Raw genomic sequence first — 288,358 nt, 5'->3', positions numbered from 1 at the left:
GTCTCAACAACTTTCTGTGGGTGAGGAGGACGATGACGATCAGACACGGTTGTCTTGCAGTGAGGTAGTAGTAAGGGCAGTAAGTCCGAGGGAGCAGCGCACAGAGGATTCGGAGGAAGAGCAGCAGGACGATGACGTGACTGACCCCACCTGGTGTGCAACGCTTACTCAGGAGGACAGGTCTTCAGAGGGGGAGTCAAGGGCATCAGCAGGGCAGGTTGCAAGAGGCAGTGCGGTGGCCAGGGGTAGAGGCAGGGCCAGACCGAATAATCCACCAAGTGTTTCCCAAAGCGCCCCCTCGCGCCATGCCACCCTGCAGAGGCCGAGGTGCTCTAAGGTCTGGCAGTTTTTCACAGAGACGCCTGACGACCGACGAACAGTGGTGTGCAACCTTTGTCGCGCAAAGCTCAGCCGGGGAGCCAACACCAACAGCCTCACCACCACCACCATGCGCAGACATATGATGGCCAAGCACCCCGCAAGGTGGGACGAAGGCCGTTCAGCGCCTCCGGTTTGCACCCCTGCCTCTCCCCCTGTGCCCCAACCTGCCACTGAGATGCAACCCCCCTCTCAGGACACAGGCACTACCGTCTCCTGGCCTGCACCCACACCCTCACCTCCGCTGTCCTCGGCCCCATCCAGCAGTGTAGTTCAGCGCACCGTCCAGCCGTCGCTTGCGCAACTGTTGGAGCGCAAGCGCAAGTACGCCGCCACGCACCCGCACGCTCAAACGCTAACCGTCCGCATAGCAAAATTCATCAGCCTTGAGATGCTGCCGTATAGGGTTGTGGAAACGGAGTCCTTCAAAAGTATCATGGAGGCGGCGGCCCCGCGCTACTCAGTTCCCAGTCGCCACTACTTTTCCCGATATCTCCCTGACGGCACATTGGGTGAATTTAGTGGAGGCTGGGACCGAGTCAGAGCCTGGGACCGCTCATGTCCTACCCACCCCCAGAATTGCGGGCCCGATCTCGGTGGTGGTATCTGCGGAGGTGTATGCTTCCTCCACTAAAGCACCCTCCTCCTCCTCCTCCTCTGTCTCGCAATCAAGATGTGTTAGCAGCAGCATGTCGCCAGCAGTCGGTGTCGCGCGGTGTGGCAGCACAGCGGTGGGCAAGCGTCAGCAGGCCGTGCTGAAACTACTCAGCTTAGGAGAGAAGAGGCACACGGCCCACGAACTGCTGCAGGGTCTGACACAGCAGACCGACCGCTGGCTTGCGCCGCTGAGCCTCCAACCGGGCATGGTCGTGTGTGACAACGGCCGTAACCTGGTGGCGGCTCTGCAGCTCGGCAGCCTCACGCACGTGCCATGCCTGGCCCACGTCTTTAATTTGGTGGTTCAGCGCTTTCTGAAAAGCTACCCACGCTTGTCAGACCTGCTCGTAAAGGCGCGCCGGCTCTGCGCACATTTTCGCAAGTCCCACACGGACGCTGCCACCCTGCGTACCCTGCAACATCACTTTAAGCTGCCAGTGCACTGACTGCTGTGCGACGTGCCCACACGGTGGAACTCTACGCTCCACATGTTGGCCAGGCTCTATGAACAACGTAGAGCTATAGTCGAATACCAACTCCAACATGGGCGGCGCAGTGGGAGTCAGCCTCCTCAATTCCTTTCAGAAGAGTGGGCCTGGTTGGCAGACATCTGCCATGTCCTTGGTAATTTTGAGGAGTCTACCCAGGTGGTGAGCGGCGATGCTACAATCATTAGCGTCACCATTCCTCTGCTATGCATCTTGAGAAATTCCCTGCAAACCATAAAGGCAGCTGCTTTGCGCTCGGAAACGGGGGCGGGGGAAGACAGTATGCCGCTGGATAGTCAGGGCACCCTCCTGTCTATTTCTCAGCGCGTACAGGAGGAGGAGCATGAGGAGGATGAGGAGGAGGGGGAAGAGACAGCTTGGGCCGCTGCTGACGGTACACCGGCTGATTGCCTGTCATCCTTTCAGCGTGTATGGCCTGAGGAGGAGGAGGAGGAGGAGGATCCTGAAAGTGATCTTCCTAGTGAAGACAGCCATGTGTTGCGTACAGGTACCCTGGCACACATGGCTGACTTCATGTTAGGATGCCTTTCTCGTGACCCTCGCATTGCACGCATTCTGGCCACGACAGATTACTGGGTGTACACACTGCTCGATCCACGGTATAAGGATAACCTGCCCACTCTGATTCCCGAAGAGGAAAGGGGTTCGAGAGTGTTGCTATACCACAGGACCCTTGCGGACAAGCTGATGGTAAAATTCCCAGCCGACAGTGCTAGTGGCAGAAGGCGCAGTACCGAGGGCAAGGTAGCAGGGGATGTGCGTAGATCGAGCAGCATGTACATCCCAGGCAGTGCAACAGTCTTTAAGGGCCTGGCCAGCTTTATGGCTCCCCACCAAGACTGTGTCACCGCTCCCCAGTCACGGCTGAGTCGGCGGGAGCACTGTAAAAGGATGGTGAGGGAGTACGTAGCGGATCGCACGACCATCCTCGGTGACGCCTCTGCCCCCTACAACTACTGGGTGTCGAAGCTGGACACGTGGCCTGAACTAGCGCTGTATGCCCTGGAGGTGCTTGCTTGTCCTGCGGCTAGCGTCTTGTCGGAGAGGGTGTTTAGTGCGGCTGGGGGAATCATCACAGATAAGCGTAGCCGCTTGTCAACCGACAGTGCCGACAGGCTAACACTCATCAAGATGAACAAAGGCTGGATTTCGCCAGACTTCTGTTCTCCACCAGCGGACAGCAGCGATACGTAAGCAATACGTAGGCTGCACCCGCGGATGGAAGCTACGTTCTCTCTCACCATCCAAAACGGGGACATTTCTGCTTCATCAATCTGTGTCTAATATTCCTCCTCCTCCTCCTGCTCCTCCTCCTGAAACCTCACGTAATCACGCTGAACGGGCAATTTTTCTTAGGGCCACAAGGCTCACTCAAATAATTTTTCTGAACAATTTTTATAAGTTTCAATGCGCTTAAAAGCGTTGGAACTTTAACTTGAACCAATTTTTCGTTACACTGGGCTGCCTCCAGGCCTAGTTACCACTTAAGCCACATTAACCAAAGCGATTAATGGGTTTCACCTGCCCTCTTGGCTGGCCATGGCCAATTTTTGGGATGTACATTAGTACTGTTGATACAGCAATTTTTGTGGGCCCTCGCCTACAGTGTAATCAAATTAATTTTTAGCCCACCTGCATTACAGCTGACGTTACCTCAGCTGTGTTGGGCAATGCAATGGGATATTTTTATGTACCGCCGGTGGGTTCCAGGGAGCCACCCATGCTGTAGGTGCACACGGAGTTTTTAATACATGTGTCCACTTCTAAAGAACCCCAGTCTGACTGGGGCATGCAGTGTGGGCCGAAGCCCACCTGTATTACGCACGACATTACTACCTCAGCTGTGTTGGGCAATGCAATGGGATATTTCTATGTACCGCCGGTGGCTTCCTGGCACCCACCCAGGCAGTGGGTCCACAGGGAGTTTAACCTACATGTGTCCACTTCTAAAGAACCCCAGTCTGACTGGGGCATGCAGTGTGGGCCGAAGCCCACCTGCATTAAGCACGACATTACTACCTCAGCTGTGTTGGGCAATGCAATGGGATATTTTTATGTACCGCCGGTGGGTTCCAGGGAACCACCCATGCTGTAGGTGCACACGGAGTTTTTAATACATCTGTACACTTCTAAAGAACCCCAGTCTGACTGGGGCATGCAGTGTGGGCCGAAGCCCACCTGTATTACGCACGACATTACTACCTCAGCTGTGTTGGGCAATGCAATGGGATATTTCTATGTACCGCCGGTGGCTTCCTGGCACCCACCCAGGCAGTGGGTCCACAGGGAGTTTAACCTACATGTGTCCACTTGTAAAGAACCCCGGTCAGACTGGGGCATGCAGTGTGGGCCGAAGCCCACCTGTATTACGCACGACATTACTACCTCAGCTGTGTTGGGCAATGCAATGGGATATTTCTATGTACCGCCGGTGGCTTCCTGGCACCCACCCATGCTGTGGGTCGACAGGGACTTCACAATAGGGAGTTGTACCTGCCTGTGTCTATGAGTTAAAAAGCCCGGTCTAACTGGGGCATGCAGACACCTTGACAGAATGAATAGTGTGTGGCACATAGGTTCCCCATTGCTATGCCTACGTGTGCAGCTCCTGATGGCGGTGGCACAGGATTCTATTTCTCATTGCTTCTGTACAGCATTGTGGGCTATCGCCCCGCCCCTTTTAAAGAGGGCCGCTGCCTAGCCATGCCAACCCTCTGCAGTGTGTGCCTGCGGTTCCTCCTCATGGCAGACGCACTTCTAAATAGACATGAGTGTGGCGTGGCATGAGGGCAGCTGAAGGCTGCGCAGGGACACTTTGGTGTGCGCTGTGGGGGGGAGGGGGGGCGGTTGGTCAGCATGTAACCCAGGAGAAGTGGCAGCGGAGTGTCATCCAGGCAGTGATTGTGCTTTGTTGTAGCTAGTGTGGTGCTTAGCAAAGGTATGCCATGCTAATGAGGGCTTTTCAGAAGTAAAAGTTGTTGGGAGGGGGGGGGCCCACTCTTGCCGGTATTGTGGCTTAATAGTGGGACCTGTGAACTTGAGATGCAGCCCAACATGTAGCCCCTCGCCTGCCCTATCCGTTTCTGTGTCATTCCCATCACTTTCTTGAATTGCCCAGATTTTCACACATGAAAACCTTAGCGAGCATCGGCGAAATACAAAAATGCTCTGGTCGCCCATTGACTTCAATGGGGTTCGTTGTTCGAAACGAACCCTCGAACATCGCGGGAAGTTCGTTCCGAATAACGAACACCCGAACATTTTGGTGTTCGCTCATCTCTAGTAGGGATGCTCCAGAACTCACTTACAAGAGGCAAGCCAAAAGAAAACTATCTCATGAAGTCACCACATGATTCTCTTCAAACCGAACCACCTGCCAGGAATTCTTCCATCAATTTAGAACTCTTAGAATGTAAATGTTATTTAAAAAAAATGTCAAATGCACTTTCAATGTTGTTAGCATATGTAATTAAAATGTATCATTTTCTCTTAATCCTTTGAAATAACATATTTCCACCTATTGTATATCACAGAAAATAGAGCTAATAAAACATTTTGTCATTTTTGTTTAGCCTAAAATTAGTAAGGTTTGACTCATGAAGTTAACGAAACATTCCAAAATATTTTTTTTTGTTGGCCAGTGATTTGTTCAAAGATTTTCCCAGTATAGAAGTCAGGCTCACAAGCATGTAGTTTCCTGGGTCCACTTTCTTACCTTTTTTGAAGATAGTGAAAACATTTGCTTTTTTCCAATTTTCTGCGGTTTCTCCTTTCAATGAATTTTCAAAGATTACAGTGAGTGGTTCAGCAATTACCTCTGCTACTTCCTTTAGTATCCTAGGATGTAATTCATCTGGACCTTGAGACTTGAATTCATTTAAGTTAGCTCAGTGTTCCCTTACCATGTCTCTGCTTATAGATAGCCTGCATTCTTTTATTCCCCCAATAGCTCAGGGAAATTCAGTTGATGTTATATTTACCTTCTGAGAAAAAACAGATACAAAATAGGAATTTAAAAGTTCAGCTTTCTCAACATAATTTTTAACCAATTTCCCCAGTTTCATCATATAAACATCATAAAGAATCTTTGACTTTTTTTTACTTTTGACATACTCCCAAAATTCTTTTTCTTTAAGTCTCTGTTGCAAACCTCAATTCATTATTAGCCTTAGGTTTTCTGACACTTGCCCTGCAGTTCCTGCAGACCGCATTATATTCTTCTTTAGATATTCCCCCTACCCATTTGATAAACATATTTTTCTTCATTTTTAGCATGTATTTAAGTTCTGTGTTCATCCATCCTGGTCTCTTTAAATGCTTCCAATTTTTCCTTCTTTTAGGGATTGATAAGCATTGTACTTTGAGAATCTCATTTCGCAATATTTTCCAATCTTGTATTTTGTATTTTGATGGGAGATGAGAAATTACATTGTGAGCCTCATAGGGAACAGGACTGATGTGAATGGCAAGCAATATCGCAATATCTATACAGTACTGCAGTGGTCTACCATCAAGGCCACAGGCTCTATCTCTGAATCTGTTTATTTATTTTTTTTATTTGATTTTGGTTACTATCTGAACTGAGCTAAAACTTTAGTTATGACAGGGTAACTTTCACCTAGTTTCTGCTAACAATCTTAGCTAGCTGTTGGCTTAGTGAATTTTTTTAGCTAGCCGCGGGCTTAGTGAAACTCTGTGAAGCTACCAAAAAAGTTATTCAGACAGGGTATTTTACATCTAACAGCTCTTGTAACAGCCAGAGGCAGGCACTAGCCTAGCGAGAGTCTGTCATAGTTCTAAACTCTGTCTCCTCAATGTAGTAAGCCGCACACAGAATTCTTGAATAGATAGAATCAGTATTTAGGGTCTATCTATTATAATTATACCATTGCCTTTATTATTATGCAATCTGAAAATAATGGCAGTCTAGTTAGCCCTGGGGTCTGTCATTAGGGTACTGTTGTATCTTGTCACCACTGGAAGCTAGGGGTGTGACAGGTTTTAGCAGGAGTGAACACTCCTGTCATGCCCCTAGATGCCGATTGGGAGACAAGCTGCAGCAGTAACGCCCATGGGAGCGATGAGCAGCACACTGTGTATCCCGACACAGTGGCAGAGCTGAGAGGCGAATGGGGACAGTGAACGTGGCTGCCACTCACCAGTGGTGCTCGGAGTCCCGGTCGGCCCCTCAGCCCAGGAACTACCCCCCATCACCGCTGCACAATCTGCTTCTGTGCAGCCGTACCACTGCTCCTGCTGCTGCCCCCACTCTCTGTCTCACCGTGGAAGCCGCAGTATCTTCACCCATGGGTCACCCGCAGCTCTGCTGTCAGTGTTCTTGGTGTGGCTGCAGTCACCCACCATTGCACCACTGACGCCTGGTCTCAGTCTCCCTCTTCATCCTCCGTCCAGCCGCGGTGTCTTGCACACACTGGGTTAACAAAGTTGGTGCTATACCATGAGTCAATGGGAAGCTAGGGGTGTGACAAGGGGCATCTACTGCAGCTAAGGTTGTCAGACCCTAGCTTCTAGTGGTGGCAAGGTACAATAGTATCTTTCATTAGTTCTACAATGACAGAGAGAAAATCTATTGAGTTTAGTTTCTTGGGTGGCATTCATTGTAATATAGCTCAGTCAGTTAATCTCACTGAGACAGTTAAACCTCGTATTTTGTATTTTGGTGGGAGATGAGAAATTACATTCTGAGCCTCATAGTGAACAGGGACTGATGTGAATGGCAATATCTATACAGTGCTGCAGAATATGTTAGTTCTATAAAACCAATGGGATATAAAAACTTGTTTATGGCATACTGAGGATCTAAGAATGGACAAATATATCATGAATAGAGATGAGCGAGCACCAAAATGCTTGGGTGCTCGTTACTCGGGACGAAATTATCGCGATGCTCGAGGGTTCGTTTCGAGTAACGAACCCCATTGAAGTCAATGGGCGACCCGAGCATTTTTGTATATCGCCGATGCTCGCTAAGGTTTTCATTTGTGAAAATCGGGGCAATTCAAGAAAGTGATGGGAACGACACAGCAACAGATAGGGCAGGCGAGGGGCTACATGTTGGGCTGCATCTCAAGTTCCCAGGTCCCACTATTAAGCCACAATAGCGGCAAGAGTCCCCCCACCCCCCCCGCACTGTCAGCATAAAGATCGTTCTCCTCTGCTACAGCAGTAACAGCTGTGGCAGAGAAGAACGATGTTAGCCCATTGAATTCAATGGAGCCGGCAATACAGCAGGTTCCACTGAAAGCAATGGGCTGCCGGCGTGCGCGGGATGAATTGTCGGGAAGGGCTTAAATATAGAAGCCCTTCCCTGCAATTCATCCAGAAATGTGTAAAAATAAAAAAAATATACCGTATATACCGGCGTATAAGGCGACGGGGCGTATAAGACGACCCCCCAACTGTCACCTTATACGCCGGGAATACAGCAGAGCAAAAAATAAAAATCATTACTCACTTCCCCCGGCGTTCTGCGGCACTGCTGCAGGATGTCGCTCCCTCCTGGTCCCCGGCAGAGCATTGCTTTCTGGACGCAGGGCTTGAAATCCCCGCCTCCAGAAAACACACGTGCCTTCAGCCAATCACAGCCAATGACAATGATGTCATTGAATGGCTGTGATTGGCTGACGGCGTGTGTTAGCTAATCACAGTAGCTTTCTGGAGGCGGGTATTTCAAGCCCTGCGTCCAGAAAGCAATGCTCTGCCAGGGACCAGGAAGGAGCGACAGCCTGCAGCAGCGCCGCAGAACGCCGGGGGAGGCGAGTAATGATTTTTTTTGACACTTTCTTTTTTTTGTATTACCGGCGTATAAGACGACCCCAGAGCAGATTTTTCGGGGTTCAAAAGTCGTCTTATATGCCAGTATATACGGTATATACTTACCTTGTCCCGGCAGACGGAGTTCAGCGCGGCCGGCCTACAGTGGGTGTGAAGGGGGTGTGAGTCAGACCTGCCCCCTGATTGGCTCAGCGCTGAGTCTGACTCACACCCACTTCACAACCACTGCCGGCCGCCGCAGCTGAACTCCGTCTGCCGGGACAAGGTAAGTATATATATATATATATTTTTATTTTAACACATTTCTGGATAAATTGCAGGGAAGGGCTTATATATTTAAGCCCTTCCCGACAATTCATCCCGCGCACGCCGGCAGCCCATTGCTTTCAGTGGAACCTGCTGTATTGCCGGCTCCATTGAATTCAATGGGCAAACATCGTTCTTCTCTGCCACAGCTGTTACAGCTGTGGCAGAGAAGAATGATTTGTCTTCTATATGTTCTCAATGGGGTCGGCGCTGCTGCCGCCGGCCCCATTGAGCGCATATAGAGAAGAGAACAGGAATCGCAGATCGCAGATAGGTGCGATCTGCGATTTCTATGGCCTAAGAAGGACCGTTGGGGTTCTTGAAGCCTAAAATCACTCCTAACGCTCTCCCTATAGCAGCTCCGGCATCAACAGCACTTTCCCTGAACTATGTCAGAATGCATCTGTAGCGAGCCGCGGGCGGGCAGATTTTAATACTCGGGTGACACCTGATCTCGCCAGCCACTCACTGCAGGGGGGTGGTATAGGGCTTGAACGTCGCAGGGGGAAGTTGTAATGCCTTTAATGTCTTTCTATTGGCCAGAAAAGCGCGCTAACGTCTCAGAGATGAAAGTGAAAGTAACCAGACATCTTTTTCATGGCCTTTTTAATGTTTAGAGAATGATGAAGACTACTGTCTGTAGTTTGAGAGATCTAGTTACAATATGTACTGATTCCCAGGCTGATTTTCCATGCTATGTATATTATTATGTGTCTTTTCTTGATTAAATAAATATATAAATTACATCAAATAAGGGTTAACAGGGAAAAATTTAATTTTCTGTAAAGTTGCTTAAGAATTGAAATTGAGTATCCGGACTGTTAATGAGCTGTTCACTTAATATCTGCTGACTAGGTATAGTCCTTAATATAAAGATAAGCCTACAGCGCATTTAGAGGAATAGTTTCCAAGTCCTGATACAGCAGAAACTGTAATTATTAACTGGTATAATGTAATGTGTACTTCTCGGTTGTGAAGTGCTGATGCAAAGCTCACTGTGCTTATTTCAATCTACTATTAACATTAGTACATTACAATATACAGGCACAATAATGTAAACTACTGACCTTATTGAGAATAAGTATTTAGCTACAGTGCAAAATATTCTTAGATCAAGTAATTATTACTTTTTTTGCCTGATTTGCAGATGCGCTTGTGCTCTGCAAATATATATACCCAATGCTTTGCAATGGGATCGGTAACATGGCCGTTTTTTATGCAGATGTGCCGAAAGTTATATGATACACGATTCGCAGAACGCATGTAACTGCGTTCTGCGCAAATCGTTGTCCTTGTATATGCGCTCAACGGCGCCGGCGGCAGCAACGCCGACCCCATTGAGAACATATACTAAAGATCGTTGTTCTCCCATTAAATTCAATGAAGCCAGCAATACAGCCGGCTCCATTGAAAGCAATGGGCTGCCGGCAATCGGTGGATTAATTTTCGGGGAAGGGCTTCAAATATAAGCCCTTCCCTGAAAACTATCCAAAAAAGTGTAAAAAATAAAAAAATATATATACTCACCTTTTTCCAGCTGCCGGAGATCAGCCGCGTCCACCCGGCTCTTCTCCTGAATTGCTTTCTGTAGTATTCAGCAGGCGGGGATTTAAAATCCCCACCTGCTGAATGGGCTGACTCTGATTGGTCACAGCCCTCAGCCAATCAGAGGCAGCTCTCACTCACCCATTCATGAATGGTTTGAACAGTTGAAAAAAAATATTTGGACAAAAGTATTACTTCATAGGGAGAGTACTTTGAAATAGACGGAAGTTTCAAAATGTACAAATAAATAGATTATTTTTAATAAATAGATTGCTGCTTCTTTTGAGTCCCCCCTCATATCAATATTAACATTTTTAGAAGCAGAAAATATTACAGTACAGTATTTCTGATCTTGAGGTAAAATCAATAGTCTTAGTTTTTTATTGAAGGTTTTTTGTGCAAGAGATACACACATTCAAAGAAAATGATCAACGCTAAGGCCAGCTATACATGGCCGGGTCAAATTCCGCATGCGAGAGCCCACTGCGGAATCTGACCCTGTGCCCAGCTGGCATCCACGCGTACCTCTCATTTCTTCTTCTTTTCTGTACTGCGGATGGTCCGTACAGCGTCGGACATGCACAGTACAAATTTTATTTTTAAACCCTTGCTTTTCCCGCATCATTGCCAGATCTGTGACCTTTCCACAATGTAATTTGCAGTAGGGTCGCAGGTTGGACAGCTTCCATTGACTGTAATAGACAGAATCTGCGCAAAAATAGGGCATGCTGCAATTTTTTCCTATGCAAGCAGAAAAATAACAATTGATTTCCGCTCTTGTGCAGGAAATAGCGTTTTTCTATAGCATGCTATGGGCGGTACTTGCAGCGGAATCTGGAGGCAGGCGCCCTCTTTGGATTCTGCAACGCAAATCCGGCCGTGTGCAGCCGGGCTTAGTCTGAGCAATGCAGACAAATTGAATACATCAATATAATGCTTCTCAAAAACTAGAAAAGTCCAGTCTATGATAATAAGTAGCTAAAAAGTGTTCTGCGAGTCCAAATATTCATCACATGAAAGAGAGCATTACTTACAAAAAACAGAGTTTGCTGAGAAAATTGGCATTCCTACCTTTTTACCTAAGCAGTTCACTTCCACATTTTAACTTATATACATACTGTACATATTCTGCAGTACTGCATGCAGACTGTCATCACTTACACCGTTTCGGTAGGGACTCACAATCTAAATTCACCTATTCATATGTTTTTGGAGAGTGTCTGGGAACCCACTCAAACAGGGGGTGAAAGAACATACAAACTCTGTGCAGATGTTGCCCCCGGTTGTATTAGGAGCCTAGGACCTCAGTGCTGCAAGGCAATAATACTAACCACTGAGCCACAATGCTGCTGTCGGCAAGTTACTCTTCCAGGCAGAAACACATGACAAAACACTGCTACTCAGAGTAGCTTCAACCCAATAATTTCTTATATATAATATTTTTAGAGGATTGGATTTAAAGAATATATTTTTAAATGAAGTAGGTTTAGCATCATCTGGGTTCAGAGTTAAAGGCTATGGATGCCTTTGCTACCATTTTTTGTAAATGTGTGTATTTTTACATAAAAATAATTTTTGCAATTGATTGTTATTTGAAATTTGTAATCACCTATTTTTCTGTGATTCCATATACTGCAATACACTACAGTACTGGAGGACTGAAATTTTTGCAGAATCTGTCAGGTAGATTAATGGGGCTTTGAAACTAATGACAGGATGTGGGGACATGTGTAGCATAAGGTTAAGGCCTCATTCATATGAGTGACATGGTATCGCTACAAGAAACTTACAGCAATATCAAATCGCTGGTCCGTGCAATATCGCTGCGGTTTCTCACGGTGATGCTGCGACTTTGTAGCGAGAATTTTCAGGGGAGGGTTATATAAGCCCTACCCCGAAAATAAGCTGTCGCTGAAGAAAAAAATAAAAAGTAAGTATACATAACCTCCCCACGCAGTCCGGGGCACCGCCACAGCTTCTTCTCAGTCCCCAACACTGTTTCTCTTCATCATCTTCTGGCCGGGGATTGAAAAATCCCCGCCTCCTGGAAGCGCTGGCTGTGATTGGCTGATGCTTAGAGAAACAGTGTCGGGACCCAGGGAGAAGCTGCTGCGGCATCGAAGAGTAATTGTAAGGTGATGTATGTTTTTTTTACATTTTCTTTGCAGCTAGGGCTTAGATTTTAGCTTTGACAGTAGGATTTCCTACTGTAAAGTTGCATCGCACCGCACGCAAAGCACGTTTTTGTGCAATGTGATGTAACAGAGAGGAAGGCTCCATAGGGAAACGAGGGCAATAAACCCTCACGAGTCTCGGGTATATTGCCGGACCTGCGAGGCTTCTGTGTCTGGTTGTCACATGCTACAAAATATCACCTATGTGAAATAACCCATAGGAAAGCATGGGCTTCTCATACATGCGATTTGTAGCATTGTAGCAACGCTACAAAATCGCACGACTTTGTCGCCATGTGAACGAGGCCTAAACTACATAACAAAAGTAAAAGTTTCTTGTGTTTAGGGACACTGAAAGTCATTGCAACAAAAAACGTGGCCAATCCACCACATTTGGGTGCAAATTTGCCCACCGAAGCTTTGCGGTGTATTTGCGGCAGGTTTTTCACTGCAGAAAGCTCACAGCAGATATGCTCTGTAAAAATATACCCTTAGGGTTACCAAGAGGCATGTTCCGTAACAAAAAAATGGGTTTGATTTGCAAGTTGAGAATTTAAACATAGTGCTTTCAAAAATAATATAAGAATACACTGGGGTTTTTCTTTACTCCATTTTATTAAAAAAAAAGTTTTTTTTGTTTATGCTTTGTAATATGCTTTGTGTATTGTTGGTTTACTTCAAGAATGAAAATCTGTCCTGGGCATGTGATCAGGTAACACATATGTACAGATTGTTACAGTTACAGTACAGTTATTACAGCTTTCCCTGGTAAAGAGTCAGCCAACTGTGTGTCCATCACATGACCACGGCAGATTTTCATCTTAAATTATAATTTAATAGTAAATTCAAATTCTGAAGTGAGGACAGCCAAGTTACTAATTTGCTTTTATTTAAAGGAATAACCCCTGATTCAGCCTATGTTCACAATAGGTTCCCAGGCAAAAAATGGGAACAGCATATCTTAATATTCATATTTCTCAGTCATTTTTATTACATGCAATGTATACTCTGGTATGGGTAAAATACATGTAGCTCAAATAGGGCTACCACCACCCAACCAGTAAGTCATTGGCCTAGCCAGTAATTAAATCTGAATGCTGGTGCCAGTATTTATTGTTTACTGGACCTATTAATGTCCGGTAAAAAATAATAGCTGTGAGTACAGCTGGGCAGCAACCACACAATAAAGTACTTTAACTCACTCTCTAGCTGCAGTCTGGAATTAGACTCTGACCCCTACCCCTATTCCCCCCACTACCCCCTCATCCCGGTTTCTGCACGCCTGCATGTTCTTTGTTCAGTGCAAATGCTGGGGCAAAAAGGGTTAAAGGTCAGAGTCTCTGAATACTTCAGTAGTTTGAATTTTTCTTTTTTTCTGGATAACTTCTCAAAAAATCATGGCCAGCCAATAAAATTTTTTATGGACACAGGGAAAAACCGTACTGAATGATAAATATGATTTATGTTTATAGGTCAGATTCTGATATGAATGCATTACCAGCCTTTACTGCGAGCTCTAAAATTATGATAATTACAATCATAAGATCTGTTCAAAAATGTGCAGTATGTGGCTGACAGCGACGTTCAACTGCAGCGCCAGAAGCAGGTGAGGTGGGTGAGCAGTGGTGGCAATAGGCAACGTGATAGGTAAAAATAATGCAATCACTTTATTTACTTAAAATTATGTTTTTATGGCTGCTGCCTGCAGACGGCCGGGTCAGATACCGCTGCGAGGATTCTCGCAGCGGGATCCGACCCGCGCCCCTGCAGGGACTAGTGCGGTCTCACCTGCTCCCACGGCTCCAGCTCTGTGATGTGCCGGCGCGGCCCGTCACTACTGACATTTCTGTGCGGGCATCTGCGAGACCTGCACAGAAATAGAACATACCGCGATTTGTTTTCCGCGTGTGATTTCACGTGGACAAATTGGAGCCGTCTGCCTAGGATTGCGTTTTCTAATGCAATCCTATGGCAGTGGCCACGGGCGGAAATTCTGCGGGAAATTCCGCTGCAGAATCTCCGCTCGTGTTCAGGAGGCCTATGTGTGTGAAAATTCACTCTAAAGTGGGGGGTTTCCATTCCTTCTAATTTGCTGCCCAGCGCTAGTTGTCAAGAGAAGTTTGTTTCAGTAACAAAGACAGTGAGATGGGATACAGAAAGTAGGGGTATTGTCTCATGCTGTCCACAGAAATCTGTGGGTAGTAGGAGAAGGACGCTGCTGCAAGAGGAAGAGAGACTCACATAGATGTGCTGCTAGATATAATGCAGTGGCAAGGCTAGGGGGGGCCTGGCGGGACTTATGCTACGGGCGTGGAGATGGCTCTCATAGTGTTGGGGGTCAGGATGCAGCCCTCAGTCCATTCCCTGCACTTGTCCTCCTTTCTCCACTGCACTGCTTCCTCCTCCTCTAGCCTTACCCTTAGTTGCTTGTCAGATAATACAAAGCAACAGCTGAGAGAACTTGTCCAGACGGACTGGAGAGGGAGAATCAGGAGGGAGCCTACAAACAAAAACTACAGGAAGCATCTTCTCCTGTGCTGCATCTGGCATCACTAGGTTCTTACGTGTAGGAAAGATTTGCGTATCAGCTGTGTTACTGTGCATATGTGTGTATATATTTGTATTTGTCAGTGTATAATATTTATGTATTGGTATGTGTCTGTGTATGTATCTATGTGTATATGCAGCATATGTATGTAATGTCTATGCATAAATGTATGTGTACTGTATATGTGACTAAAGTGGTACTAGTTATTGTATAGTGGTATTATTTGTATACTGATTGTCATGATTCTGGAATGGGACTGGAGTCTCTTGTAGCCCCTACTGGAGGATAGCGTTATCAAGGAATATCCAAGGTCTGCTGCACAAGATGGCGGTGCAGTACAGAGGGTGTGAGCCAAATTGGGGTCAGACCATAGCCGAGGTCTGGTAATGTTGGAGGACAATCTAATTGCAGAGAGGCAGGTATGCAGGGAGGCAGCTTGGTTAAAGGCACAACGCACAATAAACACACAAGGAGGGGAAGAACAAGGCAAGGTTTATATAGTGTCTCTAATCAGGGCAGGATGAAGCCAATTCAGGAGCTAGGTAGTAGGAGAAAGAAACTGGAGCATGGTTTAGGCAAGGGAACTGTCCAACAAGCCTGACAACTCAGTAGGAAAGGCTGCTGCTAGGGGCACAAGAGGTCCCAGGTTTGAGTCATGATACTGTGAAACTAGTATCAGTATATATATAGCGGACATATTTGATGATATCTCGGTGCCTGACACATCAGACACAGATACCACCATAAAAGCTATGTTGAAGGTTCTACAAATTTCTATACACTCTACTTTTGCTCAGCTTATTCAGCCCATCAACTCCGCTATCACTGAGGCAAAACGCATAATCAAAAATGTGTAGACAAAGGTGACAGACTTTGAAACATCACATTATTCCCTCATTACATTACACATTATAACCTGGAATCAGAGCGTGGCTGACTTGGAAGACAGGTCACGCCACAACAACGTGAAATTCTGAGAGATTCCAGAAAATGTGTCTGCATCTGAACTGATGCAATATCTACAGAGCCTAATGAAAGCATTGTTGCCGAAGTGTCCAGTACAGGACTTTATAATTGATAGTGAGCACTGACTCTCACCCTAAACGCCTGGAAGACTGTGTACCGAGAGATGTTTTGACCCGTATCCACTTCTTCCATCTAAAGGAGAAATGACTGGATGCCGCTAGGAAATTAAATTCTCTACCTGTGCCATTTCAGTCTTTGTACTGTGGCAACCCTGGCTCAAAGACAACAATTACTCCCTGTGACAAAAACACTCAGAGATCATAAAAACCTGTAAAGATGGGGATTTTCTGTACATCTTCTGATCTCTAAGGACAACACCAATTTTGTTGGTCAAACCTTTGCAAAACGTTTCCTCACCCACCAAAGATGCTAATCAGCTTCCTCTACATCTGTCGGGAGATTGGCACACTGTGAAATCCCGCAAGCAATCATATTGTTAACTGTTTCATATGCCCAGTTGGCATGTTACTATGGATGAACAAACCATCTGAGAACTTACACCCCCAAGCAAGCCTTGCAGATTTGAAGGAGCTGTTATATTTCTTTCTTCACTCATAGCACAGCGAGAAACTGTGTGATATTAATGTTGCATGTTTTTATTCTCTACTTTTTCGTCTTCCCATTATATAAAACAGGTACAACCATTGGTCTGTTTGGCACATGAAGGATACTCCTATGCAGCCAATTTTCCAGAACTTTGACTGTATGAATCGCGATGTAGCTATGCCTATTTTGTCTACTCTTAAACATGGTGATGAAGATCGTATCATAAAGGGCTGAATAGCCCTCAAAAAAGGGCATACATGTCAGAAAATATGAAGTCACTGTCTTCAGTTATTTTTTGTGCACAGGTGACGCACAGTCTCAAAGCATGCACTTTCACATAAAGCACCCAAGCTATCCTAGTATATTGCAATCCCATTACAATTTAAATCTAAAGGAGTGTTGATTGCGATAAAAAATTCTGTAGCATTTCAGCTTATTAAAAGGGAAATGGACTCCCAAGGAAGATATGCCATAGTAGTTTGTTCCAAAAATAATGATCTATACATTGGTTTCTGTTTATGCTCCACAGTATGTTCGTGGTATTTATGTGCAGCAGATCAGTGGTGATTGGCTGACTGGAGAACTCCACAACCAGCCAGCTCAATCATGCCACACCTGTCGAAATGTGCTCCTGGAAGCCCATAGAACTACAGGTCCCAGGAGCACAACCTAACAGCTGCCTATTGTCGCCATTGCTATTTCACTAGAACCACTAGCCCAAGCTCTTAGAGAAAACTCTTTACTCAAAGTGTTCTATATTGGAGACCATACACACTTAAAGGGGTTGTCCCGCGGCAGCAAGTGGGTCTATACACTTCTGTATGGCCATATTAATGCACTTTGTAATGTACATTGTGCATTAATTATGAGCCATACAGAAGTTATAAGAAGTTTTTCACTTACCTGCTCCGTTGCTAGCGTCCTCGTTTCCATGGAGCTGACTAATTTTCGCCGTCTAATGGCCAAATTAGCCGCGCTTGCGCAGTTCGGGTCTTCTTCTTTTCTCAATGGGGCTCCGTGTAGCTCCACCCCGTCACGTGCCGATTCCAGCCAATCAGGAGGCTGGAATCGGCAATGGACCGCACAGAAGCCCTACGGTCCACCGAGGGAGAGGATCCCGGCGGCCATCTTCAGCAGGTCAGTAAGAAGTCACCGGAGCGCGGGGATTCAGGTAAGCACTCTCCGGTGTTCTTTTTTAACCCCTGCATCGGGGTTGTCTCGCGCCGAACGGGGGGGGGGGTTGAAAAAAAAACAAAAACCCGTTTCGGCGCGGGACAACCCCTTTAATATCACTATATGAAGATGATATTATATTAACTCTAACAGACCCTATACACTTCCTGAATACTGCACTGGAAGTTATCAAGGATTTTGGCAAGATTTCTTACTACAAAATAAATACGCAAAAATCCCAGCTCTTAGCATTTCTGAAGATATATTACACTATCTCCAAAATAAGTATTCATTCGATTGGCAATCTGAGTGTATGAAATATCTGGGTACTACAATAACAAAAATTTATACCAATTTAATTTTGAGCCCATGCTAAGGCCTTAGTCAGTTGAGCATTTTTTTGCATGCCTGTGCGCGTCAACAAATGTGCTGCATGGATATGCAAAATGCACCTGACTGAAGCTCCATGCTACTGAAGCAGCTGTCCTTGTAGAAGCTCAGCTGCTCCACAAAGAACCCCTCATCACTGAAAACAGTGTTCAGTGATGAAGTGACTGCAGTGGGGACGAAGAATCCCCTGCCATAGCTGTAACAGCTGTGGCAAAGGATCGCAATGTTTTCCCATTGCTTTTAATGGGGCCGGCGCTGCTGCCGCCCCATTGAAAGCAATGGGATGAAGGCAACCCCCGCAGTGATTTTCGGGGAAGGGATTGAAATATAAGCCGTAGCTGAATGAAAAAAATAATGATAATAATACATCACCAAGCAGCGCTGTGGGGGCTCCAGCGTTTCTTCTCTCTGGCTCCCCAGCAGTGTTCTTCAGCATTTTCTTGTGGCCAGGGATTTAAAAATCCCTGCCTCCTGGAAGGGCTGCATCTGATTGGCTGAGCGCTGTGACCATTGTTTTCAAACGCTATCCTCTTTAATGGGTTGTGTGGTACCGAAAGCTCTTTATCTAGCTTTGTTGAATATTGGCTCGCACGCCATCTCACCTACGTTTCAGATGCTAGGATGTATCATACTAGTTCTATCCAATCTTACTATGCTGAGACATTGGAAGAGCATGGAAATCGATAGAATAAGAGAAACTGTAACCTCAATAAATCAAACATATACATGAGAAAATGCTTGCATGTAACACCTTTATGCTTCCCAACCCATATTCCAACCCATATGAAGAGCATGGTCATCTAGCACCTACTGTATAGCAGGTGGACTATGACCCTAATCCCAGGGTAACCCTATGAGCCATAAGGGCTAGATGGCAAATGCATGGAACACTGATCATACCACGTTTAAAAACCTGGTATATGTTTTCTGCTTTTACTTCTCTTTCTTTTCTTTTTTTTTTAATTATATGTTTTAGAGATTTAAATTAATTTGTTGATTACTGTACAGTTGATTGCGTATGCTACATGATATGCCATTTGTATATATCCCTGTAAAAAGAGATGCAGCCTACAAAAAGGAAACTGGTGAAAAAGTCACATGTAAGCATATAATGACAAGAAATAACATTATTCTTTAGGTATAAATATGGCGACTTATTCTGAAAAACTGTCTGAAAAGTCAGACATGTGCTTTGTGGTGATAGTTGCTTTTTAAGTAAGAATAGCTTTAAAATATTTCATTCCACTCTGGTACTCATAATTTTTACTTCGTAGTTTTTATTGGTGGCAGCATATAATCCCAGTCATGTTACAAGGCCTGTTAGAAGGTTGGACTTTAATTTGTAGGAAAACTGCCTTCTCATAGGTGGCGCTGTAAAGGCATTGTACCATCTTCCATTTCCATGACTGAAGTTGAAATATTTATCACCTCTCCAACCATCATGAACTATAAAAGGATGACACCCTGCATGTTCTGAAAGTAGTGCTATTCAAACATCCAGGGAGCTACAGAACAATATTATTGATTGTACATTTATATTAATGTGAAGCTGAATCTATTGTCTATATTTATATGTATTTCCTAACTTTAAGGCCCTTTTCATGCAATGTTAAAAATTTTGATCACTCTTGGCCCAGCTGTTGAGACCCTCTCCAATCGATAAAACGTGCCAGCTGAAATGCTCATTGGAGCACAGTTGCACTTTTACCTCTACACACCCCAGTATGCTCATATGCTGTTTAATTCCCATGGCAGCCTGGGGCTATCTGAAGGCCCCCAGGCCTACAATGACTGATAGCCTATCAAGGTGTGCCTGTGGCACATCTTTATAAACTGCCTGTAGAATCTGGTATAATGTAATACTATGGTATGAACAATCAAACAATTGCAAGTTCAAGTTCCCCCTTGGGACTAAAAGAAAAATGGCCATTCAATTAGTTGGTTGGTTAATAATAAAGTGCTACCATGATTACAGAAGCATAGAAACTTGAAAGCAGAAAAAGACCTAATGGTCCATCTAGTTTACACTTAGATTATTTCTATCTCTAGGATAGATCTATGTCAGGGCTCAAACCCAGGAGCTCCTGTGCTCCAAGTGGCGGCTCTCCCTGCTGAGCTAACCAGCCTTCTAAACAGCGCCTCTGCTGGACCTTAGACTGGTTCCCGTACCCCTGATCCAATTCCCTGTCTTGGCTTCACCCTGCTCCTGATTGGACTTCCAATATAAACCTGGACCTTCCACTGCACCACAAGCTTACTACCTACGGCTCCTTCCTACACAATTGCAGTAGGGATCATCGCCAGTACCGGAGGTTTCTTAACAAGTGCTGTATCCACTTCCAGATGCAACCAACTCCATTTACCAGTGACAGGAAGAAGGTGTTATTTATCGTCAATCTCTTCACTGATGTGGCGCTTGCATGGGCCTCGCTGTATGTCGAAACCAACAGTAACCTCCTCGGTAGTCTGGATGCCTTCACTATTGCTATGGACCAAGTCTTTGATGGCACGAATTGCTGTGCCAAAGGAGAGGGAAGGTTGTTCTGTTGACGAATATATGGCAGAATTTCATCGCAGGGTGACTAATATCACATGGAACCTAGCCACCCAGAAGAGTCAGTTTCGAAGAGGAATATCCAAACCACTAAAAAATGAGCTTCCAAGAGTCGAGACTCCTGACAATTTGACAATTTTGATGACTTTATTTGGTTGTGTATTCAAATTGATCAGAGACCTACTGAACGTATTAAAGATATGCTGCTGGTTTTTCGAAACCACCATGCTTATTCTTTCAGTCAATCAGCATTTAGCACCCAGCAAAGGCCTGAAGCCATCCCTGAACCAATGCAGATTAATGTCATCCACAAATCTCTTTCCCTAGCAGAGAAGGAAAGTCACCATACAGAAAATCTCTGTCTCTATTGATGAGGCTCAGAACATTATGCTTTTAACTGCGCAAACAACATCCAAAGAACTATTGCCTTTAGCAGTGCTAAGAAAAATCTGACGTTCTCAAACTGCCAGGTCCAATGAAAATAAAAAGTGATCTATGAAGAAGAAGAGATGGTGAGATTTGAAATTATTATACACCACTGATGCTGCTTTCTATGCTGAAATCTGAAGACTTGTTTTGGGATTAGGATCTCATCCCAACAAAGCGTGCATCTGATTCCATTCCATCCATGATTGAAAGGATGGTGAGTGTGGTTGACAACTTAGTTTATTTGTGCCAGGTCCAGTGTCACAGACCATCCCATTGATCACGAAAGATAAAGATAAGATAAGTCCTCTATCTTTTCACTTTGTCATTCCCATACAGGTTCTAATGGGGGACCAAAAATTACAATGCTTCGCTATGTTAGATTCAGGAGCTGGAGGGAATTTCATGGACTTTAAATATGCACTTGATAATAACATTATAAGCAGGACCAAACCCATACCCATTGATATGGAAACCCTGGATGAATCACTGTTGTCTTTGGGGCCTTTAACTAATGAGAAAATTAAACTTGAAATAATTATGAGCTAGATCACCATGAGACGGTTAGTTTCCATCTTATTTCCTCTCCAAAGTTTCCAATTATCCTAAGAATCCCTTGATTTTCTACCCACAATCCTTCCATCAACTGGGATTTAAGGACCATAACCTTCTCCTCTGAGTACTGTAAGAAAAGTTTCAGATGTCACTACCTGCTCTCGAATATACCTAAACCACTGAGGATTGTCAGCAGAATTTTGATGAGCTGCCACCTCAGTACCTGCAATTTAGTAATATTTGCAACAAGAAAAAATCCAACCAACTACCCCCTCATCGGCTATATGATTGCTCAATAGAATTGCTCCCTGGAACAACCATTCCTTTCGAGTGAATTTACAATCTTTCTGAACCAGAATTAAAGATACTCAGAGAATATGGACAAAAATTTAAAGAAGGGCTTTCAATTCCCCTTCTTCATTCGAAGCTGAGGCACCCTTGTTTTTAATAGAAAAGAAAGACTCAATTTGTTGTTGCTTACCTCAATGACATTTTTATATTTTCTGACAGCTTGGAGGAACATCGCAGGCATGTCCAGCTAGTCTTGGAACATCTCGAAAGGAACCATCTTTATATCAAACTGGAAAAATGTGAGACTGAACAAACCAGAATCCAATTCCTAGGATGTATCATCTCCCCAGATAGTTTAAGTATGGACCCTAGCAAAACTAAAGCGGTAGTTGATTGGCCCACTCCAAGAAATCTAAAGAACGTTCAACACTTTATAGGATTTGTGAACTTCTACCAGAGATTCATATAAGACTTCTCAAAAATTATCTTACCAATCACTTCACTTACCAAGAAAGCCAAAATATACCTACGGTCTGCAGAGGCACAGGGTGCCTTTGAAAAACTACAAATTCTGTTCACTTTTGCACCAGTGCTGGTTCATTCAAATCTGGAACTACCCATTGTTGTGGAAGTGGACATTTCCGATCCTGGGTTGGGAGCTGTCTTGTCTCAAGAAATCAGAGACAAGACACAACTGCACCCATGTGCATTTCTGTCTCATATCATGTCAACTGCTGAAAAAAACTATGACATTGAAAATAAGGAACTATTAGCCATTAAAGTTGCCCTTTCCGAATTGAGACATCTTTTGGAAGGTGCCAATCATCCAGTAATTGTCCTTATTGACCACAAAAATCTAGTTTTTAACCATGTAACTAACAGACTGTCAGCAAGACAAGCACCTTGGGCCTTATTTTTCTCCAGATTTAATTTTACCATCTCCTATCGGCCTGGTTCAAGAAATGCCAAGGTCAATGTCTTATCCAGGATCCTGGCTGAACTGGAAGATGGCTCTAATACAGAATGTACAATTTTGCCCCCCCCCCCCCAAAAAAAAAAAAATTCCTGAGAATACTTGACTCAAAAGAATTTTTAACAAAGTTCAAAGATGGGTACCAAAACGATTTCTTTCAGAATTTACCTAGAATAACTCTAAGCATAGTTCTATGTCTCAGAGTCCCTTTTTTGCCAACTCTGGTCTACATTCAGTGTTCATTCCCGATCTTCTGGTGAATACTACCACTTCTATGGATGCTCACAGGCTAACGATGTTAAGGGAAACCCAGGAGAACCTAAAGGAGATGCTACACGAAGCCTAGGAACATTACAAGGAATCAGCAAATAGACACCGCAAAACTCACCCTACCTTCCAGGTCAGTGATCAGGTTTGGCTATCTACCAGAAACCTGAGGATGCATTTGCCCTCTCCCAAACTGGATCAAAAGCTTATTGGGCCTTTTCAGGTTGTTGTGAAAGTTGTTCAGGTCACCTTCTGCTTGGAACTCCCTAGTGGGCGGAAGATACATTCTGTGTTTCATGTGGTGCTGCTGAAGTCCTTTGTTGATAACACCTTCCCAGGAAGAAACCAGCCACCTCCTCCACCAGTGAGGGCCCAAGGGGAAGATTACAGAGGTAGACTGCAATATTCTTGGGAACTGGTCCAGAATGTTCATGCTCCGAAGCTCACAGGGGAGTTTCACAGGAGGTATCCAGGAAAACCAGCCCCTGGGATGTCCGGAGGCAATCCTAGAAGAAGGGGGCTACTATCAGGGCTCAAACCCAGGAGCTCCTGTGCTCCATACGACGTCTCTCCCCGCTGAGCTATCAAGCCTTCTGAACAGCTGCCCTGCTGGAACTTAGCCTGGTTCCCATACCCCTGATCTACTTCCTTGTCTTGGCTCCGCCCTACTCCTGATTGGACTTCCTATATAAGCTTGGCCCTTCCACTGCACCATTGCAAAATTATTATGCTCTGTGCCTTTAGTCAAGCTTACTACCTACAGCTCCTTCCTACACAATTGCTGCTACCCTTTACTGACCTCTGGCTAAATCCTGACTACGTTACCTGCCTGCTCCCTTGTACTGCAACAGATATCAACCAGTTACCAACCTCTGGCTAAATCCAGACTATGCTACCTGCCTGTTCCTTTGTACTACAACAGATACCAACCCATTATGGACCCTTGGCTTTCCTTGACCATGCTATCTGTCCGCTCGGGTTACAACATGAGGCTCCAAACCTGCCCCAGACCATAACATTATGCTTATCCCAGGCATGCTGAAAGTTTGTTCTAACCATCTATTACTCTTTCAGTAAAATAATATTTCCCGAAGTTGCTTTTGATTTTTCCCTAATTTTGGATTGTGCCCCCTTGTTCTAGTGTTTAGGTTCCTAATAAATACACTTCCCTCCTGAACCTTACTTACATATAGCTTTAACATATTTAAAGGTTTTGATCATTTCCCCTTCTTTTTTCCAAGCTGTACAAACTAAGTTTTTTGTATATTTTAGAGAATAGAATGGAAATGGGAGGGGGCATAATTGATTGATTCTAAATATTTAATTAGAGGAGTTATTAATATGTTAAACATGTTGTCCCTTTTTATTACATTTGGTTATATAAATGACTGTGTTTTATGCTTATGGAACTTTTATTATGATAGGTTTTTTTAGAATTGCACAGCTGCTCTGCAAAACCAAATTTACCTTCTTACTGACTACCAATATATGTTTTTATAGTGGCCACTAAAGGGCCTTGGGCTAGGTTATCGACTTTTTGTAGTACCTTAACCCCTTAAGGACGGTCCCATCGGGATTCTACGTCCTGGCTGGCTGGGCTTTATTCCTAGAGGACGTAGTTTTATGCATCCTCTAGGAATGACAGCCCTGCAGGCTCAGGACGTGATAGCTCCATGCTGCCGATTACCGGGGGTAGCCGACAGCATGGAGCTGTCATCCCGGGCCGCGGGACCCCACCGCCGGTCACGCGATCACCGGATCGTGTTAAACTCAATAGAAAGTTAAAAACAATTAAAGTTTCAGCTCCCCTTACGGATCGGATCCGTAAGGGGAGCTAAGAGTACTCACCCCCGGTCCTCCGCAGCGTCCGGATCCTTCTGTCTTCTCCCCGGCACTGCCGCCGGTGTCTGCGCATGCGCGCCAGATGCATTACGTCATGCGCATGCGCAGAGAGGCGGGAGGCCCGGGAAATTTAAAAACTCCCTGCTCCCGGCTAGAATGAGTAGCCGAGAGCAGGGAGCTGTCACCGGGAGCCGCTGTATGCGGTTCCCGGTCACATGATCGCTGCTATCCAATGGATAGCAGCGAACATGTAAAAGTAAAAAAAAGTTTAACAAGTGTAAAAAAAAAAAAAAAGATAAAAAGTTTGTTTCATCTCCCCTCATGGATCATATCCATGAGGGGAGATGAAATTAGGTACCTTAAGCCCCCAGATTTATCCGCGGACCTTGCCCAGCTTTTGCGCACGTGTCTGTCGCCAAAATGGCGGACACAGGTGCAAAAGCCGCAGATTGGCACGGTAATTTAAAATCTCCCCGCACCTGGCTACTAAATGTATAACGGCGATCACGTAAAAGTAACAAAAAGCTCAATTTTCACCTCCCGTCAGGGATCCGATCCATGAGTGGAGGTGAAATTACTTAAATAAGGCCACCGGCGAGGTTCCCTGACGGGATCCTTATCCGCGGACCTTCCCCCTGTTTTGGCGCATGCCCGTTGCCAAAATGGCGGACCCAAGCGCAGAAGCTGGGGAGGGCAAGAGGAAATTTAAAATCTCCTTGCTCCTGGCTACTAAAGGTAGCCAAGAGCTTAGAGATGTCACGGGGGGCCGCGGTGAGCGGTCTTCGGTCACATGATCGCCATTATCCAATGGATAATGGCGGTCACGTAAAAGTCAAAAGACAGTTAAAGTTTGACGCTCCGTTCAGTTTGGGCCCCGTTGTGCATCCAGACAGATTAGGGCCACAATGCATATGTTTCTGAACACGGGACAAATGGGGGTATACATTTTGGGGTGAACATCTACATTCCTATGTACACTGTACAAAAAAAACTATTTTTAAAATTACATAATTGCCAAAAAAAAAAAATCGTTATTTTTTTCTTCTGCTTTGCTTCGATTCATTTAAAAACTGTGGGGTCAAAATACGCAGTACACCACTAGATGAATGCGTTAAGGGGTCTAGTTTCCAAAATTAGGTCATTTGTGGGGGTTCTCTATCGTTTTGGCCACTCGAGGGGTCTACAAGTGAGCAATGGGGCCTAAAACGCCTTCAAGCAAAATGTCTGATCTGAAAGCCACCGGCTGCTCCTTTCGGTTTTGGCCCCGTTGTACATACGGACAGAAGATTAGGGCCACAATGGGTATGTTTCTGAACACGGGACAAACGCGGGTATGCATTTTGTGGTGTAAATCCTCGTTTTCATGTGCACTATAGGAAAAAATTCTGTGTTAAAAATTACGTATTTGCAAAAATATGAAATTTTATTTTTTTTACTCTAAATTGCATTAATTCCTGAAAAGAAACTGTGGGATCAAAATACTCCTGACACCCCTCAGTGAATACACTAAGGGGTGTAGTTTTTAAAATAGGGTCATTTGTGGGGTTATCTATAATTCTGACACCTATGAGCCTTTACAATCTTGGCTTGGTGCCGGAAAATAAAGCGTTCCTCAAAATGTTGATAAGTAATGTTAAATTTGTACGTCTCCTAAATGGTTAAAAAAAAAATGAAAGTTTTTCAAACGTGCATTCAGAATAAAGTAAACAGATGGAAATATATATCTGAGCAAAAATTTATACAGTATGTTTGCACATATTTGAGATATTACAGTTGAAAACGTGAAAAAATGAAAATTTTTTCAAAATGTTCCCATTTTTGGGGTTTTTAATAAATATACACAAATTCTATTTTACCACCTAAATGAAGTACAACATGTGGCAAAAAAACAATGTCAGAATCACTTGGATATGTAAAGCCTGCACGGAGTTATGATATGTTAAGTGACACGTCAGATTTCCAAAATTTGGCTCCGTCACTAAGGCGCAAACAGGCTTCGTCACTAAGGGGTTAATCTAAGTTTTGCATGAGTGTCCCATGCCAGAACTAGCAGGTGCTCAGTTGTCTAATGACAGTTCTAATTGATGGGTCAGAAAAGCATCTAATCTTGGCTGTTTAACCCCTTAAGATACTTTTACATGCGATGATTATCACTCAAATAATTGCTGGAAACAGTCATCCTGTGCATGCATAGTAACCAATAGGATACTGAGTGAGAAATTGCTCACTTGTCAGAGTTGCTTAGTTTTTAGCTCACCTAAAGGCAGGCAGTCATTCATCTATGAAGTGAATGGAGGAAGGCGGGTAGAAGAGATCTCTGGTGCACTTCACCTCCATTCTCTGAACGTGAGAATGTGTGAAAGCCCAGGAAGGACAGTTGATGGGACAGGCGCTCATGTGCCCAACAGTAATTCCATGTAAAGGTTGCTTTAGATGCCATGTTTAATAGAGACCGCAGCATTTAAGAGGTTTCAGAGGGAGGGGGCACCCTCTGTCACTCATTGGCCCCTTTTGAGGTGATTGCAGAATGCCAATAGGTCACTATGGTAGCCGGAAGCTTAACAATCGTTTCCGGGTCTGCCAAGTACTAAAAACTATTAGGCCCTACCAGAGGTAGGGTCTGTTAAAATGCTTGACACTGAGATAATGCTCTGCAGTACATATGTAGTGCAGTGTATTATGTAAGCTATTTTTTGACACATCAATATATACCTCTTAACATCAGTTTGCAGTAGCAACTGACTATGGCTTCATCTAAAATGGCATCATGGTCGATGTTACTTGCATTTAAGGACTTCTTCAATTTCATTGAAAACATCTGCTTTCCAGTTACATCCTCAAAACAAAGTTTGGTCACGCACAATGAACTCTGCTGGGCAGACATATACTGTTACAATGTATCAAACTGATTTTACTGACTAATATGAGCAGTTTATTTGACCTGAGTGAGATAAATTTTGCCAAGTTAGCTCAACGCAACCTGTTAGGGCATAATGACTTTACAGAAGGGGCATATTAAATGTTTTTTTGTGTTGTGGAACACATATGTAAGAATAGGCTGGGTTCTCTAGAGCAAGAGCCGCTGCTCATTAGTGGATCTCCGTTCTGGCTAAAAGAGGGTGGTCCCAAGCATTGAGTGAGGCAGCTTATATGTGGAGATGAGACAACTCAGTTAATAACTTTCCGAGTTACATCTTTTTTGCATTTCTATTATATTAAAGCCACACCTAACCATGCGACACCCTCTAGCTAATAACATTGCACTTGGGAATTACGTAATCTTATAATCTGATATATTCGAGCTTGAAATAAATTATCCTGCATGACATTTCCCATTATGCTTCACTTTCAATTTCACTATCCATAGTGCAATAAATAAAACCGAGATACAGAACCTGTTTGCTAGCACAACTGAATAAATGTAAAAGATATCAGTTTGCAAAATTTCTGCCTTTCTCTTTTGAATTTTAATTTTCAGATAAACAGGCATAAATTAAACCAACTAATTTGGTGTTTCTCAAATAGATGTGGCTGATCAGTAATTCTAAAATGGTAACATTTAAATTCAAGTTTAGTCTAATTAACAGACCACATGCCAGGCATTAATTAGATACTGGTATCACTTCACCTAAGATTCTAATGTATTCTGTGTACTTTAAATGTATCAGAATTTTAATATAACCATTCCTGCTGTGTACAGTGTGTGCCTTACAATAAAAGTATTAAAATATGACCAAGAAGCTTATAAAAGTGTCTAGACAGCCAGGCCTGATGTCTAACCAAACAAAGGCATCTAGAAATTCAGCGTTATGGCTCAGTTTAAAGCAATCCGCATAAGAAACAATTCATGCAGCCACCTATGGTCAATGCATTCCTTATGTTTAACTAAGTGTTGTGGCATTTAATAAACAAAAGGCGTTCTGAAAGCATTCGAGCAAGGCTTTATGTTTGTGAGACTGCGAGATTGACGGGTCTGTTCATGTTAAAATTCGTAAAAGGATTAGAAGAGATTTTCAAATATTCCCTTAAATGTGTTCGTGTCTAAGCAGCCAATTTCACCGAGTTTTCTTATGTGAATCTTTTTTGCACAAAAGTGCCACATTTCTTACACAGTTAATTAACTAGAGTCCTTTATCACTTAATTTAAGGTGGCTAAGAGTCTAGAAAATAGTATATCTTTTCAAGAACAACCACCAGACTGCTGTATGGATTGTTTCGCACTTGAAAATCTCTAATATGTAGAAGTATTAAATTAAATTTTCTGCATCCAGGAGTGTCTGCTGACTTTAGTTTTTGAAATGCTAAGGCATTATGAACTTTTCTTATTTGACTTCTTAAAACAGAAAGTTAGCAATAAAAACATCTAAATAATTTTATAAAACAGGTAATCTGAGAAATTTTGAATTATTCAATACTGTATTCAGCTGTTCAGGATTTGACACATTTTTTTCTCCATTTCTGCTATCATTTTTGACCAGTCAGCCCTTCTGATGAGACCGCTAACATTATCTGTGTCTGCCGCAATACATTTTTGCTGATTTAATGCATAGTGCTCAATAGTTTTAGTAGCAGGATATTTATGTGTATAGAGTTGAGGCAGGATAGCCTATATGATTTTGGACTTTATACAATAGAAAAACTGGGAAGATAGGTTTAGTTTGGGGGAATTAGTTCATAGATTATGTTGGTCGTAGAAGGAGGCCAACTTCTTTTTATGACCCCATTTATATTCTAAGAACCCCCACTCTCAGTATTATTCTAGTCTGCTATTGAATGCACACCTCTTGGGTGTATTTATTCAACAGCTTCATTGTTTTTAATGCTATCAATAAGTTATACTTTAATTTTCTTAGACAGTGATTTGAGTGTATTGTTACTAGTCAGCGATTAGTAAAAGTTCAGTAAAACTTAATAGCAGCAATTTAGAACTATGTAAACAGCAGGTGGACAACGCTTCCTCAACTCATGATAACAGTAATGGAACTTTGGTGAATTGTTGTCTAAGTGAACCTGTGGCCTAGAGACGGTGTCAGACTAGGGTTCCTTGTGTCAAAGAGGGGACACCAGTGGTGCTCAGCCTCCTTCTACACAAAACATGTACACATTCACTTTTCATTGAATTGTAAACTTTTTCTTCCTGGCGCATACAGGATGTATCATCAATAAAAGTTAATAGGTTACTTGTTAATAAACTCATAAAAATAGACTCAAGTGGCAAGTGATTTGTTCTGAAGTCATCTCCAATTGGCGTTGTCTTCTGCTGGATCTTTGGGACCTATAATTACGTAAGAATTTGGACTGATCAGAGGATATTCTGGTACTCTGGTGGACGAATATGACTCTTCTTAGAAAGCTTAGTTGAACGATGACTCACACTTCCTCTCGGAGTATTCTTGGTAGCCAAACTGTGACACAACTATTTAATCTATATTATTATCTAGGAAGTGCATATAAAATGCTGGAATCTTTCTACTGTAATATTGTTTGTAGTCACCACATCCTAACCTATCAAACATCTGATGAACTCTGGTCAAGCAGTAAATATTACTATGCAAAGATCATATTCAGCAGTAAATCTGTCACTGGAAAAATACCACCATAACAATGGCAAACATAATAACCTTAGTTGTGGTAACAATATCATTTTCAAATGTTTAACCATCTTCCATTTAGAAAGTATGCAAGCCTCAGAAATGCATTATCTTTGCTCCAAGCCAAGGAATATGCTTACCCAGATCTGACTCATATTATAATTCCCTATCACGGTTACAGAATCTTAACGCATTGTGAAGGAATAATGTGGAGCCTACAAAATGACCTCAGTACACAAATGAGATATTTTCACTCCACTACAATGGCCTAGAATATTTATATTAATAAAGCCACATAATTATAATTACAGAATAAAATTTCATATTGGATGTAAAGCAGTTTATTGCTGCCCAGTTTATAATAAATGTTTCTGTTTGAGAGCCGGCAGGAAAACGAAAACATATACTGGCCGCGGTTCTCGGGGCATTGGCTCATTGACAGTATTCTAGATTATATGGGCTAGTTTCTCTTTGCCACATTTTCTACTCAGAATCACAGCCAAACTTTACACAACCAAAATCTGTGATTTTAAGATATTTTTGTTTGAAATGGTGATGTAGCTGCCAGACCACTTACTGCTTTTATTGGTTAGTAACACTGACTATTTTCCATTTTGTTACTAAAATTGCCAATACAAGAAAGCATGTTCTCAAATACAATCACTTCTGAAATTTTTCAATTATCACAGGAAATTCTGCAGTTGTAAAAAGTGATATCGGCTCCGCCTTTCATTGTATATCAAAAGTTATATGTGTGGAAACTTAGGAATGCATATGAATTATAGTACTACTAGCACAACTTGCTGTACACTATCCCTATAGGGATGTATACTATCCCAATAGGAGTGTATCAGTGGCTATGTAGATTTACAGGTAGAGCTCAGAGAGAGAACAAGTGGGTATTGATAGAAGACTTCCACTTAAACTTGATTTACTGTGGGCTTCTAAACAAAAGCCGGAAAATTGCTGCAATTAATGAAAGGTGGATAGGGGAATCATGCAGGAGCTTGCGAGGTTCAACGAGCATTATTATCTAGCATAGGTCATACATGTTCCATGACTATGAAGATATATCCTAACACAGAATAGGGTAAAGCTGTATGGTTATATATCAAGAACAGAACAAGTACAACTTAGGTTGACCATTCATATGACATAGCTGGTGGCTGAACACTCATGTGGCTAACAGCTATTGGTCCTGACCTCCCTATAAACATGCACTTTCATGTGAACACACATCTTTAATTAAATGAAGAATATAAGACAAGCTGCTGCCAATCACTTCTAAAGCAGCTTTTTTACCAATGAAAGAAGGGGTCAAGCAATACAACATGCCCAATGCTCATTTTCCTCAGAGGGGCAGTCAGGTAATCTCTCTGGTAGTGGCACAATTCTCTTGCATTTACCTAATGTGTATGGGCAGCTTTAAGGGGATGTTAGGTGGTAATTTTTTTCCTACCAGTGTAAAACAATAAACAGATGTATACAAACCTGTTTCTCATGCTCTTTATTGGAACTCAGGGGCATCTAGAAAAGGAATATACAAACAAATTCATGCTGGTTTCACATCTGCATTGGAAGCTCCGGCCGATGGTTTCGTCACAGATCCAGCTCATATATCGGAGGAAGAAGCACTGCATGCAGTGCTTTTTCTCCCAACCAGAAGCCAGGCAGGGGGCGGAAAGTGAACAAACCCCGTTATAGTCAATGGGTTCTGCCCGGCGCTGTTTGATTCCATCTAGGAGATAGATCCATTCGGTCGCGGGGATTACCCTTTACTGTTCCCTGAATGGGGCGGAAACCACCCTCACAACCTCATTCTCATCTACAAAGCTTTGCTCTATTATATATTTTTACTACATAGTAGTTTTTAACATACATTTATTACAAATATTTATATATTTTTAGTCTCTTTTGACAGTGGTGGATCAGAGCCCAATAGCTACAAATTCCTGTATTTGGGTTGATGTAGTCAGCAATGGGCACTTACTGTACTTACAGATTACTCCTCTGTGCAAGAACCATAGAATCCCTGCTGACACTGATAGAATGAGGAAATAAAGCTTTCTTTGCATGATTCTTACCTTAAACGTGTACTATTCATAATCAAAATACTAAGCAGCACATTCAGTCAAATCATCAAGTTAACTACATATACAGACATAACTTGAAGTTTCTAGGCTACAATGCAAAATCTGTAAAGGGTCCCCAATAAACAGTCATGTAATTGCTCAAGATCTACAGCAATGTCACAATTCTGAGATAATAAACACAGAGATAGCTTTGCATATGGATAATAAAGAAAGGCCATCACACCATAGGGATAATTACCATAGGGATAATTACCAAAGGGACGAGTAGCACAGGAGTAAAAGTCACTGTGCAGGAATGATGTATAGATGCTGCTCCATTCATTTCAATGGAGCAGACAGAGATAGCTGAGTGAGCATAGGTGAACACTTCTAATTTCATACACTAATTGGACAAGCCCTTGAAGTGTAGCTAAAGTTTGCTACACTAGATACTGAGAATATTGTCAAAGTATCACAATACAGAAATAATGTACAAAGTAGTGACACAAATAGAGATGAGCGAGCATACTCGGTAAGGGACAAGACTTGAGTGAGTATCGTCCTTTTCGAGTACCTGCCTGCTTGTCAGAAAAGATTCGGGTGCCAGCGGGGGGGTGATGGGGGAGAGCAGGGGAGATCTCTCTCTCTCTCCCACCGCTCTCCCCTGCTCACTCCCGCAACCCACCGCTCACCCCCGCCAGCACCCGAATCTTTTCTGACGAGCAGGCAGGTACTCGAAAAGGACGATACTCGCTCGAGTATTCTCCCTTAACGAGTATGCTCGCTCATCTCTAGACACAAATCAAAAACAACAAAAACAGAGTGGGACAGTTTTACTAGTACTGTCTTATAGTTCGACAGTGCATACTTAGACTAGATCGTTTTGAAATACAGCAGAGTCCTTTCTCAGAATGACTCTGCTGAATGATATATTTGTCAAATTTTAAGATTGTCTAGTCTAACTTTATACCATCTATTAATTGGCATAGTTTACACCAACAATTTGGTGAATTTTTGGCACAATTTGGTGCATTTAAGTCAAGCCATCTTTTCCGTCAAGCCACACACTTTTCTCTGAAGTGTTGAAAAAAAGTGTCTGAAAGTGTATAGAATGCATCCTAATTGTGGTACAAAGTATGTCAAATAGTTTTTCCCCACATTTTGTGCTAGAAAACTGTCAAATTCTCAATAGTAATTTGCAAAAGTCAGTACAGGGGAAATTAACATTGATGTCACTTTGTAGATAATAAACCCTGGTGTTCCCTTATGTGACCCTCAGGCCCAAGTGCGACTACAACCTCTGTACCCTCTATAATTATGCTCCTGATTCACTGTAAAATAATGCAAAATGCATAAAACCACAAACTATTGTGTCAACCAGGACTCATTACATCCAAATGTCCTTGAGAAGTGACAGTTTTACTGTGGGTTTCATAAGTAATAGAGGTGTTTCAAGAATAGCAGTGCATGAAAGCAATTATGCCATGACATGTCGAGGCTTAGCTCTAGTAGCTGTTGTGCTACCAGGAAAAAAAATCTCAGTTCTCTGAGCTTCTTTTCATTTTAGCTCTTTAGGTAATAACATTTACCCAAGGGCATTTCTCTCTTTCTATGGAATGGCAGGTGGCAAGTATTACACAAGGTCTTTTTAACACGTTCAACCTAATGTAAATGTACTGTCTAATTCGTGCCAACTTGTGCTACTTTTCTACAAAGAACCGAGTGCCTGGTATTAAGCTTGATTTCGTGACCAATACTGCTCAGGATAAATCCATGTTGGCATTCTAATATAATTCAACTAATTCTCTTAGAAGAGGTAGACATGAACAAAAATTCATAACCCTCCGCAGTTTAGTCTGTATACTGATTTAACTTAGTAGTTTGAACAACATAACTAATAAGTGCAGGTCTGGTTTCAGGGAATGGCAATTTGGCCAATTGTCCAGGGTCTCCATCTCCAAGCCCCCATCCAAAGAAAAACCCATAAGCAACCTGAAATGACCTCTTTACTGATGTAGACCAACATGAAATGTACAATAGTCACTTTCACTATCCTAGATTACCTATTTTGAAATTATGAGAGAAACTGTCTAGAAATGTTCGAGTGAGGGGAGACTTATTTTGCTTGCTGCTGGGGGCCTTTTCTGATGTAAAACAAAAATGCACTGGTTCACTGATTGTGAGCTGAGTTGTTGAAAATGGTAAGCATTCATAAGTAAATTAAAATGTTGCAGAAATTTTCATTATACAAAGATTAACCTTTGTTGACCATAAAATCAATAAAACTATAAAATCAATTTGAAGCAATTATTAAAGGGGTATTCCCATCTTGGGAATCCTATTTCGATGTGTTCAAAATGACTAAACAATGTATTCACACATTAGCTGTTTATTTCCAAAATGCTCCGTTCCCCAGATATTGCAGATACGGTATTGATTCCTCTGGTTGTTAACTGCTTGTTGTCAGGAAAACAAACCACCTTTTCTATGGAAAGAAATAGCAGAGGAGATCAACGCTTGCATATTTCTTTCATCTAAATCTAGTAGTTGGGATCTCATGCTCACAAGCTTTTGGCCATCTACTATAGTATTCTGCTATTCCTGTCCATAGAAGAAATAGCAGTGGTTCTTTTATTCTGGCAACATGCAGTAAACAACCAGAGAGCAAGCAAATCAATTGCTACAATATCTGGAGAACGGAGCATTTTGGAAATAAACATTTTCTGGGTGAATACATTGTCATGCAATTTCAAATGCATAAAAATAGGATTCCCGAGATGGGAATATCCTTCAAGTCTATACTTAAAAAACAAACAAAAAGGAAATATATATGTGCAGACACCTTGCTGCTCATCACAGATATAGTCTACTGTAGTTTATCACAAGCTTGGCTCCAAATGGCCTAAATTTGTATCTGCTAAAGAACACATATCCAAAAGGTATCGTCTGTGTCTGCCCTTGGATCTGTTCAAGAGTTTATATGTACATGCTAAGTGGTGGTGTACAGTGCAATAATGCATATATAACGGCTTAAAACATGAAGGCCAATATGGAAATATCAAAAGTCAGTTCAAATCTTTCTGATGTGCATTCAGTGGATACGATAGAAAGTTTCCTGGTGTAAAAGGCAGGAAGCCTATTGACCTCAATAGTCAAATGTTTGGGAAAACAGTGGCCCACATTTATGAATCGATTTTTGCCTGTTTTTGCTGTAAACGGAGCCCCAAAAAGTCTCAATTCATGCTAAAAGTTGCATACTAAAAAAGGTTAAATCTCATGGGTTTTTGTATACGTATCTAAATCAAGATAGCATTTTACTGGGAAAATAGAAAGAATAGCAGAGAGGAAAGGAATTTGAAGAAAATAATTTATATCTAAATACTTGAGATTTGAAATAAGCAAAGTTCTGTTCCTTAAGCGATAGGAATTAGATTCAGAGAAAACATCCTAAAGGAAGCTAAAAAACAACACAAGGCACTAAGTACCTTCTGGAGGGTGTTCTTTTTCTTTGTGTTATTTTAACTTTTTTTAAGGCAACCTCTTTTTCAAGTGGCTTGTAGTGAATGACACATCCATTCATTAAATGATGAAATTATCCTGGGATCACATGTCATGCATGAGTGGGTCCATGTTCAATAGAGCCGTTAGGTTTAGAGCCATGTAAAGCTTTTCATTGGCCACCTTTTATTGTTCAGTTTTAAACAGCTGCATTTTTTCCTAATGGGGAATGTCTCCGAGAGAACAATGCGTTTATGTAGAGACCTATTGTCAGTAAAAATGCTATATGCACAGCAAATGTGTTTGCTTGAGTTTTGGCTGGTCCTTACACTTGAATAGCTCTTTAGTGTTCAGATATTGTATGTCAAAGTGCTCGAATACAAAGTTTATTTCTTGGACCAAACTCAGAATTTGAATGTATTTTATATTTCAGTCAGCAGTTTTCTAATCAGATTAAACTAATATCAAAACAAATAGGATAAGCATTTATAAAGGTGGCAAAGCCGTATGTCAGGCCAGATTGTTTAGGGGGTATGTATGCTTCAAAGTAGAGAGTGAAGAGCAGCACACCATTAATACAACACAAATATAATTTATACAAAATGGCTTTAGGCCGCCTGCAGACGAGCAGGTCGGATCCGGCGGCGAGAATTCTCGCCGCGGGACCCGACCCAAGCGCCTGCAGAGACGAGCGCGTACTCACCCGCGCTCGGCGGCCCCGGCTCTTTCATGTGCCGGCTGCCGGGCAGCCGGCGCATGCGCTGACCGGAGCCGGCGGCCGGGTGAGTGACGTTTCTGTGCGAGGCTCTGCGAGCCCCGCACAAAAATAGGACATGCCACTGTGTGTTTGCCGCGCGAGATTTCGCGCGGCCAAACCACGCCCGTCTGCATAGGAGTGTGTATTGTAATGCACTCCTATGCAGGCTTTCAGTGGCCGAAATCCCACGGGATTTCCGCCCGTGTGTAGGCGGCCTTACTGTTAGAAGATAGGAGGAGTCATAATTATTTGTAAATTAAAATCTGTAAGTCGACAAAATGTTACAAATGTTTACAGTAATTTTCACAGCTAAACCTGATTGGCCATTTTGATTGTAGTTAACCTCACAGATGTAGGGTCAGCACTTGTTTTTCTGGTGTCGATGCTTATATCCTGAGTGCCATAATGCCAGGAGTTCGGGAATGTGACACTGCAACCTCTGATTGGCTGCAGTGGTCACCTGACTTCCTGTGACGGCTGCTAACAAAACAAACGCCGGGACAGCAATTGGGCTGCAGCCCTGGATCCCTGTAGCAGTGGCGTAAGAATAGTAGTTATAGCTTTGTTTAATATTGTAGTACAGATAGACCTATTAAAAAGGATGTTGTTTGGTAACTGGGCAGAAATTGTAGTAAATTTTACCAGAAATATTTTCCATGGTGGATCTGGCATACATTTCTGTGTTGTCACACAGAGGTGTCGAGATGTGTCTAATATATGAGGAAGTGTGCATCTGTTCATGTAATAGGCACATTGTACTCAAGAAATGATATTAAGACCAACATTTGAAATGTCTTAATAAACTTTCCCCAATATCTATATGCCACTAGTACACCCTAGCCCCTATGTGCACATTTTTTGGAGTACATAACTTTTGTTTCTATTAGTCCATCTGCAAGACACAGTTATCAGACAGATAACACACCAGTGAGCATCTGTTCCAAACTATCTCTTCTGACATGCTAGGAAACGCTGTCTGTAGTCCCTTTACAGCAAGTAGTCAAAAAGTCTGATTGAGCGCTATATCTCACTACTGGTGTCCCATATTGGAATAACAGTAGTGTACTTGAACATGGCACACGGGCCCCTGGGGGCCTTAGAATATGGATTTTAATTTTGTGTTGTATAAGAGAATAAAACCCAACGGCAAAATAAAGAATAGCATGTGAGAAGCAGAATTCTACTTTCTGCATTTCTTTAAGTCCTGTGGGACCGCTGATATGACTGAAGTAAGCAAAGCGTACTCAAAGTGGCCTCATGACTAAAGATATAACCATGGTCCATAAGACTCCATATGCAAACTTGGTGGATAAACTATATTCCCCTAAACAAAAAAAAAATCTAAGTGCACCTACCACATAACCTGAATGCTGTTCCTGGGATTTTTAAGTTTAAGAAAATAGCCGTAGAGCCACAGATTGGCGACCACTGGCCTGGACTGCTTGGCTGGGAAAAATAATGTTGCAGCTCTACATTTGCCTTTTTATAGTTCTACATTTTTTTTTTTTTCAAATGCTATTTGACCATTAGGCCTCATGTCCACGGGGAAAATCAGATCCGCTGCAGATTCTCCATGGAGAATCTGCAGCGGGTCCCTCCTGCCCCGCGGACATGAGCGCTGAAAATAACAATAAATAAGAATAAACTCACCTCCCATCCGCTCCGTTTCTTCTCTTCGCTGCGGCGTCATCTTCTCTCGTCGCGGCCGGATCTTCTTTCTTCGGCTCGGCGGATGTGCATGATGACGTCGGTGACGTGCCCCGCGCATGCGCCGGGCCGAAGCAAAATGATCCGGCCGCGACTGAGAGAAGATGGCGCCGCGCCGAAGAGAAGAACCGGAGCGTGTGAGTAAAATATGATTTTTGTCTCCCGCGGATCCGGACGGCTTCCATAGGCTTCAATAGAAGCCCGCGGGAGCCGTCCCCGCGGGAGACCCGCATGAAAATGGAGCATGGTCCAGATTTTTCCATGCTCCATTTTTTTTTTAATCACTTTTATTGACCATCCGCGGGGATTTATCTACCCGCGGGTGGTCAATGCATCCCTATGGGGTGCAGATCCGCGCGCGGGAGAAGAGTTAAAATCCGCTGCAGATTTTAATTCTTATTTTGCCCGTGGACATGAGCCCTTAGGCTATGCTAATATATAATGCAATTCCTGCAGAGGAAAGTCCGCAGCAGATTTTGGTGTTAATCTGCATGTGTTAAGGTGCAGAGTGTTAAGGCAACAGAAATGCAGTTCTAAGCTCTCGCTCACGAAGGTTGACTCGGCCTTCCATCCTTCCGAGGTCGGTAAAATGAGTACCAGCTTGCTGGGAGGTAAAAGATGGCTGAGTAAGGCAATATTAAACCCCCCACAAAAGCAGTCTGTCAAGAAAATGTAACGATGTGATCGCCACGCGAGGATTCAGTCTTGACTTGGTGCTTGCACCAGGGGACTTTACCTTTACCTACACATGCCGATGTGAATATACTGTTAAACTGAATGTTAACCCCATCTTCTCAACATTTTTTTGTATCCTAAATAGGCTCAAATATCTATCTTGTATAACTTTTTAGCATATCTTTTTATGTCCAGAGCTCTGTTTTTCTGAAATGGAGCCTCAAATCTTCTTCACAGGCATAGGTGGACATTTCTTAAACTTTTAACGCCAGTTTCTGTAGTAAACAAGACCCAAATTTTTGCACAAGTAGGTATTTGTGCAAAGATTTGCGACTTTTCTTCCTTCTGCACCACTCCCACTATGTTTTTGAAAAGTGGACAGAGCTCGTTGCGAGGGGTCTTTGCCACCCCAGAGCAACATACTTATATATAGTTCACGCCAGAAAGTGGTGTAAATTATACCAGAAATATATGACCTGGCATACATTTCTGTAGAAAGTGCACAGAGCTGCTGGGGATGCGACAAATACATGAAAAAGCCTGCACCTCTTCATGTATTCCGCGCGGTGCGTCAGAATTTCCCTGTTAAAGTTAAATTATAACATTTTGTGTCTGTTGCCACTACTAGAGGGAATTTGGAGCTATTGATCTCAATAAGGAAACACTGTGCAGTAAGTTCCTAAGCTTTATGGACTGGTGGCTAAAGCCAGCCCGGATTTTACCACTTAATTCTATAACTGTACCGGAGATTTGATGCTCTGTATCAGAAAAATGGAGCTTCAACCATTATAAAGATATATTAAGTAATGAATCTAAAAGTGACATAGTTTTAAAAAGTATTCACTTAAAACTAAATCTCCGGGAGCAAAAACTGATCTTTTACCTCCTACTCCATTACTAATCCTATGGTCCCAAAATGCTGAGATGTCTGGTCTTTTTCTATGCAGGTTGCAACACGCTACCTTTTCACCTTCAAAGATATACCCCATTTGTTGGACTCCTAATCTCTAAAAGACGGAGGATTTATCTCTACAGATGTCTGAGTGGTTTGTGCAGTCACTAAGTATAGGAGTTGATGGTTGTACATGCGGCCCAAAGCTGGGAGTAAAAGCCTTGATATCTCTGTTCTTCAGGGCTCCAAGAAAAGTAGTATTTTGGGAATGGGGGATTGGAGTATTGCCTAAAGTTTCATGTTAATTATTTACTTAGTTCTGTGGTCTTCTGCTTGATATGACATGATGTATGGCTTCAATAATTGTATCCAGAGAATATCAGGATGCACATTTTGTACATAATTGCCAAGGACGCTGAAACCAGTACATAACGGCTTCATGTCATGGCTACTCATTTTAATTAGATTCTCAGTCACCAATGCAAGATTTCTATAAACAATACAAAGACAAAGCTGATTTAATTGGAAATTCAGAGGCGTCAGTCTGGTGTCTGGAGGTAACATAACACTGTGTGACATGAGATATGCTATATTACACTGGGAGAAGAAGAATTCAATGTCAAACAGTTCTCCAGTATGTAAAAGAGATTACCTGCAACTTACTTCTTTACAGGACTTTTTCTTGACAGTGTGAGCTATACCAAATATGTGAAAGGTAAGCCAAGATGTGTATTAATAACAAGGCTTACCTAGTTTAACAAATTGAATCATTCACCTAAGGCAAAATGGACTAAAGGAAACCCATGGCTGGTGCACCGTCATTCCTGACAATATGATATTCTAAAAGCACTAGTAATTTTGGCTGAGTGATTAATCAAATTAATGTAATTCGCCATCACAGTTCCCAACTATTCAAATTTTTGCCTGAATTGTAAAATTTTGCATGGAATAGGGCACTGATGGGAGAAGCTGGCACACAAGACTTCCCAGTTTCAAGACATGTTTCCTCTCATAGTCAGTGCAGGTGGACCTGGTGTTAGGAGCTTAACCTCACCTTCATGTCTGTCTACTTCTAAGCCACTTCCCCTCCACCTTCCAACGTGTCGGCTCCTCTCGGCAACATATACAGGTGATGAACTTCTAAGCTCCGCACACATCAGCTAGAAAAACATGATTCTGCTGCCAGCATGTGCCCAAATTATGCCTGCCCACTGCAGCCAACTCTACCGGTACATCGCACGGCCATTGTTCACTCGGGGTGAGTGTAGCCTGGCTGCATGCAGCCAGCCAAACTCTGTGTTTCCAGACTTACAGTATGTGAACAACAAGTCACAGCATGCCGTGTATCCACTTCCTGTGTGTTGTGGTGGCTGAGACTAGAGTTATGTGCAGTTAAGGTTAAAACATATAATCAGCATCATTGTATCACCCCTTCCCCTGTATATTATATAGTTTCATCATTATACCGTCCCCTTCCCCTGTATATATAGCATCATGCCCATTTCTATTACCAGATGAAGGGCGCAACAGTCTGAGGCACAAGGAAACGGGGAGCACAACCAGGGTGGTCCAAAAGTACAGTTAAAAAAAACAACTCATATTTACCTTTCTCGCTGCCCCTCTGCGATCTGCCCCACTCTCTTCTATGTGGTGTAGAGCGATTGATGACGGCTTCCACCTGTGTAGTTGAGCAACACTGAGGTGATCACGCAGCCTGGAAGTCAGTATGGGACAGTGTGGCGCAAACTGTTGAGTTTTGGGGGGTTTTTTGTGCGTAAAAATGGACTGTAGGGCATTATTTTACTACAAAAGGGTGATGAGGCCATTATTATTATTACAAAGGTGTCAAGAGGAGCATTATTATTACTATAAGATGCCATGGGGAGATTATTATCCCTATAAAGGGGCTATGAGAATTTTATTAGTATAAAGAAGCTTTAGAGGCATTATTATTACTATAATGGGGCCATGGAGGCACTATTATTACTATAAATGGACCATGGCGGGCATTATTATTAGTAAAATGGGGCCACAAATGGCATTGTTAATACATTAAAGGAGCCATGAAGGTCATTATTATTACTATGATGGAGCCACAAAGGGTATTATTATTACTGAAATTGGGCCATGAGAGGCATTTTTGTTAGTATAAAGGGAACACAAGGACTTTACTAGTAGTAAAAAAGGGGCTATAAGCGGCATTATTATTATTATTATTAAAATGGGGCCATAAGGGGCATTATTATTACTATGAAAGGGCTATGAGTGTCATTATTATTGCTATAAAGAGGTTATTAGGGGCATTGCTATTAGTAAATCAAGACTATGAAAGGGCAATTTTTACTAAACAGAGGTCTGAGGGGCATTTTTACTAGAAGGGGGTCATCAAAAGGGATACTATTAACAAATGCAGACTATCATAGAATCATAGTGTTGGGAAGGACCTCCAGGGTTATCGGGTTCGACCTCTACTCAATGCTAGATCACTAAATTATCCCAGACAGATGTCTGTCCAGCCTTTGTTTGAAGACTTTCATTGTAAAAGAACTCACCACCTCCGGTGGTAACCTGTTTTACTCATTGATCACCCTTACTGTCAGAAAGTGTTTTCTAATATCTAACCTGTGTCTCCTCCCTTTCAGTTTTATCCCATTGCTTCTAGTCTTTCCTTGTGCAAATGAGAATAGGGCTGATCCCTTTGCACTGTGACAGCCCTGCAGATATTTGTAGACAGCTATTAAGTCTCATCTTCGTCTTTTTTTTGCAAGCTAAACATTTCCAGTTCCATTAACTGTTCTTCATAGGTCATGGGTTGTAGACTGCTCACCATCCTGGTAGATCTTCTCTGAATTTGCCCTAGTTTGTCGATGTCTTTAATAAATCAGAGTGCCCAAAACTGGACACAGTATTCCAAATTAGGTCTGACTAAGGAAGAGCAGAGGGGGATAATTACTTTACATGATATAGACTCTATGCTTCTCTTAATACATCCAGGAATTGTGTTTGCCTTTTTTGCTGCTGCATCACATCGTTGACTCATGTTCAGTCTATGATTTATTAGTATACCCAAGTCTTTTTCTCATGTGCTGCTGCTAAGGTCAATTCCACCCATTCTGTATATGCTTTTTTTCATTTTTCTTGCCCAGATATAAGATTTTGCATTTCACCCCGTTAAATACCATTCTATTAGTATGGGCCACTGATCAAGCTTGTCTAGATCTTTTTGAATCATCTCTCTCTTCACTAGTGTTAGCTATCTTTCCTAGATTGATTAGATTTCCCTTAATTCACTCATCTAAATAATCTTTTAAAATGTGAACAACCCTGGGCCCAGGACAGAGCTTTATGGTATCCCACTTGAGACATTCTTGCAACTGGATGTGCAGCCATTTATGACCATTCTTTGTGTACAATCATTCAGCCAGTTGTGAATCCACCTAACAGTTGCCTTGTCAGTCCCATATTTGGTAATTTTTCCAATAAGGATGGTATAAGATACTTTGTCATATGCTTTGCTGAAGTCAAAATATACTATATGTACCACATTTGCCTGATCAACCTAGTCAGTGATTCTGTCATAGGAGGACATTATATTAGTCTGGCATGACTTTGTTACAAACCCATGCTGGCTCTGGTTAATTACTCCATGTTTAATAATCTGTTCAAAAATCTTTCCAGGTATAGAAGTCTAGCTCACATGCCTGTAGTTTCCTGGATCCACCTTCTTAACTTTTTTGAAGATAGGGCCAAAGTTTGGAATTTTCAAAGATTATGGCGAGTGGTTCAGCAATTACCCCTGATGCTTCCTTTAGTATCCTTTAGTATCCTAGGATGTAATTCATCTGGACCTGGAGACTTGAATTCATTAGCTAAGTGTTCCCTCACCATCTCTCAGCTTACAGATAGCCTGCATTCTTTTATTCCCCCCATAGCACAGGGAAGATCAGTTGATGTTCCATCTACTTTCAGAGAGAAAACAGATACAAAATAGGAATTTAAAAATAAGGCCTTCTCAACATCATTTTTAACCAATTTACCATTTTCATCCTGTAAATATCCTATAGCATCTTTGACTTTTCTTTTGCTTTTGACATACCCCCAACATCCTTTTTTATTGCTTATGACCTATGTTGAAAGCCTCAATTCATTATTAGCTTTATTTTTTCACTTGCCCTACAGTTTCTGCAGACTGTATTATGTTCTTCTTCAGATATTCCCGCCTCTTTCCATTTGATAAACATATTTTTCGTCTTTTTTAACATGTGTGCAAGTTCTGTGTTCATCCACCCTGGTCTCTTTAAATGCTTCCAATTCTTCCTTCTTTTAGGGATTGTTAACGATTGTGCTTTGAGAATCTCATCTTGCAAAATTTCCCAACCTTCATGGACATTTCTGTCCTTTTTTTTTTTTATTATCAATAAGTTTTTATTGTTCGTATGCAATGGAGAAGGTTACAGATTTAGAACATTTATCACAAGAGTACAAATATTTTGACATGTGGTATTATGAAACATCTTGGAGAAACATAAAGTGCGCAGGAAAACAAACCAGCACCATCAGTCTCCCCAATAGGTGTGTGGCGAAGAACTAGATTTTGGTTGGGGAAAGATAGGGAAGGGACGGTAGGGGAGGGGGGGAGGAGGGGGGCTAAAGGGAAGTAAATAGAGGAGAATGACATAACAGCAACAACATTGAACAAGGTCTAAAATGGCTAAGATTTACTTCTGGTTTGGGAAAAGAAGTAACCACGGATTCCAAGTTTCATTAAATTTAGGGATATTGTTGTTTCGAAGGGCTAGAATATTTTCATATATGCTATGTTCAGAGATTAGTTGTGTTAAGTCTTTCAGATTTGGTGTTGAGTCAGACTTCCATTTTCTGGCAATTAACAATTTTGCGCATAGGAGAATGTGGCCTATTAATTTTTTACGTGTGGGGGGGATCTTCCCAGGATACAAGAGTAATAGTGCTGTTTTTGGAGTGTAAGGAACCTTTAAGCCCGTCACTTTGAGTATGAGATTGTAAGCGACTTTCCAAAAGGGGAGAATGTGAGAACATGACCAAAAAATATGAATCAAGGATCCTTGTTGCCCACAGTTCCTCCAGCATTGATTATTGCTGGACAGTCCTCTTCTAGCCAGAATTGTTGGAGTGAAATACCAACGTGTAATTAGTTTTAGGTGTGTTTCGATTAGGTTGGCTCCCTGTGAAGCCTGACCTGCCCATCTGAAAGCTTTAAGCCATTGATCAATGGGAATTTTTTGGTTGAGGTCTTTTTCCCAGTTCAACAGGTGGCTTTTCCCAGCTGGCCTTAGTACACCTGTCAGATTATCGTAGAAAATTTGTGTGGGCAGTTTGGGATGCCTGGTGTTTAGTGAGTTAAAGATTATCTCAGGGATTTTGAGATCTCGAATCTGATGGTTGTGAAGAAGGGAACACACTTACGTGTATTTAAAAAGATCTAGGTTAGTCAAGAGATATTTGGTTTGTAATGTTTGGAAGGGTAAGGGACCTTGCGGAGAGAGAAAATATGATACGTAGTGAATGCCTTTTTTTTACCCATGAGTTGAGATGTAGATGGGGAACAACGTATTCCAATACTCTAATAGGAATGTTTTTAAGAGATCTTGTTGTGTTTTTATTGGCCTTTTGAATTAAGTCTTTCCAAGCTTCTACAGAGGCTAGCATAGGAGGTGAAAGATTTGGAGTAATAAAGCATGACATAAGTGTGGGGGAAGACATAGCAGCGACTAGAGCAATCAGCAGAAATTTTAGTGGTGTCTGATTGTTGTATTCTGTTTCTATTGATAGCCAACTTACTTGTTGGTTGTGGCGTGTCCAGGATGATGGTTGACTTAGCAAGGTAGATTTACGATAAGATTCTAAATTAGGAAGTCCCAAACCTCTTTGATATCTATTAAGGGATAGAATAGAGAGGGCTACTCTAGGCCTTTTATTTAGCCAGATGAATTTGGAGAGTTGTCTTTGAAAGCTTGAGATGGTTTGTTTCGGAATTGGTATTGGGAGAGTCCGAAAATAATGGAGAATTTTTGGCAGAATAAGCATTTTGTATATGATAATTCGTCCTACCCACGAAACAGGGCGAGACTGGTAGGAATATAATTCTTTCTGAAGATCGGCAAGGAGTGGGGGAAATTGACCGAGATCAGATCGGATGTAGGGGAGCATAAGTTAATGCCTAGATATGGAATGCTTTTAGTCTGCCATTGAAATGGGAATTCTTTTTCTATATCTTGTTTAAGATCTTTTTAATATTGATGCCTAGAATTTGGGATTTGGTAATATTTAATTTGTAATAGGATGTGGCAGCGAATTTGGACAATATGTTTTGAACTGTTCTCAGAGATAGGGTTGGATTTGTGAGTGTGAGTAGGATATCGTCAGCGAATAAGCTGATTTTGTGTTGGCGGAGACCTGCAGTTATTCCCTGAATGTCTGGGTGAATTCTTATAAGTTCCGCCAAAGGCTCCATTACTAGTGTAAATAGTAAAGGTGATAAAGGACAGCCTTGGCGGGTCCCATTAGAAATGGAGAAGGGATTGGACAGTAATCCGTCTACCAGGATTTTTGCTGAGGGAGAGGAATATAAGGCTCTGATAGCATTGAAGATGTTGCCTGAAAAGCCAAATTTGTTTAGTGTGGAGAAAGCGAAACCCCAGTGTAGCCTATCAAATGCCTTTTCGGCATCGAGGGCAACCAGTATTGAAGGGACCCGTGTAAACTCGGATTTGTGTAGGAGATTTAGGATTCTTCTAGTCCCATCTGAGGCCTGTCTCCCCTTTGTAAAGCCTACCTGATCCGAATGTACGATGTCAGGCAAGATTTTTAAGAGTCTTTCAGCTAACACTTTAGCGTATATTTTTATGTCGCAGTTCAAAAGGGAGATAGGCCTGAAGTTAGCTGGTGACACAGGGTCCTTTCCTGGTTTTGGGATCGTTATAATTGTGGCTTCTAGCATTTCTTTAGGGAAGGAGCTTTGTTCTATGCCTTGATTAAAAGCCTGAGACATACGCGGGGCGAGAGGGCCGGAAAAAAGTTTGTAATAATCATTAGAAAAGCCATCGGGTCCTGGGGCTTTATGTGGTTTTAGAGTTTTGATAGTGTTTATTATTTCTATTGGTAGTATTTGGGTATTAAGAAAGGTAAGTTGAGGTGGTGAAAGAGTTGGAAGTTTTGTCTCTTTTAAAAAAGTTTCGATAGATTGGATGGTAGGTTGAGGGGTAGATTTGTCATCTTTTAAGTTATAAAGTTTATTATAGTACTGGCGGAAGACTTCTGTGATTTGTGATGGGTGGTAAAGTTTTGTTGTTGGGTTGTGGGGGTCTATGATGTATGGTATCTTGTTTTTTTGTATTTTTTTCTTTACAAGGTTAGCCATCATGCGTGAAGGCTTATTAGTTGAAGCATATAGAGTTGTGCGCGTTGCCTTCATTTCTCTCTCATAGTTGTCCATTAGGGTGGATCTAAGATTCTGTCTTAGGGTAAATAGTTGGTTGTGTAGAGAGTCTGAAGGGTTGCTGTTTAGTTGGCCTTCAATGATGGAAAGTTGTGATAGGATTGTATCGAGTTGGCGAGTTTTTTCTTTTTTATGTTGAGCACTAATCTTGATGAGAACACCTCTAATGAAAGCCTTATGGGCATTCCAAATAGTCAGAGGGGAAACGTCTGGAGTAGTATTGTTTATGAAGTATTCTTGCAGAGCTAGTCTAATATTGGTGTAGTGTTTAGGGTGTTTCATCAGGAAGACATTGTTCCGCCAAGATTTGGCTCTTTCCTTTTCAGCATCAAGAGAAATGGTAATTGACACAGGAGAGTGGTCTGACCAGGTAGTTAATCCTATCTGGGCCGTCTTGACAAGGGGGAGAGTGATTCTGTTTACTAAAATCAGGTCAATTCTAGAAAAGGATTTGTGTCTTGCTGAGTAAAAGGAGTATTCTTTGGATGAGGCGTTTAAACATCTAAATGTGTCGAATAGTGTTTTTTTGTGTATCCACGGGAACAGAGAAGTCGCTGTTCTCGATGAACCTTTTGTGGAGTCTAGCAATTTGTCGGGTACTGCATTGAAATCTCCACAAATGAATAGATTACCCACCTCGCACCTTCTAGCCCTTTTTATTGTTCTGTTCAAGAAACGTAGTTGGGCATGATTTGGAGCATATAAGTTCACTAAGGTGAAGGGTTTATTGTTTAAGGAGCCAGATAATATGAGATATCTGCCTTTAGGGTCTATATCTTGAGATGTAATATCTAGTTGTAAAGATTCTCTGAATGCGATCATGACCCCTGCTTGTTTTCTGGGGGAGCAAGCTGGAAAGATTTGGGGGAATTTTTTGTGAGAAAATTTTGGACAAGCGGAAGCCACAAAGTGGGTCTCTTGTGCACATATAATATCTGCATTTGAGGAGAGTGCTTCTTTCCATAGAGATGATCTTTTGAATGGTGAATTTAGCCCATTTGCATTAATAGACAATATCTTAATTGACATTATGAAAACTTAAGAATCTGTTGAGTAATTGTGGTATTGTATAGAGATCAGTAGACCAAAATTGAGGTGGTAAAGGGGGAACAAGTAACAGAACATAGTTACATAACATATTAGAAATTGCCCTTTCCATCTTAAATAAGATGAAAAAATTCCAACTGTGGAAATCTTTAGTGGGCAAGAGGGTGAGTAATAAAACTCAAAAATTTAACGCTAGGGTGAAAAAGATAAGCATATGACTATTACAGGCTGGAAGGCCTGAACAGCCGTAGTGGGGAGCGGAAAGAGTTCGTCTGGCATAGATCTTTCCGGGACCACATGGTTAAGGAGCTGGTGGGTCCAGAGTTTCAGTCATGGATTCGGTCTTGAGCGTGGTTTCGAGCATTTTTGGAGGGTGGGTGCTGGTAGGGGGGACTTGGTGTGTCGATTCTCCAGGATTTAAGTAATTGAACTGCTTCGTCTGGTTTGAGAATGACATGGGTGGTGTCTTCTCTGCGAATCAGGAGTTTTGTTGGGAAGCCCCATCTGTAAGGAATTTTAGCCTGGCGTAAAGCAGCAGTGACTGTAGAAAACTTTTTCCTTGTCAGCATAGTGGTTTGTGAGAGATCCGTAAATAGGCGTATTTTTTCATAGGGAGCTGGAAGTTGAATTAGTTTGCGAGCAGCAGTCATAACAGCATCTTTTGTGTGGTAGAAATGAATGCGTGCTATAGTATCTCTCGGGACAGAATCGGCGATGAATCTAGGCTTGGGCAGCCTATGTGCTCTGTCAATAATTAGGTCATGCGTACTAGCATCAGGAAGCAGCGTGGCCATGAGTTGTTTCAGGTAGTTTGAGATTTCAGAGGAGGAGACAGATTCAGGAATGCCGCGAAATTTAATATTATTGCGTCTATTCCTGTCTTCCATGTCTGCAATATTTGTTTTGAGCTGATCCACTTTGTCTACTAGCTCATAGTGCGCGTCAATTAGGGCATTATGTGACTGAGAGAATTCGCCCATTTTGTTTTCCGTGTGTGACACTCTTTCTCCTATCTCTTCAATAGTAGCTTTAAGAGAGGAATTTAGAGATTTAAAACTGGATTGGATAGAGTCACTCAAAGCTACCACCATGTCCTTTATAAAAGATTCAGACGCTGGCTGTGAAGATGATGGCAGAGAAGTGACATATTCTCTCAGGGAGGAGATTTGAGTGCTTGGAGGAATTGTAGAGTCAGACTTTGGTTTTTGCTTTAGGGGGCTTTCAGATGGAGAAGAGGTCTGTTCCATGTGCGGGGAGGAGGACGGCGCCATTTTAGGTGCGTGTTGTGAGTGGGGATTGTGTCTCTTCCCTCTTAGCTGAGAATGTGGTGGGGGCGATGTATTTGCACTCACGCGACCGTGCGGAAGATGTCCCGGCGGAGAGCTGTCAGCTGTGTTGAGGGGAGCTGATTCTTCATCAGGCTCTGTTCCGGTAGCGGGGAGAGCTGGAGTGCATTCTGTAGAAGCGCGCCGGGCCCCGGAGGATGAGAAGAAATCATCCAAGCGCTTCGGCTGTGAGCGGGAGGCTCTGCGTCGGGACATAGCTCAGGGACCCGGTAATCTTCCGACACTGCAGGGAAAGAGAGGGACCCGTAGTATGCTGTTAAGTCGCTTCCAGGTGGGTTCCGGACCGGAGCACAAGATTTAGGCTGCCATCTTCTTGCTCTGCCAGGCCACACCCCCGACATTTCTGTCCTTAAGAACATCCAACCATTGGATTCTTCCTACCCTCTTTCTCAGTTCATTAAAATCAGACTTTCAAAAATCCAGCCTTGAAGTCTGAGTCCTCACAGGTCTTCCTCCACTTGTTATCCAAAATTCAAGCATAGCATGATCCCTATGAAAAATATAATTGAGTATTGTCTACAAATTTTAAAAAAAATCTGACATTTTATTTTTAGGCCAAATTGCCCAACCCTACTAGTAATAAATGTTTATTCTGCAAAAATTAAAGTCCTGGTCAGTGTAATGACTATAATGTATAAAAGTTACATTTTTCAAGTCCCATTAAATAACTGGATTATTGGACTTCTATTTATTTTCAATGGCTAACCTAACTCCAATATCTTCCACACGTTTCCCAGCCATTCAAACACCTATAGGCATTCTATTACAGACAGAATAGGGGTCAGAGACTGGCTTAGCGAGGTTGTGGTTTTGGCTCATAACCTATGTATAGAGTACATTACCCCTGTGCTGGATTTCTTAATTCAACGTCTGTATATTACAACATTGGGGCAGATTTACCAATCCTTTCTAACATTTAGACTGTGTAGAATTAGCTCAGTCTAAAAATGCACCAAATTTATCAGAGTGGCTCATGATACATTTGATACACCTTTATCTAACTTTATACCACTTATTTTTCGTTTTCCTTGTGTCCACATTTTGGCGCACAGTGTTGCATTTAAGCAAGGATCTTTCTTGGCAAACCACACCCTCTTTTGTGCAAGGCACAGAAAGTGCCTAAAACACATAATAAATTTAATTCAAGCCATTTAGGCCAGTTTTTTATGCAAATTGTGGCACATCTATTACTGGTGTTGTACCAGAATTCTGACCTAAGTTGCGCCTTTCTTTTTCTTTACTAATTTATTGCTGATTTGTGCCAAAATAACATGTTACATCTCTCATTCCACTTTTTAAGAGTGTCTAGAGAAGGGGGAGTAGCTTGCTGCTAGGCCAGGACTTAGAGATAGTTAGGAAAAGAATAGGGATGAGCGAACGTACTCGTCCGAGCTTGATATTCGTGCGAATATTAGGGTGTTCGGGATGCTCGTTACTCGTAACGAGTACCACGCGGTGTTCCGGTTACTTTCAGTTTCCTCTCTGAGACGTTAGCGCGCTTTTCTGGCCAATTGAAAGACAGGGAAGGCATTACAACTTCCCCCTGTGACGTTCAAGCCCTATACCACCCCCCTGCTGTGAGTGGCTGGGGCGATCAGATGTCACCCGAGTATAAAAGTCGGCCCCTCCCGCGGCTCGCCACACATGCCTTGTGACTTAGCTGAGGGAAAGTACTATCGTGCTGGAGCTGCTGTAGGGAGAGCGTTAGGAGTTAGTGTAAGCTTCAAGAACCCCAACGGCCCTTCTTAGGGCCACATCTACTAGTGTGCAGTACTGTGTTAGCACAGTATTTTTTTATTTTTTTTCCAAAATTGGATCTGCAGAGCATTGCGCCCTGCAATAGGGACAGAAGTGGGGGTTAGGCAGGGAGAGTGTTAGGAGTTAGTGTAGGCTTCAAGAACCCCAACGGTCCTTTCTAGGGCCACATCTATCCGTGTGCAGTACTGTGCTGGCTGCTGTTAGCAGTGTTGCATATTTTTTTTTTTTCCTCAAAGCCGGCTGTGCAGAGCATTGCACCCGGCATTAATACTACAGGGATAGAATTGTGTAGGCAGGGCCAGAAGACATACATTATTCATTGAATACACGCAGTGTGGGTGTTCCTTGTAAAAAGCAGGCAAAAAATTCTATTTGACCTGCCTCTGACAGTACTCAGGGCTCTGTGTACGTGTGTGCTGTGCGCTGAACGTTCAGAAAAAATCAGACGCAGTCAGCTACGTTTTACCGCAGGCGTGCGGCAATTTTTTTCCTGCATGGGAAATCCCTGATCTGCTGTAGGTAGCGAATTACTTTGCATCACTGCAGTTCTGGGACAAATTGGCAGGGCCACAACACAGTTATTAAACTTAGTATTCATTGAATACACGCAGTGTGGGTGTTCCTTGTAAAAAGCAGGCAAAAAATTCTATTTGGCCTGCCTCTGACAGTACTCAGGGCTCTGTGTACGTGTGTGCTGTGCGCTGAACGTTCAGAAAAAATCAGACGCAGCCAGCTACGTTTTACCGCAGGCGTGCGGCAATTTTTTTCCTGCATGGGAAATCCCTGATCTGCTGTAGGTAGCGAATTACTTTGCATCACTGCAGTTCTGGGACAAATTGGCAGGGCCACAACACAGTTATTAAACTTAGTATTCATTGAATACACGCAGTGTGGGTGTTCCTTGTAAAAAGCAGGGAAAAAAATTCTATTTGGCCTGCCTCTGACAGTACTCAGGGCTCTGTGTACGTGTGTGCTGTGCGCTGAACGTTCAGAAAAAATCAGACGCAGTCAGCTACGTTTTACCGCAGGCGTGCGGCAATTTTTTTCCTGCATGGGAAATCCCTGATCTGCTGTAGGTAGCGAATTACTTTGCATCACTGCAGTTCTGGGACAAATTGGCAGGGCCACAACACAGTTATTAAACTTAGTATTCATTGAATACACGCAGTGTGGGTGTTCCTTGTAAAAAGCAGGCAAAAAATTCTATTTGGCCTGCCTCTGACAGTACTCAGGGCTCTGTGTACGTGTGTGCTGTGCGCTGAACGTTCAGAAAAAATCAGACGCAGTCAGCTACGTTTTACCGCAGGCGTGCGGCAATTTTTTTCCTGCATGGGAAATCCCTGATCTGCTGTAGGTAGCGAATTACTTTGCATCACTGCAGTTCTGGGACAAATTGGCAGGGCCACAACACAGTTATTAAACTTAGTATTCATTGAATACACGCAGTGTGGGTGTTCCTTGTAAAAAGCAGGGAAAAAATTCTATTTGGCCTGCCTCTGACAGTACTCAGGGCTCTGTGTACGTGTGTGCTGTGTGCTGAACGTTCAGAAAAAATCAGACGCAGTCAGCTACGTTTTACCGCAGGCGTGCGGCAATTTTTTTCCTGCATGGGAAATCCCTGATCTGCTGTAGGTAGCGAATTACTTTGCATCACTGCAGTTCTGGGACAAATTGGCAGGGCCACAACACAGTTATTAAACTTAGTATTCATTGAATACACGCAGTGTGGGTGTTCCTTGTAAAAAGCAGGCAAAAAATTCTATTTGACCTGCAGGCTTGCGCCAATTTATTTCCTGGCTGTGAAATCACTGGTAATACAGCATGCTGAGGGGTAGGGGTAGGGCTAGAGGACGTGGACGCGGCCGAGGACGCGTAGGCCCAAGTGAGGGTGTGGGCACAGGCCGAGCTCCTGATCCAGGTGTGTCGCAGCCGACTGCTGCGCGATTAGGAGAGAGGCACGTTTCTGGCGTCCCCACATTCATCGCACAATTAATGGGTCCACGCGGGAGACCTTTATTAGAAAATGAGCAGTGTGAGCAGGTCCTGTCCTGGATGGCAGAAAGTGCTTCCAGCAAGCTATCATCCACCCAGAGTTCTGCGCCGTCCACTGCTGCAAATCCGAATCCTCTGTCTGCTGCTCCTCCTTCCTCCCAGCCTCCTCACTCCACTACAATGACACATGCTCAGGAGCGGGAAGACTCTCAGGAACTGTTCTCGGGCCCCTGCTCAGATTGGGTAGCAGTGGTTCCTCTCCCACCAGAGGAGTTTATCGTCACTGATGCCCAACCATTGGAAAGTTCCCGGGGTCCGGGGGATGAGGCTGGGGACTTCTGCCAACTGTCTCAAGACCTTTCAGTGGGTGAGGAGAACGATGATGATGAGACACAGTTGTCTTGCAGTGAGGTAGTAGTAAGGGCAGTAAGTGCGAGGGAGGAGCGCACAGAGGATTCGGAGGAAGAGCAGCTGGACGATGAGGTGACTGACCCCACCTGGTGTGCAACGTCTACTCAGGACAGGTCTTCAGAGGGGGAGGCAGCAGCAGGGCAGGTTGCAAGAGGCAGTGCGGTGTCCAGGGGTAGAGGCAGGGCCAGACTGAATAATCCACCAACTGTTTCCCAAAGCGCCCCCTCGCGCCATGCCACCCTGCAGAGGCCGAGGTGCTCAAAGGTCTGGCAGTTTTTCACAGAGACGCCTGAGGACCGACGAACAGTGGTGTGCAACCTTTGTCGCGCCAAGATCAGCCGGGGAGCCACCACCAACAGCCTCACCACCACCAGCATGCGCAGACATATGATGGCCAAGCACCCCACAAGGTGGGACGAAGGCCGTTCACCGCCTCCGGTTTGCACCGCTGCCTCTCCCCCTGTGCCCCAACCTGCCATTGAGATACAACCCCCCTCTCAGGACACAGGCACAACCGTCTCATGGCCTGCACCCACACCCTCACCTCCGCTGTCCTCGGCCCCATCCACCAATGTCTCGCACCGCACAGTCCAGCCGTCGCTAGCGCAAGTGTTGGAACGCAAGCGCAAGTACGCCGCCACGCACCCGCACGCTCAATCGTTAACCGTCCACATCGCCAAATTTATCAGCCTTGAGATGCTGCCGTATAGGGTTGTGGAAACGGAGGCTTTCAAAGCTATGATGGCGGCGGCGGCCCCGCGCTACTCAGTTCCCAGTCGCCACTACTTTTCCCGATGTGCCGTCCCAGCCCTGCACGACCACGTCTCCCGCAACATTGTACGCGCCCTCACCAATGCGGTTAGTGGCAAGGTCCACTTAACTACGGACACGTGGACAAGCACAGGCGGCCAGGGCCACTACATTTCCCTGACGGCACATTGGGTGAATTTAGTGGAGGCTGGGACAGAGTCAGAGCCTGGGACCGCTCACGTCCTACCCACCCCCAGAATTGCGGGCCCCAGCTCGGTGCTGGTATGTTCGGCGGTGTATGCTTCGTCCACTAAAGCACCCTCCTCCTCCTCCTCGTCCTCAACCTCTGTCTCGCAATCTAGATGTGTCAGCAGCAGCAGGACGTCGCCAGCAGTCGGTGTCGCGCGGCGTGGCAGCACAGCGGTGGGCAAGCGTCAGCAGGCCGTGCTGAAACTACTCAGCTTAGGAGATAGGAGGCACATGGCCCACGAACTGCTGCAGGGTCTGACAGAGCAGACCGACCGTTGGCTTGCGCCGCTGAGCCCCCCAACCGGGCATGGTCGTGTGTGACAACGGCCATAACCTGGTGGCAGCTCTGCAGCTCGGCAGCCTCACGCACGTGCCATGCCTGGCCCACGTCTTTAATTTGGTGGTTCAGCGCTTTCTGAAAAGCTACCCACGCTTGTCAGACCTGCTCGTAAAGGTGCGCCGGCTCTGCGCACATTTCCGCAAGTCCCACACGGACGCTGCCACCCTGCGCACCCTGCAACATCGCTTTAATCTGCCAGTGCACCGACTGCTGTGCGACGTGCCCACACGGTGGAACTCTACGCTCCACATGTTGGCCAGGCTCTATGAGCAGCGTAGAGCTATCGTGGAATACCAACTCCAACATGGGCGGCGCAGTGGGAGTCAGCCGCCTCAATTCTTTTCAGAAGAGTGGGCCTGGTTGGCAGACATCTGCCAGGTCCTTGGAAACTTTGAGCAGTCTACCCAGGTGGTGAGCGGCGATGCTGCAATCATTAGCGTCACCATTCCTCTGCTATGCATCTTGAGAAGTTCCCTGCAAACTATAAAGGCAGCCGCTTTGCGCTCGGAAACGGAGGCGGGGGGAGACAGTATGTCGCTGGATAGTCAGAGCACCCTCCTGTCTATATCTCAGCGCATTCAGGAGGAGGAGGAGGAGGAGCATGAGGAGGATGAGGAGGAGGGGGAAGAGACAGCTTGGCCCACTGCTGACGGTGCCCCTGCTGCTTGCCTGTCATCCTTTCAGCATGTATGGCCTGAGGAGGATGAGGAGGAGGAGGAGGAGGAGGAGGAGGATCCTGAAAGTGATCTTCCTAGTGAAGACAGCCATGTGTTGCGTACGGGTACCCTGGCACACATGGCTGACTTCATGTTAGGATGCCTTTTTCGTGACCCTCGCGTTGCACGCATTCTGGCCACTACGGATTACTGGGTGTACACACTGCTCGACCCACGCTATAAGGAGAACCTTCCCAGTCTCATTCCCGAAGAGGAAAGGGGTTCGAGAGTGTTGCTATACCACAGGACCCTGGCGGACAAGCTGATGGTCAAATTCCCATCCGACAGCGCTAGTGGCAGAAGGCGCAGTTCCGAGGGCCAGGTAGCAGGGGAGGTGCGGAGATCGAGCAGCATGTACAGCCCAGGCAGTGCAACAGTCTTTAAGGGCCTGGACAGCTTTATGGCTCCACACCAAGACTGTGTCACCGCTCCCCAGTCAAGGCTGAGTCGGCGGGAGCACTGTAAAAGGATGCTGAGGGAGTACGTAGCCGATCGCACGACCGTCCTCCGTGACGCCTCTGCCACCTACAACTACTGGGTGTCGAAGCTGGACACGTGGCCTGAACTCGCGCTGTATGCCCTGGAGGTGCTTGCTTGTCCTGCGGCTAGCGTCTTGTCGGAAAGGGTGTTTAGTGCGGCTGGGGGAATCATCACAGATAAGCGTACCCGCCTGTCAACCGACAGTGCCGACAGGCTAACACTCATCAAGATGAACAAAGCCTGGATTTCCCCAGACTTCTCTTCTCCACCAGCGGACAGCAGCGATACGTAAGCAATACGTAGGCTGCACCCGCGGATGGAAGCTACGTTCTCTCTCACCATCCAAAACGGGGACATTTCTGCTTCATCAATCTGTGTCTAATATTCCTCCTCCTCCTCCTGCTCCTCCTCCTGAAACCTCACGTAATCACGCTGAACGGGCAATTTTTCTTAGGGCCACAAGGCTCACTCATCTAATTTTTCGAAACAATTTTTATATGTTTCAATGCTCTTAAAAGCGTTGAAACTTTAACTTGAACCAAGTTTTCGTTAAACTGGGCTGCCTCCAGGCCTAGTTACCACTTAAGCCACATTAACCAAAGCGATTAATGGGTTTCACCTGCCATCTTGGTTGGGCATGGCCAATTTTTACTGAGGTACATTAGTACTGTTGGTATACCAATTTTTTGGGGCCCTCACCTACAGTGTAATCATAGCAATTTGTATGTTCTTCGCCTGCACTCATGGTACAGAAGTGTGTGTGGGGTTGGCCTACACTTTAGCTACATAAATGTAACTTGGGCCTTGGCTATACTGCAGCTACTGAAATGGAACTAAGACTGCGCTCCCACTATACTGCTGCTTCGGAATTGTTACTGGGGCCTGTCTTGAGTGCTACTATTACTGACATGGAACGAAGACTGCGCTCCCGCTATACTGCTGCTTCGGAATTGTTACTGGGGCCTGTCTTGAGTGCTACTATTACTGACATGGAACGAAGACTGCACTCCCGCTATACTGCTGCTTCGGAATTGTTACTGGGGCCTGTCTTGAGTGCTACTATTACTGACATGGAACGAAGACTGCGCTCCCGCTATACTGCTGCTTCGGAATTGTTACTGGGGCCTGTCTTGAGTGCTACTATTACTGACATGGAACGAAGACTGCGCTCCCGCTATACTGCTGCTTCGGAATTGTTACTGGGGCCTGTCTTGAGTGCTACTATTGCTGACATGGAACGAAGACTGCGCTCCCGCTATAATGCTGCTAGTGATATGTTAGTGGGGCCTGTCCTAATGCTACCGCTGAAATGTTATGAATTCTGGGCTCTGCCTATACCGCTGCTAATGGTATGTCTCTGGGGTGTGGAAACAGAGGCTTCCCAAAGACATGATGGCGGCGAGGCCATTTCCCACCAACGCGGTTACTGTTAAGCTGCATATAACCACGGACACGTGGAGAGGACACGTAGTGCCTCAAAAACATCCCCCTCCTCCTCCAACAGGGAAAACATTCTTGGCAAATGCCTTTGCATTGGTTCGTCTGGTGCCAGTCCAAGAATTTCACCTTTACCGACACTACAAGAGAGCCCCCCCACCATCCCCCCGCCACGGCCCACTTAATCCTGGCCACATTCCGAAAACCAACAAAATAAAACCGCGCTACTAGGTCCGCAGTCACCACCACATTACCACCAACGCGGTTACTGTTAAGGTACATATTACCAGTCTGACTGGGGCATGCAGACACCTTGACAGAATGAATAGTGTGTGGCACATAGGTTCCCCATTGCTATGCCCACGTGTGCAGCTCCTGATGGCGGTGGCACAGGATTCTATTTCTCATTGCTTCTGTACAGCATTGTGGGCTATCGCCCCGCCCCTTTTAAAGAGGGTCGCTGCCTAGCCGTGCCAACCCTCTGCAGTGTGTGCCTGCGGTTCCTCTGGCAGACGCACTTATAAATAGACATGAGGGTGGCGTGGCATGAGGGCAGCTGAAGGCTGGGCAGGGACAGTTTGGTGTGCGCTGTGGACACTGGGTCGTGGGGGGTGTGGTTGGTCAGCATGTAACCCAGGAGAAGTGGCAGTGGAGTGTCATGCAGGCAGTGATTGTGCTTTGTTGTAGCTAGTGTGGTGCTTAGCAAAGGTATGCCATGCTAATGAGGGCTTTTCAGAAGTAAAAGTTTTTGGGAGGGGGGGGCCCCACTCTTGCCGCTATTGTGGCTTAATAGTGGGACCTGTGAACTTGAGATGCAGCCCAACACGTAGCCCCTCGCCTGCCCTATCCGTTGCTGTGTCGTTCCCATCACTTTCTTGAATTGCCCAGATTTTCACACATGAAAACCTTAGCGAGCATCGGCGAAATACAAAAATGCTCGGGTCGCCCATTGACTTCAATGGGGTTCGTTATTCGAAACGAACCCTCGAGCATCGCGAAAAGTTCGTTCCGAGTAACGAGCACCCGAGCATTTTGGTGCTCGCTCATCTCTAGAAAAGAAATTTAAAAAAACACAATTTCTCGCAACCTCACTTGTGTTTACAAGTACACTGTATTACTACTTGAATTTGGCTACCCTAATTTGACCTGGCTTGTTTGACCACTCTGCTTTCACTCCAAGCTCCATATGCAGCTGTGCCACATTCCCATTACTGAACATTGGCTTTTCTGACTACACTTCTAAACTACATGCTTTACTGCCTAGTGTGCATATATAATTAATGGGGCCCCATAGCAAAATTTTGAATTGGGCAAATCAGTGGTGGGACAGGGGCTGTCCCATCGGCCTCATAGAAGCTGCATAGTCTGCCTTCATTGACAGCATGCCACTGTCCATAGTTTATATGGTAGAGATAAATAGACGAAAGCCCTCACTGACTGACTGACTCACTCACTCTCTTGCCCCTAATTCTCTAACTTCCCAGTGTCATACAAACTTGCAATTTGGCAAAAGCATTCTTTAGGATGTAAATAGGAAAAGTAAAGGGGTCGCAACTTGATTATTTAATGCTAAGTCCAAAACTAAGAGCACTATGTAATGCACCTAATCACATTTTCTAACTTCCCAGTGTCTTACAAACTTAAAAATTGGCATGACCATTCTTTAGGTTCTAAATAGGAAAAGTAAAGGGGTTGGAACTTGATTATTCAATTCTAAGTGCAGAAACAAGTGACCCCCTATATTATGTAACTCCCCATGTTGTACAAGCGTGAAATTTGGCATGGGCATTTTTTAGGTCCTAAATAAGAAAAGTAAAGGGGTCGAAACTTTAATAATGCTAAGCGTGAAAAAAATCTAGATACATGAGTTAGTTCTTTTCTCAGAAACCTTAAACCCTAGGGAAATGATTTTTATACTGAGGAGAATCTAACGCTCCTCTATGTGTATACACTAAAAAGAATCTAAGTCACCTTTGTGTGCATTTACTGAGCAGAAGAAAGTGGCCATGGATTGCAGGGATGGAGCATGCCTTTAAGGCTAAAAAGAGGCTTCCTCGTCCAGTCTGGCAGTAAATTTGAATAAAAAGGGGTGTTACGTTTAATGGTAAAAAGTGAGGAGAGTGGTAGGGGTGGCACATTCTGCAGAGGGACATTGGTACATGCTGACTGAGGAGAATCTAACGCCCCTCTATGTGTATACATCTTTTATTCCTCAATTCCTCAAGTAACCACGACTCCATAAAATTTTCCATGTGAGCAACTCGTAAACACCTGTATTAAATTAACTGGGGCGAAGCTGGGTATATCAACTAGTCTGTAATAATCTACAGTCCACGTAGAGGATGGCAACAGGAGAGCTCCTAAGCGTGACCACACACCAGCAACTGTTCAGGGAACTGCACCCTCTCTCAGCAATCCCATCTCAACCCTTTAGATTATGAAGTCAAGGCTATCATAGCATCTAGGAGACTGACAAAGGGCGGGAACTGCCTTTGTCACCCATCAGCCTTCCCGACGATATGATATCGGTGCAGATGGATTGCTATGGTACTTGGAGGCCTCACAATGCCCTCTGGGTTTGCCATCTATCATGGCTTCTTAGACCGTGCTAAAGGTACTAAAGTATTTCAGTGTATTATAGGAACAACTGTTTCTGATGAAAGTCTTCAAGTTGTACAAAAAAAAGTAAAAAAAAGGTTTGATAAAAATGTTAAATAAACTCTGGTAAAAAAAAATGCACCTAGAAGGAGTTGTCAAAATCGATTGACACTTTACATACGTGATTGTAAAGTTGATATAAGTTAGCACAATATCAGAGCAAAAAGGATTCATTGTGTAAAACTGAACACTTGAAGGGAGGCTGTAGTACCCTGTTGGGCCACCTCTAGCTTGGATACAAGATGTGATATGGGTGAGCATGGAGACATACAAGTTCCATATGGTATCCTGTGGTATATTGCTACTCAGATGGCAGGACCGAAGTTCATCTAATCACACCACAACTCTAATGCACAACTGCCTGAGATGTAACTGTATGCCGGGTTTTGCAGAGAAACGAAAACTCCTTCTAGGGGTTTGATTTTTTTTGACAAAGTGTATAAAAAATAAATCACCCCTCCGCCCTCTTTCTATAATAAAAAATTAAAACATCACAAAATTGGTAATGTCGCAATCGTAACTAGCCACATAAAAAGTTAGCACATTCTTTAGCCTGCAGGGTCATGACAATGGACAGCGGCATCTAAAAGGCTACAAGCACAGTCCTCTCCAGTTGCAGGAGCTTCTGTCAGACTGTCAAGGGCAGAAAATACGCCCATGTGAATAGAACCTACCCTGTGCTCTGTGTGTGTGACCTGCATAGTGCAAAGCTTTGTGTGTGATCAGTGCAGTGCGCATTACAGGGCTCTGTGTGTGTGACCTGTGCAGTGTAGAGCTGTGTAACAGGCAGCACTCGTGGGCCTTTCTATTGTACAGTACATGTAGGGCATGTAAAAGGTCCCGCAGCAGCACAGCCCCGAGCCCCCAACATACAGGTCCCGCAGCAGCACAGCCCGGAGCCCCCAACATACAGGTCCCGCAGCAGCACAGCCCGGAGCCCCCTGTGACATAACAGCCCGCAGCCCACTGGGGTCGGCAGGTCCTCCTCCCGGGGATGGGTGTGGCGTCACTCTCCTGCACTGCGAGCGCTGAGCAGGCAGGGGGCAGCACTGTCCCCGCACACAGCCGGCTACTTTCCATGCAGCGTGCGCCTCCGCAGACATTGTGGCTGGGTAGACAGCTCGTAGGAGCCGGATCAGGGCTCACACTGCGGACTGCTAATGGGCAGCGACTGAGCCCAGGAGCCGCGGGAGCCCAAGAGCCCGGAGTTGGGTGAGTTACTGCACGTGTGCGCGGATGACAGCTGTGAGGCTGAACTTCTGTCAGCAGAGCCCCGGAGCGGTAATGTGTGGCACCTGCCGGGTACAGCCTGCCTTATCTGCTACACACTGCCTCTTACTCCTGCAGCACATCACTCATTTCACCCCATGCTGCAGAACATTGCTCACAGCTGTATGACAATGATGTGCATGTACCATAGCAAGTGCGGGGTTAAATGGCGAGAACTTTCTATATACTTTCTATGTACAGTGGCAGATATGTAAGATGACTAAATATAGCAATGGGACAGATGGGTGTACTCCAGCAGATATGGGGTTAAGTTCTCACTTTGTAAAAACAAGATGTAGAGCAGCAGCTTTAGGGTTAATTCTGTGCAGTCTTTTAGCACAAGGACCAGAGATTACTGCAGATCATCTCTATAGGTGGCAGGAGCAGACAATGGCCATCATGCAGTCAGATAGTGACAGGAGTGCCACATTATTCCTGGTGACCCTTAGGTGAGTCACAGGACACAGCTCTGGGCATATATATATATATAATATATATACACACAGAGCTCTGGGTATATATAGACTGCCAGCAAGTAGGGCTCAGCACTAAGATTACTCCGTTTCTAATGTTCTTTATTACTTTATAGCCCAAGATGAGATTTGGGCTTCTGTCTCCTTTTTTGTCTACACATATACGCACAAGTAGGGGGCTCATGTATTAAAAGAAATGCACAATAGTGGTGTAATATGCATCAATGAAATTGTACAAGGGATGTTTGCAAAATTTAGGAGCTACATTGTCAAGAGTATTCTGCATCAGTCACAACAGTATTAGAAAATGCCACATATATAATGAATGTGTTTTAATTATGCTCTGAATTTGTTATAAAGGTGTGCCATTGTATGGAGTGAGCTATTGACAGGCATGTGCAAAGAAAAGTCTTCATGTTTGCTGCAAGTGTTATTTTTAAAAAAGTCTCAATTTAAGCCATTTGTGATTAAACAGATACATTGTATGCCATAGCTCTTGTACTCATCTGTGTGCCTCATACTGGATTTACTGAAGTAGATTCTAGATTGCCCAATACAGACCCTACTGGGGTCTCCATGAACTCTGAGCATTGATGGGGCTTGTAGCTTCAGCTCTGTCAGCACCAGTTATTATCCGGTATCATTGTGCTAATACAACAATATAAACCAGGATCTCGGGTGGGAATCCAAATGGCATCTGAGCGTTTTTAAACTGGACTGATAGAGAGAACCCCTTTTAATGCATAAATATTGAGGACAATTAAGGATTCTGCACGCATGACTATTTCTGCATCTACTACAGGTTGCATACTATCAGTACAGAATGGATTGGCCTTCCTCCATGTGTTTCGCTGGTGATAACAATTCCTTCATTTGTTTGCTTTATATTGGGTTACATTGGGGTTTGCCCTGCCGTAACTCCAGGTGAATGTTAATACCGTGGCCTAATAATCTGTTTGAAGAGAGCTGTTGTTTGCTGTGATTTAGCTTATGCGTCTTATGGGTGATGAGACTTTAATGTGTCTTTTCTGTTTGAAGAGAAGTCCACAAGATGTTATCACAGCTGAGAAAATGTGGGAGAAGCTTATTGTGTTTATTCAGCTTATTATTCAGTTCCAGGCAGTAGAAAGCCTACAAGAAGGACGGGTAGTCTATTAGTACCTGCTTATTTAGGAACATCCTGTGATAACACACTTACTAGGAGCTGATACTGTGGAATGTAGGCACAGAGGACATAGCCTTCACTTTCAAGTTTTGGCTGAAGTCCATGGTTCTCCCTTCAGCAGGTGGAGTTACTATTCACATGATCCAACTGCTCAATGTTTCCTGCCTTGAAATATCTTAATACACTGGTTGACATGAGCCAGCAGGTCTAATGATTTCATCTTCTCTTACAGGTTGTGCACCCTGGATTTAAATCTAGAAATAACTAACATTCAATCAGGATGGCGTCAGCGGCACTGCAGTTTATGATTGGGTTAGCTGTTTACATCAGTTGTAGCACCGGATCTTCACAGCCACAGGCGAGAGTTACTTTGACATTTGATGGTAAGAAATACATCCTTTATCTCATAAGCTCAATTGCACCAGTCATGGGTTAGTATGGTTTAGGCATATGTCTGTTTCTGAGCAAAGGCTAATCTCTAAAGAATGAGAATGTTAGACATGAAATTGAGAGCTATACATTTTTGTATAAAGCGCTATAAGGGTAAAAGTGCAGAGTGTCATGCCAGCACCACAGGCTTAGTCATTGTACTGTCTGGGCCTGATTGATTCATCTGCTACTGCATGCTGGATTCCAGTCAAGGTTATAACTGGCTGTATACTTTACATACTATGAAAGACATATGAGAACCTAGCGCAGACTTGGCAGTGTTTCCTCTTATTAAAACCAAACTTTTTTTTGAATGATCTAAAATTGCTTACAGAATAAATGCATAATGGAAAATAGTATGATGTGTAAGCCTGAAGAATAGTAAGACAGTGGTAAATAGAGAATGGAAAATGTATTCCCTTTTTTTTGTGTCTGAAAACAGCTACTAAAGTTAGATTGTTGTGCACTTTCCTAAAATGGGACCATATGTAGCAGTCTAAGTGGTGGTGGCTACATAATATTGTATATTTATTTATCTTTGTGCATTTCTAGTATTTTGTTAAATGTAACATGTAAAAATACGAGGTGTTTATTATTAGTATCTTATTGTTGTTCTTTCCTATTTACTAACGGATGTAGATAGCGTTTATGCATCTTATCAGTCACACAAGGTTTTCTTTGAAGGATCCAGTTCCATCAATGCAATACTTTCAGCTGTAAACGAATTACCCAACATGTGGCGGGACTGATGGATTGTAGGGGGTTTCCATCTTTAGATTTAATTTATTGGCTTAGATGTGTCCTTGTGAATCTTTTCCTCTTTCTCCCTCAAACAAATGTGACTTGACAGAAATGCAAATGTAATGAAGGTCATAGGAAAAATCAATCATTGAAAAGCCCAGATGATGGCAGAATGTTTTCAGAGAAGCTGCGTCTAATGTTGCAGAATCATTTGACCTTGTGGTTTGCTGTAAAATATCTGTTTACTTTGTTACAATTTACTATTATGCTTTTAGATATTAGTAAACCTGGTGAGGGACGGAAGCCAATACAAGGTTGGCTGCCAAACAGGAGAGTCCGTTCTACCTATTTCTGAATTAGAGAGTGCACAACAGGATAGTTGACTAATCTATAGGACTATATATATTTCAGGTGGTCCCTATGCAAATTGTGGTCATATACAGTAGGGCCATGTACTTAATGGTGGCTTTCATGTGCAGCAGCATAGCTGGCTGTCATACAGCGTCATATATTTAATGATGGCCTATGCACAGATAAGTGTTTGCGCTGGAGCCTATTGAGTCTGATTCATATTAACTGTGCTGAATGCACCTTGTGGCTGTGAAAGTGATGTGGTCATCTGTTATGTAATATTAGAGTTGTGAGGGGTTGTAGATGTATAAAGTGAGCTGTATTGTTGTGATGATGATGACCCACAATTATTTAATGTACATTATAAATGGTATGGACGGTATTTTCACAGCCATTGTAAACAAATACAATGTGCTTCAAGTAAACATGCAGGTTTCTAATTAAATTATTGTATGACAAGGTTTTTCTCTTTACTGCCAGGCAAATCTTATTGACATTTTAAGACCTATACTTCTCCATTCATCCTATTACTACCTCAGAGGCTTCATTGCTCCCATAAAAACTTCTTTTTAAATTGAGTGTGTTTTGCATGAAAATAAGCTCTGTGGTTTCCCTCTGGTAAAAATATTTATGAGCTGCAAAGTCTGCTACCACATAAGGGGAGGTGAGAATAGTAACACTGATTGTTATCTTAGTCACTTGATTAATTGTAGAATTTCCTTTGTCTTACTTCCAGCTTTCTTCTAAGACAAGGTGTTATATTTGGAGCATAGCTTGCTACACTCCAAAGCAGTGAAGTTATTGGAAAATATAAGAACACAAAAGGGAAAAAAATGCAATAAGCTTATGTTTGCTTCCCCATGTTCCTCTGCGCCAGCGTTGGATGTGGCTCACTGCACTAGAAGCTGCTGCTCCTGTCCTGTGTACTTTTGTATTTGTCTTGAAACTCAATTTATGGATGGTATTATAAGCACTTGAAGAAGATCCCACAATCTCATAACTATATAGCAGTCGACCGTCCGGAGTCCCTCGTCACAATTCAATTTTGGGAGATTTGCTCTTTCAAATGTATCACCACTGGAAATATCCATAGAAATATGCATACTGTGCAGGCATTAAGTTAGATGTAGTTATTAACATAAGTTCCTATTCAATAAATGTAAAAATAATTACTGAATATTTTCACAATATAGGACATGACTTAAAGTAAAATGGTATGTAACAATGAAATTCAGTAACCTTGTATGATGGGGCATGTAGTGCAGTTACAGTATAGTCCCTGATGAGCATATGTTGCCGTACATGAAGTGGGAGATACTACTTGGTGGAGAATTCAGCTGCGCATGAACGTAACAGCTATTGTCAACCGTTCATTGAGTTTTCTCTTCTTTTGTTTTATAAAGATGAATAGTGTTTACTGCTGATGTTTCGGCATCATCCATGAGAGATTTCCTGATTTGCATGCAGAGTTAGGCAGATCTCTCACTGACCTCTTCCTGTCTATAGCTGTCCTTAGATACATGGGCTTAGCAAGTAAATGATTGAAATCCAGAGTATTTTCAACTTTGAGGGTACGTTGACATGTAGTGGAAAATGGTGCCGATTTTCCGCAGTAGAAAATCCACATCAAAACTGCAACAAAAATCACGTAAAAATCTGCGCCATTGGTGCGGATTTGGATGCGATTTCTGTATGCTGACATTCAGCAGATTTCACCTTTTCAATTGACCAGGTGAAATCTGTTGTCAATCCGCCATTAAAAACTGAATCAAAATCATAGCGCCGGTTAGAAGTGATCTGCAGGAATGCTGCCATCCAATAGGTGGCGCTGCAGAGGTATCGTTCCATCTTCCCTATTTGCATATTGTAGGAAATAGCCTGCAAACGAGATCCAGGACAGTTACTGATGTAGTGACAATGGTATGATTACACATGAATATCTGTGACACTCAAGTATATTGTACGATGGTACATATATACAGTAACATCCAATGTAAAAATACATGTAACTTTATGCTAATAAATATATTATACCACTCAGACAAGACGGATGTATGAGCTTTGAGGCCCAAATAAGTGGAATTTAAGATCCTAGCTGCAGATTGGATTATGGCTTTGAACAATTCTTTGGCTTTAACACTATTAAAGAATGCTGCAGAGGAAGTCCGGGACGCTGCTTTTTCAAATGAGTAAGGAAGAAAAAAATGGTATAATTTGCTTTAGTGTCAGAATAATAGTTCTAGTAATAATTCAATAAGACACGGGGAAGTGCAGGATTTGTAAGAAAAGGCCTTAAATCATTTCAATCCTTTCAGTTCCAATTATAGTGGCACCAGAAATGTGACATTTATAATAGAAGTCAGCAGCCCCATAAGTGATATGTGTGTTGTATAGCTGCAGTAGACAAGTGATGGGGAAAGGTCAGCCATATCTAGTACTGCTATTATGCTGAGCAAGTTGGGCATTACTAATTCCAGCAGGAACCTCTTCCTTTCTTCTTATTTCCAGGTCTTTTTTGTGATCAGAGTTAGCTTGGGGTCTATTCATCATTGCCATCTATGCATAAAATTGGTGCATTAGTTTTCAGTGCTTCCATTAAAGAAACAGAATGACGTTTTCTTGATTACTCATATATGTTTAAGTGCCCGTTTAAATAGGTTTCCGCTTATTGTTCACTTATCCCGCTGCTCCGTAAATGTCTCTAGTTAAAAGAAACCTTCACTGAAGAACATGCCAGCTCCTGCAGTAACTCCTAATGTTGGACTGAGTGATTGCTAACTGTTGTTACCATTCTCTGTGGTATATTACCAAGGAAGGCCTGAGAATTGTGCATTTATCAGATGAAAACTGGCAAATGATCCTGACACATAAAGTGATGCTGGATGTGTGCAGAATAATTGAATTTCTAAATGCCGCCTCATATGTTTGTATTCGTAGTTCATTGGACATTAAATGAAAATTCCACATTTAATTGTATTAATTTTTCCAAGTCTTGTTGATCTTTCCCATATAAGTATAATTAAAGGAATTAGCACTTGAATATTTTCACATTGCAAAATTTGATTAAATTCTTCTTGGCGCAGGGAGAATGCACTTGACCTGTGGCCTTTCCTAAGCCTGGATGTGTGAGCAGTATGTGGAATCAGCAACTGGATGGGTGTCTAGACCCAAATGTCTCTCAGTAGTATTTGCTTTCTATATTAAATGCGTCATAGATTTGGATGTGTGCCATAAGGTCCTGAATGTATGCCTGTCTGTGTGGCCTTAGTGCTGTTATGTCAGCTTCACGTTTTAGCAAAACCTATATAAGGTTACATCCAAGGTATAATAGATAAAGTTGGAGGGCTCGTATCATTGTGTAGAGTATATTAATGGGCTTTGAAAAAAGTTGTACGTTGATTGTTGGCTGTTAGGCTAATTTCACACGGGCGAGTGCGATATCGGGCTGTGACAGCCGCGGTGGAGGATAACGGAGTTTCTCCCATTGTTTTCAATAGGGAAACCTTGTATCGCATCATGTGCACCTAGCATGTGGTGTGATGCTGCCACCGGCCTCGTTGAAAACAATGGGAGATGCGATACAAGAGCATGCAGGACGATAAAACGGGTACTGCTGTATCTTGTCTCCACTGGAACTGTGGGTGGAGACAAGTGGTTGAACTGCTGGAGTAAAATGGGACACCCACAGCTGGCTATTGGTCCCCTACTCCCAGATAATTTCCACCTCTAGCCCCTCATCTCGCCTCCCCACTGCTGTCAGGGTCCCTGCCGCTTGGATTTTATCTGCTCCCCGCTTGGGACGATAACTCTTTCCCCAGTAATCTCACGTCCCTGCTGCTGTCATTGTCACTGCCGCTTGGATTTATCGTCTGCCCGCTCCGGGGCTGTCCGTAGTGACTCTCCCCAGCGGGATGGCATCAGCGCTGCAATATGTCTGGCGGTTTTAGGCCCCCCCTCCCGTCACCACTCTCTGCTCCACCGCTGTCCGGACCCCGCTGTCATTCTCTGTGCCAAACTTGCATCAGCGCTCCCAGCATCTTGCAGTGCCGATGGCAGGCCCCCCGGGACACTTATAATGGACAGTGCAGGAGCGGGGAGGCAATAACTCCAAGAGCCAGGGACAGTGACCGCAGCGGGAAGGTGACATTACTGGGAAAGAGTGCTTGACAGGAGCAGATAAATCCAAGCTGCAGGGACAGTGACAACAGCAGGGAGGTGAGATAGGGGGGGGGGGGGGCAGGGGGAATTAGCTGTGTTGCGATGCGGTAAAAGAAAAATCACTTATGCGTATGACCCTATTCACAAGTTGTATTTCTCGCAATGCACAAATCTCATACGATTTTTCTCGGCCATGTGATGCCGGCCTTAATCTTTGACATCACTTGAATGGGAACTAGAAAAATGTAAAGAGAGCATCTGGTTAGTTTAGTGCAAAGACTGCAAGGTGTGTAAGCAAAGCCGAATATACGGAGGGTACTTGGGCACATAAGTTAAAGCATCCACCATCTTGGGTAGCCTAGAGTGTTCACCATTCACGAACCTTGATAGGCATTTATTGATCCTTATGAGCCAAAAAGAGATGGAGAGGTAGGTGGACATGCATGGGTGTAGTTCTCTGTTTTTGAAGTCTAAGGGAGTCGCTGTGATAGAGTCAGGTGGAGTCTGAGCCTTAGCAATGGGATAAAGGCTACCTCCAACCTTAATCCAGCCCAATTTATGAACTGCACAAATCTATGTATATCAAATATCAGGTCACTGTGTATGCCACCCTTCTCTCACCCCTTTGTTTCTGTAGAGCCAGAAATGAGTGCTCTCCTTGCAGCTGCTATCACACAACTATAGCAGTTCTCGTTAAATTCTTATAAACATTTGTTGATTGCATAACAGATGCGCTGTAATACATTTCTTGTCCCTGGGGGCCGGTAGCCACAGTATTTTGTCAGATTTGACATTTTGTGGTCTACGTTATTCAAGGGATTTGTGCTTTCTCTTTAGTTTTTATCTTGCTGCCAATTTCTGGAGCTGCTATGCAGAATGATTGGAATGTGTATTCTCGTGGACTAGGATTTTAATATGTAACTTTTTCTGGCATAGTTATAGAATGCCTACATGTACATACAAAGGATGAGTATTTCTTCACTCCTGAAATGTCTGGAAAATTAGAAATACAGTACATAACATCCTTATTTTGGTTGGGACATTTCATAACTTCATTTATGCCATAGCCGCAATGTGTAATGTGTTTTTGTTCATTGTGAAATCATTGGCATACTATACTAGGTTATGCACTTTTTAATAATAGCTATGATGCCAACATATAATATAGCATTTCTCAACAGAGTTCAAGAAAGGGGTTGAGAGCTGTTTGCAGTAGTCATTACTGCTGCTCCATTCAAAGTCTTTTGGCCTGACAAAGACAGCGAGTGCTGTACTAAATTATGTTATTGTACTCGCAAGAAAGCCCGTTGTGCAGAAAAATGTAATGGTCTCTAGAAAAATGTTGCAGGTCATTTCTTTCATGTTTCATGAAACCTTCAAATGCAGAATTGTTTGCAGGATGATAATCCTCCTAGGGCAGGAGCCTTGAGCCTCCTTTGAATGTTGCCCCACCTTTTTGTATAGTTTTCCTGAGTTTTTTTTTTTTTTCCCTCTTTTTTTTTTTTTATTATGGCTTTAAATTTTTTGTCTTAGTCTGCTACCTTCACATGTAGCAGATTTCTGTGTGGATTTGCATCAAAATTTTGGTGTAGATATGGATTCACTTCAAAATTTAGGTCAAAATCTGCAGGTATGTTGACTTCAATGCAGGTTTCAACTCTTCAAATTCAGGTGTGGATTTTGACGTAGATTTTCTTACAAAGTGAGTTGATGCCAATACGCCCTGCCTTTTGCATATAAGGATTCTCCTTACTTGACTGACAATTTAATGACCCATGTATTTTAATGTGTAGAAATGGAGAAATTGTATCTTACTGGTTCAGAAGTTAATCAGTTATTAGAAGCTTCACTAAATATGCAATTGATTTTCTGTTACGAGTGCCAGGAGGATCATGGGTTGTTCAGCAGTTTTCTGGTCCATACAATATCTTGTCTTGGCTTTCTTTTACATGGAGGTTGAGGTTTTGTACAAAATACTATAAAATTGCATGTGGATATTTCTATATTAATAGTCTGGCAACCAACATACACTTTAACATATTGATTTCTGAATAAGCCTTTTTATTACCTGCGTGTCACTATGGTCAGAATTGCTTTTTTTTCCTGTTCCATTATTTTATATAGAAAACATTTCCATTGTTGAGTCTTCAGCCATCAGTTAGGTTTGGTTAAAAGGGTTGTCACAGCAAGAAGAATGTTGGAGCAGGTTTCCATTGCCTGACAGCAAATCTTAAAAATAGTGAGGAGTTGTATATTAGATGCCATCGGGTTTAGTCTACAGATTAACAAAATTGCCTCAGCCTCCCTAAAAATCCTAGCAGGGCTATGATTTTGTGACAAGTTCATGTTTTTGGCTTGTAGATAATATTTCCTTTGGCGTTGCACAGTCAGCTCATTGTTACTTATCAATCTTGATAAAAATACAAACATGGCTGTCTCACTCAAAACTAAAATTAGAATATTCATCTGATGTTCTTCCAAGGCACAAACATTTATGTATGATGATAAGAACTGCTAAATTTCTGCATTACTTGAAAGTTTAAGCCCAGAACTGAATCTGTGTTGCATCTAGATGAGTTATTACTCTTTGTAAGGTGGATTTCTTATTTAAAGCATACCTGTCATTTTAGGTAACTTTTCAGGATAAGCTGTTGTGTGTACATGGAAAACTAAACTTATTTCTGGCTATTGTATGACTTGTATCCTACATTTCTCAGCTGTTTTCCCCTTCTGCAGGCTGTATATCAAGTTATCAGTTTTTTCTTAGCTTTGGCCCCTTATCTCTCTTTAGATTCCCTTCAGAAGCCACATCAACAGCATTGAGGATATTATACTATAATTACTTTCCTAGCCTCTCCTAGGGTGGATTTTAGCACTACATTGGGTAAAGGAGAAGTTTATCATAAGCAGAGAAAGAAATGCCTCTTCCTTAGTGCTATTGATTTATGCAAAGACTGTTTAAATGACAGTGCCTATTTAATGTACAATGGTACAAATTTGCAGGGATCTAAAAAGAGAATCAATCACGGTTTAATTGTATTTCCTTGCCATATAGTCAATATGCAGGGTGACTTATTGAGTGGTCATACTTTCAATGCTTCACAAGACCATGGCAAATGTATAATAAACTAGTATGGATCTGTTTTTAATAAGCAGTGCTTTAAAAAGCAAGTTGGCAGGCTGATGTGAACCCACTTTGCCACACACGTATTTGGCTTTGCGGAGGCAATACCTGTTAACCATAGTTTTGACGCTTGACCCCTCCTCCAAGTTGGATACAGTCTTAATTTGACTGAGGTGCGGCACCTGATGTTGTGTACAGGCACATAGTAGTTTGACAGGTGATGGTCTAGTCTGGTGGCACAGGTGCAGAGGGTTGGGGCAGGCAGAAAGATATGGCATAGTGCAAAAAAACCCAAAACAGCCAAGGTTAGGGAGCACGGAGTTTAAAACAGTAAGGAGTCGGAGGAGGAGTCAAAAACCGGAATATACAAATAGGACTTTGTCACAGCGGCTAATGAAGACTGATTATTTAGGCATCCTTCATTGGGAAAGAATGCATAATATTTGTAGCTTGAGATGTAGAAGATGGAATAAGAAAGCGGGCTGGCCATTTAAGACTGGGCAGGAGCATGTGCATGCTCTACAGGGCACAAACTGAAGAATCTGAGCATGAAATGGACAGAGATCATAGTGCAGGGTAAGAGGAACGGCAGAACCTAATCGTGGATAATAGACCCAAGTGGAACTGCGGAGGAAAGAAGCAATATGGAGGTCAAATTCCCCATCACTGTTTTTCTCACATCAATAGCAGAATTTGGGTATCCTCTGCATTACCTTCTTTGAATGGAGGCAGCAGAGGGCTTTCTTGCTCTATTCAAAGGATACAGCTGCTAACTCCTGCGGGGGCAGAGGGAACTGCAGGGAATTTGTAATCCCTGTGTGGTTGCTTTATCTCTCTTTATAAGTCAAGTGGAGAATTATAAATTAATCAGTGTTAGATTTGAATATGCATTCTCTTGGGAATATCCAATTAAATATGTCAAATTTTAAGTGTCTTGTAGATTTTCAGTTTTGGTTATTAGTGATTGTAAAGTCAAGGGACAGTCTAATCAGTCTGAAGAAGCTACTAAATTATAAATATTCACAAGTAGCTATTTTATTTGAGATGCACTATGAAATTCGGGAGGATCACAATATAATTTATTTAAAAAGAAATCTATTGGATGTCTGAATGAGGACAAGCATGCAATTTAGTGAAGAACACGTGGATTCATGATAAAGATGATTTGTGGTAACTCTAAACTGCTTGATTATGTTCCAGAATGGCTTCAGTTTGATGACACTTCCAATTGTCACTATAAATCCTTTATAATGTTGTGAGGCATGTTTTGTGTAGAGAGAAACTAAGGGAACAAATCCAAGAATCGAGTCTGTTTACTTTTAAGTCTGTTTAAATTTGCATGGAGGTTTTCACCAGGGATTCTAATACATTTTAGTTTTTCTTAAGAACAGAATGTAATGTAGTAACTTAATGATATGGTTCCTTGGAATGTGTGTCCTTAAAAGAGAGCTGTTTTTCCGAGCTTTCCAGTGCATTTCTTTATTGATTTGTTGTTTAGATGTTTGGAATGATGTTAGTATATTTGGTTCCAAAGATTTCAAGTTCAGAGACATCTGTGTAAAGTGTAAATAAAATATTCTGTTCAGCTGTAAGACCAATGAGCAGAACGATGAGGTCAAGTGTTGCACCACAGACCGTCAGAAACTTAATATTTCATGCCTGCCTGCTGGAAAACTGTGTGACACATTGCTTCCATATATGAGGCATCTGAAGAATATCGCCCTGACGCTTGTTACTCTCCACTGAAAGTCAAGCGCTCCCTGATTTTAGAGAAGCGGGTGTTGTTTTGGTAACTTCTGATGTACAGCCCAGCAACGTGTAGCATTAATTGTTAATGTCCATGGTGTCAAGGACCAACAATGTACAGAGCACCTTGAGAATTTGCATTCAAGGGACCAAAATAAATGAATTGGCAGCCATAGTATGTAGTGTGAGTTGGTATTAGTGTATCTTGACACCACCCAGAAGAACTGGTGGAGTCAAGCTTGACAGTGGGGTGACGCCCCCAGGAAGTGATTGGTTGCAAAGCTGGATGGGCTGCAGGTCCTGGCAGCCCACTAAGCTGATGCTGCATGTACAATGCAGGGAGCCGTGCACCTCCGTTCTTCCCGGCCGCCATGGAGGCACGCATTGGGCCTGCTGAAACCCCCTCACCGCCAGCCAGCCACAAGAAGGCACCCCACTCTGTGTTAGAGCGCAGAGCCGGGTCAGAATTAGGGATCCCACAAACGTGTTTGCCGCTGCAGCCGCCATTGAGGCCCCTCCCCTGTACCTTTGCTTCCCCCCGGTCAGCATCAGCGACAACACACCGTGCAGCCACAGAAGCAGTACAGCAGCGAGGCAGCGGAAGCAGCTTTGGTGGCAGCGTCTGCGGGCCCATTCCCTCTGCCCCCCTTTGTCTTAAAGCGCAGAGGGGGGTCGGCATCAGGGAGGGCAGAGTGAGGTGAAGCGGCTTTGGTGGCGGAAGCAGTGGCGGCCCCGTTCCCTCTGCCCCTCCTCCTCCGGCGCCATCTGACTTTTGTACAAGGTGCTGAGCAGCACAGAGAACACAGCAGCAGTGGTACACTGCACAACACCAGGGAGCCAAAGGCAGCTAACAGCGATGCAGCACAGGGAGAACTAACAGCACCTTGTATGACTTTCAGATCTTGACCCAATCGGCAGCTAGGGGTGTGACGGACATTCCCCCTGTCAAAACCCTAACTTCCGGTGGCGTCAAGATGCACTAATACGGTGTGAGTCTAATAGTTTCATTTTACTGATTTAAGAAGGTTTTTTTTTTTTCCAGTTTTAAATCTGTTTTAAGTAATTTTTTTTGCATGTGCCTGTTCTCCACCTTCTCACCTCTCTCCATCACCCCTTCTAAATCCCATCAGCTTATCTAACATACCTCAATGCAACGAGCGCTCGGTGTGAACTATACTCATTATAAAATAAAAATCAATGAACTAGAAATAGTTGTTGGAATCTACTGAAACTTTAAACATATGATTGTAATTGGTAAACAGTGGATATAAGTCTTCACACCCCTGTTAAAATGCTGTATTTGTGTCATGTTAAAAAAAAAAACAACAAAAATTAATGATTTCAGATTTATTTGTACTGTCAATGGGACCCGTTATCTGTACAATACCATTGGAAAACAAACTGAAATCTTTTAGGGTGGAAAAAAAAATGCACTCTCTAAAACTAATACTTTGATGTACCTTTTGACTTTGACAGCATTCAGTCTCTTTGGGTGGGTGTCTATCAGCATGGCACATCTTGACTTGGCAATCTTTGCCCACTATTTCCTTTGGAATTTGTCAGATTGTGAGGGCATATCGTGTGTAGCGCCCTCCGGGTCATCCAATAGATTTTATAGCTGAGCCATTCCAAAATTTTGATCATCTTCTTTTGTTGATTTGGAGGTATGCTTTGAATTGTTGTCGTGCTGAAAGGTGACATTCCTATTTACTTTCAGCAGGTCTGATGGTTTTGTGCCAAAATAGACTGATATTTGGAACCGTTTACAATTTTGTCCATCTTGACTAAAGCCCAAGTTCCAGTGCAGAAAAACACCCACAAAGCATAATGATTCTTCACTGTTTGTATGATGCTCTTCTGGTGATGTGCAGTGTTGGCTTTGCACTAAGCATATCTTTTTGGAATTTATGCCAAAAAGTTAAACCTTGGTCTCATAAAACCATAATACGTTCTCCTACATATTTTTGGCAGACTTCATGTAGGTTTTGGCAAAACATAGTCGGGCTTGATGTTTTTCTCTGTTAGAAAAGGCTTCCATTTTGCCATCCTACCCCACAGCCCAGACAAATGAAGAAAAGGGTAGATGGTTGGCACATGCACTACACAACCAGTACTTGCCAGGAATTCCTTCAGCTCCTGTAATGTTGCTGTAGGCCCCGTGGCAGCCTTCCAGACCAATTTTCTTCTGCTCTTTTTTTATCAATTTTTGAGGGACATCGAGTTTTCGTTAATCTGACTTTTTTTGATGACTGTCTTTACTCTGTTCCATGGTATATGTAATGCCTTGGAAATGTTTTGGTACACTTCTCCTGACTCATAACTCTCAACAAGCAGATCCCTTAGATGTGTTGTAAGCTTAAGGCCTCATGTCCACTAGCTAAATGGATTTGCGGATTCCGCAGCGGATTTTGCCCATAGGGAATCATTGGCCATCCGCGGTCCATTAAATTGATTTTTGCACCCGCGGATGGCATTTTAAAAGAATTGCGTTTTTCACGCAGGAGAAAAAACGCGGCATGCTCCATTTTGCCGCGGATCGGCAACATTGCTATCACACTGATAGCAATGTATGCAGATATCTGCATGCAAAAAAATAGCATTTAATGCAAATCCGCCGCGGGAATCCGCGGCAGATTCTGCGCGGATTGTATTTTTCGAGTGGACATGAGGCCTTATGGCTTTTGTTAAAAAAGGCAAGCAAGTAACTGTTAGGAAAATCCTACTAGAACAGCTGAACTTTATATGGGGTAAATCAGAATTGCTTTAAATAATGGCAGCTGTGCGCTGACTACTATTTTTATTAGGAGTTAAATATGATTGGCTAAATCTGAATACAACCACATTCCCAATTATAAGAGGGTGTTCATACTTTTCCACCCTAAATGATTCCACTTTTCCAATAGAATTGTACAGATAACGGGTCACATTGAAGGTGGACATAAATCTGACATTATTCATCTTGTTGGATTTTTTAACATGACAAAAACATAGCTTTTTAATAGGGGTGTGTAGACTTTTTATATACACTGCAAGTAAGGGATTACAATATCAGAACAAAAGGATTATTTATTGTGGAAAACTGAATACTTGAAGGGAAGCTCTAGTAGCCTGTTGTACCACCTCTAGCTTGGATGCAAAATATTGTACAGGTAGGCATGGAGGCATACGTATTCCGTATGGTATCCTGTGGCATATCTGTCCACATTTGCTGTTATTGAGCCTCCAGATCGAGCAAACTTGTAGGCTGTCAGTTGGGGCCCCAGATGGTCCCATACATGTTCTACTGGTGATAAATCTGTTGATTGTGCAAGTGTGGCAATGTTGTGGAGGCATTCTTGTGACAGCCTTGCTGTGTGTGATTAAGCAATATCCTGCTGGAAAATGCCTCTTGTGTTGCCTCTCATGGCAGGGCTTTCATGTGGCTGCAGGATGTCTTGAACGTATCGCTGACCTTGCCACTTGTACGACTACTAGGAAGGACCGACTGTCATATGCGAAGGTTCCCCAGACCATCACACTAGCAGTGGGGGGCAGTGAGCCGCTCCACAGCAAAGGCAGGATTGAGACGCTCACCGCTAGGTCTCCAGATACAACACGGCCATCGTCCGTGCCCAAACTATACCTGGATTAATAGCTAAAAACAATCCAGTTCCACTTCAAAGCAGTCCAGTTTTGATGCTCATAACACCACTGCAAACAGAGGGGTTCGTTGGTGGGTGTCAAAGGCAGTACACTTAATGGGCACTGTGAGACCAAATGTCCTTCAACCAAACACCTGAAAAATGGCTCCGACAGACACAGGGGCCTGTAATGACTATGCCTGTCTCTGGATGGTGGACAATGAAACAGTTGTACCTGTTCTTGTTTGTTGGTTGATCAAGTGATCCTCTCTACTGGTGGTAGACCATTTGTTGATACAACAATATTGGATTCCAATAAAGTACCCCCTCTCAAACCTTCTAATTATGTGAAATCTCCAGTTGAATCAGAGGCATGTCTAAGGGTCAACAAGCTCTTCACAAGGGGAAAAAGAGGTTGACTACACACAAGTAGCTTCTGAGAGCCTTCTTATAGGCCAAAAACCCCTTTTATCTGCCTGAGATGTAACTACATGCCGAATTGTGCAGTAAAACAACTTTCTAGGTGCTTGATGTTTTATGGTGCGTGTGTGTGTGCGTGTGTGTGTGCGTGTGTGTGTGTGTGTGTGTGTGTGTGTGTGTGTGTGTGTGTTTTGTCATTTAAAAAAAAGGGTGTATATCAGACCATATTCCCCAAATTTTCTAAAACTTAAACAATAAATTTATATGCCCCCTTCCAAAGATATAACCTCCTTATTTTTGCAACAAAATATCTTGCTGTTGGGGTGGAAAACTGCATCCAATGGGCAATAATAAGCTTCTGCCCCAGATACAATGTTCTCTGACTTCTCAAGAGTATGCCCATCAACAATCACTAATATACAAGCTCTGGGATTAAGACCAATATCAACAAGATATATTGTTTTAATTATCTCTACTACCCCATTCTAAAATTCACACAACTTGACAGACCAAGACCAAATGAAATCCCAGACCAAATGAATTAAATCTGCACCATCCATGCAACATTTCAGAAAGTTTAAAGGGGTTGTCCCGCGCCGAAACGGGTTTTTTTTTTTTCAATAGGCCCCCCGTTCGGCGCGAGACAAACCCAATGCATGTGTTAAAAAAAAACAAAAACGTTTAGTACTTACCCGAATCCCCGCGCTGCGGCGACTTCTTCCTTACCTTAGCAAGATGGCCGCCGGGATCTTCACCCACGATGCACCGCGGGTCTTCTCCCATGGTGCACCGTGGGCTCTGTGCGGTCCATTGCCGATTCCAGCCTCCTGATTGGCTGGAATCAGCACACGTGACGGGGCGGAGCTACGAGGACCAGCTCTCCGGCACGAGCGGCCCCATTCACCAGGGAGAAGACCGGACTGCGCAAGCGCGTCTAATCGGGCGATTAGACGCTGAAATTAGACGGCTCCATGGAGACGAAGACGCTAGCAACGGAACAAGTAAGTGAATAACTTCTGTATGGCTCATAATTAATGCACAATGTACATTACAAAGTGCATTAATATGGCCATACAGAAGTGTATGACCCCACTTGCTTTCGCGGGACAACCCCTTTAAGTTAAATCTAATACCCATGTTAAACAACTTTAATGGAATACTATAAACTTTATGCACCAAATACAATTGCAATGCTCGTTGACTTTCAGATATCATTGGAATCATAAACAACACTGTGGCCCAATTATCTTCTCTAATATGACCTAAATCTTTTTCCCATTTTTCTTTTACCTTTATTGCGAATTGCTGTAAATGGTAAGAAAGCACCTGTCTATAGAAATAAGAAATTACATACTTCGTAGCTCCAGAACACCCAAGAAAATTCACCAAAGCGTATTGAACTGTAAGCCCAGGTGCTGACCAAGCCTGAGCAGCAAATGCCAGATTTAACTGAAGGAAGTGGAAGAAAAGAACTATGGGAACAGCATAAAGCTCTCTTAATTGCTCAAAACTTTAAAAAAACAAAAAAACAAAACCTGTTGCAAAAAATCCCTCCAACTTAAATTAAAACTCAATTTTAATTTAGGGTACTTCCAAAAGGATGGGTTGTATATAGTAAATCCATCCACTTGTAGCAAGAGGAAGGGGAGGAGAAGTAAAGCCAGAAAAAGATATTCGGAACAAGAGATAGGAGATCTTGGACAGAGCAGTATCCTTCAGGCCTGTTGAGTGAAGCATATTGAGAAGGAGTTGGTGATCTACAGTGTCAAGTACTGAATAGAGATCCAGGAGGATCGGTAGAGAGCAGCTGACATTGGATTTAGCTGCCAGAAGATCGTTTGACACTTATGTAAAGACGGCTTCTGTAGAATGTAGAGAACAAAAAACAGATTATAGAGGATCAAGAAGGGAGTTTGAAGAGAGGTAGGCAATTAGATGAGAGAACACCAAACGTTCAATGGATTAAGAGTTGGCTCTTTTTAGTAGAGGGGGAATAATTGCATGTTTGATGCAGAAGAGAAAGATACCAGAGGAAATAGAGATTAAATATTGTAGTGAGGTGACTTATGAGATGCCTAGGGGAGAGCATGAACAGGGTGTGAGGGAATAGGGTTTCTAATGCAGGTATTAGGGTAAGAAGATAAGAGGAGCCTAGAGACAACGAGTTCCGTCATTGGGTTAAATGCTGAGAGTGAACTAGAGGAGGGGCAGGAAGGGAGGGGATCAAAGCATTTTGAGGTTTGGGACATTACTGACTTAATTTTAATTGCTGATATTAGAGTTGGGCCCATTGCCATTAACGGCCATCTATCGGTCACTGCATGAGATCCCGTAATTGTAGGATAAAATGCTGAATTTGTTACATATGTATTCTTTATGATGAGGGAAAGCTTTAACAAATCTAATGATACACAAGATGTGAGATCCAGACAAGAATTACATGGGTATTGTCAGAGGAATATAACAATGTCTTGAATAAGCATATGTTTTTTTACTAGTATAGTTATAGTATGATTAAAACACCATCAGAAACAACAAAATGTATGTGTAGCCGTGATTCCATGCCATTACTGTTTACAGTTGAGGTTTCTCTGTAAGTGAGGATTAAAATGTTTGCCCTGTTGATGGTTGTAATAAAAAGTTATTGTAAAACTGGAAGGATTCAGCGATTACTTTGCTGGAAGAAGGAAATTATTTTCACAGCCTGCGACGCGTGACAACAAAATCCGCTTTCCACCATAAACAGATAACCAGAACAATAATAAAACCCCTTAAGATTACAAGTACGTTCCCATGGAAAATTGAGCAAATGAGCGCATTGTGTATAGATGGGGTTCCATCAAGTATAGAGATAATAGATTGGCTGCAGCGAGGCCTTTATGGAAAATAGATTTAGGTGATGTAAAAAAGCAGACCATACCTCTTTGTGGAAGATGGTGTGCAGTAATCCACAGCAAATATGTTTTACTGTTTTAAAATCAAATTTCCACTTTCATTGTATATTGGACTACTTTGAAGAATAGCATGAACACATGTGACTGTTTATGGCATACATGTTCAGACTGGAATAAACTGGGAACGTGTAATGGAGACTGAAAGTAATCCATGCATTATTATAATGCATTCCAATGGATGTATCCAATCTGCTTTGCACATTTAAATATAATGTTTTGTAATTTCTTTCTGCCTGTTGTCTTATTTGCAAAATTTTTGTGCACTTTTTGCTTCAGTTAGATCTCAAAGGGAATTGTGGAACTTGTTCTGCGGCCACCCGATCACGCTCTTTGGACACAGAGTATGTGGAGGAGGGGGCTGCACATAATATGCTCCCCTGATGTCTGCACAAAGCACGGCTGGAAGAGGGGCCAGTCCTGAGTTATATGGAGCAAAAGCTACCACCCAACATCCAAACAAAGCTGCCATTCCTACCAAAACTAAGTTCTTGAGTTTTGCCTGGAATTTCCATATAAGGCCGCCTGCACACTGCAGAACCAGCTTCCGCACTGGCATTCACGTGTAGTTATGCTGTCGCCGGGTAATCTGTAGTGCGGATGGACCCAACGGCTCACCGTCGCACATATGCAGTACACTCTCCACACCCCCTTGCACCGTCGCTAGGTGACTACACGGTATCCGCGACCCGTCCACAATATTGATGAATGTAAGCCATCCACACGGAATCTGCGGATCAAGGGTGCATGCTGCGATATTTACTCCACTTGCAGAAACCGCAATTGGTTTCCACAGGTGTGGAGGAAGCCTCCATTTCCCTTCGTATACTATGTGCTCTATTTGCTGTGGATTCGCAGTGCAGATGCCCGCCGCAGATTCTATAGCAAATATCCGCCCGTGGGCAGGAGCCCTAACAATACAATTAATTGGTAGGTTTCTGAAGATAAAAAAAAAAAGGAAAGCACATTTTAGGGTGTCCCTCAGTTGATGTAATCAATGCTGAATTGCAAGGTAAAGGCCCTGTAAATTCTAAGAATTTTAGCTGGACAGAGTTGATTCAGGCAGGCAGTAATCCAAAACTTTATCAGCAATACTTGAAAATTGCTGTATTATTGCCTACATGAAATATTTATCTATGAAATATTATATTCTAGCATTGTGCTCTGTGAACTGTCTGTATTCAGCCCTACACCGATCTAATAGCATGCTTTCCTTCAGTAAATAGTTTGGCTTTTGCTATAGCTTCTTGATTTAATTTTAAATACAGGTTACTTATTTTTGGTTGCATTTTTTTTAGCAACTGTTCTGCTTTTAACGTATGATTTATCCATTACCCATTGATCTTTTCTTTTGCCAATGGTTTTCACCATTTATTATATAGCCCAGGACTGCAGGATCTCTGAAGGATGTGATGACTTTCACAGTCATAAACATTGATTTTGTATGTTCGGTTATTCCCTTTACCTTGGCTAAATGGCCAAATGCTTTATTGAATATACATAAAATACATAGTAACTTTCAACTCTATCAATGACAAACAACTTGCTGTCAGTGTATGTAACGTTAATGTGCTGTGGACAGGATACTCTTGTTTTTAGCACAACAGGTGTTGCAGACAGTCGCTACCTGGATTGCAGTAATATTGCAAATTCAAAGAACTCTCTCTCTACCCCAGATTTCTGAACAAGCCCCCCAAATTATTATACACACACGGAAGTGACAAAATGTTTAACCTAAATAAACCTATTAATATTAACTCCAACATGAGCAGCATATATAGACATGGCAAAGGATACGTGTATGCAGAAGCTAAATAGGAATACACTTTTCAACAAAGGCCAGAATCTGCAGTTCCCTGCACAGTCTGTAGAACACAGTACAGTAGGTAGGCTCCTTCTTGCAGTTCTGAGAGAACTGAGCATCACGTATATAGCCTGCAGAGTGGAAACATGGGATTAATGCAGAAAACAAGTTGTGTAATAGTCCGAAATTGTGTTATCCCTTGTATACACACACATGCCAGCTTATTCAGAAAATGTAGGTACATTTTAAAATGGAATGATTTCACAACAATGATATTAAAGATATTGGGTGCAGCACCCTAAAAGGAAAAACGGTGACTTAACCAGTTTCTATGAGCAATACCTTCAACCTGTGTGTGTGTGTGTGTGTGTGTGTGTGTTCACAACTCTTTTCATGCATAAAGGCCCATTTACACGCAAAGATGATCTATCAATTATTTTTTTTGCATAAAGTGTTAATGGACACTAATGTCCATTAACACTTTATCATCTTCATTTGCATGTAAACAGGCCTCAGGGAGCTGTTTGCAAAACACACCAGGTGACTGATCACACGCCCAGCTGCTTTGTTCTTGTCTGGGCTGCTGGCAGAATACAGTGTAATCTCCCGTCTCCTGTTGAGAACAGAGCATGCGGTGTGATGAGACATACTTTTATCTCTCTGTGGCTGAATGATGAATTTTAAGTTCACCTTAATATCATCATTCAGACGAAAAGTGCACGATGGCAGTGTTTACACATAATGATTATCGCTAATTTTCGGTCGTTTGAATGAATTTTGAGTGATAATCATTACATGTAAATGGGCCTTAAGACCTACAGTGTATCATACAAACCAGTTGGCTTGGCAAGTTTTATGTCACTGTTATCTAATGCATGTGTGATGGATAGGAATGTGTTGAATGTGTGTGTACATGCTTGGCATTAGCCTACAATATCAACATTGTCAAACTGTAAATCCTGGCTTGTTGGTTTCAGCTTCTGTACATCAGTTCCTCCTGCTACAACTACATAATTGCCTGGCAGTACATTAGCACATTTTTCTGTACTGTGCAATTTTCTAATTTGCTAAAGTATTATAGATGACTCGCTAGCATGAGATGTAAAACACTCTTCTGTTTTTGCCATACTTGAGTGTTCTACAGAACCTGGGCTATAATAAATCTGTAAGTAAGTACCCATTCTCACTGCTATTTGCAACTTTTCTGTGAGATACTGTTAATGTAGCTTATTAACAGGATGTCATCCTGTTGCTATTGACTACTGTACAAAAAAGGATCCATATGGTTCATGTTGTTAAATAAGAGAGAAATGCATTGTCTTCATGTCCAAAAATGTGTTGTGAACCTAGCCTATAAGCTCTTTCAACAGAACTTCAGAAAGCTCTACTGGGGTCTATTTATGGTCTCTACATCAACAAAAATATGTATTTATGGCATATTTACAGAGGGGAAGCTGGTTGTAAATGTTTGCCTTATTTTTAATTGACATTATTGAATAGTTTAAATAAATAAAAAAATTCTCAATCATTGCCCTGATTGGCTGCATTCATAAATATTTAGAAGGAATGTGTAAGAAAATGATCTATTGTTTGAAATAAATTTTTATGTCATAGCAACCCTCCGGTTTCAGGACACCGCTCTGTCCTGGGACCAGAAAGTGGAGAGGGTATATTACCTGTACTTGATTTTCTCCTGTGTACCTCCTTTCTGCTGGTTCCAGTGTCTGTTTTCTACCATACAAGATAGCCACCGCCATCTTTTGACTGTCTGATTTACCTGTAGTGCATTGGGAAGTATTAAGAATAATAATGTACTGTACTTGATTTTGATTGGCTAGTGCTGCTCATGTGATCAATGCTGGCCAGGCACAGAGTGGTACATAGAAAATGGGGGGTGGCTATCTTGACCATCCAAAAAGGGGCCCAGGACAAGCATAATGAAGGGATAGACAAGAAAATCAAGTACAGGTAATAAACCCCCCTAAGGTCTTTGAACACAATTATGTCTCAAAATTGGAAGGCTGCTTTAAACTTTTTTTTTTTTTTTAAAGGAATTTTTTTGTGTATATATTTTTTTAAATTTTCTAAGTCACTATGGTAAAAAAAATCACCATGGAATTCTGCAGTTTTCACTCTAAGCTTAATAATAATCTTACACTTGCTCTCCAGTAATGATCTCTTTATCATCACGGGTAAAGGCCCATTTACACGTAACGTTTATCGCTCAAAATTCGTTCCAATGATCGAACATAAGTGATAAGCATTATATGTAAACGCAGGCATCGTGCACTTTTCGTTTGAACGATGATTTTAAGGTAAACTTATAATCCATCGTTCAGACACTGAGAGATAAAGTGTCTCTCAATAGACTGCACGCTGTTATCTCCACGGGCGCTGGCAGATAGCATTGTAATCTGCTGGCAGCAGGAGAAGAACAATGCTGCTGTCTGTACAGCTGGGCATGTGATTAATTACACTCTGGGCTTTGCAAACAGCTCCTAGAGGCCCTTTTAATATCCATTAACACTTTATGCAAATAGATCGCAAAATCTTTCAAATGTTCAGCTGTTTGAAAGATTATCTTTGTGTGTAAATGGGCCTTAAGATTACAATGAAAAGGAGCACCTATGTATAGATAAAGAGGATCCACCATTCACAATAGGTGATACACAGTGCACCTCCTACCCCTCCCTGCACAGTGACAACTGTGCATTTCACATACCAGGTCTACAACACTGTCTTGTAGAATTCATTGAACGTATGTCTACAGGTTTCTATGGCTCTTTTGGCTTTTGTAAACCAGATCTCTATATGTCAACAGCAGCTCAGTCAGGAGTCATGTACAGAAAACAATAACAATTCTGTCATCCCAAAATAAACAGGAAAAAGTGTATCTGTCAGTATATAACTTAAATTAGAGCAAATATAGATGACATCATCTGTCGTCAGTGAGAGCCGTGCTAACTCCTCCAGGGCAAGTGAAGACAGAACTGCATAGAAGTTTGGTACAATATTTTAGCAAATCTCACATTAATCCTTGTAAATGAACCTTTGTACAGCTGTCTGTTCTACTTATCTTGTTGGCAATGACCTCTCTAATGCCAGCGGCGCTTCATCCACATGACACAGATTGCTTTAAACATGGTCTGTCTTCAGAATGGATAAGGAGGCCTTGTCTGTGGCGTCTCCATACTTGAGTTGATGCACAGAAAATTCCTGTTATTTAGATATGAGCGAGCGCTACTTAAAGTGTGGTCACTGTCACATGACATTAGAGTCTTCACATCTACCAGAGATTGACGCCAGCTCCGATGGTCATTGATATCGCCAATGGTGATGTCTGTTTTGTTACTAACAACATACCTTGTGAGTAATATTTAAATCCCCTGCATTCTGTTACCATCCCACCTTGTGAATACTGTCTCCAGGATCCTTGGATGTCTTGCACATTAAAGGCCTCCTGTCCACGGCAGTTTATTCGCCGTTGCAAAAAACCCCCGGCGAATCACGCTGGCCGACGCTTCTCATAGCAAATTGTATGGAAAGCGCCGGCACCTGTCCATGAGCGGAGAAGCATTGCGCTTCTCCGCTCGCGGCAGGCAATTGCGAATTGCCCCAAATTCTTTTTCCAGCGGAATTATACAGCATGTTTACTCATCTTTTTACATATGCATTTGCACACCCCCATTGAGTTCTATGGGGATCTTTATAAAGACACAGAAAAGTAGAGCATGCTAATTTTTTAATTTTTATTTTGCATGACCAAAAATATGGAAATGTGAACAAACTCATTAAAATCAAAGGGTTCTGTTTCCTGCATTTTGTGTGCGTAAATTTTATGCAAACAAATAGGCCTGTGTGAAGGAGCCCTTAGTGACCCTCCTGCTTCCCAGGCTCTGTGACATGGCAGATATGCCTAGTTATGCAAGGACCCTTTTGTCTTTTATAGCTACTGTACTTTGCTAAATTGCCCCACAGAATTGTCCCTTTAAGAGACAAATTTCCTTATGGCCACATTGTATAAGTAAACAGACGGGCTACTCATATAGTAGAATAAATCCGTATGCATTTGATGTATCACGTTATACTAATCACCAATGTAATTAGGTGACCTATTATACACAAGGCAACAGTTTCTCGAATGGGAAAAAAAATCCTAACTGGTCCTTGCTTTTCATGTTATCTATATGAAATACCTAGGATTACGTAATGTAGAAGCGGTATATAACGATTGCTGTGCTTATTTAAACTTTCTTGCTTTCTCTACTGAAAGCCATCTGCTGCATTGTCTTCATGCCAGCAACAGAGGTTGCCAACAGGGTGGGACAGAAGCTGATGCACCAAGTATACATGTAATTCTTTGGCTGCTCTCGTAGATGATGATCACTGCAATTTATTCCTCTTGAGATGCACTGCTGGTATCCAAGTTTCCTTCTTTCAAGTTGCAGAGACTCTGTAATACTGCAAGTACTCTCCAAGATGCGCTGTTATGAAAATATGAGTGATAATTCCAGCTTTGTTCATTTATCTTCCAGGGTTGGTTATTTATTAGGCGTGCATAGTAAATATTTCAGCACGCATTCCCGAAAAAAGCAACTTTGTTCTTGAAACTTAAGTCTCTTGATAAAACTATAAAAATGAGTTCATCCACTAAGTTGGTTTCCTCAGGTAGGAAACTAATGGCCTTGCAGAAAACAGTGGCTTAAAACAACCTCCACCCAAGCCACAATTCCTTTACGAATTCATCAGTTTATCCTCGTTTACCTGTCAATTTTTAGCTAATTTTCATAAGATGCACCAGACTAGTAAGCTGGTTGTAAAATTCATCCAAAAAGAACAAGACTGATATTTTCTCTTAAAGCTAACGGCACACGGGCAAGCTAATATCGGTTCGTGAAACTCGGCCCAATATCGCGCTCGTCAATGTGCGTGTTACTTGCGGATGCGAGGCGATTTTCAGGCAAAAACTCCCCGCATCCCTTACATAAAATTCCGATCTGAAGGTTTTCCCATTGATTTCAATGGGAAACCTCGCATCACACTCCTATGCACAGCGCACGGCATGCGAGAGCCATGCAATGTATTTAAAGTGCCATTGAATTCAATGGGTGATGCCTGCCCAGGGACGTGAAAAAATAGAACATGCCACAATTTTTTTTCCTCACCTCATCACTCATATATATGACTGCATTCAAAAGAATTGAGTTAATATTCGCAACACCCATAACTTGCGTGAGATTAGCGCTCGTGTGAAACTGGCCTAAGGAAAAGAATTAGCATCACTAAAATCAGGGGATTGGAGAGGATAAGAAATGTTGATACTTTATCATTACACTTTTTCATTTCATTATGTCTCATGGTTTGAGAGGTTACATTTCCATTTGTTTCTGTACACGACTGTTTTATAAAACATGCATGCCTTTTCGATACTTTTATAAAAAGATGTATAAATAATGTTAATAAGAATAATCAATAATAGCTAGTATAGCATGGAGTAAGTTTGGCATAGGCAGACAGGAACCTTCAAAACCTGCTGTGATTTTACAACCGCTACATTTGCAGCTCATTGTGGATTCTCAAGAGGACATCTCTATTACAAATCTTGGATCGCAGAGACATTATATGGTCACATGTTAACATGTGTAAAGCCCTAAACTACATTGTGTGATGGAATAATAATGTCTGAGTACTTTAATCTAGTGTAGGAGAAACTAATTCTCCCAAAATGCAGAAGATCACCTTGCGTTGTTGGAGCTCAGCTGTTGGGGATTTGTCTATCAACAAGCTGTTGACCCATTAAAATATCAATTAGCGAAATCCTGAATGTACTACTTGGCTGTAATACAGGCTGTGGAAAACCAGCGCAGGTCATGTAAAGCAGTTTATTTAAAGGGGTTGAACCACAATTGCAAGTTATCCCTTATCCACAGGGAATAGCTTTCTGATCAGTTGGGGTCTAATTGTTGAGTCTCTTTACATCTTGACAATGGGACTTCTATGTCCCGCTGTCCTGTCACTTCGGTGGTCGCTTCTTCCCTGCAGTGACGTGACCGTGAATAGAGCACTGGCTGAGCATGTGCAGGCAGTGCTCCATTTATTTCAATGGTGCTCATGGGAAACACTGAGTGGCACCCACTTGGCTATCTAAGCCAGAATATTGTTACAAGGAGAATGACGACTTGCACATCTTCCTACGCTCAACAGTTTCCGAGGTATCAAAAATTACGGCTCTGTTTGGAAAAAGTCACACCCTCCTGTATTTTTTAACTCCATAACCCGGTGGGTCTGAAAATTGACATTTTTATATACATTTTTGTGACAAACAAATCTACTAAGTTTTGCAAAAATCTGAGATGGTTCGATGTTGTGTGTACCCCTTGTGTAATTTGTTCTGGAGTGACCCTGTATCCCTTATTTATTTTAAAATACCTTCAGGTACTAGTATTATAGGCATCTTTTTGTGTTCTACTTGGTGTAGGGATTGAGTGGGCAATACTTAACACAAAGGATTTGACTTGCTTGAACTTTCAAGAGTTTTGGTAAGGCTTGTGTCAGGCTGCTCATGATATTCAAAAAATGGCAATGCAACATTAGTGACTGGGTGGTTTGTGGAGGGCAACCAGCATTTAGTCCGATCTGGGAAGTATCACAGAAAAGCAGAGCAAATTAGATGCCTTTTGTGATACTTCAAGAGAAGAAACAAATAATTGTCTGTATTGCTGGTCATTCTTTGTTCATATACCCCCTTAGTATCACTTTATTTCCACTGGTTACTGTTTTTTTTATTTATTGCCTGGTGCATATACTTTGTTTGCAGTATATAAGGGAGGTTTGTTAGGGTGATTTCAAGTATGAAATAAGGCACACTGAAGAAATGTGTGGAAGCGGAAAAGAAAATATATATTTATGAGCGGGTGACACTAAATTTCTTTTTATTTTATTACTAAAATGCCAACATGAAAATGCAGTACTTGACTAAAAGCAGATGTATTCCAGATGTTACTTGTTCTTTGTCTCTCGGACTGTATATCCTACCTTGACGTGGGTTGTAATAGACAGTCCACTAAATGGGTTCCTCAGTGCTTTAATAAAGAAGTCTTTATTCAGACTTTAAATACCTTTTTATAATGTAGGTGTTATGTCCAATGCTACTTGGGCCCAGCAAACGCTTCTTATGTCTGTTTCTGTGGTTTTGAACTTGAAAATGTGCCAGTGTCATGATAGAAACTAATGTTCTGTCCTCAGTGGGAAATAACTCATCTGGGAAGAAGTTTGATTAAAGGGTAACTAAACGTTTTACAAACTTCTGACGTGTTATAGTGACCTGTCCAGAAGTTTTGTTTAGTGGGTGTCCAGGTGCTGAGACTCCGCTGATCGCTGAAATGAACAGACCGAAGCGCTCAGCTGAGCACGGTGCCCATTTGGTCATCATTGCCAGCAGTGTACAGACTCCATAGACTTTCTATGGAGCCTGTACAAACAGCTGAATGGTTGTTTCTCATATATTTTCTGAAATTAAACACCTGTTAGGCTGTGAAAATGCCATCTAGCACTCGATAGTCATGGCACTTGATAGTCACAACTTCTTGTAAGAATGCATAAAAAGTCAATTTGCGGCTAATATTCTGTCCCAAGAAAAGTCTTGGCACAATATCTCTTAAAAACAAGGGCTCTTTATATACAAAATTCAGTCTACACGCACATATAATATCTTTACATATTCACCAGTTCTAAATAGACCGGAAATCTCCATGTACTATATGCCAGTAACCATCAACAAATGTCTTGACTAGAAGTAGAGAGGGCTTAGATGTGTAATTTCTTATCTTCTCGCTGCTAGAATAGGAATGAAATAGAATCTGACATATACCCTTTGAAGGATCAAAAAGGGTGCACCCCTGGTGTCTCTGGAGGTTTTACAAGGGACAGATGTCGGTAACAAGCTGTGATTTTTCTTCTTGCCGATACCTGAAGCTTCCGGCTTGCTTAGGGCTCTCTCATATAGCTGCAAATTCAGTGCGGGAGTTTTGCAAGTGTAATACAGGGTACCAATCTTTACATTGCTGCCCTGTGCCGGTCACTGCACTGGCTGCCCGTCAAATACAGAATTCAATTTAAACTCACTACCCTCATCCACAAAGCGCTCCACAGCACTGCACCGACCTACACTGCTTCCCTCATCTCAATTCACCACCCAGCCCGCACCCTCCGCTCTGCTAATGAAATCAGACTGAGTGCCCCTTTAATTCGAAGCATTCATTCCCACCTCCAAGACTTCTCCAGAGCAGCACCTGTCCTCTGGAACGCGCTACCAAAAAATATCCGGGCAATCCCTGACACAAAATTTCAGGCGCGCTCTAAAAACGCACCTCTTCAGGGAGGTATACAACATCTCCTAAACCAAACCCCTCGGTACTCCCCCTGATAACATGCTCCCTGTCCTAGTGACTGCAATCCCTGCTAGCCGTAATCAACCGCCCCTGGCAGTCACACTGATTCAGTCTCTATACGGCCTGATCATTGTCTATGTGTATAGCATTCCACACTCTCCACCCCGCCATACCGTGCACATCTCCAGCCCCTTTACCTTCTGTATCACCCCATTATCTGTAATATGTAAGCTCATTGGAGCAGGACCCTCACCCCTACTGTTTCCATCAACTGATTACTTCATGTAACCGTTGTCTTACTATTTCCCCTGTATTGTAAGCGCTGCGGAATATGTTGGCGCTATATAAATAAAGATTATTATTTACATTATCGCGTGAAATGTGCGCTCTAAAAATTCAGCATGCACTATCTTGGCGCATATTATGGACACATACACTCCAAGATGGTGTATGGGGATTAGCGGCTCGCAGCAAGTACTCAATGCATTGTATACTGCTGCATGCTCCTGCGTGGGAGATACGCGCACTGTGCGCTGTAGAAAAACGTTCAGGTGAGAAAACCATTACACACAGAACAGGAAGGAACACTCTTAATTCTGTACCCAATTAACAATTTGTCCTAAATATTAATCGTATTATTTGAAAGTTAGGATTCTGGGCTTTAGTAGGGTAAGCTCTTATCCCTATATCCTAGCTGCAGCAAGCGTTAAAAGTTGTGGCGTATCACCTACCTCCTTAGCAGTGATATTTTCCTACCACAAGAAGTAATAGTATATTGTTGCATTCAGTCGAGCAAAACTCTTATACAGTTTCCCGTACATTGGGTCGATGAGTGCGACTGTTCAAGGAAATAAACTAAAGGGTCCTTGGTCTCGGATCGGACCCCCACCGATCATTGTTATGGCCTATGCTTGTGATATGCCTTAACATTACGAAATAGGAATAGCACTTTTTGTCTGTACATACTGGATATGTGGTTACTGTTGTAAACTATGAAGTGAATGTCCTGAGGTTTGATCTTCAAGGGTACTACAGGATTATTTTGCTTTCCTACACAGTTAAGGATTGTGAAAGCTTGTTTGACATGGAGCAGCATATATTATACTTGTGAAGTGAGCAGAACAGTGGGCATTATTGTCTATGTACACTGGGAGATTATTAATGAGCCTGTGGAGAAATTCTATCTGCGGTATCAGTGTTTTTCTGACTATTCACACATCTGGAAAAACAGAAGCAGCAGTCTGACATTCACGCTGCAAAGGTTTCCTCCTCACAAAGACCTCCTGCAGACCATTCACATTACTTCTTACAGCACAAGGGATTTATAGGACATCCGTAAAGAATCAAGAAACTCGAGGACTGTTTTTTCCTTCATTACATCCTTTTGGCATAAATTGTTAAACTTGTATCCTACACATTTCTGAACTTTTTTTTAATTCTAGTAATTTATGGAGAATAGAAAGCATGAAACATTCCCATTGTAAAAGCAGATTGGAAGGTTGAGCCGGTTTTCAAACAGCGGAGAATCGCCTTCCTCTGTGCAGTTGATGTTGAAACTGTTAACTTCTATGCTGTGAATGTCAAAGTCATTTACACATGGATTTTTCAAAGTAGAAAGAGTATATAATTGGCACTTGTAAGGAAGTAAATTGTATCCATTATGACTGCAGACCTGCTTCCTCAATTAGAGCCAGATCTTTTAAAGCATCAATCGGAAATAAGAGGAACAACGTGAAGGAAGCAAGGCAGTCATTAAGTGTAGTAATGCTAAATAGAACTTTTAGGATAAAAATAAAATTTGATTTGGAGTCAAGTAATGATAAAGGGATAATCACAACTTATGGACAAGGCTCTTGTATAAGGAATGTAACATGGAGCATGACCTTGTTTAACGCAAACACACATTTACATAATCACTTTGAGTGGAGGTTGAGACCTCCAGAAAATCGTTAACTCCTGCAATGGATTTTCGCTGTGTCAGCCCAGTTTCAGAAAAAGTGACAGGGTGGTGAAATAGCCAATTCATATAGAACTGTAGAATTTTTTGATGCTATGTAAGCAATGGAAATTAATTCTTAATCATAAAAAAATAGCACTCAACTGGATATTATTACATAAAAAATTAATCTGAAGTATTGGTTCTCAGATCTTTGGCTAAAGTCTACATACACTTTTTGTAAAAAAAAAAAAAAATTGCGCACCTAGGAGTTGTCGTTGTTCTGCATGCAGTTACATCTCGGGCAGATATACAAACGATTAGAGTTGTGGCATGAGTAGTTGAATTGTCTTACCACTTGAGGCCCTAAAATAGTTCCATCTTTGGCCTATAAAAAGACGCTCAGAGGCAACTTCTGCGTAGTGGACCACTGTTTTTCCACTTGTGTAGAGCTTGTTGACCTCTAGACATGCCTCTACAAAGCAATTGAAGAGATTTGTCCAGTTAACAGAGTTGAGAGGGGCGCACTATTGGAATGCGAGAAGCTGGATGATCATATCGATGAATTACCCACCACCTGGGCCATTCTGACCAGACTGTTAGGAGGTGTTGGGATCAAGTGGATGAATGAAGACACGCACACAAGGGGACCAGGCTCAGATTGCCCTTAACAGACCATCAGTAGAGAAGATTGTTGGGATCGTCTAATCTTTCGACAAACACAAGCAGCTTTAACTACTTCATTGTGTGCCATCCAAAGACAAGTGACACCTTTATTACAGATCATGGTGTCTGTTGGAACCATATTCAGGCTGATGGACATTTGGTCTCAAGGCGCCCATTTCGTTGATTTGCCTTTGACACCCACCCATCATTGTTTCTGTTTGCTGTAGTGTCAAGAAACTGGACTGCTACGAAGTGGAAGTGGAATTGGATTGTCTTCAGCCACAAATCCAGGTTTAGTTTTGACACTGACAATGGCTGTGTTCGTGTCTGGAGACCTACAGGTGAGCACCTCAATCCTGCCTTTGCCTTGGAGTGTCACACTACCCCCATAGCTGTTGCCCCCCCCCCCCCCTCTCAGTCCATCACATTGCATATGACAACTGGTAACCCCTAATGTGTTGCCTCTCATAGCAGAGTTTCCCAAAAGGTTTTTCCAGCAGGATAATGCTTGTCCGCACACAGCAAGGTTATGCCTCCACAAAATTGCTACACTTCTGTGGCCTGCCCGTTTACCAGATTTATCACTAATAGAATATGTATGGGACTATCTGGAACACTAACTTCGACAACCACGATCGATGTTTTGTATCTAGATAGTTTGCATGGTCTAGACTAGAGACTTAGTTACAGCCAATGTGGACCAGTAAGCTGGAGAATACCATATAAAACCCATGTGCCTCCATGTCCCCCCGTATCACATCTTGCATCCAATCTAGAAGTGGCCCAACAGAATACTAGAGCCTCTCTTCAGTTTTCCACAATTAATTCATCATTTTGCACGTTAATTTTCATTTAATTCCGACAACTCCTAGGTGCTTGAGCTGTTTTTTTTTTATTTTTAACAATGAGTGTATCTGTAACACAATATACAAAAGATCGAGAGGATTCATTTTAAGCCATTCTGACAGTACAGTTTTTGAACTACATAAATATGCCCATACACATTAGAAAAAAGCCAAGTAGTACAAATAAGTTTCTGGTTCATAGTTGATATCTAGTACTCAAGTGACGAACTACATTAACCTGGCAACTATTTTCTTTTTTTTTTTTTTGTAAGAATCAAAGTGAAAAAACAAACAAATCTCCGCGCTCAATGGACCGGGATGGAATCTGGCCGCTCGGACTAATAAGTTTATATTTTTATCTTTTATTAGAAGAGTAAATACAATATGCGACACGTTTCAGCACTGTAGTGCGCCTTTCTCAAGCATCATGTTGCCGAAGCTCTAGGCGCTGTTCATCTGTTCCTAATTTTTTTGTAAGAAGGAACATTGGTTCCATTACTAGTCAACGACGCATTGCATGTTTAAAATATCTATGTCACGGTACAGAAATTGTGTTCTAACACAACAAATATGTCAACTTTTAATCTTTGTTTATTATAAAACCCAATAAAAATTATTGAAAAGTAAAAACTCATCAGAACCGGCCAGTTTGGGCTGGATTAGTCCATGATCTAATGCGTATTAGGGAATTCAACTCTTCCTGGAAGGTAGATATTGGGAGAAAGAAGCATCTGACATGTTGGATTTTAGCATATCTGATCCGTTATTTTTAAAAAGGATAAGCCACTGCTAAAGATTAGGCCATCAATATTGGATCAGTAGGGGTCAAACTCTCAGCAGCTCCATCACTCAACTGTTTAACCCCTTGAGTGGCACGCCCGGAAAATTTCCGGGGACGAGCTCCACTGCTCATAGCAACATAGCCCGGAAGATTTCCGGGCTATGTATCACTATGGGAGCTGCAGAGCACAATGCCACAAGCTGTGACAGTGTGCTCTGCCTGCACAGACCCACAGAGAACAAAGTAAGGGCTTTGAAAAACCAGCAGAAGATATTGCCGACATGTCGGCAATGTCCTGCTTTGTTTACAGGTTGCCATAGAGACCATCGGCTTGTCAGAAGCAAGCCGATGGTCTCTGTGGCAGGGAGAGCTGGTTGTTAGCTGTCAGAAGACAGCTAGGTACCAGCTCTTACAGCAGAGATCAGAGAAAACCTCCGATCTCTGCTGTGTTAACCCTTTACATGCTGCAGTCTATGTGACTGCAGCATGTAAAGGGCTGTCACTGCAGCATGTAAAGGGCTGTCACCATCGGACCCCTGGAATGTGATCAGGGGTCCTGATGGGTCCCTGTGGAAGTCCCCTAAAGGGACCAAAAAAAAAAAAAAATTTTTTAAATTAAAAAAAAAAAAAAGTAAAAAAATTATTTAAAAAATTTAAAAAACACTTGTCTCCCTTTACTTTGTAAAAAATCAAAAATACAATCACACATGTGGTATCCGTGTGCGTCGTAATGACCCAGAGAAGGAAGTTAATACATTATTTAACCTCTTAATGACATGGCCCCTTTTTTCTTTTTTCCCCATTTCTTTTTTTCCTCCCCCCTGTTTAAAAAATCACAACTTGTCCCGCAAAAAACAAGCCCTTATATGGCCATGTCAATGGAAAAATGAAAAAGTTATGGCTCTTGAGACGCAACTGCAAAACTAGTTGAAATTCAATGATTAGACCATTTTAAAAAACCTGCCCTGGTGGGCACGACAGGGTGGTAGGAAACCTGCCACTCAAGGGGTTAATGAGGTGTTCCTTTCACTGTTAACCAGGCACCACTCCATACTTTTAGTAGTGAGTGTACCTGGCATTGTAGCTTACTGCAGCTTTCACCTCCACCAATCTTATAACAATGGCCTAGCATAAGGATAGGTTACCAATTGTAAAGAACCAGATAACCAGTTTAAAAATTGCTAAGTAAAAAAAAAAATACTACTTTTAATTTAGATGAATTAGAAAGGCCTTCTGTCCTGCAGAATCTACCTATATAGACAAAGAACTAAAATAAAAGTTTCATTTAGAGTGCAATCTTCCAAATGATGGTTGATATGTTTTTTGTTTATGAAGGCTCAAATAAACTGCTGCCAAGAAAGCTTTGAAGATCATTTAAAAGGAAACTGTCACATCCAGTGAGCACCATAAACGGGTCTGGGGGTGGTGTACTTTTTATACTTGCCAGACTCCTTGTTTTACTGTCACCCTTGTAAACTGGTGCTCGGTCTGTGACTCTTCTCTGCAGTTGATTCATGTGCACACATACTGTTCTTTATGAGAATATACGCACACTGACTGAAGAAAAGAGTCTATCATTGACTATCATGTCAATTTACGCTGTGGGATTTTTCTGCAATTCATAGAATCATAGAATGGTAGAGTTGGAAAGGACCTCCAGGGCCATCTGGTCCATCCCCATGCTCAGTGCAGGATGACTAAATCATCCCAGACAGATATTTGTCCAGCCTTTGTTTGAACACTTCGATTGAAGGAGAACTCGCCGCCTCCCGTGGTAACCTGTTCCACTCATTGATCACCCTCACTGTCAGAAAGTTTTTTTCTAATATCTAATCTGTCACCTCCCTTTCAGTTTCATCCTATTGCTTCTAGTCTTTCCTTGTACAAATGAGAATAGGGCTGATCCCTCTGCACTGTGACAGCCCTTCAGATATTTGTAGGCCGCTATTAAGTCTTTTCTCAGCTAAAAATTCCCAGAACCTTCAACCGTTTCTTACAGGAATTTGTGGTTGCTTTTTTTGGAAATCTCATTTATATTGCCTGTACTTTAAAATGCTACAGATTTTCTGCAGACAAATTAGTTCCAAAAAATTTGCAACATTCACGCTATATATGAATGTACCCTAAACCAATCGAATCTAATCACCTGCTGTATACAAATAGTGGGTTATTAAGTGTCTGTCCAGTAAGGTCCAACCACTGGGATTCCCATCGAGAATGCAGCTCCTCATTAAAAAGACTAGGACCCAGTACTGACCCCTGTGGTACTTCACTGGTAACTGTGACCCAATTTTAGGATATGTTATTTATAGCCAGTTCCTGTTTTCTAATACAAAGCCAGTTGTTAACCAATTTCCAAATTTTCCCCTAGCCCCAGCATTCTCATTTTATATACCCACCACCATTTATATCTCACGTTATAAATCTTCATTGAAAAGTCTAGATACACAACATTTACAACTTTTATCCTGTATCAGTCTGGAACTTATCTTGTGGAATCTGGTCATGTTAGTTTGATGGCACCAATCCCACGTAAACTCATATCGATGCTGCTTTATAGGGCTGTTATCATTGAAATGGTCCATGATTGCTTCTCTTAGAAGCCCTCCAAATATTTTGCCCATATAACTACAGTAATTCTGTTCAGGTAGTGACCACTGTGAAAACAGATTAAAGGGGTTGTCCCGCGCCGAAACGGGGTATTTTTTTTTTCAATAGCCCCCTCCCCCTCCCCCCCCCCTCCGTTTGGCGCGAGACAAACCCGATGCAGGGGTTTAAAAAAAAAAACGGATAGTACTTACCCGAATCCCCGCGCTCCGGTGACTTCTTACTTACCTTGTGAAGATGGCCGCTGGGATCTTCACCCACGGTGGACCGCAGGTCTTCTCCCATGGTGCACCGTGGGCTCTGTGCGTTCCATTGCCGATTCCAGCCTCCTGATTGGCTGGAATCGGCACACGTGACGGGGCGGCGCTACGAGGAGCAGCTCTCCGGCACGAGCGGCCCCATTCAGAAGAAAGAAGACCGGACTGCGCAAGCGCGTCTAATCGGGCGATTAGACGCTGAAATTAGACGGCTCCATGGAGACGAGGACGCTAGCAACGGAACAGGTAAGTGGAATAACTTCTGTATGGCTCATAATTAATGCACGATGTACATTACAAAGTGCATTAATATGGCCATACAGAAGTGCTGAACCCCACTTGCTTTCGCGGGACAACCCCTTTAATAGCCATGATGTTTGATTCGTTGGGATAATCATACTATATGCGGACTAGTTCTATGCTTATGTGTATACTCTACATAAGGGTAAGTTCACATGGCATTTATTTGATCTGGAATCCATGGCAGATGTGTCCTGTTACTTTTAATGAGAATTCATGCCTGTCTATATGCTGCAGAATTTTTTCCATGCATGAATTTCAAGCCCCCATGCGAAAGAAGAGTGATAAGTCACTTCTTGACATGGATTCCACACTGAATACGTCTTGGAAAATCCACATGTAGATCATGGGTATAAAAGTGCATATCCCTGCCTCGGTCAAAGATTTTTGCCGCAGATTTTGAGGTGACTAATCTGACTCAGAATGGCTGATTCTAGTGTGTTTTCATATTATGAGCAGCATAAGGTTACTAACTAGTTTAGCTTTAGTGAAGTGTTTTGGTTTTGTGATCAGAGCTCTCGTCTTTCACAAGACCTCTTCAGATGACTACTATTTGTCTTAGCTTATGCCAAGTTATGATATACAAGACAAGGAACATTTAAAGAACCATAATCATGTTTCACTACCTACTAAGGAGTCACAGAATGCTTGAGCTAAGAGTCTTAAATGAGCTCATTGGATTCTGTACATCTGCAGTAGGTGTCCATGCTGCTAAGTGTGGCAGCACATTTGATGAAAGCTGAGCCAAAGTTTCCAAAGAAGATAAAATATTCCATAAGACAGAAAATCCCTATACAGTTTAGGTGTTTGAAAGGTGACAGGAAAGGAATGTAAACTGTGAGATTCTTTTTCAAGTTGTGTGAAGATTTGACCTCTCACATAATGAAATCTAAACTTTAGCAAAAACTGATCCCTATTGCTGTCTAGAGTTGGAAGACCTGTATTACTTTTCTTCCAGGACTGACTTTAGTGTCTTAGTGTATTTAATTATTAGATTCTGCTTTCTTCTTAAAGAATATGTTCCGTAACCAGACCTGAAGTACACCCTTAGAGAACAAAGGTGAGAACATCTGAACAATTCTGCAACCTTAAAGAGATTCTGTCACCAGGTTCATGCTGTCTGAACCACAGGCAGCATGAACCCAGGACAGGTATGCACAGTGACTCCATGTATGTTGTATTCTGCAATGCTGGTGCGTTTCGGAATACTTTGAAGCTTGACTCGAAAACGGAGCTCCGAGTCACAGAGGCGGGCTGTGCCAGCATGTCCCTGCCCGCAGCATATCTAGACTGACAGCTCTCTCCTATACACAAAAGGGAAGAGAACTGTCGGTCTTTATGTTGCGGGCACGAAGCCGCCTCTTTGAATAAAACATACATGGGAGTAATGAGCATACCTGTCCTGGGATCATGCTGCTTTTGGTTCGGGAAGCATAAACCTTGTGATAGATTCCCTTCAATATCGTATTAAGGTAACTCTTGTTTCCTGTTGAGTTCTGCAATGTCCATTCATGGCCGGCCTCTAATGGTGGTTATTTCTGGGAAACATGAAAGTATTGTAGAGCAGAATTCAGTGCCAATGCAATCTGATCTCTGTTCCCTCAGATTGCAGCACCTTGCCCAGAGTTTTCCATACTCCATGAATGTTACATGCGGTTAGGTTACAGTAAACACAATCTGATGTGCACTGCCAATTTATGATTTCTAAAGTTTAAAATGTTTACTCTCAACTTGTAATGCTCAAATACCAGGTTTGTTTCTTTTTACTCCAATCCCCATTGTAGAATGAAGAAATATGGTTTTATTAACAAATTTTTATACATTTTTATAAAATGTTTTATTCATCCTTCCACAGCAAGAATAATAAAGTGTAGGATCTGTTGCTTGATGGACATAAATGGTACCTGATGATGCCATTGACTATAATGTCACAGATCGGGTTTCTGGCAAGCCACCTGGCGTTTTCCTGGACACAAAAGCAGTGTGCTGTGCTGTTGTGTCTGAGGTCTTGTTTGACATGGCAGCATAGATTGTACTTGTGATATGGGCTGGAATCTCTGACGCAGATGTGAACAAAGCGTAATTTTAATTTTTAATAAAACCTGTTCACATTTTTGCTTTTCACCTTGTTTAGCCCCTCCTCCTGTCATTTTTATATATAAATTATATATGCACAATGTATTTGCTTGGTGAAGATCCTATGCGGGATTGAAACATGCTGCCAGGATCCAAAATGGAGCCAGCAGCTCCCATTACCTAGGAGGCAAAAGTTAAGATACTTTAAAAAAAAAAAAAAATGTTGATTTTTCACAAAAAAAGTTAATGTGATCTTTTTAAAAGATTGAGCATATTATGTGTAATTATGGAATTTATTGATTGGACATTTAGGGTTTCTTCTTTGTGTATATACTGTATCATCTAGTGCCATTTAGAGTATGCATTCAGCAGTATCAACAATGAAAAAAGAAGTTGCTGCTTTAAAAATGTGTGCTGATCTGATGAAAAGCTGTTCTTTCACTCACCAAGAGGTTTGGCTGTATATTTCCAGAGAATGTGCATTCTACTCATTTAAGATTGCTCTTGCGAAATATTTAGATTTCCTATAAATGCAGATAAAATAAGTTGCAGGACATCATGCAGCTCAAACAAGCGTCGGATCAGGCCATAGTTTACTTGGCTACAGAAAATCAACCATTTGTTCCGTAGAGAAGCAAATTAAGGTGCGGCCAACTTCTTGGCTCCATGTAACCAATCAAATATTTATTCTTCTAATCTGAAATGTTTCTGGAAATTATTTTCATATCTACAGAAAATTGTTCTTTTACGGTGTCATGCATTAGATACTAGGTTTTAATTGGTAATTTGACTTTTTTTTTTTTTAACCTATTCAGGCAGCAATGCAATACCACCTTGCCCCCAAACACACAAATGTAAAAACGATATCTGCACTTGTTTACATGAATGGAATGAAGGGGAACTATGAAGATGTTCTTCTGCTAATACAATTTTGGCATATGGAAATTGGAACTATACAACCTTTCACGAAACTGAGATCTACAACGGTCACTGCAGCTCTGCTAGAGTCTCTCATAGTTTAGGATAGTCTTCCCTTCACTCGGGGTAAACATTTGGTTGTAACTAAATAAAAGGCAAGGTGGCTTGTTGGTGCCCCCTCTCCTCCTGGCACCCAGCATTCATGCCTTGCCAACTTCCCCCTAGTTAAGCCCCTGGCTTTCCCAGGTGAACAGTGCTATGGGAGGAACCTTGTGTTCTGCATATAAGTGATTAACTTCCACATAAGTCAATAAAAATTCCAGAAGTTTCTCAATTTTGTGAATCTCTTGTAATCCATGATTGAAGCTCGGCTGCCAGAGGATGCTTGTAACTAGGACTTCATCCTTTGTACTGTGGTCAACAGTATTAACCTAGAATACTACTGTGGGAGATGATAGTTCTTAGTTTTACAAAACAACATCCCCTGAAGCACGTTAACCATCTTTAACAAGTGCACAGCGCCAAGATATTGAAAATTTCATTACTCACTGTTGAATCAGCAGGGAATTCATTTATTCAACAAGACCAATAAATAATGGAAAAAAGTAGCAAAATATTCTGCTTTAGCTCATTTACAGCACACGCTGGCTTGTGACTGGGTGTAACCCTGGAACCTAGTCACTAGGAACATTCTTCTGGGCTCTCCAGAGGCTCTCGGCACACGTGAATCCTCCCTCTTTGTTGGTCTTTGCTGGCAATTCATCTTCCAAGTACTTTAGCAGCAAGTGCTCTTAGAATCTTTTTCATACATGAAAGAATGTCAGTGAAACAGTTCAGTGCCAATGCTGCCTTTGTACATTTTTGAGCCCTTTTGAAGCTTTGTATACGGACATGACTGAAAGTTGTTGATAGAAACTAAACTGCCTTCATGATTAATATGAAGGATTGCAGAAGCCATGTCTAACTGTGTTCCCAGATTCTAGTAGTGTTGCCCAGTAAGCGCTTCAACATCCAGCTGTGAAGGAAGTCCTTTATTGTCACATTTGTACTTTCAGTTTATTTGTAGCTGTCACCAATAATTAGCCCCTAGACCAGGCAGATTTAAGCTTACAACTTAATACCATGCAAGCAAAAATACTGCAATCTTGATATCCTTATAGCCACCATGAGCTGACATGATGAATATTTACTTAAGAGATGGTCTATTGTAATGTTCTAATCTAATTTCCATTTGTTTAGAAAAGCTTGATGAGGAGTAAGTATGATAAGCTAAGCTTATTGTGCAATCTTTCACCTTTCAAGGCAAAGTTCAAAGACTGAAGAGAATGCCAAGTAAAATGAGTTTGATGGTATCAAGCTGACTTCTAATTGAATGTGCAGACCTTCTAAGGAGGACAAAATGGTTCAATGAAGTCTGACGTGATGAAACAGAGATAAAAACATTGAGAACAGCCATAAAGAAAACTTTTTTTTTTTCTTGTTAGAAAAAGACAAACATTTTTTTGTAACCATTTAAATAATACCATTCAAAAGAATTACGTCTGACATCCAATAGTTTATTTTTAGCCATTCTTCATTATTAAAACATCATGTCCAGATAATGTTCCTTTTATATTCCCAATTTCAAAATTAGCAAAATATATATATATTGTTCTTTTAACAGTGGATTGGAGGGATTTCATTTGTTGTGATGCAAAACATCTGAAATTACCTAGATAAATATTGCACAAAGGAATAACCTTTTTTTAATAAGTATGACTTGTTTCTTCATTGTCTTTAAATATTTAAGGGGGTTGACCCACCAATAAATGTTATCCCCTCTCCATAGGGAGGGCATAACTTGCAGGTTTGTGGGGTTCCAATGGCTGGGAACCCCACTGATCCTGCATGTGTAGCGCTGCTCCATTCATTTCAGTGGGATTACCAAACATAGACGAGTGTTTGAACTGTTTCTGGCAGTCCAATTGAAATTAATGGAGCAACAGTATGCATGGACAACTGTTTCCATCAGTGCAGGATATGCCAGACCCCCATTCTTGGGATCCGAGAGGCTTCCCGTAGTCCAACCCCACCAACCTGCAATTTATCCCCTGTCCTGTGGATAGGGGCTCACTTCTGTTGCTGGGACAATCTCTTTCATTTGCTATATTTGACAATAATGTTTCATCTTTATGCTTAAACTTCTGATGAATGCACCCGATGGTGAACCAGGCTGAGCAGGATTATTATGGTGGTTTCACACACAGTTTTTTTTTAACTGCAGTTTTTGTGCGAATTCTTGATGTAGTTTTTTGAGCCAAAACCAGAAGCAAATCCCGCAGGAAGGAAAACAATGAGCATATCTGTCAACACTCATGCTGTCCATGTACACAAGCAGATTACCTGCTCTGTGGAGACAAGTGAGTGTTAATACAATCATTCATCCCCATTCATTCATTCTCATAAAGCTGTCATCAGTTGGATGTACAGCTTCCTACGGAGAGATGTACAGCTGACCTGCAAGCATTTTTATGCTCCCTTAAATGCGACAATCAGCAAGCGATTGAGTATTTGCTCATTCATCAGCTGATTGTTAACCTTTTTATATAGCCCAGTGACTTGGCTAATGAACGTTTGGATAAACTGGTTTGTTCAATTATTGAGCCATGTAAAGCATCCTTAAAGGGGTTTTCTGAGTTATTACTCTTTTATAAAGTTTTGGGTCCACCATGCCCAAAATGATATAAAAGTAATATACTCACTGTGGCACCGGACCACCTTTTGGTGATTTACCTCCAGAACCTTTTACCGGTGATGTCACGTGGCCCAAAGGCTTGGTGACATCCTATTAACCTGTCACGTGGGCTTCTAATGTAGAAGCCCCAAGGCAGGTTTATGGGACATCGCTGACTGCGTCCCTGCCGGCCTCCCATTGGCTGCAGTGGTCATGTGGTTAAGCAACCCATGTGACTGCTGCCACCATTGTAAATGGAGGACTGGAGCGGTGGGGGAGTGGCATGCACTGGTAGGGGAGTTATGAAAGTTTTTTTAATTTAGTTCATTATATACTTTGTTCCCCCCTCAATTCCACCAGTGTTTGAGGTTCTCAGAAAACCTCTTTTAGGACCTTGCGTTATATTTCGCATATCTTCTTTTTTTTTTTTTTTTTTAATCCATTTTTGGCTGTGGCTCCAAAAATTACAAAATGAAAACTGACAAAAAATGCACCCTTTTAAATCAAAAACAAGCTCTGTGCTAAATCACTATTAATGTGATTTAGGGTTTTATGTGGTCAGCAGTCACAGGTCCCTGACTTGTTAGGTTCTCTCCGGTCATACAGACTTTCTAAAATCCCTAAAACACTAGCAAAAACATCAATCGGGGCTCGTTCCTGCCAGTGTAAAGAGACTTTGAGTGAGTTGCATATTGGGTATTCAGAAAAGCTCATTCTGCCTGTGCACAATCTATTCTAAATATGTACAGTGTAATTGATTGTACTAGAGTTATATACACGATAAACTTTTATAAACTGGTTCTCCTTTGCCTAACAGAAGCTTCTTATATCACCTACGAAGGTCTCCCTTCATCTCCTGGGCATTTTTGAATACTTTCAGAGACATTTGGCATCAAAGACTATAGTTTCCAATCAGCAAACCAGTTCCACTCCTAGTCCTGAAGCTGAGCACAGATCTCATCACAGTTGTTCTATGAAATGCCAACACGAGGAGTGGTAACAGTTTGCTCTGTACAGGGAGACTGTGTCGAGACATAAGCGGGAAAAAAAACCCGAAAAAAATGAAATGACTGAACTCCTGCCCTTTCTCATTGTGAATGGATCACTTAGAGATGTGGGTTATGGCAGTAGAAGTAACTTATGAAACCATTTACATTTGGATGATCCGTTTATAGCAGTTTCATTTTTAGCAGTTGGAAAAACTCTTTAATGAGTTCTCTGAAGACCAACAATCACACTTCCATGTTTCTTGTCAAGTATACCCTTCTGGTAGGATTGAGCCACATAGATAAATATAGGAACAACCTTGTTGAGGTGGGAAAAAAGTTGTGTTTATCCTGTTATAAATATATTGCAGTGACCCAAAGGAAGGCAGAGCAAAACCTTCAATAAGACTGGAAATGGTGAACAATATTGCTTCTTGGCTCTAAATATGGAAATTAATCAATTCTTCCACGTTTTATACTTTCTGGCTATAGCTACTGTTTCCTGTAAGGAAGACATTCAGTTTTTCAAGTTTGTTCAATGACTGTCCTTACTACTTCTGTTTATCCGCAAAGTGAAAATCTATGTAGATAGCACTAGGATTATGGGAATTTAGACTTTTAGACTGTTATATCATTTAAAGAGTTTCCTTTCTGAGATCATATCCAGACCTACATCATAGTTCCAAAGAACAGAAAATGTTTTTATTGTTGTTTTAAAACGACTTTTTTATTGTCTTTAAGCCATTTTTTTTTTTTCAAAAGTACATTTTATTTCCTTAAGAAGCACATGTGTTTTTTTGTGTCGAAGAATAAAGCTTTTGTTGTCTTGGCTCAAATAGTTAATTAAAAATATGTTAAAAATGATGCCTTTATTAGTAATCTGCCTGATGCACTTTAATGATTGCCAAGATACATTTACTTGGAAACTGTTTATAAGGAAACTAGATATTTAGATTTATGTCCATAATGAAAGAAAGGCCAATAGTAAATGTAACACAGTAAGGATATGAAGGCAGTTTACTTTCATTTCAGCAGTTTAATACCAGAAAAATACCCTTCTAAAATTTGTTATAAAAATTTGGCTGCTTCATCGATGGACTGGGCAGATTATTTAACAGTAATTTGCTAAAATTGTTCCAAAGCTATAGAGAGCCTTTTATTGCCATGTAATAGAGCACTGTCAGGAAATGAAGATTAAGTTCAGTCCTCTCTAAAAGAAAACAAGGAGCCAAAAGTTACACTTTTCTAATACGGTAGGCAGTGGCTAGATGGCTGCTGTTTTTCTTTGAAATATAGGTCTTATGAGTGAACTTGCCTCATTCCTAGGAACCTCTAATGTAGGATTATTTTCTTAGAGACAGATGTTCTTCTACACTTGAAACTTCTCTCCTCATAACTTGACCAGGTTTAAGTGATATGCTTTGCTAGAGTGACTTTAGCCACTTGGTAGGTTAAAGCCCAACGATTTTCATTCAAAAGCCATAATTTGAGTGATAATCCTTGTGTGTAAATGCTCCCATCTTTCACTCTTCAGCCGAATGATGATTTTTAGGTGAGCGTAAAATCCATCATTCAGCTGGAGGGCTGATAGCAGGGACATCATGTTGTGTTCTCCACGGGGGGCACTGATTACATTGTATTCAGCTTGCAGAACAAAGGGACTGTATGCTGAGAACAGACCACATGCTGTTTTCTGCACACAGCGCCCAGAGGATAATTTACAAGCAAATGAAATTAATAAGCTACTAATGGGCATTAGTGCCTATTAGCTTATACAAAATGATCACTCCAACTGTCATTCTTCTTATCTTTTGAACGAATTTTGAGCGATCATCTTTGCGGGTAAATGGGCCTTAAGATGCATCTGAAAATTCTAATCGGTGTATGGCTTATTTCTCCTCTTCAGTGAAATATATTTGCTCCCTCTTGTTGTATTTGTTTTACCTTTCAGTATATGTGTTTATGGTGCATTTAACAGAACAGCCTCTTTCAGTAATTCATATTTATTATTTTCTGAAGATTCCGATGACTTGGTAGGACCAGCTACTGATCCTGTGTCCACCAGTAGATTTTCTGGCTGTCACTCATGTCTAACAAAATCATCAGCTGAATAAGAATGTATTGGGAAATGTTTTTTTTATAAAAGCCTCTTGTATATCGTATAACCATTAGATTTTGTATCTAATTGTATTATGGCTATGGCCAGTTATAGTGCCCAAATCAAATGGAAAGATTTTAAGTACATTTTGATATATCATCATAAAGGTTGTATATATGAGAATTTATCACTTAAAAATGTTATGATTCGGGTGCCGACGGGGGAGAGCGGTGAGTTGCGGGAGTGAGCAGGGAGGAGGCGGGGGGGAGGGAGAGAGTGAGAGAGAGCTCCCCCCCCCCCCCCCCCCGTTCCTCCCCGCCGGCACCCGAATCTTTAGAGACGAGCGGGCAGGTACTCGCATAAGGCACTACTCGCTCGAGTAGTTTGCCTTATCGAGTATGCTCGCTCACCTCTAGCTGTTACAGTAAAATGTGGAAAGATTGTTCATGGACTAGCAACTACCCGGCAATATTTTAAACACTTAAAACTTTTCACCAGACAATGACAGTTTTCAGCTAAGGCAGTTGTTTCAATGGCTGAACTGTCATTTTGGTTGAAATCATCCACTTTCATTAACTTTAGACCTCTTTCACACGGACGACAGCAATATTGCATCTGTGTTCTGTGCGATATCGTGATTTTGTAGTGCTTTTTTTACAGGATTTTCGGGAGGGCTTGAAATATAAGCCCTATCCCAAAAATAAGCCCTATCTGCATTAAAAATAACAACCCCCCCCCCCCCCACAATACATCACCTAACAGCCACTCTCCACTCCACTTTTCCTCGTAGGTCCCAGGCACTTGTTTGAGGTCCTCTGTCAGCACTTCCTGGATTGGAGGTTCAAAATCCCCTCCTCCAGAAAGCACTGGCTCACCCAATCACAGCCATCACATTGAATGGCTATCACATAAGCACAAGATGTCTAAAAAGTCAGTGACCATTTAAGGCCCTTTTTGTATGGGGCAATTAACATGCTAAATTATTAGTTGGGGCTTGTTAGTGGGCAAAAGATCGGACTTTGTAAATCCACCTTTAAATTTCTCATGGAAATTTTTACCAGAAGATGAAGATACAGTACACAGTAAGGCCTGTTGAGGGTCCTCATTATCTTGCAAGCCTAAAATCAAAAGTAAATTACTAAAAATGAGATCTAATTTACAACATATTACTATAAAAGGAGCTATATTATTTTCATTGTTGTAGGGATCCCTAGTTTTATTGCAAGTCCTGCATGCCACAGTTTTGTATTTTGACCTTGGACACTTGGACCAATCTTTCTAAAACATACGGCCATAAGTTGGTTGATGCATGGTATTTAAAATATACTTAAAGGAAACTAAAGTTAAAGAGGACTTCTCAGGTCTTTTACAGACCTTTGCAGCAACTCACCTGCTGGCTCCATTACTACTTTGATAATTTTCTTGCACTTAATGGCTCCACACTAGCGTACTGTCAAATGGGTAGTCGTCACTGTTCAGTATCTATCAAATGTGATGTCCGCTATTAACACTAAGCCGTTCAGATCCCGCACTTGACAATAACTATTGTCAGACTCTGTAATGTAATGGGATTCGCTACAGGCAAATTGGGCATCTAGAAGAAAATTTAAAAGCAGCTAGGAAGTTAGTGGGGACATAGTGGTAAAGGTATGCAGACCATCCTGCTTGTGAGATGACCTGTCAAGTTCTCTTACAAAAGGTTTGTTCACTTTTCGAAACCTATTTCGCAATGCTTTATTAGGGAATTTTGAGTTAACAGAAGGTTGCCTCTTATTAACTTTCATCTATATATAAAATAACCCCTCTTGCTATGAAAGATGCAGAATTTCCACACATTACAATTGGAATCTCTGCATTGCTTCACTTGTGCTTTTGGGTCCCAACATAACCTGCAAAAGTTTTTGGGATATCAATGAAGATCAGACTACTGGGTGTCTACAGATTCTGAGACCCTAAACTAGAGATGTGGTCCCTTTTAGGGTGCCTTCACACTTGCGATCGAGATATCGCTGCAATTTTCTGCATAGTCAGTGGCTGAAAGTGCCCATGTATACTAAAGAACTGGGTAGAGGCCGCAGGGCTAAACCAGCATTGTGGCCCATTCATTCTCATGATCGAGGAGACCCAGCAGTCAGACCCTTACTGTGCAGAAAGTGATGATGTATGTATCCTGGTGATATGCCATCACTTTCTGTGATGGAAAAACCTATTTAAACTCATCCTGTAGATTGTGTGTTTCACATAATATCTAATCTTTATATATACAGTATATGGAGAGCCCTTATGATAGATTTCCTGGCAGAACCTGAATGCTCCGGTCCAGCCTTGTAAAAGACAGTTGATCACCATAAACAGGTTTTGTACTTTTACAAGTCAGCCATTTATGGCTGTCTCGTTCTCTCACACTAGCTTGGCTGGGTTTTTGTGATATTTTACGTAGCTTTTACTAGTTGATGCGTTGGATTGAGTAGAAGTTGTCATTCACTAGGGATAATGTTGGCTGAAATAGTTTGTAAAGCAAATGTTTTTATTTTAACGCTTCAACTGAGCCGTGAGATTGCTTTCCAGAATAAAGGCCAAAGGTTTTGCTTCTCTGTCCTGATCGCTTGCATTAGATACTGATTTCTGGGTAATTGATTGTAGCAGTTTTTCAGTTTGAATTGAGTGTGTTCTGCAGGGAATACTGAAACATCGCTAATAGGTTTATAATGCTTTGTGTAGATTGGAAGAGTCTGAGACATTTTATCTTGGTACTTTTTCACTCGCAGAGAAAAAAATCCCATATCTCAATGGGGTCTGTTTTAGTGGGGTCTGCATTGCCAGGTATACCAAACCACCTCTGAAACAATGTGTTAGCTTAGTGTGTATTGCAGTGAATGTGAGTACACCCTTAGACTCCGGTCACATGGGGTGGAAATCGTGAGGAATGACCACAGCGGGACCGAGCGGAAATTCCGTGAGATTGCTGTGGCAGAAAGGCAGCTTCAAAACCTGCACCGTTTGGTCCATGTATTGAAGTGGGGCTGCCTGTAGCCCGCTGCAACCATGTCTCCCAATAGAGATGAGAGATGGCCGCAGCGGAAACGGCAATACAATTGACATGCCACGGCTTAGCCGCAGTGTGTGGATGAGATTTTTGCAAATCTCGTCCACTTTGCTGCTTAGGCCCGGGTTTAAAAATTGCCAGTGGAATTTCCATGCGGAAAGTCCGCATGAAAATTCTGTGGCAATTCTGCTCTGTGTGAACCCAGCCTTAGAATAACTTGCAGCACTTCCATTCCCGATACCTTTTTGTTTTATGTCCTGCAGACATTGTCACCATTCAGAGCATGCTTACACTCATTTTTCTATGAGACACAGTTGGGCCAATTTCATAAGAATTCAGTTTACCCTTCAGTAAGTTTTTAAAACTGGAGTATACCCACATGCAGATGCCTTTCGGATGAATTTGAACCCAGGATTCAGTTCTGCAAGGTTACTACATTAGCAACTAAACCATTATACCTCTTCACTTTTATCTTGATCTTGCCTTTCCACTTTTGTGTTTTTTAACTAGAACATTTGGAAGCACAAAAGACCCCACAAGTGTTGTCTACTTATGATAGTTGTGTTTTGTTAAATCCACACTAGATTTTTGCGCTTGCTGATACAACTCATCAGGAATGCATTTATATTCGGATAAGCAGGGGGTGGTTACATAGCTAAAACCAACACCATGATGCAGGAGGGCCAGGGAGTGATGAACAAACCTGTTTGCTTAACCCACTTCTCCCAAGTCATCTTGTGCTCTGAGCAGCGCCTCCTTGCTAGTAACTCCTGCTAGTAACTCCTGGGGAATATTGGAACTTTTGTACATGTTATTACCCTCTAAACAGTTGAGGAGGATATGTTCCATCTGATAGTCTGTATAGTGTTATTTTGTATGAATATGAGCAGTGGCATCTCTAATCACCCACTGTACTGTATCTAGTTCTCACTATTTGTCAGCTGCATAACTTTTAAGTGGTATTTGGATTGTAGAAATATTTAGTATAGTCACTCTGGTCATTATGCAAAAATATGTGCATGTAGACGTAAGGCCCAATGTCCACAGGCAAATCTGCAATGCCAGCCGCCCATAGGGAGACATGGGCATCCACAGCTTAATTAAAGCATGCTGATTTGTATTGTCCAGAAAACAAATCGCAGCATGCTCCATTCTGCTGCAGTTCCCGCATGGACAGCTTCCATTGAAGTCAATGGAAGCCGCCCAAACCACGGCCCGTCCGCAATTCAAGAGATCTAAAAAATAAAATCTCTACTGCACATGTGCGGTGGCACACCGGCCAGTGCTTCCGCATACATCCACAGTGAAGACCCAGATGATAGGTAAGCACGGTCCTTGGGCACGGGCAGGGTCAGATTCCGCTGCTGGCTCCTGCATGCGGAATCCGACCCACCCGTGGACATGAGACCTTAGCGTAAGTGGTATGTATCATATAAACTGTTTATTTTTAGAAGATGTTATGTAACTCACTGCTTGAGCAAAAAATTATGCTTGGTTGTAAAATTTGTGTACATATTACCCCCTTAGGGCTAAAACTTATTTTGCAAATCTGACATCTGTCATTTTATGTGGTAAGAATCTCTTATCGATGCGATTCCGAGACTGTTATTTCATGATATTTTGTACTTGATGTTAGTGGTAAATTTTAATCAGTACATTTTTACTTTATTAATAAAAAAAAAAATCTAATTTTTGATTTGCAAAAATGAGCAATTTTCAAACTTTGAGCTTTTCTGCTTGTAAGAGAGATAGCCATACCCCACAAATTGGATAATTAATAGAGATGAGCGAGTATACTCGCTAAGGGCAATTGCTCGATCGAGCATTGCCCTTAGCGAGTACCTGCCCGCTCGGGAGCAAAGATTCGGCTACCGGCGGCAGGCGGGGAGCTGCGGGGGAGAGCGGGGAGGAACGGAGGGGAGATCTCTCTCTCCCTCTTCCCCCCCCCCCCTCCCCCGTTCCCCCCTGCTCACTGCCGCAACTCACCTGTCACCCCCGCCGGCAGCCGAACCTTTTCTCCCGGGTGGGGAGATACTCGCTAAGGACAATGCTCGATCGAGCAATTGTCCTTAGCGAGTATGCTCACTCATATATGTGCATGGGGATGAAACATGGATTGGAATACTTTGAGGAACGTGTTTGGGTGTGGAGGGTGGGGGAGAAACTGGGAAGGCAGAATTGATTGAGGAAGAAAAAAAAACAATGGAATGAAATGGATAATGAATGTGAAATGATATAATAAAACGATATATGTTTTTTAGAAAGGGAATACATTGGTGTTTTAAGAAAGGATCTTTTGTGAACTTGATGAATTAGTGTGATAAAATGAATTAATGTAATGAAGTAAAATGATACAATAAATTGATGTTTAGGTAATATAAATGGATGTAAATGATGATGTTTCTGGGTGTAAAGTTTGTAATGGTAACAATTGAATGATCCAATGGAATTGATACAACAAATGTGAATTTTGTGACAAAATGTTGACTAAAAAAGAAACAGAATGATGAATAATAATGAATGGAATTGATTTGAATGATGTGCAATGATGTGTCTGAATGTAAGCATAAGCATGGTGGCGAATGAATATGCCAATTAGGTCAATATGATTAATACGATGGATATTACATGACTGAATAGCTTGTAATGAAAGATTAGAAATGGTGTAAATACTGGTGTGGAATGAAGGATTGTAACATGAAGGGTGTGTGGGGGGAAAAGCAACTTGAAATATGCATGTGAAATTAATACTGGAGTGAAGTGTAATGTAGGGTAAGGTAAGATAATAAAACATAAAATAAATAAATGGAGAGTGTTTAAATGAATTGATAAAAGAAAAAAACCTACATAAATAATTATATATAGAAGTAACGCTCACATGACCGATCCAGATTGCACATACGGGTTTTCCGCCATTTACCCTGCGTACCTGCTGTTTCAATACTGTGGATGACTGCGAATGCTTGCTGTCAGCCAGGCGCAGTACAGATTTTTCCATCTACGTATTTGTATTTCCGGCACCATTACTAGGCCAATGACGTGAGCACCCACAGCCCATGCGCAATGTTAATTGTGGATGGGCTGCAGGTTGGACCGCCACAACAAAATAGAGCATGCTGCAATTTTTCCTCAGCTCACGGAATACGCAATTCATTTCCACAAGTGTAAAAGGAAACCTTTTTACATACCTTTCAATGCATGCCATTTGCTGTGGATCCTCCGTGCAGACACCTACCGCGAATTCCGCAATAGAAATCCGTTCGTGTGAGACCGGCCTAAGTGTGCAAAAGACAATCGAGAGAGGTTTACAATTGTTGAAGGCCGGGCTCACACGGCTGTAAGCTTATAACACCATGGTGCTCCAGCAGCGCTTTCCAGCTGTTCACTTGTGCGTGACTCTGTGTATGGGTGCGAATTTGTACTTCGCATGACCACGTACTCAAGCAGGCAGTCCTACGTAGTACACCAGTTTTTTTTTTTGTTTGTTTTCGATTTCATGCGCCGTTGTTTAGTGCTGACACGTATACCCACAACCCATACGCAATTTAATTGCGTATGTGCTGCAGGTATATGTGCGACAATAGAGAACAATCGGCTCTATCTCGTGTATATACGCTGCAAATAGGACATGTTGTGTTCTATTTTGCGCTTGTGGATTAGGCAATTCTGACATGCTAATGTGAGCGGAACTGTGTAGGGAAATGTAATTGATTTGCTTGCGAGCTACGGTGTATCATATGGGTGTACAGAGCCTGTGTAATATGGGACTCTAATATGGTAGTGTGAGCCCAGGTTTATCTATTAAATTGTGTTCAGAACATTTTTGTCCTGCTAGCAGTAAGTTTTTAGTCCGCTTTATGCCACTTTTTTTTCACCACCCCGCGCTTTTATCAGTTCTATTTATTCATCCTTTTTTCCCGGTAATGAAATCCATATTGATTTATACAAAATATTTATATGAAATTCGTATCTTGCCTAAATATTTATTCTTGCGTATTTTTTCTATGTGTTCTTTCCTCTATCCTTGTTCTCATTTGACCCCCTTTTTGTTTTTCACTAATTGTAGTACTAAATCCAGCAAACTGTTGAAGGGCTTCTTTACCTCTAAACATGTTTGTATTTGCTGGGTGTTCAATTGACTAATAAAAGAGAAATTGGATCTAATCTCATTTTGTACTTTGTAAAGTTGTGCCATAACACTAGTGGTGGTTTTTTTTGTTTTTTTTTTATATTTCCAAATTGTATTTATATTCATCCTGTGGTGCGGACATTTGTTTAGTAGCACTTCTTCCTGTGCCATACTCCATTTCACCTATGGCCCCATATCATAGAATAGGCAGATAGGGCCCAGTTCGAACAGGTTTTGCCCCACCCAAATTTTCTCTCTGAACCTACTTCCTGGTTTCTAGGCCTTTCACACAGGCCAATTTTTTCTGCATTCCACACTGCAAGCCATGTGAATTCTGCACCAAAATCTGCACGGCTCTGTGTGGATTTGATGCGGAATGTATATAGCTTATTTCTGCCAGCAGTTCCAAATTACAATCCACAGTAAGAGTTACAGATTTTGTTGCAGAATGAACAGCAGCGGATCAATGTGTGGATTTGCAGTGTGGAATGTAGAAATATACTGCCCATGCATAAGGCCCCTTACGTGGGCTGTTTAATGAGTGTCGAACATTGAGATCAGTGCTCTTGACCTAGGCTTTGTTGGGGTACAAATGACTGTTTGTCCTCCATTCACTACAATGGCTGTTGGCAGCACACACCCCATTCACAGAAGATGTGAGTAACCAACAAACCAGCGTCTTTTTTTAAATTTTGGTTGACCGATTGCTGCTCTGTTTACACAGGAAAGTGATCAGATGAACGATCGTTTTAATGAACATGCATTTACGATCATTGGTCTGTGTAAAATGGCTTTTACTTTTTAATTTGAGAGCTGAGCAACTTGAGAAATATCTAGTGTATTTGACAATTATATGGTCAAAACGATTCATCCTTGACAATATGACCCCCCCCCCCCCAAGGCTCAAAGGTCCAATCATTACATGCTCTTTTGCATCATGTTTATTTGATCAGACTATGAACAATTACATGACCCATGGGCATCTTCCTATAATCTTCTTTAGGGCTCCCACACACTTGTGTTTGCATTTTCTGTTAATGCGATTGTCAATGGGACTTTCTAATGTTAAAAACGCAATGCAACGCAACTTGCGTTTTTGGTGCGTTGCGTTTTAAACATTATAAAGTCCCATTGACAATCGCGTTAACAAAAAACGCAAACGCAAGTGTGTGTGAGCCCTTAATGTGAGATCTTGTGGTGTTCTCGTTACATTTCTCATATCCCTAACAATTATCAGTAATAGTAAAACGTACCTTTATCTTACTAAACCACCATTAGCTTTGGCCTCATCACCAACTCTCAAGTTATTGTTCCTTCACATCGGGTACTTTCACTTTTGCTGTTGCTGCTTTGATGAAGTTTTTGAAGCCTATGTCAGAAGTGGCTTGTTAAGGGAAAGAAAGTATATAGCAAATCTACTTTTTAATCCACTCCTAGTTTTGGCTCCAAGATCTGCATAAAAAGTACAAGTGAAAGCATCCTTGCCTCTCAGCTGCTTATTGCTATTTCTCTAAAGTTAACGAGAGTTCTCAATATTGTGCCATCAAAATCAGACAAAGCAAATTACAGTATATTTACAACATGCTGTATAAGTTAATGAGGACTATTCTGAAGTTTAAAAGTATATCTCATTGGTAATATAGCTCTATATTTATGTCTAGGATTTTGTGAGATTAGTGTTTTTTTGATGACCACACAGTGGCCTTTTTATGTAATAGATCTGGTGCTGTTGGATGAAGCAGCCATGAAACAAGGTAAAGAGAGGAGTCTATTCCAGGTGATCCATGACTGTCATACTTACATATTGCCAGGATACAAATTAAAAGAAAAAAATTGTTTGTTTTCTAGTAAAATGGCCAAATGGCAAAATAAAGAGTAAGTATTCTCCAACAAACCATTTAAAGAAGTTTTTTTGGAACATACCTATATTTCTCTTGTGAAAGACCGATACAGGAAAGTAATTTTTAAAAATTATTTTATCATTTTGCTATTATCGTTATATTCTTCTAATAATTTCAATAAAAGTATTTTGTTACTGTGTGGTTCTAAATGTCTTCCCCACATTATGTGCTTTTTTTGTTTCACCCACAAGTAATCATGCATTTGAGAAAACTTGTATGCACATTTAGTAACACTCCACAGTGTTCTTTCTGTACATGTAGACTTTATTGGCCGCCTCCTTGTTACTTTGTATCAGATAAGTGAATAACAAGGGCGAGTCTTCAAAGGCCAGCTAAGATCTTGAACTTAGACGCCCCCGGGACCACAGCTGTTGGGAGGTTTCATGTTTTCAGAAGAAATGCTTATTTACCTTTTTTAATACTTTTAGAATTTAAAATACATTCTTGATTCACAGTATTGGGCTTTTTAATGTTTACAAACTCTTCCTTTCAGTTTTACTCCACTAGTAACAAATTAGCATCCACAACGTCCAAAAACTTTTGTAATGTGATATATACAGTATTTTAGAACTGTGTAGTAGAGGAATTATTATTTTTCTACATCTTATATTCTCTTGAATCGTTATTTGTTACGAAAGATATAATTATTTGCGTTGACATGTTCTTTCTCAAGTTGTAGTCAAAGAAATATATCAAAATGCACAAATAATTGATATCTGTAATGTTCATGAGATATAGTAATCTAACATTTGCCTAGACCTTGGTAATTCTTTTGAATAAATGGAGGGTAGTTCCCAGCTGAGGACCCTCATCAGCCAGCCAGAGCGAAGAGCCTCAACAAAGAGCATCTCTTTCTCGAGAGGAGCTGCCTCCTATGTGCATTACATTAACAACCCAGTGTAATTAATGCTTTATTTTGCTTGTGGTTTTGTTGCACATAGTTTAAACACTTTCTGTCTTGTTTGCCCACAAGTTACAACTGATCTCTGAGGTTCCCAGAAGTGTGGCACTTTGTGATCTGCTATTTGTTTAGGGCGATTGTCCGAAATGGAAAATCTCTTTAAAAATAATATTTCCCTTTCTTAGAAATACATTTATTGCACTTAGAATAGCCCTATTGTAAGCCCAATTGTCAATGGAATGTTCTTTTTGTTTTAAATAATGTATTGCCAGACTGACCAAGCATCTTAAATGTATTGTATATCAGCAGTAATGAGTTTTTCTTTAGCATTGTGTAATCTCCTAACCAGATGTCAGAGATATTTGGAAAGAAAAAAGGTTGTATAAAAATACTAGGACAGCTAATGTGGTTCTTAGCATCCCTTGTAAGGGTATATAACATTATCCTGGCCTGAGTGTTGTCTGCTTTATATAATAGGCAGACTGCTTTCAGCTCTGAAAACTGCTGTTTTTTAGTAACATCTTATAACCTATAATACAAATCGTGTTAGAAAATGGTTTCCAGCGTATGTGTACCAAGCAAATTGTAATTCAGCTAGATTAGTTTCTTAAAATAAGACTTTTATGGTTTCACAAAATGAACTTTCTTTATTGTTGTATAATGACCATTTTGTTCCGGAGCACGTAAGATATTGTGTATACTACTAAATAAATCCAATCTGTGATGGCTGCATCTCTAATTAATTTTATTTTAGCCAATCCCTTCTAACAGGTGATGTTCCTTTAGGACTGGAGAATGACCAATGTTGTACCAATCCATAAGATGGGTAGTAGAGAAGATGCCAGGAATAATAGGCCAGATAGTTTGACATCGATAGTTTTCGCGCCGACAGCTGGGGCTTGACAAGCTGATCACTAAGGGTCCCAAGCAGCGGACCCCAGCCAATCAACCATTGATGATCTATTCTGAAGAAAGGTTGTCAATTGGAAAGGCCCGGAAACCCCTTTAATCCTGTGACATCTTATAACCAATTGCGAATCCACCAAACTATCAGAATGGTGGCGTTAACAGTCTATTCTGAACAAGAATGAGGTACAAGTGTTGTCCATCTACACAGCCCCTATTGCACGAACCATCAGGAGATTTGGCTATCAGTACCATCTCTATGCTGACGACACCCAGTTATACACCTCCTCCTGAGACATCACAGCACCGTTCCTTCAGAATGCCACTAACTGTCGGCTGTCTCTAACACTATGTCTTCTCTATACTGCCCTCTTCTAATTCACCTCATCCATCTCAGTGTGTGGCACCACCATAACTCCCAGATAGCACGCCCACTATCTTGGGGTTATATTCGACTCCAATCTCTCGCCTGAACATGTCACCTGCACCTCAAAACATAAGAATCTGCCCTTTTCTCACCGTGGACATGCTAAAAATACTCACTGTTGCCCTCATTCACTCTCAGTTCAATTATTGCAGCTCTCTGCTGATCGGCCTCCCCCACACAAGACTCTACCTTTTCCAATCCATCCTGAATGCGGCAGCTTAGGGTCATCTTCCTGTCCAGCTACTACTCGGACACCTCTGCCCTGTGCCAGTCACTGGCACTAGCTGTCCATCATATACAGAATTCAATTTAGACTCATTAACTTCATCCACAGAGCCCTCCACAGCACCGCACTACCCTACAGTGCTTCCCTCATCTTAATCCACCACCTCGCCCTTCTCTCCGCCAACAAAATTGGATTAAGCGCCCTTTTAAATCGAACCTCTCATTCCCGCTTTCAAGACTTCTCCGGAGCAGCACTAATCCTCTGGAATGCACTACCCAAAACTACCCGGGCTCTAAAAATGCACTTCTTCAGAGAGGCATACCATATCGCCTAAAACAAACCACTCTTTACACCACTTGATTACATGATTACATGACTTACTGATTGCAATTCCTTCTAGCAGCAATCAACCGCCCCCTGCAGTCATACCGATTCAGCCACTATACGGCTCAATTTGACCATTGTCTATGTGTATAGCTTCCCACACTCTTCACCTCACCTTACCTTGCATATCTTCAGCCCCTTTACCTGCTTTATCATCCGATTTATTTGTAGTGTGTAAGCTCATCCCTACTGTTTCCATCAATTGATTACTACATGTAACCGTGGTTTTGTTCCTGTTCACCCTGTTTAGTAAGGGCTGCGGAATATGTTGGCGCTATATAAATAAAGATTATTATTATTATCACATGGGGAAACAACAAGGATCTATTCTGGGTCCTAATTTTAACACCTGCTTATATTACATAGGAAAAGGTTTAATAGACAAGATCTTTTTGTCAAACATGCAAAAGTGTGCAATAGGGCTAATACTCCTGGTGGTGTCTTGAACATGAAATATTTAGCTTTACTGGATAAATGGTCAAACAATGAAAACTGCAGTTCAGTGTTTGAGTGTAAAATAATGTACTTGGGGAGAGGAAGTCTTTTGAATGAGTATGGCATCTGTCTTCTGTGTATTCCAGTACTTTAGAAAAGAAGGATTTAAAGGGGTTGTCCCGCGAAACAAAGTTGGGGTATACACTTCTGTATGGCCATATTAATGCACTTTGTAATGTACATTGTGCATTAATTATGAGCCATGCAGAAGTTATTTACTTACCTGTTCCGTTGCTAGCGTCCTCGTCTCCATGGTGCCGTCTAATTTTCAGCGTCTAATCGCCGGATTATACGCGCTTGCGCAGTCCGGTCTTCTTCTTTTCTGAATGGGGCCGCTCGTGCCGGAGAGCGGCTCCTCGTAGCTCCGCCCCATCACGTGCCGATTCCAGCCAATCAGGAGGCTGGAATCGGCAATGGACCGCACAGAAGACCTGCGGTCCACCGAGGGTGAAGTTCCCGGCGGCCATCTTCACCAGGTAAGTAAGAAGTCACCGGAGCGCGGGGATTCAGGTAAGCACTATCCGGTTTTCTTTTTTAACCCCTGCATCGGGTTTGTCTCGCGCCGAACTGGGGGGCTATTGAAAAAAAAAAAAACCCGTTTCGGCGCGGGACAACCCCTTTAATGGTTCTGATTTCTGTCAGCCTCAAAATGAGTCTTTCAGTGTGATGAGGCATCAAATAAAAGCAAGTAGGATGCTCAGCTGCATAGCTAGAGGTGTAACCAGTAGAAAGAGAGAGACTGTGATCCCGCTGTATACGGCTCTGGTGAAACTACATCTAGAATACGGTGTTCAGTTCTGGAGAACTAACCTAAAGAAAGACATTGATAACATAGACCAGATCTAAAAAAGGGCTACAAAAATGGTGCAAAGTCTAGAAAATCAAACTGTAAGTAAGAAGCGAGAAGGGGGGGGGGGGACATGATTGAAACCTGTTTAGGAGGAATGTATTTTTTGGAAGTTAAACACTAGAACAAGGGGGTACAATCTGAGATTTACTTGGGAGAAAAATCAGAAGCAGTGTCAGGAAATATTCTACTTAAGTGTTCTAAATGCATGGAACAGACTTCCAGGAGATATAGTTGGAAAATCAATAGTAAATGAATTCAAGCTGCCTGGGTTAAGCATATATCCATCCTAAGAGAAATAAAAAGGAAATAATGTAAGAAACATGTGGTCTTTTTCTGCCATCATTTTCCTATGTTTCTTTGAGGCCTATCATATCTCCTAATCTAACTTTTTCCCATTATCTGGTTTCTGCAGTTACTCCAGCAGAACCGGATCGCAGTATGGCCCACACAGTCTTAAAGGGGTTGTCCCGCGCCGAAACGGGTTTGTTTTTTTTTTTAACACCCCCCCCCGTTCGGCGCGAGACAACCCCGATGCAGGGGTTAAAAAAACAACCCGCACAGCGCTTACCTGAATCCCGGCGGTCCGGCGTCTTCATACTCACCTGCTGAAGATGGCCGCCGGGATCCTCTGTCTCCGTGGACCGCAGGGCTTCTGTGCGGTCCATTGCCGATTCCAGCCTCCTGATTGGCTGGAATCGGCACGTGACGGGGCGGAGCTACACGGAGCCGGCGTTCTGCACGAGCAGCCCCATAGAAGACTGCAGAAGACCCGGACTGCGCAAGCGCGGCTAATTTGGCCATCGGAGGGCGAAAATTAGTCGGCTCCATGGGAACGAGGACGCTAGCAACGGAGCAGGTAAGTATAAAACTTTTTATAACTTCTGTATGGCTCATAATTAATGCACAATGTACATTACAAAGTGCATTAATATGGCCATACAGAAGTGTATAGACCCACTTGCTGCCGCGGGACAACCCCTTTAACGCACTTATGTGTATATATGTAGATACTAGTAGAAAACCTGTCCCAGCATAGAGACTTCGATTATTTATATATATATATATATATATATATATATATATATATATATATATATATATATATATATATATATATATATATATATATATATATATATATATATATATATATATATATCTCTCATGCTCATAAAAATTATTTAGTGGAGTTAGGAATAATAATTATAACGCAAAGGCTTTAGCTACTGTATTTCAAATACATGAAATACTCGGGGGATATCTATGTGGAAGTCCCTTTTGAATATTACTACGGTGGCCTATTTTTGTAGACACTGGCAGAATTTTTCAGAAGTCTTTGCAGGCTTTTCTATGTTCGAAGACATAGCATAATTTCACAGAACTTAGGCTGGCTTCACACAGCTGAGCGCAATATTGGGCCGTGAAACTCATCCGATATCGCGCTCTTGCACGTGCAATGTTCCCGTAGATGCAATGCATTTTTGGGACAAAAACGCCTCCCATCACTTCAGCACAGTTGCGATACTCCTGATCAGCGAGTTTCTCTATTGTTTTCAATGGGAAACCTGGCATCACACTTACATGCACATCGCACACTGTGTGATGTGTTTTCCAGCCCCATTGAAAACAATGGGTGAGGCGTTCCGAGGGAACACCCAAAGATGGGACAGGTCATGTATATGACCACATTCAAAAGAATGGGGTTCATATTCGTGCAAGAATTGTGTTTCTCCCAATGCGCAAATCTTGCATGATTTTCTCAGCAGTATGAAAGCGGCCTTAAGTTTGGAATCAGTTAAATCAAGATTTTGCTACTTTGTGAAATGATCATCATGAAAGCTCAGCAGATGGTTGATGAAAAAGTGTACATTTTACGGTGTAGACTTGTGTGTTCGATTGAAAAAGGTATCTTTGTACCACTTGTGTGGGTGTAGATGATGTGAGGCATAAATGAGCAGAGTAGGCTACAAAAAATTAGCTCGGCACCACAGACTATTGAAAGCTGTTGAAAAGAAAATCGCAGAACTGTCAGCTTATCTCAACAGTATAAAAAAATGAAATCTGTGCTGTGATTGGTTGCTATGGGCAACAGAGACAGATTTTTTTTTTATTAGATAGCTTTCATAATGCTGTAGCGGCAGGCTACTTTTCTACAACTCACCGTTTAGATGCTATGATGATGATGAGATATTATATATATATATATATATATATATATATATATATATATATATATATATATATATATATATATATATATACACACTGTATTATAATATGTTAAGACTGAGCACAGAATGGCCTGCAGTGGGCTGTAGACGGGCATTCAGGCACTAGAAAGGGGAGAGAACACCTATGGGTGTGTCAGGAAGTAACATGAAAGTATCCGTTCCTGCTGCACTTGGGGGAGAAGTTGGCTGAGAGTCCGAGGCTGCGGTAGCAAGGTCAGGAACTAGGAGCCTGAGATCCGGTGCAAACCAGACTAGGGCCCGTCACGTGTCTGACAGAAAAGGACGCCCTTTTGACACCCCGGGTAGGGAATGGTGACGGGAACCCTGAAATCATGTTACGTTCCAGTACATGTTTGCTGTGTCTGAGATAAAATTGGTGGAAGCCAGAATTTGAAGTAATCTAGTGGTCCTGAGCCTTCATGCTTGTGCTGCTAACCCTCTTAAATGGAAAAGATAGTGATCCCACAGAGTGAGTTACTATTATAATTAATATTAGATAGGCTTGTGACTGGTTTATACAGTTATGTATACTATCCTATTTATATTAGATGGCTGGACCATTGTACAGAACAAGCACTTATGCCTCATGTACAACCCTATTTCCTTATAGATTGTAATCTTTTGCAGGCGGGGCCCTTACTCCTACTATTCAGTTTGGTTCCTCATTTTATACTCTATGAAATGTCTAATTTGTATATTTTTTTTTTTTCGGTGCGTGGACCCTTTGATTTGCAAAGTGCTGTGAAATATATTAGCACTATATAAATTATTAGTCATCAATTAGGGTGAGACGTCTTTTTCATGCCTATCTTTTGGAATCCCTCCAAGGTACAGCTTGGTTTGACAGTCATTGGACATCCTCTTTAACAGATGGGATAGTGTCATCGCCTGCACAGCTGCGTCTATGATATGTGTGACCGTCGTGGTATGATGTAATCACTGCCAATAATGAGAGACCAATAGTCATCTACACTCTAATAAATGAGCAGCTGCATCTGTATTGCAATTCAAGAAATGGCGTGAACTGTATTTTGACCTGATCTGTAAGGCGTACTCTATAGCCCTGAACAGATTTAAATGATCTGTGTAATTTAAACTTTGTTATTGTCTGCTGCCTCGGATGCATTGTTTGAATGGGAAAAGAAGAAGGCAATTAAGGGATAGTAGTGGAGAAACTACTGGTTGTGACATCTGGCTTTGGAACACATCCTGGAAATCCATGCCTGGAAGCTTTTCAATTCATTCAAAATATTGAAGTGATCATTAGTAGTGAGAACAATAATAGATGTGACTTTACTCCCAACATGCAATATATCTCTATATAGTTGAAGATGTTCATTTTTTTTTTTTTTGCCTTGAGAATTGGGGAATTTATCAAGCTAAAACAGTCATAGAAATTTAACTAAATTTGTCAGGTCTTTCTTGCTCAAAGATTTTGAAACTTTTTACATTCATCAGTATGCACCATTTTTCTTTTTTCAAATTGGGCATGTTTTGTTGGGAGGAGTGTGGCCATCAGAACCTAGCTAATTAATACCAGAAATGTACTCTAGTTTGTAGCCGGCATAGGCTTATTTTTAGGCGCACTGAAGGCCCCAAGATGTACCTAATCCATGAAGTGGCATGTGACTCTTCATACATTGACCACATCGCATGCATGTAGGGATCATATTTAGTGTTTAAAGGTGTTTAAAACACTTATCGTAATAAATTCACCCATTCCCTATTGTCTATTCCTGGAGGTCTGAATAGAACACTAGTGGCAGTGGTAACAGATTAAAGTTCATCCGTAATGAGTTACTTTGAGTTCCTATAATTTGATGCAAAGACAACAAAAGGTAAAAAGGGGCTCTGTAATGTCTCATACTTAACAAAATATAGGCAGGATTTCCTTGGCTTGCCGATTCCTGCTTCTTGAAAACGCACAAAAAACTTAAAAGCTGTGCTGTATAGTGCTAAATGTCAGCCAGACCACTAAGGTCCTGAATCTTTAATGGACTGCAATAAACTCTATACACTAAATACAATTGTGATACTCATTAACTTTCAGATAGAGAGATCATTGGAATCATACCCAACACTGTGGCCCATTTAACTTTGGAAATATCATAATGCTCTTCAAATTGTTCAAAACTATATAAAAAAAGACCCCTTCCACCCCCACCCCCCTTCAGAATGTGCCTGTTACTAAAATATTACCCCTCTCTTCTCCCATGTTGAAAGATCCTCCAACTTAAAACAAATTCTGGAAATTTACTATATATACCCTCCAGAAGGATGTACATGTAGTAAATCCATGTTGTTGGAAGATCTGCTTGCATTTATTATATAATTTTAATTATTTAATTGTCAGCTATAATCCTTTTTTTATTTTTTTCCTCCTTTCATCACTTTCTCACGCACTGTTATAGGGAAAACTACAATTTATTATTTTAGAAGCTAATGTACCATTCAACCCCACCCCATTTCTTTCTCCCAACACTTTAACTGTTGCTAATGAGACAACAAAAAATATTTCTGAACATTTGGAATTGCCAACCCTCCAGACCGTTTATCCTTTTAAATTGGTCTCCAATTGAATTCTAGCAGATTTCTTGTTCCATAAGAAAACCTCCTAAATTTTATATGGCGCCTATAAAGGAGTTGCGGCATCAAAATAATTTTAATTAGATGTCTCCTGCCAATTATTGCCAATGGGAGATTATTCCAGACCTTGAGCTTATCCTCAAACTTTTGTACCAATAGAAACAATTTGGCAGAAATATAGTCTTGAGGCAAATATAGTTTTGATAGCTTGTTGAATTTACTGAATTGATGGAAAAATCAGCCTATCTTTTAGTTTTGTTCCGCATACCTTGCACAATCGACAAAATTATATTAACCTCTCGAACCACGGTAAATATTCATTATTTATTAGAGATGAGCGAACGTACTCGGTAAGGGCGATTTCGCAATCGAGCACCGCGATTTTCGAGTACTTCACTACTCGGGTGAAAAGTACTCGGGTGCGCTGTGGGGCAGGGGGTTGCAGAGGGGAGTGGGGGGTAGCAGCGGGGAACAGGGGGGAGACGTCTCTCTCTCCCTCTCCCCCCCCCCCCCCCCCCCACTCCCCGCTGCAACCCCCCGCTCACCCACAGCGCACCCGAGTACTTTTCACCCGAGTAGTGAAGTACTCGAAAATCGCGGTGCTCGATTGCGAAATCACCCTTACCGAGTACGTTCGCTCATCTCTATTATTTATGTTTTACACACCTAATTTAAGATGCTGGCTGCATTGCATGTAGGAGAAGAAAGTAGTGGAGAAAAAAAGAAACCTCCTGGCACACCTAACCCCATGCCCATATACCCATATCTCCTAGGGCTCTAATCACCTAGGTGTAGTAATAATGGTCCAAAAAAAAAATCCCAGTTTTACAATAACGTCCACAGGACTCTTCTCCTTATCTTACAAATAATCTCCTTTCACGCTGTCAAATACTCTTCCAATGATCCACTGATAAAAAGGACTACTAATGCCCACGCAGCTTTTAGTTTCTATTGAACCTAATAGCTCAATGTTCACGCTGCAGTATTCCGCAGCGTGAAATAGGCCACGTCATGTTCTATTTGCCGCGGGAATACGCGCAGCCTGCTTCCATTGTAGTCAATGGAAGCCATCCGTCACGCTATATTTCCACTGTCAGTACAGCGGAAGTATCGTGTGAATACGCAACCTTGTCAACCGCCAGCTGCGTAATTCGCTGTACTGCGCATGCGCATCGGCGCGTCAGGTGGGACGCGCACAGCGGACCTGGGAAGTGAGTATGGGTTCCTTGGGCGGGCGCCGTGACAGACTCCGATGCAATATTCCGCTGGTGGAGTCCGTCAAAGCCGTGTGCATTTGCCTTATTGTTATGTAAATATTGTTCATGTTTATCAATCCAGGAGGCAGCATTCGTAGAATTATCAAAGAAAAACGTCTCGCCCTGCATGCCAACTCTCAGCTGTGCCATATATAAAATAGCATAAGGCAGCTGTAATCCCTGTAACCTTCTTTTAACATCTTGAAACTATATCTTTTTTTTTTTTTGTATGTCCACTGAATAATCTGGAAAGACAGCTATATGGTGACCGTCCATAATTAACGTTCATTTCTCTTGCTTTCTTTAAAATAATGACCCAATATTTATAATGCAGGAGTTTTATCAAAACTGTTCTAGGCATGGCACCAGGCGAAGGTGGGGCAGCAGGAACTCTGAGCCCTTTCCATAGCAAAGAAATAGTTAACTTCAGTTATCCCTCAAAAAATTTTCTTGGATACAATCCTTCCACCTTTTCTGGAACCATCACCAGTTGCAAAACATTCCTCCTTAGTCTATTTTCCAGATCTGCTTTATATTGCAAAGTACAGACTGACTGCTTGTATATACTAATTATATCCTGTATAAGAACAAATTGTTTTCTTCCATTTCATTAATGTGTGTTTCTGCTTTAGAAAATCGTGTTTTATAAATCCAACATCCTCTTTTAGGCTACCGACCTGAGCAGAGAGGGAAACCAAAACCATATTGCTTTAAGTCACAATTAGAAAAACATTACAGAGTATGTTCATTTTGTGTATCATTTTGCATATCCACACCAATAGCTTGTGCTGAAATGGTCTGCACAATTTTTTGCAGAGGCAGATGAAGCATATAAAACAGGACCATGCTTACCATTCTCAGCATAGTGCGATAATGTATTACGTCTCCTCAGAGGAAGCAAATAGAACTGTAGAGCATTTCCTACTGAGCCTGCAATAGAAGTTGAACAAGCAAACTCTAACCATTCCAACCACTTGTTTACCATGTAGCTGCATTTCTCAGAAAAACAATCGCCTTACTCAGTATTCTATGTTGTCTACAATGTTGCATGGGCAGCCTCATGGTGCAAAGTATGGCCCCCTGCACAGGAGCGGAAATTCCACGGCCGGATTTCCTGCAGAATTTCTGCCCGTGCCCGCCTGCATAGGATTGCATTAGATAACGCAATCCTAGGCAGAATGCAGTGATTTGTCCACATGAAAACACACGTGGAAAACAAATTGCGGCATTTTCTATTGTCAGTGGAGACTGGCCGGCTCCTCTCTACGCATGCGCCGGCTAGCCGGCAGCCGGCACACAGCGCAGAGAGGAGATGCCTGGGGCGGGTAAGCCACAGACCTTTGCAAGGGCACGGGACCGCATCCCGCTACAAGAATTCTCACCGTGGGATTCGACCTGGCCGTCTGCATACGGTCTATTAAGCTTGCGTTTACTGACTGCTTCTTTCCTCCTAGTTATTGCAACTCTGTTAAACGTCAGACAGGCCTCACAACAGATCAGCCTCTGCTATCATTGCCCTCCATTTCTCCGCTCCCCCCAAACAGTAACCATGATTCAACACAACCAAAAGTTCAGGAACCAGTAAGGCAGTCAGTGCAGCAGAGTAAAAACCAAGCGCCTAACATAACAGATGGGAGCTCTCCAGGTGTATCCACTACTAACAAGATGCTCTATGCCACACCCATATCCAAGGTGCTGAATCTAATGAGATATGTTTCTGGTGTGGTATCTTCTTTCATTGCTTTGAAATACAATGTTTGCTTCTTGCGCAAATGAGCAAAATCTCTTTCCATCCATTTTCATCTGACATACTGACATCACAATTTTTTTTTCAATCTTTTTAACTGCAAATCTCTCTTTATGATAAAAGGTAATCAAAACCAAAAAGATCACTGTGCTTGGGGCAGAAGGAGTTAGAGGTAGCCCAAAGTAGAATTAATGAGGATGTGAAAAAACTTTTACCTGAAATATCTTTTATAAGGTCAGAGACTCCCTTCCAGAAATGCAGAATTTTAAGGCAGTCCACCCAAATATGAGACAGTGTACCGGCGTGACAGTTTTAACCCCAGCATTTGTCAGATTGGAAAAACGTAATTTTTATCTAGGTATTCTGGCATCCAGTACCACCTTGTGAGGGCATTATAAGAGTTTTCTTGCATCATTACACACCTAGAGAACCCATGAAAATGTTTTAAGATAAATTATGTATCTTCTTGCAAAAATGTGTACCTAACTCTATTTCTAATTTTTGTAGATAGCTGAATTTGTTGGGGGTGTTGTCATATGTATCTTGGAGATGATGACTTTGGGTATAAGGGGAGAAGCAGGAATATCTTTAGCCAGGAGGGTTCATTGAGGGTAGGAAACTTAGCTAAAAATGGCTTACTCATTTCGGTCAATATGCAGTCAAGGAGGAAGTTAGAAGTACTGTGAGGGGACAGTGGGAGATAGGAGCTTTGGGGGTGTTATGCCATGCTTTCAAGCAGCCCAGGTGTAACATAGTAACATAGTTCGTAAGGCTGAATGAAGACCATGTCCATCTAGTCCAGCCTGTCTAGCCTCCTGTTTTGTTGATCCAGAGGAAGGCAAAAAACCCCAAGAGCAGAAGCCAATTAGCCCTTTTGGGGAAAAAATTCCTTCCCGACTCCCTAATGGCAATCGGACTGTTCCCTGGATCAACCCCTAATAGTTCCTACCTGCCTGTACACCCGGATTAACAATTAACCTTAGATTTATAACCTATAATATCCTTCCTCTCCAGATAGACATCAAGTCCCCTTTTAAACTCCTTTATGGATTTTGCTATCACTACGTCCTCAGGCAGAGAGTTCCACAGTCTAACTGCTCTAACAGTAAAAAACCCCTTTCTATGTTGGTGATGGAACCTGCTTTCCTCTAAATGTAGCGGATGCCCTCTTGTTACCGTTGCAGTCCTGGGTATAAACAGATACTGGGAGAGATCCTTGTATTGTCCCCTCATGTACTTATACATAGTTATTTGATCGCCTCTTAACCTTCTTTTTCTAGAGTAAATAGTCCCAATTTGGATAGCCTCTCTGGGTATTCCAGTCCCGTCATTCCATGTATTAGTTTAGTTGCCCTTCTCTGAACCCCCTCCAACACCGTAACGTCTTTCCTGAGCATCGGTGACCAGAACTGTACGCAGTATTCCATGTGAGGCCTGACAAGTGCCTTATATAATGGAAGGATAATGTTCTTGTTCTTCGCTCTTATACCTCTTTTAATGCATCCCAAAACTTTATTTGCCTTTGCAGCAGCTGACTGGCATTGGTTACTCCAGTTTAGTCTACAATCCACTAGTACCCCCAGGTCTTTTTTCATATCACTTTTCCCTAGCAGTACCCCATTAAGTGAATATTGGTAACATCCATTCTTGCTGCCCATGTGCATAACCTTACATTTATCAACCTTGAACTTCATTTGCCATTTTTCTGCCCAAGCCCCAGCTTATCCAGGTCCATTTGTAGCCGTACATTGTCCTCCGTTGCATTAATTATATTGTATAATTTTGTGTCATCTGCAAATATTGATATTTTACTATGCAGTCCCTCTATCAGGTCGTTGATAAATATATTGAACAGAATGGGGCCCAATACGGAACCCTGTGGCACCCCACTAGTGACTGTGGCCCAATCAGAGTATGAACCATTTATTACCACCCTCTGCTTTCTATCATTGAGCCAATTTTTAACCCAATTACACACGTTTTCACCCAATCCGAGCTGTCTCATTTTGTATATTAGCCTATTATGTGGCACGGTGTCAAAGGCTTTAGAGAAGTCCAGATATACGAGATCAATAGACTCTCCCAGGTCCAGCTTAGAGCTTACTTCATCGTAGGTGGGTGTGTTTTTCCCATGTAAAATGGCAGAAAGCTCATGGAAGATAAAGGGGAGATTTTCCTAGGGGGTTAATGGAGATTAGAAAGCAATGGGCGACTCCCATAGTGTTTATTAAAAGAGGGCTGATCTTTTTAGTCAGGTTCCTTTTGGAAGAAGGATACCATAAATGACCCATGAATTGACAGGCTAGCAGGTGTCTCTCTAAGGAAATATGCAGAGAACAATCCTGTAACTTGACAAGGTGACACTATCTACTTAAGGCCACTCTCACATGTGGACCACGCCGTGATTTTGCTTTCGTTTTCGGCCGTGGGTTCCTGCAGATGACAGCCTGTTTTTAGCACACCCCATCTTTGTGATGGGCTATGATGTACATTAAATGGCGAAAAATATATTGGGCGCTGGAAGTGCCATCCAGCATCACGATCGAACGCATGTTTGTGAGACCCCATTGAAATCAATGGGAGTGGTATACCGCGATTACTATAGTCTAACATGATAAAAAGCGTCCGTGTGAGAGCAACACCATTGGATAGCTTTATAACAGTAGAGAGAGTCTAGGAAGCCCAATTCACTGTTTTGAGGTTTAAAGACCAGTAATCCGTGTGGTAATCTTGTTCTAGTATTCCATAAGAAATGAATAAACAAAGCTAGTACAGTCAAGTTTACGAGCTTCAGACTAAACTATTAACCCCCTGGGTAACAAGTGTAATAGTTAATTGCAATACTTTCACACATGCGTTTGAACTGCTCTGAGGTCAGTCCACACCCCCCATCACATCCCCTTTTTAGAGATGGTGGAAATTAAATTTTATTAGTTTGAAACTAAATAGATAAATGATTTGTTAAGTCAAGGACATATAAAGAGTCAATGTAATATCTGTTCTACATAGAAGTTCCCGTTCACTTGATAGATAGTGCAAACAGGAAATGTATTTATCAGTTGGTTGTTGCGGGAAACTTGTAGCATGTATTTAACCATCTTTTTATCATAAATCCAAATTTAGCAACTCTGTATAATTGAGATTGATTGATCTTTCTGGGATTTTCCAGAGAAGGAGGAAGTGCGATAAGGACATCTTCACTCTCTTAGAGAACAATGACCTGATTTTAGCCTCCAGCAAATTTTATCTTGCACATGTGAGTGTTGGCTATATATAATAACACCGCATACGTAATGCATAATGTCACTGTTATATTTCCGGTTTTGTTAAAGAGAACTTTTCAGGCTCTTTAAGCCACCCAGGCTGTGGGTAGCAGGATATAGTGACAGACACACTGCTTTCTAGTCTGTCATTTATAGTAATCAGGTTTGTGGTTTTGCAAGTCTTTTCAAACTTCGCAGGACTGGATCGGCGAGGAGTCCAATGAAATTCATGTATGTTGGCTGATTGGCAGGTCCCTCTGTGTTACTGTGCACACAGCTTGCCTTATAGGACCTGTCAGGTTCCCTTTTGCTGCTGGAGAAGGCATGCAAAGTGGCTGGATTTTGTGGAGGAGTGGTGGGTCGTGATATTGGGGAAGATGAGCCTACTCCCTGCACAGCAGTTACAGTTGCAAAACCAAGTTGCCATTAATATTTATTGTTATTGGCTGCATCAGTGCCAGCCTGTGTGGTCTTAAGGGGGCAGAGCTGCAGCCAAACAAACTTTGTGTGTGTACTTATATATTTTTTTCCATGATATATAATGATGATATGTCGTAGCTGTATGCTTCTTTGCCCATTGCGTTTTAACACTCCAATGTTGGTTCCTGGTTTCTGTCTTTTATGCAGAAAACTGCATAGGGACAAGTTTGAGTCTCATGTAGTTTCTCTTCCTGTCGGGGCAATGCTTTTCTATCCAGTTTACTGTTAGACAGTATTGATAAATGGGGCCCACTACAGCAGGTTTACTAATGGCGTTGAATATTTAAACAGTGTAAACTCAGACCAGGCAGTCAAAAGATGCGCTACATTTATCACTGCGGCACATGCTGTGTCATAGATTTGGCACATCTTTAGAGAAACCTTTGTTTAATGGTGTACCAGATCTTGGGTGGCTTACTTTTAGATCATTATTTTGCCCTTAAAAAAACTGGCAGACACCTTTTAATAAATCTAATGCATTGTACGACTTGACAAAACCACGTCCCCATTTCTAGACCCGTTTTGAAAAGTAATCAAATGGAGGCAGTCAGCTCACCTGGAATAGCGCCCAGACATTCAAGCTTTCCACCAGATAGAACAAGTACAAAGTTCATTGCTTGTAGTAGAAAGTGGATGCTTTATTTGAAACTGCATTAAAATGAGTCTGAGTAAGGAGAATAGTGTCTGAAACGTGTCCTCTGTTCCATCTTGGTGTCTCCTGTCTTTATTTACTTCGCTGCTGTCCATAACCATTGGAGGATTTTAATGCAATTTCAAAGAAAACATCTACTTTTTATTACCAGAGCTTGATTTTGTACTTGTTCAAACTTTTGTAAAGTTTGCAAGGGTGGCACAAACATTTGTTCCTTAAACTGTATTTCATAGATATATTTGTAAATCTGCCCTAGTCCCTGTAGAATACGGAAGCCATGTATTGCAAACTTTATTCTGTGGAACAATTGCGATTGCAATGTGCTGATGAGCACTAAATTCAGAGTGGTCGATAATGAGTTTACTAGTAGAAGATCTGGAATAATTGTGTCCTCTATGCTTACATATGCAATTATACAGCAAATCTGTTTTTTCTTTATTTGTTACACCATTCTTCCTACTTGTCAGCAGTAAAATAAATATAATCAACTTGGAAGTTGGTGAAACTTTGCAAAGAGTTTAAAAACAAATTTGACATGGAAACAAAGTAACGCGTGGCTTGGTTTACATTTGAGATGCTTTATTTATAGTTCCCAAAGGCCAAGTGTTAGAACGGAAACATACTTCGCTGACTACTGATGACATTCTGAATACTGAGGTGGTTTAAGTTCACATTATTCAAAATGCTTAACATATGAGTCCATTTAAATGGAGATATCCAACCACTCTACAATTCCATAGCGGTGCATTTAAAATCGATGAATTTGGAAAACCTCTTTTTTAACTGATATACCAACCTCCTCTGATATCCAGCTGAGTTCCTTTCTGAAAATGCCTCCAGTGTAGCCATGGATATTCAGCATGGGCTTGCTGTAGAGTATGGATACTTGTATTTGTGTTGGAATAAGAATTATTATGAGAAGAGTTCATGAACTCTGATATATGCTCTATATCTTTAGAGAGACAACATTCTGTGTATTTTAATGCATGAATGCATGTTAATTGTCTGTTATCACTAAAATAAATATTGTAAATATTTGTCAAGGAACTGATCTGAATCTGATAGAAACAAAATTATTCCATTGTTCAGTACATTCCCAGGCAAGGCAACCTCGGTGAAGAACTATGCTACTATTGTCTTCAATATTCTTCTCTCTTCTATGTATTAGATTTGTTTTTTTATTATCAGATTGCCTAGAACACACAAACAGGTGTGGGGGGCTGTACCCACTTTCTCAAGCCGAGGGAAGTACTTGAGAAAGGGAGCACATCCTTATTCCCCCATCCCCAAAACACATCGCCCGTAGTTTTTGGCATAGACCCATCTCCATTTGTATGGGGTTTTTGTTTTTGTTTGTTGATCTTTGTGTTTTGTAATAAACTAGTCCACACCACCATTCCTGGATTCCATGTGACATCACCATGGATTACGTTTAAGGCTATTGATCACATTATACGGGGTCTTCATGGAGAAGTCTCCCGCAGAAATAAGTGACCCACTACTGTATAATTTTATAGAGTCTAAATACCCTAACAGAGCGTGGACCTGCCTCTTTTTTTAATATTTTTCTTCATACGTTATTATTTTTCCTGGGAAATTTGGAGGAACCTTGAGTTGGGTCCTGCAGCTATGCTTTGTCCTTCGGGTGGTTGGGGTGTGCTCTTACGGCTCCAGGTTGCTTACGTGGTGCAGCAGTCATACCCTTCCCCACCTGGGTTATAGGTTTGACCGCTGTACACCTGGTGAGTGCCTGCACAATATTTTTAAGAGTTTGATCTGATTTGTTTAGTCTGAGTGCTGTTCTCATATTCCTTCAGTCTTTGAGTGTAACCTCTCAAATCTTGGAAAACTTTGGAAGAGTTTCCTACTATAAAATTAATTTCAGCAAATCGCATATATTGGGATGCTTTGTCCCAGCAGATTCATGAATGGATATGCTAGCTAAATTCCCTTTTCAATGGGCTAAGAATAGTATTCCCTATCTGGGTATTAATCTGTTTCCTGACATCCAGATTGACAAAAGTAAACTTCTCCCCAATTTTGCGAAAACATTAGGGAAGAATTGACTCACTTTTCCAAGACAGCCTTCCTGGCTGGGATGAAATTGTATTGTACAAATGATCATCTTTCCGAAAATATTATATTTTTTCCGCACTTTTCCTGTTCCAATTCCCAATTCTACATTACAAAAATTTCAAAGTCAATTACAAGGTTTTGTATGGAAGGAAAAAAGGCCAGGGAAAATGGGTCTACGCAACCTTACAGCATTCCACTATGTCATTCTCTTGCATCATTTTAGGACTTTGGGTAATCCTACTCAAATGATTAGCTGGCCTGCTATAGAAAAGGATCTAATGGGAAGAGTCCCAATACGCATCCATTTACTGGGATTTCTTATCCACCCAAAAACTCATATCCCACACTCCATGTCAGATCTGGTTTCCGCCAGAGATTTTGGAGCGGTTTATTCCAGGCCTTAACATTCAAAGCTGGATTAAAAAAGGTATACTTTGGATGGTTGATCTGGTCCAAAGCCATAAAATGGTCCTTAAGGGCATCCTTGTGCCAATCTCCAAGAAATTTTCCGTAAATTAAATTTGAGATGGTGCTATTACCCCTCTAAATTAGTACTATTATTCTCAGGTACTTCAAATTTATGCTGGCGCAACTGTAGGCAAGCAGGCTCCCTCTTACATATTTTTGGGGATTGTCCTAAAAAAAAAATTGGTGATTTTCTATATTCAGAGTCTTATCCGAGGTAACTGGCAGCCCTGTTACAATGGGACCCTGTCTTGGCCTTACTAGCCTTAAGCATGCAATTATCCACCCAATATCAGGAGACTAATTTGCCTTGTTTTCCAGTCACCATGTCTCCATCTTTAGACTCCCTGATAGCTATGGTATCCAAACTCTGTTTACTTGAAAGCTTGTTCCACTCTAGACATGGTTGGTCATCGGCCTCTCATTTATGGTGAAGCCCATGGCTCTACAAATGAGTGACCTTTATGATCTCAAGATTGGGTATACTTGAACAAAATTTTAGCTTGTCCTGGAACATCGAAAATATCTTCTGGGCCTTAAACCAAGACCTGTTTTCTCATAATAAATAATACATTTGTGCTCCTTTCCTTCCTCTTTTTCTTATTTTGTATTTATTTTCTACTCCATTCTGGATTGCTTTCTATCTGTATGCATAGTTAAGGCCTCATGTCCACGGGGAAAATCAGGCCCGCTACGGATTCTCCATGTAGAATCCGTAGCGGGTCCCTCCTGCCCCGCGGACATGAGCGCTTAAAATAAGAATAAACTCGCCTCTCGCACGCTCCAGATCTTCCCTTCGCCGCGGCTTCATCTTCTCTCTGTCGCAGCCGGATCTTCTTTCTTCGGCCCGGCGGATGTGCATGGCACGTCGGTTGCGTGCCGCGCGCATGCGCCGGCCTGAAGAAAAAAGATGCGGCCGCGATGGAGAGAAGATGAAGCCGCGGCGAAGGGAAGATCCGGAGCAGGTGAGTATATTCTTATTTTAGGTCTCCCGCGGATTCGGACGGCTTCCATAGGCTTCAATAGAAGCTGCGGGAGCTGGCCCCGTGGGAGACCCGCACGAAAATGGAGCATGATCCAGATTTTTTCATGCTCTATATTTTTTTTAATGCATCCCTATGGGGTGCGGATCCGCGGGCGGGAGAAGAGTTAAAATCTGCTGCGGATTTTAATTCTTCTTTTGCCCGTGAACATGAGGCCTAACTGTAAAGGTCCATTTACACGGAGTGATAATCATTGCGTCTAAACGTGCGGCCATTGTGCACTTTTTGTGCACTGCTAGCTGATCATTAAATTCAGTCCAACCTAAAAATCGTTGTTTGGCCTTGTCAGGAGTTCTCCGCGGGTAGTGCTGATAACATTGTTTCCCACTGGAGAACAAAGGATCTGAATGCAGATACGAGTCCTCCAGCTATTAACTGCATTCAGTGAAGGCTTCATTTGCAGACTTAATTGCTCTTAAGTAGCTGAGTAGCTACTTAATAGTTTATGCAAACTGATCGCTCAAAGCTGTCACTCAAACTGTCTTTTGAGCAATCTTTGAGCGATCATCGCTCCATGTAAATCAGCCTTAATCCTAGTATGCGACAGATTGTTTAACTGTATTGCAAAAGATTGGATATGTCAGCTACAGACTTTATGCAAATGGCTTTACTTTGTATTGTTGCAAAACTGAACAAAAATCTTTTAATGATTAAAAAAAAGAAAGAAAAATGAATAAGGGATCACAAGGGATACGTATATAACAGTTTATGATGAGGTTTACTTTGACCTTTTGCCTCATGAAGACAACTGCTTTTTGCATGCCTTGTTATGACATGTAGATGTCCAGCTGATAGCCAGACTGGCTCCAGCTTATTAAGGGGCTGTCTTTTGAAGACAACCCCCTTTAATATCAGTTTGTGAAAAAAGTGTTGAAAGGCAGTAGTGATCGTGTTCTAAGAACGAAGTGCTAGACTTGCTGCTAAATGCTTTCCAGATTATTTGCACTATAAAATATGTGCACCTGAACACAAAAGCATTGCATGTTGAAAATATTTCATTTGACTTAACTGAGCTCTAATCGGGACACTTTCCCAATGCGAAGACAGCCAGCTATAGCCCAACTCCTTCTACTGGCGGAAACACGAGCAGAATACCAGTAAGGAAAACGTAATCCTTCACAGCTGCTGAGGGGAAGCACATTAAAGCTGTGGTTACCCATGACTGGAAATGCGCAAGTAGGAGCACCTGACTGAGCACAGGGAAAATAGAACAGTGGGAGAGTAAACCAATATCTACAGCGTTTCTGACCTCAATGTCTGGCTATAATGTAAATTATTGTGATGAGACTCTGAGATTTTGATACCCCATCATTACAAGTCATTGTTTTATTTTGTAGTGTACAACTCTGCACATCCGGATTTTAAAAAAACTTCTTGCTGAGGGGAATTTAAAAAAATGAACTGCCAGCATCCTTAAAAAATATTTCTTGAACCAAAAATAATGCACCGTCAAACTGGAAATATGTTTTATCCCAGTTTTAAGCTTTAGGGCTCATTTTCATGGGTGAATTTGGTCCATGTTCACTGAAGATTTTTCTTCACAATGCTGGGATGCAATCTGTGTGTTTCACCACAAAATTAGATGAGGAAAGCATGGACTGAAAATTCAGCCATGTAAAGAAGCCTGAGGGTCAGACAAAAGGAATACCAAAAACCCATTGCATTGGAGTGACTTCACATTGCACTAAGCATGGCTATACACACCATGTATGAGTGACCGGTCTCTCATTGGAAGGTATATTGCTTTAGTATGATATGTTCACACGTACTGATTGTACTGTTACTGCTGCTTTGGGGAAAATGTGAATGAGTTTTAAAAAGTGTATTTTTTATTTATTTATTGTGCTTTTACCAAACGGAAATCACAGGGGTAATAATTAAGAAAAGGTGCAATTAAACTATTATGGATAGGGCCATTTCAAAATGGCCTCCGCAAGCATAAACTTCATCTAGTTTTCGGCTCTATCACATGAAATGAATTTTATAGTATCTGGCTTCATAGAATGCATAGTGAGTGGCTGCAGTAAATTATTGCAATGAGAAACCCGGAGCAAATGCACTACATGTGAACGTACCCTATGAGCGTCTTCATAGAAGGTTTTTGCATTACTAAAACCTATTGTAAAAATTAACCAATAAGGCTTGCCAAAAAAATATACCACAAGATATAATTCAGTTGTGTATTTTTGGGTATATTTCTATGATTTAGGTTTTTGGTTGAAAAACCCCCTAAGTGTCATATGTAAAGCATATTATACACCTTCTAGCAGGATTGCAGTCTCCTGGGATAAACGGGAAATCTGGAACATCCAAACGTCTCCAGTCAATTGTGGTGCAACTGGCCACCAGAAGTTTTATCTTTCAGGCAGTAAAAGAAAACAAGTGGTACAAAATAAAATCCTATGCTTGTCTAGCCACTTACTATACATAAAACCTCTAACTCAAAGTAGCTGAACCATAATTTTATAGCATGCCAACAAAAAAATGGACAACTGTAGCTTTACTCACCACGCAACTTTTCCCAGAAGAAACCGAGCCATCAGCTTGTGAACTTTTGCCCTTTTAAAGCACATCTCAACTTTTCAAGTAATTTGCCACAATCCTCTCAAATACTTGGAGTGGCTAAATGAAGAAGAGACCAACCCAACTCTCCATACTCCAGCAGCCATGCCATTTAATCAGGTTTTACCTAAAGCACTGAGGCAAGGAAATACAGTTTTCTTACTACAAAAAGTCATTGGCTGTCTTTTAGAATACTTAAGACTGGAACCTTTGGGAAATGTATGTGTTTTTTTTAACACTTCTACCCTGGCCTTGTCACAACATAACATGCCAGTGACATGGCAGTGGATCTCTTCATCACTGAAGAAGCCACACTTCCATAATTGCTGCCTGCATAACTAAGCTATCTACCCTATGCAGCGTTTTGCTGTTTATATCCCAGCTTAACTGATGAAGAGTCCCTCTATCTCTAAATGCATTTTATTGCTTTCATTTTATATAATGAAGACCATTTCACTGAGCTGTGATTGGAAGGCTGCATTGTGCTCTTTTATCCAGTTGTTCTATGCCATGTCCCATCTTGTCCACCTGGTTGACAGCAGCTCCATTCCACCTTCATTTATACTTCTTGCTCTGGGAATCAATTTGGGATTGCTCAACCCAGCTGTCCATTTATGTCATAACATACACCACATTCTAATAATTCTATATACAGGAATTCTGGAAAATTAAGTGTGCCATTCACTTGCATTTGGTTAACTTGTTTTCATAATAAGAACACAAATGCAACAAGAAGGAAGGATGAGACTAAAATCCTGTAGACTGGTATAAGCGTTATATTCAATGTAAAGTCCACTGTCTGACATATCTGCATCTAAGACCCCCACAATCTCTAGAATAGAGGTCCTGTGCCCCCTCTTCTCCTCGCAGTGGGTTCACTATACCCCCTGCAGTGAGGAGATTGAATGGAGCTGGGGTTCAGCTTGCCTAGTGCTGCTTCATTTGTTTCAATAGAGCTGACGGAAATAGCTGAGTGCAAGTCCTCGGCTACCTCCAGCAGTCCCATTTGAAGATGAGTGGAGTGGCACCATGCATGGTCAACCACTGCTCCATTCAGTCTGCTCAACATTGCAAGGGGTGCAGTGAGCCAGCAATGATGAGGACACAGGACCCCCATTCTAGGGGTCATGAGTATCTCAGTGGTGAGATCCCACCAATCAGACTTTTCTCACCTTATGGTAGGCATTAAAAGTCAATTTTGGGAATAACCTTTAAATTAATGTACAATAAACATGTATTTAGGGTAAAGCCAATTCTCAGACCACAAAACTAAGCCTATTCCTAAAGTTCAGGGACCATTGTGCTCTTCATATATAGATAGCAAACAGGATGGAAAATCACTGTAGAATTGAAAGAAAACTTTTGACATGAACAGAAACCAGTTATTGGCAATGTGATGAGAACAGCTTCAAGTACAAAAGGGAATCTTGTGTGGTCCTTCAGCATTGTACTGCCCTTCAATGCTTCTATGATGAATGACTGTATAGCTCATCTGACAATCGTATACAGCCATACAAATCCAGCATGTAGCAAATATTTACTGGATCCTATACTTTAGGTTATTATAGAAGTTATAGACATTGTTGACATATTGGATTTCTCCATTTTCTTCCAATGTAAATATTTACCATTCTGAAATTGTTTTCTCCTTTCTTTCAGAGCTTCAACAGACAAAGACATCGGATTTCTACAGTATATCTCAGAGCCCCTTGGACTACAGGATTTTGCTAATGGATGAAGATCAGGACAGAATCTACGTAGGGAGCAAAGATCATATTCTTTCGCTGAACATTAACAACATAAGTCACAATCCTCTAAGTGTAAGTGAATAATATAGTTGTTGACTTTACAGCTGACAATCGGTATACACCTTCTACGCCTACATGCACAGTCACACTGTACATACTTCAAGGGGTTTTCCAGCCCTAAACTATTAATGACTTACCCTCGCGATGGGTCATCAATAGTTGATTGGCAGGGGTCTGCAGCTCAGGAGCCCTGCCTATTTGCTGATCGAAGTGACAGCGGTGTTCTGGTGAGCGCTGCTGTCACTTCAGCCTGTGCTAGGCGGAGCGCCGTACATTGCATAGCTCAATCCCATTCACTTAAAAGCCTGAGAGCAGCTCAGTCCCAGTGTGACCTATGAATATGATGTCATGGGCCTCAGAAGAGACTGTATATCCCAGCTGAGTGCTATGGCCTCTTCAATCTGTTGATCAGCTGGGATCCTGAGCTACGGATCCCTGATGATCAACTATTGATGATCATCCTGAGCATAGGTTATCAATGCTTTAATCCCGGAAACCCCTTTAACAATTTCACTGATAGGGTATTCTGTGTGTGTATATAGTATTTCTCAGCATTTTACAATGTTCCCTAAAGTTACAATGTTGTAATGTTAAAAATAAATATTGTAACTTGAGACAGAAATGCCATGGAAAATCAGAAATTGTTAGTAAAGACCCCAAAATATGAGAAAAAAATTAAATATTTAAATAGATAACTGGAAACGGTTGAATCACTATTTGTATAAAGTGTACCTACGTTTTTCAGATGAACTTTCAGAATAAGTTTTCTCTGGAAGCCCGTCTGTGTGAGTCACTCAGTAGGCAGCATGAGTTGGCTCTTGTCTTTACTTCCTGTGTTCCCTCTTGTTATCTCAGTTGCTAGAGATGGATTTCACTTGACAACAGGACTGGACAAATTATAATGCAGGGAGTCCTTAGTGGCCAGCAGTTCAAAGTAAAGTTATTTGCACTTTTGTTATCACTTTGGGACAACTTGTGTTAATAATCAAAGTTTAGTAACCATTTAAAGGATTTGAGCTTCTTCTGGATAGCAATGAAATGCGCACCGTATATGGGGGAAAAAAGCCACTCTCACCTGGTGTCCAAAGGAGCAGGTTATTCTGACAAGGTAGATGGCAATACAGCAGTAGTATAGGTAGAAGACAGTACAGAATGTGTGCTACAGGTGGAGAACATTAGAGCACATACAGATATAGCAGAGTGTAACTTGTCTGTGATATCTTGTTGCAGAAAGTTATCTTAACCCCTTAACGACCGCCCATATGTCTTTTAAAGGCAGCCATTAAAGAGCTTTATTCTGCAGCGCATGAGAAACCTGGTGCAGGTCTCCTGTGCCCGGGAGAGCAGATGTTTGGCTGTCTGACAGCTTGGCACTTGCTCTAACACCAGGGACTGAAGAAACCTCAGATCCCTGCTGTTTCAGTTTGACCGCTGCATGTAAAATGATGACAGGGAGGGGGCTCCCTCTGTCAACCATTGGTCCCACGTGATGTGATTGCAGAGTTAGGAAGGGTTGCTATGGCACCTCAGGACTTGAATATAGCCTCCGGGTTTGCCAGCTATGGTGGTCTATGAAAAAGTATTTTAAAAAATAATAAAAACGTCAAAACCCCACCCTTCCCCCTTTTTACTATGGAAAAAAAATCACCTATATGGTATTGTTGCATTCATCATGGCCCAGAGAAAAACGTTAGTACAATATTTAACCCACAGAGTGCACATCATGGAAAAAAAATAGAAAAATCATGGTGAAAATAGCTAATTTTAATTTTTTGATATCACATTATTTATTTTGCTCATTGTGCACTGTAAAAATGAAGTCCGCAAAACAAATGGCAAAATTTCTTTTTTTTCCCCCATTATATTTACCCAAAAATTCTGCTATTAAAAAATACGTATCCCGCAAAAAAGGCCCTCAAGTGTATGTCGACAGAAAAATTAAACATTTATGGCTCCAGGAATGCGCCGTTAAAAAAAACAAAAAAAACCCTGAAAAAATTAATTTGTCATTAAGGCACAAACTGGCCTCATCACTAAGGGGTTAAGTCATTAAAAAGCTAATGCTATCGTAACATGACAAAACTTATTGTAAAATTTGTGAAAAAGGTCAACCTTTGTTACAGAAAGTTATCATAACTCATTAAAGCGGTTGTTGAATTGTAAACTAGTGATAGCCTAGCATTGGGTTAGGCCTTCAATAGTAGATCAGCATAACTCTGTCACCTTGGACCCCCACTGATCAGCCGTTCTCTGGTTCACTACACTTATGCACTGAGCTCATTTAGGAAGGAAGCAGATGGCATCATTCCCACTGCGGTGGCCAAATGTTATATTACATTCATTAACTTCATTACAGGAAACTTTGCCTGTAATACCAAACCTGGCCATTGTAGTGTTAACAGAGCTGTCTGCTTCCTGCCAAAATCAGCTCTGTGCATGGGTGTACCAGCCTAGCTAACAGTTGAATTGATGGGGTTCTGGGTGACCAACCTCCTCTCACCTACTATTGGCAATCAGAATAACTCCCTGGATCACCCATCCTTCTGAAGTAATTAGTGATTAGAACATTGACTATAACATGTAATAGTGTTACACTCAAGAAAGGCATCCAGGTCTTGAACTTTTTTAGCGAGTTCGCAGTCACCACATCTTTAGCATTGTTCCATAGTCTCACTGCTCTTGCAGTGTAAAAAAAACACAGCATCTTCTATTTTACTGCATATTACACACAATAGAGCCCTATTCTCTATGGGTGTGTATGAAAACGCTGTACATACCCAAGTGCATGTTGCTAGGAAACATAACAAGGAAAGTTTAAAAAAAAAAAAAAAAAGGAAGCCAGTGCATGACAACATGCGTGAGATACGGGCATACGTGATCAAAATTACCGTGATCGTATCGCCACACCCTGATAAAATGCTGCGTTTTATTAACCGCATTTTACTTTTATGAGCCACAGTATCAGACTCTTTGGAAAAAATTAAGATCTACAAGATCCAGAGGCTCTTCCTGGTCCAGTCTAGAACTTACATCCTCGTAGAAGTTGATCCGGTTGGTTTGACAGGGGCGACCCCTTATAAACCCATGCTGATATGAAGTTATATGGTTATTTTTCTTGAGGTGCTCCAGGACAGCATCTCTTAGAAACCCTTCAAGTATTTTACCCACAATAGAAGTTAGACCTACCGGCCTGTAGTTTCCAGGTTCACTTTTTGACCCATTTTTGAATATTGACACCGCATTAGCTATGCGCCAAACCAGTGGAACAGACCTTGTCACTATAGTCTCCCTAGATATAAGAAACAATGGTCTGTCTATCACATTACTTTAAATCCCTTAGGACCTGGGGATCTATGCCACTGGGACCCCACAATTTATCTATTTTAATCTGTTTTAATTTGCATTTCCTCCTGGGTTAGGCCTCCTATCCACGGGCAATATTCCATTGCGTTATCTTGGGCAAAAATCTGCACGCGGGTAACGCAATGAACGCTTTCCTGATAACTATGGAAAGCGCAGCCCGATGCACTCATGTGGAAAATCAACGCGATTTTCTGCTTGCGTATAATAACAGCATGCTGCGAGTTGGCAGCGATTTTCCTATCATTAATGATGGGTTTATTGCAGCAATTCACGGTGACTTTAGCATTATCCCGCAGCGAAAATCCGCTGTGGGAAAACGCTACGCCTGTGGATAGCTGGCCTTAGACTTGTTACATTTAATAGTCTACTTTTTAGCTCTGCATTACACATGACATTTTTACGCAAAATAAGACATCCAGTATAAACCAATAGAGTGAGGACCATGCTTGCAAAAGCTACAGGCTATGAGGAAGTAGGGGGTGCCTGCTGATTGACTTCATTAAATTGTATACCTGTATAATATTTATAACATGTATAATAACTTCTTAACATGGAAACCTCGATAAGAGTAGATATTTAGAAAATGAGGAGCCCTGGTTTGTTTTGATACACACTAGGAGTGAACAAAGGGCTCCTTCTTCATTGTTGCAGAATGCTATATTTCATGTGTAATTGAGCACTAGCACCAGGTTTTAATAAATGTCTCTCCCTCTTGAAGATTTATGAAGCGAGAGTGTTACAGATGATATAGAATCCAGATTTATACTCAATGCTTGCATTGTTTTAGTGCCGTCTTACACGTCTCATGGTTCTAGAGGGTCCTGCAAAAGGAGAAATGTTGGGCCCATTTACAGTAATATTACATGGATAAAGTAACATAAGTGTATTCTGCAAACCTGTATTTGTAATCGTTAAAGGCAGGTGGGTAATGCAGTTGTTATGGTTCGTTTGCTCACGTGTACCAGTGCATTGGAATTCCTACAGTGAATGACTCACTAAAGCCTTACACAATATAAACAAAAGCATAACCGCAAAAGATGTCATCACATATAAATTCGTTGCCAAACTGACTAATTTTGGCTATAGTTACATATTTTATCTTTCCTATTGTCATCCCGCTATGCTAAATATGAAGTGGCTGAAGATATCTGTCATACAGAGATTATCTCCTCTTATGTAAATGTTACTCATTGTATAATGAAGTTATGTAACTCTGTAATGTTTGGAGACAGTTACCACTTATAGCCAGATACACCCTTCACTATTTAGCTGGAGTCCTATAATGCATGGGGAGGGTTAGAGCTTTCCTCCATATTACTATACATGGCCAGGTGTAAAGATGACACTGTGCAGACTAGAGATGTCGCTTTATAGATATTGCAGCTGGTCTTTAGTGTTGCATTTGTAATATGGATCTAAATGTGATTGTTCTCAGTAATAGAAACCAAGTAATCTTGTAGATATGATACCTTTTTAATGGCTAACAAAAATACATGATGTTAATGCGAGCTTCCGAATCTACGCAGGGTTCTTCTTCAGGCTTAAAATCTTTCTTTTAAGCCTGAAGAAGAACCTTGCGTAGATTCGGAAGCTCGCATTAACATCATGTATTTTTGTTAGCCATTAAAAGTTAACAGATCTACAAGATTACTTGGTTTATCTTACTGAGCACAATCACATTTTGCTCTACTGGCTATTACCGTACCAAACCTCTTTTTTTTTTCATGATATGGATCTGTTCTACTCATGGGCTTTCTTCCATGGAGGAACAAAAATTCTGAAATATGGATGCAATACTGATGACATACAGATGCATGCTTGCAATTCTGGATAAAATGGATAAAAGTAGTGTGCTGCATATCTGAAAAATGTGCTTATTTTATGACCATGTGAAAAACACCGATTATCACTGACCCTATAATACGGATCATTTAAATACGGACATGCTGATTAAAATACCTGTTAAAGGCTGAATAAGGCCGGGCTCACACGACTGGATTTGTATTGCGGATTCCGCGATCAGTATCCATGTGGATTTTCTGCGGTAAATTGCAGACATTGAAAGCCATGCATTTTCAAGATTTCCTTCACACTCGCGTATATAAATTGCGTATTCTGCTAGTAGAAAAAAAATCACAGCATGCTCTGTTTTACCACGGAAATCGCGCGGAAGGCCTCTATTGATGTCAGTGAAGGCGTTCAACCTACAGCCCATACGCAATTAACATTGCATATGGGCTGTGGATACCCGTATCATCGCTAAGCAAAGGTGCGGGAAATTCAAACAAGAAAAACCTGTACTGCACATGACCACTTGCAGGCCTCTGTGGTCATACACAATACAATTAATTGCTGTACGCAGGGTCACCGGCTGGGTTCACAGCCGAATCTGATCTGGTCGTATGAGCTCAGCCTAATTTCATTGCATTCATTTTCTATGCTTTGTATGCTTGTTCTCAAAATCTACTAAGTTCTACTAAGTTGCAGCAGGACGCACATAGTACAAACACGGCTTTTAAAAAAAAAATAATATTGTGTGTGTTCTCTCTTTTTTGCTTGCAATCAGGTTTTCTGGCCGGCTTCTACAAACAAAGTTGAAGAGTGCAAGATGGCTGGCAAAGATCCCACAGTAAGTCAGTGAGGAAAATGCTTGTTCTGTGAGTCAGGTTGAGGCCACTACAGCCAAAGGAAAATTAAATAAAGGGTGTAGTTTTCACTAGTTATCCCCTGTGGAGTAGAAGCATTTGAGCACTAATTTCCAAAGAACAACCTGTGAGTTCTAATCCAGCTCTGTACACATAATTGAAGAAGTAATATATGTACATTCATCAAGCGAAACAGATGCCGTTTGTTAATTCCTGAATTAATTCTCCTCAAATGTATCTTAATCCTTATGAATATTAATATGTAGGCATGTTGGCACATCGTATGTCACTGTTATTACATGTAAACTACAATGTTCAATAAAACTGCTACATCAAGCGATACCGTAGCAAGAGCAGATCTTAAGTATGTCCCCTTGGTAAGTGTTCTCTCTAATAGCCACTCAGGTAATCTTCCCATGGAGACAAGATGGCTTTTACATGAAGGGATGTATGATAAACTGCAAATTCTTTACCAAGAGCAAAAGCCAGAAGTGCTGTCTTTATACAGCCAAACAGATGGAAACTGCTCCAGATCTTTGTACATTTATTATCTGTTAATTGCCAGGCGTTACGGACTTTTAATTTGTTCCTTTCACTTCTTTCTTTTTTTAACACATTATATTAAAAGATCTGGGTGCAGATGTAGCAAGAAATAAAGCCAAATGCAAAGTTCGTTTTATTAGGCACATATTCCTAGACCGCTCTGTATTCTGCCCCGTTATGTGTAGTATGTATACAGCATCTGATGATGAGCAAGCCACAATTTGAAGTTGGTGGCTTACAGTGGTAAAGGAAAGGTCCCATGCATTACTAAGGCTCTAATCACACATTTGTAGCAGTTTTTTGAGCCAGACACAGACATACATACAAAAGAAATTTCAAGTCTTTATCCTTTTTTTTTTTTTGACACAGGCATGTGTTTGGTTCAAACAACTGTATCAAAATTAAAAAAACGATACACAAGCTGTTGGATGAACGACTGCATAAGCACTGACGTCACTGCTAAGGTTGTTAGCGCTTGTGCATAGTCTTTAGACAGGCAGATCACCACTGGGTTCTTGCCGGCCTCTCAGCGCCTCACATCCTATGTCGAGCAGGGCGCGTTTACATGCAGCGAGAATTCAGTGATTCCACAATGATTTTAATAAGTCAGCAATAATGAAAAGTAAACAAATAGTAAAAAATGTTTTTACATTTAGATGTAACTATTATTTCGCTATTTCATTTGTTTGAACTAATTTTGCACAATAATCGTTCCGTGTAAATGGCCCTTAAGAGTGTGCCAAACAGAGCCATATTACGGCTTAAAGGGATTGCCAGCAAAGTGCTCAGCTATCTCTAGTGATCCCATTAAACAGCACGTGTGATTGCCACTCTTTTAATACCTTTTTTTTATTTTTTCTAAAAATGTTTTTTTTAAGTCATTGTTATATATATTTTTTTAGTCCCTAGAGGGGACATGAACTTGCGATCATTTGATTGCTCCTGTAATATAATGTAATACCATGGTATTACATTGTACTATGATCTGACATGCATAGCTTGGTGAGCAATCAGCCATGACAGTTCTGGGGGCATTCAGAAGGCACTGGGCTGCTATGGCAACCAAACGGCACCTCAAGATCTTATGGTGGGACGGGGTGGGGCGTTTAGTACTCTACATAACCAATCAAGGGATTTAAATACTGCTGTAAGAATTGACTGCAGCATTTATAGGGTTAACAGCTGCGATCAGAGTTAGTGTGGTTCATGGCTGTTGCTGGCGGGTGTCTGCTGTGAGAAAGAGTCGGCACCTGCATTGTATGGAGTGGGATTGACTACAGATCCTCCTCCATGCAAACCACAAACACACAGGATGTAAATGTACCGGTTTCCTTGAAAATTAGACAGGGTCTTTTATTAATTTTTGCTCCAAAAGATTTACTTTTTTACATGTATAGCTGCCTGAACACTATTTAAATTGACTTTTTTATTAGCTGTAACTTGGGTGTATTTTTGAAGTAGGGCATATATTTCAAAAATCTTGAAAAATCATGCTAGGGCTTATTTTTGGAGTAGGAAAACGGAGTAGATGTAATATCACACAGGAGTTATGCTAACTGAGAAACGGACTAGTTTGAGAACACATAAACCCAAGTAAATCTGAGCTGGTCATATTGAGATCACATGACCACCTGAGCAGAAAGATTCCAGGAGTTTCATATAGAAAGGTGGTAATAGCCAATTTATGTGCTTGAAAGGATAGTTTCATAATGAATAAAAACAATTCACTGGATGGATTGGCCCTCCAAATGTATAAGACGCTATAGAAGAAGCATTTTGTCATGTAGCACCTACTGTCCTCTGCAACACACCATTACATGTTCTAGACAAGGGACTTAGTGCATTGTGGCTGCTGCTACCAGTGCTAGTGAATAGTATTAAATGATTGGGTGAGCTAGTGATAAAACACATTTCAGTTCTGCACATTGTTACAAGTCAGGAGTGTGAATAAGATTATATTCGTATTCAGTGACAGCAGTAATTGGAATGGCGCCTTTATAACCTCCCATTATTGTTAAGTCAAGGCGGGCAGTTGTTACCACTAAATAAAAGAAATAGCTGTCAGTTCAGTAGCTGTGGTAGTAAATCTCATGAACACCTCGTGAAAATGAAGTTGTTATCCGTTAACTCTGTATGCGCGTTGTAAAGGGGGGCACAGAAAGACCCAGATCTGTATGTTTCATATGTACTACACTGGGCAGTAAGGGGGAAATATTGCAAGTCAGATTTGACCTATAAAACATTAAAAAAGATTTATGATGGGCTCTCCCGTCTTGTGAACAACAGTTGACTAAATTAGTTTCTATATATTTAAAAATATACTAAAGAAATGTACACAATATTTTGAGGTTTCAAAAATCTTCCCCATCCCAAAAGTTTTAATCAGCTGTTGGAACATAGTGTGTCTGTACAGAAAAGACTATCATGGCAATTTCATTTCTGAAAATATCTATAATCTTACCTGCAGAGGCATCTTACATCATTTATAGTGTATTACTACTACCCTGTTTCCCTGAAAATAAGACCTAGCATGATTTTCCAGAATTTTTGAGGATGCAAAATGATTTTTCAGCCTTTCTGAAGATGCTTGAAATATAAGCCCTACTCCAAAATTAAGCCCTGCTAACAGTTAATTAAAAAAGTCAATTTAAATAGTGTCCAGGCAGCTATACATGTAAAAAAGTTAAACTTTTTTTGAACAAAAATTAATATAAGACAGTCATATTTTCGGGGAAACATGGTAGTAACATGTACTACAGCTCATTATTATCAATGCACCACTAAATCGTCATTTTTTTGGAAATTAAGAAAAGAAGCTAGCTTGTGATGAATATGGATTAATTTAGGTAAATATAGGGACGTAGCTAAGGGGTGAAGGGGAAGGAGGCATAGGCCCTGGGTGCAATGGGAGGCAATCGACTGCTTGCTTCAGAAGAGCAAAGGAAGAGATACCTTTAGAGCTAAAAGTACTTTGATGTGATGATCATGTGACCAAACCTATGCATAGGAGGGCAGCTGGAGAAGCTGAAGGACCTTTCATGATATCATGAGCATATGTTCAGTCACATGAGTTGGAAGAGTCAGACTCCAGGCTATGCTGTTAGGGGAGGTTCTTGCAGTTTTTTTCTATAGTGCAGGAAATGAAGAATATATAAGAGCAGGTGAGAGAAATATATAATGTGGAGGGGGCACATAATTTGCAGGACACTATCACTGTGGAGCAGGCACAAAAAAGGACACCATTACTGTGGAGGAGCCACATAGGAGGACACTATCACTATGAAGGGGCACAATGGTGGAATTATTACTGTGCGGGGGAAGGACTGAGACTATGCCTTCGGCATTTCACCCCTGATCTCTTAAGACCCTAGTACCACCCCTGGCTGCTGGTGCTGAACATGTGTGTCACTTAAGATCATGTTCACATGGTGTTACTCACTGTGCTGATTTCACACCAAATACACAGTGAAATCTGTATCTGAAGTTTTATTAGTTTTAATGAGAATCTACATTGTAGTATGTATGGCATGGCTTTTTTCTGCATGCAAGCCTTGATATCCATGTGACATGTCACTTTTTGATGCAGTTTCTGTATCAGCAAATTGCATGTGGATTTTTCCCACTGACTGTGTTAAATTTACCCCATATGAACAGCCTAAGAGAGCCAGTCGAAAATTACTACTGGAATGTTGCCAGCAGCCATGAAAAAAAGTTGCACGGAGGAGCCCTAAACTGAATTTGTTGAACCATGATCCTTTAGCTACATCTTTGGGCTTTGAGTAGAGCCACAGAGCAGCATGGTCACAGTACCGCCAAGAACCGTACCGAGATACTGTTTGGTGTGATTTCAAATTAATTGATAAATGGCTGCAGAGTTTTGCCAGTAAACGGCATCCTTACCTGCAAAACCACACAGCCAATAACAATCCACTTACAAATCATGCCAACATGCTGTTCGGTGTATATTTCAGCTGCACCATGGTTGCCCAAAAGCCTTACTGTAGAATCTTATCCTCATGTGTCCAGATCCTGACTCTGCAGTGTAGGAAGAAAGTCAAGAAAAAAGTTAAGTTACATTAATTGCTTAGAGGGGGGGGCGCCAAACTGTATCTTTGCTTTGGTGCAGGAAGACAAATGAAAGTCATATGCATCATAAGATAATCATTTTGCAATATAATATAACTTGTTTTACAACGCTGCAGAGATATTACTTTAGCGGTGGTCTCTTTCCCCCACTTAGTTCTCCATTGGTATCAAATGGTTATGACCTGTATGCTTCGCAGTTTTACTGGTCAGCCTGCTCACTGCCTTCACATGCTGTAATCATGACACAGTTTGCACACCCGTCAGTAACTGGCAGTGGGGCATTGTGGGAGATGTAGTTTTTTTCCCCAGCGCTATTTTAAATAACACTGTAGAAATCTGAAGTTGGCTGGAACAAAGTTGTGACGCAGGTTAGCAAAAGAAAGTACTGCAATTCAGTTCAATGAATCACGTAGATGTTTAAAATAATGGCAATAAGTGAAAACGTTATGGACATTTTAAAAACTTCCCTCAATCTCAGGAATACCGTTTTTAATGAGCTGTAGTGTATAATCTTCATTGATAAGGCATAATTTTATTACTAGTCATAATATTAGGAAGATGAAATACTTCCCATTTTTGGTTGTACTTGAATATCAAACTTGCTTTGCACGACTCTGGAGTACATAGTCAAGATATTCTTATATGGGAATAAACCGGTTAAACTGTTAAGGTTTTATGTCACTGCAAAGAAGAAGTTTGACAGTGCAGTAATAGCAGACCGCTTACAATGCCTCATATTACTGTAATGTCTGGTTTAATGGATTACTGCGGTAAAGAAATGTAAACGTGTCTGCCGTTACTAATACCTGATTGAAATAACACTGGAAGTCCCCAACAATTCCGGACTGTAACATTTCCCACTCCTACACTACCTTACCTGTTGTCTAATATAGAAATTGCCATTTGAAGACAATAAACAGACACAATGTCATGTACAGGGTGATTATAATTAAACTAGAGTTGTTCAGAGGTCACTTGCAAAAAAAACTGTAGGACAGAACCCAATAAACGTTAGTATGTATATTCAGTGAAGTATGGGGTTTAGATTTCTCGAACAAAAGAAATAGTACCAAATGTTGCCACCAGGTTAAAATGTGGCGCTGTTGAAGTGTGTTGAAGGAGTTTGTCACAATTAAAGGAGTTGACCAGGGTTAGCAAAACATGGCTGCTTTCATCTATACAGCGCCACCTTTGTCTTACGGTTCTGTCTGGTATTGCAGCCAGTTTCCATTCACAGCAGCCATGATTTTTTTCACAAACCCTTTAATGACTAAAAACCATGCATTGTGGTTTGGGACAAGATTATCTTCACTGTATGATGGTTCAGTGATTTGTCAAGTTGGAAGAACCTATAGATATGGTTCAATGGGTTTAATAAATTTGTTACCACCTCGCTGATCATTTATTTTAACCAGCATTTCAAGAAATCTAAATGTGATAGTTTTCAGCAAGAGAAACCACATAATCTTGTAGATATGATACCTTATTAATACATGATGTTATTGTGAGCTTTCCAACCTACTCAGGGTTCCTCAGGCATAATGAAAAAGGCACAGACATGATGTGATTAATTTGCACTTAAAAACACTTATTATCAAAATAGGATTAGTAGAGGAATAAAAAGATACTTAAATAGTCCACTGATAAAGATGTGAATGTTTTATGGTTTCTGAATTAGTGTTAGGGGGTCCCCTGGCCAGAGTGTTATCTGTGCTATAGATTTCTCATACTTCCCAGACAAGCATGAATCCTCTTGAAGAATTTAGGCCTCTGTTGAAAGTGTCAAAAATTGTTCTATGGCTTTATGATTTGAAATTGCCTTTTATTATGGCTACTTTCATGTGTTTGTGACTAGAAAAGTGCTTGGCCATCGGTAATTCTGTCTTTCTTTCTTTCTTTCTTTCTTTAATTGTGTGGTGATGAGATCTCATCCTCGCTTTCAGTTTCTGTCCTGTTTCTCCAACATAAAGGACCCCAACAAGACCTTTATTGCACAGGATCACGTACACACATCAGACGTGGAACATGTGAATGCCCCTGTATCTTATAGTCTTGCTGTGTGTTGGGGATTTGTATCCTGTCCGAGGTCAGGACATTACAGCTGGTCTTGCAGCTCCTTACATTGCAGGGATAAGTTCTTTTTTGTGTGTCAAAGGGCAATGCCCTCCTTATTATAAAGTTCCTCAAATTAGGAGGTTGCCTGTAACACAAAAGCGGAGGGTCCGGGAAAATGGTTCTCAGACGTTCATCCTTATGTACGATCGAGTATCCTTTGTGGTCTTCCTTAGCACCTCTAGCTGTGAATTGTAGATCACTACTAGAGGTACACGATTGTTTCCTTCCTTCTTTGTGTATTGGAACAGTTGATTTCTGGGTATCCTGGTGGCTCTAGTGATTTGGTCATCAATTGAGGTGGGATGGTAGCCCTGATTTAAAAATGTCCTTTTAAGATGGTATAGATGTTCCTCCCTGTCTGTTGAGTTGGAGCAGATCCAGTTGTATCTAATGTCCTGGCTGTAGAGAATGGACTTTTTGATGTATTTAGGATGGAAACTAAATCTAAATCCCATACCCCACCGAGAATACAGGCCAACTTTTTAAACTGGAGTGATTGCAATGGAAGCAAGAAGTATTAAGAAAACTAAGGCCATGTTCACGTGCTCAGGATTCAGACATGGATTCTGCATCTAAATTCTGACTGAAATTTCTGAACTTCCAAAGTAAATAAAATCAGGGGAGGAGTGTTGCAATGGTCATAAAAGATGAGGGGCAGCAGCCTCAAGAAATATGTACCCCGTCATAAAAAAATTTTTACAAACCTGCAACATTTATGCCACTATAGCAGGACGCCGAATGTAACCACTATACAGTGAATAAATATTCCCTGCACACCGCTACTGAACAAAACACACTAATGATAGAATCCTAGAATGGTAGAGTTGGAAGGGACCTCCAGGGTCATAGAGTCCAACCCCCTGCTCAGACAGGATTCACCAAGGCCTCGCTCACACATCTCGACGCTTTGACATGTTTTACTATCATTGATGAGGAGCGCTAAACACCTAAAAATAGTACCGACGCTACTCGAAAATCACGGCAGTATACCAGCCCATGTTGTTAGTGAAGGTTGTGCTCAACTCCAGTGATTTTTTTTTTATTTTATTTTTTTAAGTTGGAAAACCATTGGCTGGTATACTGCCTCAGAAGGGTTCCACGGACATTCACCTACAATAGATGCCTGTACTAGTAATGCTCCGCTCTCTTAGATACCCTCTAAGTTGTGTTCTTATAAACAGTGAGCAGTATTATGGTAATTATATTCTAGTTCATAGGTCTGGCCTAGCTATTATAACTAATAGTTGTATAAAACAGAAATGGAGGGATGAGGAGGGAGACGCAGGGCACTGCATGTGGTTAGTCTCATTTCTTATCACATTATTACACATGTATTTAAATTTGGAGACTAAAAATGTTATTTTCTCCTACATTTTTTAGTTTAGTAGCCAATGGCTCATATGTATGTTTTTTTCTTTTTATTCTGGACGCTGCGAGATACGAATGCAAATACAGATGAAATACTGATAACCTATTGATATAGTTTCATGTGTAATATAATATGTCAGTTTAATGGATCTGTATTATGAACATTTTAGAAATCTGCTTGTCTGAAAGAGGCGTAAAAATGCTAGGGAAAATACATCATCTAATTATAAGCAAAAAAAAAAAAACACTGAAAAAATGTGTGTGAAGGTGGCCTATGGAACATTTATAGGAATTCGACTGAAATAAAAATATTGTGTTTGTATAAGGGCGATGGCCAAGTAAAGAGTGAATCTAATGTGAGCAATTTCCTGCATGAACTAATTCACCAATTACATGTGAGGACTGGCCATAATGAACTGGTGGTATTTATCATGTGCTAATGTTTGAATCATCATTAAATAACTATTTATTATCTGTAGAATGTGTCCAGGCAAATTGCAAATAGTAGATAATCCTACTTATTACAAAATATGGGTGTGCACTATGTAGTCACTACATGTTTCTAAGATCCATGATATTTGACTAAGAAAGCGATGTCTTTGGCTATTTATTATATAAGAAGATATAATGGAATCTACTTGAAAGGGATTCTGTCACCAGGTTCATGAAGTTTAACTCTGAACTGAGCTCTGAGTCACGGAGGTGGGACGTGACTGCTTCTCCCCTCCCAAATTATGCAGACTAAAAGCTGTCTTACTTTTGCGTATAGGGAGAGCTGTCATGCTACAGGTGGGAAGAGGCCAGCATAGCCAGCCTCATTGACTCAAAGCTCAGCTCCAAGTCAAACTTCATGAACCTGGTGAGAAAATTCCTTTAAAGCGACCCTGCAGTCAGGAGCTTAGAATTGGTTTGCAGATCGGTCGAAGACCAATCCTGAGAACTGTGGTCCAGTCAGTCTCCAGAAGAATAGAGCAGAGCTTCATTAATTCAGGGACTGACCAGAACCCCGTTCTTGGTATTGGTTGGGGTCACAGCAGACCCCCACTGATCATAAAGGTATTTCCCATTCTGCGGACTTTATCAACTTTTATAATAACGTTAAAGGGGTTGTGCCAAGTTATAAACTCAAAGCCCATCTGATTAGAGGCCATATTTTTTGCTGAAGAACCTCAATATAATCATATAAAATCTATTTCTTATTCTTCCAGCATGGTTGCGGCAATTTTGTACGTGTAATTCAGAGCTACAATAGAACCCATCTATACATTTGTGGAAGTGGAGCCTTCAGTCCTATTTGTACATATGTCAACCGAGGGCGCAGGTCTGAGGTATAGTACATACTACAATTCAGTCATCTGTTATGTTTATTAAAAAAAAGGATTTTAAATTAAGAAATTAAGTTTTCTAGGTATATCAAACATCTACTGTATAAAAAACAAAACTACTTATCATTAAATGTTCTACCCAAGCTCCATTCAATAGTGGTGTAACCAATAGTCAAATGACATAACACCATCCCTGTGCTTCAGGGCTTGGACGCAGATTTGTGCTTTTGCTCTTTCAATCGTGTATGTGACACCAGCCTCTATATATTGGTAGTCACTGATCCTTTTCACAATTTACAAATACACTTTGTACATTTTGGATATGTAACAAATATTTTTAATCACATATTACAAGTGATTTATAAAACTGTAATTATATATATTTATAATTTAAAGTACCAACATATTCTGCAGCACTCTGCAGAGATTGTGAATAAAGTTTGTCCCCGATTGGGTTTACAATCTAATTTCCTAACTTAGACACACTCTTGGGTCTATTTACCTATCAGTACTTTTTTAGAATAGGGAAGGTAACCCACACTAAGGCTGGGCTCACACGTGCGGGTCGCATTCTGCTTGCGGGAGGCCCACAGTGGATTCCAGCTGTGAGCCCAGCCGGTGACCCTGTGTACCTCCTATAACTGTACTGCAGATGACCGCAGAGGCTCGCGGGTAGTCATGTGAAGTACAGTTTGTTTTCTTTTTGTTTGTTTGCATTTCCCAAGCCGTCCATTAGAAATGACTTGGGTAACCAAAGCCCATATACAATGTTAATTGTGTATGGACTGTGAGTCAGATGGCCTCCATTGACATCAATGGAGGCCGTCCGCTCGGATTCAGCGGCAAAATAGAGCATGATGCAATTTATCTTCAACTTGCAGAATAAGCTATTTGAATCTGCGAGTGTGAAAAATCAAAAATGCATGCCTTTCAATGCCCGTATATTACCGCGGATCTCTATTGCGGAATCCGCAATACAAATCCACCCGTGTGAGCTTGGCCAAACATACGAAGTTCATGCAAATGTCTTGCCTTTACGAATACATTTATGTTCTGGACAACTCCGTTTAATGTACCGTATATTCCGGCATATAAGGCGATGGGGCGTATAAGACAACCCTCCAACTGTCACCTTATAATCCTGGAATACAGTGGAGCAAAAAAAAAAATCATTACTCACCTCCCCCGGCGTTCTGCGGCGCTGCTGCAGGCTGTCGCTTCCTCCTGGTCCCCGGCAGAGCATTGCTTTCTGGACACTGGGCTTGAAATCCCCGCCTCCACAAAGCTAATACTCTGATTGGCTAACACACGCTGTCAGCCAATCACAGCCATTCAATGACATCATTGAATGGCTGTGATTGGCTAACACATGTGCGCCTTCAGCCAATTACAGCCATTCAATGATGTCTTTGAATGACTGTGATTGGCTAACAGCGTGTGTTAGCCAATCACAGTATTAGCTTTCTGGAGGCAGGGATTTCAAGCCCTGCGTCCAGAAAGCAATGCTCTGCCGGGGACCAGGAGGGAGCGACAGCCTGCAGCAGCGCCGCAGAATGCCGGAGGAGGTGAGTAATGATTTTATTTTTTTGACACTTTATTTTTTTTGGATTACCGGCATATAAGACGACCCCCGACTTCAGAGCAGATTTTTCAGGGTTCAAAAGTCATCTTATACGCCGGTATATACGGTAGCTCTTCAAGAGGAGGACAAAATTTGTTTCTACTCAAACTGTAGACCGATCTGACAGCAACACCGAGTACAAGATGGGCGACTACAATTCATTTAAATGACATTTTACAAAATCTATAAAAACACGCACCGATGAGCAGCGTGATCTATGCCATACTGCCTGGTTGAATGATTGTGTCGTCCATTGGGATATTGGAGGGATTTACCAGGCCGCCCTCTGTACTAGGTTTATGTCTGACACTACAAGAATGTACTTCATGAAAGGTCACAGGAAACATCCATTCTTCACAGTCACGCTAAAAATCAAAGACACTATTCACTATTTCATAGACAAAAGCCTATTTAAAAGCATGTGCTGCAGATTTGTTGCCTAGAAAGTATCAAACATTGTAGCAGCTCAATGGCGTTAAACCTCTTGGATTTCCATCAGCCCGTCATTGCTACAACTGAAAGTGAGTTGCACAACACGTGTTTTATTGATGTTTATACTGTCGTTCTGTCATTTTCTAGGATCATTTATTTTTAATAGATACCAAGAATGAATCAGGAAAAGGCCGATGTTCTTTCAACCCAAAAGTGAACACCGTTTCTGTTATGATCAGTGAGTATGTGATTTCTATTATGCAGCATATTCTTATGCCTTAGAGCAGACGTACGTGTGCGGACGATGCGTTAGGAAGCCAAGACCTACCAAAAAAAGGACAAACGCAAACAGAATCACATTTAAGAAACACATCCCTCCCTCTTTGAAAATTGATCTCTTGAAGATTACTCTGAGAGCACCTAGTGGTATGAGGAACAACATGCTAGAAAATAGGATCACCATGAGATAAATCTACCATCAGGGCACTACTATACTTATTTTACAATGGTTTTATATACTGTTAGTAAAAGTTGCCTCACTAGATTACCTTTTTCCATTTGCCTTATTAGGGCTTATAAATGTCACAGAGGGTGTCACCCAATTTAAATAATTATACATTTGTAAACTGAAAGCATTTTTACCCCCTAGTGACATTCCTATTTTATACGAAAGGATGTGATGATATTTGGTGGATTTTTATCTCCACTTTTCAAAAGCTGTAAATTTTTTAAAATTTCCGGGTTGACTTGGCTATATGAGGGCTTTTATTTTTGTGTGGTAAGCTGTAGTTTTTATTGTTACCATTTTTTGGCTGCATAGGGCAGGGATGAATATATAAAAATTTTTGAAAATTTTTTTTTTTCGCATTGTTGCAAAGGCCCAGAACTTTTATTACTTATTTTTCCATATGTTTCCTGTGACGGTGCTCTGTGAGGGCTTGTTTTTTGTGTGATGAGCTGCTGCTTATTGGAGCCATTTTAGCGTTCATATGGCTCTTGTGTTTTGTTTAGTTTTTTTTTAGGGGGGGGGTGAGGCAAAATTAACAGGAAAGCATTTTGGCTCCATTTTTTTTGCTTTCTTTTCATGGCATTTGGCATGCAGGCTAAAGTGTATGTTCAATCTCTTGTGCAGGTCTTGATGGATGCGAAAATGCCAAACGTGGGTTTTTATTTATTTATTCTAAGCGAGGGGAAAATCAGGGGAAAAGGTTGTTTTTGTTTTTTGGTTTTTTTTTCTTACTAGTTTCTTACAATTTTTTTTTTAATGTCTTATGTCCCTGTAGGGCAGTATTTCTCAACTCCAGTCCTCAGGACCCCCCAACAGGTCATGTTTTCATGATTTCCTCAGTATTGTACAGGACATGTAATTATTGTCAGTGCCTCAGACATTGCCACAGGTATTCTTACTACAGCATATCCTGAGAACATGACCTGTTGGGGGGCCCTGAGGACTGGAGTTGGGAAACACTGCGGTAGGACACACGACTTGAACCTGCGATTCTATGATCACTCTGATAATATGCTGCAGTACTTTTGTATCTTATTATAGTGATCACAAGCCTTGGCAGACCTGAATACCATTGACTGGCATCTGGTTGCTATGACAACCCATCGGCCCTCCACCATTATATGGGAGAGGACTGATGACGTCAAGCTGGGTGCACCCTCCTCTGTGAACCTTTTACGTGCCACGATCAACATTGATTGTGGCAGGTAAAGAGTTAAAAGCAGAAGGCCCACAGTCAGTCACAGCTGTCTCCCGCTGCGGCTGGTGTGGGCTAAGCTTCAGAGTCCACACATCTATAAAATGTAAGTGTACACCCATTCACAGGAACTCCTGCTCTCTATATTTACTCTCTTGGGGGGAAGAGGTTAAAGGAAATGACTATCATCATTCGCTCATTGGAACGATTTCTTGCTCCGTGTAAAAGAACCTAAAAAGGCTAGTAGCATTTGCACAAATGAGATACCTGTATGCAGACCTGTAATACTCCACTAACATTATAATATTCCTGCACTGAGAAATGGGTACAAAAGTTCAGAATCCTAACTGCATATGGGGGCATTCAGTCCCTTTAATTTACAATACATGATAGAAAGTGTTAGCAGTGATGATGGGCGGAAATAAAGCAGTGTTGTGTGACAGCTTGAATTCTTGCAATTAAGGTAATCTGAAGTTATGGCACAGAACAATAGGACTATTATCTATTATGAATTGTGCCTGTATATCACCGGCTAATCAGTCGGCTGCATGCCCCAAGGTAATATCCACAGACAAAGTGTAGCCATTTACATGACTGGAGATTAATATGCCATAAAACAAATTACCAATCTTAACTAGTGATTGAGAGTTTAAAAACCTGCAGTAGAACTTAACGCAGCTTTTTTCTTTTTACCATGAGTTTGTTAAATGAAAATTTTGTCTATCTCCTATAAGAGGAAGCCTGTCTTTTGCATTTACACACAAAGATGATCGCTCAAAATATGACTTTTGAGCGATTATTTTGCATAAACTACTACTTGGTACTAATGCCGATTAGTACCAATTAGTAGCGTGTGAGCCACCGGAAGCTGTATTCAGGAAACAGACCTCTCACTGTTCTCTGAATAGATTCCCTTTGTTCTGCCACGGGGCTGACAGCTGAGACAATGTAATCAGCACTCCCCGGGCAGAACACAGCATGTGGTCCTGCTTATAAACTGCAATCCATCCTTTGGCAGAAAAGTGAAAGGTGGGCATATTTATACCCAACGATTTTCACTCAAAAGATGGCTTTTGAGCGATATCGTTGTGTCTAAATAGGCTTTCATTTGATTTATGACATGTAGGAAACATAAAGATGTATCAGAGTTTTTAATATGACTTTTAATGCATTGTGATGACTTTCTGTGCCATGTTTTTCCACTTTTAATTGCTTACCAATGGGTTTAGTTGTTTTTAATATAACATAACAATAGTTTAATGGCTTAACCCCTTAAGGATGCATTTCTTTTTTTTGTTTTGTTTTTGTTTTTTTCCTCCCAGCTTTCAAAAAAAATCCTTATGTTCTGCAAGACAAATTGTATTTTTCAACAGTACTATTTGATATACCATATAATGTACTGAAAAACTTTATAAAAGTGGAGTGAAATGGGGAAAACACCGTAATTTTGCCATCTTTGGGGGGTATTGTTTTTACGGCGTATACACTGCGACAAAAGTGATATATTTTGTGGGTCAATACAATCATGACAATACCAGATTTATTTAGGTTTTGATGTTCTATTTTTTAAAACCTAAAAAGATATAAACATGAAGATAACATTTTGCAGGAAGTTATCACAATCAAGAATAACTTTGATGCATCTGTAAATGCTTATTGTAAATAAAACTAAACCTGTTCTACCTTCTATATGAATGATATTTATTTTTGACAATGTACTTTTCTTCAGATGAAGAGCTCTTTTCTGGAATGTATATAGATTTCATGGGCACTGATTCGGCCATTTTTCGCAGTCTTACAAAACATAATCCCGTGAGAACGGATCAGCACAACTCCAAGTGGTTAAGTGGTAAGGTTCTTTGGCATTTTAAGAACATTATAGAGGTTATTAAAATGATCGCAATGTATTACTGTTACATGTCACCTTAGTTTAAGTCAACTTCTATCATTTTCCACAGCATGAAATTTGCAACACCATTGTACTTTTAAGTATTGTTCACACAGAGGGAGAAAATGGGTAGCAGTGGTATTGTGTTAAAGCTAATGCACTGAAATAAAAAGAAACTGTTCTTGGTAATGTTTTTAGATATTGTTTTATTTTGAAAACTGCACATAAAACAATGGTTTTCTATATTGCAGTTTAAATATAGACACCCCCACTCTCCCCCTCACCCATTTTGTATGGTTATGGTGTTTGGTCTTGGAACGCTACTGGCTTCAGGGCTTCAATGGTTCTTCATGGGTTAATTCTTTGGATGAATTGGTAGAAAGCAAGGCAAAGTAACAAAAACTAGGGTGCGTATTTGTCTATGGCATTGGGGCAAAAACCATAGCCATCTGGTCTGCTTGTGAATGTAAGTCAAGGTTAAATCAGAATTAGAGGAACACAATCCTAGGTAGCGAAGTGGAGATTGCCAATAGCCAGAAAGAAATGAAACATGACCAAGTCGGGTTACTAGGTAGATCAGCAACAGTTGGGAAATTGCAAAACCTGAAGGCTAATTCGAAAGAATGGTCATGAACAATCTGGGTCAGAATTTACAAGTCAAAAGGTCAATGCTCAAAGAAACAACAAAAAATAAGTAATAATCAATAAAACTGCCACCTTCAATAACAGGCATTCCTTCTGACAACCTACATACACATGCACACTCAGTGCTTGTTTCCTTAATAGGAAGAGGAGAATATTCCGCTAGCAGTGGCTTATCTTCTTGAAAGTCCGGCATGCACATCTCTTCTTTCTTCTAGCATTTGCTTTTGGGAAAAATTCAGGAAACCCCCCCATACACATTAGATGATAGATTGGTCCCAGGGAAATCAGTGGGTTCAATACGCATTCATCGAATGCGTATTGACACCCGTATGCCAAAAGCATATTAAAATGAAACCGTAATTAACACGGCCCAGTGGTAGTTACCAGGCCTATAGGAAGGGGCATGCATGCAGTGAAGTTCCTTACACATAAATTGCTTTCTACACATCTATTGACTGCTCTGGCTTTGCTATTTAACTCTTCATGGAATCGGCATGATACTGTAGATGTTGTTGTTAGCCGTTTCGGCAACTTAAAGGCGAGCTCCCATCATATTTTTCGGTTTTGCACTGCTACTTTCAGTTGTGTAATTATCTACACAACTGAATATAGGTTGCAATTAGTGTTATTACAGTGAGACGGCAATAAGGATTTAATTCACATTGGGGATACTGGTTCCTGCTAAGGTAAATATCTTAATATTTTGTGTTCTAGAACCAATTTTTGTGGATGCCCAGCTTATACCTGATGGAACAGATCCGAATGATGCAAAAGTTTATTTCTTTCTCAAAGAGAGGTTGACTGACAACAGTGGAAGCACCAAGCAAATCCATTCCATGATAGCAAGAGTTTGCCCTGTAAGACATGTTTTCTTCATCTGTAGCATTGACCGATAATCTAATAAAACCTAAAAATTGTATTTACTCTTTGTGCATTTCCTGTTTGTGACAAGGCCTAGAACACAGGCAATGGATAATACATCTAATGTGATCATAACTCTTCTTCAATGTCTAATTATCTCCATCTGGGCCATGTCCCGTTTACTTATATTTAATAAAAGAACAATACTGAAAAGGCACTCTTTTAAGATACTGATGTTTCTACATTACAGCACTTGTATGTTGTCTCCTGTGACTGGCTGACTATAAGTGATGCAATTTTCCTGTTTAATTCAAGAATGATTTGTAGAGTGTTAATGATAATTGCGCAATAATTAATTCTTCAAGTGATAAACTTTTTAAGCGTGATTTTGTTTTAAGGAATAGCGCTGCATTTTAGTGCATCTTTTCTGGCAATTTTGGCCAAAATATTGCAGTCAAATACTAGCTGCAAGTCAATAGGAAAATAATTAATACCCTATAAAAAGCGCAGATGTTTGTAACCCTTTTTTCACTTGTCATGTCTTTATTGGGGCTAGTGGCATTTTGTTGCAAACACAGCAGGCTGTAGGTTTGGCTTCTTTCACACTTTTCTCCATATGCTTCTCAATCGGAAAAAAAAATGTATGTCAAAAATGTGTGCCCAAAAAGGCTGTTAAAAAACACTTGGATTGCATGGCATTTTTCAAGCCCAGAAAACTGCCACAAAAAAGAGTGTGTGAGAGAAGGAAGGCTATAATGTATTTCTGCTTTTCATGTACAGCACCATTGGTACTCAAGAAGTATTCTGTCTTTTCTAGAATGATATTGGTGGACAAAGAAGCCTTGTTAACAAGTGGACAACATTTTTAAAGGCACGACTTGTGTGCTCAGTGATGGACGATGATGGCACTGAGACTCATTTTGATGAGTTAGGTGGGTAAATATTTGTGTGTTGTAAATGTGTACAATATGTTTAGAAAAGTGCATTACTATTGAAAAACTATACAATAATTATAAACCATACAAAAAAATGAAGTGCTCACACCTGAACTGGAGGTACTTGACAGACCACATTATAGGTCATTACGGTCTGTCAGTCGCCGCAGGTGTTTGTTGTGCGACAGATGTGGCACTGCATCAGGGGATCCATTTATGACAGAAACCATGATGCAGATGTGAATGGAACCTAAGAGTCCTTTTACATTGACTAATTTGCTTCATTAGAGAAACTGCGATCAACAAAATTGGCACTAATCTACAGGGCTTTACTTAGGATAATTCAGACGGTATTAGGAGACAATCCATTGTTAATATGACCACTTTGTGTCCATAGAGCTGTTATTGGTTGGCTGCATATCTTCCCATTTACACAGGAGGATGTTCAGCCTATCGCTGAATATTTTTATGCTTGCATAAATGGGCTGATCAGTCGGGAAACAAACATCTGCTCATTTGTCAGCTGATCAGTTGCGCTTTTTTATGGTTCAGTGACCAGGCGAAACGGGGTTTGGCGACTATTATTGACCAAATATTGGCTCCATGTAAAAGGCCCTTAGGCCTTAGTCAGACGGGCGTTTTTTCGCGCGATTTGCGGATCGCATGACGGATGCGCATCCGCAAATCGCGTGACCGGTGCGCGCAAGTTGCCCGAAAATCTGCTCCTAGCCGCGTTTCATTAGAAACGGGCCGGAGCTGTCCAGCGCATTGCATTCAATGGAGACGGCAATAGAGCCGGCTCCATTTAAAGCAATGCGCTGCGGGCGAGCCCGGGATGAATTGTCAGGAAGGGCTTAAATATATAAGCCCTTCCCTGCAATTCATCCTAAAATGTGTAAAAATAAAAAATATATATGTACTCGCCTTCTCCCGGCAGCCGGAGCTCCGCGCGGCCGTCCTGCAGTGGGTGTGAAGGGGGTGTGAGTCAGACCTGCCCCCTGATTGGCTCAGCGCTGAGCCAATCAGAGGCATGTCTCACTCACACCCATTCATGAATTCATGAATGGATGTGAGTCAGACCTGCCCCTGATTGGCTCAGCACTGAGAGGCAGCAGTCACTCACCCATTCATGAATGGGTGTGTGAGTGAAACCTGCCTCTGATTGGTCAGGGCTGTGACCAATCAGAGGCAGATCATTCAGCAGGCGGGGATTTTAAAGCCCCGCCGGCTGAATAGTGCCGAGAAGCAGTTCAGGAGAACTGACAGCGGCCGCGGCTGGACTCCGGCTGCAGCGGAAAGGTGAGTATACAATTTTTTTTTATTTTAACACATTTTAGGATGAATTGCAGGGAAGGGCTTATATATTTAAGCCCTTCCCGACAATTCACCCCGCGCACGCCGGCAGCCCATTGCTTTCAATGGAGCGGCTCTATTGCCGGCTCCATTGAATTCAATGGGCAAACATCGTTCTTCTCTGCCACAGCTGTGGCAGAGAAGAATGATTTGTCTTCTATATGTTCTCAATGGGGTCGGCGCTGCTGCCGCCGTCCCCATTGAGCGCATATAGAGAAGAGAACAGGAATCGCAGATCGCAGATAGGTGCGATCTGCGATTTTTTTTTTTTTTTTTTTGTTCTATAATTTATCGGACGAGCGCATAAAAAGCGCTCATGTGTCCGATACCATTGCAAAGCAATGGTTTTATAAAATCGCCGGACGCATGCGCATGCGCAAATCGCGGCTAAAAACGCCCGTCTGACTAAGGCCTTAGAGAAAAAGCCAAGTCTCATAAGTGCCCATAATAAGTCAATAATATGATAAGCAAGTAGTATAAATACTCCTATATTCACATTAGTGTGTTGGAATTGCTGAATAGGTGAGTGCAAAAAAAAAAAAAAAGCCTCATGTTCTATTTTGGCACATATATATGCATACACATGTCTAGAACTCTTATCTATCTACACATTGACATTGCTGACAATTCTTCTTGTGGTGTTACTCAACTGGAAACTGTGAGCAAAAATTGTAGTGATTTAAGGGCATTTTATTAATACAAGCACTAGTACTAAGGCCGCTCTCACACAGGCGCTAGGCAAAACGATTTCACCTTTGTTTTCGGCCACAGGTGCCTGCAGCCGACCAGCGGGTTTTAGCATACCTCATCATTGTGATGGGTGATGAGGTGCGTTAAGCGCTGAAAAATAGAGCAGACAGCACTCGAAAATTGAGTACATGTCTGCGAGGCCCCATTGAAATCAATTGGAGCATTATATTGCGCTTACCGTTCAAAACGCGGTGGTAATCGCAGTAAAAAACGGATGTGTGAGAGTGGCCTAAATGAAATATTATAGTCTAATAATAGAAGTGTCTAATTAAAATGTTTCTTTTTAATGCAGAGGATGTTTTTCTCATGGAAGCCGATAATCCTCGATCTACCCTCGTGTATGGAGTTTTCACAACTTCAAGGTATGGCATTGTTTACTGTATGTTGACAGAAGTTGAATATAGAAGAATACTTATTGCAATTCATATTAAATCTTAGAGAAGTGCAATATTACTGTTTATTCCATCACTATGCGTAAAGTTGGTCTTGGTAATATTTCCTATTTCTGTTGGTTTACGATCTATTTAAAGTGTGCTATGTATGCACTTATGGGATCACAGTTTCCGGTCTCCAGTAACCTGCTATTAATTAACTGTCCAATATAAATATTAAATAATTTAATAAGAGGGAATATAGCATTAATCTACAGCTGTGGTTTTACTGCTCCCTAAATTGAGCTGCTCTAGAAATAAGCTTGTTTGGCCTGAAACACAAGTTTAGTATAACTAACTACATTATGGCTGGTGTATCTATGTAAGATACAACATGATTATTTTTAGAGATGAGCGAGCACCAAAATGCTCGGGTGCTCGTTACTCGGGACGAACTTTTCGCGATGCTCGAGGGTTCGTTTCGAGTAACGAACCCCATTGAAGTCAATGGGCGACCCGAGCATTTTTGTATTTCGCCGATGCTCGCTAAGGTTTCCTTGTGTGAAAATCTGGGCAATTCAAGAAAGTGATGGGAACGACACAGCAACGGATAGGGCAGGCAAGGGGCTACATGTTGGGCTGCATCTCAAGTTCACAGGTCCCACTATTAAGCCACAATAGCGGCAAGAGTGGGCCCCCCCCCCCTCCCAAAAACTTTTACTTCTGAAAAGCCCTCATTAGCATGGCATACCTTTGCTAAGCACCACACTACCTCCAACAAAGCACAATCACTGCCTGCATGACACTCCACTGCCACTTCTCCTGGGTTACATGCTGACCAACCGCCCCCCCTCCCCCCCACAGCGCACACCAAAGTGTCCCTGCGCAGCCTTCAGCTGCCCTCATGCCACACCACCCTCATGTCCATTTAGAAGTGCGTCTGCCAGAGGAACCGCAGGCACACACTGCAGAGGGTTGGCACGGCTAGGCAGCGACCCTCTTTAAAAGGGGCGGGGCGATAGGCCACAATGCTGTACAGAAGCAATGAGAAATAGAATCCTGTGCCACCGCCATCAGGAGCTGCACACGTGGGCATAGCAATGGGGAACCTATGTGCCACACACTATTCATTCTGTCAAGGTGTCTCTGCATGCCCCAGTCAGACCGGGCTTTTTAATTCATAGACACAGGCAGGTACAACTCCCTATTGTGAAGTCCCTGTCGACCGACAGCATGGGTGGCTCCCTGGAACCCACCGGCGATACACAAAAATATCCCATTGCATTGCCCAACACAGCTGAGGTAGTAATGTCATGCTTAATGCAGGTGGGCTTCGGCCCACACTGCATGCCCCAGTCTGACAGTGGTTCTTTACAAGTGGAAACAGATGCATTTATAATTCCCTGTGGACCCACAGCATGGGTGGGTGCCAGGAAGCCACCGGCGGTACATAGAAATATCCCATTGCATTGCCCAACACAGCTGAGGTAGTAATGTCGTGCTTAATGCAGGTGGGCTTCGGCCCACACTGCATGCCCCAGTCAGACTGGGGTTCTTTACAAGTGGACACATGTAGGTTAAACTCCGTGTGCACCTACAGCATGGGTGGCTCCCTGAAACCCACCGGCGATACACAAAAATATCCCATTGCATTGCCCAACACAGCTGAGGTAGTAATGTCGTGCTTAATGCAGGTGGGCTTCGGCCCACACTGCATGCCCCAGTCTGACTGTGGTTCTTTACAAGTGGAAACAGATGCATTTATAATTCCCTGTGGACCCACAGCATGGGTGGGTGCCAGGAAGCCACTGGCGGTACATAGAAACATCCCATTGCATTGCCCAACACAGCTGAGGTAGTAATGTCGTGCTTAATGCAGGTGGGCTTCGGCCCACACTGCATGCCCCAGTCAGACTGGGGTTCTTTACAAGTGGACACATGTAGGTTAAACTCCGTGTGCACCTACAGCATGGGTGGCTCCCTGGAACCCACCGGCGATACACAAAAATATCCCATTGCATTGCCCAACACAGCTGAGGTAGTAATGTCGTGCTTAATGCAGGTGGGCTACGGCCCACACTGCATGCCCCAGTCTGACTGTGGTTCTTTACAAGTGGAAACAGATGCATTTATAATTCCCTGTGGACCCACAGCATGGGTGGGTGCCAGGAAGCCACCGGCGGTACATAGAAATATCCCATTGCATTGCCCAACACAGCTGAGGTAGTAATGTCGTGCTTAATGCAGGTGGGCTTCGGCCCACACTGCATGCCCCAGTCAGACTGGTAATATGTACCTTAACAGTAACCGCGTTGGTGGTAATGTGTTGGTGACTGCGGACCTAGTAGCGCGGTTTTATTTTGTTGGTTTTCGGAATGTGGCCAGGATTAAGTGGGCTGTGGCGGGGGATGTTTTTGAGGCACTACGTGTCCTCTCCACGTGTCCGTGGTTATATGCACCTTAACAGTAACAGCGTTGGTGGGAAATGGCCTCGCCGCCATCATGTCTTTGGGAAGCCTCTGTTTCCACACCCCAGAGACATACCATTAGCAGCGGTATAGGCAGAGCCCATAATTAGTAACATTTCAGCCGTAGCATTAGGACAGGCCCCACTAACATATCACTAGCAGCATTATAGGGGGAGCACAGTATGCGTTCTATTTCAGTAATAGTAGCACTCAAGACAGGCCCCAGTAACAATTCCGAAGCAGCAGTATAGTGGGAGCGCAGTCTTCGTTCCATTTCAGTAGCTGCAGTATAGACAAGGCACAAGTTACATTTATGTAGCTAAAGTGTAGGCCAACCCCACACACCTTTCTGTACCATGAGTGCAGGCGAAGAACATAGAAATTGCTATGATTACACTGTAGGCGAGGGGCCACAAAAATTGCTGTATCAACAGTACTAATGTACATCCAAAAAATTGGCCATGGCCAACCAAGAGGGCAGGTGAAACCTATTAATCGCTTTGGTTAATGTGGCTTAAGTGGTAACTAGGCCTGGAGGCAGCCCAGTTTAACGAAAAATTGGTTCAAGTTAAAGTTTCAACGCTTTTAAGAGCATTGAAACGTATAAAAATTGTTTAGAAAAATTATATGAGTGAGCCTTGTGGCCCTAAGAAAAATTGCCCGTTCGGCCTGATTACGTCAGGTTTCAGGAGGAGGAGCAGGAGGAGGAGGAATATTATACACAGATTGATGAAGCAGAAATGTCCCCGTTTTGGATGGTGAGAGAGAACGATGCTTCCATCCGCGGGTGCAGAATACGTATTGCTTAGGTATCGCTGCTGTCCGCTGGTGCAGAAGAGAAGTCTGGAGAAATCCAGGCTTTGTTCATCTTGATGAGTGTAAGCCTGTCGGCACTGTCGGTTGACAGGTGGGTACGCTTATCCGTGATGATTCCCCCAGCCGCACTAAACACCCTCTCTGGCAAGACGCTAGCCGCAGGACAAGCAAGCACCTCCAGGGCATACAGCGCGAGTTCAGGCCACGTGTTCAGCTTCGACACCCAGTAGTTGTAGGTGGCAGAGGTGTCACGGAGGACGGTTGTGCGATCGGCTACGTACTCCCTCACCATCCTTTTACAGTGCTCCCGCAGACTCAGCCTTGACTGGGGAGCGGTGACACAGTCTTGCTGGGGAGCCATAAAGCTGGCAAAGGCCTTGGAGAATGTTCCCCTGCCTGCGCTGTACATGCTGCATGATCTCTGCGCCTCCCCTGCTACCTGGCCCTCGGAACTGCGCCTTCTGCCACTAGCGCTGTCGGATGGGAAGTTTACCATCAGTTTGTCCACCAGCGCCCTGTGGTATAGCATCATTCTCGAACCCCTTTCCTCTACGGGAAAGAGAGTGCAAAGGCTCTCCTTATACCGTGGGTCGAGCAGTGTGTACACCCAGTAATCCGTAGTGGCCAGAATGCGTGTAACGCGAGGGTCACGAGAAAGGCATCCTAACATGAAGTCAGCCATGTGTGCCAGGGTACCTGTACGCAACACATGGCTGTCTTCACTAGGAAGATCACTTTCAGGATCCTCCTCCTCCTCCTCTTCCTCCTCCTCAGGCCATACACGCTGAAAGGATGACAGGCAAGCAGCATGGGTACCGTCAGCAGTGGGCCAAGATGTCTCTTCCCCCTCCTCCTCATCTTTTTCCTCCTCCTCCTCCTCCTCACCGCGCTGAGATATAGACAGGAGGGTGCTCTGACTATCCAGCGACATACTGTCTTCCCCCGGCTCTGTTTCCAAGCGCAAAGCGTCTGCCTTTATGCTTTGCAGGGAACTTCTCAAGATGCATAGCAGAGGAATGGTGACGCTAATGATTGCAGCATCGCCGCTCACCACCTGGGTAGACTCCTCAAATTTTCCAAGGACCTGGCAGATGGCTGCCAACCAGGGCCACTCTTCTGTAAATAATTGAGGAGGCTGACTCCCACTGCGCCGCGCAAGTTGGAGTTGGTATTCCACTATAGCTCTACGCTGCTCATAGAGTCTGGCCAACATGTGGAGCGTAGAGTTCCACTGTGTGGGCACGTCGCACAGCAGTCGGTGCACTGGCAGATTAAACCTATGTTGCAGTGTCCGCAGGGTGGCAGCGTGCGTGTGGGATTTGCGGAAATGTGCGCAGAGCTGGCGCACCTTTCCGAGCAGGTATGACAAGTGGGGGTAGCTTTTCAGAAAGCGCTGAACCACCAAATTAAAGACATGGGCCAGGCATGGCACGTGCGTGAGGCTGCCGAGCTGCAGAGCCGCCACCAGCTTACGGCCGTTGTCACACACGACCATGCCCGGTTGGAGGCTCAGCGGCGCAAGCCAGCCGTCGGTCTGCTCTGTCAGACCCTGCAGCAGTTCGTGGGCCGTGTGCCTCTTCTCTCCTAAGCTGAGTAGTTTCAGCACGGCCTGCTGACGCTTGCCCACCGCTGTGCTGCCACGCCGCGTGACACCGACTGCTGGCGACGTGCTGCTGACACATCTTGATTGCGAGACAGAGGTTGCGTTGGAGGAGGAGGAGGAGGAGGAAGGTGCTTTAGTGGAGGAAGCATACACCGCCGCAGATACCGCCACCGAGCTGTGGCCCGCAATTCTGGGGGTGGGTAGGACGTGAGCGGCCCCAGGCTCTGACTCTGTCCCAGCCTCCACTAAATTCACCCAATGTGCCGTCAGGGAGATATAGTGGCCCTGCCCGCCTGTGCTTGTCCACGTGTCTGTTGTTAAGTGGACCTTGGCAGTAACCGCGTTGGTGAGGGCGCGTACAATGTTGCGGGAGACGTGGTCGTGCAGGCCTGGGACGGCACATCCGGAAAAGTAGTGGCGACTGGGAACCGAGTAGCGCGGGGCAGCCGCCGCCATCATGCTTTTGAAAGCCTCCGTTTCCACAAGCCTATACGGCAGCATCTCTAGGCTGATCAATTTTGCAATGTGCACGTTTAACGCTTGAGCGTGCGGGTGTGTGGCGTCGTACTTGCGCTTGCGCTCAAACTGTGGCACTAGCGACGTCTGGACGCTACGCTGAGAGACATTGCTGGATGGGGCCGAGGACAGCGGAGGTGAGGGTGTGGGTGCAGGCCAGGAGACGGTAGTGCCTGTGTCCTCAGAGGGGGGTTGGATCTCAGTGGCAGGTTGGGGCACAGGGGGAGAGGCAGTGGTGCAAACCGGAGGCGGTGAACGGGCATCGTCCCACCTTGTGGGGTGCTTGGCCATCATATGCCTGCGCATGCTGTTGGTGGTGCCTCCCCAGCTGATCTTGGCGCGACAAAGGTTGCACACCACTGTTCGTCGGTCGTCAGGCGTCTCTGTGAAAAACTGCCACACCGTAGAGCACCTTGACCTGTGCAGGGTGGCATGGCGCGAGGGGGCGCTTTGGGAAACAGTTGGTGGATTATTCGGTCTGGCCCTGCCTCTACCCCTGGACACCGCACTGGCTCGGCCTGTGCATACAGCCTGACTTGGGCCTCCGCGTCCTCGCCCGCGTCCACGTCCTATAGGCCTACCCCTACCCCTCAGCATGGTGTATTACCATTGATTTGATTTCCCAGGCAGGAAAGAAAGTGGCGCAAGCCTGCTGTAAAACGTAGCTGGTTGCGTCTGATTTTTTAACGTTCTCCACGCAGCACACACGTACCCAGAGCCCTGAGGACTGTCAGAGGCAGGCGAAATAGAATTTTTTCCCTTGTTTTTCAAAGGACAAGCCACACTGCGTCTATTCAATGAATAATGTATGTCTTCTGGCCCTGCCTACACAATTCTATCCCTGTAGTATTAATGCCGGGTGCAATGGTCTGCACAGCCGGTTTTGAGAAAAAAAAAAAAAATGCAACACTGCTAACAGCAGCCTGGACAGTACTGCACACGGATAGATGTGGCCCTAGAAAGGACCGTTGGGGTTCTTGAAGCCTACACTCACTGCTAACACTCTCCCTGCCTAACCACCACTTCTGTCCCTATTGCAAGGCGTAATGCTCTGCAGATCCAATTTTGAAAAAAAAAAAAAAATTACAGTGCTAACACAGTACTGCACACTATTAGATGTGGCCCTGAGAAGGACCGTTGGGGTTCTTGAAGCCTACACTAACTCCTAACGCTCTCCCTACAGCAGCTCCAGCACGATACCACTGTCCCTCAGCTATCTCACAAGGCATCTGAGCCGAGCCGCGGGAGGGGCCGATTTTTATACTCGGGTGACATCTGATCGCCCCAGCCACTCACAGCAGGGGGGTGGTATAGGGCTTGAACGTCACAGGGGGAAGTTGTAATGCCTTCCCTGTCTTTCAATTGGCCAGAAAAGCGCGCTAACGTCTCAGAGAGGAAACTGAAAGTAACCGGAACACCGCGTGGTACTCGTTACGAGTAACGAGCATCCCGAACACCCTGATATTCGCACGAATATCAAGCTCGGACGAGTACGTTCGCTCATCTCTAATTATGTTTTTAACTTCTTTGCCGTCATATTTTGCTATATTCAAAATGATATTAATGTTTATTCACCCCGCTCCAACTGGTAATCGGTAAAGAATTTTCTTGTATGTGGGAGAGATAACCACTTCTGAAGGCTTTAAGAGCTTATCACACATGGGATTTCTCAACATGCTGTAAAGCCTCCGCGCACAGAAGATCTTTTGTTTACTACAGAAAATGGAAGAATATCCATGTCTTATGCTTGTTGGTGTAATTTATTAAAGGAGCATAGGGTGTGTGAGAAAAGCTAAATATTTCATTAACCACTGAGAAGACATCTACCCATCTATGTTCATGTAAGAAGGTGCCTCATTAGAAACAACCTATGGCGATCACCTGATCACTCCGGGTTTAGTATCTTGGGGGGAATGAACAATTACATGGTTGCCATTTGGATGAGCAGGGGATCCTTGGTATGATGTCCACATGCTCTAATAGAACCGGGACAAATCCTTTAGCACCTTTAGTCAAGTGTTGTGACAACTTCACATTTTTAATGTAATGTTTGGAGCCGAGTTAATGAAAACATACAGAGCCAATTTGTTGGGTAATAATCACACTTCAGTACAAAACAAAAAGTTGCTAAAGTAGCTACTATGTAATCATAGAATGTTGACCACTACTCAATAAAACGTGTTTTAATAAATGAATTTAAAAAGCACACCCAAGCTATATTAATGTAACTAGTATACTGTTATCCCCATGTTTTTTTTTGTTTTTTTTTTTACAGAAGGGTCCTTTAGAGTAGTCTACAATTAGAAAGAATCCAGGGCAACAAAAGGAGAAGGTCAAGAAGGAATATAATACAACCAGACAGGAAGCAATCAACACCAAGTGTAATACACTCTTGAAATCCACATCAAAAAGTTCTATATAAAAAAACAAAACAAGTACACCTCCTGTGATTGGGTCAGCAAAATCAACCTACATCTCTCTAGGTTTCCCAGGGAAGCTTTTAGTTGGGGTACCAATGTATAAAAAAGGACTTTCTCCCATCAAAAGGCCGTACAGGATCATGAAAGCATATGATTAATCACCCTTGTGATATGGCTCATTTACACGTAATGATTATTGCTCAAAATGTGTTCAAACAAATGAATTTGAGCGATAATTGTGCAGTGTAAATGCAAAAAAATCGCTCGCTATTCGTTCACTTGTCGTTATTGCTGACTTTCAGTGAGCATAAAAATTATCACTGGCTTCTCGGTCCGTATAAATGCTCCCCGCTCAGCGCCAAGCAAGAAGCCCCCGATCCAACGATAAGTCTTTCTGTCCAAATGCTCTGCACAATTGCAACTACCTTAGCGGTGACGTCCGTGCTCGTGCAGACGTTTTAATGACAGTTATCCCAAGTAAAAGGAGCACAAAACAGGAACCTGTCACCTCCTATAAGCACCATAAACTAAACTATGGTGCTTATAGGATCGGTCCTGGAGGGTCTAGGGGTGTCATTTTTATATTTACCAGGCTCCCCACTCCCGCACTGTTACTACAGAAAGTTTGACGCTCCATCTATCATCGTGACTTTTCATTCAACACACATGCTCTACACCGTTCCTTTACATTTCTGGGGCGTTGTGCGATTATTTTGCTCACCAATTTCCAATGGCTGTACTACTTTATATAATTGTTTTTGGTGTGGATTTCAAGAGTATATCGCACTTGGTGCTGATTGCTTCTTGTGTGGTTGTATTATACTCCCTCCTTTCATTCCCCAAGCCTAGTCCCTGGCTAATTGAGGGGTCCTCCTTAAGAACCTATCTGTAAAGAAGTCTGTTTTGGGCTGTAATAGGGTGTGTATAAATGCAAGACCGAGCTTGTGGATCACTTTTTTCTTATAGCGGGAGCTCTAACTAGGCTGGGTCAAAATAAAGAGATAAGTATTTGTGTCTTATGTATATTGCTTTAGGCTGGTTGGGCAGACAGATTTTATTCATTAAAAGTGATGTTTTATTCATTGATGGTTAGCACTCTGTAATTACGTCGTAGCTGAATTAAAGGTAAAGAAAATGTATTCTAGACACTACACTTGCCAAACCTTCTTGCACAGCAGATATTAACTTTTACAGTGTCATCAGTTTTGTCTAACCATGAGAGCTTCATATTACTATACAAACGTACAATATCTGACACTTTACTGATGTCCCAAACAGAACATTTAGTTGGTAGAAGAAGTAGAGCATTGAAGTAGAGCCGCTCAAGCAGTGGGTGGCTCTCACTGGCTGAAATGTCATATATTATCTGTCCACTATAATTAAGATGCTTCTGGGCAGAAATTCATACATTCCAAAGGCTGATGATATTCAGATTTACTTGGCAGTTTCAACCCAAGTCTGTTGAAAAGATAAGTTGAAAAAGAAAGCAAATAATCAAGCGAGCAACATCCTTGCTGGGAATAGTAGAGCATTAGTATGGCCGGCAAATGTTCTCTATAATTCTATGGAAATGATCTAAACTATGGTTTGCATTAATTCCTAAAGAAAATAAGTGATGCTCTTCCTCCAACTATTTCACTTAAAAGCCAAATTGAAGCTACGCTATAACATCTGTCTAAAGGCATCAAAATATTCCGACATTAAAAAGACCACGTGGCACCTCGCCAATGATGATATGGAAAATGGTTCAATATAGATATTTCTTCAATTAGCCTTTGTCCTTCCAGAGTTTTAAGTATGTTTGGATGTTACGACAGGAAACTTATCAAATAGACCAATAAAATAATAGCTATATGTCATTTCCAGCCGTGTGTGGCCTTCTTAAATAGATTATGTAAAGCATATGACATTTTTTTTTTTTAAAGAAATGTCTATTTAGAGCACAGGCAAAGCTTTTTAAGTCTATGCTCTAAACTGAAGTTTATTTAAGAAACCTAGCCTCCAAAGTCTGACAAATGTAAATAGAAAATGTTTTAAATGGCAAAAAAGACCAAATTGTTAGGAACTGCATATTGGTTGCTGGCCAGTAGGTAGGATTTCAGGTTTTGCTATATAATCCTTTAAACATGTGGATTGAAATCTACTGGGAATTACCGTGTGAATGAAACAACTGAAGGGAGAAAGTAAAATGAGCTACTGTTTCCAGACACGAGTATTGTGGCTCTTTTGAAAAACAGTTCTTGGAAGCCTGTAGACCCCGTCAGAATAAATGAGCCGTTCCACTAAAGTTCTTTAGAATTTGGATTTATTGCTTATTATTTATTTACGGCTCCCGGTTACTGGGCTATAACATGGCATTTGTGTAGTAAAGAGTCTTATAAACTTGTGTGGTTTTGTACAATGTTTTGTATTGCTATTAATGTTATTATTTAATTTTGTTTTTCAGCTCTGTTTTCAAGGGGTCTGCAGTATGTGTTTATCACATGTCTGATATTCAAACTGTTTTTAATGGTCCATTTGCTCACAGAGAAGGTCCAAACCACCAGCTGATTCCTTATCAGGGTAGAATCCCCTATCCAAGGCCCGGTACGGTAAGTTACCAGGACAGCACTTAGCTTTGTGATTGTATCGTATAATTGTTTTTTATATATGGTACACTCTATGACTGAATGTACAAAATGACCTTTCTGAATCAATCAGCGGCATTTATAAGCACATATTGGGTGTGTAGACTGTGCCTAATTTGGCCACATTTGGCAAAATATACTAATGCAATTCTACAGGGTGTATAGGGGGCCATACACATAATTGTAAACACTTATTATGCCCAACAGGCATTTCCTTGGCAACAGAAGTTAGAAAGCTGGCTTACAAACTTGTGGTTTTGTATTATTTTAAAGAGCTTTGGATCATATTTAATGGGTAATAGGGAAACCTCATAATGATGTAGACATGTCTGTCCTACAGAAAATGAGCAAATTACTAGCAGCTTTCATTTACAGAAGTATCTCAGTAATGTATTAACCCCTTGAGTGGCGGGTTTCCTACCACCCTGTCGTGCCCACCAGGGAAGGTTTTTTTAAATGGTCTAATCATTGAATTTCAACTTATTTTGCAGTTGCGTCTCAAGAGCCATAACTTTTTCATTTTTCCATTGACATGGCCATATGAGGGCTTGTTTTTTGCGGGACAAGTTGTGATTTTTTAAAAACAAGGGGGGAGGAAAAAAAGAAATGGGGAAAAAAGAAAAAAAGGGGCCATGTCATTAAGGGGTTAAATAATGCATTAACTTCCTTCTCTGGGTCATTACGACGCATGGATACCACATGTGTGATTGTATTTTTGATTTTTTTTTACAAAGTAAAGGGAGACTAGTGTTTTTTATAATTTTTTAAATTTTTTAACTTTTTTTTTTTTTTTATTTTAATTTTTTGTCCCTTTAGGGGACTTCCACAGGGACCCATCAGGACCCCCTGATCACATTCCGGGGGTCTGATGGTGACAGCCCTTTACATGCTGCAGTGACAGCCCTTTATATGCTGCAGTCACATAGACTGCAGCATGTAAAGGGTTAACACAGCAGAGATCGGAGGTTTTCTCTGATCTCTGCTGTAAGAGCTGGTACCTAGCTGTCCTCTCACAGCCAAGCACCAAGCTCTCCCTGCCACAGAGACCATCGGCTGGCTTCTGACAAGCCGATGGTCTCTATGGCAACCTGTAAACAAAGCAGGAGATTACCGTCAGATCGGCAATATCTTCTGCTGGTTTTTCAAAGCCCTTGCTTTGTTCTCTGTGGATCTGTGCAGGCAGAGCACACTGTCACAGCTTGTGGCACTGTGCTCTGCAGCTCCCATAGTGATACATAGCCCGGAAATCTTCCGGGCTATGTTGCTATGAGCAGTGGAGCTCGTCCCGGAAAATTTCCGGGCGTGCCACTCAAGGGGTTAAGGGCCATTCAACCGTAATGATTATTGCGCAAAATTCGTTCAAACGAACGAAAATGCGTGATAATTGTTACATCTAAATGCAAAGCCATCATTTACTTTTCATTTACTTTTCGTTTGTTGCTCACTTTCAACCAACATAAAACTAATCACTGGTTTGCTCCCTTCTCGCTGCCTCTAAACGCTCCACACTTATAATGTGAAGCGCTGAGCGAGAAGTCAGCGATACTCAGCGGTGATCTGCCTGTCTAAACATTCTGCCGAACAACTAGCGGTGACATCACCCGCTCGTGTGGTTTGTTTAACCAACAGTCGTCCCATGTAAATGGGGCATTAAGGATGACCCTTCGCCTTGGAGGTACTTTACATAGGATAAAAGGGAAAAATAACCCCTAATACATTTTCATAATGAGAGTGCGCCTATTAAAAGTAGGAACCATCAAAAATAGAGTAGGTAAGTCAGAAGCTTGTCAGTATTCCCAGTTACTCCAAATTTATGGCAATGTCCACATAGGATGCAGACATTAAGTGGACTTATAAACATACTTTCCATGACCTGCTGACAGGGAAGCTGCAGGGAATTTGAAAATAAATGGCATGTTACTAAAAAAAAAAAAAAAAAAAAAAAAAAGGGTTTTTTTCCCCAATCTTTCCTTGCACTTTATTCTTCCCTTTGGTTTATTTTGTAAGAAAAACACAATTTAACACACTGACTACTGGAATGTATATTTTAACTCCTTGTTCTCTTGCACCCGTCCACAGCCTTGATCATATTGCTGTGGTGGAATATGCAGTAGAATATGGGAATAAGAAGGTAGTATATAATGTGGTACATATATACAACTTAAACTGGTCATCCTAATGTTTACGTACGTACAGAAACCTGCCATCCTGACTTGGTCCAAAGCTTTATGGGTCATTTACACGTAACAATTTATCGCTCAAAATTCGTTCAAACTAATGAATTTGAGCAATAATCTCGCACTGTAAAGGCAAAAAAACAACTCCCTATCCGTTCACTTGTTATTATCGCTGACTTTCAGTCAGCATAAAAAACATTTCTGGATCGCGGCTTCTCGTTCTGTGTAAACGCTCCCCACTCGCCCCTTTACATAGAAGGTGAAGCGCTGAGTGACAAGCCCGTGAACCAGTGGCAAAGTGTGCCTGTCTACACGCTCTGCAGGAGCGCCAACGACCTTAGCAAAGACGTTGGTGCTCGTGCAATCGTTTAACTGACTGTCAGCCCATGTAAAAAGGGCCATTACATTGTATAGCACTAGTATGTAAATGGCCTCAATTAATACAAAGACCATTTGTGTTTTGCTACTCTCTATTTCCAATGCATTCAAAATGTTCCCTGTGCATAAATAACTCTAGTACCTGTTTTCCTTTGAATGAACTAACTGCCATGTCAACCATGCCTTGTGCTGTTTGTAGCCAGCCCCTACTACTATTTTTCATAAATTGATATAATTAAGTTTTGTTTTTTTTTTAATTCCTATTAACTTTTATCTGTGTGAACCCTTTTGTTGATAACATGTACAGCTTGTATACAATGGTATGATTCTATTTCCCCTCGTCATCCTGACAGCATACACATGGAGGATGTCCACTGGACCCCTGTTGGGACAGGAAGCGGAAAAACATACAAAAGGCACCTCCCGCCACCAGCTCACCAGTGTCTTCCTGTCCCTACAGGACAGTCCAAGCGGAAGCCTCCAGGTGTATGCTGGAGGCAAGAAGAAAGAAGAAATTCCTATGCAGCCTGTCCGCCCGTGGGGGGACGACTCTCTGGTCGGGCTGGCAGAGCTTGCGCGGGTGAGACCCTACGTGGGGACCCTCACCCGCAGGATCCAAAACCAGCACCACGTTCCCTGCGGGGAACCCTTCCCTAGCGCGCTGCCCAGTGGGGTTGTCGCACTGGGAAGAAACAGCCCGTACCTGCAGGGCTTGGAAGCCTCCTCCGGATCAGGCACCCGCTCTGGACGTCGGCCCGGGACCCTGACTTCCAGCGATCCTCTGTCGGCGTGAGCAGGTATGCCAGCGAGGGGGGGGGGGTAGAGCGCGCGGCGCGGGCCGGCGGCTGCGCTCGATCCGACGTCCCCGGACATCTATGCGCCCTCCTCAGAGCCCGACGCAGAGTGTATCCCCCGGGTCCGGCGCGGCGGCATGACGTCAGCACGGCCGCGTCACGGGGGGGCGGGGCCTCGAGGAAAAAGGCGCCAAATTTGAAAATCAAAAAAAAAAAAAAAAAAAAAAAAGAGAAGAAAAGGAGAAAGCAGGATTCCCCACATGTCTTCGGTCTGCACCTAAGTAAAGATGTCGGCCAGAGAGGACACGGAGAGCAACCCGCTGGTGAGTAAACCTCCGGGGGCTCACACCAGGGGTAACGAAGGGTCAGGTGCTGGAAAACCCCCCCTTTTGTTTCTGCTGTCTCCGTCTCTTAGGACAGAGAAGCACAAAAGAGCAGAGAGGCCAAGAAGCGCGTGCGCAAGTGCCCAGTCTGCCTGCGGCGACTGGACGAGGGACACACCAAACCCTTATGCGCAGCCTGCACAGAGAAGGTGGTCCGGGAGGAAGGCCCCTCGGGCATATCAGACATCCGAGCTATGATCCGCGAGGAGATCGAGGCCTCTCTCTCGTCTCTTTCCGTTCCGCCCCCCACGAAAAGGGTAAAGCGGTCACGGATAGAAGAATCAGACTCGGAGGAAGGGTTCTTAGAGGATTCCCCCTCAGAATCCATACCGCCCATGGAAGAAACGAGGAAGTACTTCTTCGCATCGGCGGATCTGGGGCAGCTACTAACAGCGGTCCGTCACACCATGCAGGTGGAGGAACAGGCACCACAGCAGCCATCCCTCCAGGATACCCTGTTCCGGGGACTCATACCTCAGCCCAAACCATCATTCCCGGTCAACGATATCCTAAAACAGCTCATCTTGACCGAGTGGAAACAGGCAGAACGCAAGTTTTTCCTGTCTAAGGAGTTTAGAGAGCGTATGGTCTTCACCCCGGAAGACATTGAATTCTTGGACACCGTCCCGAAGGTGGACTTGGCGGTCGCCAGGGTCTCGAAGAAGGCTGCCCTCCCCTTTGAGGACATCTCCCAGTTGCGGGACCCACTGGATTCACGAGTGGATGCGGCAATGAAGAAGGCCTGGGAGTCGGCGGCCCTCACCATGAAGACCAACATTACGGCCACGTCGGTAGCGAGATCCATGACGGTCTGGCTAGACCAACTCCAGGCCCTGGTCTCGCAAAGGGGTTCGAGGGAAGATATCGCCAACTGCCTTCCCCTCCTCCAACAGGCCACCGGCTTCCTGGCGGACGCCTCGATGGAGTCAGTAAGGTTTGGGGCCCGGTCGGCGGCACTTTCGAACACTGCCAGGAGGGCCGTCTGGGTAAAAGCCTGGACAGGGGACAATGCCTCCAAGAACAGGCTTTGCTCTTTGCCCTTCCAGGGACATCGCATCTTCGGACCCTCCCTGGATACACTCCTGGAGAAGGCCTCAGACAAAAGTCAGGGGCTACCAGCAGACAGACCCGTCAAGCGGCCTTCCTCCTCCTACCCTCCTCCCTTTGTCCCCCCGAGAACATACAGGGGGAAGGGGAAAACCGGACGCTGGTCTTACCCCAAAGGCGGAAAGGGTGAGAATCCGCCCATCGGGATCCGGCAGGTGGGGGGCAGACTTAGGGGGTTCGCCAATAGATGGAGCGAAATAACCTCCAATCCCTGGGCCCTTCGCCTGGTCTCAGAGGGCTATACAATTGAGCTTTCCGCCCCCCCTCCCCGGAGGTTCGTGGTTACCCCCTGCCAGTCACCCGCGTCGGCCCGGGCCCTCCAGTCGGGGGTACGGGACCTGCTATCCCTGGGGGCCATTATCCCAGTTCCCGTAGAGGAACGGTTCAAAGGCTGCTACTCCCCCTTGTTTCTTATTAAGAAGCCTAACGGGGCCTACAGAGTTATAATCAACCTGAAATACCTGAATAAATCTATAACATACCGAAGATTTAAAATGGAATCAGTAAGATCAGCGATCCCCCTAATCACACCAGATAGCGTCATGGCCACGGTGGACTTAAAAGACGCCTATTATCATATTCCTATACACTCAGACTCCCAACAGTTTCTTCGATTCGCCCTGATGATGGAAGGGTCAGTCTCACATTACCAATTCACATGCCTGCCGTTCGGGATTTCCTCCGCACCTCGGGTATTCTCCAAACTAGTATTGGAGATGGTAGCAGCACTAAGAACGGACAAAGTACTAATTGTCCCATACCTCGACGATTTCCTGCTTATAGCAGGATCACCCTCGGAACTCCAGCACCGGGTCAACCTCACCCTCCGCCTGTTCGAGTCGCTAGGTTGGATCATTAACTTCGACAAATCCAATCTTCAGCCCGAACAAAGCAAAAAGTTCCTAGGGGTTATCCTGGACTCACACCACCAGTGCTCTTCCCTCCCGCTAGAAAAGCAAAAAACAATCCAAGACGAAAGCCGGGCACTTTCGTTAGCCTCCCAGGTTTCCCTTAGGAGAGGCATGAGGGTCCTCGGTCTCATGACAGCCTGTATTGGAGTAGTCCCGTGGGCCCAGTTACATGGTAGAACTCTCCAGGACTTTATCCTGAGCAACTGGGACAAATCTCCAGCTTCCCTGGATCAGGAAGTCACCCTCACTCACAAAGTAAGGTCCTCCTTGGGGTGGTGGACGTCTATCTCCAACCTCGCCAGGCCCACAAGTTGGGACCCGGCATCCCCAGTATCCATCTTCACGGACGCGAGCGCAACTGGCTGGGGGGCCCACTTAGGCTGTCGCTATGTCCAGGGGGTCTGGAACCAGAAAGAGGCCACTCAATCCTCCAATTACAAGGAGCTTTGCGCGGTCTGGAGGGCCATCCGAGACCTCGAGACAGAGATCGGGGGTAGACCCATTAAAATATTCTCGGATAACATAACAACTGTGTCCCTCATTCGCCACCAGGGATCCACGCGGAACCCCCGACTACAAGACCTGGCGGCGAAAGTGCTCGGGTGGATAGAGCAGCGGATGCCTTCCGTTTCAGCGTTCCACGTAAGGGGCCCAGAGAACACCATGGCAGACTACCTCAGCCGCAGGAGGATAGACCCTGGGGAGTGGGCACTACATCCAGAGGCATTCCAACTGATTACAGAAAGATGGGGGACTCCAAAGGTGGATTTGTTTGCCTCTCGGGAGAACAACAAGTGTCCCCGGTTCTTTTCCAGGGGGGCAGACGGGGGCTCCCTGGGAATAGACGCACTATCCCAAGCATGGGAATGGGACCTGACATACGCCTTCCCACCTATTCCCCTGATCCCTCGGGTTCTAAAGAAGATCCAAGGGTCCCCGGGCTCCGTTATCCTGGTAGCCCCATTCTGGCCCAAGAGACCTTGGTTCCCGCTCCTGGCCGCTCTATCAACACAGGAGCCCCTACATCTGCCGTGGAGAGACGACCTCCTACAACAGGGTCCCCTGATTTGCCCAAAAACCCGACAGTTCAGACTAGCGGCCTGGAAGCTGTGCGGGTAAAATATCTGAACCAGGGCCTATCAGGGAGGGTGACCACCACCTTATGTGAGAGTCTCAAAGAGTCCACCAGGAACATATACACCAGGGTGTGGGACACCTTCTCTAGGTGGTTGGGGCACAGTATTCACGACCTCCAACAACCAGACATTAATAAGATTCTAGAGTTCCTTCAGGATGGACTGGACATGGGCCTAAAACCTGGTACCCTTAAGGTCCAGGTGGCCGCCCTAGGAGCCTTCTTTGACTTCCCGTTAGCCGACCATAGGCTAGTCAAAAAATACCTTAAAGGAGCAGTTAGACTTCACCCCTTTATAAGAAGAACCATGCCCCCATGGGACCTGAATCTTGTTTTACAGGCCCTTTGCGCACATCCCTTCGAGCCCCTGGAAGAACTCTCAGTTAAGACCCTCTCATATAAAGTTGCCTTCCTAGTGGCCATTACATCCGCCAGGCGGATCGGGGAAATCCAAGCTCTCTCTATAAAAACCCCATATATGACCATCTTCCCGGACAAGATAGAGTTTAGACCCGACCCCTTCTTTCAACCGAAAGTCCTTACGGACTTTCACAGAGAGCAAAAAATAGTACTTCCCTCCTTCTGCCAGGAACCCCGGAACACTACGGAACAGAGGTTCCATAACCTAGACGTGAGACGAGCAGTTCTGAAGTACTTAGAGGTCTCACATACCTTTAGGAAATCTAATAACCTCTTCATTCAATTTCAGGGTCCACGCAGAGGAGGGGCCGCTACTAAGGACTCCCTAGCGCGGTGGGTCAGGAGGGCCGTAGAAGAGGCATACAGATCCCAAGGGATCCCACTCCCGGGCGAAGTTAGAGCCCATTCTACTAGGGCGGTCGCCTGTTCCTGGGCGGAGAGAGCCCAGGCGACAACCGACCAGATTTGCAGAGCCGCCACATGGTCAAGCACCCATACTTTTGTAAAACACTACCGTCTGGACGTGGGGGCCAGCCGGGACACTGCCTTTGGGCGGAAAGTTCTGCAAGCAGTGGTCCCTCCCTAAAGCCCTTGATTGTTGGTATTCCTCCATGTGTATGCTGTCAGGATGACGAGGGGAAGACAGGAATTAGGTTTACCTGTTAATTCCTTTTCTGGAGTCATCCTGACAGCATAGGGGCTTTTCCCTCCCCTTCAGTTATCCTTCTCTACGTGAAGTAACGTATTGTACTATAAGTTTCGTTATTAAAAATGAGTGATTAAGCAAAGCCGGGTCACTGTAGTTATTTGGTACACACTGGTGAGCTGGTGGCGGGAGGTGCCTTTTGTATGTTTTTCCGCTTCCTGTCCCAACAGGGGTCCAGTGGACATCCTCCATGTGTATGCTGTCAGGATGACTCCAGAAAAGGAATTAACAGGTAAACCTAATTCCTGTCTTCTGTTGTCTTTTTTTCAGTGCCCAGGGGGTGCATTTACTCCAAATGTGCACACAACTAAGGAATTCCCAGATGATGTTGTAACCTTCATAAGAAACCATCCACTTATGTTCAACTTAGTTTATCCAGTGCATAAGAGACCACTTCTAATAAGAACAGGCACTGTTTACAAGTACACAAAAATAGTGGTGGATAGAGTAAACGCAGCAGATGGGAAGTATCACGTCTTGTTTCTTGGGACAGGTAAGCAGAATAAATGAAATGCAATTTATACATATATACAGTAAGTGTCAGTCCAGACTACCTTGAGCCCACCAGATGTGATGAGGGCCTACCATCCACTTATAGAGAACAGGTGCATGTATCATAAACCTTATTAGACCTCCAAGGTCCATTATCATGTTGAGGCCTGATGGGCCCTTAAATATACTTTTCATCTAGATGGTGATAGATTTACTGTAATGATTCTGTATTGTATTATGTGAGATGCTGTTTCATAGGCATTGTTTATATATAGAACTATTTGCTTTTGTGGCTGTAAAATAATCACTTATCTTCAGCCTCACAAACCCGCGTAGGATGTGCGTGTGACTAAATATATCTTTTGTACATTGCAAGTCAGTAACATTGCATAATTTAACACCTGTTTTACTCACTTGATAAAGCCATTAACATCTGTTACGTCAGCTACGTTGTGTGTAACAGTTTCCCTGCGCACTAAGGCAGGTGGGCTTTAACGACAAGCTCTCGCCCCATCAGCAGCAGGTGTCAGCTATAGCAAACAGCTGACACCTGCTGCAATGGCTGGGATCAGCATATGGGGAAATATACCAATGCAGTTCATAGTAGGGACTATATGATTTCAAGAGCACATCATTCTAAACATTCATTATGCTCAGCAGGTATTTCCTAGGTTAAGTCAACAAGCTTTAAAAAATGTTCTTAATGTATTTTTGCATGGGGCAATTATGACCAAAATGGAAACAGCGAATTCGGGCAATAATTGTCCTATGTACACATGGCCGCTAATAGGGCACTGAGCGAGAGAACGGAGAGATAAAAACAAAGCAAATGTTGGACTCTATAAACAGGTGCCGCTCAGTGTTTGAGCGACTCCGGTTTACTGTGACTGGAGATGGATGGCTGCCACCATTCACGTGAACAACTATCACTCTTGTGTAAAGCACAGGAGTGATAGTCAGACGGCAGCCCATGCGAGGTTGTTAGATGCTTATGCGTCCCATGTAAAGGTACCCTTACAAATTTATGGTTTTATATTATTTGAAAAAGTTTTCCATCTGCACGTTGAATGTACAGTAGAAAAACTTTAGATTTCATATAGGTTTTTCAATCTTATGGAAAAAGAGCAAATTACTAGCAGCTTTCTTTTGCATGGAAAAATGCATCAAAATAAGTAAAACATTATTTATGTCTTACAATGAAAAAAAAAAGTGAAATTGCTGGGTTTTTTTCCATCATCTCCTACCCCACCACCCTGAATCACTTAATAAAACGTTACCAGTGAGTAAGGCTTCAATCACTTCAGTGTCGGAGGTTCCATTCAGAGGCTTCATTTCTGAAGTTTATTGAAATACAGGTCGAGATACTGATGTAACAATGGTAACGCATGTCGCATTAGCGGGTTGCTGGGGTAATAAGTTACTGCTCAGTGTGACTATGCTATTTGCAAAACACAGCCACTATTTACTTTGAATGTCAGCGGCTGTGTTATTCAATTCGCATAGCATGGCTGTAACGTGCGGGGTGGTCTCCGCTGCAGATGTAGTGTGCCAAGCGTCTATGTTGTTGCTACAGCTATAGAATCAATTGCAGCGCAATTTCAGCTTGTAAAATGCCTGAAGGCACAACGGAAGCTGAGCAAACCCCAATAAAGTCAATAGGGTCTGTTCAGGGGCATTCAGTTCCATCATAGGACAGACCCATTTTACATTAGAATCACATTTTCTTGCTCTGTATGTAGACTAATGTGGGGCCATTGAAAAAATGTATCCTGCAAAAATTAAGCCCTCATGAGGATACATCAATGGCAAAATAAAAGTCTGACTTTCAGAATGTGGAAATGAACAAATCAAAAAAGAACCCTGTGGCCTTAAGAGGTTTAACCCTTTCCAATCCAGTTTGTAGCCTGGTTTTCCTAGGGGGCTTACTCTTTTTCTGTCATTATACAACGGCGCTATATGCTGGCTAAAGCCAGTACTGCATGAGGTGACACGTTGGATAGGCTCCAACAGCAGAGAGGCTGGCAATATACAGTAAGAGAACCCCGACGGATGTCTTCCAACCTCTGAAGTGTACAGCCTTAAATCATAATGTCTTCAGGGGTCAGACAGTGGATTGGAAAGGGTTAAGCTGGGGGGAAAGATGACCGTGCACAAGCACAACTACTGGAAGGGCATCTACCCCCTCCGAGAAAATAATGATGTTGCAGGAGGCACTATACTGTTGATGAAACAGTGACATTACTAGGTTTTTCTTTTCTAAGGCTATGCTTCTTACTATTCTTGCAATTGGAATGACAATGAATTATACAATTACATTAACCCAGCGGGTGAAAAGAGACATTACATGTGTATACATCTGGTTGCATGAAGCATGCAGAAAGTTTTTGTAAAACCTTTTTTTTATGATTGAAGGAAACCTCATTTGTACAGGTGTCTGGTACAGGTGATACACATTTGTACAGGTGTCTATACTAGGTAATCATATTGTAATTATCTACTCAAGATTTGTAAGGCCAGTGCATGAATGAACATGAGGTTCTGCCTCACACTCTGCACCATTGTGTAAATGTGATAATACAATCCACATTCAGTAAATCAGTAGCTGGCTTGGATACCATTTCATCTTTTACACATATGTTCCCAGAGTGTGTAAGTCTCATTTATATGGATATATTTACAAATGACTATGCGGCTTTCCGCGCATCAGAGAATAAGAGTTGCTGTGATGTTCTGCCATACACTGCATTTGATCCTGCATATTATTGTACGTTGTAATCAGCAAAACCGTACTCTATTGTTAAATAAAGCATATTGCTGTTTATACACAGAATGAAGGACAACAGAAACAAATACATTCCTCTGGCATACAAATAGCATATATTAACAGGCAGTGTCTTAAATTAACACTGAAAAAAATGTTATGCATTTTTTAGTCTCCTCACTACTACAATATTTAACCTCTTTCTTCTGGTATCTTTCCTTCCTCCTTTAAACATGCTGTCATGTCCCATTACTAAACAAAACTGCCTCTTGACATGTGCTGTGCAGCCAATTACCGACCCGTCTCTAATCTCCCCTTCATCTCCAAACTCTTGGAACGTCAGGTCTACTCTAGTCTAATAAGCTATCTCTCAGATAACTTTCTTCTTGACCCCTTACACTGCTTACAGTCTGACTTTTGAACTTTACATTCTACAGATACGGCCCTTTCTAAACTGACAATCACCTGACAGCTTAATCTAATGGCAACTACTCTTTACTGATTCTTCTGGATCTCTCTGCGGTGTCTAACACTGTAGATCACCAACTTCTCCTCAGTTTGCTTCGCTCTATTGGCCTTAAGGATACCATTCTCACTTGGCTTTCCTCCTACCTCTCTACATGTTTGTTCAATGTATCGTTTGCCAGCTCCAATTCTTCTCCTCCTCCATAGCTATTGGGGTACCTTGGGGTTTGGTCCACAGCCCCATACTCTTTTCTATGTATATGGCCCCTGTTGGACAAACTATGAGTAGATTTGGCTTTTGAACTATCTCCCTGCTGACACCTATCTATACGTATACTTTTTCCTGTGACCTCATATCTTCACTACTACAAAAAGTCAGTGATTGTCTGTCCGCTGTATCCAACATTGTCATATCTCCTTCTAAAACTGAATTTCTCAAAAACTTAACTTCCTATGTTTCTGCCTTCTCCTGACCAACCTAATTCTGATATCGCCATCTTTGTGTGAGTATTATCTCATAAGCAACGCTGTCACTGTCTTTGGGCTCATTTTTTACTCCCTTCTTTCCTTTATTCTCTACATTCAATCACTTAGTCAGTCATGCCACTTGCACCTCAAAAACATCTCCTGAATCTGCCCTTTCCTGACATCAAAAATTTTAATTGTTGCCCTTATCCACTCTCAACCTAATTACTGCAACTCACTGCTGCTTAGTCTTCCCCCTCACTTAAAGGGGTTGTCCCGCGGTGAAATAAAAAAAAAAATTTTTTCTACATACTCCCACATTGTGCCCCGTTAAAAACAATCCCTTTGTTATTTAAAAAAAAAATCGCTTACCTGCATCCCCGTTCGGGCAGTTTCTTCTTTTCTTCTTTTAAAGATGGCCGCCGGTCCTTTCCCAAGGTGCACCGCGGTCTTCTCCCATGGTGCACCGTGGATTATCTTCTCCTGTCTTGCGTTCCATTGCCAATTACAGCCACCTAATTGGCTGATCGGCACCACGTGACGGAGGCGGAGCTACGATGACGATGCGCAGACCACAGCTCTCCGGCGTGAGCACGCCGGAGCGGCCCCAGTCAACACAGCAGAAGACCGGACAGCGCAAGCGCGTCTAAAGAAGGCACAAGATACAGAAATTAGTCGGAGCCATGGAGACGGGGACGCCAGCAACGGAGTGGGTAAGTGTATAACTTCTGTATGGCTCATATTTAATGCACGATGTATATTACAAAGTGCATTAATATGGCCATACAGAAGTGTATAACCCCACTTGATTTCACGGGACAACCCCTTTAACTCTCCCCTCTTCGATCCATCCTGAATGCAGCAGCCATGCTTAGCTTCTTGTCCAGCCACAACACTGGTGCCTCCACACTATGCCAGTCACTCCGTTGGTTGTACATAAACCATAGAATACAACTTTTAAACTCCTAATGTATTCATAAAGCTCTCCACAGTGCTGCACGACCCTACATCTCCTCCCTCATCTCAGTCTATCACCCTACCCATGCTGTTAAGTTCCCCTTTAATTTGAACCTTCTACTCCCATCTCCAAAATTTTTCCAGGGTGGCACTAGTTTTCTGAAATGTGCTACCCGAGACAATCATGTTAATTCCCAACACCCACATTTTTTAAGTGTGCTCTAAAAACACCTCTTTTTGGGGAGGTCTATTATATTCCCTAATTTAACTTGTCTCCATTTACCATGCTTCTACACTCCCACCTTGGAAATCCTATCCCCTTCTTCTTGTATATACACAGATCTAGCTGATGACTGCCTCAGTCAGCTTTATGTATATATGTTTAGTACCCTGTACTTTTCTTTGTTTGCTTAATTGTACAGAGCAAGCTCTTGTACCTCTTGTATTAACCGCTATTACCTTATAGTCTGGAAGCTGTTAAGAGTAGGGCCTTCACCACTGTTGTTTAAGTGGTCTATCAGTTTAATTCTCATGTTTTGTCTTATTTTGTGTATGCTCCCTCTGACTTGTAAAGCGCTGCAGAATATGTTGGAGCTAAAAGATTATATGTATTTCCCTGGTGAAAACCCACACATTTAATACTTCTCAAAGCAAAGAGGGGGTGCGATTGTATTACATCTAAACAGTCCTGTGTGAGCTAAATACATCGTCGGCTGACCCAAAACTAGGACTTACTGATTTACTTGCATGCAACAGACTGAAGCTGGCTTTACACATTATAATTTTGGCTAGATCAACCAACTGTCTTGTGTATGGAGGTGTTCCAACTCCATAGTCTGCATATGTCTGTGCATGTTGGATTTGTTTGCAGTGGAGACAAGCGGCTGCCAGGGATATCTGGCAGTGGCTTATTCCTTTTCACCCACTGAAGAAAACATGCATGCTCTGCCAAGCCTGCATTTCTATGGTGAAGTCAGAAGGGCTAGTTTTAAACACCCCAAGCGTTTTGCTGACAGCTATCTAAAGTATGTGGCCATTTTAACACTCCCTCTCCCATATCCATCAATCTCAATAACTGCTTCCCTTATGCTAAGGAAGATAAGAGAAGAGGCAGTTAATCTTCAACAGAGATGTGAGGCGGATGTTTGGTAAAAATTGACATTAGCATAATATATTGGAAAACGTATTCGCCACCTCTTGTACCTCTTTGTACACTTAATGGAAAAGTCAAAGATCTTGGACTGTCTTTAAACAGTCAAGTGCAGGCAGAGTAGCTCACATTATAGCTTATTACTTATTGTTTCAAACATACAGAAGGAAAACTTTCACCTTAAAGGGGACTACATTACTAACACTTTTTGTATTGATTAGAAAAATGGGATGTGTTTACCTGGTTCTAATCTGTTTTTATTTTTTGATTGTAGAATTTTTTTTTTTTATTCTGCTGTCTATATGTGACTATGGGGACTGCCATGTTGTCTGAGATACAGTTAATAGCATCTAGTGCATTTAAGAGAAATGCTGTACAATAGTCTCATGGGCCATTCACACAATGGACAAGAGGGGACCCGTTGACTTTGTATGGAAGACTGCATAGGTCATAGAACATGTCTAGAACAGAGGTCATTTTGCAAGGAGGGGGAGTAGATATCCAAAGTTTACACCAGTCGTGAATAATGGATCCTGTGTTATTTACTTATAGGTGTTTCTTTCAGTGTAATCCTGCCTGTGATTTGGTGGACTTTCCCTGCAGACCAGGAAGTTACAGACTAGTCTTAGGCTCTGTGGTCAGTGTGAAAAATGCAAGATTTTATTTTTTTTTAAGTATAGATTAACAAAAATCCCCCAAATTCTTAGGAAATATGGTAACACAAAAATGTTATTTATATAATAGATCAATTTCTACGACACATTCCCTTTAATGGTGAGTATTTATTTGTACAGTGCATTGTTAATCACTGTGACACTTGTAGTTGTTTCTGCCATAAAATATCTGACATAGTCACACTGAATTGGTGGACTGCATCTCAGACTGCATTAACTTCGCAGCCAGTCACACATGTTTATTGCTCTGTCTGCCAAGGCATTATAGCTCTGCCAGGTTTAGCATTCTTATTGGATAGCTTTATAGTTCTGGATCGGACTGTGCTCTAGTGTTTAAATTTTATGGAATTACTATCACAGAAAGATTTCACTAAAACAAGATTCATGTAAACCAAGTATATGCTTATTTGACATAAGTTTATCAAGTGCTGACAAACTCTTTTTTCGTGAGTAGCTCTTTTAAGTCCTTTGTTCTGAAGAAGCTGCTTTCACACAAAACTTTTCACAGAGATGCTGAATGATAATGAACATGCTTTTACACAAAAAAGAAAAGTCTTCTTTCTGTAGATGTTTTGTTTATACGCCTAACTAATGCTATTTTATCTGATTTCTCAAAAAATAATTGTTATACTTACTACAGAGATTAACAAAATGCATTGTGCCACAACTGTGCTGTAATTCGGACTTTACATGAACACCAACGGAAAACTCAGGCTTTTCTCAACTATTTGACCAGAGCATGTGTGGCAAAATGTGTTAGTCCTTATTTCATTTCAGGAGCAACCTGAGGGTGGAGACACTTGATGCAGCTGTCCACACGTGGTCAAACCATGCCCACTAATGGCGGACAGTGACCACACAAATTACTGGAAAAATTGTGTAGCCATTGGCAATCATAGATGGGTGTGAGTAAACCACCCCAACCCATTTGGGGCCTGACATTTCACATTCCCCACTCCACCCCCTCTTGTTTCAGGCCCTGGGACTGGACAGTTAAAGCATACCTGACCTTTTACATGACCTATCAAAATAGGCTACTGTGTGTGTACATGAGGAATAACACTATCACTGGCCATTAATATCCTTTGTATTCTGCATGTTTACCATTTTCCCTACTGTTGGCTGTATTTCAGATTTTCAAGTCACTCTGATTTGGTGTTCGGAGCCTACTTTTATGCTGTCTTCTATTTGCTGTTCACAGAGAAGACAGCAGACTATGCTCCCTAATTGTCTCTAACACACACAGAAAAGTAACCTCTTGGAGGACACTAGAAACTTCCTGAGAAATGGAGATTTGAATAAATAGTAAATAACTTGCCATTAACTCAAAAAGCACTTTTGTGGGAGTATCTGCTTCTCTCCTTCATCTTCTCCCCCTCCCTTTATAGACTTCTATGGCAGCATGAGTGATCAGCCTCCTTCACTTCCTGCGTTCTGTCTTAATAGCCTTGTTGCTATAGACAGACTTCACTTGACAACAGGCAGTGGGGAGCAAATTAGAAGGAGTGAGTGGAGCTGTGGGTATTAGGTAAAAAAGTGATTAGCATAAGTGGATTCTAAAATTACCACCACTTAAGGAAAAAGTACAGTACACTCTGGATAATACTGCATTTTAAAGGTTCTTATCAGGTCTATCTACAAGAACCACCGAGCAATTCCAGCATTCTTTTCTAAGATTTGAGATATCAATGTTAGGGGTCCATGAGTGTATGCCCATTTTATAGCAAGAGCAAGGCATTCCTTCCGTAATATTGAATACTATTTCCCTACTGTGTTTAACTCATGACTCAGATTACTGGGTGTTCCTCTTGCATGTTTTTGTTTTCAAATAATTGCAGTAACTACATTCCAGGGAAAATCAGTAGAAACCTTTAAAGTTCTGTCATGCTGTTGTTGTTTTTTTTTAAAATAATTTCCTTCTGATACATACATTCTGTCTAGCCCTACAATTGCTTGCTGTATGTATGTGTGTGTATATCTATATAAGTCTATAGAGAGAGAGAGAGGTATTAATTCCTAATAAAATATAATATACTCAAAAATAAATCAAGCACTTAGGAGATTTCAGAATCGAATAAAACTTTCTAAGTAAGCGATTACCAGATCGGAGCAAAAGGATAATGTATTGCATAAAACTGAATGCTTGAAAGGAAGCTCTAGTACCCTGTTGGGTCGCCTTTAGCTTGGATGCAAGTTGTGATACGGATGGGCATGGAGGCACTAGTACCATGTTGGGCTGCCTCTAGCTTGGATGCAAGATGTAATACGGATGAACATGGGGGCTCTAGTACCCTTTTGGGCCGCCTCTAGCTTGGATGCAAGATGTGGTAATGGCAGGCATTGAGGCTCTAGTACCCCATTGGGCTGCCACTAGCTTGGATGCAAGATGTAATACGGATGGGCCTGGAGGCTCTAGTACCCTGTACGGCCGCCTCTAGTTTAGATGCAAGATGTGATATGGGCAGGCATAGAGGCTCTAATACCCCATTGGGCTGCCTCTAGCTTGGATGCAAGATGTAATACGGATGGGCCTGGGGAGGCTCTAGTACCCTGTTCGGCCACCTCTAGCTTGGACGCAAGATGTGATATGGGCAGGCATGGAGGCTCTAGTACCCTGTTGGGCTGCCTCTAGCTTGGATGCAAGATGTGATACGGACGGACATTGAGGCCCGTATCATTTTGTGCCCTTGATTTTCATGTCTACCCTTCTGTTATTTGTGTGCAATGTCATTTTCAAACAAAGATTGGTAAAGATTAGAGATGAGCGAGCGTACTCGGAAAAGCACTACTTGCTCGAGTAATGTGCTTTATCCGAGTATCGCTGTGCTCGGGTCTGAAGATTCGGGTGCCGCTGCGGCTGACAGGTGAGTCGCAGCGGGGAGCGCGGGAGGGAGGGAGAGAAAGATCTTACCTCTGTTCCTCCCCGCTCTCCCCTGCAGCTCCCCGCTCCGTGCCGGCACCCGAATCTTCAGGGACGAGCACAGCGATACTCGGATAAAGCAAATTACTCGAGCGAGTAGTGCTTTTCCGAGTACGCTCGCTCATCTCTAGTAAAGATCCATCCAATGGGTGCACAATTTGTAAGTGTTCCAATTCTAAGGAAAAATGTTGCATCTGTATGTACTGAATGAACAGTCATTCACAAATAGCGGTCAATCACTGATTGGATCACCCATTGGACTGTTCAGCTCACAATGTACAGATTATAAATAAATAAAATCAAGGTATACTGAATCTTTTCCCATAGAGCTTTTTATCTATCTGTTCAGCTTCTCCTGCTCTATAACATTCCTGCAGTTTGGACAGCATGTTTCAGCTGACAGATTTTCTTTAAAAAGACTGCCACCTATTTTAGCACAATAAGCTAAGCTTTTGGCCTGAAAGTAGGTGATCCACTGAGTCCGGGAATGTAAGTCTTATACTTACCTCACTTGATGTGAGTGCTGAAAACCACAGCTCAATGCATTCATTGGCCCTGCTAAGTAATTCTCCCATTAGAAAATTAGAATGGGCGGACTACTTGGCACACCGCTCAAAGCGGCAAATTTCAGAGCGGACACCAGGGGAATAATGGAGGAGGTAAGTATTTCACTTACTTTCCCAGACTCAGTGGGTCACCAACTTTCTGCAACAAGTTATCTTATCACACTCAGGTTAAACGGATTTTCCAGAGAGAATACTACTGATAACCTATCCTCATTGCAATCAATGGGAGCCGTGCCTGCAGTTAAAAGCGCAAGCCACTACACAAAGGTCGACTCAGAGACTTCCGCTGCTTCTGCTCTGACCTCTGTGTATTTGCGGGGCGGACAGCATGTGCCCGCTCAGCTGATCATCAGTGGTATTCTCTCTGGAAAAACCCCTTTAAACTTTGCTATATCAGCAGATCACAACATCACAGCCTAAATAAACAGCAAGAACTCTCACCCATAGTACAATATGTAACCTGTCAAGTGCAATATGCATACAAGTGTGATGTGATGTTTACCACTGAAATCAATGGGAAACACATGCCTGAGGATTGCAATATCCCAGAAGCAATGAAAAACCTCTCTCCTCGGTGTGAAAAACACGCAATATCGGGCCAAGATTTTCAGCCCGATATTGGGCTCCCCGTGTAAATTTAGCCTTACAGTATGGTGGAGGTACATGGGGTGGAAAAACCTTGACAAGGTGTCTTTTAAAAAGAACCTGTCAGAGGATAAAGTCAGTGGGTCTGACATCATGGCTCTGCAGCAAACTAACCACTAACTCTATCACTATTTTTTTTTTCTTAAACTTTTGGGATCATTCTTCAACTCCTGGTACCATCAATATGTTAAGTGGGCAGTCCCTAGCACTCAATAGGTGACATAACTCATTGTGGGGGAGACCATAGACTTAACACATTGATAGTGGAAGGTGAATACGGAAAAAGAGGAGGGATGGAAGCGTCTGGACCGTGGTTGCAGAGACATGCAGCCAGCCCCACTGACTTTATCCCATGACAGGTCCTCTTTAACCAACACAATGATACTGCATGTCCTTACGCCAAAAGCCAGGGGAACTCTAAAAATGAACAAATGCATTGAGTTTACTGAAACAGACCTCGTGGCGTCGTTTAAATGTATATTAATGTAGTGGGAAGATCATATTACTGTTGGACTCAAGATAATTGATTTGAAATGAACAGGCCATGATACCTTAAATTACATTGTTTCTTTCACTGTTTATGTACTAATATGGTAATATATGTTTCAAATCTCAGAGAACGGATTCATGCTTCTTAACCGATATCAGATTTTACTTTAACCAGTCTGTTTCTTAGAGCCCTAGTAGAAATAAACATTTTTTTTAATGATAGAGCACCAGGTTTCTAGTGACCTCACAAGTGCTGTGTTGGGGATTATACTATGCATTAATATTCCAAGTTTCTGTCTTGTTATATAGTTTGTTTTTATGTAGTATATTAGAAGTATATTTTACACTCTCTGACAACTGCTTTCTTTAAAAACTAACATTGTGACACTCTTAAATCTCCTGAACAGATCCTCTGCGTGGGAGATGTATCAAGAATGGTGCAAAGGAAAACAAGTTGGAATCGGACTACTTCTCCGCTTTTCATTTACACCATTTTTGATAATTCTCCCTCTGTGCTTTGAAAATGAAAATGGTGCCAAATAAATATTCATTATTAATTGGATCTCATAATTTAATAATTCACTCTACGGCATACTGGGAATAATTCTATCCTCTTGTTGAGCATTAGTGCATTTCTAACTCCTAACTGAACAATTCTGCAAGCTCCATGCCATGCGTTTGTTTAAGGATTGATAAACCCCTTAAGTACTTTTCACATGGTCGAATGATTGGCCAAGAATATTTGCTTGAATGTTCTTTTGCGCAGTGTAAATGTGCCAACGATCAGCTAATTGTGTCTTTTTAGTAATAAAAATGCTTGCTGGTCAGCTGCACATCACTTCATATGAACAGATAGATGTGCAGCCAACCAGTGATGGTTCTGTGGGGATGCACAGCCATAATAACACTTGTTCTTCGCCATACCTCGGATCCTCTGCTGTGTGTGAACAGCAGTAACGAGCGCCAGTTGACATGCTGGTTTTCTACAGGCCCTAGTTATAACTAGCAGAGAATTGCCCCATGTGCAATGGCTTTTAAAATACAATTTACTGATATTCTGTATGTTCTATTTAATCTTGTAAAATGAATTAAGTACAGTAATTTCATATTTTCCCTAGACAAGGGGACGGTGCATAAAGTGGTCGTTCTTCCTGGTAACAGCTCCACTAGTGGAGAACTCATCTTAGAAGAACTGGAAGTTTTTAAGGTTTGGAACCATCTTTTAATTTCCAGAAGTGAACATGTTGATATACAATGTTGATTTGACAGACTTGGCACTATATGTAAAACTATAGATAAGAGCTTGTGTTCGGGCTAGCTGGGACCAGCTCTGGAATTACGTAATGTTTGGTGAACCCTGTAGCTGCAACTCTAGTGACTTCACATCAGACATGCTAAATACTGCTGGCAACAGAAGTAGACGGGTAACTAATATTAAAAGCTAATAGAAGTTTGCATGTTTTTCTACTTCAGTAAAGCAATGATCTTGCTATATTGTATTGTTGCCAGCATTTCACAACGATTTCCAAGAACACATTTGCATTGAGTTTCTATCAAGACATCTATGTTGAGATTCTCAATTCCAGTATAACGCATACGCATGTATGGGAAAAAAATATTACTAATTAAAATACCTAAAGAGGAAGTGATAGCGAGTGACTGCTCTGTTAGCAAACACTTCAGAGAAGGCATTATTACTGCTTTCAGGAAGGCCATGTTTGTGTCCAAGGTTATGAATTAACAATTGCCGGAAGTAATCTATAAGTAACTAGACATTACAGATTGCTGCTTGCATCCTCTTTTTTTCATCTTGCAATGCCAAGCTGCTCTTTTTTAGAGTACTGATAGTTACCACAACAAATACTTCAGTAGCCGCTGTCATGTGCATGAAGGATGGGGCCATTGGCCACATTCCAGGTTTCCTCTTCAACTGATAAGATTCAAGTAGAAAATGTGCTGCCTATTTAATAATGATACTAGAGACCTAATGTAGGTGCAGTCACAGTAAATAGCGCCACAGACCTGAAATGTTTATCTTAATATGAGCAATCACTAGTAACACTAGTGAAAGTTTAATGATCTGATTGGTAACTTACTAAAAAGCCCTATTATGATGATGTCGCCAATGCAACAGTGAAAAGTTAGTGAATTACAATATATGGCGTGCACTATTCAAGAATCTACTGTCATACTGTATGTAGCACAGTCTGCACTGACCTGGAGCCCATGCAGTTGGATAGTGCTGTTATGTTTGATCAGATATGTTTGTCTGTCTGAGAGCTTCCTTATAAATTGTTTCTTTACTAATTTAGTCATTCATACTTTTGCCAAAGAGTTTATGTAACTTTTTGGTGTTGGTAATTGATGGTGATCGATCTTGTACTCTTTTGTCACTGGTGCTTATTAACAAAATCTGTTTTTTTGGTTTAGAGTCAGGCTCCTATCAAGTCAATGAAAATTTCTTCCAAAAAGGTACTTGCCTCAGCCTATATCGTTTAGAAATGAGTATACAATCTAAAGAGTGTATTTTTATGTAGACCTGCCGCATTGGTGCATTATTGCCAACAACAGAACTGATGATATGAACACTGAGCTGACTTTTCAAAATATTTATAGCGGTTTTATGCCATAAGTACATTAAGAAAAAATTGTGGAATTCATATTTATAAAGCCCCTGTGCCATATATAAATTTTCCTGCTTGGTGGTTTTTTTAGCCTATGCCAGATACAGCGATGTTTGTGCCCTGTTGATTGACTTAATATAAACTACTGGATAAAAAGATAATCGTATAGAGCTCAAACGAAATTGGTAAATATCCCCCATCATGCCTATTGAGCTCTAGTGTACCCACATGTGGTCCACATCCACTTCATCTATAGTTCCTTATTTGTTGTATACTTTGCTTGCTTGTACCATTGAGGGAACACAATGGTTCTTGGCGCTTTCTTTGTAAAACTAATAAAATAGTCACTCTGCTGGGTAAAAATATGGTCTAATTGGACTTGACCTTGCAGAGCTGCTGTTTTGTTGGTGACGTCCACAGTGTTCCCTGCATATCACAGGCTAGTACATGAACAACTAGAGCAGCTCTACAGTGTAAGCACACATCCAAAAACTCCTTATATGTCAGCTTCCATGGCATCTGTGAGTGTGACCATAGCGAGTGATATATTGAGGTTCACTGTGGGCACTTTACTTTTAATAAAGCTTTAAGACTGAAAATATAACTTGTAGGTAGCCTCATGTAAATGGAGTGTACGGCAATTTCAATGTGTTCAAGTATAACATTTCATTTATCTTCCTAGTCAAGTGTTAAATGTTTCTGAACTCCTTGTATGGCGATTTCATAGCAAGATCTAATCTAATTGTATGTGCTTGTAGAGTTACATCCAAAAGCTTAGCTTTTCCACAGCTATACATTTCAATGCTTACTTTAATGAAGAGTGGTAATAGATTAAACTCATTTTTCCAACAACTGCCATCACTATAATTACAGTTTGTACTCCAAAAATTAATTCTGTAATCTGTGTTTAAAATTGTGAAAATGCGTTTCATGGCAAGCATGTAATTTCAGATTCCTTCGGTGATATTTTAAACCCTTGTCTCTAGTAACTGATAAAATCCCTTTTAGGAAAAGTGCTGTTGGGCAATTAGAGATTTGATTCATTAGTAATAGCATGGTAAAAATCAATTGAGTACTTGGTTATTGAACACACACCCTCTCATACTGATTATATTGTATTACATCCAAATTCAGAAATTGCACAGAGCCTGAAACTCATTAAGATTTTTAAAGTCAAGTACTAAAGCATATCAAAATTAAAAGGTGCTAATTTGAAAAAGCAGAAGATTAAATATGGAATCTACGTCCTTTTTATATGAATAGATATTATAAATACTTAGACTATGAAGCCGAGATATAGGAGGTCACAAAGTAGACTGTACAACAATTAACAAGCGTAAAACATTAATATGATCATTTAAGGGAATGGGGCGATGCCGCAGTTTCCACACAGGGCTTGGTCTGGAGGGTCTTTATCTTGGAAAAGTCTTAATGAGCTTTATTTCTGGAAGAAAGACATTGGAGGCTTAATATACGGCTTGCGGTTGGAAGCCGCTTTTAACATTCACAGTAAAGTTAATCTCAAAATGTTTTCTGCTACTTAATAAGAAAGACGAGAGGGGTAACCACACAGTCTCTTGTTGCATCCGTTTTACATACTGACTTTGAAAGTTTGTCCAGGCCTGGCTACTAGAGATGAGCGAACCTACTCGTTTCGAGTAATTACTCAATCGAGCACCGCGATTTTAGAGTACTTCCGTACTCGGGTAAAAAGATTCGGGGGGCGGGGGGAGGCGTGGTGGAGCGGGGGTAGCAGCGGGGAACAGGGGGGAGCCCTCTCTCTCTCCCTCTCCCCCCCACTCCCCGCTGCAACCCCCCACTCACCCACGGCGCCACCCGAATCTTTTTGCCCGAGTACGGAAGTACTCGAAAATCGTGGTGCTCGGGCGAAAAAGGGGCGTGGCCGAGTAGGTTCGCTCATCTCTACTGACTACTGTTCTCCAGGCCCAAACCTGTAGCATCATTTGCGTGTATGATGCTCCCAGTTCAGGTCTGTGGTCAGGCCTGGACACCCTTCCGAAGTCCATACTTGAAACGGATGAAACAAAAGACAGTGTGGTTAGAATCTGGAAAATTGTATACAAATGCCCATGCCCAAAACTGAAAGACTAGCCTATATTCGACAATCCTGTATCACCACAGTTCTAGCTTCAGCATTCTGTTTACATCTCCAGTAAGTCTATTTACATGACGGTCTATTGTAATCAATCATAGACTTCAGTATCCCCTATAAACAAATTGTTGACCGGGTAAACGGAGGGGCGGTGCTGGAGCTGCACAGGCCCAAGATGTGTGAGTGTAGTCTGGCTTATTATTTTTTGGCACGGCCAGCTGTATTTAAAATTAATAAATCAATGTAGGAGACCCCTTTTAGGTCTAATGATCAGTGTGTTTTCCTGTGATTTAGATATTTTAGGCTTTTTCTCTAACCATAGGAGAGAACACCATGATATTACTGTTATTACTAGTAACATGCCAGGCAAGTGAGAAACAGTTTGTTCAATAGGAAGTTCTTGTTTTACAGCAACAGTTGTACGTCAGCTCAGAAGAAGGTGTCACCCAGCTCTCCTTACACCGTTGTCACATTTATGGGCCTGCATGTGCAGACTGCTGCCTGGCCAGGGACCCTTATTGTGCCTGGGATGGAAATATCTGTTCAAAGTTTTACCCATCTGGGAAAAGGTAAGACACTTGTGTGTTATGACTTGGCTATTATATGTTTTGGGGAAAAGTTTGACTTTATAGTTTATTGTAACAGTGTTATTAAATTAAGACTGTAGATTAAAATTCACTGTATGCTATATTTTTCTTTGTCATTTATCATAAAGAACACATGATTGTATCACAGTGAATAACCAATCATCTCAGTAAGACAATAAGTACCTTTTCATATATGGACGTCATAGAGAGGGATTCTTCTACTTTGTTTGCCCCACTTAGCCAGTGCAGAGAACCATTAATCCCTATGTGTACACCCTCTAGTGCCATGGGTGGTCTGTGGAGGGGGTCTGGGAGCTGAGCCCCCTTCATACCCAGCTGGTGACAGCAGTGTTAAGCAGTTTACAGTAACAAACGAAGGCTTCAGCACTCATAGACACTTAATATCTGCATAAAATTGCAAAGCTGTTGTTTATACTAACCACAAAATTGCAAGGTTCTCAGCGCACAATTTGATGATATACGTGTGTGCCCATCTGCCTCCCACTTAACTGGAGGTTTCTTAGCCCAAAGAAAAGGGTCTGTAGAGCTAGGCACCCATCCATTAAGGTTCGCCTTGACGTGGCAGATAGATGCACACAAATTTGATACCTGCCGGCAATGGCCGTGATTGATGCTAATGGTGATCGTGGCTGTTTAACCCCCTTAGATGTTGCGTTTAATGCTGATCACACATCTAATCTGGTAGATAGAGAGGGAGCCCCCCATGGTATGATAGCATGGAGCTGCTGGTTGCTGTAGCCAAGCTTATTACGCCCTGCCTTAATAAAAAATGTTAAGTGCTATATACTCCAATACAGACGTATTGCAGTATTTTGATTAGGCAATCAAACAGAATATGAAAGTGGCGCTTATTTCACAGTTTAACTTGTAACAGTGCCAAATGCTAGCATACCTTGAAAAATTGCCTCTTAATTCCTGAGCTGTATGCTAATACTGCTTCAATGGTCCTTTGGGCAGGCCTGGACCATCTCTGCTGCCCGGAGTCCGCTCCATAACCTGGCACCTCTCTCGATGAGTGATGTGGATGATGTCTCCTATGTCGTCCACAGGAGTGTGTAAATCTCACATGCTCATGGACTGGCGCATACAGAGATCATGTATCCCTAATGTGGTTTGATTTGACTGGCTTTTCTGCAATGCACGGATCAATGACCACGTGGCGCATGCGCAAAGACTAGAGGCGTCATCCACTTCCTTCATCCAGAGAGAGGCTGAGTTATGGCCCACACTGTTGGCAGAATAGATGATCTAGGCCCGCCCTCCAGATCATTTGGGCACTATTAACATACAGCGTGGGCATTAGGCGCTATAGCAAGATAAGTCCTAAAGAAAAGCTTACCATACAGAGATTCACCATATTCCTTCAGCTAGGTATAGGTGGAGTGCACAAGACAGCTGTCGGTGATAGGCTTGACATAAACAGGCAAATACAGGAAGTGTGCCACATCCAAAATTCCATAAAAACCTCTTGCTTTATTATTCCATGTTAAAATCCGTACAAGAGAGATGCCATAGTACAGTGATAATTTTATGTATGTGTTTTTCTGAAAAAAAAATCTATATATCTATATCTTCTGGTTTACTTTTTGTGGTTTTCTGATTTTATAGAAGAAGCCGGAGGCAAGACATAAAACATGGTAATCCAGTTACACAGTGCCGTGGATTTAACCTGAAAGGTATTTTACAGCACCAACCTTTATTATTTAATAGTGTTAGAGATGATGACCGTAACGATGCATGTTATGACTTATTATGCTGTTTGTCAATGAGAACATAAAATAAAGACTGGTGTGTTTTATGCCCATGAAGTTAATGCAGCTTTGTTTATTATTACGACTACTATCAGTTATAGTATTATTATTAATGTCCTCATGATGAGCTTTAAGGAAAACCTTGTTAAAAGATGTCTGAAATTTTCATCTGTTAATACAATGGTGAATATTATTCTGTTTATCTGAAAGAAATACTTCCTGCTTTATGCAAACAGTCAATAGTGTTTTGCATCATAATACTGCTCTGAAGATAATTTTCTGTTATGCAATTGAAAGGTCCTTTTACACGCAAAGATAATCGTTCAAACAGCTGAAAGATTTAGTGATGTATTTGCATAGTGGTAATAGCTTTAATGGCCATTAACACTTTAATCATCTTCATTTGCATGTGAAAGGACCTTTATTACTCTTCTTTTTCCTCCAGGAGTTGTTTTCTGCTGTTGAAACACACGGCCAGCCGAGCAAACATCTGCGGGCAGATTCCATTGTTCTCCTCAAGGCAGAGTACACAGTGTGCTTGTTATGTATGCAAAGCAAAACACAACAAATACACTGTTATTGTGCAGTCTTTTGAAAGATGACCGACATGCATTCAAATGGAATGCATTTGCTCAGTCTTTCAGCGGCTTAATGATGGAATTAATGCGGAGCTGATATCCATTGTTCAAACGAAAAGTGCACAATGCCAGTTTTAACATTTAATGGTTATCGCTCATTTTTGGCCATTTGAACAAATTTTGAGCGCTAATCGTTCCGTGTAAAACGGCCTTAATACAGTACAAGTATATTATAAAATGGACTATACCTAGTTTCCAATCATTGTGAATAAAAACAAATGGATAGACCGTAATATGTCAACAGATTTTATGTTCCCTAATTGGGCAGTGTAGATTGGGACATTATTTGATGCCTTAAAGGGGTATTCCCACACCCCCTGAAACATTTATGGCATATCCATAATATACGCCATAAATGTCTGATGGGTGGAGATCTCACCTCTGAGACCTGCAGTTTTCACCAAAACGGGGGTCCCCCCCCCAACCCACTGGTTGATATAGATTACAGAAACAACCAAACTGACTGTTCTATGCAGTTTCCATAACTCCCATAGAAGTAAATAGGAGTTGTACTACACAGTTTGTTTAATCCCAGCCATCAAGCTGGTATTCCTATTTTAGCCATGTTTGTCTGAAATGGGAGTACCCCTTCAAGGTGTGATCTACAGATTTTCCAAGGAATGGAAAGTAAAGAGCTCTAACTGGAATAAAACATACCGTGTCAAGTGACTGAGCTAGATATCCAGTGATTCACATAGTAGAATGAGCTGTAGAGAACAGATCTAGCTGTTTAATTAGGATTAATAGTGTAAACGGATTAACTGTATTTCATTGTTAAGGTGACCTATAACATACACTTTTATATATCCCACATGGATTTTGGTTGAGATTTTCAGCAGATTTTTGTAGATGATATTTTTACTATGCATGAACATATTTTATGTTGGCTTTGTGTTAGTTATTTGCATTATAAAACTGCATTATGTTTATTGAGATAATGCTACTGCATTTATTTGGATGGAAAAGATCCCCCAGCAGTATGGTTTATGTACTTATCAATGCACCAAATGTCTTATCGCAGCATGCAAAAGTTCTATCCTGTCACTGCAAGAGCAGCAGGATTAGCAATTACTAGTTTATTTTTAACCATTCTAATTTGAGATGGGAGCTGACATGTCACTTGTGCTCTCGATTTCTATCCTTCCATGCTGTACCTTTTAATATACATTGACAAGACTAGTTTTATGTAGGCACACTTATTAAACAAACATAGGGTGACTAATGCAGCAACAATATAACTACCGGTAGTAGTATTTTTTTTAAACTATTTTCCATTTTCATGTATGCAAACTGAATAGTCCTGTAATATTGAAACCCTTACAAAGAGCATACTTCCAATCATAGTCTACGGAGTGACCACAAGATATTTCCATTTTCAGAAAATATTAATGTACATATGGAGCTCCACATTTCTAAATCACTGGATTAGGTTTCCAATTTGCAGTGTGCACCTTCACCTTTGATCACAGAGCACAGTTTCTGATTTACTAGTATTTCATTTGTAGGCTTTTCCAGTATAAACCCATGATTCACCAATAATTGATGATTTATATCCTTAAAACCAATGCTTGTGTAAGCCGGGGTGGCACAGATCCTGTGATGTGGCTTTTCTACATTTACTGCCCTTCCATTTGGCTCCGATATCGGTAGCTAAATATATTTAGCCGTTTTGGAAATATTTGGTGTTTTGGCACAGTTTACAGACCTTTTTTTCTTTCTCTGCAGAGTATAGGAACACTGAAGAGATTATTCAGTACGGAGTCAGAAATAACACAACTTTCTTGGAGTGTATTGCAAAATCTCCACAGGCCTCCGTCAAATGGCTTCTGCAGAAAGATAACGATCGAAGGAAAGAGGTGAGTTATAGTTCAGACTTAAAAACTGGAACAAAAGGTGAAATCTTTTGCATAAACCAATACTGCTAGAGAAAATCATATAAGTCCAGTAAAGCAGATACTAACCATAAATAACAGGAAATGGAATCAAATCTATTTGCAAATCACAGAAAAAGGTCATAATTACTGTACAAAGGTAGATGGAAATACCAGTTCCCAGCAGTATACAGAAAAGAAAAAATGTTATATGGGGTAAGTTGCACAAGTGCAAAATATTGGTAAACAGCCGCTCACACCCCTACATTCATAAAGGGGTTAGCTGCTTAGTATTGTACTTGCACATAGATAAAGCTTCTATAGAGTGCCAGTTCCACAGATATGTGTAGTGCACCATCAGGCTTGCACACTATTGGGGGTTGCATGCTAAACCTGTGTCTTCTAAGATCCCATTTAAGCACATTGATTATCGCTCAAAATTCGCTCAATAGCGATAATCGTTGTGTTTAAATGCATGGCTATCGTGGACTGTTCGTGCACCATTTGCTCATCAATGTCTTTCAGCAAGCTGATGAGTCGTCTTAGGACAGCCTGCTGAGTTCTCAGCAGGATACCGCTGATAGTATTGTTTTAGCTGGTATCCCTCTTGGAGAATACAGCAGGAGTATGCAGAAGACAGCGCTCTAGCTGTCTTCTGTATACCCCGCTCGGAGCGCTCAGCTGTATACCAGCTGAGCTCTCCGTGAACACAGCAGGAGTATGCAGAAGACAGCGCTCCAGCTGTGTTCTGCATACCCCGCTAGGAGCACTCAACTGGATATCAGCTGAGCACTCTGAGAACATAGCAGTTATCGGAGCGTGTAAATACACACACCGATTATCGCTGAAAAGATTACCTTCGAGCGAATCTTGAGTCATAATCATTGTGTCTTAATGGGCCTTTAGTGTACCACTTAGAAAGAAGTTTATTTATGGATTAAAATGTACCAAAATTTTGGGACAAAAACTAAGCCAACCAAGAGTTGGCAAATTTACCATACTGCGTTAGACACATAAGTTTGGCGCATCTAGTCTAGTTCTAAGCTGTCTAAATTTAAGATCCTGTTATAAAGCTACCCATTATGTGTATTCTACTCTTTTCTTAAGGAGCTGTTCAGTTTGAACAATTCCTTTTCATATTACGGTCCCCCAACAACAAGTGGTTCATATGCATCTTACTTTTGGTTCATTTCCTGGAAAATCCTACCTATACTTAGAGAATCATGCAGGTAAATATTCTCCATAGCACTCACTGCTGTTGGTTTAGCGGAGATATGTTGTTCCCACAAGCTCTTTCCTTTTGACATCTGTGACTATTGACAGTGTTTCCAGAAATCTGCATTTCATTTCTCTATAATTAGACCTCTTATTTCCACAATAACCATAATGGGCCATTATGAAAGTGTTTATAATGATGCATTGTGAACCTTTAAAATACATCATTGCTTGTAAGGGCTTTCTGTGCCTCTCCCTCCATATAAGCTTTATGATCATCCATTCTCTGTGCCTCTCCTTCTATATAAGCTTTATGATCAGCCCGTCTTTTTTTGTAGAACAGTACACCCTTTGTGCACAAACATGTAAATCAGTAAAGTAATATATGTAGTTTCCAATTTTTGGGGAATTTACATTTTCCTTTTAACTGATCTGTTTGATGTAACAAAAAAAAAATGTTAAACTCTCCAAAATAAATCCTAGGGAACAAGAGCATCAGTATTGTTTTGTGCATGTAGCATTCTGGTCATGGTAGAGGTTTGCCACAGTGGCCAGATCTTTTGGGCTTGCTTATACTTGAACTGATCACAACTGCTAAAAAAAATATATATACAGAGGTGTGCACTATAGTCCTCCACAACCAGACGGAAAAACTGCGCCTTCTGATTTATTGGCTTTTTGTGTCCTTTTGTAGCACCATATTCTACATTGTGGGCACAGAGATTGCCATCAGACCCTATCCCCAATGGGGCTCACAATCTAACTTCCCCACCTCCGAGACATGTGCACACTAGGGCCAATTTTCATAGGAAGTATGTTTTTTGGAGTGTAGAAAGAAACTGGAATACACAGAGGCAATCCAAGCAAACACAGTGAGATCATCCAAACTCCATGCAGATGTTGCTCTTGGTCAGGGCTTCAAGGCAACTGTGCTGAATATTGAGCCACTGTGACACCTGTGCCAAAACTGCTCCAATAGGATCAACTAGCATCCAGTCAGGGGTATATGTGATGGGAAGGTCTTGCATATGTAAACTGGCTTTAAAAGAACATCATGGCTTTAAAAGCCAAGATTTGAAGTTAGCCACAGAAGCAGTGCTAAGAGCATTTACAAAACTAAAAAAATAACACTAGTAAATCACAGTAAAGCCATCAAGATGTGTGCCTGTAGCATTATGTGACGTTGTGGTTTATGTGTGCTTGTGCACACAATGCAGAGATGTCACAGTTCTGCGCCTTCAATAATGTTCTTATTCCTAGCTCAGTAGTTGCAGTATAATCACATCTCATTTGTATCCAAAGATCATTCTTCTGTGCTGGAGCACAAGATTATGATTCACAAACTGTCTCTTGTGTAATATATGAATATTTTCTTTTGGCTCTTTCTGCTATGAATTAACACACACAGTATACAAACAGGGACAAAAGTTATAACTTCAGCCTCTTAATTTGTGATGAAAGTTCTAGTTGAGCATGGGACCTCTGCGCGCAGCAACCCTGGAAATTATGGAGCTCCTCAAATTTTCACTTCCTGGGAAAGTAGCTCCTCCTGTGTGGATGTTAGTGATTCTTTGCAATGTGGGACTGCTAACCTTTACAGCATGACCGAGATCACCAGCTGTGCTTTGCTTCTAGACAATACCAGCATCACCGTCTGGAAATGAGTTTTCCGATTGCCAAGAAGCAAATGTTACTTGGGCTTATTTTACAGTGAAAAATATTTCTAAGTATGTTGAGATCTTTGGAGGGAACATTCAGATGTAGAGTTTTTTCAGAACCAGATGTATTTCATGACGAAGCCGATCATGTTAGTGCTTTCCTTCGTACAATAGAGCCTTTGTATGGAGCAGACAGAAACACATAAAATACACTTAAACAAGTATGGTTAATGCTCAAAGCCTTACACTTATGTCAGCTTATATTGCCCTGCAGTTGTATTTTCCATTACCACATACAGTACACACATTTCCAATTTATAGCATTGTACTATACCAACTTGTGAAGCAGAAGTGTGTATTGGAATACGTTGTGTTACATTTATTACATATTTTGTAAAGATCTAATAATTTATTGGCTCAATATTGCAGCTGTTTCGGTTTCATTCTGTCACAAACTTCAGTATGTATAGATGTTTTTATAGTGACATGGAGATTTAGGAAATAATTTACTTATCCCAAGAACCTCACATTTGAAATAGGAGTGTTTCCCAGAAGCAGAGAACATTTTCTGGGGTTTATTTATGGCAAAACGGTTTGAAATCAATGCACTGGGGAATCTGAAGTGCAATAGCAATAATTAAATAGGTTATTACACAAATATATTTATCAGCTATCCACAGGAAAGATTGTGTTAGATCCTAAAGTTCCCTTTACACTGGGCAACCATCGGATGCATAAGCTCCCAATAGCTGATCCAGTGACTATCGGTCCTGTGTTTTCACACTGGAGCCATATTCGTTCAAGTAAATGGAGGCAGAGCAGGCAGAGGATCATTCTGCCCCCCCCCCTTTCACAGTAAACAGGGAGTCACTCAAACATTGAACTACTCCTGTGTAAACTGGGCAAGAAACCGCTCAGTAGTCATTCCTTTTCGGTAACCAGAAAAGGAACAATTGGCAACACTTGAGCGACTTCTCGTTCGGTGCCCTGTCTGCTATCATGTGTGCACGGGCCAGCAGTCACCCGAAAACACTCATTTGAGCGATTACTCAGATGACTATTGGCCGTGTAAAGGGACCTTAAGTGCTCCACCACTAAGCGTTCATAGGTCATAAACACAGAAGTCACAAGTATTGCACAACTCTTTTGAGAAGACCTCTTCCAAACTCTGAGTTACGGGAACTACTTCTTTAAGTCATTCTTGAAAGGCATGTGCCTTGGGACTAAAAAAACAATTATTTAATACACTACCATTTTAATTTTGTACCACTTATGAAGTGTGCTTGCATGGGCCAGTGTGGGCCCTTTTACGTGGGTGAATTATAACTGTTGCAAAAACCAAATGATAATTGTTCAGTGTAAACACAGTCAACGACTGAACGACAAATGATGATTTTACCCCTCGCGCCAACTGTGACATACACACAGTTCTGTGAAGTTTCACTTGTGCCTTTGACGTTGTCAAGCGGTCCATATAAGCACTGCAATTCTGCCCAAAAAAGGAAAAGATCGTTAGCATGTTAACTGTTGACGATGTTACAGCAGATGTGAAACTTCGCAGTGTCATAGGAGAAGAGTGGGTTGAACCTTTTGATACAAGCCACTAACAGAGACAGTCCGAGCTGCCTATTAGACCAATCTGCCTCATTTACATGCCACGCAGGAGAACTTCAAACTAGAATTATTCAGGTATGCTTTTAGAAACAGGCAAATAAAACCAATTGTAAAAGAAGAGGATCATTATTACTGTTGTGCTATTCTTCATTTGTACTAGTAGAAAGTGCTGACAGGTTCCCTTTAACCCATAGTATAGATGAGTATCAGTCTTCCAGAGGAATATCCATTTGTAAGCCAGACAGCAAGGAAGATTGGCAGTGGTATAGAATATAGAGATGCCTTTTACATTGGTAACATCATTGTTGAAGAATATAATAGAAGATGAGGGAAAACAAGGGGAGTCCGGATTCCAAGACTGTAGGATATGACTTATTTGAAGAAATTTATAAAAGTCCTTGCTTGGAATCCTGAATTTGTGAGTTAATGCTTGAAAGTCGAGAAGAGTCAAGGAGTCATATAGGTTCTTAAATTATCAAAGTCGAGCAACCTCCTAGTTACATATGTCTAGCCCTGGAAGCATAGTTCACAGTGGGAGAGATCTTAGTGGTTAGAATGCTGATGACAGTATATTGATGACTAGGTATCCCCAAGATCTCAATGAGGCATCAAGAGGGAACAAATAAACGTGAGGATGTATGGGGATGACCCCTTTGGATTGAAGTAAGGAGATGAGAGGAAAGCCAGAAACCTGCCTTTTAATAGTTACCCATTTGAGATCAGGTTGCCCCGACCACCAAAATTTGATTTGAGAGAGGACTTGCAGCATGGTAATAATTTTTAACACCGGGGACTCGCATGCCACCTCCTGTCCAAGGTCTGCACATTGTGTAGAAAAAAATTCTGGGCTTTCTGCCAGCCCAAATAAAATGTGTAAGAAAGCTTTGAATAATCATAAAAAAAAAGTTGTTAGGTACAAGAATAATGACGGTTCGAAGATTATATAGGATAAACTGTAGGATCATCGTTTTCACAACAGCTGTTTTAGCAGATCACTGGGAAAAACCTTACCCAATTTTTCCAGCGATTGGGAAGCTCTAGTAGAGGAACATAGTTTTCATCAAGTAGAGCTGAAGAGTTGCTAGTTTCGGACATGCCTAAATGAGACTGGGCGTTTTCTTGCCACTTATAAGCTTACCAGACTCTTTTAATCTCTTTTGGTTTTAGAAACTGCTAATATTTAGCCTTCACTTTTTAATGCAGTGTACCCAGTTTGTTTAGATGTTAAATAAGTTTTCTTATATGGTTATTCGCTTATCTTTCCCAGGTGAAGCTGAGTGAAAGAATCATTTCTACTGGTCAAGGACTGCTTATCCGATCCGTTCAGGACATTGACCAAGGATTGTATCACTGCATAGCAACAGAGAATGCATTTAAGCAAACTGTAGCAAAAATCAATTTAAAAGTCTTAGATCCAGAGCTTGTGACTTTCATGACCGACAAATCTCAATGGATCTGGGCCAGCACATTGAGTGGACTTCAGTTTCACCCCAAGGACCTCACTGGATCATTTAGTCACTCTGAGATGCAGATAATTAACCAATACTGTAAAGAAAGTAGGCAGAAAAAAAACACAGTCCCAGAAATTCCCAAGCACAAAGGAGAATATAGCAAGTTAAAACTCCTTATGAATACCAGGAAAAGCAGGAACCGAAGAAATCAGTTACCTGGATCTTAAGGATTTGCTTCTACTTACAGTTATGTGTTGTGTTACGAACCACCTAGGAGTGAAGAATATGACAAAAAAAAACTTAACATTCAATTGACTGATTAAACCATAACATTAAGTGAACCTACGATACTGAAGTCCTTCTTCTGTAATAACACCTAAATGGCCTAGAAATTTAGCATGTTCCACCAGTATCGAACAGGTTGGTGGTAGATGTCTTCACATAGCCTTGGTTTTTCGGTTTGTGTTAGCGTACATACTGTCAAATTGTTATTAAACCTTATTTATTAGATTTTTATTCAGATAGTAATTAAAATGAACATAACAAATGAAGTTCTGTGTTGTGACTAACACTCACTGTTGGTTCAGAGTCCATTAATACTGCTGACTGTAGAAATGTAGAATGTAGTAAATATAATGGAGTGCTCCAGGAACGTGTCTTAATACACTACATAACAGAGGACATGCTGTATGAATCCACAGTACTTTTTACAATGTCAGGGTATCATACAATAAATTTTTGGAGAGTTGTAGGTCTACGTTGTATATATTTTGATACATATCCACCTATCAATTAACTGACATAGTTAAAAAATGCTGTAACCCATAGCAGTGTATGAAGAAGAAGGAAATCTGAAAGTAATGTAAATCATGGATAGAAAGGCATGAAGGAGGCTTGGAAGAGAGGACTGTGGTGAGGACTTTAGAAGATTCTTATTTTAAAGGGGATGTGAAAGCCTGATTCAGAACAATTGTTATTAAAAAGGGAAATATGAAATTGTCAAAGAATACTAAATGTTTAGAGATTTTACTCAGAAAGCAATTTTTTTTAATAATTATTCTTCAAGGGGCAGGAGTTCAGGCTGCCATGCACTTATCTAAGCTGGAGAAATCCAATTTAATTATATTTAGTACATTGTTTAAATCAAACAGCAAATCGGTAAGATAAAGTGTAATGATGATGTTGCATGATTAGTCTATGTGAAAATCTAAAGTTTATATTTTTTTATAGTTGGACTTTTTTAACACGCAGTAATTCAAAACTGTACAATGGAACTTGGTTATCATAACTTAAAAATAAACATGTTACATTTTGATTTTGCTCACAAAGTACCATTTTAGGATAACTTTCTTATATATGAACATTTGCTTCTATCGCATTAAGGCCACATTCACATGACACTTATTTGGGTTATCCATTTCATATTGGAAAGGTCTCAAATATAGAACTAATATACTGGAAGATTTCTTCAAGTTGTGTTCTCCCCATAGAAGTCAATGGAAGCTGAGCATATCCATATTTTACATCGCTATTATATTTAAATATGAGCCATGTTTGTAACTGCAGTATGGGAATAAAAGGTTTACTGTGCAAGAGGGAACATGAATGTTAAGAACAATTCTGACATAATCCAAAGCTAAATACAGATGAAACTATCTAGAGTTCATGTCTGTATTTAGCTCTTTATTTTCATTATATTTTTATATGGCCATTTAATGAAGTATCCTGTCTGATATTGATCTGGTCATTAAAGGGGTGTTCCTATCTCGGCTTTTCATGGCAGAGATGGCAAAACCTAGAAGCTCAGTTCCGACCAGAAAGAGTCTGGCACTTAGCGAAGCCCTGTTTCTATAGCGCTCATTGAATTGAATGAGCGATACGAAAAAAGCGTAGCATAGTGTGTTCCAGTTTCCCTTATCTCCCCAAGTTACTGAAACGGCTTAGCGTGCTGTGTTATTCTGTTTCCATAGCTCCAATTCACTTCAATTAGAACTACAGAAACAGTGCTGCGCTAAAAGCTAAGCCCTTTTCCTAGGGTTTTGCCTGGTGGCCGTTAGCCATAGCAGCAGTTTACAATCTCTGCTATGAAAAGCAAAGAGGAGAATACCACTTTAAGAAATTTTGTTTGAATAGAAACATTAATGGCTATCCCTTGAAGTGATCACCATACCTAGGTGTGCAGTTCTGAGAGATTCAGCATCATATGGGGCAGTGCGCTAAGGCAAAAAGATGACCCCCAAACCCAACCCCAAGGGATCTCCATGGTCATCAGAACCGTAGCGTGCCACAGTTCATTCAGTGTTGATCCAGGCACAGTGGTCAGACCCTGAATGAATTGTATCCTGAGGGTTGAAAGCTCTGAGGATAGGCCGTCTAAGGATTAGGCTATTATTGTATGTTCTTAGAAAACCTCTTTCATCGCCCTATCATTTTAACTTTCACTGAAAGGGCAATTCTCATGTGCGGATATCATTTGTGAACAGTGATATCTGTTAAATACAGTCACAGCTATGTGATTCATTTTGTCACGGGAGCTGATTCAATAATGACCCCACTTATACTGTATGTCTTAATATTATTTATTGCAGAAACATATCCCACGTTCATGTTGTATCAGCAGTATTAGTAATAATTATTAGGGGAAAAGCCATATTTACTATAGACTACCATTAGCATGTTTCATTGTTGTTGCTTCCAAAAATGCCTTTCGTTAAACATCAAACCAACAGTCTTAATTCTTGGTAAATGTATTGCAATAAGTACTGACGAGACGTCATTGCTGCTGAGTCAATAGTTCCTCCTGAAGAGTTTCTGTTCAGGTTCCAGCAATGCATGTGAAATGCTTTAGAAACAGCTCATTACTAAGGTTACTAACTTCATAAACCTTCCACTTACTTTTTATATTCTTTCTAGTTTGATGACAGGATGACGAGTTCATTTCACTTGAGTATTTTAGTTAACCCAGTGTCAATATTTTAGAACCTTTTTGCTAAGCCACTGACTGATTAGGGGAAAATAGCAACACTTTCTTTGCCTCTTAGTTGGTTTTACTAAAATGGCAATTTCAGGGAACTAGAGTTGCCTATTTATGTACAGACTATGTTCTCGGATACGCCCAAGACATGCCACAATATCATTTATATATTGGCTGTCACAAATGGGGAAGGGAGTTAATGACATGGGATGACTCTTATGTGGAATATAATATTAGAAGGTTGTCATCCTGTTTGGAAATAGCTACTATGCAAATGCACATTTCTGGTCCAAATGAATTGCTAATGTGTCTGCACTATAAATTGGCAAAATGGAGTCTATTCTCCTATACCAGTAACTCTCATAAACTGTAGCATTATATTAGCATGGATGTATTTGATAAATGCAGTTCTTAATGTTTTGTGTGGCCCTTTTCTAAGTTTCCATGTCCATGCCATTGGTATAAATAGTAGCCTTATTACTATGCCAGTGATTTGAATTCATATGACTCGTACCTACTCGCTCATCTGCAACACACACACACTCTCTCTCTCACACACACCATTTCCAGACACTTGGCTGAAGGACATTTGGTCTCACAGTGCCCATTTGACACCCACCATCACCTTAATTTTTACTGGTGTTGTGAACAATGAAACTGGGCTGCTATGGAGTGGAACAATGAATTCAGGTATTGGGTGGTCACTGATGCCAGCGTGTTTGTTTCTGGAGATATAGGGGTGAGCGCCTCAATCCTGCCTTTGTTGTGGAGCAATACACTGTTCCCACTGCTGATGTGATGGTTGGTAGGATCCCTACTAGTGGCACGAGGGATAATGATAACTCAGCAATATGCTCAGGACATCCTGCAGCTACATGTGTTACCTCTCATGGCGGCTTCCAAGAGGCATTTTCCAGCAGGATAATGCTTGGCTGCACACAGCAAGGGTGTCACAGGAATGCCTCCACAACATTGCCACACTTTTGTAGCCTGCCCAGTCACCAGATTTATCGCCAACAGAACATGTATGGGACCATGTAGGATGCCAACTTTGACCGCCTACGAGTTTGCATGATCTAGAGTTATAGCAAATGTGGTCCAATGTACCATAGGATACCATATGGAATCTGTATGCCTCCATGCCCACCTGTATCACATCTTGTATCTAGGCTAGTGGCGGTACACAGGGTACCAGAGCCTCCGTGCCCCCTGCTCTACATGTTTTACCCAAGCTAAAGCCAGAACAGGGTACTAGAGCCTCCATGCCCACCCATATCATATCTTGCATCCAAGGTAGAGGCGGTACAACAGGGTACTAGAGCCTCCCTTCAAGTATTCAGTTTTCCGCAATAAATGATATTGTAATCACTTACTTAGATCAACGTTGCAATAACACAGAGAAAGTTTCATTCCTTCCCAGCAACTCCTTCTAGGTGCCTGATTTTTTTGACAATGAGTGTAGATTGCACATTTCAACTTACAATATTGTCGCTGGCTATTCCATCTGTAGTCAGGCTTCACAATTCACTGTATTTCAGCCTTCAAAAAGAAATAGCACTTATATACTGTAAACTCTTACATTTTTATTGTACACCCGTAGAAATCTTCAGTAGGTTGTAAATAATATGTATTCTCTAGTCATTTTTTCAACTTCATCATCCCACAAGCCAGATCATTTTTAAGTTCCTTTTTCAAGAATTTCTATTTGCAAAAATGTTGGTTACAATTTTAACAGTTTAGACTGTTCACATCTGCATAATGGAGCCTCTTCTCACAGATTTCATCAAAAATGACAGGAAAAATGGTGCAGCCTGCAGCACTAGTTTTTTTTCCAGTACAGTGACCGGTATCATATTGGAAACCCAATGGATTTTGTAATAGTCCGTTATTTGATGAATCTAGTCCTAATGTCATTCTTGTTTTCCTGTCCCTAAGGTGGAACATAAAAACTGAAGTGCAAATGCACACGCGACCAGAGACTAATATGTGCTAGTATAAGAGGGCCTTGCAACTCTTCAGGGAAATTGGTACAACACACTTGTCAATGTATTCATATGTTTCCAGGAGTTAACAGCACAATACAGAAGTTCTAAGAGAACGTGCTCTAGCATTGTACAGCAATTTCATTGGGAAATCAGGGTTTTACTTTACAGATATGGAGATAAAAATAAAAATCTGCTCTCTACTCCTATTGAGAGATAACAGTTCCCAGGCAAATGAAGATTGTGCCTTATATCACAGCTATCACTACTGACATGCAGGTGCAAATCCACACAACACATACAGGACCTGTGTCACAGTTGCCTCAGAAGTAAAGATGAATTCATGTAAATTCTTTCACTTTGCACTTTTCTACAATATCAAATCTCATAAGCAGACCTTTCTGTATCACACTATGTAGTAAGGTATTACTAGTGGCTTGCATGGAGACCTGTTAAAACAACCTGGATAGTATTGTATTTGTGCTGTGCACATGTGAAATAAACATACTGTAAGCCACATTTTGCCCTTAGGAAAAAACTTCTTACAATTTCCCACAAACTTTTTCCAAGGTTAGCAGAGAGAATGTCGTCTTTTAGTTTCTCTATTTGTTTTTCTACTGACTTTGCTATTGTATTATATTTGTTCATGCTATTTAATGCCTGTTTTAATATGATGTAAATAGATTTGTTTCATATTGTAGAACATCTTTAACTGTATCTACCAAATACAGATATTATGCTGTTGGTTATTTTTTTTCTGCACTTGGTACTTAGTTTTGCTTATGTAGTCTGTGATGTTTATCTGCACTGTCTCTACATGTATATACAGTACATTAACTACAGAATGGAAATGTATAGCCATTAGCATGATGAAACTGTTACTACGGTGAATATGAATGTGTTTACACTACCTTTAGCAGTTAGCTATTTAATGATGGTTTTCATTGCTAGTCTAAATAAAAGTTAGTTACGTTAAATGAAAATGTATATATATATTTTTTTTTTTACTGCTAATGTTTTATTCTCTCATCTGTTTCGAATCTAATATTGGCCAGATAGTTGATTAAAGGGATTGTCTTATAAGGGCACAACGGTACTGTTGTATCTTGTCTTTACCAGGGTAATGGGTGGAGACATGCTATGGCAGTGCTGAGTGGAAGGGCACACCCCCAGCGACTGTTTGGCTGCTGCAGACGTGCCCTCCTGAGCTGGACCTCCTGTCTCATCTTCCCAGGCCCCACACAGACATATGTCGCTGGAAGCGGGGCCGGACCTGAAACTGCGGCCGCTACTGCTGCTAGAGTGACAGCGGTTCCCCTCTGCAGTGGCCGCAGGGAGAATGGGGAGAGCAACAGAGCTGACACCAGTACAGCAGGGACCCCTGAACAGCATTATTCGGAGGCAGCTTAGCACGGACAGCATGGGACCATGTGAGATGGTGGGGGGGAGATGGGGTGAAGGGTTCTGGTTTCAGCATGCTCGGAGGACGCCATAGCAGACCTCTGCAACCTGACAGGGAGGTGGTGAGCGGAGATGCCGCCCCTTCGGAGGCAAGATACTAGCAGGGTCAGCAGGAGCCGACAGCTGTAAAAGTCTGAAACCGCCAGCAGGTGGAGAGTCACAGGGTTACCAGCAGCTGACATGGCATGCCGAAGAGGCCAGCTGTGAAACAGCTTCTAGGAAGCGTACATTCCGGAGGGGGTGTGTACAGCTGTCAGCCTGGCCCTTCCCTACTGCCTCCAGCCAACCCATGTCTACACCCCTACATGTGGTGTAGACAAGATACAACAATACCAGGCACAACAATAAGCTGATAGCCACAAGTCTCGCTTTCCAAATCTGCTGTTATTGCTGTGGAAACCAACCACAACATGAAAACTCTAATAGCCTTCCGTGTAATGCATAGAAGTTCCAAGTTCACAAGAGTGGAAGCCACTTATACTAAATCTCTAGAGAAAACATTTACTATTATGTGCATATTGCTATACTACTGGCAAAGAATAGAAGGTTTATGGATTCTTAAAGGGGTTGTCCCACTCCTGGCCATTTTCAGACAGCGCCGTACATTGCAGAGTGGGCCAGGTTGTTGCTGCATTTTGAGTCCTATTGAAATGAATGACACTCGCTGGACATGATGGTGAAATGCAAGCTTGATTGATGATTATTAGAGATGAGCGAACGCGTTCGTCCGAGCTTGATATTCGTGCGACTATTAGGGTGTTCGGGATGTTCGTTATTCGTAACGAACACCATGCGGTGTTCTGGTTACTTTCACTTCCTTCCCTGAGACGTTTGCGCGCTTTTCTGGCCAATTGAAAGACAGGGAAGGCATTACAACTTCCCCCTGCGTCGTTTAAGCCCTATACCACCCCCCTGCTGTGAGTGGCTGGCGAGATCAGGTGTCCGCCTAATATAAAAGTCGGCCCCTCCCGCGGCTCGCCTCAGATGCCTGGTGAGTTAGATGAGGGACAGTGCTGTTTGTACCGGAGCTGCTGTAGGGAAAGAATTGGTAGTTAGTGTAAGCTTCAAGACCCCCAAAGGTCCTTATTAGGGCCACTGATAGCTGTGTGTTGGCTGCTGTTAGCAGTGGCAATTTTTTTTTCTTCTCAAAATCGCCTCTGCAGAGCGTTGCACCCGGCATTAGGGACAGAAGTGTTGCATAGGCAGGGAGAGTGTTAGGAGTGAGTGTAGCCTTCAAGAACCTCAACGGTCCTTTCTAGGGCCATATTTAACCGTGTGCAGTACTGTGCTGGCTGCTGTTAGCTGTGCTGCATATTTTTTTTCTTCTCAAAATCGCCTCTGCAGAGCATTGCACCCTCCATTGATACTGCAGGGAAAGAATTGTATAGGCAGGGCCACAACACAGTTATTATTCATTGAATATACGCAGTGCTGCCTTTTGGTTGAAAAAAACTGAAAACAAATCTATTTGTCCAGCCTCTGTCCGTCCTAAGGGCTGTGGACACGTGTGAGCTGCGTGTACAACGTTAAAAAATCAGACGCACCCAGCTACGCTTTACTGCTGGCTTCGCCATTTGCTTTCCTTAATTGGGAAAAAAATACCTGCTCTGCCAGAGTTATAATAACTCTGCTACCCTCACGTTCTGTGACACATTAGCAGGGACACAGCACAGTTATTAAACTTCTCATGTTCATTGAATATACGCAGTGCTGCCTTTTGGTGGAAAAAAACTGAAAACAAATCTATTTCTCCAGCCTTTGTCCATCCTAAGGGCTGTGGACACGTGTGAGCTGCGTGTACAACGTTAAAAAATCAGACGCACCCAGCTACGCTTTACTGCTGGCTTCGCCATTTGCTTTCCTTAATTGGGAAAAAAATACCTGCTCTGCCAGAGTTATAATAACTCTGCTACCCTCACGTTCTGTGACACATTAGCAGGGACACAGCACAGTTATTAAACTTAGATTATTCATTCACTAGAGGCAGTGGGGCCTTTCATTTTCCAAAAAGGGAAAAAATTATATTTGGCCTGCAGTCTTGCGCCAATTTATTTCCTGCCTGTGAAATCAAATCACTGGTAATACAGCATGCTGAGGGGTAGGGGTAGGCCTAGAGGACGCGGCCGAGGACGCGGACGCCCAAGTCAGGGTGTGGGCACAGGCCGAGCTCCTGATCCAGGTGTGTCGCAGCCGACTGCTGCGCGATTAGGAGAGAGGCACGTTTCTGGCGTCCCCACATTCATCGCCCAATTAATGGGTCCACGCGGGAGACGGTTATTAGAAAATGAGCAGTGTGAGCAGGTCCTGTCCTGGATGGCAGAAAGTGCTTCGAGCAACCTATCGTCAACACGCAGTTCTGTGCCGTCCACTGCTGCAAATCCGAATCCTCTGTCTGCTGCTCCTCCTTCCTCCCAGCCTCCTCACTCCACTACAATGACACCTGCTCAGGAGCGGGAACACTCCCAGGAACTGTTCTCGGGCCCCTGCTTAGATTGGGCAGCAGCGGTTCCTCTCCCACCAGAGGAGTTTATCGTCACTGATGCCCAACCATTCGAAAGTTCCCGGGGTCCGGGGGATGAGGCTGGGGACTTCCGCCAACTGTCTCAACAACTTTCTGTGGGTGAGGAGGACGATGACGATCAGACACAGTTGTCTTGCAGTGAGGTAGTAGTAAGGGCAGTAAGTCCGAGGGAGCAGCGCACAGAGGATTCGGAGGAAGAGCAGCAGGACGATGAGGTGACTGACCCCACCTGGTGTGCAACGCTTACTCAGGAGGACAGGTCTTCAGAGGGGGAGTCAAGGGCATCAGCAGGGCAGGTTGCAAGAGGCAGTGCGGTGGCCAGGGGTAGAGGCAGGGCCAGACCGAATAATCCACCAAGTGTTTCCCAAAGCGCCCCTCGCGCCATGCCACCCTGCAGAGGCCGAGGTGCTCTAAGGTCTGGCAGTTTTTCACAGAGACGCCTGACGACCGACGAACAGTGGTGTGCAACCTTTGTCGCGCAAAGCTCAGCCGGGGAGCCAACACCAACAGCCTCACCACCACCACCACCATGCGCAGACATATGATGGCCAAGCACCCCACAAGGTGGGACGAAGGCTGTTCAGCGCCTCCGGTTTGCACCCCTGCCTCTCCCCCTGTGCCCCAACCTGCCACTGAGATGCAACCCCCCTCTCAGGACACAGGCACTACCGCCTCATGGCCTGCACCCACACCCTCATCTCCGCTGTCCTCGGCCCCATCCAGCAGTGTAGTTCAGCGCACCGTCCAGCCGTCGCTTGCGCAAGTGTTCGAGCGCAAGCGCAAGTACGCCGCCACGCACCCGCACGCTCAAACGTTAACCGTCCGCATAGCAAAATTCATCAGCCTTGAGATGCTGCCATATAGGGTTGTGGAAACTGAGTCCTTCAAAAGTATCATGGAGGCGGCGGCCCCGCGCTACTCAGTTCCCAGTCGCCACTACTTTTCCCGATGTGCCGTCCCAGCCCTGCACGACCACGTCTCCCGCAACATTGTACGCGCCCTCACCAACGCGGTTACTGCCACGGTCCACTTAACTACGGACACGTGGACAAGCACAGGCGGGCAGGGCCACTACATCTCCCTGACGGCACATTGGGTGAATTTAGTGGAGGCTGGGACAGAGTCAGAGCCTGGGACCGCTCACGTCCTACCCACCCCCAGAATTGCGGGCCCCAGCTCGGTGCTGGTATCTGCGGAGGTGTATGCTTCCTCCACTAAAGCACCCTCCTCCTCCTCCTCCTCCTCTGTCTCGCAATCAAGATGTGTTAGCAGCAGCATGTCGCCAGCAGTCGGTGTCGCGCGGTGTGGCAGCACAGCGGTGGGCAAGCGTCAGCAGGCCGTGCTGAAACTACTCAGCTTAGGCGATAAGAGGCACACGGCCCACGAACTGCTGCAGGGTCTGACACCGCAGACCGACCGCTGGCTTGCGCCGCTGAGCCTCCAACCGGGCATGGTCGTGTGTGACAACGGCCGTAACCTGGTGGCGGCTCTGCAGCTCGGCAGCCTCACGCACGTGCCATGCCTGGCCCACGTCTTTAATTTGGTGGTTCAGCGCTTTCTGAAAAGCTACCCACGCTTGTCAGACCTGCTCGTAAAGGCGCGCCGGCTCTGCGCACATTTCCGCAAGTCCCACACGGATGCTGCCACCCTGCGCACCCTGCAACATCACTTTAAGCTGCCAGTGCACCGACTGCTGTGCGACGTGCCCACACGGTGGAACTCTACGCTCCACATGTTGGCCAGGCTCTATGAACAGCGTAGAGCTATAGTCGAATACCAACTCCAACATGGGCGGCGCAGTGGGAGTCAGCCTCCTCAATTCCTTTCAGAAGAGTGGGCCTGGTTGGCAGACATCTGCCATGTCCTTGGTAATTTTGAGGAGTCTACCCAGGTGGTGAGCGGCGATGCTACAATCATTAGCGTCACCATTCCTCTGCTATGCATCTTGAGAAATTCCCTGCAAACCATAAAGGCAGCTGCTTTGCGCTCGGAAACGGGGGCGGGGGAAGACAGTATGCCGCTGGATAGTCAGGGCACCCTCCTGTCTATTTCTCAGCGCGTACAGGAGGAGGAGGGGGAAGAGACAGCTTGGCCCGCTGCTGACGGTACACCGGCTGATTGCCTGTCATCCTTTCAGCGTGTATGGCCTGAGGAGGAGGAGGAGGAGGAGGATCCTGAAAGTGATCTTCCTAGTGAAGACAGCCATGTGTTGCGTACTGGTACCCTGGCACACATGGCTGACTTCATGTTAGGATGCCTTTCTCGTGACCCTCGCGTTGCACGCATTCTGGCCACAACGGATTACTGGGTGTACACACTGCTCGACCCACGCTATAAGGAGAACCTGCCCACTCTCATTCCCGAAGAGGAAAGGGGTTCGAGAGTGTTGCTATACCACAGGACCCTTGCGGACAAGCTGATGGTAAAATTCCCATCCGACAGCGCTAGTGGCAGAAGGCGCAGTACCGAGGGCAAGGTAGCAGGGGAGGTGCGGAGATCGAGCAGCATGTACATCCCAGGCAGTGCAACAGTCTTTAAGGGCCTGGCCAGCTTTATGGCTCCCCACCAAGACTGTGTCACCGCTCCCCAGTCAAGGCTGAGTCGGCGGGAGCACTGTAAAAGGATGGTGAGGGAGTACGTAGCCGATCGCACGACCATCCTCGGTGACGCCTCTGCCCCCTACAACTACTGGGTGTCGAAGCTGGACACGTGGCCTGAACTAGCGCTGTATGCCCTGGAGGTGCTTGCTTGTCCTGCGGCTAGCGTCTTGTCGGAGAGGGTGTTTAGTGCGGCTGGGGGAATCATCACAGATAAGCGTAGCCGCTTGTCAACCGACAGTGCCGACAGGCTAACACTCATCAAGATGAACAAAGGCTGGATTTCCCCAGACTTCTGTTCTCCACCAGCGGACAGCAGCGATACGTAAGCAATACGTAGGCTGCACCCGCGGATGGAAGCTACGTTCTCTCTCACCATCCAAAACGGGGACATTTCTGCTTCATCAATCTGTGTCTAATATTCCTCCTCCTCCTCCTGCTCCTCCTCCTGAAACCTGACGTAATCACGCTGAACAGGCAATTTTTCTTAGGGCCACAAGGCTCACTCAAATAATTTTTCTGAACAATTTTTAAAAGTTTCAATGCGCTTAAAAGCGTTGGAACTTTAACTTGAACCAATTTTTCGTTACACTGGGCTGCCTCCAGGCCTAGTTACCACTTAAGCCACATTAACCAAAGCGATTCACCTGCCATCTTGGTTGGGCATGGCCAATTTTTACTGAGGTACATTAGTACTGTTGGTACACCAATTTTTTGGGGCCCTCACCTACAGTGTAATCATAGTAATTTCTATGTTCTTCGCCTGCACTCATGGTACAGAAAGGTGTGTGGGGTTGGCCTACACTTTAGCTACATAAATGTAACTTGTGCCTTGGCTATACTAAGGCTACTGAAATGGAACTAAGACTGCGCTCCCACTATACTGCTGCTTCAGAATTGTTACTGGGGCCTGTCTTGAGTGCTACTATTGCTGACATGGAACGAAGACTGCGCTCCCGCTATACTGCTGCTTCGGAATTGTTACTGGGGCCTGTCTTGAGTGCTACTATTGCTGACATGGAACGAAGACTGCGCTCCCGCTATACTGCTGCTTCGGAATTGTTACTGGGGCCTGTCTTGAGTGCTACTATTGCTGACATGGAACGAAGACTGCGCTCCCGCTATACTGCTGCTTCGGAATTGTTACTGGGGCCTGTCTTGAGTGCTACTATTGCTGACATGGAACGAAGACTGCGCTCCCGCTATACTGCTGCTTCGGAATTGTTACTGGGGCCTGTCTTGAGTGCTACTATTGCTGACATGGAACGAAGACTGCGCTCCCGCTATACTGCTGCTTCAGAATTGTTAATGGGGCCTGTCTTGAGTGCTACTATTGCTGACATGGAACGAAGACTGCGCTCCCGCTATACTGCTGCTTCGGAATTGTTACTGGGGCCTGTCTTGAGTGCTACTATTGCTGACATGGAACGAAGACTGCGCTCCTCCTATAATGCTGCTACTGATATGTTAGTGGGGCCTGTCCTAATGCTACGGCTGAAATGTTACGAATTCTGGGCTCTGCCTATACCGCTGCTAATGGTATGTCTCTGGGGTGTGGAAACAGAGGCTTCCCAAAGACATGATGGCGGCGAGGCCATTTCCCACCAACGCGGTTACTGTTAAGGTGCATATAACCACGGACACGTGGAGAGGACACGTAGTGCCTCAAAAACATCCCCCTCCTCCTCCAACAGGGAAAACATTTCTTGGCAAATGCCTTTGCATTGGTTCGTCTGGTGGCAGTCCAAGAATTTCACCTTTACCGACACAACAAGAGAGCCCCCACACCATCCCCCCGCCACCGCCCACTTAATCCTGGCCGCATTCCGAAAACCAACAAAATACAACCGTGCTGCTAGGTCCGCAGTCACCACCACATTACCACCAACGCGGTTACTGTTAAGGTGCATATTACCAGTCTGACTGGGGCATGCAGACACCTTGACAGAATGAATAGTGTGTGGCACATAGGTTCCCCATTGCTATGCCCACGTGTGCAGCTCCTGATGGCGGTGGCACAGGATTATATTTCTCATTGCTTCTGTACAGCATTGTGGGCTATCGCCCTGCCCCTATTAAAGAGGGTCGCTGCCTAGCCGTGCCAACCCTCTGCAGTGTGTGCCTGCGGTTCCTCCTCATGGCAGACGCACTTCTAAATAGACATGAGTGTGGCGTGGCATGAGGGCAGCTGAAGGCTGCGCAGGGACACTTTGGTGTGCGCTGTGGGGGGGAGGGGGGGGCGGTTGGGCAGCATGTAACCCAGGAGAAGTGGCAGCGGAGTGTCATCCAGGCAGTGATTGTGCTTTGTTGTAGCTAGTGTGGTGCTTAGCAAAGGTATGCCATGCTAATGAGGGCTTTTCAGAAGTAAAAGTTGTTGGGAGGGGGGGGGCCACTCTTGCCGCTATTGTGGCTTAATAGTGGGACCTGTGAACTTGAGATGCAGCCCAACATGTAGCCCCTCGCCTGCCCTATCCGTTGCTGTGTTGTTCCCATCACTTTCTTGAATTGCCCAGATTTTCACACATGAAAACCTTAGCGAGCATCGGCGAAATACAAAAATGTTCTGGTCGCCCATTGACTTCAATGGGGTTCGTTGTTCGAAACGAACCCTCGAACATCGCGGGAAGTTCGTTCCGAATAACGAACACCCGAACATTTTGGTGTTCGCTCATCTCTAATGATTATACAATCTCTAAACCTCATGTAGTAACCTGAACTGTATCACTGCAGTAAAAGTACTTGGCTGCTAGTCAGGATCAACTGTCCTAACCACAAGCTCACTTATTAAAGGTTGATGATGTTGGATTTCATTTAATAAGATGATGAGGCCAGAATAGGGAACTAAATAGTTAATTTAGCTCAGTAATTTTTACTTTACTACAATTGTTGAAGGACCTGTGAAAATGTTTCTGCATGCAGTAAGGACCTTCTACTACCATTGGTCCACATGACCAAGAGATGAGAGGAGCCCTCGGATTGAACCAAAGCCAAGCTGAAACAAATTCCCTGAGTGGAGGAGACTGGGGATTTTTCCTTTTTTCTGAGCTATGTTGCAGCAGCAAAATACAAAAGGGCTGGAAAGACTAGGGAGTGACTAGATAGAGAGCCAGAAGGAAAAGAGGTCTGCAGTCATATTGTTGGTTTTCTTCCCTATCCTGTCACCGGAGAAACTACTAAATCTTCCTGCAAACCCCCTGTTGAGTTGATCATTTACCCACTACTCTGATGGAAGCTTGCAGTTGTTTTCCAGAGCTGAAATTCCATTCAAGTCATGCTTACCCACCATGTTTTCATCAAACAGCCAGAGAAGTCCCAAGTATCACAAGCTGTAGACAGCAGAGAACCTCCATAAGACCAGCTGAGTGAGTACTTGAAAACGTTAGCTCATGTTTCAGGTTGGCAATCACTGTTAGTTGGGTTAATAAGGGGTTTTTAGTCTGTCAGTCTCTCTATTGCCTTCCCATAGCTCAGGTAATGCCTTCCCAGGCCTTATCTATCCATGGATGATTAAACTAGGTTTATGCAAATTCTACTGTTAAAAACTTTTCGACTGCCACGTTAAATAGTAAATGGCGTGCCTGCAGTTTTACTTGAACATGTGTGATAGTCCTATTTCCCTACAAAGTTCCTTTAAATCAGGCACTGGTGTCACAACTTTCTAACTTCACCACCCTGACAAATTCTGTTGTATACCTTCTCCTTTATACAAGATTGTATAGAGCAAACCGCACTCATCGCCACCATGACTCATTGCCATCCCTCAGAAACCGCTCAGAGTGCAGGCCTCTTTCCCGTTTGTGACAGGTTACACTCATATACGCAGGGGCATTCCATCAATGAGGCAACTTTGAGCCTCCTGCTTCAGAGTGGCACCCACAGGGAAGGGGGAGCAGCAGGACACACAGGAGAAGAGAACACCTGCAGTGTAGAAGAGTGAATAAGGACCTTTGATGTCACAAGTGGGAGGAGCTCAGCTGTTGAGATTGGGGATCCTGTGATGATGGATTCTTGGGTAAGATCTTATAGCCAGGGAAACACTGGGAGTTGTAGCTCTCTTCTCTTATACCTTCTCTTTAGTAAAACATTTGACAAAGTATCTCATATCATACTTATTTAACCCCTTAACGACCGGGTCATAGTGTTTTTACGTCCTGCAGCTGCAGGACGTGTATGGAGGGAGGTAGCGCCTCTATCTCCCTCCATACAGCGCGGGCGTCAGCTGTTTATTACAGCTGACACCCGCGGGCAATGGCCGTTTGGCCGATCGCAGCTATTAACCCTTTAAATGCCCTGAACGCTGTTTGGGGGTCCCCCACGGCCCCCCCGCGGTGAGATCGGGGGATCCGTGCAGGTGTCATGGCAGCCGGGGGCCTAATGAATGGCCCCAGGGCTGCCTTAGCAGACTGCCCATCAAGCCAACCACACAGGGTGGCTTCATAGACTGCCTGTAAAAAAGCAGTATGACGTAATGCTATAGCATTATGTCATACTGCAGGAGCGATCAAAGCATCGCATGTTAAAGTCCCCCAGAGGGATTTCAAAGTAAAGTTTAAAAAAAGATCAATAAAGTTTTTTAAATTGTAAAAAAAAAGTTATAAAAGTTTAAATCACCCCCCTTTTGCCATATCTATTATTAAAAAATCTAAATCATAAAATAAAAATATGTATTTGATATCGCCGCGTCCGTAAAAGTCCGATCTATCAAAGTAGTGCATTATTTTTTCTGCACGGTGAACGTCGTCTGAAAAAAAAAATAAAGAACGCCAGAAATGCATTTTTTTAGTTACCCTGTCTCCCAGAAAAAATGCAATAAAAAGCGATCAAAAAGTCGTATGTATTCCAAATTGATACTATCGGAAACTACAGGACATCCCGCAAAAAATGAGCTCTTGCTCAACTACGTCGACGGAAAAATAAAAAAGTTATCGCGCGCACAAAATGACCGCAGAAAATAATTGAAAAAAATGTAATATCTTAAAAAAAAAATACAAGTACTACAGCAAAAACAATACTATATAAGTTTTGGTATCGTAGTAATCGTACTGACCCATAGAATAAAAATATCAGGTCGTTTTTGTTGCAGTTTGTGCGTCGTAGAAACAGGACGCACCGAAAGATGGTGGAATGTCGTTTTTTTTTCCATTTCTCTCCGCTAAGAATTTTTAAAAAGCTTTTCAGTACATTATATGGTACAATAAATAGTGCCATTGAAAAATACAACTCGTCCCGCAAAAAACAAGCCCTCATACAGCAACGTTGATGGATAAATAAAGGAGCTACGATTTTTTAAAAGGGAGTAGGAAAAAACAAAAATGGAAAAAAGCAAAAAAGCCCGGTCACTAAGGGGTTAAAAAATTAGCAAATATGGGATTGACAAGGCAACTGTTAGGTGGATTCACAACTGGCTGAGTGATCGTACTCAAAGAGTGGTCATAAATGGCTGCACATCCAAGTGGAAGAATGTGTCAATTGGGGTACCACAAGGCTCTGTCCTAGGCCCAGTGTTGTTCAACATTTTTATAAATGATCTGGAGGAGGGAATTGATGGGAAACAGATCAAATTTGCAGACGACACAAAGCTAGGAGGGATAGCTAACTCTAGGGAAGAGGGGGAGAGTATTCAAAAAGATCTAGAAAAGCTTGACAGTGGGCGGTGACTAATAGATTGGTATTTAATAGAGATGAGCGAGCACCAAAATGCTCGGGTGCTCGTTACTCGGGACGAAATTATCGCGATGCTCGAGGGTTCGTTTCGAGTAACGAACCCCATTGAAGTCAATGGGCGACCCGAGCATTTTTGTATATCGCTGATGCTCGCTAAGGTTTTCATTTGTGAAAATCGGGGCAATTCAAGAAAGTGATGGGAACGACACAGCAACGGATAGGGCAGGCGAGGGGCTACATGTTGGGCTGCATCTCAAGTTCCCAGGTCCCACTATTAAGCCACAATAGCGGCAAGAGTGCCCCCCCCCCCCCCGCACTGTCAGCATAAAGATCGTTCTCCTCTGCCACAGCAGTAACAGCTGTGGCAGAGAAGAACGATGTTAGCCCATTGAATTCAATGGAGCCGGCAATACAGCAGGTTCCACTGAAAGCAATGAGCTGCCGGCGTGCGCGGGATGAATTGTCGGGAAGGGCTTAAATATATAAGCCCTTCCCTGCAATTCATCCAGAAATGTGTAAAAATAAAAAAAATATACCGTATATACCGGCGTATTAGGCGACGGGGCGTATAAGACGACCCCCCAACTGTCACCTTATACGCCGGGAATACAGCGGAGCAAAAAATAAAAATCATTACTCACTTCCCCCGGCGTTCTGCGGCGCTGCTGCAGGCTGTCGCTCCCTCCTGGTCCCCGGCAGAGCATTGCTTTCTGGACGCAGGGCTTGAAATCCCCGCCTCCAGAAAACACACGTGCCTTCAGCCAATCACAGCCAATGACAATGATGTCATTGAATGGCTGTGATTGGCTGACGGCGTGTGTCAGCTAATCACAGTAGCTTTCTGGAGGCGGGGATTTCAAGCCCTGCGTCCAGAAAGCAATGCTCTGCCAGGGACCAGGAGGGAGCGACAGCCTGCAGCAGCGCCGCAGAACGCCGGGGGAAGTGAGTAATGATTTTTTTTTTTTGACACTTTCTTTTTTTTGTATTACCGGCGTATAAGACGACCCCCGACTTCAGAGCAGATTTTTCGGGGTTCAAAAGTCGTCTTATACGCCAGTATATACGGTATATACTTACCTTGTCCCGGCAGACGGAGTTCAGCGCGGCCGGCCTACAGTGGGTGTGAAGGGGGTGTGAGTCAGACCTGCCCCCTGATTGGCTCAGCGCTGAGTCTGACTCACACCCCCTTCACACCCACTGCCGGCCGCCGCGGCTGAACTCCATCTGCGGGAACAAGGTAAGTGTGTGTATATGTGTGTGTATATATATATATATATATATATATATATATATATAATATTTTTATTTTTTTTATTTTTATTTTAACACATTTCTGGATGAATTGCAGGGAAGGGCTTATATATTTAAGCCCTTCCCGACAATTTATCCCGCGCACGCCGGCAGCCCATTGCTTTCAGTGGAACCTGCTGTATTGCCGGCTCCATTGAATTCAATGGGCAAACATCGTTCTTCTCTGCCACAGCTGTTACAGCTGTGGCAGAGAAGAATGATTTGTCTTCTATATGTTCTCAATGGGGTTGGCGCTGCTGCCGCCGGCCCCATTGAGCGCATATAGAGAAGAGAACAGGAATCGCAGATCGCACATAGGTGCGATCTGCGATTTCTATGGCCTGAGAAGGACCCTTGGGGTTCTTGAAGCCTAAAATCACTCCTAACGCTCTCCCTATAGCAGCTCCGGCATCAACAGCACTTTCCCTGAACTATGTCAGAATGCATCTGTGGTGAGCCGCGGGCGGGCAGATTTTAATACTCGGGTGACACCTGATCTCACCAGCCACTCACTGCAGGGGGGTGGTATAGGGCTTGAACGTCGCAGGGGGAAGTTGTAATGCCTTCCCTGTCTTTCTATTGGCCAGAAAAGCGCGCTAACGTCTCAGAAATGAAAGTGAAAGTAACTCGAACATCGCGTGGTACTCGTCTCGAGTAACGAGCATCTCGAACACCCTAATACTCGAACGAGTATCAAGCTCAGACGAGTACGCTCGCTCATCTCTAGTATTTAACAAGGACAAATGCAACGTCCTACATCTGGGCAAGAGAAAAGAAAAAAGCACATACAGAATGGGAGTAATTGGTCTACGCAGCAGCACATGTGTAGAAGACTTGGATATACTAATAGATCATAGACTGAACATGAGTCAACAATGTGATGCAGCAGCCAAAAAGGGAAACACAATTCTGGGATGTATTAAGAGAAGCATATAGTCTAGATCATGTGAGGTAATTATCCCCCTCTACTCTTCTTTAGTCAGACCTCATCTGGAATACTGTGTCCAGTTCTGGGCACCCCACTTTAAAAAAGACACAGACAAACTGGAGCAAGTCCAGAGAAGAGTTACCAAGATGGTGAGAGGTCTGCAAATCGGGTCCTATAAGAAGTGGTTAAAGGATCTTGCAATTTAGCTTGCAAAAAAAGCTGAGCGGAGACTTAATAGCTGCCTACAAATATCTGAAGAGCAGTCACAGTGCAGAGGGATCAGCCCTATTCTCATTTGCACAAGGAAAGACTAGAAGCAATGGGATGAAACTGAAATTAGATTTTAGAAAAAACTTTGACAGTGAGGGTGATCAATGAGTGGAACAGGTTACCACGGGAGGTGGCGAGTTCTCCTTCAATGGAAGTGTTCAAAGAAAGGCTGGACAAATATCTGTCTGGGATGGTTTAGTAAATCCGGCACTGAGCCAATGACTCTGGAGGTCCCTTCCAACTCTACTATTCTATGATTCTATTCCTTATGACTTTACATAATAAGTCCCTAGATATGCTGTGAGTTGTAGCTCTCTTTCATTGAGGGGGGTATAATGTCTTCTAATGTCATATAGAGACAACTTGGACATGCTGGGGCTTGGCTTATAGTTCTCCCATTTATATTCTCTGCTGTAATTTTCACACATGATCCATAATGTCCTGGACATGCTGTTACGCCGTCTTTAGGGTATTTTCACACATGACAGATACGCTGCAGATGGATGAAACAATCTTCAGGGAAATTGATCTACAGTGTGGATTTTACATCCTTAGCATGTCAATTATTGCTGTGGATTTTTCATGCAGATAGCACCTCTTTAAATGGCAGGGTGAAATCCACATAAAAATCTAAGATGAAATACACGTCCCATGTGGATTTTGACATGGATCCGCACCAAAATCTGCCACATAGCTTTACAGAGGTTTAACCCATTAATGTTTTGTTTTTTTTCAGTTTTTCCTCCCCACTTTAAAAACATAACTTTTACTTTTTCCATTGACATAGCTGTCTGTGGGCTTCTATTTTGCAAGTCCAGCTGTTTTTTTCAATAGTACTATTTAGTGTATCATATAATGTACTGAAAAACATTAAAAAATTTCTAAGTGCAGTGAAATGGGGAAAAAATGCAATTCTGCCATCCTGAGAGGGAAGTGGATGAAGGGTGAGTTTGTACAGCATACACACTGCAGCAAAAATCACATTTATTCTTTGGGTCAGTACAATCACAACATTACAACATTTATATAGGGTTTTTTTGTACTAGTTTTAAAAGTCCTTTTTATAATTTTTTTCCCTTGAAAATGGAGTGACGAAAACAACGCTTTTGTATTTTTTCTTCTTTTGGTGTTCACTGTGCAGGATAAATCTGTTACTTAGATGGAACTTTTATGGACACAGCCTTTTTTAATACAGGAAAAGGCTGATTACACTTGTAATGTCCTTAATTTTTTTTACAGTACTAAAAAAATTCACCTATTGATTTAAAAAAAAAAAATTATGCTTTTACTTCCCATAGGGAACTTCAACGTATCATTTTATCGTTTGTCATATACTGCAGTACTTCAGTATTGCAGTATATGGTATTCTGCAGATCGCAGGTCTGTCTCCATAGGCAGCAGCTTTGGGTGCAACCAAATGGCAACTTGTTTTGTTACCGCGAGGGGGCGGTTCAGAACCCTCAAACGCCAATTGGGACGTTCAAAGTGTTAACAGCTGCAATCAGCATGAACAATGATTTGCAGTTGTTGCAGCCATATGTTCGCTGTCAAAGACAGCTTATACTGATTGTGTACGGAGCCAGGTCAGTTCCTGATGCCGCTCCATACAAACCCTGAGCATCCAGGATGTACATATATGTCCTGGAGCGTAAAGCGGTTAAAGGAACAAAGAATGTTCTAGAAAAAAAAATAAGACCATGCTCACCTCCTTGGTTCGTCAGCCTCCCTCTGATCTAGTGCAGATACTTTGGTGGCTGCCCCCTAGTTTTTGCATACAGGCTGGCAGTCTTGATGTGCTGTAAAAACAGCACATGACCACTGCAGCCCACCACAGACCTCAGCTGTTATGTGGTCTTCTTACTCCATTACTGTGCAGAAGGACTTTTTATTTTATTTTTCACCGTGCGATGTTCTGATGTCATTCACTACTTGTGAGCTTTCTTTTTCGCGGATGATACTCTGGTCATACACATACATCCACGTGGAAAACCGCACATATACGCAACCATTCTCAATTCATTTCCATAATCACTCGCAGGTCTTCCGCTGCAGATATCTGCAAGTGGAATCCAACCCATTTGTGCGAGTCTGGCCTAAGATATTTCCTCTTTCAAAAGTTCATTTTTTGTCAGCAGGGATGGAAACAGGAAAAACTACTATATTGAACCCAACCAGTTATAGCTACTATAACTATAAGGCCGGGCTCACACGACTGAGTCGGATTCCACTTGCGGTAGGTCCGCAGCAGATTCCGGATGTGAGCCCGGCTGATGACCCTGTGTACAGCAATTAATTGTATTATGCATGTCCGTGGAGGCTCACAGGCGGTCATGCGCAGTACAGGTTTTTTTTTGTTTGTTTTTAATGTAATGTTAATTGTGTATGGGCTGCGGGTTGCACGCCTCCATTGACATGATTCCACTAGCAGAATATTCAATTCGTATCTGCGAGTGTGAAGGAAAATTTGAAAATGCATGCCTTTTAAGGCCTGCATTTTACCGCAGATCGTCCACAGAATCCGCAATTCAAATCCGGTCGTGTGAAACCGGCCTAACCTAGAGAAGTAATCGAATTGCACAGATTTTGTGACACATGTATATATTACAAACAGATAGAGGGGTATGCAGTATGCTGGTAGTCCAGGCCTAGAAAAGTTATGTAGTTTGTGTTTATTGTTTCCAGACCTTTTCTCTCTAGGTATACAGTCATGGAGACTTAGAAGGGTTTGTATATTCTTTTGGCTTTTTCAGTTGGAAATTTAGCAACTGTACTTGGATCATGTGCAGAAATTTGAAAATTACTAAATCCAAAAATAATGTATTTTATTATCTGCAATTTACTAAGTGCCTAAACCAGAGGTAAACCAAGCAAACAAACTTTGGTATTGTATGTACAGCATGAATGTCTATACAGCATGTGAAGCCTCACAGAGTAAAGAACATCCAGTATTCTTGGTTCTCACTACTACACATACTACCGTAGCTCCCTGGTTTCTGTAAAATGAATGCATTGTATTTTTTTTGTTTATCTTAAAATATGATGACTGGCCAAGTTATTCCTGATTCCACAGTCTATTGCACATTATCCAGGCAGAAACGTATAGGCTATTAAAGCAAAGCTGACCATCCAATCCAATGCTTGATATCTATCCCAGATGGGAAAATGTCCAGATCCGCTGTATGCGTCACACTAGTCTCTAGATCCATGTTCGTAAATGTATATGTGCTTGTTGGGTCTGTTGATTATTATTCAGTACTGCAGTAATATGGATCATTGTAATGTTACATTGATTTTAAAGAAGAACAAACACACAGTGGGACAGTTCCACGCCACCCAACCCCTTCCTATGCAATGCCATAGTGAGAGTGGGTATTTACTAACCTCTTGATTGCAGCTGACATTTTATAGCACTTCAGGAAAATAAATGGCGTTTCCATGAAGTTGTGGAACGCACGCCAGGTATGTATTCCTGCTGGCAGGACCCCCCCCCCAGTCATCACCCAATGCAAATTGATACCAGCACCTGTATTTTCATCTATTTAATAGCCATTTCTATTGTACCATACATGTGCTTGAGAAAGAAGTATCGCAAAACTCTGAAACGCATTGTATTGTACTTCCCCATTTTTACTTCTATCCTTTTTGTTTTTTGTTTAGTGGTGTTATAGTATCACAGGAAGAAAAAAATACATATTTTTAATGTCTACCATTAAAATTGAATTTTGTTCTTTATCTTGTGGAATGAATACATCTATCACCTGCCACTGACACCGCCACCTCACGTTAACTTGGACCTTAAGGCGGGTGTCTCTTGAATTTTTCCAAGACCCCCCACCTTTTCAAGTGTTTGCCATACCATTAGTTACACCTTATGAGCTAGACGTCTGAGAGCAGGATCTTTTTCTTATTTATTGTTCTTTGATATTTGTACAAGACTTTGGTGCCTCAGGATTCATTCTCCTTGCATCTGCCCCCCCCCCCCCCTTTTGGATGTCAACCAGACAGTGTCTCCCATATCATCCACGTTGTTCTTCCTACTTGGACCAACGGTGTGATGACTAACCCTTCCAGGTTGTCATACACGCCAGGTGAGTCCATCTCATTTCTTCGTTTTTTGGCATTTCACACCTTTTGCAGAGGCGCTGTACTCATTACTCCTATGTTCTTTTAGATTACTGCTTAGGAATTAGCATGGGTCATTATGAAGTAAGAACATTTTCCCATTTTTTTCTGAATCATTTGAATTACAGTATATTACTTTGAATCAGCAAGACGTATTGGAAGCACTTAGTATATCTCCAAATTAATTTCATGACTTTAGGCGGCCACGCTAGCAGTTTCCAATTTGTTCCATAACTAGAGTCCTCTTTCTGAAATCAATTAGGGCCATTTGTAGATTCACATTCCCATGTGTGGGGTGATTCATGCCAGCCCAGTGTCACAACAGGAAATATTTACATGTTCCTACAAACATTCATTTCAGTGCTTTAAAAAGTGAAGTAAGCCTTAAGATGTTAAAGATATGCTCATCCACCCTTTCCAATTAAGGTTGGATGACTTTAGTTGACTCAGACTGGTAACAGGCCAGAGAGTAAGACTATTTAAAAGGAATCATGTGTGTGACGATAGAAACAATGAAAGTCATTTTGACCACCACACCTGTGATTCATTTTGGATATCCTTGGCTCCTAACCAGTGTTCTAGATCTGGATTGCAACTGTGTATTATAGGAAACAAGAAACCGGAGCTTGAACAGACAGAAAAAATAATACAAACACAAGATGAGTGAATTTTCAGAGCAGATTCATATAACCCGTTAAGGAAGTTTACAAGACCATAAATATCAATGGCAACGAAGGAGTGGGCGACAATCTCCAGTCCCTACTAAGATTACTACTAACCACATCTGACATCAAACCCACCCATAGTGATCTTATCAGTTTTAAGGTTTCTCATTTGCCTCGTCTTCCTTCATCTTTTCCCCTAAGTTTTACATTCCTGCCATGTTTATTATTCTGGAAAGAAACGTATACAAACCTCAAGAGGATGTGTTTTTGACAATGAGATAATGACAGGGTTTCTGTGCATCCAAACTTGGAATATTCGTTTTGGAAATCCTGTGTACTTAAACAACAACTAGCTGTGATCTGGAGCCAAAATGATGTCACTAACATGTGCGGTGGATACATTCATTATAATCCTAATTTGTCTATTGCAGTATGTCCAAGAAAAACATTATCTGGCCATATCACAAGTGAGGACCAGACGTGAAAGAGCATGGGATAAACAAATTATCTGGCTCATATATTATGAAGATTCTTGATTTACAAATGTTCTTTTAGATCAAATATCAGCCATGTATCTTTGTGAGAAAAGAAGAAATCAGTTGACAATGTACTAGAACACAGGGATCCAAAGAATTGATTATATGTAAATGGCTCTAAAAGAGGAAGTGTTGCTATTACTGTAGGTATGCACAGGCATATCATTTATTGGAAGGGAAACATTCGTATTTCTAGGTATGAGAAGTATGATATGTCACAACTTGTGTCATGTGTAACAATGCATCACATATATTTGGGTATAACGATTGTGTGCATTAAGGCTAACTTCACATGGGTGAGCGCGATATAGGGCTGTGAATCCAGCCCCCATATTGCACTTGCCATCCATATGAAATCCCTGAGGATGCAGGGCGTTTTCATGTGAAAACAGCTTTGCATCACATCCGGGACGCAGGGAACCTTTGCTGCGGCAGAGGCTTGCGGAGTTTCTCCCATTGTTTTCAATGGGAGACCTCACTTTGCACATACTGCGATGCTGCCCTCAGCCCCAGTGAAAACAATGGACTGTACGATGCGAGAGCGCACACAAGATAGATCATGCCGAGATTTGTTTCCCGCATAGCATTGCATCGTGGTGCCATGCCGGGGAAACATCGCTCATGTGTATGACCCCATTCAAAAGAATATCATTTGTGTGTCAGCGCAAATCTTGCACGGTTTTATCACCTGCGAAAAGGTGGCTTAAGTCCGTAAAAAGAAGGTTTCTTAACATAAACATCTCTAAAAACAAGTATATATTTAATATTTGAATTGCTTCCGTATTGTGCATTTAGCAACTGGTAATCTCCAGCAATGGTTCAATGACTAAGCTAACAAAGAGTTAAAAAACGGACAGAGAGTGAACAAAAGAAATAGAAGAAATATTAGATGTGAATGAGGCTGCTTTCACACAGCCAAGAAAATTGTGCAAGATTTGTAGGTTGCGAGATACACAAATCACACACAAATATAAACCTCATTCCTATGTTTCCTTGGAACGTCTCACCCATTGTATTTAATGGGGCCGACAAAACTATTGCACGGGGTCCAAGGTGCACACGAGTGTGATGTGAGGCTTCCTATTGAAAATGTTGGGAAACACTTGCCGATCTGAAGGATCGCAGCTCCCCTGGAGTAATGCGAGACGTTTTTGACACACAAATGCCTTGAAATCGCACGTTCCCGAGTGTGATATGAGGCCGAGTTTTGCAGCCTGATATTGTGCTCACCCGTGTGAAATTAGCCTTCAGGAGATAATTGGGGATAATAAGAAGAGGGGCACTGCTCAATGGGGGTTGTCCAGGATTTTCCGAAACTTGACTAAGAATAGGGAATGATATGAAATCCAAAATAGCCATTGCTTAATGGGTAAATCCCCCATTGCTCCAGCATCACCATCATTCCTGCAGCAATAAAATCACACATGTCCCTCCCATGACCGCTGCAGCCAATCGCTGGCCTCAGCGATCATATGTCCTACAGCAAGCATCCACGCCAAGGCCAATGATTGGCTGTAGCAGTCACATGAAAGATGTCAGTAACACCATCACTGCAGCTGACGCTGGAGCAGCAGGGATTTGCATTGTAAGTAATGGTTATTCTCTACTTCATACTATTCTCTACACTGAGACAAGTTTATGGAAATCTTGAAAAACCCCTCTAATAGTTTAAGAGGACTTGCCAGACAACCTGTGGCATCTCAGCCAATCATCTAGGAGCTCTTGTCAAGCTAAATCATAGGGAACAAGTTTTGGATGTGATAAAGCATGCACATTTTTTCAACTTTGATATTTCCAGTAAGTTTGAACAAAACTGGATATGGTCAAAGATTTGTCAAGAGTCATGCTAAATCTGACTTCCATGTTTATATTTCTACCACCTTGGTTGTAATTAAATGACACATTTTACATAATATGTTCCCACCATGGAGCTTGTAAACCCATTTGTTTGGCAAATCACTCAGTATTGTTAAAGAGCTTGGAGATGTGTGTGATTTGAATCAAACCCAGAGTAATGCTTATAACATCTGGGTCTGTGGCCCTGTCCTAGTCCAAGGGCCACACTGGCTTATGCAACCAATCCCAAGAGCAGCAATACAACTGCGGCATATATGGCATATCAAAATAATCATATATATAAAACGCAAAATCGCTAAATCTGTGTTTGTGTTGTATACAAATCCACAGTTCTGGTCTGATTTGAGTAAAACGTTGCATGAGCGTTCTTCAGCACCAGGCGATGAATACTGGCGTAGTTAAAAATTGAAACATCATTGACTTCCCCTGTAATTTTTGTTCCCAATAGCAACCAATCACAGCTCAGCTTTTATTTCTTATACTGCTGAGGTAAAATGAAAGCTGTGCTGTGATTGGTTGCTAGAGCTCAGCTTTCATTTTTTTACACAGCTGAGGTAAAATAAAAGCAGCACTGTGATTGGTTGTTATTTCTTATACTGTGGAGGTAAGAGGAAAGCCGCACTGTGATTGGTTGCTTTTTCTTATACTGCTGAGGTGAAATGAAAGCTTTGCTGTGATTGGTTGCTACAGCTCAGCTTTCCTTTCTTACATAGCTGAGGTAAAATGAAAGCTGCACTATGATTGATTGCTATTTCTTATACTGCTGAGGTAAAAGTAAAGGTGTACTGTGATTGGTTGCTATGGGTAACACAGATTTTCTTTCAGGAAGCTTTCATAATAGTGTGGTGCTGGGCTCATTTTTGTGGCCCACTTTGTGTATTCCAGGACTGCTATTCATAAAATCGCTGTGTAACTCATGGGTATATCTCTTAGGGCTCCAACCCACTAGCGATAGGTTTTCTTGCGATGCAAGAGTGAGTGAAAATGCATGATTGAGACCAATGATTTTCAATGGTTTCATACACGTGTGCACTCAAGCTTCGCAGCGCTAAGAAAAACCTGCGCTATCGCCCATTGTTTTCATTGGGTTCGTGGGGATGAAGAAATCCCCTGTCACAGCTGCAGGAGAGGTGCATGATGCTATCCCATTGCTTTCAATGGGGCCAGTGCTGCTGCTGCCACATTGAAAGCAATGCATTGCAAGTAACCCCCACAGTGAAGATTTTCGGAGAAGGGCTTGAAATATAAGCCCTGAAAATCATGGCTAGCTGTAAAAAAAAAAAAATGTACTCACCTAGAAAGCTGTTTAGCTCAGAGGCATTGCCCAGCCAGCATTGAATTCAATTAAAGGAATCCCCCGCCAGCTGTGTCAAGGCAGGGAAGCACGATGTATTCCATTTCCCTATGTTTTCAATGGGGCCAGCGCTGCTGCCGCTGGTCCCATTAAAAACAATTGAAGATGGTGCAGATTTTTCTTAACGCAGCGAGGCGTGAGTGAACACAATGCAAAGGAGTATGAAACCATTGAAAATCATTGGCTTCATAATTATGTGTTTTCACTCACTCTCACATCGCACGAAAACCTATCGCTAGTGGGCTGGAGCCCTTAGTGTGCTATAAATGTCTGCTAGGTGACTTTCAGTATGTGTCAAACAAGGGTCAATTGATCACATTCTCCTAATACTGGGAGCCCCCGAGGAGCCTACACAGTGCCCCATCATCACCTGTCTGTTGCTGCTCCTGCGCCTGTGTGCTGCTTCTCTCTAACATGGGACATACGGACTCCAGCACACGGTCGCTTTTGTGTTTTCACTCGCTCTCGGATCGCAGGAAAAAATATTGCTAGTGGGTAGCCACCCTTAGTGTAACATATTCTACCTGTATGACCCTTACAAAGACAAAGGTCTTGCGATTTAGCGCTAATAGACATTACTGGTAATATTGCCCCTAATATATACGTATCCTAAGACTTATGAAATAATGGTGGCCCATTTACCTTCACACCTAATGCTGCAAAATAAATGAACAAAAGAGAAATCTAAATCAAATTGATAATTGCTGTGACCGCTCTTTGCCTTTAAAACAGCATCAAATCTTCTAGATACACTTGCACGCAGTTTTTGAAGAAAATAGTCAGGGAGGTTGTTCCAACATCTTGCAGAACTAACCATAGATCTTATGTGGATGTCAGCTTGCAGAAATCCTTCTGTCTCTTCATGTAATCCCAGACAGACGTAATGATGATGAGATCAGCGCTCTGTCGGAATATATCATCACTTCCAGGACTGCTTGTTCTTTTTCATCACAACGACAATTCTAAATGAGGTTAGTTGGATGTTTATGGTTGTTATCCTGATGCAGAAAAAAAAATTGATGTCAGTTAGATGCCTTCTATATCTTTGAAAAAAATTCTTACTTTGCAGCATTTTTTCCACACCAGCTTAAAACTTTTACACAATACTGCACCACATACGGTATATACATAATATTATGGGTCCTTTCTTTCAAACTAATAGTCACCTACAATCATTCTGCTTTCATTCATAGAGCATATCCCTACAGAGCACATGACACTTTGTTATATAAGTGCACAAAACCCAAAATACAATAGTTTTATGGTGCAAATTACACCAGAAATTGTTTTACATACTTTTGCACCACATTTAGGCCTCCTTCCCACGAACGGATTTACGCCGCATAAATCCGCGGCAAAAATCCGCTGCGTTGCCCCCTGCTATTAGGTTCTATTGAACCTAATAGCACAATGCACACGATGCGTAATTCCACCGCGGAATTACGCACCGTGAAATCTCCCGTTCTCACCCGCAGCATGTTCTATTTGCTGCGGGTGTACGCGCTGACGGCTTCCATTGCAGTCAATGGAAGCCGTCCGTTCACGCTATCTCCCGCTGCAACCAGCGGAAGATAGCGTGAAAAAACGCTTCCCCGCCTACCGCCGCGCGTCATATGACGCGGCCGGCGCGTCACGTGACACGGCCGGCCGCGTCATGTGACGCGGTGGGCGGGGAAGCGTCTTCACGCTATCTTCCGCTGGTAAGTATGGGGTCTCTGGGGGGCGCCGTGACGGGCTTCACCGCGGAATATTACGCGGCGGAGCCCGTCACGCTCGTGGGAAGGAGGCCTTACTAAGGCCAGGCTCACATGAGTGTATCTGTCAGCATGCAGGCTGCGAGATATGTGCTTGCAGCACACAGCCAGTATGCAATGATATGCGTGCCGCCCATAGCCATGTACTATCTTGTTATGTATGTATGCAGGCATAGTACGTGCCAAGATAGAATACGCAGTTTTTTTTGCATGCATCTGATCAGCAACATGGCCACCTATGGCAGATTGGTATAGCGTATTACATGAGAGGAGTACGTTGTACCAACGCGGACAGTTTTTCAACTCGTCTTTAAAAACAGTGCAACCCAAATTTTGTCAAGAATCTGGCACATTTAGACAGTATTAGTAAATAAGCCCAAATTTGTGTCTTGGCTTAAGGGTCCATTTAGATGGGATGAATGTCAGGCAAACGATGCCCGACATTCATCCCCGCATACACTTGCTAGTGTAGCTCGCTCGCTCACAGAGTGGCTTGCAGGGGGCGGGGCAGCTGCAGGAGATTTCTCCCCTCACTCTCCCCTGCCCCTCTCCATTGACTTAACATAGGGGCCGTTCAGTACTGAATGGCTGCTGTTTACACTTGAATGCTCATCATTCAGCTAATGCTGCTTAATCAATGGACGATGAGCTGATCGCTCAGTGTAAATAGCAGCTGTTCAGTATTGAACTGCCGCTATGGTAAGTGAATGGAGAGGGGCGGGTACATGCTTTCCTGGCCCCCTCCATAATGTCATACATGTAGTGTTTTGTGTTGATGCACTGTACAAAATGTCTTGTCATTCTGTTATGTGTATTGCATAGCTGCAGTGTGTGATGGGTTAAGTGTCTGAGGAGTAGGAGCTGACTATCTGGTAAATGTAACAATTTATGTCCTGTCACATGGTATGAGAGAAGGTATAAATGTGTGTGCTTGAGAGCGGGAAGAGGAGTTGTCTTCCATCTTGAATCCCAGCTGCGAGAGTAAAGCACAGAGGCACATGGGGGTACCTTCAGCCCTCATGTGCTTAAGATGGAAGAAGAGGAGAGGTTTTAGTTCAGCATAAAATCCATTGTTCGGCTAGGCAGCTGATAGCAGGTACCGCACGCTGTGATTCTCCATGGGAGAGCTGATATTGTTGCTGATATAGCTGCAATCTGCAAGCTGATATAGCTGCAATCTCATGGGAGAAAAAAGGAGCTGTATGCAGATAACAAACCACCTGCTGCTATCTGGATACAGCGAATAGAGGCTCATTTGCATGCAAATTAAGCTAATAAGCTATTAATGGGCTTTAGTGCCCATTAGCAGCTTATTCAAAATGATTGCTCAAACTGTTAATCAACTTATGTTTTGAACGACTTTTGAGCGATTATCTCTGCGTGTAAAAGGGCCTTAAAGCAGTTTGACTGAAGCTTGATCAGGCTGAGGCCTGCAGGGCAGCTTCCCCAGTCTGATCCAGTGAGTCTGCAATCTGCTAGCACTTTAGGATAAGAATAGACCTAAGAAAAATAAACCACATAGCTCTTCTCAAACCATCTCCAAATCATAGACCTAGGGGCGTAACTATAGAGGATACAGGTGATGCGGATGCACCTGGGCCCAGGAGCCTTAGGGGGCCCATAAGGCCTCTCTTCTCCATATAGGGAACCCAGTACTTTAAGTAAAGCTTTATAGTTCAGGGCCCAAGTTTTGCATCGGGGCCTGGGAGCTTCAAGTTATGCCTCTGCATGCATAATATGCTGTACCAATCTGCCATGGGCGATCATGTTGCCACTCACACGACTTGAGTGAAATACGTGTGCAAGAAAAATTGCAGCATGTTCTATCTTGAGCATACACGCCAACATAGTACATTGCTGTGTGCCGTGTGTATATCTCGCAGCCTGCACACTGCCATATACGCTTATGTAAAGAAAAAAGCCAAAAAAGGATCCAGCGCTCAAAAGCAGATCTCTTTAGCCCAGTAAATACAAGGCCCTTTAAACTTCAAAACATATGGATACTTTTATTGAGAATATGTCCGACGCGTTTCGTCGCATAACAGCGACTTTTTCAAGTGACATATAAAACACATACTGACCTTATATACCATACATAAACCAATCTTACCTATGAGACACCTGCTGCTTATTCACTGATCAATAGTCCGGACTGCCGTCCCATGACTTCCGGTAAACGGAGACGTCCGTGGATGTCTTCCGGTTCATGTTAATCCTTCCGGATACATACCCCACGTTGATTAACTAGTCTGCTTTGGAGCGCTGGATCCTTTTTTGGCTTTTTTCTTTATATTCGTTTTTACGGAGTCGCATCCCTATCCTAGGGGTGCGACAGATCCTTGCTGGCTCTTTGCACCGTTTTCCTTGTTTTCCGGACTGGAGAGAGGAGTCTTAGAAAATTTGGATTGAAGTCTTCCAGGAATTGGAATTCGATATATACAACGTTTACTGGGACATGGAGGTGTTAGGTGGGGGGTCCCTCACGAGACCCACCCGCCTACGCCAGGTGAGTCCCATTTATTTAATGCAGTGGCATTTCATTACAGTGGGTTGAGCGCCGTCTCATAATATTTTCCATATACGCTTATGTGAGCCTGGCCTAAAGGCTCAGTCTAGATAGACCAAATTGATGAAAAAGCGCCCCCAAATCCATATTCAGTATTCGCATTTTATCACTTTATTTCTGTTTACAAGGCAAATTGGGTGGTAATTTTGCTAAAACACTGCCGAAACAAAGAATTATTTTAAAAAAAAAGTTACTGATCCTTTAATAATAATTATCATCATCAGCAAAAATGTTAAGTCTTTTTATTTTCTACACGTTTTTTTGAACAGGGAGTGCATCTGTTTTCAGACTTATCAGCACAATTTAACAGGCATGCAGCATAGAACCAATAACATTTAAATATTTCCTTTTAATTTCCTTCTGTTGTATTTATATGCAAAATAAAAATGTTGGCTTTCCATTTTTAGAATACAATGTAATTGCAAGCAAAGTACTGTAATCCAAAAAAGGGAACTTCAGCAAATTGTATTATTGGATTCATGGTTAATACGTACTATTCTAAACATATCTACATAAATCATAAAAAAAAATATTTGCAATTAGTTAGCTTTTGAGCCAAACTACTAATAGCACAATGTAAGAAATATAACTTTAAATAAACTGTGTAATACTGCCATCTGCTGCTCACTGCTTGTGCTAAGGATCTACCATAGCCATGGTTCTAATATTTCCTTTGCATAATAGACATGAAATGTTACTGTCACCATGAGATATTTCTTTTTACACTGGAGTTACAAAAAAAAGAAAAGCATTAAAAAATTTTAAATCATAACAAGTATAATAATAATAAAAAAAATTATGAAAGGCTAATGGCTCTTTTACACGGGACAACTGTCAACAGCGATGCCAGTGATAATTCACTTAACACCACAGAAATTTTTTTTTCTGTGTCTGGGAAATCAGTGGTATTTTCACATTATTTGGATAACAAACAAATGGTTATTAATAGAGATGAGCGAGCACCAAAATGCTCGAGTGCTCGTTACTCGAGTCGAACTTCCCGTGATGCTCGAGGGTTCGTTTCGAGTAACGAACCCCATTAAAGTGATTGGGCGACTCGAGCATTTTTGTATATCGCCAATGCTCGCTAAGGTTTTCATTTGTGAAAATCTGGGAAATTCACGAAAGTGATGGGAACGACACAGAAATGGATAGGGCAGGCAAAGGGCTACATGTTGGGCTGCATCTGAAGTTCCCAGGTCCCACTATTAAGCCACAATAGCGGCAAAAGTTCCCCCCCCCCCCCCCCCCCACTGTCAGCATAAAGATCGTTCTCCTCTGCCACAGCTGTAACAGCTGTTGCAGAGAAGAACAATGTTAGCCCAACTGAATTCAATGGAGCCGGCAATACAGCCGGCTCCATTGAAAGCAATGGGCTGCCGGCGAGCGCAGGATGAATTTTCGAGAGGGGCTTAAAAATATAAGCCCTTACCTGAAAATCATCCTAAAATGTGTAAAAATAAAATAAAAAAAAGTATACTCACCTTTCCGCTGAAGCCGGAGTTCAGCCGCGTCTGGCCGGCAGTTCTCCTGAACTGCTCTCTGTAGTATTCAGCAGCCGGGGATTTAAAATCCCCGCCTGCTGAATGAGCTGCCTCTGATTGGTCACAGCCTCACCAATCAGAGGCAGCTCTCACTCACACCCATTCATGAATTCATGAATGGGTGTGAGTGAGAGCTGCCCCTGATTGGTCCCTGCGCTGAGCCAATCAGAGGCAGCACTCACCCATTCATGAATTCAGCTGTGGCAGAGGAGAACGATCTTTATGCTGACTTTTTTTTTTTTTTAACACATTTTAGGATTTTAGGATGATTTTCAGGTAAGGGCTTATGTTTTTAAGTCCTTCCCGAAAATTCATCCTGAGATCGCCGGCAGCCCATTGCTTTCAATGGAGCCGGCTGTATTGCCGGCTCCATTGAATTCAATGGTCAGTGCTCGTTTAATCGAGACGAGTACCGCTTGGTGCTCGTCTCAAGTAACGAGCATCTCGAGCACCCTAATACTCGAACGAGCATCAAGCTCGGACGAGTATGCTCGCTCATCTCTAGTTATTAACCCCTTAACGACCAGCCCATAGTGTTTTTACGTCCTCCCGAAGTGGGCCTTATTCTCTGAGGACGTAAAAACATGCTTCCTGCAGAGAATAATGCCCCTCGGGCTGTGGACGTGACAGCTCCATGCTGTCGGTGTCCGCAGGTAGCTGACAGCATGGAGCTGTCATCCCGGGCTGTTCGGAGCCCCCCCCGGCATTGCGATCGGCGCTATGCAATGGATAGCGCCGATCGCAAAAAAGTAAATAAAAGTGCAATAAAAGTTAAAGATTCAGCTGCTCTGATGGATCGGATCCATCGGAGCAGCTGAAATTACTCACCGATGTCCGTCGCACGAGTCCCAGCTGTCCCGATGCTCCGGGCGCCGTAGCCGTCCTTCTGCGCATGCGCGCCTGGCGGCATTACGTCAGCCGCATGCGCAGAAGGCCCGGCGGCGCGGGAGACTTAAAATCTCCTGGCTCCCGGCTCCTGTAGGTAGCCGGGAGGCAGGAGATGTCAGCGGGGACTGCGGTGAGCGGTCCCCGGTACCGCGATCGCCGTTATCCAATGGATAGCGGCGATCGCAAAAAAGTTTAAAAAAGTGTAAAAAAAGAAAAGTTTCACCTCCCCTCATGGATCGGATCCATGAGGGGAGGTGAAAATACTCACCTCAGGTCCGCCGATGTCCTCCGGCCGGTGTCTGGACCCCCCGCTGGCTTCTGCGATGTGCCGATGCGGCGCGCATGCGCAGAAACCGGCGAGCCCGGCAAATTCAAAATCTCTCTGCACCCGGCTGTCACAGATAGCCGAGTGCAGGGAGATATGACTGGGGACCGCTGTATGCGGTTTCCAGTCATATGATCACCGTTATCCATCAGATAACGGTGATCATATAAAGTTAAAAAGTAAAAAAAAAAAAAAAAAGTTAAAAGTAAAAAAAAGTTTAAAAAGTTAAAGTTTCATCTCCCCTTATGGATCGTATCCGTAAGGGGGGATGAAATTACGTACCCAAGGTCCCGGATTTGTTCCCTGGTGGGATGTTGATCCGCGGATGTTACCCCAGCTTCGGCGCATGCGCCCGTCAGCATGATGGCGGACGCATGCGCAAAAGTGAAAGATTGCCCAAGAACTATAAAATCTCCCTGCTGCTGGCTACAAAAGGTAGCCAAGAGCCTGGAGATGTCACGGGGAGCCGCGGTATGCGGTTACTGGTCACGTGATCGCCGTTATCCAATGCATAATGGCGATCACGTAAAAGTTCTTTAAAAAGTGACAGTTTCATTTCCCCTCACCGATGCGATCGGTGGGGGGAGATGAAACATCTTCTCGGAGGCTTCCGCATTTAAATCCAGATGCGATTATCCTCCATGGACCCTTCCGGCTGCTGCGCATGCGCCCGCCGGCAAAATGCCGGACACATTCGCAGGAGGCGGGGAGCCCAGGAAATTTTAAATCTCCTTGCTCCCAGTGACCAATGGTTGCTGAGTGCTTGGAGCAGTGACCGGCGGCCTCGCTGAGCGGTCCCCGGTCACGTGATAAAGTAGCGAACTAACATTAGGCCGGTCACGCGTGACCGGAGAGGAATTACAGGTTCTGCATGCGCTTGATCAGCGGTAATCCACGGATCAATCGCATGCATTGGATTACACAATTCCCCCCAATTAGCGGGTCGGAATTACGTAATCCACTCGCAGAAACAGAACACAGCATGCTATATTTTACTACGAATATCTGCGACCTAGAGCCCATTGTGCTCTATGACCGCGGATATACTCGCAGCCCATATGCAAACACATTGTGTACGGGCTGCGGGTACCCGAGTCATCTCTAAGCGACGGCGCGGGAAATGCAAACAAAAAACCGCCTGTGTGAGTAGGCAGTTATGCGCAGAACATTACGCAACCGTACGCAGGGTCACAGCCGGGCTCACAGCTGGGATCCGCTGCGGGCCTCCGCAAGCAGATTCCGCCTACGGCTACGTGAGCCCGGCGTTATTCAGACCGCTACCTGTAATCCGTAATTTACAAGAAGCCCCGGGAACGCTCGCCTTCCTGCAGTTCCAGGAGCAGCTTGTTGAGCGCCTTCTCTGTGAGACCGCTGCACCGCAGCAAGATTACAAAGCCTCACAGCGCCACTTTCTACACCCCATCCCCGCTGCTGAGGTTACGAAATACCCCCCAAAATACATGAGGAGGGGGGGGATACCCGGTTTTCTTGCCCCATGTGCCCAGCCCAACCAGCCTCCGTAATTATCCCTGTCTTCGGACATAAAACGCATTTATATTATTACCTTTATCTAATATTTAGGGAATGCCAAAAAATGGGGATGGTGGGGGGGGGGAATTATTTTTAGGAAGTCAATTTTTTTTCCGTATAAGTGGGCAATGGGGCCTTGAATTTATTCAGTTCTGCCCTGAAATCCAGCGGGCATTCCCTCCATTATGGGCCTAGCCATGTGTCCTGTAAGTAGATTAGGGCCACAATGGGTATGTTTCTGAACAGGGGACAAACAGGGGTATCCATTTTGGGGTGAAAGTCTTCATTCCTATGTACACTGTACAAAAAAAACAGTTTTTAAATTGACAAAATTGCCAAACAAATGAAAATCGTAATTTTTTCCTTTTGCTTTGCTTAGATTCATTCAAATACTTTGGGGTCAAAATATGCAGTACACCCCTAGATGAATTTGTTAAGGGGTCTAGTTTTTAAAATGGGTCATTTGTGGGGGTTCTCTATCGTTTTGGACGCTCAATGGCTCTACATGTGGGCAATGGGGACTGGAATTTATTCCGTTGTACCCTGAAATCCAACGGGTGCTCCTTCCATTATAGGCCTAGCTATGTTTCCTTTAAGTAGATTAGGGCCACAATGGGTATGTTTCTGAACACGGGACAAATGGGGGTATCCATTTTGGGGCGAAAGTCTTCATTCCTATGTACACTTTCCAAAAAAAACAGTTTTTAAATTGACACAATTGCCAAAAAAATGAAAATCGTAATTTTTTCCTTCTGCTTGGCTTAGATTCATTCAAAAACTGTGAAGTCAAAAAAGTCATTATACCCCTAGATAAATTCGTTAGGGGGTCTACTTTTCAAAATGGGGTCACTTGTGGGGGTTCTCCATCGTTTTGGTCACTCAATGGCTCTACAAGTGGGCAATAGGGCCTAAATCTCCTTCAAGCTAAATTTCTGTTCCGAAAGCCACCGGTTGCTCCTTTCATTTTGGGCCCCATTGTGCATATAGACGTAATACTAGGGCCACAATGGGTATGTTTCTGTGCACAGGACAAACAGGGGTATCCATTTTGGGGTGCAAGTCTTCATTCATATATGTGTGGTACAAAAAAAACTGCTTTTGAAATGACAGAATTACCAAAAAATGAAAATCGTATTTTTTTCCCTTCGGCTTGGCTTAGATTCATTCAAAAACTGTGAAGTCAAAAAAGTCATCCTACCCCTAGATAAATTCGTTAAGGGGTCTACTTTTCAAAATGGGGTCACTTGTGGGCGTTCTCCATCGTTTTGGTCACTCAAGGGCTCTACAAGTGGGCAATGGGGACTAAATCTCCTTCAAGCAAAATTTCTGTTCCGAAAGCCACCGGTTGCTCCTTTCATTTTGGGCCCCATTGTGCATCCAGACATATGATTAGGGCCACAATGGGTATGTTTCTGAGCACGGGAGAAACAGGGATATCCATTTTGGGGTGCAAGTCTTCATTCATATATGTGCTGTACAAAAAAACTGCTTTTAAAATGACAGAATTACCAAAAAAATGAAAATTGTAATTTTTTTCCTTCGGCTTGGCTTAGATTCATTCAAAAACTGTGAAGTCAAAAAAGTCATTATACCCCTAGATAAATTCGTTAAGGGGTCTACTTTTCAAAATGGGGTCACTTGTGGGGGTTCTCCATAGTTTTGGTCACTCAATGGCTCTACAAGTGGGCAATGGGGCCTAAATCTCCTTCAAGCAAAATTTCTGTTCCGAAAGCCACCGATTGCTCCTTTCATTTTGGGCCCCATTGTGCATCCAAACGTAAGATTAGGGCCACAATGGGTATGTTTCTGAGCACGGGACAAACAGGGGTATCCATTCTGGGGTGCAAATCCTAATTTTCATGTGTACTATAGAAAAAAGTCCTGTCTTTAAAATGACATATTTGCAAAAATATGAAATTTTTGTTTTTCTCTTCTAAATTGCATTGACTCCTGAAAAAAAACTGTGGGGTTAAAATACTCATGACACCCCTCAGTGAATACGTTAAAGGGTGTAGTTTTTAAAATGGGGTCACTTGTGGGGGTATCTATCATTTTGACTCCTATGAGCCTTTCCAATCTTGGATTGGTGTAGGAAAACAAAGTGTTCCTCAAAATGCTGAAAAGTAATGTTACATTTGTACGTCTCCTAAATGGTTAAAAAAAAACGAAAGTTTTTCCAATGTGCGCCCAAAATAAAGTAAACGGATGGAAATATAAATCTTAGCAAAAATTTCTATATTATGTTTGCACATATTTGAGATATTGCAGTTGGAAATGTGAAAAAATGACGATTTTTTCAAAATTTTCCCAATTTTGGCGCTTTTAATAAATAAACACAAATTCTATCGGTCTTTTTTTTCCACCTAAATGAAGTACAACATGTGGCGATAAAACAATGTCAGAATCGCTTGGATATGCAAAACCTTTCTGGTCTTTTTCCATGCTAAAGTGACACGTGTCAGATTTGCAAAATTTGGCCTGGTCATTAAGGCGTAAACAGGCTTGGTCACTAAGGGGTTAACAGTTATTGACCCAAAACTTTGATTGTCACATTGCCGACTAAGATTATATGTACAATGCAGGTTCATGATTATACATGTACAGTAATTATTTTGTATGCTAATATAATGCTGTTATTTTTTTACATCTGTATATAAATTGGTGATTATTTGAATCAAGAATGGCATCAAGAGGTTGTAAATATCCTGCAGATGCTTTCTGTTATGTATGCGGAGAGTTCATCAAAACACGGGCAAAGAAGCACTCTTTGGCAACAATGGCAAAAATATATGCAACCTACAAAGCATATTTTGGGATGGCTGTGGGTGATCAAGATAAGTCATGGGCACCTCACTTCAGCTGAGATAATTCAAGAAAACTCTTGAAAGTTGGTTCAGGAGTGAAAATAGAGCCATGAAGTTTGCGATACCAAGAATTTGGCAGGAGACAACTGATCATTCCACCAACTGCTATTTCTGCATAGTAGACCCCTCCAAATGTCGAATTGGATAAAATGCAGTTGTTCTGACGTATCTAAACATTCCTTTGTCTGTGGCCCCGGTACCACATTGCTGTGATCTCCCCATTCCAATGCCTCCACAGAGCATGCATAGCATGCTGATGTGCTCAGAAAACATCAGCTGAGACAGTGAAGATGCAATGATCCTTTCCGGCAAAGATGACAGAAGACCATACTACCTAAACCAGAAGGATGTTAATGATTTTGTAAGAGATCTTAGTCTTACAAAAGCTAAAGCAGACTTTCTGACACCCAGGCTGAAACAGTGGAACTTGCTGAATGATAGCGTGCAAGTTACAAGTCAAAGAAAAGGTCATCAAATGATTTCTACCTTCTTCACCCTTCAAGATGGACTCTGTTACTGCCATGACGTGACAGGTCTATTCAGTGAAATTGGCATACCTTGTAACGCACAAGACTGGCGCCTTTTCATTGATAGTTCTTCCAAGACCCTGAAAGCAGTTCTGCTCCACAATGGAAATCAACTTCCATCCCTTCCAGTGGCTCACTCTGCACATCTCAAGGAGGAGTGCAGTAGTATCAAATTCCTGTTGCAAGTTCTGAAGTATGATCAGTATGATTGGGAGGTAATTGGAGACTTTAAGATGGTTGCTTTCCTAATGGGTCTTCTAGGTGGTTTCACAAAGTTCCTTTACTATCTTTGTCTTTGAGATAGCAGAGCCAAAACTGAACGCTACCATCGACGAAACTAGCCTGAACGTATTGACTTCACTGTTGGACGAAGCAACATCAAGTGGGAACCCCTAGTAGATCCTAAGATGATTCTGATGCCAGCTCTTCACATAAAACTCGGACTTATGAAATGGTTTGTCACAGCTCTAGATACAGTATCTACAGCAATTAAACATCTACTAAACCTCTTCCTGAGGCTGACTGAGGCCAAGGTAAAAGCTAGCATCTTTGTAGAAACCCAAATCAAAAGGATCATAGAATGTCCGAAATTTCCTGACATGCTCACAGAAGTACAGAAAGCAGCTTGGAACAGTTTTGTTGCCGTGGTTCAGGGGTTCTTGGGAAATCACAAAGCAAACAACTATATGGAGTTGGTGGAAACAATGGTGAAGAAATACTATGCTATGGGCTGCAGGATGTTGCTCAAGGTTCATATCCTGGATTCTCATCTACATAAATTCAAGCAGAACATGGGAGCATACTCCGAGGAACAATGAGAAAGGTTCCACCAAGATATGCAGCAGTTTGAGCGTTGCTATCAAGAACAATACAACGAGAATACAACGGACGACTACATTTATGGGCTGATACATGATAGTGACCAAGTACACAATCGTCAATCGTAAAAAAACAGACATTTTCATTAATTTTGAACTGTATGGACATACTCTGCATTGTATAATGACTTTGGCTCATGATTGTAAGAAATTTCTTTTCTGACTGTAGAATGTCCTTGAAATATTCGAAATTCAAAATCATATGTCTTTAATTATCGATGTCCTGGCCACAAAAGCAAACTCTTTTTAAAGTGAAAGTTATTTTCCATTAAATTTTACAATAAGCTAACAGGAACAAATAAACTTTTCTTAGACACATAAATCACATTGCCTAATCACTCATGTGCCTTTACACAGAAGCAGTGAGCAGTCAGTGTTTGGAAACAGAGAGGGCGGGATTGCTTCGGCTGCCCGCCTCCATTCTTGTTCATAGATGAATGTTTGCCTGTTCACACAAATCAATCATTGTTTGATTTTAATGCCTGCACGATCCAAATGGCGAACGAATTAGAAAGTCAAATCGAGGGGTGATTACTCCCCACTGATCCTTCTCGACCTCTCCGCAGCATTCAACACTGTTGACCACAAACCCCTCCTCAGTATGCTTCGCACCATCGGCCTAAAGGACACTGCTCTCTTCTGGTTTTCCTCCTACCTAGCTGATCACTCATTCAGCGTCTCCTTTGCTGGTTCTACCTCCCTCCTCTTCCCCTTGCTGTTGGGGTCACCCAGGGCTCAGTCCTTGGCTCCCTCCTTTTCTTCATCTACACAGCCCCTATTGGACAAACCATCAGGAGATTTGGCCTCCAATACTACCTCTACGCTGACGACACCACACTATACACTGTTAGGATCGGCAGCTCTCGGGGTCTCTGCGTCCGCACCACCGGTCCTATCACCCGAGCTGATCGGGTGCGGCGCAGGGGAGCTCCGGTCTTGGTGACTTCCCCGGGCCGTCGGGGTCCCAGACACTGGCTCCGGGCGCATGCTCCTGTGCTCAGGGGGCGGCGCCTGGGTGGTCAGTTGCTGGAGATGCGGCGATGCAGTCCACGTTGCCATGACATCCTGACTAGCAGCATCTGCACTTGCTATGGGATGTCTGGGATCTGCACTCGCTGCCTTTTGCCTGGGTCTGGCTGCTGGCCAGACAGGGTCAGACTTTTTTCCTCCGACCAGCTACGTTCACCGCTCCTATGGAGGCCGTGTCGGCCTTGGCAAACCAGGTCCAGGCCCTGACTAACCTGACACAGGACCTGACTTCCCGCTTGGAGCACCAGGAACAGGTGTTGGCTAAAGCTCAGGTTCAGCCTTCCCCGGTGCTGGCGGCTATCTCTGAGCCTCAAGCCACACTGCCTGAATTTTTTTTCTGGGGAAAGAAAGCAGTTCTTGTTCCGGAAGGCTGTAAACTGTTTTTTGATTTGCGACCCCACTCGTCTGTCACTGAGTACCAGAGGGTGGGCATCGTGATTTCCCGACTGAGAGGAGAACCTCAAAACTGGGCATTCTCCATACCCCCTGACTCCCCCTCACGACAGTCTTTAGACACGTTTTTCTCTGCGCTGGATCAGATCTATGACGAACCTGACCATGCTGCCTACGCTGTCGCCCAACTGTTGTCCTTGCGCCAGGTTCAGAAGGTGGCAGAAGATTATTGTTCCCAATTCAGAAAGCACTGCACTGAGTCGGGGTGGAACGACTCAGCTCTCAAGGACTTGTTCTTGACCGGTCTATCTGAAGACCTAAAGGATCTGCTGGTGGCCCAGCCGGAGCCTGGTACCCTGCAACAAGCAATGTCTTTAGCCATCCGAGCGGACCGGCACCTGGGGGCCAGACGATCGGCTCAGCCCAGTCTGGTCCATCCAGCCACTTCCGCTGCAAAACTGACAACCTCACCTCCCCCCGCTGAACCCCTGGAACTGGGGACGATGTCACCTAAACAGCGAAGGGAATATCGGTTAAAGAAGAACCTTTGTTTTTATTGCGGAGAGTCTGGTCGTCGCACCGCTACCTGCGGGAAAAAACCTCGGCAGGAGAAACTTCCGCTCCTAGGCAGTTGTCAGGAGGACTGTCTAGGGGCTCAGGTACCCCCTGTTGTGTCTAAAATGTTTTTGCCCTGCACTTTGGAGTTCCGTTCCTTCTCTCGTGCAGGACAAGCTTTTGTTGATTCTGGGGCAGCAGCAAACTTTGTGAATTTAGATTTTGTGGCTCAGATTTCTGGTTCCTTGCTATGTTTAGATCCTCCTATTCAGGTTAAAGGGGTAAACTCAACTCCCTTGCATGCCGGCCTCATCAATCTTGTTACCCCAGAGTTGACATTCACCATAGGAACCCTGCATACTGAGACTTGCACCTTCCTCGTTATGAAAGACTTGTCGGTGGACATAGTCTTAGGGCTCCCTTGGTTAAGGGAACACAATCCCATTATTAATTGGAACACGCTGGAGCTGGTCAAGTGGGGGTCCCACTGTACCAATCACAAGAATCCATTGGATCTGGATGCTTCTGTTTTGGAGGGGGTCGAGTTACCTGACTATATTGCTGAGTTTTCTGATGTTTTCTCCAAACAACTATCTGAAGTATTGCCTCCTCATAGAGAATTTGATTGTAAAATTGATCTGATTCCAGGTGCTAAACTCCCAAAGGGTCAGATCTACAACGTAACTGTTCCTGAGAGGGAGTCCATGAAGGACTATATTCAGGACAGTTTGACCAAGGGATATATCATTACTCCATGTGATATTCAGATGGGTCCAGTTAAGGTGAAAGCTATCACGGAATGGGCTCAGCCTGTTACCCTAAAAGCCCTGCAGCGCTTCCTGGGGTTTGCTAATTATTATCATAAGTTCATTAACCCCTTAACGACCAGCCCATAGTGTTTTTACGTCCTCCCGAAGTGGGCTCTATTCTCTGAGGACGTAAAAACATGCTTCCTGCAGAGAATAATGCCCCTCGGGCTGTGGACGTGACAGCTCCATGCTGTCGGTGTCCGCAGGTAGCTGACAGCATGGAGCTGTCATCCCGGGCTGTTCGGGCACCCCCCCGGCATTGCGATCGGCGCTATGCAATGGATAGCGCCGATCGCAAAAAAAGTAAATAAAAGTACACAAAAGTTAAAGATTCAGCTGCTCTGATGGATCGGATCCATCGGAGCAGCTGAAATTACTCACCCAGGTCCAGCACGCTGCTCCCCGCTCTCCTGCCGCTCCGGGGCCCGAAGCCGGTCTTCTGCGCATGCGCGCCAGGCGGCATTACGTCAGCCGCATGCGCAGAAGGCCCGGCGGTGCGGGAGATTTAAAATCTCCTGGCTCCCGGCTCCTGTAGGTAGCCGGGAGGCAGGAGATGTCAGCGGGGACTGCGGTGAGCGGTCCCCGGTACCGCGATCGCCGTTATCCAATGGTTAGCGGCGATCGCGAAAAAGTTAAAAAAAAGTTTTAAAAAAGTCAGTTTCACCTCCCCTCATGGATCGGATCCATGAGGGGAGGTGAAAATACTCACCCCCAGTCCTCAGCGGTGTCCCGATGTCCCGGGACCCGAATCCCCGTCTGCGCATGCGCGCCCGATGATTGACATCGGGCGCGTGCACAGACGGGCTCGAGCCCCGGGGAATTTAAAATCCCTCTGCTCCTGGCTGCCATGTGTAGCTAGGAGCAGAGAGATTATACCGGGGACATGATCACTGTCATCCAATGGATGACAGTGATCATGTAAAGTGAAAAAAAAGTGTAAAAAAGTAAAAAAAAAAAAAAAGTTAAAAAAAGTTTTGAAAAGTTTAAAAAGCGTACGTTTCATCTCCCCTCATGGATCATATCCGTGAGGGAGGATGAAAGTACGTACCTAAGGCCCCCAGATTTATCCGTGGACCTTACCACAGCTGCACACGCGCCCGTCGCCAAAATGGCGGGCGCATGCGCAAAAGCTGTGGATTGCCAGGATAATTTAAATTCTCCCTGCTCCTGGCTACAAAACGTAGCCAAGAGCATGGAGATTTAATGGGGGTCCGCAGTGAGCGGTTCCTGGTCACATGTTCGCCATTATCCAATAATGGCGATCACGTAAAAGTAAAAAAAAAAATTTGAAGTTTCATCTCCCCTCACTGATGCGATCGGTGAGAGGAGATGAAACTTTTTACCGGAGGCCTGCGTATTTGAATCCCGACGCGATCTTCCTCCGTGGACCTTCCCGAATTCTGCACATGCGATTGCCGGCAAAAAGCCGGACACATGCGCAGGAGTCGGGGAGCCCAGGAAATTTAAAATCTCCTTGCTCCCAGCGACCAACGGTCACAGAGAGCCTGGAGCAGTGACGGGTGGCCTCGTTGAGCGGTCCCCGATCACGTGATAAAAAGGTAGCGATCTACCTTAGGCCGATCTCACATGACCGGATAGGAATTACGGATTCTGCATGCTTCTGATCCGCGGTATTACGCAGATCAATCGCATTGGATTACACAATTCCGCTCACATTAGCGGGTCGGAATTGCGTAATCCACTCGCAGAAAAGAGAACGCAGCATGTTCTATTTTACTGCGGATATCGGCAACATAGAGCCCATTGTGCTCCATGGTCGCGGATATACCCGCAGCCCATACGCAACTACATTGTATACGGGCTGCGGGTACCCGCGTCATCGCTAAGCGATGGTGCGGGAAATACAAACAAAGGTGTACTGTGCATGACCGCCCGTGTGAGTAGGCAGTTATGCGCAGTACATTACGCAGCCGTACGCAGGGTCACAGCCGGGCTCACAGATGGGATCCGCTGTGGGCCTCCGCAAGCGGATTCCGCCTGCACCCGCGTGAGCCCGGCGTTATTCAGACCGCTACCTGTGATACGTATTTTACAAGAAGCCCCGGGAACGTTCGCCTTCCTGCAGTTCCAGGAGCACCTTGTTGAGCGCCTTCTGTGTGAGACCGCCGCACCTCATCAAGCTTACGGAGACTCACGGAACGCCACTTTTTACACCCCATACCCGCCACTGAGGTCATGAAATACCCCCAAAAAGCATCAGAGGAGGGGGGGGGGATACCCGGTTTTATTGCCCCATGGGCCCATTCCAACCAGCCTCCGTAATTACCCCTGTCTTCGGAAATACTACACAGTTCACATTTTTACTTTTATCTAAGATTTGCGAACGCCAAAAAGGGCGCGGAGTGTGTGCGGGGGAATTTTTAGGGAGTCAATCTTTATTCTGTACAAATAAGCAATGGGGCCTGGAATTTATTCAGTTGTGCCCTAAAATCCAACAGGTGTTCCGTCCTTTATAGGCCTTGCCATGCGTTCTGTAAGTAGATTAGGGCCACAATGGGTATGTTTCTGAACTCGGGACAAACGGGGGTATCCATTTTGGGGTGAACGTCTTCATTCCTATGTGCACTGTACAAAAAAACTGTTTTTAAATTGAAAAAATTGCCAAAAAAAATTGAAAATCGTAACTTTTTCCTTCTGCTTTGCTTAGATTCATTCTAATACTGTGGGGTCAAAATACGCAGTACACCCCTAGATGAATTCGTTAAGGGGTCTAGTTTTCAAAATGGGGTCATTTGAGGGGGTTCTTTATAGTTTTGGCCGCTCAATGGCTCTATAAGTGGGCAATGGGGCCTGAAATTTATTCAGTGGTACCCTGAAATCCAACGGGTATTCCTTTCATTGTAGGCCTAGCCATGGGTCCTGTAAGTCTATTAGGGCCACAATGGGTATGTTTCTGAACACGGGACAAACAGGGGTATCCATTTTGGGGTGAAAGCCTTCATTTATATGTGTGCTGTACAAAAAAAACTGTTTTTAAATTGACACAATAGCCCAAAAAATGAAAATCCTATTTTTTTCCTTTTGCTTTGCTTGAATTTATTCAAAAACTGTGGTGTCAAAATATGCAGTACATCCCTAGATAAATTCGTTAAGGGGTCTAGTTTTCAAAATGGGGTCATTTGTGGGGGTTCTATATGGTTTTGGGCGCTCAAGAACTCTACAAGTGGGCAATGGGGCCTAAAAGGACTTCAAGCAAAATCTATGTTCTGAAAGCCACCGATTACTCCTTTTATTTTGGGCCCCGTTGTGCATGCGTACATAATATTAGGGCCACAATGGGTATATTTCTGAAAACAGTACAAACAGGGGTATCCATTTTGGGGTGCAAGTCTTCCTTCATATGTGTGCTGTACAAAAAAAGCTGTTTTTAAAATGACAGAATTGCCAAAAAAACAAAAATCCAAATTTTTTCCTTTTGCTTTGCTTGAATTTATTCAAAAACTGTGGGGTCAAAATACGCAGTACACCCCTAGATAAATTCGTTAAGGAGTCTAGTTTTCAAAATGGGGTCATTTGTGGGGGTTCTCTATGGTTTTGGGCGCTCAAGAACTCTACAAGTGGGCAATGGGGCCTAAAAGGACTTCAAGCAAAATTTGTGTTCCGAAAGCCACCGGTCGCTCCTTTCATTTTGGGCTCCGTTGTGTATCCAGACATAAGATTAGGGCCACAATGGGTATGTCTCTGAACACGGGACAAACAGGGGTATCCATTTTTGGGTGCAAGTCTTCCTTCATATGTGTGCTGTACAAAAAAAGCTGTTTTTAAAATTACACAATTGCCGAAAAAACGAAAATCACAATTTTTTCCTTTTGCTTGGTTTGAATTCATTCAAAAACTGTGGGGTCAAAATATGCAGTACACCCCTAGATAAATTCCTTAAGGGGTCTAGTTTTCAAAATGGGGTCATTTGTGGGGGTTTTCTATGGTTTTGGGCGCTCAAGAACTCTACATGTGTGCTATGGGGCCTAAAAGGACTTCAAGCAAAATTTCTGTTTTGAAAGACACTGACTACTCCTTTCATTTTGGGCCCCGTTGTGGACTCAGATATAACATTAGGGCCACAATGGGTATATTTCTGAACACGGGAGAAACAGGGGTATCCATTTTGGGGTGTAAATCCTGATTTTCATGTAAACTATAGGAAAAAAATATGTCTTTAAAATGACAGATTTGCAAAAATATGAAATTTTACTTTTTCTCCTCTAAATTGAATTAATTCCTGAAAAAAAACTGTGGGGTCAAAATACTCATGACACCCCTCAGTGAATACACTAAGGGGTGTAGTTTTTAAAATGAGGTCATTTGGGGGGGTATCTATTATTCTGACACTCATGAGCCTTTCCAATCTTGGCTTGGTATAGGAAAACAAAGTGTTCCTCAAAATGCTAAAAAGTAATGTTAAATTTGTACGTCTCCTAAATAGTTAAAAAAAAACGAAAGTTTTTCCAATGTGCGCCCAAAATAAAGTAAACGGGTGGAAATATAAATCTTAGCAAAAATTTCTATATTATGTTTGCACATATTTAAGATATTACAGTTGGAAATGTGAAAAAATGACGATTTTTTCAAAATTTTCCCAATTTTGGCGCTTTTAATAAATAAACACAATTTCTATCGGTCTATTTTTTCCGCCTAAATGAAGCACAACATGTGGCGAAAAAACAATGTCAGAATCGCTTGGATATGCAAAACCTTTCTGGTGTTTTTCCATGTTAAAGTGACACATGTCAGATTTGCAAAATTTGGCCTGGTCATTAAGGCGTAAACAGGCTTGGTCACTAAGGGGTTAAGAACTTCTCCGTGGTGGCTAAGCCTTTAACGGATCTCACCAGAAAGGGGGCGGATGTGAGTAATTGGTCTCCAGATGCGCTTGCGGCCTTCACTACCCTGAAGGCTGCTTTCTCTTCAGCGCCTGTCCTCATCCATCCTGATCTCTCCAGTCCATTCGTGGTGGAGGTAGACGCCTCCGAGTTTGGAGTTGGAGCGGTACTGTCCCAAGGTACCTCCACACTCACAAACCTTAGGCCTTGTGCCTACTTTTCCAGAAAATTCTCCTCCACAGAACAAAAGTACGACGTAGGTAACCGGGAGTTACTAGCTATTAAATGGGCATTTGAGGAATGGAGGCACTTCCTGGAAGGAACTCTCCATCAAATCACTGTACTTACAGACCACAAAAGCCTCACGTATCTAGACTCCGCCAAGAGGTTGAATGCTCGACAAGCCCGCTGGGCCCTGTTCTTTTCACGGTTCAATTTTGTAGTGACTTACAGACCTGGCTCAAAGAATGTTAAAGCAGATGCCTTGTCTAGGAGTTTTGGTACCCCGGAACCTGCAGAATCTGAGCCAGAGAGTATTCTCCCCACCGGGGTGGTTCTCGCTGCTGTCTCCTCTGACCTCTCACCGCTGATACATGCCGCTCAGCAATCTGCCCCTGAAGCCCTTCTGGAAGGCAAACTATTTGTCCCTTTGTCCTTGAGGTTGAAGGTGCTAGAGGAGACGCATGCTTCTGTCCTAGCTGGGCACCCCGGTATCAGGGGTACTGGGGAATTACTGTCCAGAATTTATTGGTGGTTACTGGGCCAAAGATGTCCGGTCTTTTGTGATGGCATGTCCGGTTTGCGCCAGAGGGAAGAGTCTCCGGAGACGTCCTGAGGGTCCTCTTCTCCCTTTGCCCATTCCATCTAGGCCATGGTCCCATCTGTCCATGGACTTTATAACTGATTTGCCTCCCTCGCTTGGGAACACTGTCATTTGGGTCATAGTCGATCGTTTCACCAAGATGGCACATTTCGTTCCGCTAGGCAAACTACCTAATGCCAAAGTATTATCTGAAATATTTATCAAGGAAGTGGTGCGACTGCATGGGATTCCGGAGAATATAGTCTCGGATAGAGGGGTACAGTTTGTTGCTCGCCTGTGGCGAGCTTTCTGCAAAAACCTAAATATTAATTTGTCCTTTTCATCGGCATTCCATCCTGAGTCCAATGGACAAACTGAACGCATGAATCAAGAATTGATTCAGTATCTGCGACTTTTTGTTTCTGAGAATCAGTTTCAGTGGACTAATTACTTATCCCTCGCTGAATTTGCATTCAATAATCATATCAATTCGTCTTCCCAAGTCTCACCGTTTTTCTGTAATTATGGTTTCCATCCTTGATTTGCATTCTCTACTCCTCCTGTTTCGAACACTCCATCAGCTGATCCCGCTATTGATGAACTGTGCACAGTTTCGGCCCAGGTTCGTAAGAACCTTCAGGGCTCCCAGGAGAAGGTACTTAGGCAGTCTAATAAGAAACGCATCATCACTGCACCTTTTGTGGTTGGGGAGCAAGTCTTATTGTCTTCTAAGAAGTGGAGACTGAAGATTTCGTCTTTAAAACTTGCACCGCGGTTTATTGGTCCTTTTTCTATTTCGCAGGTTATTAACCTGCTGGCTTATAGATTGTCTCTTCCTGGCTCTTGGAAGATTCATAATGTTTTTCATAAAAGCTTGTTAAAAAGATATGTGACTCCAGTTTTGCCCACCCGTGACCCGCCCTCTCCTACGCTGGTGCAAGGAGAATTAGAATTTGAGGTGGAGAGAATTGTTGACTCCAGGCGGGTTTGGGGCTCAATACTGTATCTGGTCCACTGGAGAGGGTTTTGCCCTGAGGAACGGATGTGGGTTCCTGCCAGAGATGATCATGCCCCACGTTTGGTCCGATTATTCCACAGGGCTTTTCCTCTTAAGCCCGCTCCGGGTCTTGGGGGGTCCAGTGTCCCCCCTTAGAAGAGGTTGTACTGTTAGGACCGGCAGCTCTCGGGGTCTCCGCGTCCGCACCACCGGGGAGCTCCGGTCTTGGTGACCTTCCCGGGCTGTCGGGGTCCCGGACACTGGCTCCGGGCGCATGCTCCTGTGCTCAGGGGGTGGCGCCTGGGTGGTCAGTTGCTGGAGATGCGGCGATGCAGTCCACATTGCCATGACATCCTGACTAGCAGCATCTGCACTTGCTGCGGGATGTCTGGGATCTGCACTCGCTGCCTTTTGCCTGGGTCTGGCTGCTGGCAGGCTCCCCGCCAAAATCAGCTGCTGGGGCGGGAGTTCTGACAGCATTTAAACATGCCTGTTTCTCTCCAGAATTGCCAGTGTATGTTTGTCTCCAGGCTACAGCCGCGTTATTATCATCTGATTTCCCGTTGTGACCCTCTGCTTTTGAACCTGACTTTGACTTCGCCTGATCCCTGGTACCGTGTATTCTCCTGTTGCCGACCCGGACTTCTTAACTTGCCTCTGTGTCTGTTTGTCTCGGTATTTGTTTGTAAGTCTGCCCCCCTGCCTCCGCTTCCCTAGAGAGTATAGGGACCGTCGCCCAGTTGTCGCCCTGGGGCCTAGCCCAAGGGGGCAAGTAGGTAAGGACAGGGGTTGCGGGTAGCTTTTAGGGACTTCCAGTGCCCGTACCCCAGTACCCTGACATACACCTCTTCCTGTGACATCTCTGCACCTTTCCTCCAAAACATCACCGACTGTCTGTCCGCTGTCTCTAACCCTATGTCCTCTCTCTGCCTAAAACTTAACTTCTCTAAAACTGACCTACTGGTATTTCCACGCTCCACTAACTGACCTCATCCTGACATCTATATCTCAGTGTGTGGTGCTACCATAACTCCCAGACAGCATGCCCGCTGCCTTGGGGTCATATTCAACTCCAATCTCTCCTTTACCCCCTACATCCAATCTCTGGCCTGAACAAGTCAGCTGCACCTCAAGAACATTGAAAGAACGATCCTTTCTCACCGTAGACACGCTAAAAACGCTTATGGTTACCCTCATGCACTCTCAGCTCGATTATTGCAACTCGTTGCTGATCGGCCTCCCCTGCACTAGACTCTACCCTCTCCAATGCATCCTGAATGCGGCAGCCAGGCTCCTCTTCCTGTCTAGCCGCTACTCGGACACCTCTGCCCTGTGCACCCATTAAACACAGAATTCAATTTAAACTCACTACCTTTATCCACAAAGCCCTCCACAGCGCAGCGCCACCCTATATTGCCTCCGTCATCTCAATCCATCACCCAGCCCGGGCTCTCCGCTCTGCTAATGAAACTAGACTGTGTGCCCTCTATTTCGAACTTCTCATTCCCGCCTCCAAGACTTCTCCAGAGCAGCACCTGTCCTCTGGAATGCACTACCAAAGGCTACCCGGGCAATCCAGGACTCACAAAACTTCAGGCGTGCTCAAAAAACGCACCTCTTCAGGGAGGCATACCGCATTCCCTAAACAAACCTCTCTGTACGCTGCCTGATAACATGCTCCCTGACCTACTGACTGCAATTCCTGCCAGCCACCAACTGCCCCTGCAGTCATACCGATTCTGCCATCACATGGCTAAATGTATGACCATTGTTTATGTGTATAGCATCCCTCACTCTCCACCTCGCAATATCGTGCACATCTCCAGCCCCTTTACCTTCTCTATCACCCCATTACTTGTAGTATGTAAGCTCGATAGAGCAGGACCCTCACCCCTACTGTTTCCATCAACTGATTACTATGTAACCGTGGTTCTGTAATTTTTGTACTTTGTCTTTCTATATTCTCCCTGTCTTTGTAAGCGCTGCGGAATATGTTGGTGCTATACAAATAAAGATTATTATTTATTATTATCATTGTACAGATTGTGCCGACAGTTACACTGAATGATTGTCCAGTGATAATCTGCACAATAATCGTTCAGTGTAAAAAGGTGTTAATTCTGCTTCCCTAATGAATTCTTATTGATCTATTCCTGCTTTATCAAAGGAGTAAATAACACTGTGGTAATCAGAAAGTGCGGTCTTACAATAACTTGCGAAATCTTGAGTTTCGAGATTCTGATGTCTTAGGAGCTGGTCAACTGGTAAAGTTTTCTCAAATAAACACTGTGGCTAGATGTTAGTTTAACCCCTTAGTGACCAAGCCTGTTTGCGCCTTAATGACCAGACCAAATTTTGCAAATCCGACATGTCACTTTAACATAGAATATATCCGTAAAGGTTTTGCATATCCACGTGTTGTACTTTATTTAGGTGCTAAAAATAGTCCAATAGAATTTGTGTAGAATTATTAAAAGCGCCAAAATTGGGAAACAAAATTTTAAATTGTAATTTTTTCACATTTTCAGTTGTAATATATCAAATATGTGCAAACATACTGTACAATTTTTGATAAGATATATATTTCCATCTGTTTACTTCATTTTGGACGCACATTTGAAAAGTTTTCGTGTTTTTTAACCATTTAGGAGATGTACAAATTTAACATTATCAACATTTTGAAGAACATTTTGTTTTCCTACACCAAATCAACATTGCAAAGGCACATAAGTGTCAGAATGATAGATACCCACACAAATGACCCCATTTTAAAAACTACACCCCTTAATGTATTCACTAAGGGGGGTCAGGAGTATCTTGACCCCACAGTTTTTTTTCAGGAGTTAATGCAATTTAGAGTAGAAAAATAAAATTTCAGATTTCTACATGTCATTTTAAAGGCACCCCAAAATGGATACCCCTGTTTGTCCCATGTTCAGAAACATTGTGGCCCTAATATTATGTCCGTATGCACAAAGTGTCCCAAACCAAAAGGAGCAGCCAGTGCCTTTCAAAACAGAGATTTTGCTTGAAGGTGTTTCAGGCCCCATAGCACACTTGTAGAGCCCTTGAGTGGCCAAAATGATATAGAACCCCCACAAATGACCCTATTTTGAAAACTAGACCCCTTAACGAAATTATTAAGGGGTGTACTGCTTATTTTGACCCCATAGTTTTTGAATGAATCTAAGCAAAGCCGAAGGAAAAAGTTACGATTTTCATTTTTTGGCAATTGTGTCATTTTAAAAGCAGTTTTTTTTTTCTACAGCACACATATCAATGAAGACTTTCATCCCACAATGGATCCTTCTATTTGTCCTGTGTTCAGAAACTTACATATTGTGGCCCTAAACTTCTGTTTGGATGCACAATGGGGCCCAAACTGAAAGGAGCAGCCGGTAAGCTTTCAGAACAGACCTTTTGCTTGAAGCTGATTTAGGCCCCATTGCCCACTTGTAGAGCCGTTGAGTGGCCAAAATGATATAGAACCTCCACAAATGACCCCTTAATGAATTCATCTAGGGGTGTACTGCTTATTTTGATCCCACAGTATTTGAATGAATCTAAGCAAAGCAGAATGAAGAAATTACGAATTTCATTTTTTTGGGCAATTGTGTCATTTTAAAAACAGGTTTTTTTTTGTACAGCACACATATGAATGAAGACTTGCACCCCAAAATGGATACCCCTTTTTGTCCTGTGTTCAGAAACATACCTATTGGGGTCCTAATTTTATGTTTGTATGCACAACGAGGCCCAAAATGAAAAGGAGCAGCCGATGGCTTTCAGAACAGATATTTTGCTTGGAGGAGTTTTAAGCTCCATTGCCCACTTGTAGAGCTCATGAGTGGCCAAAATAATGGAGAACCCCCACAAATGACCCCATTTTGAAAATTAGACCCCTTAATGAATTCATCTAGGGGTGTACTGTGTATTTTGATGCCACGGTTTTTAAATGAATCTATGCAAAGCAGAAGAAAATAAATACAATTTTAATTTTTTTGGCAATTGTGTCAATTTAAAAAGTTTTTTTTTGTACAGTACACACATGAATGAAAACTTTTACCCCAAAATGGATCCCGCCGTTTGTCCCATGTTCAGAAACATATACCCATTGTGGCCCCAATCTGCTTACAGGACACATGGCTAGGCCCATAATGGAGGGCACAATTGAATAAATTCCAGGCCCCATTGCCCACTTGTGCGGAAAGAAAATTAACTTCCTAAAAATAATCTCCCCTCCCCCCACCCTCGCCATCCCCATTTTTTTGCATTCCTTAAATCTTAGATAAAAGTAATAATGTAAATTGCGTTTTATGTCCGAAGACGAGGGTAATTACAGAGGCTGGTTGGGATAGGCACATGGGGCAAGAAAACCGTGTATCCCTCCTTCTCCCATGCTTTTTTGGGGGTATTTTGTGACCTCAGTGGTGGGGGTGGGGTGTAAAAAGTGGCACTCTGTGAGGCTTCGTAAGCTTGCTGAGGTGCGGCAGTCTCACACAGAAGGCTCTCAACAAGCTGCTCCTGGAAATGCAGGAAGGCGAGGATTCTGGGACTTCTTGTAAATTACGTATTACTAGAGGGCAGCTGAATCTTTAAGTTTTTAAAAACTTTTTTGCACTTTTATGCGATCGGCGCTATCCATTGGATAACACCGAACGCATTGCCGGGGGGTGGGGGGGAGCCTCCCCGCAGCCTGGAATGACAGCTCCATGCTGTCGGCTACCTGCGGGCACCAACAGCATGGAGCTGTCATGTCCAGAGCCCATGTGGCATTAATCCTTGCAGGACGCATGTTTTTACTTCCTCAGGAATTAAGGCTCACTTGAGCAGGACGTAAAAACACTATGGGCTGGTCAGTAAGGGGTTAAACTCAATATCTATATATATAAAATTGAATGTATGTCTGTCTGCGTGCGTGCGTGCGTGTTTGTCCTTTATGCGCTACTACACCATTCATCCGATCGCCATGAAACTTTGGGAAGTTGTTGAGTACACTCCTGGGAAGATTATAGGCATAGTACAAATATCCTACGATAAATGGCGCGCGAGCGTCGTCGAAAGTTACGCCCCCCCCCCACGTAGATCGAATAAGTAAGCCACCTGCTATTGTGATGTCATCACTGATGTCATCAACATCGGACGCCCTTGAACATGCCCCAACATGTTCTATAAAGCTGCATTGTGATGTCATTAAGGCTCTATTATGACACGTACAGCTTGGAACCACTAGAGCACGCCAGCCAATTACCATTGGAGTTGGAAGTGGGTAAACAAGTACTAGGATATCTTCCTAAGAAGCCACAGCAGCCGGATAAATTGTATGTTCCACCCAACGGCTATTTTATTCAGCCCGCAAGGGGGAAGCAGCGGCCTACAAAATCTAATTCTCTCATTTCCTGATGTCATAGATAGATAGATAGATAGATAGATAGATAGATAGATAGATAGATAGATAGATAGATAGATAGATAGACTGTATGCAATGACACGTACAGCTTGAAACCATAAATACTAGAGCACGCCAGCCATTTACAGTCAGTCTCCATTGAAGTTGGAAGTGGGCAAACATGTACTAGGCCAGTGATGGCGAACCTTTTAGGGACCGAGTGCCCAAACTACAACCCAAAACCCACTTATGTATCGCAAAGTGCCAACACGTCAGGGGGCAGGGCTTATCACAACGTATGATTTTACCCCCGTCGTTCTAAAAAGGACAAGGCTGTTTCAGAATAGACCGGGTGCAGATTCTGACTGCTTTTTGGACGCGGAAATACTGCAGAATGTGCTCAGCGGAGATTTCTGTGGAAAATTCTGCAGCATTTCCGCATCTAAAAAGCAGTCAAAATCTGCACCCGGTCTATTCTGAAAGAGCCCTGCCCATTTCTGCCACATGTACACATACCCCAGCGGTAATAGTGACACCTTCACCCCAGCGATAATAGTGACATCCCACAGCAGTAATAATAGTGACACTCCCCCCATTAGTAATAAGAGTGACATACCCCAGCGGTAAACCTCAGTGGTCGCTGCTGCCGTCATCTAGATATATAAAAACGTAGTATGTATGTATGTCTGTCTTCGCAGCAACGCGCGAACATGCCCCAACATGTTCTCATAAGCTGCATTGTGATGTCATTAAGGCTCTATTATGACACGTACAGCTTTGAACCACTAGAGCACGCCAGCCAATTACCATTGGAGTTGGAAGTGGGTAAACAAGTACTAGGATATCTTCCTAAGAAGCCACAGCAGCCGGATAAATTGTATGTTCCACCCAACGGCTATTTTATTCAGCCCGCAAGGGGGAAGCAGCGGCCTACAAAATCTCATTCAGGTAGGTAGGTTCAGTTCTTGGAGGTTGGGGAATGCTTATGGGCAAGGCCTTAAGTCTCATCCCAACTCGATTATTCAATTCTAAGCGCAAAAGAATTAGCGTCCAAATTTTATGTACGGAATTTAATTCTCTCATTTCCCAATGTCATAGAAACTTGAAATTTGGCTCGAGCATTGATTATGTCATAAATAGGAAAAGTTAATGGGTCCCAACTCGATTATTCAATTCAAAGCGCCAAAGAATTAGCGTTCAAATTTTACGTACGGAATCTAATTCGCGGCTCGCCATTTCCTGATGTCATAGATAGATAGATAGATAGATAGATAGACAGACTGTATGCAATGACACGTACAGCTTGGAACCATAAATACTAGAGCACGCCAGCCATTTACAGTCAGTCTCCATTGGAGTTGGAAGTGGGCAAACATGTACTAGGCTATCTTCCCAAGAAGCCACAGCAGCCGGATAAATTGGATGTTCCACACAACGGCTATTTTATTCAGCCTGCAAGGGGGAAGCAGCGGCCTACAAAACCTCAGTGGTCGCTGCTGCCGTCATCTAGATATATAAAAACGAATGTATGTATGTCTGTCTGTCTTCGCAGCAACGCGCGACGGGTACGCTAGTCTATATATATAAAATTGAATGTCTGTCTGTCTGTCTGTTTGTCCTTTATGCGCTACTACACCATTCATCCGATCGCCATGAAACTTTGGGAAGTTGTTGAGTACACTCCTGGGAAGATTATAGGCATAATACAAATATTCTATGATGAATGGCGCGTGCGCGAGGGTCATCGGCGGTTACGACCCCCCACGTAGATCGTTCGATTTCCATCATTGCCACTAATTCTCTCCCTTCTCGATGTCGTAGAAACATGAAATTTGGCACAAGCATTGATTATGTCATAAATAGGAAAAGCTAATGGGTCCCAACTCGATTATTCAATTCTATGCGCAAAAGAATTAGCGTCCAAATTTTACGTACGGAATGTAATTTTCTCACTTTCCGGTGTCATAGAAACGTGAAATTTGGCACGAGCATTGATTATGTCATAAAAAGGAAAAGCTAATGGGTCCCAACTCGAATATTCAATTCTATGCACCAAAGAATTAGCGTCCAAATTTTGCGTACGGAATCTAATTTTCTCACATAGAAACTTGAAATTTGGCACGGGCATTGAATATGTCATAAATAGGAAAAGCTAATGGGTCCCAACTCGATTATTCAATCCTAAGCGCAAAAGAATTAGCGTCCAAATTTTACGTACGGAATCTAATTTTCTCGCTTCCCAATGTCATAGAAACTCGAAATTTGGCACGAGCATTGAATATGTCATAAATAGGAAAAGCTAATCGGTCCCAGTTCGATTATTCAATTCTACGCGCCAAAGAATTAGCGTCCAAATTTTACGTTCGGAATCGAATTCTCTCGCTTCCCAATGTCATAAAAACTTGATATTTGGCACGAGCATTGATTATGTCATAAATAGGAAAAGTTAATGGGTTCCAACTCGATTATTTAATTCTAGGCGCCAAAAAATTAGCGTCCAAATTTTACGTACGGAATCTAACTTTCTCGCTTCCCGATGTCATAGAAACCTGAAATTTGGCACGAGCATTGATTATGTCATAGATAGGAAAAGTTAATGGGTTCCAACTCGATTATTCAATTCTATGCGCAAAAAAGTTAGCGTCCAAATTTTGCGTGCGGAATGTAATTTTCTCACATAGAAACTTGAAATTTGGCACGGGCATTGAATATGTCATAAATAGAAAAAGCTAATGGGTCCCAACTCGATTATTCAATTCTATGCTGCTGAGGTAACATATAAGCTGCGCTGTGATTGGGTGTTATATATTATAAAGCTGAGGTAACATGAAAGCTGCGCTGTGATTGGTTGTTATTAGAGATGAGCGAACACCAAAATGTTCGGGTGCTCGTTATTCGGAACGAACTTCCCGCGATGCTCGAGGGTTCGTTTCGAACAACGAACCCCATTGAAGTCAATGGGCGACCAGAGCATTTTTGTATTTCGCCGATGCTCGCTAAGGTTTTCATGTGTGAAAATCTGGGCAATTCAACAAAGTGATGGGAACGACACAGCAACGGATAGGGCAGGCGAGGGGCTACATGTTGGGCTGCATCTCAAGTTCACAGGTCCCACTATTAAGCCACAATACCGGCAAGAGTGGGCCCCCCCCCTCCCAACAACTTTTACTTCTGAAAAGCCCTCATTAGCATGGCATACCTTTGCTAAGCACCACACTAGCTACAACAAAGCACAATCACTGCCTGGATGACACTCCGCTGCCACTTCTCCTGGGTTACATGCTGCCCAACCGCCCCCCCTCCCCCCCACAGCGCACACCAAAGTGTCCCTGCGCAGCCTTCAGCTGCCCTCATGCCACGCCACACTCATGTCTATTTAGAAGTGCGTCTGCCATGAGGAGGAACCGCAGGCACACACTGCAGAGGGTTGGCACGGCTAGGCAGCGACCCTCTTTAATAGGGGCGGGGCGATAGCCCACAATGCTGTACAGAACCAATGAGAAATAGAATCCTGTGCCACCGCCATCAGGAGCTGCACACGTGGGCATAGCAATGGGGAACCTATGTGCCACACACTATTCATTCTGTCAAGGTGTCTGCATGCCCCAGTCAGACTGGTAATATGCACCTTAACAGTAACCGCGTTGGTGGTAATGTGGTGGTGACTGCGGACCTAGTAGCACGGTTGTATTTTGTTGGTTTTCGGAATGTGGCCAGGATTAAGTGGGCCGTGGCGGGGGGATGGTGTGGGGGCTCTCTTGTTGTGTCGGTAAAGGTGAAATTCTTGGACTGCCACCAGACGAACCAATGCAAAGGCATTTGCCAACAATGTTTTCCCTGTTGGAGGAGGAGGGGGATGTTTTTGAGGCACTACGTGTCCTCTCCACGTGTCCGTTCCATGTCAGCAATAGTAGCACTCAAGACAGGCCCCAGTAACAATTCCGAAGCAGCAGTATAGCGGGAGCGCAGTCTTCGTTCCATGTAAGCAATAGTAGCACTCAGGACAGGCCCCATTAACAATTCTGAAGCAGCAGTATAGCGGGAGCGCAGTCTTCGTTCCATGTAAGCAATAGTAGCACTCAGGACAGGCCCCAGTAACAATTCTAAAGCAGCAGTATAGCGGGAGCGCAGTCTTCGTTCCGTGTAAGCAATAGTAGCACTCAGGACAGGCCCCATTAACAATTCTGAAGCAGCAGTATAGCGGGAGCGCAGTCTTCGTTCCATGTCAGCAATAGTAGCACTCAAGACAGGCCCCAGTAACAATTCTGAAGCAGCAGTATAGTGGGAGCGCAGTCTTAGTTCCATTTCAGTAGCCTTAGTATAGCCAAGGCACAAGTTACATTTATGTAGCTAAAGTGTAGGCCAACCCCACACACCTTTCTGTACCATGAGTGCAGGCGAAGAACATAGAAATTACTATGATTACACTGTAGGTGAGGGCCCCAAAAAATTGGTGTACCAACAGTACTAATGTACCTCAGTAAAAATTGGCCATGCCCAACCAAGATGGCAGGTGAATCGCTTTGGTTAATGTGGCTTAAGTGGTAACTAGGCCTGGAGGCAGCCCAGTGTAACGAAAAATTGGTTCAAGTTAAAGTTCCAACGCTTTTAAGCGCATTGAAACTTATAAAAATTGTTCAGAAAAATTATTTGAGTGAGCCTTGTGGCCCTAAGAAAAATTGCCCGTTCAGCGTGATTACGTGAGGTTTCAGGAGGAGTAGCAGGAGGAGGAGGAGGAGGAATATTAGACACAGATTGATGAAGCAGAAATGTCCCCGTTTTGGATGGTGAGAGAGAACGTAGCTTCCATCCGCGGGTGCAGCCTACGTATTGCTTACGTATCGCTGCTGTCCGCTGGTGGAGAACAGAAGTCTGGGGAAATCCAGCCTTTGTTCATCTTGATCAGTGTTAGCCTGTCGGCACTGTCGGTTGACAAGCGGCTACGCTTATCTGTGATGATTCCCCCAGCCGCACTAAACACCCTTTCCGACAAGACGCTAGCCGCAGGACAAGCAAGCACCTCAAGGGCATACAGCGCTAGTTCAGGCCACGTGTCCAGCTTCGACACCCAGTAGTTGTAGGGGGCAGAGGCGTCACCAAGGATGGTCGTGCGATCCGCTACGTACTCCCTCACCATCCTTTTACAGTGCTCCCGCCGACTCAGCCGTGACTGGGGAGCGGTGACACAGTCTTGGTGGGGAGCCATAAAGCTGGCCAGGCCCTTAAAGACTGTTGCACTGCCTGGGATGTACATGCTGCTCGATCTACACACATCCCCTGCTACCTTGCCCTCGGTACTGCGCCTTCTGCCACTAGCGCTGTCGGCTGGGAATTTTACCATCAGCTTGTCCGCAAGGGTCCTGTGGTATAGCAACACTCTCGAACCCCTTTCCTCTTCGGGAATCAGAGTGGGCAGGTTCTCCTTATAGCGTGGGTCGAGCAGTGTGTACACCCAGTAATCCGTCGTGGCCAGAATGCGTGCAACGCGAGGGTCACGAGAAAGGCATCCTAACATGAAGTCAGCCATGTGTGCCGGGGTACCAGTACGCAACACATGGCTGTCCTCACTAGGAAGATCACTTTCAGGATCCTCCTCCTCCTCCTCCTCCTCAGGCCATACACGCTGAAAGGATGACAGGCAATCAGCCGGTGTACCGTCAGCAGCGGCCCAAGCTGTCTCTTCCCCCTCCTCCTCATCCTCCTCATGCTCCTCCTCCTCCTCCTGTACGCGCTGAGAAATAGACAGGAGGGTGCCCTGACTATCCAGCGGCATACTGTCTTCCCCCGCCCCCGTTTCCGAGCGCAAAGCAGCTGCCTTTATGGTTTGCAGGGAATTTCTCAAGATGCATAGCAGAGGAATGGTGACGCTAATGATTGTAGCATCGCCGCTCACCACCTGGGTAGACTCCTCAAAATTACCAAGGACATGGCAGATGTCTGCCAACCAGGCCCACTCTTCTGAAAGGAATTGAGGAGGCTGACTCCCACTGCGCCGCCCATGTTGGAGTTGGTATTCGACTATAGCTCTCCGTTGTTCATAGAGCCTGGCCAACATGTGGAGCGTAGAGTTCCACCGTGTGGGCACGTCGCACAGCAGTCGGTGCACTGGCAGCTTAAAGTGATGTTGCAGGGTGCGCAGGGTGGCAGCGTCCGTGTGGGACTTGCGGAAATGTGCGCAGAGCCGGCGCGCCTTTACGAGCAGGTCTGACAAGCGTGGGTAGCTTTTCAGAAAGCGCTGAACCACCAAATTAAAGACGTGGGCCAGGCATGGCACGTGCGTGAGGCTGCCGAGCTGCAGAGCCGCCACCAGGTTACGGCCGTTGTCACACACGACCATGCCCGGTTGGAGGCTCAGCGGCGCAAGCCAGCGGTCGGTCTGCTGTGTCAGACCCTGCAGCAGTTCGTGGGCCGTGTGCCTCTTCTCTCCTAAGCTGAGTAGTTTCAGCACGGCCTGCTGACGCTTGCCCAACGCTGTGCTGCCACACCGCGCGACACCGACTGCTGGCGACATGCTGCTGGTAACACATCTTGATTGCGAGACAGAGGAGGAGGAGGAGGAGGAGGAGGGTGCTTTAGTGGAGGAAGCATACACCTCCGCAGATACCAGCACCGAGCTGGGGCCCGCAATTCTGGGGGTGGGTAGGACGTGAGCGGTCCCAGGCTCTGACTCTGTCCCAGCCTCCACTAAATTCACCCAATGTGCCGTCAGGGAGATGTAGTGGCCCTGCCCGCCTGTGCTTGTCCACGTGTCCGTAGTTAAGTGGACCGTGGCAGTAACCGCGTTGGTGAGGGCGCGTACAATGTTGCGGGAGACGTGGTCGTGCAGGGCTGGGACGGCACATCGGGAAAAGTAGTGGCGACTGGGAACTGAGTAGCGCGGGGCCGCCGCCTCCATGATACTTTTGAAGGACTCCGTTTCCACAACCCTATACGGCAGCATCTCAAGGCTGATGAATTTTGCGATGCGGACGGTTAACGTTTGAGCGTGCGGGTGCGTGGCGGCGTACTTGCGCTTGCGCTCGAACACTTGCGCAAGCGACGGCTGGACGGTGCGCTGAACTACACTGCTGGATGGGGCCGAGGACAGCGGAGATGAGGGTGTGGGTGCAGGCCATGAGGCGGTAGTGCCTGTGTCCTGAGAGGGGGGTTGCATCTCAGTGGCAGGTTGGGGCACAGGGGGAGAGGCAGGGGTGCAAACCGGAGGCGCTGAACGGCCTTCGTCCCACCTTGTGGGGTGCTTGGCCATCATATGCCTGCGCATGGTGGTGGTGGTGAGGCTGTTGGTGTTGGCTCCCCGGCTGAGCTTTGCGCAACAAAGGTTGCACACCACTGTTCGTCGGTCGTCAGGCGTCTCTGTGAAAAACTGCCAGACCTTAGAGCACCTCGGCCTCTGCAGGGTGGCATGGCGCGAGGGGGCGCTTTGGGAAACACTTGGTGGATTATTCGGTCTGGCCCTGCCTCTACCCCTGGCCCTGGCCACCGCACTGCCTCTTGCAACCTGCCCTGCTGATGCCCTTGACTCCCCCTCTGAAGACCTGTCCTCCTGAGTAAGCGTTGCACACCAGGTGGGGTCAGTCACCTCATCGTCCTGCTGCTCTTCCTCCGAATCCTCTGTGCGCTGCTCCCTCGGACTTACTGCCCTTACTACTACCTCACTGCAAGACAACTGTGTCTGATCGTCATCGTCCTCCTCACCCACAGAAAGTTCTTGAGACAGTTGGCGGAAGTCCCCAGCCTCATCCCCCGGACCCCGGGAACTTTCGAATGGTTGGGCATCAGTGACTATAAACTCCTCTGGTGGGAGAGGAACCGCTGCTGCCCAATCTGAGCAGGGGCCCGAGAACAGTTCCTGGGAGTGTTCCCGCTCCTGAGCAGGTGTCATTGTAGTGGAGTGAGGAGGCTGGGAGGAAGGAGGAGCAGCAGACAGAGGATTCGGATTTGCAGCAGTGGACGGCGCAGAACTGCGTGTTGACGATAGGTTGCTCGAAGCACTTTCTGCCATCCAGGACAGGACCTGTTCACACTGCTCATTTTCTAATAACCGTCTCCCGCGTGGACCCATTAATTGGGCGATGAATGTGGGGACGCCAGAAACGTGCCTCTCTCCTAATCGCGCAGCAGTCGGCTGCGACACACCGGGATCAGGAGCTCGGCCTGTGCCCACACCCTGACTTGGCCCTCCGCGTCCTCGGCCGCGTCCACGTCCTCTAGGCCTACCCCTACCCCTCAGCATGCTGTATTACCAGTGATTTGATTTCACAGGCAGGAAATAAATTGGCGCAAGACTGCAGGCCAAATATAATTTTTGCCCTTTTTGGAAAACGAAAGGCCCCACTGCCTCTAGTGAATGAATAATCTAAGTTTAATAACTGTGCTGTGTCCCTGCTAATGTGTCACAGAACGTGAGGGTAGCAGAGTTATTATAACTCTGGCAGAGCAGGTATTTTTTTCCCAATTAAGGAAAGCAAATGGCGAAGCCAGCAGTAAAGCGTAGCTGGGTGCGTCTGATTTAGCAATGTTGTTCACGCAGCTCACACGTGTCCACAGCCCTTAGGACGGACAGAGGCTGGACAAATAGATTTGTTTTCAGTTTTTTTCCACCAAAAGGCAGCACTGCGTATATTCAATGAACATGAGAAGTTTAATAACTGTGCTGTGTCCCTGCTTATGTGTCACAGAACGTGAGGGTAGCAGAGTTATTATAACTCTGGCAGAGCAGGTATTTTTTTCCCAATTAAGGAAAGCAAATGGCGAAGCCAGCAGTAAAGCGTAGCTGGGTGCGTCTGATTTAGCAATGTTGTTCACGCAGCTCACACGTGTCCACCGCCCTTAGGACGGACAGAGGCTGGACAAATAGATTTGTTTTCAGTTTTTTTCCACCAAAAGGCAGCACTGCGTATATTCTATGAACATGAGAAGTTTAATAACTGTGCTGTGTCCCTGCTTATGTGTCACAGAACGTGAGGGTAGCAGAGTTATTATAACTCTGGCAGAGCAGGTATTTTTTTTCCCAATTAAGGAAAGCAAATGGCGAAGCCAGCAGTAAAGCGTAGCTGGGTGCGTCTGATTTAGCAATGTTGTTCACGCAGCTCACACGTGTCCACAGCCCTTAGGACGGACAGAGGCTGGACAAATAGATTTGTTTTCAGTTTTTTTCCACCAAAAGGCAGCACTGCGTATATTCAATGAACATGAGAAGTTTAATAACTGTGCTGTGTCCCTGCTTATGTGTCACAGAATGTGAGGGTAGCAGAGTTATTATAACTCTGGCAGAGCAGGTATTTTTTTCCCAATTAAGGAAAGCAAATGGCAAAGCCAGCAGTAAAGCGTAGCTGGGTGCGTCTGATTTAGCAATGTTGTTCACGCAGCTCACACGTGTCCACCGCCCTTAGGACGGACAGAGGCTGGACAAATAGATTTGTTTTCAGTTTTTTTCCACCAAAAGGCAGCACTGCGTATATTCTATGAACATGAGAAGTTTAATAACTGTGCTGTGTCCCTGCTTATGTGTCACAGAACGTGAGGGTAGCAGAGTTATTATAACTCTGGCAGAGCAGGTATTTTTTTCCCAATTAAGGAAAGCAAATGGCAAAGCCAGCAGTAAAGCGTAGCTGGGTGCGTCTGATTTAGCAATGTTGTTCACGCAGCTCACACGTGTCCACAGCCCTTAGGACGGACAGAGGCTGGACAAATAGATTTGTTTTCAGTTTTTTTCCACCAAAAGGCAGCACTGCGTATATTCTATGAACATGAGAAGTTTAATAACTGTGCTGTTTTCCTGCTAATGTGTCACAGAACGTGAGGGTAGCAGAGTTATTAACTGTGGCAGAGCAGGTATTTTTTTTCCCAATTAAGGAAAGCAAATGGCGAAGCCAGGAGTAAAACGTAGCTGGGTGCGTATGATTTTTACAGGTTGCAGACGCAGCCGACACGTGTCCACCGGCGTTAGGACGGACAGAGGCAGGACAAATAGAATTATTTTCACTTGTTTTACAAGCAAAAGGCAGCACTGCGTATATTCAATGAATAATAACTGTGTTGTGGCCCTGCCTATACAATTCTTTCCCTGCAGTATCAATGGAGGGTGGAATGCTCTGCAGAGGCGATTTTGAGAAGCCAAAAAAAAATGCAGCACAGCTAACAGCAGCCTGGACAGTACTGCACACGGATAAATATGGCCCTAGAAAGGACCGTTGAGGTTCTTGAAGGCTACACTCACTCCTAACACTCTCCCTGCCTATGCAGCACTTCTGTCCCTAATGCCAGGTGCAACGCTCTGCAGAGCCGATTTTGAGAAAAAAAAAAATGGCACTGCTAACAGCAGCCAACACACAGCTATCAGTGGCCCTAATAAGGACCTTTGGGGGGTCTTGAAGCCTACACTAACTACCAATTCTTTCCCTACAGCAGCTCCGGTACAAACAGCACTGTCCCTCATCTAACTCACACGGCATCTGAGGCGAGCCGCGGGAGGGGCCGACTTTTATGTTCGGGTGACACCTGATCTTCCCAGCCACTCACAGCAGGGGGGTGGTATAGGGCTTGAACGTCACAGGGGGAAGTTGTAATGCCTTCCCTGTCTTTCAATTGGCCAGAAAAGCGCGCAAACGTCTCAGGGAAGGAAGTGAAAGTAACCAGAACACCGCATGGTGTTCGTTACGAATAACGAACATCCCGAACACCCTAATATTCGCACGAATATCAAGCTCGGAAGAACACGTTCGCTCATCTCTAGTTGTTATATATTATACCACTGAGGTAACCTAAAAAAGCTGCGCTGTGATTGGTTGTTATCTAGATATATAAAAACGAATGTATGTCTGTCTGTCTTTGCAGCAACGCCCGACGGGTAAGCTAGTTAAAATATAAAATCCATTGCAAGCAGTGATTTTTTTGTAGCATTTTTTTTCACTTTTGGTTTATTTTTTGGCAATTTCAAGATGCAGCATTCTGTATGTGTTGATTTTTTTTTCATGTATTTTCTTAAACGTTTTGCTGCGGCTGGATAATGTATGTAAAAGGGCATATAAAAATATGTGAATAAAAAAAAAGTCACAAAGAAAATGCTTATAAAAAATGTAAGAATTCATGGGGTTTTTTGCAAGCCAAAAAAAGCAAAACAAAAAAAAAATGTGTGAAGTTTTAGACAGCATACTCGCCTGTCCGGACACTGCGGGTCTCTCCTCCGTCGTGGCTAAATTTTCTTTCTTCAGCATGGCAGATGTGCTCAGCACGCCGACAGCGTTCCGCGCGCATGCGCTGTACACACTTTTTATTTAAATCTCTTCAATGGAAGCCGCGGGAGCTGTCCGTGTGGGAGATCTGCAGGAACATGGAGCATGCTGTGATGCATTTATTTACCCCAAGAATGCCAACGCATCCCTATGGGCTTCAGGAGCTGCGGAACACACATGCTGATTTTATAATTAAAATCCGCACGTGGACATTGGGCCTTAGTCACTATGTCCTTTTGCCATCCACTGGCAGCCAAGTCCTTCAATCTATTGCTGTTATCTTCATGATGTACTTTATCCCCACATTACAATCTTTGTATACAACCATTGAATGTTGTACTCTTATTTATTTAACACACCTGGAGAAGCAGCCTTTAAGCTCCAAAAACTTACAATGAAAAAGTTTAACCTATAAGGGCTAATACCCATGGCCGTGACGGACTCCACAGCGGAATATCGCAGGGGAGTCCGTCACGGCACCCCCCCAAAAACCCCATACTCACCACTCCGGATCCGCTGTACGCGTCCCACCTGATGCGCCGACGCGCATGTGCAGTGCAGTGCAGCGCTAGACGCGGCCAGCGATGTGCGGAGACTAGAGATGAGCGAGTATACTCGCTAAAGACAATTGCTCGTGCGAGCATTGCCCTTAGCGAGTACCTGCCCGCTCGAGACGAAAGGAGCGGGGGAGCGGTGAGTAGTGGCAGTCAGCAGGAGGGAGCAGGGGGGAGAGAGGGAGAGAGAGCTCTTCCCCGCAGCTCCCTGCCCGCCGCTGGCACCCGAACCTTTGCCTCGAGCGGGCAGGTACTCACTAAGGGCAATGCTCGCTCGAGCAATTGCCTTTAGCGAGTATACTCGCTCATCTCTAGCGGAGACGTGTAATCACGTGATACTTCCGCTCTGCTAACAGCGGAAGTATATTGTGACGGTCGGCTTCCATTGACTACAATGGAAGACGGCAACACGTATTCCCGCAGCAAATAGAGCATGCCACAGTTTCTTTCACGCTGTGGAATTCCGCTGTGTGAACATTGAGCTACTAGGTTCAATAGAACCTGATAGTTTCGGCATAACGCCTTGGATTTCCGGATGTGGGCAATAGCCCTAAAACCATCCCTAAAGTGGTTGCATGCAGACTGTTGTTGTCGCATTTTTTTGTAAATTTTCCTGGAGTTTATGGTTCCTTTTTTTTTTGTTTGCACATTGTTGCCAGATGATACCTGAAAATCAATTGTGAAATATACAGATGTAACAAAACTTGAAAGCAGTTGTCCCACTTCTAGCCGCTTTACTGCAATTAGCCGACAGCTCATTTTAGTTTATGCAGTAGCTGGGGTTGGTACTGCAGGCTGAGTCCAATTTAAGTGTATGGGACTTAGCCTGTATTACCAACACAGGCTACTGTGCAATGTACGGGGGTGTCTGCTTTCTGCGGCATAAAAATTTGAAGTGGAACCATCCCTTTAACTTGACATTTTCCATTTGATGTTAAATGCTTATTTAAAGTGTATTGCATCATATGATATGTGTTAAATGTCAAGTTAAGGTTTGCTATATCTATAAAACACGCTACAAATACTTTTGTATGGAGTTTTTTTTAATACTTGGTGTGTTTTTTTATATACAGCATACTCTAGGTGTTTTTTTTTTTTGTTTCATTTTCTCCTAGGCTTCAACCGGTATATATTAATTAAAACCAGCACAAAAAAGGCGCATGCAATTAATGACAGTTTTTAGAGCCAACGGAAACTATGTTAATTAAGCAAAACATTTTAGTAAGAAATCTTTTTTCTTTAGATCCGAACTTAACTAACACCCCCCCCCCCCCCAACCACCACTATCTAATGTAACTCGGAAAGTAGATTTCATATCAGATATATTGCTGTAGATAGCTCAGGTATTTTGAAAGAGCCGTGGACTTTGACATCGTATCTCCAGACATTACTGCGTCACATAGGTCTATGACTATGACACAACATGGCGTGAGGTTGCTTTTTTTTTTTTTTAAATCACAAGGTGTTGGCTCAACTACATGCAGGCAACAAGGATGCATTTAGTGGAAACTTCATGAATATAAAAAAAAAATTGTATTTTTCCATGAAAGAAATTAAATTTTAGTACTTCATTCCAAAGCAAACCGTAATTGTTCAAAGTTGTTCTTATTCACCATTAAATAGAATCTGTAAGCAGTATTAACTTATCAAAACTGCTGACAGCACTATGTAGGTGATGGGGAGAGTATTTTAAACATACCTACATTTGTAGCGGTCTCTCGGCAGGACACTAGAAACATCATTCAAGATTAGTGTTGAGTTAACGGAACCATAGAACCCTGTTTTGGTTAGAATATTGCTGAACATTCTAAAATCACTAAAAAAGGCAAAATCCAAGCAAGAAAAAAATCACAGAAAGCAGCCATATACTTACCAATGTACTGATACAAGAGGGCAGGTAGAAGCAGCACCACATCCATCAACATACAGACAACCAGACTGCTATATGGAGGAGCATTGCACAGGTGCAAGTACTGATGAGCAGCCACTCCCGCACCCTTCTTATACCGAGTGGGGCGGCTTCTTAGCACTATACTTGCACATAAAGCATACAAAGGGTGCCAGACCACATGGTACGTGTAGTGCACCATGCAGGCTTACAACCTATTAGTAATGCCATATTTCAGTGCAGCGAACTGCCTTGAACCTCGTAGGTGAACTACACTGACGTTCTCTTAGGTTCTAATAGGTTTTAAGCATGCATGATGCACTAAACATACTGTGTGGCCTGACACCCTTGGTATGCTTTATCTATGTGCAAGTATAGTGCTAAGCAGATGCCTCCCTCAGTATTAGGCCCCTTTTCCACTGATGAGATCGATATTGGACCATGATTCATGGCGCGATATCGCTCTCGTAAATATTTTAAAACCCCTGGATTCGTAGCATTTTCATATGAAAACAGCCTCACATCACTGCGGGGAATCGCATTGTTTTCAATGGGGCCGACGGCTGTGCTTCTGTATTATTTTTTTTTCTGCAGCTAGGGATTATTTTTGGGATAGTGCGCATATGTGCTAGCCAGTAAATCCACAGCACAAGAGAGGAGACGCCAGAGAAGTATGTGGGGGTCACTGGCCGGACACAGGGTCGAACTCTGCTGGGGATTTGTATCCTGTCCGTGGTCAGTAACCTGTAACATAGGAAAGGAGGGTGTCCGGGAATAAGGTTTTCAGATGGTCATCCTTGTGTAGGGTATGATGAAGTTTCCTTTCGGTTTTCCTTAGCACCTTTAGCTGTGAATTGTAGGTCACTACTAGAGGTACACAATTGTCTCCTTCCTTCTATGTGTATTGGAGTAGTTGGTTTCTGTATATCCTGGTGGCTCTGGTTATTTGGTTATGAATTGAGGTGGGATGGTAGCCCTGATTTAAAAATGTCTCTTTCAGTTGCTGTAAATGTTTATCTCTGTCTGTTGGGTTGGAGCAGATCTGGTTGTGTTTGATGGCCTGGCTGTAGACAATGGAATTTTTGATGTGTTTGGGTTGGAAACTGTCCCATCTGAGGTATGTAGGCCGATCAATCGGTTTTCGTTATAGGGATGTCCGTATTGAATTGTTTGAAATTTTTATAGTAGTGTCCAAAAAGTTGATTTCTGTATCTGAGTAGCTCAATGTCAGGTTAATGGTAAGGTAAAATGCATTGAATCTCTCATGGAATTTTGTTAGTTCTTGTTCGGAATTGGTCCAGATGATTAGGATGTCATCCATGTAGCAGAAATAGGCCAATGGTTTGATGGAGCAGTAGGCCAGAAAGTCACTCTCCTGTTTCGCCATGAAAAGGTTGGCATATTGTGGTGCCATTTTACTGCCCATGGTGGTTCCAGTGAGTTGCAGGTATATCTCTCTGCCAAAGAAGAAATACTTGAGTGTGAAGATGCATCTTGGGAGTTGTAACACCGATTTAGAGGCAACCCCATTGGCTTCAAGGTGTGCCTGGAAGGTGATCAGTCCATCTTCGTGTGGGATGTTAGAATATAACGATTCCACATCCATGGTGGCCAGGATGGGACCTGCCAGTTGCTTGTTGTATTTCTTGCCAGTGCTTTGAGGACACCTTATACCCATCCTGAGATTCTTTAAGTGAGAGTTCCCACACCTGAAAGCTCACTATAACATCATGTATTTTTGTTAGCCAATTAAAGGTATCATATCTACAAGATTACTTTGTTTCTCTTGCTGAGAACATTCATATTTTGCTCTAATAGCTATTACAATAACAAACTTTTTTCATTTGTCAATTAAGAAAATGCAAAGTGAATAAACAAGAGAGATATCTATGGTAAATCAAATCAGTATTTGGTGTGAGCACCCTTAGCCTTCAAAGCAGCATCAGTTCTTCTAGGTACACTTGCGCAAAGTTTTTGAAGGAACTTGGAAGGGTGTTTTTGTTTTCAAAAACCTCAGAGAACTTACCACAAATCGTCTGTGGATATATGCTTGCTTGAATCCATCGGTCTCTTAACCCCTTAACGACCAGCCCATAGTGTTTTTACGTCCTCCCGAAGTGGGCTCTATTCTCTGAGGACGTAAAAACATGTGTCCTGCAGAGAATAATGCCCCTCGGGCTGTGGACGTGACAGCTCCATGCTGTCGGTGTCCGCAGGTAGCTGACAGCATGGAGCTGTCATCCCGGGCTGTTCGGACACCCCCCCCGGCATTGCGATCGGCGCTATGCAATGGATAGCGCCGATCGCAAAAAAAGTAAATAAAAGTACACAAAAGTTAAAGATTCAGCTGCTCTGATGGATCGGATCCATCGGAGCAGCTGAAATTACTCACCCAGGTCCGGCACGCTGCTCCCCGCTCTCCTGCCGCTCCGGGGCCCGAAGCCGGTCTCCTGCGCATGCGCGCCAGGCGGAATTACGTCAGCCGCATGCGCAGAAGGCCCGGCGGCGCGGGAGATTTAAAATCTCCTGGCTCCCGGCTCCTGTAGGTAGCCGGGAGGCAGGAGATGTCAGCGGGGACTGCGGTGAGCGGTCCCCGGTACCGCGATCGCCGTTATCCAATGGTTAGCGGCGATCGCGAAAAAGTTTTAAAAAAAGTCAGTTTTACCTCCCCTCATGGATCCGATCCATGAGGGGAGGTGAAAATACTCACCCCCAGTCCTCAGCGGTGTCCCGATGTCCCGGGACCCGAATCCCCGTCTGCGCATGCGCGCCCGATGATTGACATCGGGCGCGTGCACAGACGGGCTCGAGCCCCGGGGAATTTAAAATCCCTCTGCTCCTGGCTGCCATGTGTAGCTAGGAGCAGAGAGATTATACCGGGGACATGGTCACTGTCATCCAATGGATGACAGTGATCATGTAAAGTGAAAAAAAGTGTAAAAAAGTTTAAAAAAAAAAAGTTAAAAAAAGTTTTTAAAAGTTTAAAAAGCGTACGTTTCATCTCCCCTCATGGATCATATCCGTGAGGGAGGATGAAAGTACGTACCTAAGGCCCCCAGATTTATCCGCGGACCTTACCACAGCTTCTGCACACGCGCCCGTCGCCAAAATGGCGGGCGCATGCGCAAAAGCTGTGGATTGCCAGGATAATTTAAATTCTCCCTGCTCCTGGCTACAAAACGTAGCCAAGAGCATGGAGATTTAATGGGGGTCTGCGGTGAGCGGTTCCTGGTCACGTGTTCGCCGTTATCCAATAGATAATGGCGATCACGTAAAAGTAAAAAAAAGGTGAAGCTTCATCTCCCCTCACCGATGCGATCGGTGAGAGGAGATGAAACTTTTTACCGGAGGCCTGCGTATTTGAACCCCGACGCGATCTTCCTCCGTGGACCTTCCAGGATTCTGCACATGCGATTGCCGGCAAAAAGCCGGACACAGGCGCAGCAGTCGGGGAGCCCAGGAAATTTAAAATCTCCTTGCTCCCAGCGACCAACGGTCACAGAGAGCCTGGGGCAGTGACGGGTGGCCTCGTTGAGCGGTCCCCGGTCACGTGATAAAAAGGTAGCGATCTACCTTAGGCCGGTCTCACATGACCGGATAGGAATTACGGATTCTGCATGCTTCTGATCCACGGTATTACGCAGATCAATCGCATTGGATTACACAATTCCGCTCACATTAGCGGGTCGGAATTGCGTAATCCACTCGCAGAAAAGAGAACGCAGCAGGTTCTATTTTACTGCGGATATCGGCAACATAGAGCCCATTGTGCTCCATGGTCGCGGATATACCCGCAGCCCAAACGCAACTACATTGTATACGGGCTGCGGGTACCCGTGTCATCGCTAAGCGATGGTGCGGGAAATACAAACAAAGGTGTACTGTGCATGACCGCCTGTGTGAGTAGGCAGTTATGCGCAGTACATTACGCAGCCGTACGCAGGGTCACAGCCGGGCTCACAGATGGGATCCGCTGTGGGCCTCCGCAAGCGGATTCCGCCTGCACCCGCGTGAGCCCGGCGTTATTCAGACCGCTACCTGTGATACGTATTTTACAAGAAGCCCCGGGAACGCTCGCCTTCCTGCAGTTCCAGGAGCACCTTGTTGAGCGCCTTCTGTGTGAGACCGCCGCACCTCATCAAGCTTACGGAGACTCACGGAACGCCACTTTTTACACCCCATACCCGCCACTGAGGTCATGAAATACCCCCAAAAAGCATGAGGAGGGGGGGGATACCCGGTTTTATTGCCCCATGGGCCCATTCCAACCAGCCTCCGTAATTACCCCTGTCTTCGGAAATACTACACAGTTCACATTTTTACTTTTATCTAAGATTTGCGAACGCCAAAAAGGGCGTGGAGGGGGAGGGGGGGAATTTTTAGGGAGTCAATCTTTATTCTGTACAAATAAGCAATGGGGCCTGGAATTTATTCAGTTGTGCCCTAAAATCCAACAGGTGTTCCGTCCTTTATAGGCCTTGCCATGCGTCCTGTAAGTAGATTAGGGCCACAATGGGTATGCTTCTGAACTCGGGACAAACGGGGGTATCCATTTTGGGGTGAACGTCTTCATTCCTATGTACACTGTACAAAAAAACTGTTTTTAAATTGAAAAAATTGCCAAAAAAATTGAAAATCGTAACTTTTTCCTTCTGCTTTGCTTAGATTCATTCAAATACTGTGGGGTCAAAATACGCAGTACACCCCTAGATGAATTCGTTAAGGGGTCTAGTTTTCAAAATGGGGTCATTTGAGGGGGTTCTTTATAGTTTTGGCCGCTCAATGGCTCTATAAGTGGGCAATGGGACCTGAAATTTATTCAGTGGTACCCTGAAATCCAACGGGTATTCCTTTCATTGTAGGCCTAGCCATGGGTCCTGTAAGTCTATTAGGGCCACAATGGGTATGTTTCTGAACACGGGACAAACAGGGGTATCCATTTTGGGGTGAAAGCCTTCATTTATATGTGTGCTGTACAAAAAAAACTGTTTTTAAATTGACACAATAGCCCAAAAAATGAAAATCCTATTTTTTTCCTTTTGCTTTGCTTGAATTTATTCAAAAACTGTGGGGTCAAAATATGCAGTACATCCCTAGATAAATTCGTTAAGGGGTCTAGTTTTCAAAATGGGGTCATTTGTGGGGGTTCTATATGGTTTTGGGCGCTCAAGAACTCTACAAGTGGGCAATGGGGCCTAAAAGGACTTCAAGCAAAATCTATGTTCTGAAAGCCACCGATTACTCCTTTTATTTTGGGCCCCGTTGTGCATGCGGACATAAGATTAGGGCCACAATGGGTATATTTCTGAAAACAGCACAAACAGGGGTATCCATTTTGGGGTGCAAGTCTTCCTTCATATGTGTGCTGTACAAAAAAAGCTGTTTTTAAAATGACAGAATTGCCAAAAAAACAAAAATCCAAATTTTTTCCTTTTGCTTTGTTTGAATTTATTCAAAAACTGTGGTGTCAAAATATGCAGTACACCCCTAGATAAATTCGTTAAGGAGTCTAGTTTTCAAAATGGGGTCATTTGTGGTGGTTCTTTATGGTTTTGGGCGCTCAAGAACTCTACAATTGGGCAATGGGGCCTAAAAGGACTTCAAGCAAAATTTGTGTTCCGAAAGCCACCGGTCGCTCCTTTCATTTTGGGCTCCGTTGTGTATCCAGACATAAGATTAGGGCCACAATGGGTATGTCTCTGAACACGGGACAAACAGGGGTATCCATTTTTGGGTGCAAGTCTTCCTTCATATGTGTGCTGTACAAAAAAAGCTGTTTTTAAAATGACAGAATTGCCGAAAAAACGAAAATCACAATTTTTTCCTTTTGCTTGGTTTAAATTCATTCAAAAACTGTGGGGTCAAAATATGCAGTACACCCCTAGATAAATTCCTTAAGGGGTCTAGTTTTCAAAATGGGGTCATTTGTTGGGGTTTTCTATGGTTTTGGGCGCTCAAGAACTCTACATGTGTGCTATGGGGCCTAAAAGGAATTCAAGCAAAATTTCTGTTTTGAAAGACACTGACTACTCCTTTCATTTTGGGCCCCGTTGTGGACTCAGATATAACAATAGGGCCACAATGGGTATATTTCTGAACACGGGAGAAATAG

General features: G+C 42.9%; 1 protein-coding gene across 1 annotated transcript; it reads left to right on the top strand.

Moving 5' to 3' along the window:
- The first annotated feature begins 61,868 nt into the window (after window positions 1–61,868).
- On the top strand, window positions 61,869–218,597 carry SEMA3C (semaphorin 3C). The gene is made up of 18 exons (XM_066592009.1): window positions 61,869–62,020; window positions 63,948–64,098; window positions 140,918–141,078; window positions 146,996–147,058; window positions 156,395–156,514; window positions 158,712–158,802; window positions 161,997–162,116; window positions 163,515–163,657; window positions 164,479–164,593; window positions 166,992–167,061; window positions 177,340–177,484; window positions 185,802–186,024; window positions 198,234–198,322; window positions 199,546–199,587; window positions 202,264–202,421; window positions 204,069–204,136; window positions 206,575–206,705; window positions 212,475–218,597. Exons 2-18 carry the CDS (start codon window positions 63,996–63,998, stop codon window positions 212,883–212,885), a joined length of 2,253 nt encoding a protein of 750 aa, XP_066448106.1. The 5' UTR covers window positions 61,869–62,020; window positions 63,948–63,995; the 3' UTR covers window positions 212,886–218,597.
- The last annotated feature ends 69,761 nt before the right edge of the window (window positions 218,598–288,358 follow it).

Source organism: Eleutherodactylus coqui, chromosome 2, assembly GCF_035609145.1.
Source record: "Eleutherodactylus coqui strain aEleCoq1 chromosome 2, aEleCoq1.hap1, whole genome shotgun sequence".
Classification (NCBI taxonomy): domain Eukaryota; kingdom Metazoa; phylum Chordata; class Amphibia; order Anura; family Eleutherodactylidae; genus Eleutherodactylus; species Eleutherodactylus coqui.
This window is presented reverse-complemented; position numbering and strand designations above follow the sequence as displayed.

Bases quoted from the DNA above. Each gene is read 5' to 3' on its own strand.
- SEMA3C (XM_066592009.1), top strand. From the start codon at position 63,996: ATGGCGTCAGCGGCACTGCAGTTTATGATTGGGTTAGCTGTTTACATC. The intron at 147,059-156,394 runs GTAAGTCAGTGA...TTATTCTTCCAG, and splicing joins TGGCTGGCAAAGATCCCACA to CATGGTTGCGGCAATTTTGT. The intron at 186,025-198,233 runs GTAAGCAGAATA...TATTTTCCCTAG, and splicing joins CGTCTTGTTTCTTGGGACAG to ACAAGGGGACGGTGCATAAA.